Here is a 243,793-nt window from a genome sequence, read left to right as displayed (position 1 = left end):
CATTATCTACAGTAGAGCCACTTTTCTCCCACCTACAATCTCACTCTAGAGTTTTATCTTTTATCCTCAATCTCATCATCAAGACAGCCGAGACAGAGTGAACAAATGACCTCTCCTGGCCATTAAAATTAGGCATTGAATCAATGACATGCAATTAGCCTTTCTTTTATGAGAGAGGGGGAGACACTGAAATCTTTTTGCCTGACAGCAAGATGGAGAAATAATTTGACTGCTGTAGTCATCGGATTGGGGAGAGAACGTATAAATTCTAATTTGGAAAAAAAAAAAAATCTGATTTATCGTCATAAAAAGAGAAGTTGTCATTCGTGAATAGGATTGGATATTTTAAAACTGTGCCACAAAGCATATAAAATATTTGGGGCAAAAAAAAAATATGTCGACACACATTCCACATCCAATTTCACTGACAATTCCCTCATCTACTTTATGAAAAGCACCAAAAACACTTAGACTGCTTGTTAGTCAAATACACATTTCACTGCAGCACAGCAGCAGTTTGACAAGCTGTTTACGCTAAGCTGAGTAAATCAAATTCGGAGTTTGCCTTCCCTCCGCGGTAATCTCATTTTGTTTACCGCTAACACTAAGTACATTAGCAGCTGCAAGGTCTGTCTGTATTTACTCTATTTACCTTCACTGAACGGGTTTAAAACCACACCGGGACTGATGTTGCGGAATGAAGCTCACCAGCTGTGTATTCATGAACAGCTCATTTTCTAATCTGACATAAAGGCGAGAAACCAGAAGCTGCAAAGCTCTAATCGCAATTAAAAAAAAATAAAAATGACAGAGGATGTATGTAGCCGTTGAAAATACTCGCTGGTTTTACGCTGTGATTTATTCTCGGTTGTTTTTGCAGGGCAACATTGAGGTGCTGTTGTATGAATGTATCCTAAATTTCCATGGCGACACGGTAAAGAGATAGTAAAAGGTTAAAAAAGTTGAGTGACCCAAAGGCCTGGCATGCATAGGTCAGCGTTTTCTGTCATTTTTGCAGTTCAGTGTGAACTGGATTTTTTTTTTTTTTGCCACAACATTGACATCTGTATGTGAAACTTTTGGAATATGCATTAAAAAAAAAATCCTGTTTTAACTGGATTGCCATTACAATACAGTAAATAATATTATTTAATTAAAAAATTAAAAAAACGTGTCTCAGTACCCGATTTAGTTCACTCTCTGCCAAAATATGAGGCAATTTAAAGTAGTTTTCCTTTAGTCAGAAAATAAACAAGTATGAAAACTCGGGAGCGATGTTGTCACACTTAAGGTCAGGGTAACGTTTTAATCCCACTTCATATTTTCCCTGCAGTCTTTTTGCAGTTTCCAAGAGCGCATGGCAATGAATACACTTGTCAGTTAGTTAAATATTTATAGGGATGCTTGAACATTGTGTTATATTTTAACCAGCCGCTTTGTTAAATATTCAATCCAAGGAAGGCAAACATAACTATCTTAGCCTCACCTTCTTTCTTAAGATCTTGATTATTTTTCTCCAGACCTGCCCCGAAGCAGTTTTTGTTTATATATCTATATAAATTCCCATGAGGTCCTTTTTATATTTCACGTTCTACTGTATGATAGTGTTGATGAACTTCGAGACTAAAGATGCTGACAAGGAGATAGTAAGTGATTCATGATAAAAAGTATAAGATTAACTTTTATAATGCAACAAGGAAGCAGATGTGTGTGTGTGAGCTCACGAAGCGAGAAAGTGAGGTTGTATTCCCCAACTGACTATCCAATGGATAATCTGGAACATGACGCTAGTAAACACGAGCTGTCTTTGAAATACCTAACGCGCCATTTGCAATTCTAAACATCTGGCTTTGCAATGGACACAAAGTGAACGTTTATATGCAAGTTTATACACAGCCACATTTTTTAAAAATGGAGATAAAGTATATGGTACTGAGAAAAGATGAAAGGAAGACTGTGGCTTTTTTTTTTTTTGCAGACCTTGCGTAAAATGCTCATCAGACAGTAAGTCACCTAACAATGTTAATTGACGGAAATTGAAAAAAAAAAAAAAAAAAGGTACTATGAATCTAAAGTGGTGGGTGGACATCTGTCTTGTCTAAGTATAGTGCTGACGGGAATATATTACCTGTGCCCCCCCCCCACTATATAATCATATAGGGGGCAATTGGAATGCTATTTTAAAAATAAAACACTTCTTTGTCTCGGGTTTACTCTTGATAATTTATATGAATTTATGCTATGCTTCATTGGAATTCGGTGTGTATACACACAAGCGGGTCCATCTCACTTCAGCAGGCACATAGCAGATAGACAAGCTGTCACATTCGTTATCAGTGGAACTTCATCTCGTTAATTCGGTGGATGGGGGCATGATTATTTGCCCTGTGGAAAACTACACACTCAAAGTACCCACCACCATCACAGCCCCCCACTTCTCCTCCCCTACTCTGCAACCCACCTGGCCGCAGAGAAACACGGCAGGCAGGACTGGCTCACACATAGCCTGAAGTCATATCAGACCCAACAGCCTGGCTGGAGTCAATATGGCCGCGGGCGGAAAAAAAAAAAAAAATGATGGTGGATTTGGTCCCCCTTAGTCCGAAACCGTCGCTGGGCAAAAATTGAGAGCCGCATTCATTATTTTCCTACGTGAACCCCCTCCTGTGCCGATCCGAGCCCAATACACACTGCACATTTCCAAACTTTTGGCCTCCATCACCCTTTCATCACTCCTACTTCACCAACTCAACTTTTTTTCCCCGCATGATTATTTCTTTCTTATTTTCCGAGGTCACCTGTGTGTGACTGTGTGTGTCTCTGCTTTGTGACAAGATGCTCTCCTGACCTTTCAGGCCACAATGGGAATTTTAAGTCATCTATTTTGAAGGAGCAATTGTATTTGCATTTCTGTATTTAATAAACACAATAAAAGTAATTGGACTGCTCATGAATGACTATTTGGGGCTTTTCCATTCGTAGAAAAATGAGTGAGAGCGGACTTTTGTTGAAGTGTTGCCTAGCAACATGTCTCTATATAGTAAATGAAGAGACACAGTTAAGTCGATGGGAGAATCTACCGGAAAAGTGCATCCTGTTAATATTATTTTATATTTTATATTAATATTTATTTTATATTCATGTCCACCTGCGTCCTGTTAATATTATTTCATATTTTATATTAATATTTAGTTTATATTCATGTCCACCTGCTCTCATTAGTGCTGCTTGTTGTCAGTCAATCAGCTTCCTCCATCCACATAGGTGTTTTCCAGGTGTGCCTTGTTGTCTCATCCATTTACTTGTATTTAACTTGCTGCTTTCCATCAGTCGGGTTTGGTTCACTGTTGCTGTTACGTGTTCCTCTTCGTTAGATTTATTTTCCATGAACTGTGGTTCAACCTATACACTGGAATGGTCAGCGGTCAGAGGATTTATTTAGAAACAGATAAATATTCACATAGACAAGGTCAAGCAGTGTTCCCAACGTAAACTGTTAAAAATTTGAGTGAAAGAATAAACACTTTTGGCTACGGAAAACCTGCTCCGACTCCTCAAACGGAATACGCAAACACAAACCGCTTTATTGCAGTGAGCAAACGGCACTGTCAAATGTCTGTTTACCTCCCCCCCCTGCGTGTACCCATGGCACAAACCTCTCGACAGAAGAAGACTTTGCCTTCTGAAAGATGTCTTCAAAACAGTGACGTTTTGCAGTTTGCTACTCAAAATGCAGAAACGACGTGCTGCAACCCCAAAGGACAAATTTGAATCAAAGGAACGTGGTGAGTGTGTATTTTTTTTATTTTTTCCAGAAAGAAAAATCTTTACAGGAGGGCTGCTGAGTGTTTCAAACTTGTCATTACCAACAAGTCAAAGGGCCACTTTAAAGCAAGAGTGTCAAATTTATGGTTTCTTTCAGAGAGCCTGATGACATCATCTCATCATATTGTACACAACTGCCTTTTATTGTAAATATGATTTTAGGAACAAACTGAATATGAAAGCGTCATGAAATATTAAGGGCACAGCTATTGAGTGAAAATAAATTGGTAAGATACCTGAAGTTAAAACAAAATGAATTTGCTTTGGTGAGCCAGAAAAATTTAGGCCATCAGTTTTGAAGGGACTTTTTTTGTTTTTTTTGTTAGGGGTTTACTACAAGCAGGAAATATTTTAAAAAATGCTTCTCGCTGTGTTGGCGGAACCAAATCAGGAATTGTTGTCGCTCATGACATACGCTTTAAATAATAACAAAAGCATGCCTATTTTGTTTTTGCTCTGATGCCGAGCTCATTTTTCTGTTCACCCCTGTTGTGTAAACTAAGCGTAACCTGACATCCCCAAAAACATTTTATTATTCCAGTTTCTGCTAGTAAATTGACATATTAAATTCCACGGCTTTCAAATTTTCAATATTATGCTCCGCTTATTAGTCTTTAAGTTGCACTGACCGGCAAAACAAAACAAAACAAAACATGAAATGTTCTATAATGTAATTGATGCGCAAATATTTAGTCAGGGGATTTCTATGGTAACAATCCTCAGGCACATATTTTATTTTCTATTATGACAAAATAAAATGGATGAATAATATGGTGTTTAGTTTGATCTTGTTGTGCTTTGAAGGACTTCAATAATCCTGCAAGAAGAACGCAATTTATCCGATCACAACATCACAACCCTCTTTCCTCTGCCAGTCAGAATAAGAGCTTGTTTTGTTGCTCGCTGATTTTATTTCTCTTACAACCCTAAGCAACCACCGTCCCCCGAAATATTTAATTACCAATTATTTTGGTCGTCCAAGCCCGATTTGTGCCGGCAACAACACAATCAATTTAAGATAACATATTATATCTAACGCTTTCATCGGGAGCCTTCAAAATCAAAAAAAGATTGATATGAAAAAAGAACTCCACCTGAGGATCTTAAAATCAATGCAAAACATTTGCATACATCAAAAAAAGGAATTAGATATGTAAGAGCAGTTTAATCTTAGAAAGTCACACCTGTTCTTTTCCAGAGACCCAGATGCCTGTTCTTTTTCCACTTTAAATTGCAAGAACTAAGGATTGAGGGGAAAAAAAAAAAAAAAACCTGGCTTGGGGGTCTGACTGTGTAGAGGTGGTGGGGGTAAAAAAAAAAATCAAAGCAAAATCGGCAGTGTAGTTTCAGAGGCTGCGGCACCGTTGAACTGAGCAGGCCAAAGTCTTGTGAAAAGAAATGGAGACAGCCTGAATGCAAATTAAATCCCCCTCATTCCAGCAAATATTGTCTTAGCCATTAGTGCGGGCCCAACTAGAAAGGAGTGGTCCCAGTCATTGTCGCTCGGCCAGGGAGAAGTCAGGGGAAGAATTCTATTCAGCGGGCCGTCTTGGGGGCTCGGTGCACTTGGGCGCTTGTTTGGTACCATTCAAACGCCACAGACCGTGGCAACAAAGAGAGCTTTCAGCGTACCTCACTGTAAAAGCATGTGAAGAGAAAGAAGAAAAGAGGTGGATAGGAGGGGAGAGGAGGAGGTGGGGTGGGGTGGGGTGGGCAGCAGGACTGGAAAAGTTTACTCGTATAGGTCCTGAGTGGACTTGGAACTTGGATGTCATTTGTCGTTTTTTTTTTTTTTAGTGGCTGACTTGCTAGCTAGCCTCTCCTTGCAGCTGTCGTTTGCTCCATTGGGTCAACTACTTGAGTCCTCACACCGAGCAAAGTTAATGATTCTAATCTTCCTTCTGGATCAGGAATCACATTTCCGATGTCTCTATTATCCGGCTGGCTGAGATCGAGGACTCAAATTCCAAAGTCTGCCTGCTCCTAAATCAAACATGAACGTTCATGACTAGATTATTTGTGTTTGAATCCACATGACCAACCTCCAATGCACAAATAGATGGAACACAATCAGACTTCCATCCTGCCACCGAGGGTTATTACAGACCGGTAGCTGTCGTGATTGAGGTTTGTGTTTGTGTGCATAGGTGGTGCCGGGCGTGTTCGGAAAGAAGAATAGCCCTTGGCATCCCACGTTTGTTTTGACGGCTGCGTTTACAGCTGCTGCATAGCATGGGCGAGGAAGTAAAACAACCAAACTTTTACAATTTCCCGATCTTTTCTCTCTCTCTTGCCTCCGAAAAGATGGCTCCTGGCTAGTCAGCTGTGTAATCTACCCTTTGTTTTATTGATAGATGCTACTAACCTGGGAGGACTCGGATTTGTTTTTCAAACCTCAGGGAAAAATACTGAAGATCTACTTGGGAGAATGTTGTTAATGTTGGACTAAAATATTTTCCTAGTCTTCATCAAGAGGATAAAAGTGACTGCTAAACTGAATGGAAAAGCCAAAATGCACGATTGTTTTTTTCTTCACCCGATTCAAGGGCGGAGCTACAGGGTGGCCCTTGTCACTCTGTGGCCACCCTCATACGGAAAAGAGGAATGCTTAACAGTCAGAGCTAAAGGGCGTTTAGCTGACATGACCGCAGCCCGTTTGAAAATTAGTCCATTTAAAAGACCAATCCATCCCATTTCTAATTCTTGCCCACACGCATCAATATATTGCCAACCGCACGTTGACAGGCAGTTGATGGACGATTGGAAAATTATTACTCGACCGTACTGGCTTAGATTTAGGAACAAAAAAGGCGTAGTTAGTAGAACTTGGACATCTTTGGTCCTGCTCAAGTCCATTCAAAACAAAAATTGTTCATAAAAATCTCGTCACTCATTAAGATTGTCTTTTAGTCCCATCCGTCACCACCATCGTCCTATCGTATCTGCTGACTCACGATATCTTGGCACACTTCACTTCCTGTGTTTTTATAGGTGTTCCGTGAGGTGACATAAAAAAATCAGCGGGTACACTTGAACTAGAAGTGAATTTGCCATCACTTGCCCTTGAGGGAGTTAAACCCATTCACAATGATTTGGCATGCCGACACGTTGAGATCAGCCTAAGTTGACAAGCGTATGCAAGCATCGGTAATTTTCTTGTTCATAACATCAATTTCCACGAAACTATTAGTTTGGTTCACTTCATCAGGCTATGATGTTCTTAGTTTCTATTACTGTGATGGGTACTAAAATTACCCAGACTACCTGCCATTGGGGTATTTAGTTTGTGAAGACAGGTTGTTACTCGATTAAAGTTCAAGATGGCTGCTGCTGCTGTCTCATTTGAATGCATGGGCTCTTCTAAAACGATTAAAAATGCTTCCTTGCCTGAAGTAGGATGAGCAATGGAGAGGCTGACATACTGAACCTTAATAGAGTAAGTTGTGGAAAAAAAAATCTTCCCGGAGTGGTTGTTGAGGATAAATCGTCTCACTTGCTCCATGGCATGAACATACTGTAAAACCAGCTGGTTGCTAATATCCACTATTTAAATGTCCATGGTCTTTTTACACTGAGTAAATGTTTGGGTTGGTCATGTCAGGATAGGCACATGGAGGGCGAGATGATGTAGCGGTGTTGGAGAATATATTTAGTGAAAAACGAGCTGTTTTAGAAACCACATGAAGAAGCCACAGGCAGTGTTCAAACAACAAAACTAACCAAGGTTTAATCTTAGCTCTGTGGTGATACAGGCCTTGGGACACACACGCTTCATGGTGGACATCTGTGGTGTTTACCAGAACCGCAATTCGTTATCATCCGAAAAACGAAACAAAATGACGCCAATAACAACAGCCAGTATGGAAGTCATCCATTTGATTTTTTTCTTCCTGGTAATCCTCATTAGTGTTCAATTGGAGGATACAATAATAGCTATACTGTAAATAAAATCTTTCACCTTTACTGTAAATAAAATCTTTCACCTTTATTGTCAGATTTCCTTTTATACTTTTTTAAATTTTGTAATGTTTGCACTAAGAAGAATTTCGTTGTACAACTAAGTTGTAAAATGACAAAGGGCATTCTATTCTATTCTATTCTATTCTATTCTATTCTATTCTATTCTATTCTATTCTACAACTATGAAATCAACAATCCAAATTAAAACTGTAAAAAAAAAAAAATCTTAGACATCTATAGCCGTGCATGGGAGGGAATGACTTAACAATATGCTGCCATTGTCATCAAGGGGAAAAAAAAAAAAAAAGCTATTGTCTGACGTCATTACCTTTCCTCTCTCCTGTCATAAAGATTGATTATCTTACCTTATGGTCTAAGGGTCTTTTTTATGCATCAGCCTGACTGCTAGCGAAATACTGTACTTAAGCAAACTGGAACCGGAAAACAGCTAACCACACAGCAGACGTAAACACCGCTATAAAGTTGAATTGTTCTACCGTGTGAGGAGTATAACAAGCTATCGATTTTGCATTTTATATCTTTTATTTTCAACGAGGTAGCCCAAGACGCGGAGATACAAAGAGAGGCCACTTCACAACTGCTCATAGCCTATTTGTAGAGCACCCACTTTCTGACAAAATCCCCTGGAGGATGAATAAAACATAATAAATCATCTTAATAATTGCCATCCGTGCAAGCATGGCATCACGTACCGCTGTTGGGGTTAATCCGCAATCGTTAAAAAGTCCTCACCCTCTACCGCTTGCAAGAATGGTCTTCTTACCCTATGTCTCAGAGTTACAGGTAAAGCCCTGAGGACAGAGTGGGAGTAAGTAGTTCAGCAGCCATTGTTGTGGATACATTTTGCAAGGTCTTAGTGTCGACGACTGTCTGACTGCAAGTCTTTGACTTCTACGAAATGCAGAGGAATACTTGCAGGCTATAATTCGCCCCTAAACCGTACCTCACAATTGTACCTTAGTTGATCTTAAGTAGATGTTTTGCAAATGCTTCGCTTCATCCCCAGACGGAGCCACTCTGAGCTTTCAAACTATGCATTTAACTTCACTTTTTTTTACGTGAATCTGATAAATGCCCTAATTTAACACCCACACCACAAATCAAACCTGCCGGCGTAGACGTATGATTTTCAAAGACGCATAGAAATTCTTTCAACGTCTTTGATTTACTGTGACATCATAAAATACCTGATGAATGGCAGCTTTTGTGGGCTGGCAAAAGGTTTGCCCCATCTGTAGCAACAGTGACACGTTCTGACTTGTTAACTTATAAAACACGCTAGCCATAGTTTAAGACAGTCGTTCATGCGGAAAATCGAGGAAAGCGAGCAACTGACCCAATGAGGCCATACCTACTTCCGCAATCTCATTTATTGCCGCCATTTCACTTTTAACGAAAACTCAACCTCCAATTAAGTCACTCTGCTGGAATTTGACTTAGCTGTTGCGATATTCAAGATGAAAATGGTGAGCTGGAGATTGCATTTACGTCATTCATCATATTCCTGACAGACAAATACAGCACAGGAGAAAGATCTTCTCCTTCACACCACCGAGTAAGTCAACTACTCACCTCTACGTGCACTTCTATTTGACAAAGTGGACTAATTCCTTGTCTAAATCAAGCAAAAGGCCTTTGGCCAATGGCATCATCACTGCCCTGTCATTTTGTTTGACATTTGTAATGATAACGCTAAAACCTCTCTGGCTCATCTCCAATGCACTCTTTGCACGCAGATTAATTTCAGCAGCACCATGACAGACTGACAGACAAATTGCAGAAACCTGCATCGCTACACATGGCTGCTGAGGCAGGCTTGCCATCAGGAATGTGCATGTGTGTGTGTGTGTGTGTGTCTTGTCTCATTCTCTGCCTCCTCGAGACTGCCACTTCCTTAAACATGTCAGACATAATCCTATCATTGCTGCAGGGGAAATAGTCAAGGTCGATAGACGAGTACGCTGATGGGAGTAGGAGTAAGTTAGGGAAAGACAGAAAGTCATGGGTAGGGGAGGGGGGGGGACATGACAAATAGTGTCGCTTATATGTCCATGCAAAAAAAAATCAATTTTATAATTAGCCAAGTAAAAAAAAAATCTATATATTCAGTGGTGCTTTAATGCATTATGGGCTGTCTATCAAAACAGACCAATTTGAACTCGGTGGATGTGCGTTCAATGATGTGAGTAATAAATAATAATTCTTCCTCACCCCTCGCTGCAGCACAGGAGGAGGCTGAATAGAAAAAAAAAGCCCAATCCAAACACCGGCTCGCTGTCGTCTCCAGCGTGCGCCCTGAGCGTCTGTCATCAGACGTCTACATTGTTTTGGAACAATTGGCATTAATTTGCCATCTGGTTGGGGGAGCCTTTGTTACACAGGAAGGGAAGCATTGTGCAATTATCAATGGCGAGTCCACTTAGGGGAGCCATCGGTGGATGGAGTAAAGACAAATGGGGAGACAATGCTCTTTATCCCAGTTCCGCTCTGGTTCACTTCACTGGTATCGGACATCAATGCCGATCCAGCATATTATGTTATGGACAACTAGATTACAATAATTTCAATTGTGGAAAAAAAGAAAAAATCCCCAAATTGTTCAAGGTCAAATATGCATTTGGGGTTTCTCCAAGTAGTGGATTTTTAGACCACCAGCTACTTTTCTCCTCCCCTTAACTTTTCTATTTTTCTTTACCTCCTCACTCTGTCCTCGAGGGGGGGAGGGGGTGACGTCATCAATGCTGACAGAGTAACAAAAGCACCGGTACCTCTTTTTTTTTTTCAGTTTATTTCTTTCTCTGTGTCTCCTTCAACACCCCTCACTCCAGCTAACAGCCTTCTCTCCCCCCCTCCCCATCACCACCACCACTCTTTTTCAGCCCCCAATCCATTTTGCAGCTGGGGCCAGAGAAGATGAGAAGTGGGGGCTTTCTGTCTACAAATCAATAGGCCTTACTCACCTTTGAGCGAAGGGAACATCATCACTGTATTTGGCCGTACAATACGGGTGTGTGTGGGACTGAGGGTGGGAGTACAAGGGAGGGAGGTGAACGGGGGCCCTGGGGTGCTGACTGGCCTGGCTTGCCTAATGCATAATTGAGGAGTATATCTTCGCCATCAATTTCAGGCACCGGGTTGAAATAGTTCTCAAAGCTGTCACGGACCACACCTAACAAGATGTTTGTACACGTAGTTGTAAAAAATAAAATATTTGGTTTTGGAAAAAACAACAGATTTTGTCGCAAATTAGAATGCTAAAAAAAAATACCTGTTTTGTTTCGCCTAAACTAAGTCTGTTCAAATTGAACTTAAAAGTATCCAAGTGGCATTAATGAAACTTTGTTCAAACAATGACAGCGTTGCCCGTATGCATACACTAATCCTTGACAGATGGAGTTGAAGAGATGACAAATCAGTCTTCAAACTGTCATTTTCATTTAATTGGTTTGTGGTGTGTGCCAGAGCGTGACAGAAAGCAGCAAATGGGACTTTACGTTTCTGAATCCCGACATTCCTACGCGGGTAACAAACGGAGCGGCTGATTTGCAAAGGGTCTGATTGTCAGAAAATGACACGGCCCTGCCTCGTTGAGATATGTAACTTTGATAGCTAATAAAAGTTTAACGGCCTACCCCGATTTATTTGGGGTATAGGCAACCAGCTTTTTTGACATATGTGGAACATCAGTATGTACGTGAAGGCTGCAAAATATGTTTTTGTCCAATGTTATCAGACAGTCATAAGGAATTTAACACGACCATGGAGAAACCAGCCCTTATTTTTTTAATATTGACCTTAAATGTGTTAAAGTGGGGCCCTCATTGACCACCACAAAAATATATATCACGCAAATCAAATTATTTTCCAAAACTTGTACTTTACATTAATTTCAGGTAGATAATTTTTATTTATTGACTTTACTTTTCTATTATCTCTATTAACTCTTATTTTTTTTATTCTTAATTTTTAGTTTTTAAATACATTTAAATGTTTATTGTTTAATCATGTACTTTTAATATAAATAATTAAGTAAATAAATAATAATAATTAATAATAAAATAAATCTTGCCTCAAGTTGTTCAATAAAAAATAAAATAAAAAAATAAAAAATGTCGGATTTTAATAAGCCATCACAGGTAACACGATGTGAGATGACAATGTATTGCGCCAGACTTGGTAGACCTCAGCTCAGCCACAGCATCAAAGTAAAGCAAGCAGTGGCAGACTCCCGGCTCCAGTGTGGGTGGTGTTTGCCAGGAGCTAGTGTCAGAGCCATAACACAAGTGGTATGGCGCCTGTGTTTTGGGGAATGCTGCAATATTGGGACTGGGGTGTGAAGTTTGACACTCAACACTCACTTTCGTCCCCTATATTGTGCTGAGAAATGCGTCGCGGCAGATGTTGCCTCATGACGTCATGCTCGATTTACACGGCCTATTTATTTAGATATTGCGTAACTATCAAATGACAAATCTATGAATTCCCTCCCCCCCCATACTGGAATCTGTGACATCACTCTATTTCGTTGACCCTTTTCAAATCTAAATATTTGGACTTATAGTAGCTGAACATCTTGGAACTATTTGAACGATATTAGCTCACCGAACGCTCAACACTCAGCATTCACACAGTTGAGTGAAATTCATTTGTGGCTGTCTGCCTGGACAGGCTCAGTCTGTCAGCCCTCCAAGAATCCTAATTGTTAAATAAATAAATGGACAAGTTTAGAACATATGACAGGATGGACAAAAAAAGGCTGAGAAGCACAGATGGTAATCATACTGCCGTGCTTGAAGGGTATTTTCCTGCCGCCTCCTCAAACAATGCTCCTAGTCAGCCTGCTATGCTGCTTACACGAGTTTTGCGGCAATCATTCTCCGAGTGGTGTCAAACCCAATTACCCCAAAAGTCAACTGAAGCGATATGCATCTGGAGCAACCGCCATCTACAAGTACTCGTCTTCATATTTGGTTGAATAGAGTCATTGGACCGTACGGTAATCTCTTATTCGGGTGCAGGCAGATGCTTGCATCTTGCTGCTTTCAAAAACACACACACACACACACATGCCTAATATCTCAGGACTGTCTCAGAAAATTAGAATATTGTGATTGTTTTTTATTTTCTGTAGTGCAATTAAAAAAAAACATACATTCTGGATTCATTACAATATTGCAAGCCATGTATTTTTTTTTTAAATTGCATTACAGAAAATAAAGAACTTTATCACAATATTCTAATTTTCTGAGACAGTCCTGTATATGGATAGATAGATATATTCAGATTGTTTTTCCCACTTCCTCACACATTCCTCATATCTTTCCTAATTCCGTATGAACCATGCAGACAGTGAGTTGGTTACGCCCTGAAGCTGAACCCACGCTGACCTGATAAGTGCCTGCCAGGTCAGTAGAGGGTGTTGTCCAGGATATGGATAGTTGTCCTATGCTCCTCTGACCTGACTTTGCACGTTGCTATTTACGCAACAATGTCCGCCTCCAACGTGTTGGAGGAAATAACTGTTCAACGATTGCACTGCAGGTGGTTAGTGAGAAGAAATGGAGACAAATGGGAGTTGTAACTGCTCCCAAAAATTGATATACGATAGGGGGCTGTCACGAAGAACGTCATGGGAAATCATGTGACGTTTTTCACAACCGCTTTCAAAAAAACATTTTGTACCACATGTTGATTACAATGGCGCCATACAAAATTATAAACAATAGATACCCGGTGGTATTTATGATTGCACATATACATTGTAGTTTATTTTTAGTCAGGAAATAATATAACCCAAAAATTGTTCCTCGTGTCAACCAATCAGCTCCCTCCATCACTTTGTGTTTCGTCCAAGTGGTTCTCTCATGACCTCCTCCCTGAAATATAGCGAGCATCTTGACTACTTGACTAAGATATTACTCCGAGCGAAGGAATGGGGTGTGTGCAGCTTTCCGTCAGAGTATAAAGATGTCCTGGTTTTCCGCTAAGCAGACCAGTGGAGGTCTGAACCAAAAAGAGGCTCATTCAATCAATCTAAGCGGTCCAAATGTAAATAAACGTGTATGATGGCGGGGCTGGCTGGCTAGCCCCAGGGAAATAGAGCAAGAAAAAGCAAGCAAACCGTGACCTGAAGTGATTTGTACCTCTGGAGTTACTTTTTTGGGATCCTCGGAGTGCCTTACAATGCAGCGTATATTGGATTTGTTTACACTTCACTTGGCCTCAAAGGCCACCACGGCGGGTGGTGGAAAAAGGAGGGTCAAACACAAGGATGGCTTCTCCATTTGCAGATGGATGGAGACCGCTGAGGTTCTTTAGAAAACAGACTTGAGGTCAGCTCAAACAATCTTTACTCTACATGCTCCTGATGTGAGGACAGACGAAGAACTGCTTTGGGTTCAGAGGGCAATGAGAGTCTTCAAATTGCAGGACACACACAGAGACTGTAGAGATCACATCACCGCTGCCTGCCGTCAACTACCACAATTAATGTCAAGTTCTTTGGCGTAAGAAGGCTTCAAAGAACAGCTGACGATAAGAAAACTTACATAATGGTAGCGGATGAGATTAGAATTAATAAGGAATCTGCTGATGCAGCGTTACTTTTTGTTCGAGTTGTGCTGACAAACTATCGACAGTGCAAGTTTGGAAAACTTTTAAAAATTCAATACCTACTAAAGAATAATTCTACACGTCCAGTTGACTCCAAATGTTGGGCCATATAGTTTTTTCTTTTTGCTCAGTCACTGACCCACTTGACCCTGCTGGGCCATATATATATATATTTTTTCTTTCTGACCCACTTAACCCTAATGTTCGGTCCATTTTTTTATTTTATTATTATTATTTATTTGATTTATTTTTAAGTGTTTGTCTTAGTGTGCAAAGTGTAGCAGCATTTATCAAAATTTTTTTTTGGGACCGTTTTGACAATGCTGTCACAATAATGTTAATGTTGATCAGCCCACCCTAATGAATTTAAAATCAAGACCCTGTTAAACGATCACCAGAAGAGTACCGGCCTGGGAGTAGTAATGACTAACCTCTTAGACAAGGAGAGCAGTGTACTGTCGTGTTGTTTTTGTGTGGTTCAAGCCATGTCTATGTGAACGTATGGGGCCAGGGAGGGCAGGGAGCTGCCTGCCAGCACAAATGCAGCTGCAGTTCTTAAGGAGCCAGAGGCCCGCAAGTATGAATGCATCAAGTAGATGTTAATTGGTGGCCCCCGCTTTCTGCCACTAGTTGAGCTCCTCCCCCTTCCCGCTCTTGCCTCTCGTCCTCCTGTTCTCTCTTTTGGAGAACAAATGCCACATTCCTGCCATCAGTTATCTACTCTGCTGACAGCCTCAGTGGCCCGTGGAAGACTTCACCCCCCCCCCAACCCCGCAACCTGTCCACTCCAGGAGGAGGCCTGTTTACACAGCGCTGACTGGGAACGCCCTGCACTGCCCTTGTGACCTCACCCCCCCCTTTTTTTTGTATGCCCTTACCCCCCCTCTCATTTTCCCTCGTCTTGTTCGCATTTTTGCACTACTATTCTTTCGTAGACTACCCCAATGTTGTACCCTAAAAATTTCTCCATCTTTCAAAAGCAATTGCTCGGAGAGGCAAGGATGTAAATCAGTCGTGCTTCCGAAAGGTTGACCCTCACTTGAAGATCTGAGGTCACAATTTTACACAACAATAATAATAATAATAATACATTTTATTTATAAGGCACCTTTCAGGGCACTCAAGGTCGCTGTACAGACATTAAATAGCATAAAAAATAAAAGTAGAGCAGCACCAGCGTTCACACACATCCGTTCGACACAATTACAACATATCAAGATAAAAAAAAAACTACTTATACACTATGTACAAAAAAGCTGCATGGAAAAACAACATGGATGACCACTGTAAACAAAGCCAAAATTTAACAACGTCCCAATAATGTCTCTGACACGGTCAGTCAAAACTGAACATCATTATTTGAATTTCGACGTCATAGCAAATTAGTGTTAAAAGCAGGCAGCGCAGGAGGGAAGGCGAGGAGGGAGGGGCTGAGGAGCAAAGTAACTGTACGCTGGCTGGCGTGGGTTCTGTCGAGGGGCCGGGCGCACGACTCGAAAGTCCGGGCCCCCGAGTTTCCAGCTGTGTGAAGGGTTACTCGGCAGCTTGTCATCACATTGGGAGGAGGCTTCACAGAGGTGGATAATATCCTCTAACATAAGCAGTACTAAGCTAGGGAAGAATGCCAAGGTCCATTCACTTCACAATGTGTAAACATCAGAGCGGATAGCAACTTTTTTTTTTTTTTTAAATAACTGTCAATTACTGCCACAATACCCTATTTTTAGGATTTTTTTTCTCCGTGCTCTTGTGTGATACCAGCAGCAAACGTTCTTATTTTAACTCATCCACTGCCATTATAAACATCAAAGATATTAAACAAGTATTATTTTTTTAATCAAGATTATCAGTTTGGTTTACCTAAAATAGTCAAAGATATTAACTGGGTTAGCAGTGAAAATTATTATTATTATTATTATTTTTTTTAGGTTTACCTACAATAATATAAAACTATGTTTTATCTAGAAATATTATACTATTTTTGTTTGGGAAATAAGATTATTCTTCTCCATAGCAGCTTAAGGGCCTTGTCAAACTGGACACGTGAATCCATTTGCCAAGTTGAGAAATAGTCTTGCTCGTGGCATTTTGGAGGTTGAAAGGAGACCAAAAGGGGAGGGAGGCGGGTTGACCTGAGAAGCAGTGACCCGGTGTGAGTCCAATGTCCCTTGGTGGCCCTGCTCGCCTCCAAATTCTCAAGCGTCTCCCTCTTTGCAGACAAACACCAGGGTGCCTGTTCCACTTAGTGGCTGTGTTGGAAAATGCCTTATTTAAAAAAAAAAAAAAAAGAAAAATACTGGCATAGCACTCGCCACTTAAATAGTTCATGCAATGGTATGCTGATTAAAGTTTGTTACAGTTTCACAAAGTGAAGCAAAATGCTGTCATTTCGGAGTCTGTTATTACAAAATGAGATTGAAGTCATTATAAATTACAGCGTTTGAACTTTAAAGGCAAAAGGAAGTTTGAAATAAAAGCGTCAGGGGCAAAAAAGAAGCCTTCATGTGGTTGTGCTTTTCAAACCCCTTCATGTTCAATGTGCTGCTGAAGAGACAAAACAGGTTTCATATCAATATTTTTCAGTTTACTCTTATTCCGCCGTATTCGGTATGAATTGTCGGAAATTTACTCCCACCTTATTTTTAGGTTTGACTCTCGTTGGCCCATAGGAAAAAAAAATATGCATGATGAAAAAATATATATATATATGATATGTTGATTTACCAATAACTAAAATATATCAGATGATGAATATATCTGACTTGAAAATATATTGATGTCATGGTGAGAAACTTTGTTGACAACAATCGAATGAATAGAAACTCAGGCTTTGCCCTGTTGTTGTCTGCGTAATGTTTAGAGGTCAGGGGAAAGATAAAGAGCTGACTGACAGTAAGGACGGGCCTGGCGTTGGAAGGGTCAGAGGTCAGGCGCTCTCCGAAAACCCCGATTTATGGCTCCGTGGATTACTGGGTCAGGAACTTGAATTGTTTGGGGATGTGATCATTTCCATGACACTGTGTTTGTGTGTGTGTGTGTCCATGTGAGGGATAGAGGAACTCTCTCACTCAGAAACTTTGTATCATCGTTAGGCGCTGGAGCCGGCTTGTGTGGGAGTCGTTCGTGTGTGTGTGTGTGTGCGTGCTCGAGACAGAGACGTGGTAGCTCGAAATAGCAGCGTGCGGGCTTGCTCTGCTGTTTGCCTTTCCAAGTTTGATTTGACATCCTAATTGCTACATGCAGGAACAAAATACTCTGAGGTTCCTCAAATTGAAGTTGATGTTGAACCAAGCAGGCTATGTTTAGTGGGCTATCTGCGCGGAGGGCCTACATTTTACCGAAAGTGACGCTTTATTTCTGCCGGTGTGTCTGTAGATTTTATATAAGGCGACCGACTGGAGGATGTCTTCACAAGTGTGCAGAAAGCGAGTTAAAGATAGAAGGGAGAAGGGAGAGGGGGGAGGGGGGGGGGCAGTGAAGACAAATCGGAACATTGCTGCTTTTAATACTCACATTTCTCCTTTGCAAACTTTTTGTCGCTATACAATTCTGTCGCCGCCCAGACAGGTAACTGACAGTCACACCGAAATCTCAGACTGGAATAATCACGGCGGGCTCACAGAATTTATGATCTCACTCCAGTGTTTACAGGATATTCACTTTCTATAATGCCCTAACGTGGAAAAAAAAAAGGCAGTCACTGATGCACTTTTCAGCTGTTTATTGAACAATAGAACCCCACTAAGCCCCGCCTCTTAAAGGCACATACATCTACACCAGGGGTGTCGAAATCATTTTTAAACTCCCATTATGACTCTCAACCAAAATAAATGTATGAGCACCTCATATTATATACAATAAAAGCTACAAAACAAACTGACAACTCGTTTTCAAATCAGACGAATAAAAACTGGTCAAATATTTAAAAAAAAAGGTATTAAAAGTGAAGACAATTTGCAATTCTAGTAATGGCACACAAATTTGACGCACAATTTGTCTTCGCGGGCCACATAAAATAATGTGGCGGGCCGTATCTGGCCCCCGGGCCTTGAGTTTGACACCTGTGATCTACACAGACATGAATATCCTTTTTTTTTCTATACATATTATTTTTTTCTACATTTTATTTTTGCAATGTGTTTAAAAAAAATTGCACTGACTCAACACGTGTTGCCCGGAGCTAAGGCGTGTGTCAGCCGCAGATTAGAATGTATGAGTCTCGTCTAGCCTTACTATGAGCGATGGAGTAAAAATTGAGTAGTAAGGTCAAGGGGGTGTGAATTAATGCTACATATAATCAGCGAGTTTACCCAGGCAGGCCTTCACTAACTCGATCCCCCGCTGTGTAACCCCAACCGCCTCTGGCGTACTCCGGGCTCCCATGGCAGCAGGGGTAAACATGTGTGTAAATACACGGCGCTTTCGCACTCGCACGTATGTGATGCATGAGTGCACACGAAGGGCAGAGGGAAACCTGGAGACACACTGTTTGTGCGTACATGTAGCAGTGTACACACGCGTGCACACACACATAATGGAAGAATCTGACTGCAATGACAAAAGTGCCTCAGGTAAAATGAATCGCTTCCAATGAGATGTATTGAGAGGATAGATATGTAAAGGGCTGCTGCTGACAGCTGCTATTGCTCCCCTGTTAGCTGGTGCCAAATGACAGGCCTGCGGAAAAAGGTGTTTGATAATACAACCACGGAAATCCACCGTCGGATTCTCTCCACCGTTTATTTATAGTTGTCGAACGTTCAGTCAAATCTCTTTTCAGGGATGAGAGTTGTAACGATGGTTTTGACAGATTCAAAATGAAGACAAGCTCACAATACGCTTGAAATATTTACAGTGTGTGGTTTCGCGGCAGGGTAGGGTGCAAGAGAGGACAATGACTTGGCCCGTGGTGTCCCTATTAAGCAGAAGCCTCAAGGCGGGTGGATTAGCCTGAATAGTTGCTGCTCCCCAGGTACAGGATTTGCTTTACATTAGCTCGCTTTACGCTTGCCAGCCGCTGCTGCTCAGGTCACTCGCTATGCTCTTGTAATTAAAAAAAAAAAAAACCTGAATCTCATTGATTTCCAGCAAATATGCTCTAATTTATATATAAGAAACAGCAGAAGGTGAGGTTGAGGGCCTCGATCACCTTCCGACAATCCCGCATGCATGACAGTGAGAGAGGTAGCTCGAGGCAAGACTTTAAATTTTAAACACAATTTCTGCTTTGCCCCATTTTAATGTTGTACGACTGGAGGTGGAATGGGAATGCATAAAATTGACTGCATGAAAAGATACTGTATAATAAATGTATTCTGCACAGCGTGTGCCACTGGATCGAATCATTGATTAGGAGCGCCGAGCCCCGGCGCTGAACATCCTTGTTTCATACATATTTCATTCCCGCCACTAACAGTGGCTGGGTCTGCTGTCGTGGGACTGTGACAGATGTCCATTAGTTGAACCCAGGGCTAGCGAAAAGGAGGTTCTAGTAACCTATACCACCCCAGAGCTGGTGTCCCCATCTGGCAGGCTCCACAGTCGTCTCGATGTTATCCCAAACAAACTTTTCGGAGGGGGATGGGCTCTCCATATTTTGCCCTCATTTTGCACAGACACAATTTTTTAGATATTAAAAAAAAAAAAATCTGACTCTTCTCAGATGGTAATGTAATTCAAACCTGCTTTAATTCCCATGAGGAAAGGCTTGGCTTGGTGGTCCTGACACAGAGGGCAGCACAGAGATGGAAAAAAAATGTTTCAAAAACAAATATTCTGAAATTATAGAACCCACTGGGCCTCATTCATCAACAGTCAACAAATAACTTGTTGACTCAAGACATTCAACAGCACATTTGTTCACATGGGAAAGCGGCACAAAAAAACTGCATAATCCATCATTTATTTGATAATCCTGGCTGAGTATGACAGAAAACAAAATAGAACCATTTTTTAGGCCGTACCTAATGTTATGACCAGCGGGGGGAAGCGGATGTCAAAATACAGCAATTATATTTTAATTACACCAGACTGACAAGTTCTGCAACTTTGCAAACTTTACAACTATTTGATCATAATCAAGCTTTCCCACATAGCGAGTTTTATACAGGAAAAACAATGTGCAGAAATTTACCCATTTTTTTTTTTTCCCGTTCCAACAGTTGCTTTAGACATGTATTCCCTGCCTTTTTCTTTTTCCGAGCGTGAATGCAATTTGTCAGGTGAAGACGAGGGGGGAAAAAAAAATGAGGCCAGCAGATGGGCTCCCTGTATGTGTGTGTGTATGTATCCGTGCGAGTGAATGTTTCTCTTTATTTTGGGGAACTAGAGCATCGTCTCAGCGCTTCGCTATTCCCCACTAATCAGGTGCTGCCAACCTGCCAGCCAAGGCGCTATGCGAGGCCTTTCAAAACACTCTGCTAATTAACAAGCCCCCAATGCATCCCTTCCGCTTTTACAGCACCGGCACATCTGCCATAGAAAACTCCGAAAAAGAGAAACAAAATTATCACCGCCGGCTCGAGTGGACCCTTCACTCTCACACAACCTGAATAGGTGTGTGTGGTGCACCACCGATGTTAAGTTCTTCCCACAAGTTCTGATTTTTTTTTTTTTTTCCGGAATGTGGTGACAAGTTTTACATTGTTTGGCGAGAACAAACGAGATGACTGAAAAGGTTGAATAGCATTCCCGACATATTCTAATGACTGTTTACATGTCTCCAATACAGATTCAAAGATGCTTTTGGTGTTGCCTTGGATGTTGTTGAAACACTTTGACAAATAAAGCTTTCACGTGATTATTTTTAAAAGTAGTCATTTTCTTCACACACATAATTTCTCAGAAATGCAGAAGTTAGAATTGAGATTCAATGAAATAAGTAGTCTTTCAGGGTGAGTCATCTCATTTATAGACCTCTTAGATGACCATTCTGAGAAGTACTAGACTGATGTGGAACTCTAGATTTCACGTGTTTTGTTAGGTGGAAGATGTTTCTTGAGTGCCACAGTGAAATTGCACAAAGCATCAACAATGACCTTGTTTTCTTGAAAAAGTCTTAATGAAAATAACATTCCCAGAATCTGATCATTTCATTCCTTGACATTTGATAATGGCTGTTTACAACTCAATTGATGTTCTCTGTCAAAAAAATATATTTTTTGCCTTGAAAATGTTTTGCCATACTGTTAGTTTCTCTCGCTTTTGATATAACACAAGGAAACATGACAATGCTGTTCCTTATTTTGTCAACACAGAATGGACTCGGTACAGAAGCATGAATCTTCCACTGTTCATTTATTTATTATTTATTATATATATTTATGTGTATATTTGTTATATATATTTATATGTATCTTTATTATATATATATTTATATGTATATTTATTATATATATTTATCTGTATATTTGTTATATATATTTATATGTATCTTTATTATATATATTTATATGTATATTTATTATATATATTTATCTGTATATTTGTTATATATATATGTATATGTATATTTATTATATATATTTATATGTATATTAATTATATATATTTATGTGTATATTTGTTATATATATATATTTATATGTATATTTATCATATATTTACATGTATATTTATTATATATATTTATATGAATATTTATTATTGATTATATATATTTATATATATATTTTTTTTACTTCACATTGGCTTTTGGATGCTTCCGTAACACAACACTAGACTCGTACATCATCTCTGAATATATTGCATTCCCCCTGGGCGCGAGGTTGCTGGACAAGCTTAACACGGAACTACAAGGAAGTGTGTTATAAATCTTTGAGTTGAGCGATCTACTCATGTTCCTTTGCTGTAACACGAGCGCTGTCAAAGAGAATTCTACATTTGTTTGAATAATGTTTTGTTTGTGTCACGAGGTCCAGATCAGTCCACTAGATTGAACTTTAGCCCTTACCGCAGTCAAGCCCGTGTTTTTCTCTCCCGTGGTAAACAACACACAAGCTCAGCTCAGTCCCATGTCATATAATTGCTGCCTTTATACTTGTTTTCCCTGGCTCACACTTTTCAAAATCAAGGCAGAGGGAGGCTTGTGTGGGAAGTTTGAAACGGTATTGTCATTAAGGCCTTGATCGTTCACAAGAGCCGTGCGCTTACAATGTAAGCCTTTCTTGCTGAAGCGCAGATGGCATCGTAAAAAAAAAAAAAAAAAGTGGCGTTCTTTGCTAACACCTAAAGCAAACACACAAACAGCGGTGGGACACTGTGAGTGTCCAATCCATCTTTTCTCCTGTTGGGCACTTATTGTCTTTGCAAGATCAAGGCGTTTGCACTGAGCTAATGTTGTGCACGCTCATTTCAGGCAACTCTTGTAATGTAAATGGCAACTTTTCAAAAAGTTCCCTTGCTTTTGTTTCGACGTCATACTTTTCACTTTCCCACTGCTTTAATTTAGTTAGTTTTGCTCATTAATCTCAGTTCTTTATTTTGTCGCTAACCTTTTCAAATGCTTCATGTAGGACCTTCTGGGTCTACCAAAAGTATTTCATAGAATACACTAGTAGGACACAGATGTTCCTATTTCTAAATAATACAACCTTCTTAAGGGCTAATATTCAGATCTGGCATGACCACACGACGAGAGTTGCAGCTGTGCCGCTGCATTTGTCGAAGGCTGTCATGCAGAAGAATTTATGTGTTATGAATCACACGGGACTCAAAAGTGGAGTGGAAGTTTTAGACAACAACAACCTTGTCGTTGGTCTGTGAAAAGTGTCTGACAAAACTCAGGTGTTTTAAGTGTTCCAACATATGTGAAGCGGATTTGAAAGATTTTTTTTTGGATGTGATCCAAAAACACAAGGAGAGAAAAAAAACAAAAAGATGGTTGCTTAACTTACGCATATTTGAGTTCTTATTATAATCACCCCGGAAGAAAAATTTAACACCAAGTAAAACAACTCTATGAATCTCTGGCTGGTTAATTTTTTTGGTAATTTTGTAATCCCTCAAATTGACGGAGCCAAAAATGTTCTTCTCTGAGACACCCAGTATGTTATTTGAAAATACGTGTTGGTTAACAAGTCTATCCATCACAAAGTTAAGAGTTAATGAGGCATAACGGTGTTTGTTTGTGTGCTAATAAAAGCTAATTGTGTCCGTTTATGGGTTTACGATCTTTACGTCAATCACAGAGAACCAGAAGCGCTAACGACCAATCGTACCAACATTATTAATTTTCCGTATACAAAATGTAATAGTTAAAACCGGCAGTTCTACGTTGTTTTTCTGAATAAATATGTCACTCAGGAGCTCATTTCTATGTGCAAAGTAAATCTGTTTCTTTCTTATGGATTTTTCCCCTTGTATATTTTATCTCAATCTGGGAGAGATGCTGATCGTTTTTTTTTTTTTTACGCTACAACATGGCTCGGGTAAGGATCCAGCATGGTGTTGACTTCTTTTTCAGCCTGTCGAAGTTTCATGAATGATTAAAAGCGTTGGGCCCAGACCTGCTCATAAATAAACAGCAGGCAACAGGACTGAGCAGGCTTCTCATGGACAGGGAGGGCTGACAGACTGCCTTTCAAATCATACCACTCATTGCTAGTTAATCCACTGTATAGAATTTCTTGTGGAGAAGCCGGTCAGGAATCATGCATATGCACCACCACTGGAGAGGATTTCGTAAAGTAGATGAAAAAGCTCTTTGGGGTATGACGGAACTATTTCCTCGGTAAAACCAAAAAGGGTCGGAATGTTAGTTTTTAAGAGGAACCGTGTAGTGTCGTCTAGTCGGTAAAATGTCATCCACATGTGCGGTTGACACAAATCCAGAAGAACGACCTACATAATGGCCCCAGTTGGCTGCTTAATGCTGATTTCAAGAGTTCACTCAGTCCCAAAGTGAGTTGAAGGGTCACCGCATCCATTTGTGGCCTTTTCAGCTGCTCCAAATGAGAGCTGAGATGCCACCGGGCGACGTTCCATCTCAGACTTGCTGCATAATAAATGGTCCTCAGCCAAGCAGCTCCTCGCACATGCTGAACTTTTGGCTTCAGAATCACATATCAGCCAATTTGACTCCCCTGATGCAGTTGTCTTCACCTGGAGGTCAAGAGCTTGGAATGGGCTGACTATTCTAACCGAGCCACAAATGGGTGAAAATAGCTGGGGTATTTTTTGGAGTGAGTTGTCAATTACATTTTTGCAATTCAAATTATTGGACTCAAAAGGAAAAAAATGTCAAAGTGGGAAATAATAATTCTGGCTATGTCACACATTTGATTCAAATTCTTTGATTTCTTTAAAATAAAAAAAATGAAGTATTATGACATTAATGTATAAAAAAATGACGCACTTGTGTATAAGTATGAAATTACTGTTGTAGTGCATTTCCTCTTTTTTTGTCACTGAAAAATGTCAGCTGACACTCTTCTTTTCTTCCTCTGATTTACCGTATCACTCTAACCAGATTTGTGACACAAATTGGCATGTTATGACAATGACCACAAGGGTTAAATGTTGTCCGCTAAACACTGACTGGTTTCCCCTACTTTTGCACCCTCCCCATTCTCAGCCTTTTCTCTTTTCAAGCCATTATGTCACGGCCCCAAACCTGCTTAACACATTTCTAAATGACACTTAGTGTGACTCTCTTCAAAGAAACCTTGAGTTGTGGGTTTTCCTCGCCTAATGTGGCATCTTTTGCTGTGCAATAGACTGAAGGGGGAAAGGTGGGGCCTTTAGGGGACAATGCTGGTTTGTCTTGGGAATGGCAGGGAAGGGGTCAAGAATCAGAATGTGGGGGGGACATTAGCAGGCAGCAGATTGATACAGAACCATTGATTCCTGACTTCTTTTATACTTTCCTCCTGGACGTGATCTGCATTGCAAATAGAGGTGCTGTCGCATTGGCCTTTTTTTGGGAGTCAGAAAGGATGGGGAGGGTGCAGGGGGTGGTGGCTGGAGGGAGGACGAGGTTGAGCGGGGAGACTGAGGTTCCCACAACACACTGGCCCTCGAGACTCCATAAACCCCCCACACCCCCTTCTCCTCGAGCTCCAGCTCTTGTCTCAGGATCCCACCACAGCTGCCTATGCAGTCTCCCAGGACTTGCCCTCACTACTGGAGTAAGCACAACAGGCTCATTGTTCAACAGGGTGGAGGCATTGGGCATTTGGTGCTCCTAGGTGTATTGTCTCCCCTAACAAGCCCCATAAGGTTGGAAAAGGGGGACTGCTCATCAAAGTGGGCAAATCGAGTACTCGTCTGTAATAATGAGGCTGCTCCTTTTGGCCTCTGTGACATGGTTGAAGCGTTTGGGTTCGGTTCTCTCGCCATCATCCTACTGCTGACATATTTGTTTACGGACCTGAATCATGGACTGTAGGAAAACACAAAAGAACCAACTCATGACCCAGAAGACTTTCAGCATCTAATGTAAATAATACACATACAAAATACAAAGGGGATGTTCTATTTCCTGTAAACTAGGACGAGAAAAGAAATATGCAAAGATGATAAAAAAGAACTTTGTCAGCACAAGCAATTAATGTACCGTCACCTCAAAGGATAGTAGAACCAATATGCAAATGAGATGCTTGTCCTCCAATTATGGTTTCTCGTGTTGCCACCGGCCACCACTGAGCAATTAGCTTTCTAGCCTATTTGATTATTTAGTTGGTCTGAAGGCAAGTTGGTACTGCAAATAAAAAAAAAAAAAAGAGTGGGAGGTTGCCATAGGGTTAAATCTAAATTCATTTGGTTTATCCAATCATATTTTGTCAATGTGATCAGTTTTAACCTGCTTCGAAAATTCTGTGGTAAATTTAACAGACGGTCAGTGTTTCTCAGTTTTACCAATGCCTCCTCAAGGCTTTGAATTTAAGGTCTCTGGCTGCAAGACATGCCTTCACAGTGTTTGCCATCCTAATCAGCCGTATTGTCTCAGAAATGACCCAACTCTAACCTCGGGGCCGCCGACTTCAAGGCCGTCGCAGTGGATGGCAAGGCTGTGTTTGCGGCAAACCCTGATCTAAATTCATTAACCCTCCCACAAACACTTTCCCAAGGTTTGTTTCCAGGTCTGGGCACAACATCTGAAGGAGCACTAGACAAGTGGTCTCGGAGCCGTCAATGGAAATCCTTGCGGTTATATAATTGGAGGACGGAGAGCACGAAAATCAATAATTAAAGAATTACAGCGCAGGGGGGGTTGTTTGCGTGTGTGTGTGTGTGTGTGTGTGTGTAAGAGTGAAAAAAATCTAAATTGTCCAGGCAACAAGATTTGTTTGGCTCGACAGCTTTTTTGAATTGCCCTCTTGTTATAATACCTGATAGCCACAATATATGAAATAAATAATTAAAAATAAATATGATTTATAAATAATATTAAAATAATGTCAATTCCACGACTTTATATATTTAAAAAAATAACTAAAAATAATGCATATATAATAATAATATATTCTATAATAAAATAATATAAAAATAATAATCTAAAAATCATGTGTATGTTTATGGATTACGATACAGATGTAGGAATTTTGGCAGATCGAATCAAGTGGTGGTGGCGGCATGCAGAGTAGTAGAAGAAAAGATAAAAGAAAAAATAATTAAAAATAATATATAATAATATGATTTATAAATAATAATATTAAAATGTTAATTCCACGACTTTATAAATTTAAAAAATTACTAAAAATAATGCATATATAATATATTCTGTAATAAAATAATATAAAAATAATAATCTAAAAATCTTGTGTATGTTTATGGATTACGATACAGATGTAGGAATTTTGGCAGATCGAATCAAGCGGTGGCGGCGGCATGCAGAGTAGTAGAAGACATGAGTGGCATCTAAGCCAAGAGTCACATTATACCAGCTCACTGGGGCACCGGGAGCATCGCAGCGGCTCATAAAAAATGTCTTGTTTCCCACTCCTTAGGGAATGATATCGGGGGAGCCAGAGAAGCGCTGCTCCCCCTTTAAGGCTTGTCAGGGGCTTTGACAGAAGCTGTAAATTTAATCCACGGACTGCCGGGATGCAGAGGAGGTGAGCAGCAGGAAAGCCTTTCCGACTTCAAGGACCTTGGCTGACTCCAGGATAGCTGCCAAAAACCTTTAAACCAAATGACAAATTCATTTTGCACAGCTGCACCCCGAAAGTCCAAAAGCAGAAATAAAATATGAGATCCATCTGTAAACAAATATTACGAATAATCGTGTGGCAATTTCCGTTTGGCGAATATATTATATTTGTAATTTATTCTTACTCCAGCATTGGATAAGTGTTTCTAACTTCCATGATATTATGCCACCAAAGTGTCGCTGGAGCGTGCGGCCTGTGGCGAAGTGGGGGTCCATCTTGCTTGAGAGGCATTTTGAGTTAACTTGATTATACGGAGTGACGAAGTGTGCATGAGAAGAGCCGATTGCTAAAGCAGCAACCGTGTGGCTGGAGGCCTGCTTGGAGAGCAGTTTATGAATATGTTTGTATGTGAGGTTTTGCCCTCCTCTTAATGTCAGAGCCATGCTAATCGCTTGGTGCGCTGACATCTGGAACCCCCCTGGTGAAGGGGAAATCACACTTGCTTTCTATGAGTTTTTGATGTGGTCACACCTCATCTATCGCCAGGAGAACCATTAAAATGTTTTTTTTTCCCCCTCTCCCTTATAGAAGATTTTGACGCGACGATACTTGATTTATTATTAAAATACTTTTTAATTCGTCAATGAATTTCTGAAATGAGTCATATATGACACCATCGGCAGACACAGGTGTCATCTGAATAATATATGTATTTTTTTTTTTTCTATTGCATTCTTCATAAGACTTTGGCACTCAGTCCTTCTTTCTAAGCTTTCAATCACTGAGCCCCGGGGGGTTGTGGATACCTGCTCTTTGAAGCACTCGGAAAGAAGAGAGCAGAGGAGAGTCGGACGTGGGAAATCTCCAAATACATTGTGTGCCGCATAATGGAAGTGACCATTATTTCAAGACTGCAGACGTAAGACCTGGAAACTCAATGCATTGTTTTTTTGTAATTTTTTTGAAGTGAATACTCACTTTTTTAATTTTTTCACCAAGCAGTACAAAAATGTTTTTCAGCAGTACTGCACAACTTGGGTAAATGATGCTCTCATTTGCACGGCAGCCAAATGACTGCCGGCATGTTACGCTATCAGGACGGCACAAACCTGTAGCTCACACTTTAACCTTTAAGTGAGTACGATTTACCAAACAATGGGGTCTCTTACATAAGTCGCTCTTAGGTGATATTTCTGTATGCTGGATCCTCTTCCTCTCTGAAATCAGGAAGCCTCAGGACAGAAGATAAGCAGCTACCCAAGTCAGAGAGGATAATTAAGATGTCTTCCTGTATCTATGTTCCGCCACAAAAAAAATGGTGCAAGTTCTGAAAAATCACAACAATTTATTTTTAATTAATAAAATAGATTTCATTTAGATAATATTTTAACTATTTTTGTCAATCTTCATTTTAATTTGTAAAAAATATTATTTATATTTTTATATATATGTATTATTTATTTGTTATTTATATTTTTATATTTATTTATTATTTATAACATTACAATTGGGCAATTTAATTCTGTCCTTGGCAGCGTATCATACAAGCAAACAGATGTGTTTATATTTTAGCACTCACATTTAATATTTGGTTAGCATGACTCCGGGTAACAAGGAAGGAAGATGGTCACAAATTTGGGAAGGCATCTGTGTGGAAATCCAGAAAATGCTTTACCCCTATCTTGTGTCTTGCTCTAACTTTTCTCGAAGAAGAAATGCTCACATCCACTCGGCTTTCACTGCAGGGCTCGGACAGAAGACAGTGAGCTCACACGGGTGCGAGAAGCTCGAGTCCAATTTGCTGCAGGTCTCTGCGAAGAGAGGAGCAGTGTTGATTTTGGCACTTTATTGCAGTCCCTACAAATAAAGCCAGTTATTTCTTTGACCAGATATGTTGGCTCAGTGGAGAACTGGGGAAGAAGAGGAAAGGCGAAGGAGGAGGAGGAGGGGGGTGAAGAAAAACAACCTCAGGGCTGGAGGGAGATATTGTATGCATGTGCGCTCAAGCTCAAGGTTTGTGGCCAGCTGCTTAAGGATTTTTCTGGGGAGTCAAGATTATCCACAGAGTCAATAGAGTGGGGGAGAGGGGGAAAGAATCTTGCCAGTTTCTGCCAGTGCAACTCAATTCTGCTGGGCAGAGACACAGTCGGCTTTGTTTTTCCTCCACAGCAAGCTGATGAGAAAGCTTACAAAATGTTATCTAACAAGCATTCTCAATTTTCCGCAGATTAAAAAATAATTGTACAAAACGATCTTGAATCATTGTGTTTGTAAACGTCGGTATGAAAATAAGCGGAGAAGTTCAAGTGCGCAATTAGAGAGTCTTCCCGGCTGTTGTGAACACCGTTGCCAAGGTCACAGTTCTGAATTTTCATGGTTGTCTTTGGGGCTGAAAGGGCTCAACCCCTGGAAACACCTCGTGGCAAGCTCGTCCTTTTCTGCATGCGCGGAAAGCGCTGAAGGCGAAAGAATGACGGCCAGGGCGAGAAGGGATAGAAAGACCGGGGCGATTTGAGAGAGACAAGTATACCGAGAGGGGAGTCTGCTTTTCAGCGATACTGAACCTCACCACGCCGTCACACGTTTGGATAATTGTGAGGGACCAGCCTTGTGGGCACCTCCGAGCCAGAATTTCAGGCAATCATTTCTCTCCTCTGGGTTTTCTCTGGCAAAGCTACGCTGAGGCCTTGACGGCAAAGCCGGTTATACCTACAGTAGCAAAACCACCACCACAGTTAATTTTGAAACTTTAATCCGGAGCTCCACCTTGTTCTTAAAGAAATAACACATTCCGAATGTCTGGACGGAAACCTTGAAAGAGTTATGTTACGGGCTTGCATTGTCGATGGGCAATCTTTTCAGACAGCTTTTTTTTTTTTTAATGGCTTTGTCAGACAGGAATTTAGATTGGAGTCCAACGTGACCTTTACCAGGGGTCAGTGGTTGGATTCATTTGGAGCTTTTGTTGGCACACCTGTGTGAGAGGACCCGATGGAACCGCAAGCTCTCGTTTCACGTCTTGTTTTTTTCCCTGGAGAGAGAAGAGTTGACTCTCCTTTCGTACCGCATTGGGCAATGGATAGCAAAACGTGGCTGTGGTAGAGAAACTCCTCCAGGATTTCATTTCAAGAATACAATCCAAAACATAATTTACAGACTTTGGCCTCATGTACACATATATGTGCCTTGAGCCGTAACCAGACGTTACCTGGACAAACAAACACAGCTGAGTGAGAAAGACCAACCACTAAATGTTGTACTTGAGCAAAGGACTCTGGGAAATCTGAAAATAGCCCAGAGGCTCCTGGTATTATTGTAGGGATGGAAGCAGGATGATGCAGAAACCATTTGGAAGCCACAGCGGGATGGTGCTGGACCAGGCTTTGTTTGGATAAATACGCTGCGAGATTATGTGGTTTGCCAAAATATAGCCACTTGTTTTCGCTTGTTCAAACACTAGGGATGTTTTTCCTTGAAATTGCACATCTTTTTTTTGTTTTTGCACTTTAAAAGGCTAAAAACTAAAAACTGGGCTTCCATATGTCGAAAATAGTCGTGTTAATGAGTGATGCATTGCTGGCAATTTAAAAAATCAATGAAAGTCTAATTATAATTATTTTACTGGTTCTTTTATCACAAACAAAATAATTAGGTTACATTACCTGACATGTTTCGGCTACCAAAATAAATAATAAAATAAAATAAAATAAAATAAAATAAAATAAAATAAAATAAAATAAAACAAAATTAAATTAAATTAAACTAAATTAAATTAAATTAAATTAAATTAAATTAAATTAAATAATAAATAAAATAATTGACAATTGAAAACAAGATGAACATAGTACAACTTCCAATTATAATTGACATGCTATGTTTACAGTTGTGATTTGAAGATGCTGGAGTTTAATTTTTCATTTCAATCTAATGCAACAATCCATCCAATACTTGTAACCTGCTGGGTCTACTGCAGCAATATAAAAAGAGAAGCCTTCACAAAGAGAAAGTTCAGCAGGGTCAACTCCACAGCATCACATCAATATTACGTCTGCGTCCAAAACACCTGGCACCTGCTTTTCCCTCCGAGCCGAAGCAGGTCGAAAAGGAGATAAAGTGCTGATTGTCCTTTTTTCCGTCGTCTTCTTAGATGCAGGTCGGAGGCATTGAAGTGTAACCACTTGTCTTTCAAGATGCTTCCCTACTTATTCTTTCCTGTCTGTTGCTCTCTTAACTGGTTTGCAGTGATTAATCAAAGTGCCCTCCGTCATCAAACGACCATCGTCACACAATTTGCCATGAAGAGGCAATCGCGTGTGTCATGGAGGGATCTATCATGTTGAATAAGAAAGACACAAAGCACCTAGAAACCATATGCTTTACATGTTAATGTCAAACAGACGGCCACACACCCAGAAAGTGGCAGTTCAAAGCTAGCCAGAACCACATCTGACAAAGCTGCACTTGTACATGATAAAAGCATAATAAACAGAAGAGCACTCAGAAAAGCGCAGACCTTTGCCAAGCCTTAAACGTCTGCAAAAATAATGAGTGAATAGCTAATTTATAAAACAAGGTTTCATTTAGATTCATTATGTACTTTGGATTTACAATGTGTCTTAAAAAAATAATATTAAATTGCATTTTCCATGTTGAATCTGATCAAGATCTAGATGGAGGTCAAATTGAATTTGACATGTCATTTAAACACAGTGAAAGCTATTAATAGAATGGATTTTAGTAGATGCGTTGAGTAAAAATACTCACAGTAGCTTTAAATGACAGTGAAACAAAATAAACCGACAAGCAAAGCTGCATTCACTCCAGCTTTGCTCTATGGTGTTATGGTTGAGTGCAATGACATTAGAACATTGGTTTTGAGGACCTAAAATAACTACTGTGTGGTAGCTACTTGGACATACATGCCTATAATCTAAGTGGGATCTCTCCGTGTAATCTGAGAATATTACACAACGTGTATTGACCAAATGAGAGACAACCTTACTTGTAAGAAATCCAAGCATACATGTAGCCGTGTTGATGAAAAGCAAACAATCCAAGAAAGAATAACATACTTTGTAACATGTACAAGGAACGCTATTTCTGCAAATAGCCGGGTTTATGTTAAACCTTTTCCGATTTTAGTCTGTTATTTACGTGATGACACCTATAATCTACAAACATAATTCTCTGCTTCATTTCCTGCCTTGTATTTTAGAAATGTTGATATAACATTTTGTAAACTTATATATATATATAAAATATATATATATTTTTAAATATATATATAGTTTTATATATGTATACATATAATTATGTATATATATATATATATATATATATATATATATATATATATATATATATATATATATATATATATATATATTTTATTTTATTTTAGATATATGTATAGTTTTATATTATATTATATTATATTATATTATATTATATTATATTATATTATATTATATTATATTATATTATATTATATTATATTATATTATATTATAGTCTAGCTGGGGTATCACTTGAAAAAAAAAAACTTTGCCATTATCAGACAGTGTGAAAGGGGCTTAATAAAGACAGGAGGTGTCTTGGCTAAAATTCAGGTGCGAGCACTGGCTGTGAAACTAAACACTGAGAACCCTAAAGAAGTTCTTACAGGAGCTGGGGAAAAAAAAACAGAAAGAAAAAAATATTTTCCCTTATGAATTGTATGAGCTTCCCTGTAGTTGAATTATAGATCTGCTTCAGTGTGTTTGTCCAGATGATTGACAGGAGGTATAAGCACAAATTCAGACCTTCATGCTCCTGCCATGAAAGTGAGGAGGAATCTTGAAATGTAAGGCAAGATCTTTGTAAGTTCCAGCGTCTGCCTTTTTGTCTCAGTGCCAGTGAAATCTACTTTTTTGTTTACCATATTTGTTTTCATGCAGTCAAATTGTATTCGATTATCATAACACTTGCGGGAAAATTCCATAGATTCCATTCAGCTAGTTTTCATTTTAGGAGAGAAATTCTCACCGTCCATTTCTACCTTTGCCGGTCTATGAAAAAACAAACCAAAAAAGATAACGCACAGTTAGACTGCACTTTTGCGCTAGACTCGTGCTGGGCACGGAAATAATTTTCAGAATCATTATTTATTAATTTGCTAGGTCGTCTAGTTCATAATTTAGGTTCCAGGGAGTAAAAATTCAGCAGTGCTGCAATTAAATGGATATTCAGCAGCGGTTCCCAATTTTATTTCTTGCTAATGTTTATATTATTCAAATAGCGCCACGGATTCCATTTCCTCCCGTATCATTACGAATCCTCGCCGCTCTACAACTTTGAGTCAAACGTGAGAATAGTTAGAGGCGATGTGTTCCGTGGGGTTTAGAGAAAATTAAAGTTTGAGAAATTGGTTCATGCCAATCAATGTGTTGGGTTAGGGGTGAGTGGGAGTTGAGGAAGGGAGGGAGAATACGGGGAGAGATGCAAGAAAAGACTTTAATGAGGGCAAAAGTGCAGGAGGGATAAACTGCGGCGATGACTGCCGTGACAGTGATTGAGAGGTGGAAGAGCGAGAGCGGGGGAGACATCAGCCCGACCCAAACTCTGCCTCAGCAATTGTCTCCTCACAAAGCGCCGATCCACCTGATGTCTCCCCTTACTCCCTCTTTTCCACCTATTTTTCTTTCTTCACGCCTCATGCATTCCCCCCACCCTTTCTGTGTTTGGATTTGGGCAGACCTAAACTTCCCGCTTGTCCCCCAGCCAGCTATGAATCACACGGAGCCCAGGGACCCAGAGGCTGCCAGGGCCTCCTGATGACTCCCAGCCCGACCATAACAAGTGGCTGACAACTTTATTTACATAAGACCAGCAGGGCCGTGTGGAGAAACAGTCTCGGGTAAATTACGCGCGCACGTCGGAAGTGCCGATATGTCGCAATAAAGTTTATGCGGCTGTGAATGAATACCTTCTCTCTAAATAAATACAGGAGATGCACAGTCAATAGATTTTACGGCCTCAGGGCATGGATTCAAGCATTTTTTTGGAGAATTTTTCCGCATGAGTGCTGCGGGCGGAGGGACCCAGGGGATGCGGGGGCCTTTAGACCTCTATATCCGCTCGAGTCATACGTCTCTCGTCACGGGATACCAAGAAAAGCAAAATGAAGTATCGCACCGCTGATTGATGTGTAACAGTTAAATGTGCCTCTTTGACCTTCCATGTGAACCTCCTCAGCTCTGATAATAAATCCATTTGATTCAAAATAGACACTTTGGAAATATTATCCGCAAGTTGAAGAAGATATAGACGGAATCCACTGACACTATTGTTCAGGACTGCTTATTTACCCTAGTGGATAACTTCAGAGGTGAGCTGGAGCGTGTATAGTATCTCCTCTGGACTGACAGCTGGAGCGAATGTTTATGAAATAAACATGGGCCTGATGCAATGCTCAGAACCCTGCTCTGCAGTGGCCTCGGAAGCCTCCTTTATCACCCCCCCCCCCCCTCGGTTCCACACTCTTTTATTCTTTCCGTCTCCCCGCAATGCACCCGTGCACGCATTCCCTCAAACTGTTGATACAGAAGTCCTCGTGGGCCTAATGGGGTCAAAACAGACCGTAAATCCATTGTAAACCTTTCCGCTCTGTGTCTCCTCAGATAAGCACCGAAAGCAACTTTGTGTGTCCAGTGACACTGTTAAAATGTTAAAGGAGGGAATTTAAAGCTGCAAATAATCATAGTAGCATCTCAATTGCTACTGAAGCTTGACAGATTGAGTTTATCACTTTGCACGTTCTTTTGTCGAAGCTCAAATGTGGGAGGGATGGCAAACAATTTGAAACGATAAACTCGGCAGCACCTCTTAAATTCCGTATCCGACATGATATAACTTTTCCAGTCTGTTATAGATTGTAGTTGCAATCCAAAAGTCTGTTTTGATTATTTAGATGGAGTTATAAATTCTGGTCTAGAAAGTAGAAACTCTGCCGCAGTTTGACTTCAGCCACAGATGCTTCTAATCAACTTGGTAAAGTCAAACTCTGGCAGACTTTTTATTTTCTGCACCTGGATTTGACACTTCTGCATATGTACTATACACAGTGTTTATTTGATTTATTTATTTATTTATTTATTTATTTATTTATTTATTTATTTATTTAAATTTTTTTTTTTTTTTTTTTTTTTTTATATTATTATTTTTTTAATTATTTATTTAATCCACAATTCTATTAATTTGTTTTAATGTATGACTCGGGTATTCGTAAACAAACTTGGTCCTTTGCCCTAAATCATGGGAAGGCAACTTGGGTCCTTGAGTCTCGCTGTCCTGCATGTTTTCTTCCAAATGGTCGACGAATTACCTGAACAGCTTGGCGACTGCTTGTTCCCGGTCACTATGGAGGACTGGCCTCAGTTGGCCATTATTCCAACAAACGACCGGAAAGAAAAGACACGTGCGGGGACTAAGTGCTCCCTGGACAGGAGGCTGTCATCCAGGCGGTGACAAACGAATCACACTCGCTGCTCGCCCTTGCTGCAAGTGGGAGAGCGAGAAAGCACCGAAATCCTTTGTACTACATTACTCGAAGCCTGAGGAACTTTTAATTCATATTACGACCATTCAGATTGCAAACTATCAGATGGTAGCACAAAATGAATTGCGATATCAACTCACAATCCATTTGGCTGCTTCTCCAATTCTATCCAAGAATGTACCTGAAAATAACTTTTGAATTGCTATATTAGTATATTTTGCAGAGTATTGCATCACTATCACTTATAATGAACAGTGACGGCAGCCAGAGGGGCACTTAGCTCCTACATTGTGAGCTCGTGTAGGTATTTTTTTTTTCCTTCCCGAGGATTGAGATGCTGTTAATATTAAATTCAATAATCCAGATTCTGTTTTTTTTTTCTGTATTTATCCTACTGTGTCTCATTTTGGGTGGAAGGTTATTAATATTTAAAGTTTCTGGCATGTATTGTATAGTACATATATTTTATGTGTAGCCCTACTTCAATTATGAAAGCATACCAATTTCATTGTGATTCTGGCGGCTCTCCAGGCGGAGGGTGAGGGTACCTCAACCTGGCGCAACTCCAATTACACTGTAAAATTTCCATATTTGTCCTCTGGGCCCAATGAAGCGTGCAAAGCAATATTTCTGGCCCAAGTCAAAAAGAACTCATAAGGGAATATCCCTTTAAGAAAACCTAACGGGGGGAGCTGTGGCTCATTCCAGTGGTGTTTTTATGATTTGAGGAAATTGAATACGGCTCAGATACGGCAAGATTAAACCGATGTTTTTTTGTAATGGGAAAGAACTATGTTCAACAGCAGTTAGTGTGCCAAAAGGCATCGCTTTCACTCGAGCGGTAATACTGGCCTGAAAAGTGGTGAGGCAAGAGCAGAGCTCATTACTTCGAGTATGACGTCGATAGGAGGGCGCCTTGTTTGCCAGTTTTACACATACTGGGAATGTTTACATATCGTCTAATTAAATTATTTCGAGTGTGTTTTCATGGCTGAGGCCGGCTCAAGCAAACAATGACGTAAGCGTTTTCGCACACTGGAAATATTTACGTTTAAAAAAAGTCGAACAGAGCCTTCTACGGTTATTCATTTAATGTTCAGCGAATAACCATGAGTCAAAGCTTGCACTGTTTATCTTACAGAATGACACAACTAATATAAAACACCTTTTTTCACTTTTCTAAAGTGGTCTCTTGTTGGTTATGACATCACAGGCTTACTGCTTTTCATGATTTCGTTAGGGGATAAATTCGATTCTGGGAATTGACAGTAAATGTCATAAAAATATATTCCATTACTTTTAAAGGGCACAGTTACCCAAAGCGTTATGAATGTCTCACTATTATTCCCAACGGCAATTCTAATTGTAGATTTCTGTCCATTGTATAAACCGTATGACCTATTTAGCACACAGGAAACGTACAATCCGAGATAAGCATTAAAACAAACATTTGAGGTTCTGTTTTCCTTGCTTCAGTACTTTATTTAGAGCCATTGACATGTTCCGTGGGGTCAACAGCAGTCACCTGAATTCAGCGGATGTTGTGTCTCTGGCTCCATCCCATGCTTGTTTCTGCTTACATGAAGTACGACAACTGCTTGGATATGATGTCAATGCGAAAGAATGTAGCTAGCAATCACACTGACTAACCAGGAGCCTTGCAGCCACACCTGGTTTTGAAGTACTGGTAAATTATCCGAGGCAAATTCATGCCAAGGAGTTTACCCTTGTTAATAACTAAATGTTTGTATTGTATTAGCTCGTAGTCCTCAAATGTACCGTAATGTCCGGATTATAAAATGCTACTTTTTACACAAGTTTTAAACTCTGCGGCTTATATTCTGGTGCTTCTTATTTTTATGATATTGTAAGAGGATTTGTTTTGTTAATACAGGTAATAGAAGTGGGAACTTTTGATTTAATGCGGCTAATATATGAACAAACAGGATTTCCCCCTAGATTTAGCTGGTGCGCCTTATATTCAGGTGCGGCTTATAGTTCGGAAATTACGGTAATCAAAAAAATATTCCAATTGACTTATAACGGGGTCCATAATTAGAGTTTAGTGCAGGTATACCTTATAAAGAATCTACAGAGTGCATCCCTTTGGGCTTAAAGTCATACTTTTTGTTTTTCCACTCTAAATCCCAAGGTAGAAATATGATATAGCTTTAGGTCACCACCCCTTGAACATTGTTTCATATTCAACGAAAGGTGAAGCAGGTGAAGGTGAAAAAGATTGTCAGTTTGTTGCCAGAATTACCTCATCCGCCACAATAGATTTGAGTTCTTTCAAGACGAAAAAACAGAAATCATAATAAAAAAGAAATGTATTTCACCTGAACTCTTGATTTGCTTTCATTTATATCCCAATAAGCACCTGGATCAGGCAGCAGTATCAGCAGGGAAAGAAAAGAAAAAAAACGTGAAACTATATCTGAGACACGCCTGCTTTTAAGAGGTCAGCCGGCTTGGTTCTTTTCATTGAGAATATCATCCTGCATCCATGAGGAAACCTTACAATAAAAGAGGCAAGAACACAAGACCGGATTTGCTCGTTTGACCCTGTTGTGCGTTCACTCCTTTAAATTTGTAAACCCCTAAGCTCTGCGACTGTTTGCACCAAAGCAACGCTAGCCCGTTTCGGAGACTCGCCCTTCCGTGGGAAATTTCATGCCGAGACGGGGATGCAACCTGATTCACTCTCGGTATCCATTGTTTACAGTATCACAACCCACCGCTTGTATCCAAGGATTGCAGTGTTTGTGCTGAAAGGATTACAACCCAAACGTTTTAAGTATTACGGGCTGATGACATTAGGTGATGCAATTCCGACATGTCTTTATGACATTGGACTCCAATATTGAGAAATTGAAGAGTACATCACAATGTGACTTTGTCATGAGCCATTTGGATTTGTCTCCAGACCTAATTTGAGACATTCCCAATGATTTTCAAACATTGTGTACCATGGGACAATGGATCTTTACATTCCTAGAATCCTAATTGTCCAGCTTAGCCACAATACGCTCATTGATGATAATCACGCATTCAGTGTACAAAAGTATCGAGGGAAGAGGAAAGACTCACCAGTATTCCCATTTTACCTCTAAGCTGCCAATTTATATTTGGCCCCAGCTAATTAAGAATAATAGCGAGAGGGTGACATGACTTTGTCCCGTATTGATTTCGAACAACACTGCACCAAGTTGCACAATTTTTTTTTCTTTGGCGAACCCATATGGGAGATCTCCGGATCGAGCAGCACTATTTATAATTTTAAAAGCCGGGTGTGATCAATACTAAAAAAACAACTTGTGTAAAAGCGAGAAAGAAGAGGAGTTATTGCAAGAATGATACACACATTTAATTGCCGTATAATTGGTAGTTAGAGAGCAATTAAAATGGACATTTGTTGCCATGCATAATAACGCTCGTGCAGCCCCCCCCCCCTCAGGCAACCCCCACACGGTCCCCCAGTACAAAGTCTTTTCATAGAAGGATTTTTTTTTTTTTTTTTTAGCACAGATGTGCTCCCGAGGACAGAGCACGCTCTCCGGTCACTCTTTGCCAAGTCCAGAAGCAAAATTCCAATTATAACTAATTACGCTCTGTTTTTCTTTTAGCTGTGGTTTAATTCCCTTGCAGGCTTAAATGCAATGTTAGAAAATTTAAGTTTATCCATAAACAATTATGTCAATTCAGGAATAAGCCTCGAGCTGAATATTTAGATCCTTCTAATTCTTGGAAATATGAAAAACTATTCAAAGTATTTCCTCTTTCCTAAAAAGGTGGTTGCCAAAGATTTCTAAGAAAAAATAAAATAAACACAGACATATTTTTTTTATACATCACGAGTGAGGAAAATCAGTCACAGGATACGGGTAAGGGAGAGTACCTAAGAAAAATTGGGTATTGTGTTTAGAGGAAGTGCTTATCGCTGAATTGGCCTGCAGGTCATTTGAAAAAAGCGAATGTCTGAGTTTCCCACTGTTGCTAAAGAATTAGAACATGTGATATAGCTCCAACCCATATCCATTTAAACTGTATCAAACTGCCTAACAATAGTTTTATTGTACCACAAGAAAAAAAAAAAAAGCTTTTACAAGGCAATTTAAATATACCCAGCAGTCGGAATTTTTGGGAATAAATGAATCAAAACTGAATCCACTTCCATGCAGCATTTTCCCGATGACCTTCTCATCACCCACATTTGTTTCCATGAATGAGTCGCAACACTTTTTCACCTTTCCTGTTGTGACTGTCATCACACTGCAAGTGTAAACAAAACACACATTCTTCCGTTTCCGTAATTTGTCTCACGGGAATTCATACTCTTGAGTTCTGGGTCTGGAAATTTGTAGCACATTGCAAGCTCTCCTGACAAGGGAATAGCTGTCTACTCGTGGAATGTTCCTGAAAAAATAAACAATGCACAGACTGCTCGGTTAGTCCCTTCATTTTTAACCCATGCTGGCCGAGTTCCTTTATGCATAAAACATCCACAACAGACTAAGAGAGGATGTAAATCAGAAATTTGTCTCCTCGAGGTGGGAGTTACTCAGTGGCGTTCCTCAGAGTGCCGTATTTCAAACGGTCAGCAAAAACACATGTTGAGGGGATGCTCATAAGTTACATGTCAGCTGCACATCCAATTCATCACGGCTTTTCTTGGATGCCGATTTGCACACGAATTTTGGTTGGACGGTGACAGCGAGCTAGTTAGTTTTTATATCCACAGTGCATTTTAAATGATTTGCAATTTTTTTTATCGTTCCGTGACTTGCAGTATTTTTTATGACGTGCTTATATGTTTATGGCAGTTTGAGTTATGGAATCAGCGGCCTTTCGCTAAGGGCAAAAAACCCGAGTTGGCAATGTTGGCGGATGTAATGCACACTCTGGTTTCATTGAATTGGCCCACTTGGAGAAGCAGCGGGGCGATCAACTTATCAGGAAGCAGCTGTCATCGCAAATTTGTCATTTGATCCTACAAATATCAATGTCAACACAGCCGGGGCTTTATTTACCTAAATTTTTCATTTTAAACTTTGCATGTAATGAATCTGTTGTCTGTATATGTTGACTCAATCTATATTATGCTTTTACAAATTCCCAGAGATTATTACGTGAAGAGGTCTTTTGTGTTTACACTGAGTTTTGCAGATTAAATACACCAGACTAAACTAAATATTTCGCTTTGTTTTCTTTTTCAAATTAAAGACTGCCTCCACATAGCTAATATAATAACACAATTTAATGGTTAGGAAAAATATTTTGTTTTGATTGACAGCCCTTGATTAACACAATAATTTTTTGGTGATCACTTTAATTTTGTCCCTAAAAAGTTTGTCTGCACGCAAAACACTTCTGCAAAGGAATTACAGCTGCTGGACTTGAAGGTCAAGTTGACTTTCCCTGTCACCTCCTTAAGTTGGCGTGAAAGCAGCAATACATGCTGTTTAATGGAGTGACACAAGGCATCGCAGTAGGTAGGGCCAGACGGGTTTGATCATGACCATCCAGCCAGAAAGTTGGCGCTGAGAGGCAGAAGGCACACCGGGAGCCCTCCTCTATTTCAATGCCATGTCTGACAAGCCACATTTTGCTGATGTGGAGCTAATAAGGCCTGGCGGCGAGTGACCTCTGTCCATGCCTGCTGACAGCCTCCAATACGGTTCCTCCACCACCCTCAAGGAAGCTCATGTGTCTTTGCGCATTGGAACAAATTTTGACTCTTGTCATGGGAGGCCATTTCACGTGTCAGAAGAACTTAATCACTCAAGCTATCTGATCAAATAGAAGGATGGCAGTGGTATGCTTGGAATGGGAATTACGCGGTGGGAGGAGTGTGTTTGTGTGTGTCGTCTTTATTATGTCTCGCTGTTTCCAACACTTGCTGCTGTTATATATCTTGAGTAACTTTTAAATATTTTATACTTCAATAAAAAGAATGATTGGCTTGGTTGATGAGAAGAGGTTGAGGAGAATTTCAGACAAGTGCTAATGAATGGAAAGACAACTCGGTGTTGGAAGAAAGTCTCAGCGGAGATGATGATGATTTAATCAGTAGTGCTGATGTTTCTCGCTTGCAAATTGTCTTATCGTTTTCATCACGGGAGACGCGCAAACAAGGCTGATATGTGTCGAGAGATGGAGACGGGAAGACCACCCGTTAAGGCCATGAAAGAAGCCATTATCGCTGCAAGAAACAACTCAGTGAATTTGTTATAGTTATTTTCTTGTTTTAATTTCTCTTGCCTTATCAAAATAAGTTGCTGGAATGTCAACAAACAAGTGCATTTGTTGTAGTCATTTTCTTGTTTTCATTTATTTTGCCTGTTTTCTTATTTAAAAAGGTTATTGGTAAGGCCAAGGTGGTTTTTGTTGACATTGTTTTGGTGAGTTTTTTTTTTTTGGCTTGGATCCTCTGTCAACCAATCAGCTCGCTCCAACCAGGAGTGCCTTGTTGTTTCATTAGTGTGTTTGTATATAAGGTCCAGTTGGAGTCAGTTCATCGTGTTGTTCTTTGTGATTGTTTTTCCAAGTGAAGCACAACTGGGTAAGCTTCTTTTTTTGTGTGTCTTGTTTTTGTGACAAAATACCCTTTTGAGACTTTTCCGCTCTTGCCTTGTCAACCTGCTTCCTTGTTTGTGTGTCAATCCTGCCAAACAAAGCAGTGTGCAATATGTCACAGTTTATAAAAAAATATATATATATATTGTTTTAAATATACAGCCAGGGCAACTGGTGTCTAAAACATAGTTGTTTAGTAAAACTTCACCTAAAATGATTGAATGCCCAGGGTCTAACCCACCTATTTATTTATTTTTCAAATATTCCTTTTGTATTTTCTGAATGAATTTTTTATGAAGCTGCCACCTTGCAAAAAAACAACAACTATTTTTTGCTGGTCTTGCAGATATACCACTAGCTCTATGCTGGGCTTTTTTTTTTTTTTTTTTTTAAGCAGCAGACTTTTAAAATGAAACTGACAGGGAAACTCCTTGGGCTTGACGTCTGACTTCAGCTGACCATCATTTGTCAACTCACGAGGCATTCGTTTTACCTCAATCCATGTCGACCTTATCTGTCTTTGTCAGATTGCTACTTTTGCGTGACGCTACCAACAAATATGCACGTGAATCATCCCTCATCACTTTCCTCTCCCAGGAGCATCCACAAGGATGCCATTTCTCACAGCATTTTGGAAAACAAAATATACAAACTAAGTTATAAAGGCAAGACCACCTAGAGGGAGTCAGGAGTCACCACTCACGTCTTAAAATAAACACTTGCGGTGTCACCAAGGCAGCTGGACTCGTATATACCAACTCGGCATAATAAACAGTGCTGAGTCAAAAAACTATCAATTTAATCAATTCTTCAAACTATCATGAGTGATTTCAATTTTTAACACAGGTGAGATTTATGTGATTCAAAATTGCAGACGTAGCAATTTAATCGCTAGGAGAAACGGTGGAAACTTTAAAAAAATGCTTACCTAAGCATGTCATCTTTTTCGTGTTCATGGGAAAAATGTTGAACAAACTCGCAGTTCCTCCTCAAAACACTTTGAGGGAGACGCATTATACTGTCGCCTTGATAACAGTAAACTCGAATTCAGACATAACAGAAGACTCTTACCTCTTTGTCTTGGATTTGGCGAAATTACAGGCTGCGTGTATCTTTGGAAAATGATTTACGACTGGCATACTTGTGTTTTGCAAACTTGAGACGATGGAGAATCATTTTAGAGCAATGGCTGGCATGTGGAAACCGGATGTCAAGTGAAATCGTACACCTTGTTGCTTGCTGATAGATTCCTCCCTGCTCTCTGCAGCCAGTAAAAAGACAAAAATATGAATACCGAAGCTGGCGAACATTAACGTCCTGGGACATGCCTGCAGGGAGTTTTCCATACAAGAGCAGAACAGGCCTTAAGGTTCTACCGGAATCTTCCAAATCCCAGAATGCATGTCTGTATGTTTCCAAGTGTGTACATGCCGCAGACATGCCCCAAGGAACTATAGACATGATATTCTTTCCAGTTAAGAAACTAGTGAACAAATGTTGGGAACTGCTCAGCACCAAAAAAACAAAACAGTTTGGGTTGGAGAGTTATCAGGATTTTTAAAGTTAGTTCCATTGGCTTTGGTTGTTGCGCAATAAAAAATTTACTGTCTTTATGGCTGAATGTATGATATTGTTACAAGAACGATCAAATCCCCCATTTTGGATATAAATGTTTGGAATCAATGTGAATATAAATCACGTGAATATAAATCAGACATCGTTTTACGATCTGGAAGTAGAAATGTAGAAATAATAGCAATAGAAAATTATAGTTCATTTTTAATTTAAAGGACATTTTTATATTGGGATATATAACTCTTATGTCATTCGGGTATTGATCCGGGAAAAAAAGTGGCATAGAACATTCCGAGTTAAGATTTTTTAGCTGCTGAATATTAATCCAAAAACAGTAGATTTGTTACATTGGCATTAAAATAAAAGCAATGTATGGATTTGCAGTTTAATGAGCAGGCTGACCTTGTAACATGTGAACAATGACTAAACTGAAGAAAAACACTGGGGAAGAAATTGCCTGAGAATAAACTCACCCAATTTGGAAGGGATTAATCTCACTTCCTTAGAACCCCGCTGTATCATAAGCTAAATGTTCCCTAAGCTACACAAACCCATTCTTTTGTTTTCTGGTTTTGTCATTAAATTTCCCTTCACCCTGTATGCTGTTAGTAGCTGAAAATACTGGGTGGGGTGGCGGGGGGGGGGGTAGAAAATTCAATTTCACCTTTCACTTCTTTGTGCATGTCGGAAGCTTTTCAGCATTGGAAACCTAATTAAATTACCCTCAAAGGGAGTAGGACTGGAAGCACGACCAGGACACTCGGTCGGTGCACATCCAATGATTAGCGCATCGATTTATTAAAATTGGCCTGCGAGCCAAGACAGGAGCTTTTTCCCGCTGGGGTCTTGTTTACTCCTGACTGAGAGTTGGAACTGCACTGCTGAGGGAGATAATTAGGTAAGAATGAGCAAGCGTTTCCAAGTTACAGTTTCAGCTAGATGTAAGGCTTTGTTTTGTCCATGCCGGTGTGGCAATAATGAAATGCCAACAGTTTGTGTTTTTTCAAATTTGTGAAACTCGGATATGGAAATAAGTTATTGTAGTCCCTATGGGAAAAATAGACCCAGGATTTGTGCCCATTGCTTGGAAATATTATTATACAGTATTTATTAGGACTGCAGGTTTAAGACCAAGTATCGAGTACTTAACGATTACCAATACTTGTCTTTATTTTAATGAAATATTCATACTTCACTTGCCTGGAAGTTATATGCCAGGCTGGTATCAGTGTGTAGTATCGGAGCTTTTTTATTTTGAGTAGCTGTACAATATTGATCATTTATTACATGAGACAATCTTGATTATTTTATTTTTCAACAGAGTATGTCCCATCTAAAATACACGATGAGCTAATCAACTATGACGTCAAACAAACTGAGTTTTTTTTTTCTTTTTTAAATAACTTCACCTCACTTGCCCTCCAGACTGACACAACAATACAGTTGTAAGTCAAAGTGACATGAAACAGGAAAACGTAAGCAGACCGCAGAGGGCACAGGTCAAAATTCCACTGCTTGCTGTTCTTATAATCGGGCCTCTGAAAGAAACTGTTGCCCCTGGGGGTCATCAGGATGTCCTGGCAATATCTTTGTCAGCAGGGTTGTTGTCTATGGTCAAAAATACACAAGCATGATGTCACCAAACAAAACAATATGTTGTGAACTCATCAAACATTTTTATTTTATGATTCTGGTATTGTATTTTACGAACCCCCTAGCAACCAAATATCACAGTTATCTAAGCATCTAAAATAAACACAAGCATGAAGGCCCAGAAGTTAAGAACATATACAATGCCCGACTCACTTTGTTCATTCATTCCAGCATAATGCTTTCAGATCAACGTGATAATTTTCAACTTTGTTTAGATCCAATGACGTATTTCGAGACTGCACCCCCTGATATGTTCTCTCTCAAACACCATGTAATTCAACTTATAATACAAATCTCAGATATAATCTGCCATTTGATACTCCACAATGCTTCTATTGTTCATTGAGTTATAGATGAAGGTCTCGTCACGCTCAACTTTAAATAAACTCATGCCAATGTTATGTGCTGCCTTGCTATCCGCGTGACCTCTCAACAAATACTGAATCCACAAATGTTACAGAAATTGGGTTGCTTATCGGGTCTTGGTGGATGGACAGGAATGCCTAATCCAAGGTTATATAGATATACAGAAAACTATTTTTTTGTATGCTCTGGATAATTGGCCCTCTCTCCTTGAATGATTGCGTTATTTCATTTCTCCTCTCGGCTATCTCCGGTACCCCTGGGAGCACTTCGGTGTCAGTCATAGCCCCCCCTCCCCCCCACTCCTTCAGACAGAGGTGTCCTGATCTCCTGACTGAAGTTCCATAATGGGTCCTCAAAGTGTCTCCTGGTGCATAATGAGGCCTTGAATGAAAATGTCATTGCAGTTTTGTTTTTAAAATCCAATGCATGGAATCAATTTATTCTCCCTCTGTGCAAGTATGCAATTTGGCAAATATTTCAAGATCAGCTGTTGGTTTCCTCCTCGCCTGTCCCCTTCACTGATATGTAAAACGAGTGCCAAGAAAAGAGTGAGAGGTATCGGAGAAGGTGTTGTCACTATGCGGAGTCGAGGTTTGAGTGCATGGTGTACGTGACAGAAAGAGTGTAAGGTGCTGCCAAGGAAAAATTCATCGCACTTATTTTACTAGTATGATTGCGGTCGGAAAATGTCAAGTCATGAGCACCTGGGTCAACCAGTTGGGGGAAACCCAATGTTGCATTTTCCTACTGACATATTTGGCTTGACTCTCTGTGGTCCGGTAAACAGTGGCACAAAAAAAGCAATGATCTTCACTGTGATTGATAACTCCACCTGTCACTTTTAATTTCCTGTCACGGCATTCCTGAAATTGCAAACTTGGTTGTAAATTCCAGACACCATTTATTTAAAAAAAATAAATAAATACTGTTACTATGAACCAGCTGTGGCATACTGTATAGAATATCTTTGTTTCCAGATGTTTGTGGATCTATGGGTGACAGCTGTGATTTAAAATATCAGAATCATACTGGACACTTTCATCTCCCTGCAAAATATACGGAACAATGCTTTATTATTTTTCTTTTAGACACCCCCAAACTTTATAACAATATTTTGTTCCTGCTCTGTGCACTAATTTGAGAGCCAATTTTGGGATGTACTACGCAGTGCCATTTCCCCCTACATGCTTGTGTAACCCACACATGCTACTGCCTTACACTTGCTTAACTTAAGCTTCTCAATTATTTAGGCCCGGATCAATACTCTGCACACTCGTGTAAGAAAAAGGCATGGGGGGAGAAACACATTTAAGCTGGATCAGGATTATGGATTTGTATCAATTTACGTGTGGCCACTCAAGTGGAAATGAGTGGAAAATCCAGCAAAATTCAGCTAAGTGGGAAAGCTTGAAGGCTCGGTTTTGACTATTTGAGCTGTTTGTGACTTCTCCAGCAATTTTAATGAACAGACTTTGCTGCATTATCTTAATTTCCCTTCAACTTTAACAAGATCTCTTGCGTTCAGGTCACACTTTGATGACACCATGTCTAATGAGAGAGGTCCGTCCTTAAGTGTTGGATTCATTTGGAAGGACAATTTGTAGGTTGTTGTGATCTACAATGATAGTTTGGCTCCCTCTAGAGTTTATTTTGAGAACAGCATATTCAACACTAAAAGCACAGCATTGTTGTAGTTGTTCTGAATTATTAAAACGTCGACCAACATTGCTGAATAGATTATTTGACCTTTTGTGGTTATGTTGTAAATTAATTCAAATATTTACAGAAGCAAAAAATGCCTTTTGCAACTGTTTAAGTCCTCTGAGATCATAATCCATGCAGCATACTTTAAACATTTTTGCACTGTTCCAGACAAAACACAAATGATTAAAGGAAAAACGCAAAATCAAAAATAATCACAGTGAGAAGGTTTCAAAATAGCACGCGTTAAATACATGACAAGGAAATCCTATCCAAGCGTGAGGGTCAGGCATGTAATTTTGAAAAGAAAAAAAAAGGTTAAATTATAGTTCATCTGACAATACCACCTAAGTCCATCAGAACATCTACTTTAAATCTGAGTTTCCAAAATTTTCAATGTTAGTACAACACACCATGACAGCTTTACACATGAATGATTAATGACGACAGGGGAAACTATTTAGCAGAATTTTTTCAGCTTGGTTTTCTCATAAATGACCTCATATTTTATACAGAAAAACTCTGACTCTGCTTTTAACATGTATACAATGTGGCTTTGGATTGCAAGCTAGTATAGCATGTCATTTATTTACTGTGGATGGAAAGCAACTCAATCTTCCAAGGGGGAAGCATGCAGCCTGGGCTGTGTTGTTTTTGGCATGATAAGTAGTGATTCACATTTGAAGGAATGATTAGAGGTCATTTCTTCTATAGGAGCAATCCAAACAGACATTTCTTTTTTTGTTTGAGCTCCAACTTTCTTACAAAACGCTTTTTCCAAATGTTCTAATTGTATATAATGTATGTTAAAGTTTGCAGTTTATTTTAGGGGTGTTACAAAAAAAACGATTCATGCTTGGAAATGAAAAGTTGAGTTTTGCTACCATCTAGTGGCTGTGGAGAAATATGCAATGAGCTATCTGGTCATGTGATCGATGGTAATCAGTCTGATTATGTAGTTCATCCACAAAGTATGGTTTACATTTAAGGACTGCAAAACCACGTCATCATATTTTGCTTCACTATAATAAAAGTTAATGTGGTTCTAAAAGTTTATACGTGTGATATTATATTAAGATAATTGAAGTTATGAAATTACTCTGGATTAAAAAATGCACTGAAAACTAATATTAATATTCTGTAATTGTTCTAGTAAACCTAATTAAGCGGGAACACATTGCCATAATGGTGTGACCCATGCCAGACAATTTGGAACTTACACCCCTCAGGAGACCAATTTTCTGTTTGCCATTTCACATGCCTCATCCATCACAACGTGGTGCCAGAGGCCAGTTGTTAGTGAGCACTGACCCTTAGTCATTTGCTGTCCCGGCTGCTCTCCTCTGGGGAGGGTCAGTCACCATCACGGCACATCGGTATTCTTGCCCGGTCGAGCCCATCGACTGATTGTACATCGGGATGAGGGCCAGGTCACGACGCTCTAGTTTGCCGATGCTCCACGTAAACATTGCCAATTAAATGTTGTAAATGAGCTCCCGGCTTGCTGCTGTTTTTGAAAAATGAGAAAATAAGATATTTAAAGTGCTAAATGAAGAACGACCGACTCCAGTTATATTAAACATATGATCTCATCAGCACCATCCATCGTGTGTGATCATCCGATGATGGGGAAATCATCCTCGGAGTGCCAGTTGTAATTTTACATTATTTAATAGGTGCTTTCAAGCTCGACGTTCTTGTGTGACATCCTCTTGAAGCCTGCTGATATGCTCCTCACATCTTGCGTGAATATAACTGATGGCGGCTTGGGAGGGATGCGATAGGAAGTAAGAAATCATTTCACTAGAGGTGAATATAATTCTGACTTCAATCTGTGAGGAAGCAGAGGATGGCTGCTTCTTGTCAGCTGACATGCTGCGGAGACAAGCCACACTGATCATTAGCGTGATCCCCTTCTGACATGGCCATGCCTCCTTGCCTTCATCTTCCTCCTTGTGTGGAGTGTTATCTCCTTCACCCCGCTTCTAATACGCCCATTATTATCGTCTGATGGCAATCAGGCCATTTTAGCCAACAGGAACTTTATAACTCAACTGTTCCTCGTATGTGCCGGTGCACTTTTGACACCAGGTGATTGGGAGCTAAAATGAAATTCCTGCCAATGGGGCTTTAAAAGCCTTAAAAGCTGAAAGCTCCACAAGATGAGAACTGCATTTATCACGGCAGTAAACTATCGCTGACAAGCAACCCTAAGGTAGTTCCAAGCAAGCAATCTGATCGGTCAACTTGACACTTAGTAGACACTCAGCATGGTAGCAAAAGCCGGCTGTGCTCAGATGAGAAAGCCTGTCATCGCTATAAACATCACCTCGCCATTGATTGGAACACACCCTGATGTTGTTTGTGCTCTGCATGTTTTATGTAATGTCGCAGTTGCCTTACACTGAGATTGGATTTCATTTTCAAGTGGAGAATTGCACTTCAATATATACTCTGAGAAGTTTCGAATATTTTGTCTCACACGTGCAAATGAATGCCCTAATGGACTTTTTATTCTAGCAGTTAGTTTAACCAGAGAAGAAAAAAAAAGCTCCAGTGGATTATTGAACGTCATTTATGGTATGTTGATTATTTTTCATCAGATATTGTGTACACAAATTTTCATTTTTGGTCTATTAGCTTGGAAATGGAAACCACACAGATATTTTTTTACATGAACTTTATGGTCTGCAAGATATCACTCTCAGGATTTCTATGCATTCCAAGGCGGTTGCTATTATGTTCCTTATCAGAGAGAGAAGGTCAGATAGTTTGTCTGGTCTTGCTAGAACAGTCTTTGTTCTCCTCCAGGGTCCCCCCCCCACCACCACCACCCACCACAGATCTCAGTCCAGTAACAATGCCAGCAGCAGCCACCGAAGACAGACACTGAAGCTTTATACGTGAATGAATGTTCACTTGTTCATATTGAACCCAACGTGACACTAAGAAAGTAAAATACTGGAGCAGACCTTGAGACTTAAAATTAAAATATATTGATTTGCCTTTATACTCTTCTCACGTTTACCAAAAAACAGCAAATAGGCAGTTTGTTGTTGCTGAGCATCAAATAGTTGCCAGTTTCAAGTTGGGCTGCTTTTTTTGTGACCTCTGCCATAAATATTTTATGAAGCACTGACGCTTTTAATCCGTTAGGGGGCACTATATTGTAATGAAACATTTTGGAGACTGGGAAATGAGTGGCAAAATGTTTTTTTTTTTGGTGTCGACATAGATGAATTTTATCATGTGGTGTACAATGATATTAATAAGAAATAAATGTGAAGACTATTTCTTTGTTAACTTTTATTTAAATCATAAAGACCAACTGTTTTGATTTCAAGGGGCACATTTATTTAATTCATAGTTGAAGCCAGACTGAACATGCAATATCTCATTTACATATTCCCAATTCTTTATTTTGCAAAGTTACTTGGATGAGCAGACTCAAACTTTCTCATTGAGTTATATTTTTTTACATATATTGACTGCTATGCAGAATCTCATTGAAAATGCTCAGTAGAAATAATCAAAGTGATATTTGGAAAGCTTCTGAATTCTCTATACTCCCACATTCAGTCCAGTGGATATGACACAATTGATATTCATTGGTGAGTTGTAAAACACCAGATTCTCGCTTTCACACTTCTTTTTTTTTTTTTTATCCCCTCCCACAGAAAAATCTTGTAAATTGTCCATCTTGGCTTCTGCACGCTCTGTTTTTGATTTATCCAAAATTATAATTTCATAGAGTTAGTACAATAGAGAACAGTGAGGATTTCGAACTATAATTCTTTTCCGAAGACATTTTCTCCATGTAGATGAGGAAATGTGTGCTGGACCACAAACCTCAGGTAGAATCTGACCCAATTGTCTGTGATAGATCTCCATTTAAATGCAATCTGACATCTTTCTGCTTTACACGGTGACTATTAAAGTGGGATGAGGTCTCTGGGTAAATGTCTTCACATCACATCTCGTCATTATTCCTACATTTATTAAATTAGGATGATTTATGGCTGGTGTGCATGGAAGGCACTATATTACCTAAATGACCATTTAACTGAACACAGGAATTTCATTAACTTCTGACCTCCTGAGTACAGACTGTGCCGCATCAGTTTAGCCAAAGAAAAAGCGACGGACTGCTTGACGTACATCGTCAGAAGCTCTCACAGGTCAGTGAGTTTGGTATGTGTGGTCAAATACTTTGATCATAACTGTAACGTATATTTAATGAAATAGCTTTAAGAACAGTAAGATAAAAACTGGGTCATATGTCTGGTAGGTGCGGATGATCTCTACATTAGTTGCATATTTTAATAATACAGTTTCTGGAAAGTCAGTTGCATTTTAAGGCTGATAAAACACACACCTAAAATGCTTTGTAAAAAAAAAAAGTACATATAAATATAATATAAAATATATTTAAAAAAATAATAAATAGAAAATAAATAATGTACATATAAATATATTATATAAAATATATTCAAAAAATAATAAAACAAATAGAAAATAAATGCAAATTTAAAATGATGTAACGTGAAGAACAGGAATTGCTGTTCTGTACGTCTGTGACTTCCCTCACAATTCCCGACTTCAAGGGAGCTGCAAATTCATACAATGAATATAAAGAACTGAGCATGCTGAGATGCATAAATGAATGAGAATGTTCCCCACACCGAGCGAACATAATCAGCCATGTTCCTTGATTGTTCACAGCAGAGCCTCCTTTGAATTCCAAGTGGCCTTTTTAAAACCTATGCAATTCACCTGGGACCTCTATCTATGTGTGTGTGTTTGGATGCGCAAGGATGCTGTTGGAAGACCTGCAGCGTCATTTTTCAGCCAGCTTGCATGAGATTTGGTTAAGCCGTCCAGCTTTCTTTACCTCCACGGGTCATGTAGGATGGACAGGCTGGCTCCATATGGAAGACTATTCCACTGAAGTAGTTTGGGGGTCAACCCTGCCTCTCTCAGGGTGACACATGTTGGAAAATGGCATTAAATGTGGATACTGTACGTATCACGTCATGCATGACCCGCCTTTGTTTTTCCCCATTTAGAGGTTACGCTTGAATGTGAGGAGCACCGAAACCAGATAGGATGAGAAATTCATTATTATGTATCTAAGCATGTACCTTGGTCCACCTCCATGTGTCTGGAGTGTTTTTTTCCTCCCCCCCTACCGCTCCTCGGCCGCCTCCATCCCACTGTGCGGGTTGACAGCGCTGTTCATTCCACTTGGGGTGATGATGTAGATGTCATGAATTGTATTGGCAGCTGCCAATGCCGATACAGCATTTTGGAATGAACCACTGTTTCACACAGTATCTTAATGTAATTTACAAGGCGCTCTGCTTCCTGGGAAGACTGGAGGGTCAGCCAAAGTCGAGGAAACAAAGTAAATATTATGGACAAGACGCCCTTCCGACGGTCATGTTTTAAAGACATTAAGTAAGAGATTGTATGTTATTGAGGATAAAATGTATGAGTCTGAATTTGATTGCATTTATGTGACAAGCTGTGAAAGGCCATCACAGAATATTAGATGCCTAAAAGTTGTCCTGAAATAAAGAGTCAGGGTGAATTAATCCTGATCCACTTAAATCCTGGCTGATTTAAAGTCTTATCGGGCAATGTTTGTTGCTAACTACCGTAATTTCCGGACTATAAGCTGCGACTTTTTTCCAAAATTTTGAACCCTGCGGCTTATAGTCAGGTGCGGCTTATATAAGATTTTTTATTCGTGATTTTTGTGATGACTTGATCACTTTTATACACTCGTAAAAAGGCTGTGGACCACTGTTGTGCGGTATCTTGAAGAAAAAAACAACAAAAATACTATTTTGAAACACTACTATGGCTGCTGCCTATTCTGGCTGTGTTGCTTGTGACTATTATGAGCTTTAGTAGGAATGCACGCTAGGTGACCTGCGCCAAAGGGCTCTAAACCCTTTTTCATACTCTGCCATGTGACTCAGAGATTACACAAAGCAGTGGCGCTGTTTGGACCATCTGCATTGTATTAAAACCCAATCAATCACCATTTAAATTCAATTCTTCTCACATTTTGCTCACCAAAAACAAGTTGTAATGAATGTGAACTTTTAATGCATTTTATTCAGAAGGTTACTTTGAACCCTGAGGCTTAAATGGCGGCGCGGCGTATTTATGGATTTTTACGGCTTTCTGTGTACTGTCTTTCTTTGTAAAAAAACTCATGTGCACGTGCGGCTTATAGTCCGGTGCGGCTTATGTAAGAAAAAAACTCAAATATCCCTGAATTTTAGCTGGTGCGTCTTATAGTCCGGTGCGGCTTATATTCCGGAAATTACGGTATTTGGAAGCACGACCATCTGAGGAATTTCTGATGCGGCCAGCCAACTGTGCTAGATGGGCTAGCGGATTGTTTTGTTATTAGGGTAACATTGGTTTCAGTTTACTGATGGTGCAACTGGTTTAAATTATTTGTCACCTAGGGGACTTGTAAAATTGCCAAATTGCATAACATTTTCTTTTTTAGAGATCCGCCATATGCACTTTTAAGCAGCTTTGCGTCCTCCGGCATGTTTTGCATTCTATCATTAGCCATGAGCAATTGTCTGACGGGGTGTGAGTGCAGCCATCTTTTTTTTTTTCACTTGATTGTTTGTTGCTCATCAATCTTCAGCATGCATACACTGACTGCCCTTTCCCTTCGGATTATTCCTACCTTCGTTTGAACAATTAGTGTGGGTACTTTGAAAAAAAAAAAAATAACTCCTCCATATGGTTTAAGCTTTAAATTTTCGACCACTTTGTCGTTGTGACATGCAGAGTGTCATCCAGACGGCGAATAGCTGTTATTTACAGGTGTGGCATGCCGGGTGGTTTAGTATGCAGGCCACCGTATCAGCGCAAATACAATTTCCTCTCAACAACAAGGTGATTTCCTCTTCAGGGAGCCTGCTTCGGCATGGCAGGAAAGCTTACGGTGTGTGCGGCGAGCTGTTGAATTGTTCACTGAGTCCAAATAGATCGGATGACACAATGTTAGGTTTGTGGGTTTATTAGATTGCAGTGGGGCATAATGGAGCTATCATCACAAGTTGTCTCTGTTGCAGATGGAGCCAGTCAGCACTTCAATGTAATGGGAGAGTTTTTGATGCTTTGCATGATCGCTAAAAAAATCTTTGTGTGCATCATCTTTGGGCTATTTGCTGTTTTATTTTCATGGCGCTGAAATGTGCTCGTCTGATTGCTTCCTTCTTACAAGAAAAAAAAGGTGACAAAATAGAATGTATTCTCCCTCTATAGAAGGCAAAATTTACAAGGGATTGACAATGATAATCCTTAGGTGAAGGTTATCTTATTGCTTTGGACACTCGTGAAGCCACAAGGCTCACATACTGGTCAACAGTGATGGAGAAACAGTGATATAACGGTCATTGACTTCAGGGAGGAACGGCACACATGGGAGCAATGCTTTTGGCTGCACAAAGCAGTTTGACTAAATTGACGTTTTATGACACAAAGGATCCCCACTTTACTACTCCGGCAAACATAATGAGTTATGCTGCTTAATACGCTGTGAGGTTCATTTTCGGAATGATGCTACAACTAGGGGCGAATATATATATATATATTTAATATATTTATATATAAATATATATTCAATAAAAAACTCAAATAAATATATCATACATAATATATTATATATTATGCTACAACTACGGTAGAAAAAAATAATTGAATATATTTATATATAAATATATATTTAATAAAAGATAAAAATAAATATATTATATATCATATATAATATATTATGCTACAACTAGGGTAGAATATAGTAAATATTTAATATATATATAAATATATATTTAATAGAAAATTAAAAATAAATATATAATATATTATATATTAAGCTACAACTAGGGTAGAAAAATATATATTTAATATATTTATATATAAAAAATATATATTTAATAAAAAATTAAAAATAAATATATTATATTATGCTACAACTAGGGTAGAATATAGTAAATATTTAATATATATATAAATATATATTTAATAGAAAATTAAAAATAAATATATATAATATATTATATATTAAGCTACAACTAGGGTAGAAAAAGATATATTTAATATATTTATATATAAATATATATTTAATAAAAAATTAAAAATAAATATATTATGCTACAACTAGGGTAGAAAAAATATATTTAATATATTTATATATAAATATACATTTAATAAAAAAATAAAAATAAATATATATTTCCAGTCAGATGAATATACTGTAGAGGATTGTTCTTCTTCCTCTCTTCTTCAACCTTGTTACTATTTTTGCATTGATAAATGAGACCTGTGAAGTGGAGGAACGTCAGATTGTCCAGGTTATATTTGGGTCAGTCCAACGTTCCAGCACAGAGGCGTGACATACCCACACCGAGCCAGAACTGTCACACTGCTGTGTGCGGGTCAACGTGCTCTGCGCTACCCAAGGCTTTTAGTGCACATGTAAAGTGGAACTCACCTGCATGGAAAATTACCCAGCGGCCTCCCGTCGGTCTCCTTGTCCTTCATTAATTTGTTGACTTGGCCCACAGAGTTACCTGACGGGAATACACATCATCTCCTGAGTCAGTGCTCCAGATGCCAAAATGAACGTTTGGCATTTCCTCCACTCCTAGTTTCAAATGATCATGGTCATTGAATTCCTCTAAATGCTACTGTTGCCTTAATGCTGCCGGAGACGTTTATTTATGAGCATTGAAATATGCGTCTGGCCCAGCTTTCTAGACTGACATAGTACACAATGGCATACATCCAAAAGTGATGGCAGTATTGTATTTCTACTGATTCTTGGTATGTAATTTTATGCAGAGGTCTAATTGAAAAGGGAAATGAATCACAACGAAAAGTGAAAATGAAATTAAAGTGAGGGAGGTAAGTGTCGGCTCATCCCCAAGGACGGTGTGCCACAAGCAAAAGCCCTTGTTACGTAACCGTTTTCCCTCTGCTCCTTTTGGCAAAGAAATAGAAACACACACACACACACAAACATTCCAGCACAGATTTAAAAGCACGTCTGAAGACACAAATGCCAAGGAAAACAATTAGGCCTAAAATAATAACAGAGTATAAGTTTCTGGTCTAACATTTCCATCACGTCTACTGCATTTTTATGCAGTGCAAACTATCTTCGATCAATAAATCAGATTTAAAGTCTGTCGACATTTAATACTTTGTTTTGCAGTCATCGGAACAGACATCTGGGTTTAAAACAGCCGTGCGATAATATGCAAAAAATAAAAGCTTTAAATGACTTTTTTTTATATACATCGCCATAGCAACCACGGATACCTCAGCATTGCTTTATGATAAGTCTATATAACGATTTTTAAAAAATTCATAATAGCATCACAAATACTATTTATTTTTCTAACTGTTGCTAAATTAATCCTGATTTGTCAAACCCTCGTTTCCCATCAATGACTCACATTGTGTGGGAATAATACATGCCAAGCCTGAGTTATCTCATAATCTCATCGTCTCATCTTGTTCTTTAAGTGGCAACAGTCAGTCAGTGTTGCACGGGAGAGTGCGATTGCACTGCAGGCTTGTCAATAAGCCACTCGTGGTGGCTTCAGGGAAACGGGATGACTCATTATTCCTGTGACATCCCATAGTGCAAGTGTCTGCAAAGTCTTTTTGCCAGGAGCTGCACATCTATTTGACTCTTAAAATAAAGCAGCTAATCAAGTTTCACATGGGGATATACTAACACACCAAGCACAGTTTATTTTTGCTTTGAAAAAAATATAGAGGGCGCTACTTGGCTGCAACTAGCAGAGTCACTGTTGATTCAGTCCAGAAGAATTTGCTGTTTAAAGAACAACATGACAAGCTATGAGGAGTTGAGCTTGTCAATACAATACTAGATCGAAACCATCTGGGGAATTTGGTCAAATAGCTGGCGTGCTGATCCAATGTGGAGAAGCACAAAAAGAGCAAGATTGGCCTAAATCAGCCAAAGAAAATCTCTGCAACTCCATTTCTTCCACCCAGAGTAAAAAAGTTGTCAGATGAAATTAGTCTTACAAAAATTTTACATTCCACTTATTATGCTGTCCTTTGTGGATTTGGGTTCGAACGTCACAACTTGTAAAAAATGGTTGCAATTTTTGACACATGATCTGAAAGTGGCTGGTGAATACAAATCAACAGCACAAAAAGCTAATTCATTTTCAAATGATACTAAAGGATTGTATGGTAACAATCACTGTTTGTGTGTGTGTGTGGCTTGTGGACGCTCCCTCTGACGCACAGGTTGAGTCACTTTCTTAGTACATCCTGTTCCTTCTCATCCGCCCCCCCCCTCCAACTTCAACCCTTCTCATTCCCTTCATCCTCAGCCTCTGACTCATTTTACCAGTATCCTGTGACAACCAAATGATCACACCACCATACTATCACCACTCTGCTCTCTTTTCTTCACAGATACACACACACATTCGGTGGCCACACACACAATTGGCCAATGTTAATTCCCTGGCTTAGTCAGCCTGGAAGCAGAGCCCATGCAGGCCCTGCTGGGAAAGAGAGGCCAGGCAAGCCCCAACAGAATGCTAATGATGTCATTAACCTCTGGACTCTGGGTCGGGGGGGAAAGAAGCTCTGAAAGGCAAAGATCACGTCACTCTTTTGCTCACTCATTATGCATTAGAGATGCGGAGCCGTGGGACTTTTATCGAAATGATAAAGTAAGCGTTTTTATTAGATTAGTATATAATGAGTGGGCTGATGGTTAGGGCTCACGTTATTGGATGTTTAACTAATCAGATATATTTGCAATAAATGCATTTGATTCACAGAGGTGCTAATTAAAGTCATTTATCTTTGTGTGCCAACCAAAACATGTATTATGTTTTTATAAATTCAGCAGTTTGCTCAACAGATGGAAGTTTTTTATTTTAGCAACTATTTTTATATTTCACCCCCCTTTAGAAATTTATGTTTGAAGTACCACTAGCCAAGCATTCATGTTTCACATGGTGGGAATAAAAATGTGTGGTTTTGCCATCTCAATGAGAAAAAATATGGAGGAATTCCATATATACACACATATTTGTTAGCTTGTGTATACAATATTTCATCCCTGGAAAGATGCGAGATGAATTGCCAAAAATAGTCAGGGTGGGTTGTTGGTTGGATGATGCGAGTTGTCTTGTGAGCAACGTAAAAATATACACATGCATTTGTGAGTTTACACGTAGCTATGTCAGATGGAAACGTTCAGCGTGGAGACAAATGTACTTGAAACACACATAGTCATACACACACAGGAACAGAGCGGAGGAACAGGAAGAGGTTGCTGGGGGGGAGACAAGTGGGCACTGAGCAAACAACACTTAGAGCAGGAAGTCCCAATAGGAAGGTTTCACTGATGGAAAGAAATGAATGTGCGTGTGCACGTTAAGTGGATTCATATTTTTACTCCATCAATATCACAAGTTGGAAATGTCCTTTAGAAGGTGAAAGGTAGTTAACAGAAACATCTGGATTCTTTCTCAACTATGCCTGGTATGGAAAAAAAAAATGCAGTGAGACATTTTGTTAATAAAGGCATTAAATTGTTCATTTCTAAATGCTAATCCATGTGTCAGGCTTTTAATGTGCTGCCAAAAGCTCAATTATGTCATGGGAAAGGAAAAAGATAAGCCGTAGTACAAGTCAGCATAGCCACGTGCAAAAGTTAATTATGGTACCTCAATATGGTTTTTATTTGGTTTCATTTTTTGGCTTTAAGACATTTTACTCTAAAGCCATTTCCCAAATATAATGTATATGATTTGATGTCACATATTATATCTGATAAATCTCAGTTTCAATTGTATTCATAAAACTGATGAGTACTGGGTAATATTTCGGATTTCTTCCGAGCTCCACTTTTACTTCCAGCGTTTTCTCTGCCGAGGCGACTTGTCAAAATGTCCGTCTGAATGGAACCAAGCCCTCCCATTCATTCATTAGGTTAGAAACTAGTCGAGATTAGTTACACTCAATTGCTTTATGACATGTTTAATCAGCAATCAATTCCACACAATTGACTACATTCATAAAGATCAATTAAACGATTGAAATCAATCCCCCTAGATTATATTGCTATTATTCTTCATTTATTTAATTTCCCTATCAATTGCAACAAAAAAAACGGGATCCTAAATGAATTAAAAAGAAACACAAATAAAGTCCCACTTATAATGTGTCTGTTTTTTGTAGCAAACTAGAATTTCTTTTTAATATTTTATTAGTTACAAGTAAAATCTTGTAAAGCCATCATGTTGAAAAACAAGAGGCCCCTTAAGGAATGAATTACGGCTGTAACACTAAAAATGCTCTTTTTATGCCTCTTTAGTTCTTGTCAGGCATGGTAATAAGCCTCCCCCAACACACACACGCGCACACACACACACACACAATCTCAGCATCTTCACCAGAAGTGAGATATTGTGTTTCATGGAGGCCATTTCTCACTGTCAGTAATGTACATGAAATCCCACAAGATGGAAGGCTAAGAGCTTTGATTGGCTATAATGCCTTTACCTACACTAAAGGCTTAAGAGAGGAAATCACATTCAAAGTTGCCCTGGCGTTGCACATCTGGGTCTCTCTGGGCTTTCAGCTGCAGATGGAAATCTCGTGGTTCAAGAGGCCTCAAATGAATCCTGATCCATCTTGATCTCGTTTATACACTTCGACTAACATTTTCCTTGCCACAATAGACTACAAAACCTCAAAGCCTGACTAGTCTGGTTCTGGTCAAGCCTATTTTGGGAAGAACCGCAGGATGATCTGGTTTAAATTTGGTACATTTTTATTTCCATGGTGTAAAAGCTGAAGAATGTGCTGCGGTAATCGGAAGATTTTTACGTCTTTCTGGATAAGTGTTATCCTTGGATAACCTTGGCGGAAACAACCAAATTCAAGGGAATTATCAACTTCTTATTTTGGATTTGCTCTTACTATTTTTTTAAAAGATTTAGCATTAGGTTGCTACAAACAGACTTCTTGACCTGCAGGAAAAATCTGAATGCTGACAGTAAAAATTTATTCCCGACACATTTAAACTGGTGACCTCCTCACCTTCTCCTCTGTTCCTCTCAAGCTCCCCTTTGACACTGGGACCCAAGCCAAGGTTCACTAGATGGCACTGTTTACAACAGCAATGTCTCTCAGCTGCTCGGCAAAAGCATTCGCCAGCCTCCAATTACTGATTTACAATGCTTTGGCTAATCGAATAAATTGCGCATTATTACAGTTTATAATTACATGACCGCAATAAGCACAGTTAACATCAGGCCATCAGCTCCGATTTCCACAGCTGTTATTGCATTAGATGAGGAAAGATGTGAAACAAGATATCAGATATGGCAATCAATACGAAACAAGAAGATGATAAGATCAGTCAGTGATTATTTTTTTTCTTTCTTTTTAATGTCTCATTGTGTCAGTAAATCTGACTGCTGTTATTTGCAAATTCATTTAGCAGCTCCGCAGGGACTGTTTAATGAAAAGTGCAGTCTTATCATGCATTTGTATAAGCTGAATATGAAGCAGCTTTGATTTATTTCTCGTCTTTATCGCCGCCTGTCTGTTTACCGTGTTTTGACTTTTAGACTCTTTTGTTGGCCTGCAACTTTTTACTTCCAATTCACTATCTCTTTGTGTCTGAGTCATTGGCCAGATTTTTGACAGGGGTTGAGCATCAAAAAGGAAGAGTGAGACAAGCCCTGTCATATTATACCGGCGCCTCCTCGATTGGCTTTGATTGAAAGTAGTGATCCAAAACTGATGCCGGGAAGAGGCAAAGCTCACCTCGTGTCAGCGCTGGATGTTCACTACTGGCTGACAGGCAAGCGGTGGTGACAACGTTGGATACGCTCAGTGGGTTGAGACAACTGCTTCATACCTTGACATGCTCCGTGATAGCTCACTCAGGGTTCGCCGTTGTCTTAACTACATAGATTGGGGAGGATTTGTGAGTCGTAAAGGTGTTCAATATTGACTGTGGGAAATTTTTAGCATTTTGTAGTTGGATCATCTGGTGACCTCTCAGGGGTGTCATTTTTTTTTTTTGCGGGCATTGTAGTCATAGCTTCTTTCGGAGGGCCATTATGACTGTCAACCCAAATAAATGTATGAGGACCTCATATTATATACAGTAAAAGCTACAAAATAAACTGACAACTCGTTTTCAAATCAGACGAGTAAAAACTGGTCAAATATAAAAAAAAAAGATATTATTAAAAGTGAAGACAATTTGCAATTCTAAAAATGACACATTGTCTTCGCGGGCCACTTAAAATGATGTGGCGGGCCGTATCTGGCCCCCGGGCCTTGAGTTTGACACCTGTGATCTACATAATACCATTTTTATTTTTATTTTTTATGGATAAATGTGCATCGTCTTATGAGGCACCGTCTCGATGATCTACTTTTGGATATTTTCATATATTGGGTGCGCACCTGATTATAAGACGTCTTTTTTTCTGATTTTTTAAAAAAAAAAAAAGATTTTATGTGCAGTAATACAAAGATTTCCACGTCATATACACCAGTAATTCAATTTAATTAAGACAGCCCAACATTTAATTTCAATGACTTTTAGTTGACATTACGCCTGTTGCCAAAGCTTTCGGTTTCTAGGACAACACAACCCCCAATTGTAACACCAGGAACATTTTTGGACAGCAGAGGACAGTTCAATGATAAAGAACATTTGGTGATACATGCTAGAAATCTCATCCAATGACTCTCCAATGACATTCTTCCTAAGTCATACACAAGCCAACCAGCAAGTCACCCTGAGATGACGTTCATCTCTTCCTTGACGGGTGAATATTTGATTTCAGGTTGGGTGAGGAGTTCCAATAAATCCCCCATCTTGTCTTCCTCTCGGGCCAATAAAAGTCTGTATTTATCTAGTAGGGAGCAGCCCCGAGATTCATTTACAGCCGCTCTACTATGCGTCATGAACCCGGGGTCACGTATGCATAACCCGGCCATCTGTGTGAACCATGCATCACGGGAGAGATGGAGCATCGGGTGATCCAAAGTGTCTGCAAGGTGTCCTTCCCATGTGTTCAAACCATCCCCCCACTTAAATGTCACACGCTGCCATGGAGATAGACTGATTGGCACATCTCACAGCTCTGAAGAGTGGAATCTTTTCTCTCTGTTCAAGTGCATAAAGTGGATTGAGAGGTAGCATGTCCTTGCAAAGTTGTTTTTTTTTTTAGTTTGTTTCTTTCAAATTGCATGCAGATGCTGCTTTCTCTTCACTGTTGTAAGTTCATTTGGACTACATAATGGAATTGAGATGGTCTTGTATTTTTTCATGATTTTTGGTGAGTTGAGGCCAGGCCAAGAAAGTTCTTCCCCATCAAACTTAGCCTATCATGATCTGTGTTTCTCTGATCGTCCTTTTGTCTTTATTTATTATTGCTTCACAAACGTAGCATTCCAAATGTTCGCATCGACACTCAGAAGGCATTTTAGGAATTTATCAACTCTAAGAAGAATTTCTTTGCACCTTTCCCAGAGGACAGTATTTTGTGATCTTTACTCGGATTTTGTTGGAAACTAATGCCAGCCATGTGATTAAATGATTCTCAACCTTCCTGTAATTTACACTACACCAGTTTTATCATACTTTGCTGGCCTCACTCCCACATGGCTGCATCCATCCGTGCCGCAATGCATTAACATTTTTCATCACTTCATTATACGGCATCTTTCCTGACTTTTTGTGTATTTTGACTTGCTCTGTTTTTTCTCTTATGGCAATTATCGTTAATGACTCCTTAAAGGAACTATCGCATTGATTTTATGAATCATACCATACTCAGCCCAGACTCTTTACACCATGCTGGGGGAAGGGAAGTGGAGCTTACACTCTTTCAGTGCAGCATTGCATATGAGTCAAATGGGGTGGAGCGTGTCTCAGCATCGTACACATTGGCTTGTGTGTGTGTGTGTCGCTTCAAAACGGCTGCAAAATCCTTTTGATGCCAAACTGGCTTGTATGAGAGGGAAAACAGCATTTATGTCATTGCCACAATGACCCTTGGATGCAAGTTCTGGCAGTTTAGAATATTTGCGGCCAAGCTATTCTGAAATATGTTACACTCGATGAATATAGGGGGCGCTCTAGAGCCAGATTTTTCTTTTCGTTAAGTCTTTTCCCAGAGAACTATGACTTGTCTTGCAGGCCAATCGTCTCCATTTGTGACCCTTCCATGGTTGCAATGCAAGTGCTTTTGTCTGCATTTCTCCAACTGATGACTCCTAGCGAAAGCACATGTTGAGATCATTAATTTCAAATCTTGCCAAAACCACTTCCCACACATGCACTCCCCTCCGCGACTCTCTTTTTCGCTCGTCAAATGAAAACACTACACTCCTCGCATTGAACTTCTTTTCTTCACAGTGAACGCAAGAGTACGTTTTCTTTTCACTGAATAAAATCACCACGAGGCTTTTTGTTACACGTCGTTTCAAAAGAGTGAAAGTGGTTGAAGAAAGCAAAAGGTTATGATCAGGGGATGAGATAAGAGCAAACAACTCTGGCAAAATTCCCTCCTATCATTGTTATTACAACTAACTTTGTAAACCTGCACCCTTTCAAAGCATCGGTAGATATGAAATATTCAACAGCTGTATTACTATTACAACAGAGAAAAGCGCATGCATGCTCTCATGGCACACTTTTTTTTTTTAATTTAATAAAAAGTTGCCAGCTGATTGGTTGGAATAAGAGTGCTGCTCCACAGCAGGAGACCCTGCCTCTGGAAGCGAAGCGGCATCTCTAACAAGTATCTCAACGTTTGCTAAAAAAGATCTCAAGGGTGGAGGCTGAATGAAAGAAGAATAAAAAAAAGGGAGCGAGAAAAGCGAGACAGTGAAAGGCAAAGTGTGAACACTCTTCAGAGGCGTTGTGTGCTGCAGACAGATCTCTGGCATGGAAAATGCCTGCTGGTCCAGTGTAGAACTGAGCTGGAAGCCTACTCAAAGCCCTTCACCTTCACAGCCGGCCTGGCACGATGCAGCGAGCCTGGCTGGCATAGCGCGATGTTTATCACACAAAGGCCCGATCAAAGAGAGCTACTATCTGGCTCCACCACTTTCATCTGAGTTCCCACAGCTGACAGTAGCATCCACGGGGGGCTCTCCTCTCCCTTTTCTCCTGCTTTAATGGTCTCTTTCATTCTCCTCATTCTCCTCTATCTCTATTCTCGGCCCCTCTTCCCGCCACACACACATACATTTATCACGAGAGATAAGGAGACTTGGCTAAAGAATTTTTTTTTTTTTAGTACTGATCAATGATGACTTTGGAGGAGGATCTTTGGTGTGCACATGGTAATAGGGAAGATCACGATTGTTACCGTACGGGTTTGTGTTGATTTTCTTTGCAAGCAAATTAGCTGACCTTCTTCACCTTTGCTCATCATGTTTGGACGAAGCTATCAAGGTGCAAATATTGAGCCGCTTTCATTATTAAGCGTGGAGGAAAACTCATTCGGGCACGATCTCCTTTGTTAACCGGTTCATAATAGATTGCATGGAATAGTGATGTCATATCATGAACCGTGCTCATTTATCAAAGTCATTGATGGATAAAGACGTCAAAGATATTAACAGTGAAAGAGTTTTGGCATTTTGGTGTATGTTTTCAAAAGTATTGATGAGTTGCTAGCAACTTATGTCAAATTTGGATAATGTTTTGCAATCTCACAACTGTAACACTAGTTTACAATTGAGATATACCGTATTGGCCCGGATATAAGATTTTTTTCATTGAAATAAAACTGAAAAAGGGGGTGTCGTCTTACATTCGGGGTCTAGACAAATACTGTTTTCAAACTTGAGTCTTGAAAAAGAGGGGGTCGTCTTATAATCGTGGTCGTCTTATATTCGGGGCAATACGGTACATCATTAAGAACCACTCTCAGTTTTTGCCTCATCCGATGTGGGCATTAAACATCCCACCTATATCCTGCCACCTCTCATGACTTCCCACCAAGCTGGAGAGAAAAAAATAAATAAAAAAGAAGTGGCAAATGACTTCCATGGTCACATCAAACCGCCTCGTCCACCATGAAATACGACGCTCTTCAACATACAGCAGCAGCCCCACTGCGACTGTCAGGAAATGCACTATTTTCCCCCTCGGGTGCGCTCTATGTGTGGCTCCCGTTGTTTCGATCAATCCCAATTTAACAGACACCGGCTCAAAGTCAACCTTCAAGGAGCCATGAAAGCTGACAGGTGAGAACTCACTGCGTCTGCCCAACTCACATCAAAGAAGCAGCAACATTCGCCGCTCCAATGGAAGACGAGCACTTTTTGGAGGAACAAAGAGACTGGGAGAACGGGAGAGTGGGCCCCGTCCACAGACGAGGAATCGCCAAGAGGCTGAATACCAAAAGGATATGAATACTCCAAAAGGTTCCATCTGTGCTATGCTGATTTGAGGAGAATTCAAAGAACATAGCTCGAAATTCAATATTTTGGCTGGACAGACGGGTTCAGGTTACTTTCATTTAGCCTTTTTCGATTTAAACGTACAGCATAAGCACTCCGACATCCCTCTCGTAGTGTTTCTAGAAATTCTATGAATGAAACAGTCCAGTTAATTTTATTCATTGGCATTTATTGCAAGTAGCATGGAAAGTACATACGTCAGATTAATTTTACTTGGTGTCAAAAACAAATGATTAATTGGGAATTATGGAAATAAAACAGAAGATTCCATCAATTAGATCATTTTACTACGCAGTTCTCAGTTGCGGCCATAACGGAACGTTTTCTTCACCTCTTTCCATAAAACCTCTGGAAATCTTTGCAATCACAGCCTCGGTGCACTTTTTATTGTCTAGCAGCTGTTGGAAAACTTTACACTCTGATGGAGACAAGAGAGAAATGGAGAGGTCCTCTGAGGACCCATTTGAACAGCTTCAGCAGTTTAAGCCACACGCTTTGGTTTTGTACAGCAGGTGCGAACGCTTCGCGGTTCTCCATTTGAACTTCTGTAACATATACAGCCATCAAATGATTCTTTAGAAATCAAATATTTTATTCCTAATTCTAAGTTCTCATTGTTAAATCTGCATATTGGAACCCAGCCTGTCAATACCGGATCAATACACTTACTCCAGTTTAACCAATGAGATCTAAAATGGAACCCAAGCACAAAAATTACAATTACCGTATCAGAAAATACGAGAGAATCTAATTAGTGTAATCAAAGCCGGAAAAAAAAAAACAGCAAAAAATATTCGGCATGTGATTAGCAATCAGGTAAGGGAGGGGGGGGTCATAAGGGGTCAATCAGAAGGTTGCACAGCATCGGTTCAATCTAAATGGCTGGTTTTACAGCTTTGTTTCTATCTCTGTTTCTTGTTCTGGTCATTAAAGGCCTGTATCTTCCAAGCAGGAAGTAAAGATTGCAGCCAATGGAAAGCATTTAGATCTCGCACAGATCTGCTTAATGCTGCCCATCGATTGCTTTCCCCTTTTAAAAACAAATGGACAACTCGGGTCGTCCAAATGGACCTTTTCCCAATTACAGGCATGGGTGGCTTTCAATCCTTCTACTGAAACACTCTGGCTTGACTCGGGCTTTGGATGGCTACTTAGCAGCCTTTACTTGTCTGAAGCAAGACACACAAGAATAAACATAAATACATAAAGATCATTATAATAAATAGTTGCAATTCTGCCTTTACATGATAATAATATAACTTCTAGTTGTGTGGACCTGCACTATATCATACCGAAAGCTGTTTCTAATATTTGGTTACATAACCGAGTGTCAATCAACTGAGGGTGTAACTCGTCTCGGGTCCTAAATCATCTGGGATCTTCCCTGCCTGTGACCCTGAACAGGATATGTCCTATGTATGGATGGAACATGATTGATTGAATACTTTTAGCTCCATGGTGGGGGATGTCGTGTTAAATATGACTCTCAAAGTGATTGTCCAACATGGATTTTTTTATTGTTTTGATTTTTGATAGCAGATTTTGTCATTTTCATTTTCCTACTCATTTTATTATGACAAGAATCACCATAATTGTGTGAGCAAATATGGATGAGCCTCGAAATAATAGTTGCTATCCATCTCTCATGAACCTAAAAGTCGTTTATGTTATGATAAAAATTGCATAACCCTTTCTCGAGATCCCTTTTCTTCTTGCCAAAATTCAGTTTTCATACGAGTGGCCAAGCAAGGCCCCTAAACATGAGGCCGACCTTGTTTTGTACTAAATCTTGAATGAGCAGTGCCAACTGAATCGAAAGGAGCGATGAACTGGGAGCTGGAAAAAGAAAAAGAAAGAGAAGAGCTGCTGTCAACAAGCTCTTATGGTGAACAGATGTGGGGGAACTCCCTCACTACTCGTTAGCCTGCAGCAATGCATGCACACCCACCCACGCACACATACACTTTAACACACATTCACAAGGACTCGCAGCAAAACAATAATTTGGAGTAAATTCCAGAGATGGCTGGAATGTTTGTGGTAGTTTCTTTTTTTTTGCACCAGAATTTGAGTGAACAAAATAAGATGTTGCAGATAAAGGCAATAAAAAGTGGTTGGACCAAGGAGTTACTTTTTACTCTGTGGCTTTTTTTTTTTTTTTTTGCAGGACTGCCTCAAGTCAGGATGGCCATAACGGGTTAGAACATTGGTCTGCAGAGCTCGATTTATCTCTCTGTTGCACAGATTGGCCCATTTGATGGTGAAACAGACATAAAGTATCTGCCTCCTTGAGCTGCTCCTAGAAAGAGACGCAATCAGTCAGTGGGCAGTACTTTGAGTCAAAGACTGTCTCCACCCTGAGCAAGCAGGCTTTCTTGTGCATTTATCCTCCCAGGCAGTTATTCTTACACAATAGTATTGAACTGCTGGAATGCTATCTGATTTACAGGGCCTATCCAAGTGAAAGGTACATTTGATTACATAGTGTGTGCGGCCTTATGTTCTCGCTTGCTGAGTGACTATATTATTCAGCATAGCGGGTTTTTATAGATGGGAGCTGAACTTTACGGACCCTGCATTGCTCAACATAGTGCGGGGATCACTTCCCGGCCTATTTTTTTTTCAAGCTGACAATTCTTCAAAAGAAAGCATATTTCTGGATTCAAGTTTGGACATTTTTGGGATTCTTAAAACAACATAAAACGTCCCAGAGAGTTTTAAGCAGGGTTTATTTCCTTTGACCCTTTACTTCATTTGTTTCTACAACAATCACTAATGTGTTGTTTAAAATATTTCAATTTAAAAAAATAACAAAAATGCGATGTGTTGTTTAAAATTGTTCAATTTAAAAAAAAAAATAACAAAAATGTGATCGTCACTTTTCAGGAAATATCTCTAATACTAAATATTTAGTGACTGACCAGAATTTAGACCAGCAAGAAGCGGGTCTAAGTTGTGGCGCAGGTGCAATTTGAGTGGATTTAATCAAGGCTTTCATTGGATGATGAAAAATTTGGCTGCAGTCCCTTCCATGCCAGTCTAAGAAAATGTCCCAAGACAGAGTCTCACGTGGTCCTTGTGGTCTATCATGTTGGTGAGCACTGGACTGTACACAGTGACAATATACTCCTCTACTACTACATTCGACACTGGTTACCTGGTGTCTGCTCTTATTTGGCAGGTTAACCTTCAGTATTGCATTCTTGTCATCAGCTTTGGAAAATCCATACAGAAAATTGAATTAGTTGCAGTCGTTCCGCTCCCTGGTTTGTGATTCTATATGTAAATATTTGGTCGATCGCCCTCTCACCCTCCAGTGTTGTTAAGCTATTAACCTCTTAACAGTAGCATGTCGCTCGCCCGTTCACTTCCTTACTGTCAGAGTCATTATTTGCTGGATGAGCATTCATTATTAGTTACTAGGCCCTCTACTGGCCTGGGCTAGCTGGGAGGGCTTTCATTGTCTTCCCATTCCACCATCATGATTGCTTTCATTTGGCGTGAACACCTAATTTTCGAGCATAATCTAATTCAGCATCACCTAATTCGGCGACTGAATGAGACGTCGGGATAATTTACTCGCTTCTGTATCGCACAGGGATTAAATGTTTGTCTTGCAAAGTAATGATGATGTGCTGAAAATATGAGCTTCTATTAATTTTTTCGCCTGGGCTGCGAGAGGGGGGCAGGTTTGTGCAGGCTGCATACCAAAGGCATGCTAAACACAGACGTGACCCGCGAGGTAGTGACTCATTTTACCTCAGGCGGATTTGCTCTTTTTGACAAGGAGTCAAAAATATAAAGACGTTTTTGCAAATTTGCTTTTAAGATACACACAACTATTTGAAATGTATTACAAAAATACAAAACACTATTTTTGGTAATGGAAATCATTTAATTCGTGAGCATGTTATTTGAATTTTCAAGTTTACATTCCAAACATGGTTCGATTGTTTGCTAACAATAAATGCAATTTTCTACTTCAAAAGACAAAGTGAGTGCTTGTCTTGTTCACCGTAGACAAAAAAGTTGACTGACTATCTGTCAGCACCATCTAATGTCCTTCTGCTTGTGTCCAATGGTAGTCAAACTCATGTCCCAAGAGGTCAATCAGTCATCCAGACAGACCTGAGGCCGAAAAACAGCCCTGTTTAAAAGCAAGTCACTTATCTTCAACCCACTACTCTAACCATCTGCGTATAATCTCAGCACTGATAAAAGCATGAGCTTGACCATTTATCATTTATCAAAGCCGATATTCATCATCTTTTGCATTTTTGTGTTACTTAGTCATTTATTTTTGCAGTTTTGCAGCATGCAAACTGAACAGGACTCGTTCTTGAGAACAGGATTTGCTAATTTCCTCTCCCAAGTTACTTTACCTTGTGCTTCAATCTCCAAAACTCCTCTCCCATATTTACTTTCTCGCATGCACGCTTTCCCCAAGTGAAGGATTACCCTCCCTCAGATGTAATCCAATCAAAAAAAAGCAGGAACTGATTTCTTATCTTTGTAAGATGCTGCATTTCCCCTCATCTCTGAGAACACACAGCCAGCATTATCAGTCATTTGATTACGTCCAGTAAAAATGGATACAGAACAGCGGTAGATTCAGACTCAAGAGTCCAGACTTGTATGTTCAAATCAAATTTAAGTGTGTACCTTATGTATTTGTTTAAAATTTGGAAATAATTAACTGGGGTAAAAGCTGTTCTGGTTGTATAATGAGATTAGATCAGATGTCAAGTTTTTTTTTCCACAGCACCTTTTTTCACTGTCACTTCGTTTTTATTCACCGATATAAAAAAATAGTGTTTTCGATTCATTGGACATATGGCCATTAGATGTTTTCATACTGTAAGCGAGGGGCATCGCTGCACTAAATCAGCGGCAACATTAGCCTTGGGCGTCGGCAGTGCTAACAGATGTTGGTCATGAAGGACAGCTGATCTTATGAACTGTCTGCTCTCATAAACATGTTCCTCTTGCTTCCATATGGACTTAACACATGTAGCGCTATAAGTCTCACATTTACGACGTATAAGAAGGGTGACAACATCAATTTTGATGTGTTACAAATCTGCATCTGGGACATTTTCCCCAAACATGTGTTTTTACGATGGATCGTTAAATTGATTCCGAGTGGGTGTATTTGACCTATAAACTGTGTTTAATTTTAATACCAGTCAGCTACCACATTGCATTGTCTCTTTTGTTCGAAGCTTTTTTTGGCTGAGCTATAGTGAATAATGCTCGGCGTAATTGCTCAAAGGTGATTGCACCGGCAGGTTGCAATGAGGCTTGAGCTCCCAAGAGCTGCACCCTGATCCCTGCATAGGGATATGATTAACCGCCATCTCTTGTCATTAACTGTGAGGGCTTTTGGCAAGCAGGGCACTCCAAGTGTGTAATTGTCATATTAGACTCATTGCTGGGTCAGATCGAGTATTGGAATCAAGTTCCCGGCTTAAGTACATTGTGAAATTGACCCAATTGTTAGATCTTGTTTGTTTAGGGATATATGATAGCGTTGCTGAATGTGGGATGGCTATATAATGGCTAAAAAAAAAAATGATATCACTCGAATAATTCTGAGAATACAACAAAACATTTAAGACGGTGGAGAATACGGTTGATAAAATAAGAATGCAGAATGTGCAATATCTTCTTTTCCTTTCGGCTTTTCCCCTCAGGGGTCGCCGATATATCAGGCAATAAAACTTGTAGAAATTGCAAAAAGGAATTTAAAAGCCTGGCATTGATCTTCTATGTTTCCAGTTTGCCTCTGCAGACCAATCAGAAGAAAGATTGCTAAGAAATGCATATGCTCACCCGCCTCTTGATGGTACTTCAGAAGCGAGCTCAGTTTTACTTAGGCTGCTAGACCATGCCGCCTCATTTGGGCAGTTAGCGTCACTTTGTAACTGAATAAACAGAGTGATGAGGGAATAGATGGCAAAGCTAGCATTTTATTTTTTATTTTTATTATCAGCAAGCAGTCAGGGAAAGAAACATGGAGAAAAACGATGTACCGTAATTTCCGGACTATAAGCCGCACCGGACTATAAGCCGCACCAGCTAAAATTCAGGGATATTTTTGTTTTTTTCTTACATAAGCCGCACCGGACTATAAGCCGCACGTGCACATGAGTTTTTTAAAAATCAAAATCAATAAATACGCCGCGCCGCCATTTAAGCCTCAGGGTTCAAAGTAACCTTCTGAATAAAATGCATTAAAAGTTCACATTCATTACAACTTGTTTTTGGTGGGCAAAATGTCAGAAGAATTGAATTTAAATGCTGATTGATTGGGTTTTAATACAATGCAGATGGTCCAAACAGCGCCACTGCTTTGTGTAATCTCTGAGTCACATGGCAGAGTAAGAGAAAGGGTTTAGAGCCCTTTGACGCAGGTCACCTAGCGTGCATTCCTACTAAAGCTCATAATAGTCACAAACAACACAGCCAGAATAAGCAGCAGCCATAGTAGTGTTTCAAAATAGTATTTTTGTTTTCTTCAAGATACCGCACAACAGTGGTCCATAGCCTTTTTACGAGTGTATAAAAATGATCAAGTCATCACAAAAATCACGAAAAAAATCTTATATAAGCCGCACCTGACTATAAGCCGCAGGGTTCAAAATTTTGGAAAAAAGTTCCGGTTTATAGTCTGGAAATTACGGTAATTTTTTTTTCTCATTTCACATATTTGTAACCACACTCACCTCAGATTTGCGTGTGTGCACATACAACAGGAAGCGAACGACAGCACAGATTTTCCTATTGTGGCTTCAGAGCCGGTTTGAATGAATGAATCACTGCGCTCGCATACCACATGTGCGCACACACACACGTAAACAACACAGATAAACAAGTCAAGCTATGTTGTGGTGATGACATTGTCTTATTTTTGCTGCACAACCTGAGCGAGTGAACTCTGGGGATGGAACGATGAAGCAAGCAGGGACAGACGGAACAGGGTGGGGAAGGTAAATCTCTTACAGCTGCTGTGATTCACTAGAAATGACCTCAGCAGGCCAGGCCAAGGGGAGTGTATGCTTTACAGATTCACAGCATATGTGCACACTGTGCAGCAGGAGACAAAAGCTCGGAACGCATTGCTTATTTCTCTAGAGCCGAAAATGACGGTTCAGGATGTGCAGTACGAAAAATATTTGATTCAAGTCTATGGTGATGATACGAATTCAATCTGTGTTGGTTTATATTCCATGTATTGTATTGATGCTTTTGTAAATGAGAGAATGAATAAGAAAAATAATTTACCTACTGCTCCTCATTTCATAAACAGACCGAGAAAAAAAAAATGCATTGAAGTCATCGCTGTCAGACTGAAATTATATTTCTGACATATTCACAGGAAATGTGTTTCCGAGCTACGCTTTAGAGAAAAATAACACCCCGCCGAGCGGGTGTTTAAATAATAGATTAAAAAGAGGGATTGTTTAAAGAAGAGTCGCACATGTGAAACTCATCGGAATCGTCTCGGCATGATGGTGGAATTCCAGACAAAGCAGCAAATGTATTTTGGAGAGAGAGACTAGTTTAGTCTCGGTCCAAATATTTAACAGCCACACGACGACCATCAGAGCATATCAACAATGGCTTCGCCGTAGAGACTGTGGAGAACATGGCCGACATCCTTTAAAGTGTTTATAGTTGTTGGAGTGGGGAAAGATAAATGAGTAAACCTGTGTTTCTTTGGGAAGATGAGAATTTATGAATAGAGGTTTGGCCCAAACGCTACAAATTGCGCTTCCCTCGGCCGCCTCAATGGAGTTTCTCCGCCGGAGTGAGCTCCAGGAAACAGATGTGGCCCGATAAGAGAAGAGGATGTCATATTGTGTGTGTAGACTTTCTTGTGTTTTCCTATTGTAAATATGATGCGTGTTCTTCCACTTCCAGCTGCTTCCCCCTTGTTCCATTTGACCTGAGGGACAATCGGCTGAGAACAACACCCGTACCCTGTTGATGACACGGAGGTCAACATCTCGGTGGAGGTACAGTGAATCACAGCGATGTCATCCATCTTTAGTTAGGGCTCTGTTTTTCTTGTACAAACTAAAATGTTTTGTGTGGATAGGTAAGTGACTCATTTATTTTTGGAAAAATTGCTATTACACCTAATGATTATATTAGATATTACTGGGTTGCACTCTTGGATGATTTTCAGAAATCATATTAAAAGGCATTTTATTGCAATTAAAAATAACAAAGTCACTTATTGCAGAAGAGCTTAAAGACTCCCTTCAGGATTCCATAAAATGCATGAGGTTTATCAAAATACAGTAAAAAAATACTTGTAAATAGAAAATAATTAAAATACCGGTCAGAATTGGAGAGCTCCAGTTATTGCCATTTTGGTAATATTTTCAAAAAGCAGAATTGTTTCAAACAGCTCATGGGTGGGAGATTATATTTTACTAATGTTGTGTCTAGTGTGTGTTTAGTAGGTGCTTTTATCAGTTTATATTGATTCATTATTCAGCACATACACACACATGGTTGAAGGAATGCAGTACATCATTTTCATGCTAGATGCATGATCGCAACCTTTATCAGCCATATAAAAAGGTGACCTTTCTATGAAATAAGCACAGACCCTCCCCTACGCGTTAATTCCAAACAACATGACACGAGCGTTAGCATGGAATATCAATACTGCAATCTGTTTTTTTTGCTTTAACCGCGCAACTTCCTCACTGCAGAAAAAAGAACTTTTCCCTTGGTGATACAGACTTGGGAAAAGATATTCCTCTGTAAAATTCATGAATTCTTAACTTTGGAGGGTATATTTCACTACTGATCTATTGGCTCGTGATAAGAATTCAGAGGTGAACCGAGCTGGAGGACATCTTCAAAGATGGTCGAGGACATCACAGGAAAGCCAATGAGGCGCGTTGCCCTCTTCCAACACCGTCGGAATTTCATGCGACTTCCTGCGACAGGATAGGCTGCGTGAGACATTTGGATGCCGTCGCTGTCAGCTGCCATTAACTTGATTTAATCAAGGTTCTTCAACTTTGACAAAAAATGTCTGTGTAAGCAAGTTAATATGGTAAATTACACGCAGGCCCGAATTGATGAACATGATTTGCCCTATTCTTTTTAAAGGACACTATTAATCAAAGAAAGGACATGCACGTTATATTAAATGTTGGCGAAAGGTACTGAAAGAAATATTGTTTTATAATTTAACTCCCTCTATGGTTGTTGAATTGAATTTAAGAAAATCTACTTGTATTTAAATCAACAGATGTAAATAAAAGTAATGAATGCAAGCAAGTTATGAACCGAAATAGATTTTTAAAAAAATGATTAGCATCTTTTAAGCACATAGTTCTGTTAGCAATGATAGTTCCAAAAGATCACGAAAGGTGTCCTGGCTGGTCCACCGATTTTATAGAGCACTTAAGTTGGCCAGTTGGCAATGACACAGACAGATATTATAAGTCAGTGTAGCATAAAATGATTTTCCAGCTGTTATTTTTTAGGATAAAACGACTATATTATCAATTTAAACTGATTTTTATGTGTGGCTTCATGCTTCCCTTCACCGGGCTTGATTATCAATGATGACCATCCTGAGCATGGTCCGGGCAAATAACCCCTTCAAGACAAGGACACAATCAGAGCGAGTTGCCTCTAGTGGAGTTGACAGTGGTAAGCTTCTGGAGGTGATAAAGGCCCTTTGAACCTAAAAGCTGCTTGAGGATGCCCCCATGGAGAGTTCCACTTTGATACCGGCTGCCTTCATCTCAGTAGGACAGATATGTGTAAACAGAAACAGACAAATATCTATTATGAGATTGTAGCACTTAACTGGTGGACAATCACTAAAAGGTCAAAAATGTTTGACCTAAAGAAAAAATACCGTATTTTCCGAACGGTATGCCCCTACTTTTTGCACAAGCTTTGAACCCTGGGGCTGATAGTCCAGTGCGTCTTGTCTATGAATCTTTCATGATTTTTATGATATTTAAAAGGATTTGTTTTGGTAATAACAATGAGTAGTTTTAATTTAAAACACCACAGACTTATAGATGAACAAAAGAGAATTTCACAATTTTACCTGGTGCGGCTTATATTCAGGTGCGGTTTGTAGTCCAGAAATTACGGTACTTGTAATGCCGCTAATAAACAGTTTTACGTATATATTTTTGATCATGTATAATAATAATTATTATTATTAATAAAACTGTGTTCGCAAACGCATTAAGACTTCATAGTTGTGTCATTCAAATCGACTTTTATCAAATACATTTTTTTATTTTTTTTTTATTTGGGAAAATCAGTGCAGTTGATGCTGCCCATTTAGCATATATAGTCTTTAAAGCCCCTTTTTTTTTTTTATTTTGCTGACACGCACTCATCACCATGACAGGGAAACTATGGTTCATGTTTGGAAATGTTTTTGTTTTTTTTCCCACATGGAAAAGACTCCCAGAGAGATGTGCAGAGTACGGTTATGGAACAAAAGATGTCCCTGCTCAAGTGTTAGGAACAGTTCATACAATGTCTGCCTGGAAAGAACAATGTCAGTTGGCAGTCATGATTGATGAACCCTCAGCTCATTACTTTGAGTCTTTGGAAAAAGTCAGACAGACTAATCTCTAACCCTCCACGCAAATTTCATAACACTAGTGTGGTAGATCGCCATATATATAAAATTATTTTTTCCACCGAAATAAATTGCAGTAGGACTTTATAGAAAGCCGGTAAAGGTGAGAGGTCACAAGGCCAGAGTTGCCCACAGGGCAGCTATCAGTCGTCAGACAGCGAGAGGAGCTCCACAGCTGCTTAAACCCTCGCTCGCACACACACTTCTGCTCGCTGGAAGTGTGTGCAGGCACGGAAACATAAATGCATCCTCTACATACAACAGAGCATCTATAATTGCATCTGGACTTGAGAGCAGGAGAAAAAAAAATAACTGGAGGGCTGATCTTGATATTGCTGTGACCTCAGAAGACATTTAAGCAAATTGAGTTACATCTGGTTGTGCATGTTTGTCTTTTATACAAACGTCTGGTTTTGGATGCACATTATTGGCTCTTTATTTTAACTGTCGCATTTGGACCGCATGTTTTTTTTTTTTTATATACCTGCAAAATGTACTCAAATCAAAGCCATAATTTGATTTATTTGGACAGAGACAATTTTATTCTTTGTACTGTGTTTTGTTCAATTATTCGTGTCATCTTTTAACATTCCTTGTTGAGGCTGGGCTGTTTTTTTTAGTTTCAGACAAAGCCACAAAAAGCCAAATCTAAACAAAACATGCCCTCTTTGAGAAAATTGTCCAGGAAGAAAAATGATTGGCAAAAATCCCAAAATGCTGGTTAAATATGCTCTTTGAAGGTAATGAGGCGTGCTCATGGCGCACAAGCGGGGAGCACCGCAGTGCCAAAGCAGCATGTTCACAATTGGAGTTCCATTTCGTTCTTTCTCTCTCTCTCTCTCTCTCCCGCTCTTTTGCTTGCACATCACTTTTTTAAGGCAGGTATTGTACAATTTTAATGAAGTTGAGTGTGTGTGGTTGTGCCCGTCCCTCACATGAAAATATTCTTGCGAGAACAAGGCAGAGAAAAAAAAGACATCAACTTTTACATGATGGTTATAACGTTCAAACGAGGGAACTGAGTAAAAAAAAACCAAAATGTCACATCACTTTGAGTGCCATTAAAAAAGTCTGTTCACAGAAAAAGTGTTACATCAAACACGACCGTTCCGTGGTGTGTTTATGGCTCATGGTGTCTTCTCCGGTAGTTAATAATACATGTAGTGTTATTGGGGGGAAATGATATTTTTTTATGGTGTCCCAAAGCACTTCAGAATCTGATGAAGAATGTTTAAATGGTGGAGTTATTGGCCAACATTTGGTGGTAAAAGTAATATGGGATCATGAACAATTTATGAGAATAACCACAAAAAACAAAAAGTTTCAGATGTCAGTAATAATTTATTTTACTCGCTGTAATAGGGCGATTCTTTCCAATGCGGACTTCCCTAGAAAAATATTATTATTATATTTGTATTTTTATTATTAAAACTACCGTAATTTCCGGACTATAAGCCGCACCAGCTAAAATTCGGGGATATTTTAGTTTTTTTCTTACATAAACCGCACCGGACTATAAGCCGCACGTGCACACGAGTTTTTTACAAAGAAAGACAGTACACAGAAAGCCTTTTAAAAGTTTTAATAACATACTTTAACATATCTTTCTAAACATTACCTGTGATGCAACATGGAAGTGTGTACTGCTTTGTGTAATCTCTGAGTCACATGGCAGAGTAAGAGAAAGGGTTTAGAGCCCTTTGACGCAGGTAACCGTGCATTCCTACTAAACTCATAATAGTCACAAGCAACACAGCCAGAATAAGCAGCAGCCATAGTAGTATTTCAAAATAGTATTTTTGTTGTTGTTTTTTTCTTCAAGATACCGCACAACGGTGGTCCACAGCCTTTTTACGAGTGTATAAAAGTGATCAAGTCATCACAAAAATCACGAAAAACTCTTATATAAGCCGCACCTGACTATAAGCCGCAGGGTTCAAAATTTTGGAAAAAAGTCGCGGCTTATAGTCCGTAAATTACGGTACTTTTTTTGTGAGGCATACAAATCAAATTTAGAAATTTAATAATGCTTGATACTGTAACTTATCAAACTATACCCGTCCAATTCACATGGCAACAATTCTAATGGCCTTCACAATACATAAAGAGGAGGAAACCAAATCCGGCTAATCTGTAATGCATTAGCAAGCACGCTAGCAATATGTTACAGCCCATTAGTGGTTAACAATGATAGCTGATTTTCAGATGGCACTGATAGCCATTACAGTAATTCGCTGCTGCCTGTGTCAACTCCCCGTTGACGACGACTGCTTCCGGGCGCTGACATCGGATCAATAATGCAAGCTCCCCTTAAAGTTCTTCCTTGTGGTTCCTCTTGAGATAATAATGCAGGTTAATTGCCTTGTCATAGTTTGGTAGTTTATTTGTAAAGCAAGACGAGAAAAGTGAATCTCGCTGTAGTTTTATTGATGGACCACCAAAGTTGACCTTTCACCGGGGAAACTGTTTAAAGAAACAACTTGGGTTCTTTTCCACTGGATGCGACGAACCTAAAGAAGGTGATGGACGAACAAATCGCCCTTGAGCAAGATCCTTAACTTCTGCAGACACTTGTGGTCCATTATGTATTTTGTCCATATTGGTGTCCTGTCAGGTTTCCTCCCTATTCATCTCACCAGGGGGGTCGGGGCCGCCTCTATTGATGGCCACCGCTTATTAATCAGACCCTGGGCGGACACTAAAGGCCTGACATTTGTTAGCAACTCTACAACAGCATGCCATTAGGGCATCACTGTCGCACATTAGCCTGAATAAGTCATGAGGGGGCCGATAAAGCTGCAACTTCCTCTCGCATTAGGGATGAACGTCTTTCAGGCACATTTTGTTAATATGCATGCAAGAAGCAACAAGGGAGGCGAGAGTGCGATAGGCAAACAAAGGAAGAAAGAGAAGCATTAAGGACATGGGACAAACTAAAGTCTCCTTAGAGAGAAGGACATTCAAGATCAATTGCGAGGAGAAGATGCAGACTAAGTGGTTCTCTTATAACGAGAGAGGCAATAATTAGGACTGATTTTCTTGGAAAGGGAGCGACTTCTGATACCCAGATTTTTTTGGCCCGATTCTGAATCAAAATTTGAAAAAAATATCACTGACCTAAGCTTCATCACATTACACCCGAGGATTTTTTTTTGGATTGTGTTCATCAAGCAAACAAAGAAACCATAATGAATCAAGCTTTTGTAGTTCCTGTAGCAGTGTATTGCCACAGCATCGCCTCATTTAACCCGCATCTATTGGAGTGTAAACTGCTCTAAATGATTTGTTGACGGTAATTGGACATAGCAGTTTAATTAAACAGTTTGAACTTCGTTGCATGTGACCAACTCATCAATTCCTCATTACTGACTAAAACGTTGTGATAAAAATATTATAAAACCAGGTCAGGACCAGTGTAAAGCTCAGAAATTGATTCCACTATTCGGTACAGATTTATTGAGAAAGCATTTTTTTTTTGTTTGGAAGATTCAAAAAAGAGGATTCTGCGCCATTGTGGGTGTGGACACATATTCATTCCTACCAAACCATTAGATTTAGAAATCTTGTCACTCCACTAAACTCAAGATCTTGTTTTGGTGTCGCAAGTATACATGACACATCCAACATGAGCAACACACACACACACACACACACACACTAAAACCCTTTTTCCATATCTTTCTAAACTCATTGCGGCTCACACAACCCTTAAAAAACGTTATATTTTGCATGCCAAGCCAGTTGTTGGCAATGTAGTATATAATTAACTGCCGCAAAATAGCCCCACAATCAGAAAAAGACTGACTGAAGAGAGATGATTAAGCAGAGTGGTCACTTCAAGTGACCTTGGACTCTCCAACATCACAATTTTAGGAAACCATTCTGGACCTCCTTATTTGGGAAGTTTCTTTCCCCAACATAGCTCAGTTGTCATGACGATTCATTATTTCTAAAAGCAACAAGAATATTATTCAATATTTGTATACTGTTCACACCCTCTACGGCGCATTTGCAAGACATGATTAGTTGAAGATGTTTCCTCACAAGAAAGAGATGCACCTACCTCAATTGAATGCTGATCCATGATTTTGGTTGTCACGCAGCATGTGTGCGTAAATCAATCAAGCCCCTTGTATCTCATCAGTCCCACTTACGTATATCAGCCTACAAATAAATGACACCCCGCAGGAGGGGAGATCAATAAGGAATAAGGTGAAAGTCTTTGTGCTTCCTACCCACAGGCCAACGAGCATGGGTTGAAGCTAAACCAAATCTTTGTGTTCTACCTGAAGCCATTTGACTCACAAATGTCACTCATTAATTCTATTCCAAGACTGACATTGATTGGCAAAAGGATGAGAAATGGATTCCGAGCATCGTACAGGGTACAAACTGCACATTGGTTTAAAGTAAATTTACACGGGGTGGTAAATTGGAGATCGTTTGTAAAACATTATATAGACTTACATACAGGACTGTCTCAGAGAATTAGAATATTAAAAAACAAAAAATAAATTAATAAAAAACTTGCAATATTTCAGTTGATTTGTAATGAATCCAGAATGTGTGATATTTTTGTTTTTTTTAAATTGCATTACAGAAAATCACAATATTCAAATTTTCTGAGACAGTCCTGTCGAAAAATACATTGGGAAAAAACTTTACAAAATATTTTATACAAAGAGTAATAAAACTGATGTACATTTTGGGTTATTTGAAAAAAAAATGCCTGTTTTATTATAAGACTCCCAAGTCTGTTACAGTTAGGGAATATTTTTTTATTTATTTTTTTGGTGGGGCTAATTTTGGTTGTAGCTTACAGTTGCTCTGTTCTACACATTTGCAAACAAATATATCAAATGAGCACCCTTGAGACAATGTAACTCCTAAATTAGCATTATTATTTCTGTTCCTGTTCAAGATCTCATTAGACCAGAACACCAAAACAAAAAACAATCACTGCAGGACTATATTGACACCCAAACGCCAGACACCGTGAGTGCGAGTATATGAATTACAATCTGACACGTGAATGTACACAGTGTTCTGTCTTCCTTGTAGGGTGTTCCTTTGTGATTAAAATAGCAGTCAATTAACTATGACTCAGTCCTGTCCCACTCCCAGAGAAGTCTGGTAAAAAAAAAAAAAAAAAGTGCTTGTGGTAAGCCATAAAAGGACAAGGAGAAAAGTCTTTAGAGGACATCTTCTCCTCCTATTCATGATTTACGAATGAGTAGTCTTTTGATGTTGGCTTCTACAAACAGCATTTATTTTCTTATTCACCGGTTCACTATGCGGCAGATGGACTTTAGCAGCACCGCGCCTATTATAAACCCAATATGAGTGTAAAGAGGGCCGTGGAGTATGTTTTCTTCTCTATCTAACTTTAATTATCGTGCGTTCAAATCACACAATGGCCCTATCTTGGAAATATGTATTTTTTATTCTTTCATTGGCATGCAGTTGTAATATGACGCTAGGAGTGTCATTAAAAATGGTAAAAAAAAAAATAAAAAAACATGCTGTCTTTCCAACAAAACAACTTTTAATGATTGTTAAGATCATCTAATGTAAATTTATGGCTTGGGTGGACCATTCCATCAATATTAATCATAGATATGGGCACACCCTGTGTTAAGTAGTCAGATATTAGATATGCAATGGATATTTGTAACTTGGTCAAGTAGGAATTAATGACACAAAATATTATGTATTTTTTCTTTTTTTTTTACAGTGGATTTTACCCAGATGAGAATCAAATTCGTATCATTTTATTCAATGGGAACTTGCCAATTGTCATCATAAATAAAATAAAAAAAGATATAGCTGATCACAATGGCTAGAAAAAAATGTTTTTGTTTCTTCTTATCCTTCTCATGTGCATATTTTACTCTCCCTTACTAAGTATAAAATAATTCATTTTCCTCTCATTGGCAAACAATGCAAAGCAAAGTGGATAAATACTAAACAGGTTTGCCAAAAATGAGTTTTGCACAGCTTAGCAGCCATTTTGCATCATTACACGGCAATGCGTCATAAGCGACTAAACGAAACGAGCAGCTCCCGGTATATGTTTTCCTCCTAGAACAAATAGCTGCGGATACACACTTAGGTATAGTAAATGGGCGCGCTTCCTCTCTGTGAACCGTAACTGAGATTACGTAACAGCTGAGTGTTTTTCCTTTGCTGACAGCCACTTACGAGGACTGTGATTTAACGTTTATTTACAGGCAGCGGTGGTCCACGTTGGGGCTTTGAATTTGCCAGAATAGCGGGAATATTAGTATTGGTAGAATAAGTGGAACCAGATTTGTGCAATATAAAATCTCCTTGATGTTTTATAGAAAGGAAAATACGGTAAATTTATAACACTAGGATTTTTTTTATTTATTTCTTCTTGGGGAGACTAGCTTGAAATATGCTAGCAAAACGAACATATAGTTCCCATCGGCTCAAACGAGTCCAGTCTTGAGTGTATCTGATACTACCGCTGATCTTACCCAGGAGCATGTTTTGTCACTTTGGTTTGAAGTTTTTCCCATGAAATGAAAGTTGCAAAGGTCAAGCACCCTTTTTTTTTTTTTCTGACATCATATTTCCACGCATATCCGTAGCACACGAGGTCACGTGTGGCTGGAAGGGAGTTTCTCTACTCTTGGTGGGATACCCGGCTTCTTTTCCCATGTTTACCCCGGCCAATGAAAACACAGGAACACGCCACATTCCCTTCAGCTAGTCCCGGTGACACGGCGACCTCAGGGAAAGAATGAGTAAATACCAAGCGCGAGAATGCCAGAAGAGGAGGAGAGTTGTTGGAATTGCCAGAAATCTTTTTAACTTGCACCAATTAGCAGCCACCTGAGCTTCATTTAGGTTCAGTCTGTCATTGGACTTAAGAGGTCATTTATTTTCATTTACCAACCCCCAGTCTACGCTTTTTCGCGGTGATCCATGTGTCAGATACGATTTAACCTTTGCAAAGGGGTCCCTGCAGAACAAAATGTGCAGGTGGCTTCCTACGCCAACTTTCTGTGGATAGGAATAGACACGACTAACATTTGATGGATAGATTTAGTTTATTTTTTTCCCCGTGCATCATTTTGAACATCATTTTATCCCTAAGTGAGTCAGGGATTTTTATTTCTGGAATTTGTTTTTCCAAGCCGGCCTGCGCTGTAACAAATGGCCAAACAAGATGTAATAGTGTTCATGATTGTGGGACTGAAAAGAGCAAAATGACATCCAGATGCTCCCAATTACGCAGCCTCAGCGCTTAGTTTGCCCGGGTTGTCGTAATCCCCTCCAAATGCAAACAGACACTGATGACGATATTTGCAGGCAACTCGTTTTAAATTGATGATGTCATTTATCTAGTCGGTGCAGAAATATCTTCTCGTAATACACCATCTAAATTTTATTGAGTTTATTTGGCTTTCAAAGCATTTCAATAGATCAACAATAGCCATTTTATTTTAATTTTTACATCTAATAATATGCATAAACTGTATTTTTATGAAGGGCTCCAATTATGTAATATTATTACATTAAGTTAGTATTAAAATAATATCCCTGCAATATTATCATCGGGGTAAACAATTTAACACACTGGTTAAATTGCGACTAAATGAAGCGTATCATCTTTTGTGCAAAATGTTACCAAATTCTCCTGAGAGCAGGAAGATATGAAAGAGGATAACAACTTTGAGTGGAAAATGTGTCTCAGGCTTCAAATAGCGCCGGATGACTCACATAAACTGTAAAAAAAAAAACATGGCGTTCCGATTTGTACCGCTGAATGTTCACTGGAGAAATGGACTGTTTTCAACAATTGCAAATATTTGAGTTAGTTGTTCTTTTTCGGGTGGGTTCTTTCTTTTGAAGCCTTTTGACAACATTCTCAATTTCACAAAGATCTAGAGATTGGCTAACACACAGTTTTTTTTTTTTTATGCCTTCTCAGTGAGGTTATGTTGACCTGATGTGGCATGAGAAGCTCCACGCTAATGAGATTCATTGAATACAAGAATGGCGGCTCCCTGCCAGAGATTGTGGGCTTCCTCTGGAGCTGGAAATGAGTACGGCATGTTCTCCTTGAGACACAATGTGCTTAGCCATGAAAACACCATTAGGGGATATCCCTGCTTGCACTCCTACACATGATCACATCCAGAATGTATGAAGGCGTGCATATGTCCATGCTCAGTGGAAATTTCTCCAGAACTTCCGAATGGTTATCTTGTCAACCCTGAGCATGACCACACTTTAAAAGCCTCATCCTAATGGAGGCAACAATTAAGTTATAAAATGGCCATCAGCATTATGTAAAAGGAGGGTAATATGCCAACAATTTGGACGTTGACTTCTTCCGGGAACTGCACATGCTATATCAGGGGCACAATATTTCAAGGCTATTAACTTGAGTGCTTTTTTATTCAGTCTCATTATTTTTTAAACAGCATAAGAAGTCATGCAAATGTAATATTAATTTTTACATTGCTTTCATTTTGATTCCTATGGAACTGTTTAAAATTCAGTGATTTTTCCTTTCTTTATCCGAGGAAAGCACAGTCAGTGCCATGCACTGATTTTTATGGGGAATAATCTCTTTTTTTTTTTTTTTTTTAAATATGATGTTGTGCATCCCACGCCAAATAGGAGCCAATAACATCAAGATGCATGCATTTATTAAAATGTACACTTCAGCTATCATTTATATATGCACCCATCCAACACAGCATAAAAAAAAAAAATCTCAGTGTCCTTATTTGGATTTTTACAGTATATTCAGTACATAACACCAATTTGGTATCCGAGATGCCCCTAATTTAGATCCTAATGAGAATTTTTCATATCTGAAAAAAAAAAAAAATTGCTGGAGACCATTAATAGTTTATAGCATGAGTTAATGATAGCGATGATTCCTAATTGAGCTCTACAGAGCGTAACTATCTGGTGGTCCTTTGCACTGGTGCCAGGAATGTCTCATTAATTCCCCCCCCTCCTCTTTTTAAATATGCATGCAGAATACATTCGAGAAAATAGTTATTCATGTTAGCAAGGATAAAATATATTTTAGTGTACCTAATAAATCATTTCACAAGAAGGAAGCAACAAAATGATATAGATGTTGTGCACCCACACATAATTATCATTTTTGTGATACAGTTACCATGGATATGGTTTGTACCGAGGAGGTTTATTTCTATCCTTCTAGATTTAGTTATTTGGTCACACAGCAAATCTTGGCCTGCTGATTTGGCCACACTTTCCACCGAGACGTATTAATAGCAGTGACTGTATGAGCACATGATGCTCGTGTTGCTGTTTGGCTGCCAACCACCAGTACAGTAAACACTGCGTTGCCATAGCAGCTATGTGAGCGGCTGACAAAACAGCGGAAACAGGAAGGGATTCCCTTTCAGTGACGGTGTTGCATGGATTCCCGTCAAGCTTCTCTTCTGGCACCGCTGGGGGGGTTTCCCCCACTTTCTTCGTGCCAACTGGTCTATGGTTAAAAAGCCCCGTACATGTGGTGGATATAATTACTCCCACATGCGGACGAGGTGCTGTCAAATTGGTGTGCTGCATTGAGAGATTGTTTTAAGTTGGTGGGATATTTGCATGACATTTTGTAAAATGCCTTCAGTAAAAAAAAAAAAAAACAGAACCTCTTGGAAAGAGGTGACGTGCAGAGAAGCAGACAGTGTATCCAGACTTCTGTGTTTCCAGACTAGGGGCAAAATTCCAACATGGCAGATGGTGACTGAGACAGTCAGTCGGGAAGAAGAGCTGTACTTAAACTGAAGACGAACCCGATGTGTGTGCGTGTTTCTCGCTCGACTCGGATCACAATCCAACACACAATTGTATTGATAGAACAGAAGCTCTTACAAGCTCTCGCTTCAGAGCTGTGTGGGGTGAAAAAGAAAAACACAGCCTTGTTATCGCTGAGAGATGTTGAAAAGAGAGCTGACCCACTGTTTGGGGAATTAGGAAAGTTTTCCCTTGGTTACGAGCTTTTCTATTTTGAGGAGGAGAATAAAAGCTCGGAGGACCCGTTTGAGAGGAGGGCGGAGATTAGAATAGCTACGGCCTTCCTGTTTGATGTTCAAATAAACACAGCATTCCATGTCATGCCAGCTTTCATAGTGAAGATGTGGTTCTTTCCCAAAGTGAACTTTGGAGTTTTTATATTTTATGCAAAGCTTTTGACAGGACTACAAAGAAAACTGAATTTATACTCTATGTTTAGTGAGGCCCGTAAAATGGAAGGATCTTCATTTCCATTCTAATGATTCTCACACACTTAAAATTCCAGAAATTAACATTGTTTTGAGCAAAAATTAAGATCAGCAGATCGTGAGGGAGCAAGGAGATCCCTCCCAAGCGGGAATTATATTCACCCTAACCTCATTGTGTACGGTTGGTGGAAGCCGCTACAGCTGAGGGAATTTCTGTCAGAAATATTTGCTTTTTTTGTTCGAGGGAGGAAATGAGGGGGAACGGTGGAGGGAGGGCGGACGGGGGCGGTTGCTTAAATTGAATCACCACGGCAACCCCAATAACAGTTCCCCTCCCTCCCCCCCCCCCCCCCCTTCACATTCACACAAGAGGAAATGAATTTCAAAACGTAGACTCAACCGTCATTTATTCCTGCCAAGCAACAGAGACATCATAGACTTGATAAACATTTTGTGACACGACTCTGCATTTATTACAGCTCTTTGTTTTGCAATCAGATAATATTAGCCAAATTGATGTTTATCTAGCTTTTGCTACCCGGACAAATCCCATATGAAGTCGCTCTGACCAATGGAGCAAATACCAGGTTGGTGTTTCGGAGTCTGCTGTCATTTAATCCGCAGCTGTAGCTCACAGTGCACTCTGCACATTAGCAGTTGTCAGGCTTGCCGGTGGCTTTTACAGCCAATTAAGCATGTCGAACCAGTTGGAGGACATCGGAGAGAGAAAGCACTCTAATTGGCTGATCTGCTTTGATATGGGAGTCAGCAAGACAAAAGCACTGATTGTTCCAATCCGCACTGTGGTCTTTCATTGATTACTTTAAATGTGAAGTTGCTAAATTTAAAAGTGTCTTGGGAGAACCACGATAGCAGCCATTTCTTTTTTTACCTTTTTTTTTTTTTCTAATACACATCGCTGTCATGTAGGTGAAGAACATATAGTGTACCAAATATGACGAGTACATAAAGAAAAATGACTTGTCCCTGAGGCGGTACTCTCACTGGTACTGCTTTCATCACAACCGACACTCCACTTTTACAACTTGGGCATACCTGGCCTCTAAAATGTACAAAGATTCATTTTAGAGCCTAATAATTTACCCAATTCTGTTTATTAGCTTAGTTCCAAAGATATTATTGCCATAGTATGTTGTTGCACGCTAAAACTGAATTAAATTGAGCCAAATTTCTGTTCAATCTGACTCACCCGTGGTTTTATGAATGTGCAAGGAATCTAACAGAATCATTGATGAAGATACAGATAACATAATAGAACAGGTAACGATGTCCGGATTCTTTTTTCTGTTTACAAAAATGGCTTCACACCATCTGTCGATAAAACAGAAAGCAGACAAGAGCCCATGCTAGTTTGAGACCCTCTCCTGTGTATCACCTCCAGGATTTCTCGTAACTTCCATGTCCCCAGTCTCTATTTCTTTGTGACTGGACAGTAAAGTCTCCAGATACGTGACACCATATGTTTTCCGATGCAGTAATGACGGCTCTAAGCACTACTTTTATGACAGCTGGCCTCGGGCGGCTTGGTGATCAGGGACATGTCTAGGCCTCAATTAGAGATTGTGCGGCAAGCATTCCTTGCTAAGCGGAAGCCTCAACCAACCACAGTTGGAAAAACTTCGCTGTACTGTAAGTCAAACTCCATCACAAAATCCATGAGCACCTAGAAGAAAGAAAACGAGCGCATCATACAAGGAGGAGGAGATGAAGATGCAGAAAGAGGGAGACGGCAGACACCAAAGGCGTTTGGAGTTCATGATCACTTTGCTTGACTGTGCTGTGATTAAAGTGAGGAGTCTCCGGAGAGTGTGGCGGCTCCAGGCCTGCCCAGTCAGTTCTCCAGCTCCCTTGATCTTCTCGTTGTCGCCCACAGAAACGTAGCACCAAACCTTCACTCAGAATGGGCGCCTTTTATTGCTCGGTGTTCCTCATCCACTCTGAAGAATTTGCAAAGCAACCATAGATCGTCATGGCGCGGGCATTTTAAAGGAAGGAGGTCCACGCCGGATGAGCTGCTAGCCTGGATTGTTGCGAGGTCTTTTGATGTTTAAATGAAGATAGCTGGCGCGTTTCTCAAACTTGAACTTGTGCAAATTAAGTCTAAAGAGGCTACGAGAAAGTTACCTAAAAAAAAAAAAAAAAGCATTAATAAGTGAATTTTAGCTCCCTTTCAACTTACATCAAACCATTTTCCTCGAGGTGAAGTTTGTATTTTTTTCATATAATTGATAATCACAACCTCCCGGGCTCGAAGGGAGGATGCCAGGAGAGCAAATGTCACTCTCAGTCTTAATTAAATTCAGAAGTCAGTGGCGATAGGCTGACGAGTCCGTCATTGGCCCCGGCCCCTCCCTTAACCTTTTTCTTCTGGTCAAGTGACCTTCACTCCATGTCTGTAGAACGACTGACAACGAAGGGAAACGTCTCGGGATGGGAGGGGGAGGATGTGAACGTGCAGGAAAAAAAGATTGCCACATTATACAAATTCATATGATGCGGCAGTCTGGGTAATTACACTGATACTCACTTAACATGCGTCGCAGACAAGCCCGTCGTTTATCAGCCGCATGACCTCTGGCGAAGGATCTCTTTCTCTGATATGTCTAATTATTCATTTTCCTCATTCTTTCCTTTCTGCCACCGGTAACAAACAGAAAGAAGGGGGAGAAAAAAACCTTTTGTGTGTACCATGTCATCTAAAGTGGTAAACATTACAGCACAGCTGGGTGGGAGGGAAGCTTTGGGAAGTGATTCACTGATGTTTTCTGCGTGAGTTTTAAATGAATTCAACTTGGCTCCGAGCGATTCAGTATAATTCTTTCTTTTGAGGAATTAAAACTACACGGCAATCTCGGTTCTTGAGCCTGTGGCTCTTTGGAGCAGTGGGGGGTCTGTCTGTGTCACTGCTAATTGTTGGAGATGGAAAAAGGCTATCTTCCCTAAGGTTGCTTTGAGAGCGTGTGTCACATTTATAACAGGGCTTGTCCAAATATTTGGTTGGTTTTCTAACATCTGATTTTAGGCTTTACCTTATTAGCCACACCCATTTTTTTATTGTTTTAGTGTACCGTATTTTTCGGACTATAAGGCGCACCGGACTATAAGGCGCACCTTCAATGAATAGCCCATTTTAAAACGTTGTCCTTATATAAGGCGCACCATTGATGCATCATGTCAGATTTTTAATCCGAATCAAATCATTCTCCATTTTATCTTATTTATTTCAACTTCAGACGCAACAAAATATTTTATAATCACAAAATAATGATCCATAGTCTTTTTGATTCATGATTCATAGTCTTCAGCCGGCCACTTATGATTGATTTCATGACACAATGCTTCGGGCCAGTTTAAATTTAGGAATTTGGTCCATATATAAGGCGCACCGGACTATAAGGCGCACTTTTGAGAACATTTTAGGTTTTTAAGTGCACCTTATAGTCTGGAAAATACGGTAATTATAAAATGTGTGTTGTATGTACGAATCAGATGTGGAATAATTTCCGGTGTCAGATTACGTCGTGTGGACATACGCCGATAAAGCGATTAATCCGGTAGTTGTTGTTTACATAACTGTTGACTCAAGGCACCTACCCCGCCTGTGTTGTCAATCATCATATTGCCACAGTTGACTCCCGTCTAGCGATTAAAATCGACAACACACAGTTTTTATTGCCGTCTTCATATGACCACTCTTTGCACACATTCCACTTTGAAATTCTAGCTGCTTCTGCAAAGACATGATTGACGACTTGGAATACTATGATCCGCGTGCACTTCTGTTTTAAGATTTTCTCATTCTTGGCATGAACACAGCTCATGTTGGAAACACGCCACCAGCCATTGTGTTAAAGTCAGGAGTGTACTGTAACGTGTCGTAAAGCTGCCACTGATATTTCTGGGTCATATGTACGCTGGGAGCCTTTTGCACTGTTCTAACCTGCCAGGTTATTATGTAACACCGGTCGACTCAAACACTCGTCTGTAATTTTCCACTCTGCCCGTGTACACCGAGGATTACCTGTATGAATAGTGAATCTGACAGGATTAAAAGCAGGGAGGCTTCGGTTCAAACCCAGGGTAAAGAGCAAACAGCTTTAAGAAAAGTCCAAATAATAGTGTTAAACTCTGACTCTGTCCATTTTCAGGCGGCCCACATTCCATTTTCAGTTGGTCTGCTGCTTGACAGCTTTCACTATATATATTTTTTTTACGCTTTATAGAGCAGCTTATGGAGACGGGTAGCTGGATGACAAGTGGAGCACAAAGAAGAGCTCAGGCATTAGTCAAAGAAGTGAAGTACTTTCCAACGTCTTACCAACAGATGAGACGCTCGCCTTGACGGTTAAAAAGCTGCGCTTGTGCTTTTGCCTGATTTACTTTGGAAGAACACATTTTGTTTAGACGGCGGACTATTTTGCAAGTAAACGGTAAACATCATTCAAGTGTGTCACAGTGCTGATAATGTAAGACAATGCAGAAAGTTCCTGCATTGCATTAAGAAAAAACATCATCAGTCGAAAAGGAAGTGCAGCCTTGCCAGGAAGTCGATGAGGGAACTGCAATGACTCATCAGGTAGTTTCGACTTGAAGCATGACCACATACTGAATTTGTGCTGATTATTCAAGCACCACTTGCTTAAATGTGCTGATTAGGATGCAGAAAACAAAACATCGTAGCCGTCAAGATAGCAAGAAATCGGCATTATTTACATGTGTAATGTAGAGAATTCACTTTAGCTAGAACACAATCTGATTTATTGACGAGGCAGACCTTTTAAGGTAACATAATATACTTTAATGGTCATAGATGATTAATAATGTTGGTAGTGAAATGTGAAAATGGATGGACAGATGTCAAAGGTTAGGTAATGGCGAGCTGTCGTACACAAAAAAAAAAATTGAATATATTTTTTTCTCCTCTCCCACCACAATACCACAACAGTCCAAAGAAAAAGCAAATCAAGTAATCTTTAATGATTTTTTTTTTAAATGCTTTCAAAGTATTCAAACATCAAACACATTTTTCTCCCTCGACAAAATAATTTAACTCATATGCTAGGACGCTCTTAGAAAAGAGTTGATTTTGAGCCAAATACAGCATATCAATCAAAGAAGCTGTAAATAAAAGTAAAAAATGTACTGTAGTACTTCTGTCTGTTATATCCTGATCCATCCCATAATGCTCAGCTACATATGCCAAAACTAACAAACCACTGACGATACCATGATCCTTGAGCATTCCATGTTTTTACTACTTATATAATCCCGATACATCTTAAAAAATTCTGGCCTACTCCCAAAATCTGTCATACTGTGGAAGAAGAATCAGCCTTTAAATTATTTCATGACTTGCGGTTTCAATTTGCTTTATGACGCACAAAGAATAAAGGATTTACCTTGGGGTCAGGGGTAGGGCATTAAAATGTTTAGGGATGAGGTGAAATTATTGAACCGTAGTTTCTTGCCGGAAAATTAAACACATTTGAGGATGTAACTGATTTCATTGTGGGAGTTTCCGTAATATTCAGGCGATGATTTAGTACTTAACAGCTCCAATAATTAAAATAGAGCAAATATTGCAGCCAGATTATTCAGTCAAGAAGTTTGTCGTGGAGATAAATAGACAAGTACGAGCTGAAGCCAAATGTAAATATTTGTAGCTCATCCCTATAAATCACAAAACTTAAATCATATCCAAAAAGTCATCCATCAAAGCTAGAAAATGCCCGGTCGAGCGGGTGAAAGGTCAAAAGGCTGAGTTATGCTGGAAGGTCTCTCCATTCCCGAGGGATGTATTTGACCGATCCCTGGGTGACATCGTACGGGGGCGGGCCATCACTTTTGTCCCGTTGCCTTCGACCTATGAGTTTCCAGTCTGTTGCTATTGACCATCTACCCGTAAAGAAAAGAGAAAAAAAAAAAAGGGTGAGCCCAAACGGCCTCTGCGTAACCCCCTCGGCTCTTCTCCATCCTTCTTCCAGACTGATAGCTCTCTCGGCCGCATCAAGTCTTTTAATCCACACTCAGTTCAATGCCGCAAATATATGTCAAAGTGAAAAAGTTGGCATTTAGCGGCTTCGTCATTGCATCTTGGTCAATATTTCTCATCAGGTAGGGGGGGGGGGGGAGACAAATGACCTCCGGTGCGTTGACCTTGTCGTTGTTAATGGCAACAGGAGACAAAAGCAGAATCTCAAGTCCCTCAAGTACAATTCCTGCAGCAGTGATTAAATATATCACTATTACTAGCTTCTTAATTAGATCGTTACCCAAGTCTTGGAAGTGCTGCAAAAGCGTACGCCCATAAATAGTAATCATTTGCGGTGTCCATTTAGAAATGTACAAAATGTATAAATGATGTTAACATAAGATGGCACAGCATTTAACAATTAATGAGACTTTCATTTTTTATTCTAAATGTAATCCCAATCTCTTGACCATAGCAAAGAATATGATATGGCCGAATCCACTCGCTGCTTCTCAGGAAGTAATAAACAGAAAGTGTTTTTTAATGAAGCAAGGACGGCTAATGAATGCTTGCAACCCTTCGTCTTTTTCTTTTTACATAAGACTGCAGAAGCGGCCTTGATTCCCGGATGATCCCCAAGCGTTGCCTTTATACGGAATCCCCCCACCCACAACCACCACCATGTCAAACGCTCCCTCCTCCACATGCAGATCCAACAGTCTTGGGGTAGTAGTCGGGGGGGGGAGGTTGTGGCAGGTTGTGCAAAATCAGCATTTCAAAGCTGCTCCACTTGTCAATTATCCGCAGCAGCATTTCCCTCACAGTCGGTGCACATACAAGGATGTAAGGTCAGTGTGTGTAACTTCTACGGATGACATCACCCTCTTTGGAAGTCTTTTTTTGTGAGTGGGAGAGTGAGTCCAGAGAGACAAAGAAGGCTTGCATTTCCTAACAGGGAGTGAGGGGGGGGGACCAGACCACAAACTTCATTGTTTACCATGAAGCTGTTTCTTTGGTACGTCGCTCACCCTGGGAGGCATTCATGTGTAGAATACAATTTAAAATTCCATCACTCTGCAAGGAGCTGTGTTCTATATCTTTTCCATTAGCGTGTCCCCGTGTCATACAAATACCACAACTCTAAAATTGTTTTGCATTTGTTATGCACACAGTGGGGACAATCGGCGAGCTTTACGGCATGATGGTGGCGTAGCTCACTACGCACTCCATTGACTTGTGAATATATAAACATGCGTTCAGCATCACTTCTGTCACCGAGCCAGTGGAGTGAAGCTGTTACGCTAGAGCGTTCCTGGGAGTTGTAAAGATGTTTTCAAACACAGATATCAAGCTAGTATATCTCATGCATTGCAGTCAAGGGAGTAGCTGGTAATTCCTGGCGTTAAGGCAGCTTTAGATTTGGGAGGCCTCCAGAATAGTCACATGTGAGGAAAGCCAGATGGGGGTGTGGCGGTTGTGAGAAAAAGACTCCAAATTTCATTCTGTGTGATGACATAAGATGTTTTGAGACTGATTCACTCCAAGTGGACCAAAGGTTTAGTTTTATCGGTTACAGGGAAAGTGGAATAACGAGGGTTGCTTAATTCTTAAAATGTGTTTTAATGTGCTATAATAAAAATGATAGTTTCTTGTAATAATTGTTTTCTGCATGGCACGCAGCCACAGGGAGAACATGCAAACTCCACACAGGAAGGACCTTTGACCTGTGAGGCAGACACTGTGCTCTGATTGACAATTCTAAAAAAGTATATCAAATAGTTGATGGATACATTCATGGTCTGCAATTTTATTCATTGGCCTTTACACATTCCTCTTTTTACTAAAAATCCCGAGAAAATTCATCTCACAAGTTCACCTTTTTCCACAGGTGATGAAATTCAGATATACAAAAAAAAACACCAGTGACACTTGCAGCCATTTATTTAGCATAAATCTTGCTTAGCCCCTAAATGTGCCGCCTAAATCCGGCATGCCATCGCAGCAACCAGATGATATATGGAACACAAACTGTATTTACCATCTAAATTACTTCTCCACAATGCTAAGATGACGACAAAGATTAATCGTCTGTGGAGGTGAATCTCCCCCCCCCCCCCTTTTTCAGTACGGTGGCACATCTCCGGCCACACGTTCCTGACTTAAAGGCAACATTTGTATTCCTGGGAGGAAGTGTCTCTTGCCTGCTTTATGACACTACCACCAGGAGACTGCAAGTAAGGGCCTCGTTGGCGTGTGTGGGCCCCCATGCAACCATCATCTATTTCCCCCCACTATCTTTTTATCATTACACAAAGTCTAATAAATGTGCAGTGTGCGCTGTGATGCTGCATCATATATCAGGGCAAATGACCTGGGTCAGTATCAAGGTTAGCCTCTCCCCCGCTCACACTTTCACCTGATGCAGCCCAGCTAAGGGGGAAGATTTGTCTTTTGGTTGTGCGGGTTATTCGGAAATGCGCTTTGACAACGTAATAACCTTTTCAGCATGCCTTATGAATGTCTGCTAGTATTAGGGCCACTTTGGAAAGACAAAAAGTGGAGGAAAAGTTGGAGGAATGAACTTGGAGTTTGGGAGATTTTTTTTATGTGTCTTCCCCACAATGTTTGGGTAATCTTAAAGGGTTTAAAAATATGTACTCTTTAACTACATTATTGTAAAATTGTAACAAAAAAAAATTGTAATAATAAAAAAATAAAAATATAAAATAATTAAAAAAAATTAAAATTCATAACAATTTATCTCAATAATTTTCAAGTGTAATGATTACTTTAATCTCAGAGGTATATAACTTAATTCTAGAGGTGCAATGATTAATCGATTAATCAAGTGATTATCAAATTGATCAATAATATTTTTTGATAATCATCTAGATGTTTTTTAATTAAAAATGGTACTCTCAATGTACTCTTTAACTACGTTATTGTAAAATTGTACCTAAAAAATATTAAAATTGTAATAATCAAAAAATTAAAAATATAAAATAATAAAACAATTGTAAAGTTCATAACAATTTATCATTGGCAGAACAATTTTCAAGTGTAATGATTACTCTAATCTCAGAGGTATTTAACTTAATTCTAGTGGTGCAATGATTAATCGATTAATCAAGCGATTATCAAATTAATCAATAATATTTTTTGATAATCATCTAGGTGTCTTTTTAATTAAAAATGGTCAAGGCCCTGGGAATTTCAGCTTCTCAACAGTAAGAAAATATTATCCAATATCCGTAGCTGTCCATGAGGGTGGACTGATTATATTTCAGTTTATTTTTACATCACTTGATTCTACTAATAGCCCTGTAGTCCTTTTATAGTACATTCATGATATTACTTACAATGGTCGGGTGTTAAGCCAAAACAAACGTCCAAGGTGTTGTAGCCACAGGGGTTACGTAGCGAGAGGTCACTCCTGACAACTGGCCTTTCCCTCCCGCTGTGCCGGATTTTGCACAATTACTAATTCCTTACCCACCCACGTAAAATAAATAAATAACACACTATCTCCATGCTTGAGAAAGAATCAGCATTTGTGCAGATTGAAGGATGCTCAAACTGGAACTCAGCCAGTCCCTTTTGGTTTACTACAGCGACTTGGCGGTCCACGCACAAACACATACACACTGAGTGTGCGATTGTGTTGTTTTTCACCAAGTGCGATCCTGGCTTTGGCAGCCAGCGCATGTCCGACTGTCTCCCGGCGATCACTCATCTGAGGCGAGAGAATCAGCGCTGCCCTCGGAAACTGATTGAAGCCAGATTGGAACAAGGCCTTCGAATCAGAGGGACATGCTCGGCTAAATTGTTGAGTCAACGCCAGCCTATTATGACGCGGGATTAACTATCCCAGACAGCGGCAGTAATGAAAGACCTCCCTTTCTCTCCATTAATAAAAGAGCAACAAAAAAACTTAGTCCAATACGCTGAAGCGTAACGCCGGCCCTGTACATCACCTCTGCTTCTTATAATGGCACCAAAGAGGAGGAGCATTTCTCTTTTTAATCCGTCTGACATTCACTCGCTGATGGGGATAAATAGTCGTTCGGTGTGCTCGGAAAGGTGGGTGAGTATCACTCATGGGAAAGGGTAATGACTGTTCTGCTAATAGATAGTCATTATAAACAAGTTTAGTCGATGAAAGGAAAGATTAATTTATTGGAGCCCCTTAGAAGCAAATGATGACCAGCGGCCCTTTGAATAGAGGATATGTGTATCTTCTTCTCCAAGAGCCGAGTAACACAAGGCTCTCCTACGACCTTATAAATGTCCGAGGCTGGGTTTAAGAGAGCGCTTGTTAACTTTTACTAGCGTATGTGAGATCACATTCAATAAACTGCGATCATCATGAGATTTCGGGTGGACGCGGCCTTACATGGAAAAGCAATTTGCTTCCCCCCCCCCACACAAGTTTCTGTTTATGGAAGTCGGGGAAGTGAAAGTGAATGACTAAAAGTTAACTCCTACTTTTCAAACTGAAGTCACGTCATGATAATTTTAAAATAGCTTTAGTCGCAAATGAAATCGGTTTGTGTTGATCCAAACGTGAGGCCAACAGGTGGCGCTGTAATCAGTAATTCCAAAATTAGCTAAGATCTACTTCGTCATTCCAAAATGGCATTTTGCCATTTGTATGTCAATTTCAAATTATATTATTTGCATAACTATTGCTGATTTACGTGTTTTACCACACGAAGGACTGTCTACGTGGTTTCCATTCGCAACCACAAGTATTTTAACATCTTGTACGAACCGGTTTTTCGGCTGTGAGAAGAAGCACGTTCGCATATACAGAGCAATCCACCACCTCTTTATCGCAGACGACGTTCAAATTTGAACGTTGGTGGGGAAAGAAACAAAGTCAATCTCTAATTGACTGCCATTTTTCATTGTCGGCTCGGGTAAAGTCTACCTTTGTCATGATCATGAGATTAAATCTTTGCAATATATCACTATTGCACCTTGATATTTGTGCTCGTCTCCTCGTGCCATGGAAAAGTGCAAAGATTTGTGATAAATGCCAGCCTGTCAGGTGTTGATTTGCACGTATGTGTGGGTGAATCCGCGCATGAATCCCGGTGTGTTAAGTGTGTGAAAATGCCTGTGGTCATCTTTCATCGCTCAGATTAGTTTGTGTGCGAATGTGTTTGTTGCAGCCGCCGTGGGTGTGAGAACATTCCTTCCTGGTTCCAGCCAAACCAATATCTCTTTCTTCACTCGTTACTTTTAATCTTTCATTAGCGTGTGGCGCTTTTCCAGAATCCTCCAGCGAGGGAGCGAGTAATTTAGTGTATTATTTTTCCTGCTGTGTCCAGTCTGGGGATACAGCTAACTAGCACCGGGGAGAGTTAATTACTTAATTATGGAGATAAGAAAATAGTCAGGAAGAGAAATGGCAGAGATGAATGTAAAGTTTGAGTAAATTCTTTTTAAACTATCGCGCAGTGATTTCTCATTGATCACACCCTCATCTACATAAATATATAGTCTCAGATTGAATATTTATATTATCTATCAAATCACCGTCTTTTGTCTTTGCCCATTAACATTAAATTTAGATTACAGAACAACAGGGATACATGAATAGCAACTGAAGATTCATCATGTTTTCGCCTCGCTTTCTCTTCATGAATTATGGAGCGCCTTCCTTGGTACGTTTAGTCGAGCCGATAGTAAATTAAATGCAGCATGCGGCCGTGCCACACAGGAGCGAACGGGCCAAGTAGGAATACATTGGCTCGTAGTGTTGTAGCCAAAACATTTATATACTGAAAAGTATTTCTTGCTAGTTTCTTCCTGTAGGAGGAAAAAGCATTTTTTTTTTTCTGTCAAAATTGAGTTGATCAATGCGAAATAGTTTACATGAATTACGGTAATGCCCAAGACTTGTGTCTCGTCGCAAGTCAAACGAACTTCCAGTTGCCAAGCGACAACCTCAAAACATTTGGAGATCTTTAAAGAGGAATGAACCAACATCAGTCCAGACGTGTAAGCAAACCTGCTGACCGACTCCAACAAGTCTGACCTCTGCGCCTGCTTAGGGGACCTCTACACCAATATGCGGTATATATGGAGTACATAACCTCCTTGGTCGAGGTAAATGTCGTACAGTAGATCCAGTGTGTTGGGGTTTGGGGGTTTGCCTGATCTTTCACACTGCCCCATATTTCTCTTCAGAAGCAGGCATGATGGTGGGTGGGTGGGGGGGAGCAGGCCCTCTTCTTGCCCCCTCTGATTTATAGTGCTCTGGTAGTAAAATGGCAGACTAGGATAACATAGGTGGTAATAAATGACTATAAGGCGACGACTAGCAGCTGTTAATGCTGCAGCCATTAGGTTGAAAAATGAAGCGCACTAGTGATTTGGTCAGATTTATACATTTGCTTGATGCCACGCATTAGTGCGCGTCATGGTAAAGTGACGCACGATTGCTCTTCTGCTCAATCGGTCCGAACAGAAAATAGTCTGTAGAATTGAAAAATAAATAATGTTGCTGCTGATGTTTGAGCTAGTATTTGAAATACACAACAAAGAAGGAAAACAAGGAACAAATTCCGATTTTATGAGCAGTGTTGGACAATGCTTGATGTGAGTTGTTGCTTTTTTATAGCGTGTTATTTGACATTTGAGATTTTCAAAACCAACTAGACCGACACAATTGCTTCTCCAAGGACCAACACTCAATCAGTCAGTCACAAGACTGCTAAATCATAATTCAAGATCAGAAAAAAAAAAAACAGCAAACCTTCATGGTGTAATTCACAATAAGGTCATGTTGAATTTTAAAAATAGAAATACAACTCAGATTAAACATACGACAGGTGGATTTAAGCTATTGTTAGCAAAGCAATGGAAACTCAATAAATTAAATTATCCACAGAAAAAAAATTAATTAAAACAATCAGTTCCAAAGTCAGACTGTCACCTGTCATAATTTTTCTTTTTTTTTTTTTTTAAACAGAAACTATAAAACATAACTTCATCTTTTTCCTTTTTAGCTTTAAAAAAAAAACTATAAAACATAACTTCATTTTTCTCCTTTTTATCTTACCTGGAACTTGTGCAATAATAAGAGCTCTGAAAAATCTAGTGCGAGACACATTTTCACACTCAGGCCTTCACCACCAATCGTACAGCAGCAAACGGGGGATTACAATAAAGGTGATGAAGGATTTCATACGCTGTGCTCATGTCAAAGCTGACAAAGGTCCACATGCATCGAGAGAAAAGGAGCGAACATGTGGTGTTAATATTTGGTGTGGCACGCAAATGTTTCCTCATCACATAGGCCAGTGATCCAAAATAACATGCAGAGATTTTTGGCTTACCAAGTCAAAAGGGTTCAAATGAAAATTCCCTTTAATAGGTTTGATGTATTTCTCCCATGATGTGTCCTGCCCTGGAGACCACCATCACCGACATTTGTTTCCAGATAATAGCCACATATGTTTGCTTTAAATAGCCAAGAACAATTAGTAGCTTCATCAAGCATGGCCAGAACAAACACCAACGGCTCCTCCCAATTGGGCCATATTTCCAGATGACTAGGTCCCAGTTCTTACTCCGTTTTGCAGGACACCAAGGACCAGTAGCTGGAGTGAGAGATGGAAAGAGCTGTAATTATGAGGGATTTTTCGACAAACTATTTCACGCTCAGGTTCTGATATTACAAGGTAAATTACAAGGAGGTTCTTAACGACACAGCATGGAGAATAATCACCGCTTCCCGGAGTTGGACTTATAATTGAGTTGTGACATCTTAACAGCGGTCAGATACTGCTTGCTTGTCTCTCAGGTCTTCTCCAAAATTATATTCGGGCTTTTACTTCCACGTTGTCTGAAGTGTCTTCCTCAGTCACTCCGGTCATTCACGTCCAACATGAAACAGAGTCTGGGGTATTTTTTTGCAATAAAGCAGATGCCACTTCAGAGTTGAAGTGAATCTGCGTCTCCTATGAATTTGCATGAATATTTATGGAAGTGTCGTGGGAGATACAACAGCAATTACATTACAGATGGAGATAATGGATGAGTCATAGCGTATTTTACATTCCCATGTACAAATTGACTGCTGTAGTGGTGCTCCTTGAAATAATGTCTTCTAAATGAGCTCGGTAAGCAACGCAAAGGATTTACCGTTAACTGAGTCAAGGCGTCGCCATGTTTTTTTTTTTTTGTCCACTTTGTGAGTGTGTAAGAAAAATAGCACTTCAATGTTCCCTCCCATTAAACTCCTTTTTGCTATCTGACAGTATAATGTTGCAACTGTGTGGCTCACCGCTGATGCTACTGACGAGCTGAGTGGGAGATAATCGCTGCAAACTTCAATTTAATGCCCCCATTACTTTATAATGACGCCAAGTGTTCAATTTCACAGTGGTGGCATGAATTTGTAATTACCACATATAGATTTCCCAGTGTTTCCTGATTGCAGGAGAAACATACTGTAGTCACTACCGCCCGGGGTCCAATAACCAGATGTGGAATCGTCTCCAGCTTGCCAGATACACGCCTCCCAAATGAGCTTCGGTTGGCTCCGATGGGAAGTGTTTTCCAGTTAGCTATCTTGCTGCGATCAATATTCCTCCTCCTCTCATATAATGTTCAGAGAAACCCAAACTTCTAATGAGGGACTTTTTGTAGTCATGTTCCCCAAGCCCTGTAATGCATGCGGGTCAATAAGGAGCTTGAGAGGGCTGCGTGGATGACAGTGTTCAATACGGACTAACAGTCTAGCAGTTTGGACCTGACCCACATACGGTTCACGTCAAACTGTCGCAGTGCAAACATTCCAATTTTCATCCTGCTTAACACACAGCTATGCTTACTTAATCCAGCCTGAGGGATGAGGCACGTTATGCTAGGCCCTGTCAAATCCACATATAATTTCTGAAAAGGTTAATCACTTGCAGGGAGTAAAAAAAAAAAAAGACCGATTCAAAAATGTTTTGGGCATGCCTTCTCGATCGGGCTAATTCAGGTTTGGATATTTTCTGATGACCTTTGTCAGAAAAGAGCTGATTAAACAGAAGTTGACGTCAATGCGATAGACAAACAATTGATGATGAAGGTTGACTCCATAAATCAGCAGAACCTGCGGCTAAATGTCAGACGCTGCCGGCTGCATCGAATTATCCAATGATGAGATGTTGGAACTGTAAGACGACGAGGCCTTGAGAAGAATTTTGGCACTATTCAGGCCAATATGATGATTCCAGAGCATCCAGATTGTTGGCCTATTTATGCAAGTAAAGACAACCAAAGATTATGAGGTTTAATGGATGATAATTATGTTTGTCTGGGGGGGAAAAAAAATCCAAGCTGACAAGGCGGGGAAAAAATTCAAGATAGCTGACGTAGCTTGGATAGTTTAATATTAAAGAAATGAGGATCGTTATTGAAAAACTCAAATGTTTTGCTTCATGGTGTTTATTTGAAAAATATTAAATTCAAATTATTTTAATTGCTTGCTTTATATTGTTGATCCTCCATTTTATTTTTCTTCTTACCCCTCCACCACACAAACCTGTCTCGCCGCAATTGTAACAACCAATCCTTGAACAAAATCCAAACCATTAGAATTCGGATTGCTTTCACAAATGTCCTGATTCAGACATTTTTTTTCTTCTGAAATTAAACACCATTCAGTATTATCACCAAAGCTGTAACTAGCCGCATCTCCGGGTAGTAATCAAAAAAGTTAGTCAATTAAAGAAAGCTGAAAAAGAAAGACCTACAACGTCAATATTTAATAGAGAAGCACTCCAGCACACCTACGAGAGTACTTTTCCACAAAACAAATGAGGATTTAACAGCTTCTTCAGACACGAATCCCCCGTAGATTTTAAATGTTAAGCTGAGTTTAATGCAGCCAGGTTGATATATTCTGAAGGTCTTAGCATATTAAAAAGAGATTTCAAGGCGGTTTGTTGATCAGAGCGCCTTTTGTTTGCCGCCTCTTTATTTATTCAAAGATGTAGCACCGCTGCTTTTTTTTTTTTGACGTTTTTCCGAGACGCGTTCATTGTAGGGGTTCATTTGTGGTGAGAAATGCCATCTGGCTCACGGGGAGAGAGCGGAGAAGGTGCCCACTGGGGGATTAACAATTTGTGTGCGTGGGAGCGCCATCTTTCTATTGACCTATGAGCTCTGGGAATTAACTATAGACAAATTAAATGTTTCAAAACATTTCCCGGTGGAAGGTGTGAGTCATATCCAGGTAAATCCACGTCAGTGCTTATCACTTCTGTTTGTCACATGAAGTAATATGGCGGAAAACAAGGCTCTTGAAATACCTGTCGTAATATTCTTTGCCGCAATTGTTAGCAGTTTAAAACTCCCCGGTGACACATCGACGCCACATCACTCTCCTGCCAGTCCTCAACACAACAGATGATGTAAGGCGTCTCCTATTTTTTTTTTTTCTCCCTTTCCATCTTGGTTATTACTCTTTGCTTGGCTGCCTGCCAATGGCTCGTGTAAACCACAGTTGTCCTTGTTGATGTACTTTGCTATTTGGTGTACAAACAAAAGTGACAAATACCCTCAAGTCCAAAAAGGGCCATTATCTACTGCTTCTTATGCGCCGCGGCATCCATCTTTTTACGACCACATTATGTGTCCCCCGCATGAAACGTGTTTGACGGAGGAGTGATGAATGGCACTCGATACACGACGGACGTGATGAAATGTGGCAAGGACAAACAATATGGTGGGCATTAGCAGGTATTGAAATGCGGGATCGTTAATATACGGTCAAGCAGTGATGCACTTTGACATATGACCACTGGAGTGGGTGGCTTCTAAAAACAAACCATCATACTTGCAACATGCACTTTGCAGGGTTACGCAATAAGTACTTCTTGGGTACTAATGAAAGCCATCAGTTGCTTGTTTGTGGTTCTTGTTTTCTTCAGAGAACAAATTTCATGTACAGGAACATTATCTTCCCCTTCAGTCACCCCTCCTTTTTTTTTCTTCTTAATCCATCTTTCCTCCTGAGTGATGCCGTGCCTCATGCCCCTCTGCGCAGGTTAACAGAAAGTTGAGACGGAGTTTAATCAATGCTCCAAATTACCAGACAAAGGACGATGGAGCTGGCCTGTATTACATGGCTGACCCATTTTGAATCTGGTCAAATGAAAAGAACAGGAGGCTTTGTTGCCACTGGTGCTTCAAAGTCAAGGCATGGGGAATTTTAAGATTAAGCGGAAAACATGCTGAACATTTTTTTTTTTTAACATCATGTAATTTAGAGTAACAGTACCAAAAAGGATTTTGTTATCTAAATAGAAAATCAGTCACTCCATCCAGATGCTCATTATGCAAAAATTATGCAAACATCTTGCTGGAGGTGATGCATCATGAAATTTTTGATTTTGAGCTTTGACAATACCATAAAACCGTATACTGTATATTGACCATTTACTTAACAAGTCCCCAAGCTATTATTGACCAGTCAGAGCTGTAACTGGGCTCAGCAACCTTTTTTTTTTTTTATCAGCAATGCTGAAGCAGCATATAGAGACCTTTATAGGCAAACGTCTGTGTATTAAAAAGTGTGCTTGGTGGTTCTTACATTTATTTTAATTCCCGATTGGTTTTACAGTGGAAGTTAGCCCTCTGTGAAATTCCCTCGAGACGCATCATGCTCAACAGGAAGACAGATTTTTTTCCTAAATACATTATCCACAGATACCTTTTTTAGCACATGTATACCAAATGACTATGAGTCAAAGTTCCTTCTGGGTGCAAGGTAGCTTAAACCAAAATAAACATAAGCTGGGTGTATTTACAACCTTAAATGTTACGGATCACCTACACACACACTCCCCCTTGGATAATGTAATTATGACCGATATCGTTAGATGAAAGGCAGCCAAGTGATGTAAGAGGGTCAGCCAAAGTTGAGCCGCGTACGTCACGTCGATGACGAGTGGGCGCACGTTGAGCCTGCTGACTGAAGTCTGATGACTGCCATCAAGCGTGGTCACGAACAAGGCACGACGTAGCAAAGATGGGGATAATTGAAAGAAATGAGTACTGCAGATGGAGCATGTAATTTCAGCGTGAAACGTTTTGACGCGGCTTCTTTAAAGACCCGTCATTATCGTACAAGAGAGGAGACGGCTCAGCCTTGAAACGTATTCTATAGAATTAGATCCATTAGGATGTTTACTTGGCTGTTTCAAGCAAAAGCACTCCATTTGCGTGATAGTGTATTAGTCGTGTGAGTTGGCATTGAATTCTGCCACTCGCCCCCTTCCTACCCAGAGGTTTTAAATAATTCCCATACTTATACTTCATAATAAATGAAAAAGCAAGACTGGGCTGGAATTTCAGCCTATGGCTAATGAGTACCCAGTGTTGAAGACATCTGCATTGGGGCATGTGGAGTTTAAGACCATCCGACTGGGTGGGGGAGGGGGGGAGGAGGTTTGATGCAGGATGGGATTGAACTATGCATGTGCTGCCTCATTAGTCTCCAATCTCAGGAAAACAAAACCTCGGGCAATAACGAGACAGTTTGCTCCTGGAGGATCATTGATTTTCATCCAAAATTAATTGATGCTTTAGGAAGCTGTAAAAAGGGGAAACATATGTGCAGACATGCGTACAAAAGTCCACATAATCACAGTCTGTGATAATTTATCATGTGCTTTTTTTTTTTTTTCTTCGAGGGCACAGTGTGGTGACTCTTAATTGCAAGGTTAATTGCGCTATTTGGAATGTTAACACAAATGTAGTTCACAAGATATCATCTCAGATTTGGTCATACAATTTTAATCCAAGCCTTTATTGTTTTTTATTAGATTTGAATCTGCATGTTACCTCCAGGGCATCTTCTATGAAATCCCTCCATGCAAGTCATTCATTGGGAAGCTTACTCATTCCTATGCTAATGTTATAAGATAATATTTGTTCCTTTGATTCGCAATAACTCAAAGTCCACCTCCGCTAATAAGCTCAATGAATAATGCAAGATGCTTATACAATGTTTAGGTTATGTCTTTGGAGATGAAAGTCCTTCGTGGCCATTCTTGGCTCTGCTAATGGGAACTGACTGTTCTCCCAGTGGGATGTAAAAGAAGCCCAGTGATGTCCAGTAAATACGCAGTTTCCCCATAATACCAAGCTGAGTAGTTACAGTTAACGCAAAATGTCACGAGGTCTTTGTCAGCTCACTCAAAATATTCGCTTTAAAAGATGATCGCAACTTGCATTATAAGATTTGATTACGGTAACTCTTTCATGACTCCAAAAACCACCTGTCAATAAAAGAGCATTGAGTAATTCCCCATTTGAGAAAGTAGTTATTTATTCCCTAGGAGCTCCTCTTCTGCTGTTTATTTTAAGTGAGGCGCTGTTGCTTGCGATAAAAACATAAAATGCATGAAACTGGGAGCCATGCCATGAAGTGCTTTGAAAGTAATCAGCACAGGTTTCAAACCAATTCTGGAAGGATTTAGGACAAGTTTTGTGGGGCGGCTCAAATAAAGGTAAGGTAATCCTGTCCCATACTTTCCTGGAAGTTACACATGAAAAAAAATGGGGGAAGTTTCACAGCGGAAATGTTATTTTCGTGTAGACAGTTCTTGGGAAGGAGAAAACAAATTTTTACTAGTTATTCTAGATGTTTCATTTTAAAAACTACAAATGTGTGAAAGGGTGCAATCAGGTCAAGGAGGACTAAAATAAAGATACTCAAATTCATCAGGAGGTAATTAGTCTTCTTGATGACTTTCTTCTTCAAATGTTTTTGACCTGCAAAGTATTTTACGTTAGGTTTAAAAATATAATAAAATCTTGAACGAAATGAACTTATGCTGAATGTAGCATTTTTATTTTTGGTCATGTGACTATAGTGTAGTGTGGCAACAGCATTCACGCTATTTCCTTTTCCTTGAAAAGTCAAAACCTCAAGGCACTCACAAAAATCTGTTGACTATACAAACTAAACAACCTCAGGTTATCATATTTATAAATACAGTCGGTCCGAAGTGGTCCTACTAAATTGTATCTATGAAGAAACAGCACATGCACTTCCCCGATTACAACTTCATGTTTTCATCACCTCCCCACAAGTTTGCATCACATAGGTCTCTATAAATCACTGACTCATACATGAGCTCCGCCTCTCCCCTCCCGTCAACACATATACTCCCTCCAACAAAAAAACACATTCCACCTTCTTGTGTCAAAATGATACCCATCTGCCCCGCAGCCAAATTCCAGCTATGTTTTCAGGGAAGGCCTCCCGTGACAAGAGCCGGGGCCCCCGCCCATCCTCACCGGGGGCAGAAAGGCTACAAATTATTTGAAAGTTTAACCAGTCTTTGTTTAAATCTTGACAGGTACTGCTGATAACTTATGAAGATGTTAATCCAGGAGTCAGTGTGACAGAAGGGAGTTTGGCTTCAGAGCAGGAAGTATTTATGAAGAACAGGTCAAGCATCGTTAAATAATTCTCGAGATGACGTTACTTGAAGATCTGAATTGCTGAAAAATAACAAGATGATTTCCACAATTCAGTGATATTGCGGCTAGTGAAGTCCAAACACTAACCCGCTGAGGGAAAGAAGACGTGTACGAGATAGCACATTCCACACAGCTCTATCAAGCCGGCATTAAACGATGTCAGAGAGAGCGCCTGAGGCTGCTCTGGTATGGTTCAGTCTTATCTCCAACAGATGAACCCTTCTGGCTCAGACCTGGCAACTATCAAGTCGCTCCAGTGGCTTGCACAGAGCTTCTAATGAAAGAAGTGCAGATGCGAAGCACGTACAGAGACCACACATTAGAAAAGCTTTCAAACGGACACAGGAAGTAGCGGCTAACGGTCAACTTGGCAATAAATAATTGGAAAATAATTTAATATTTGCTTTTATCACTGCCATTAACACAAATTGACTTCTGCAAATGGATTTGTTGACTTGCTGACTGAGGTTGAGTTAACAAATCAAAATCGAAATGATTTGTAGGATTAAGTTTTGAACGTATACGGGAAAGAGAAATACTTTATCGTCTAAAAAAAAAATTCAGCCTGTCTGCATGAGGAACATTAAAAAGGGAGGTGATGACATAATTTCCTGTTATCGCCGAGTTGTTTGGTTGCCTGGCAACACATCTTTTATATCATCAATAGCTTCCCTGATCTTTGAACCTTGGTTCCTAATAAGCCCCATCATATACTGTAGATCAAACGTTAGATTAGCTCTTTACGCACTTGAAAATTTGCTGTCAGCCCAGACAATTATATCGATTCCCGTAATGAAACATTTTGTCCGTCATGACCGTCTCAGACAGATCAATCAGTCTTGGAGCTCATTAATCATGAATATCCAATATAGGCTGATTTAGTCATGATTGTATTTGCATCGAGAAACTCTTGTCGCTTGCTAAACAGCAATGCCCGGAACGTAGCACAGCAAGCAATAATGTTTTCTCATCCACGTTTTTATCCATGAGCCAATATATGTTCATTTTCAAGAATGTCCAAATCTTTGCAAACTCTAATAGAGCAAATCCATATTCACTATATCAATATTCCCCATCTCGGCCCAGTGAAAACATTGTATGGGATCAATCGGTTTAGCCTCGAGGTTTGCGATGTATTATTAGTAGCCTTACACAGCCATGTAAATCAGGAGGCCAACATCGATTTCAAGTCATCTAAGCTATTGATAACGTTCGGGTTTTATGACGACCATGTAAATATGAATACCTCAAGATCTAGGTCTGAAAATTTGAATTGCTTGAGATAGACAAAGACTCATATTTTCCAGTCACATTGTGAAGACATAAAGGTGGGACGTCCACAGGTCAACTGAGTCTCTTGGCCCCGTGATAGCACAGGAAGCAGTTGAACAATGAGTAACCAGAGTACGTAAAACAATGGACATCCACCCAGAGAGAAACTGAAATCACTTCTCCTTGTGACTTCAGCTTCTGTTTGTTCCACCATCATTCCTCGTGAGCGGTAATTGCACAGCGAAACATCCTGTTTTGAGTTACCTAACTCAATAGAGCTGCTGCTGCATAAAAAAAGGAAAAAAACAATAAGAATATTTCCTAAGCTGTGTAATGGCAAGAATCGGAGGGAAATGGGTTGTGACAGAAGAATGCGGCAGTGGAAGTTAATGTAGTCGAACGTCTTTTATGGTCTTTCTTTTGGGCCTACAGTAAGTATAAGGTCAAGCTGGCACAATGTCGGTTTTATGTTGCTGTAAAGATGACAGACCTCCTACAAAAGGACATTATGAAAGATCTGATAAGATACCAACAAAGGTGGGATGATTTATGCTCACATTTTTGTCATGCCGTGGTTTGGGTCAGGGAGAAAATGGTAGCCAAGGTTGTCTGCGCGAGAAAATGAAGTGTACCACACTTAAAATACAGTCATGGCTGTGGGGAGAATCAGTCAAGACCAAACAGGATTGTGATTTTTTTTTTCTTTTTCTGTATATGATATAAAACCTCTTGTGAAAAACAAAAAATAAAGCCGACAGTAATTCTGACAGCAGGAAGTGAGGTAAACCAGCAGGTGATGCTTCCTGCTGATGTGTAAGCGGAAGGAGGCTGCAAGATGGGACGATGGGGGGGGTTAGTTGGCGAGGGATTTGGCCAAGCAGATGGTGATCCTCTCACTCTGGACGGAAGTGGAGCTCCGCAAAAGATACAAGGAGAATAGTAAAGAGCATGAAGTGAAGAGGAAGGATGTGAGTGGCTTCCCCGGGGGAGGTTGAACTAGCGGGTTAACCACCGGCTGGGCTGGGTGTGATCAGTTCAGGCTGGGGTTGAGAGGAGAGCGGCAAGGGGGGCTTCTGGAACTGCAGGGGATTTAAAAAAAAAAAAAAAAAAAGTACAACAATATGAACTGGATTGTGATGATGTTTTTGAGTGCGTTTAAAAATTACTCTAGTGGAAAATTATCTTCTTCGAATTAGATGACGATTTGTGATGAAAACGTCAAAATTCCAGGTTGAAAATTTTGACAGTCCCCGAAATCGTAATAAACAGATCAGGTCTATAATTTGGGTGCACCACTCAGGAAAAAAAAAAAAAATGTTGCATTCCTGTTCAGTCGTGTACAGTGCATGTACAGACTATATCACATAGGAATTTATATTGTTTGGTTTCCATAGGAAGATTCATACCCTGACAGAGTGATCATTATTTTTTAGTGGAAAGGTTCCATGATTTTATTTGTGACAATACAAGCCAAAAACAACACTGAATATGGAAATGACGTCAGCGCAATGTGGAAACTTTAAACCTCCAGTGAACCAAAACAAGACTTGAAGACATCTGTGGAGATATGAAACATTTGCATATTCATGAAGTCTGGATTTTATTAATGAACTGGGATTGAGAAAGGCATATTTTATGAATTTCTAAAAAGAACATTGTTTTGAATAATATTGTGTCTGTTATGATTTTGCTTCTGGAAGAAAAAACTATTTTAGCGATCAACAATATTTTAACCAATTTTTTTTTCCATACTTAATATTTTTGGTTGGCTGATATCACATCATTCCTTTATGTATTTACGATTTGAATAACTACTTGACCTTGGTGATATCCGAGACTCTTTTTGTTTTCCTGAACATCCGTACTGAAAAGTATCATCTCCAACAAAAACCAGATGTGAAGGTAACTGCAAGGAGAAGGAGTTGCGACGAGGGAGACGAGAGGTGGAGAACGTCTGTTTTCATTCATCCTCATCTCCACCCCTTCAGAGAGACAAGATGAATATGAATACCAGAAATAGTTGTCGTTTCCAAAATCCAGACACCAAGCTGTTCTCTTTGCCATACGGCAGCTGTCTTCAAACGTCTGGGATGACACAGCAAGCAAGCATCCTGTTTATTGACTAGCAGCAGGAAGCGCTTCCAGTGCTAACAATGTGCGCTACTTACAAGTCTCCTTGCTGCTTCCCCCCCCCCCCCCTTTTTTTTTTTAAACTTCTTAACCCTCCTAAAAAGGAGCCAAAATGTATCGTAGAAGGGAGAAGCCGTGCATCAATATTCATTCATGCAGAGCCGCATTGTCAAGCAGAAATAGAAACGGTGATGAGCGCTGCATTTATTTGTCATTTACCTCCTGGTATGCTAATATAATGAGGTCTGAGCACCAAATAACCAAAATCTGCATGAATACTGATTCTTTAGCGTGTTCCCACATGCAACTCACAGGATACAAATAACGTCTTTAGGGTTTCTTGTTCTCCCTCAAGAGTCGTATTAGTGGGCGATATTATTATTCCATCAGCATACGGTGATCGTATTGTTTTCCTTACGTGCTTTTAATAAAGCAACCAATCTAAAAGCTATGGTGAAGCCATTTTTGTTGTTTTCCCCCTTCATATAATATCATTTTCTGCCTCATGCATCTTCTTGCTTAGTTAAGGATGCAGAAGTCTTGGGAGGCTCTTAATCAATAAATTAATCAAGAGCAAGGCTAGACCCATTAGTTCCCCCCTGAAACAAGCCAATACATTTTGGATAAATTTCTTGCATAAAGCAAGAAAGGTCTGTGAGGGCATATTTGGATGAGCTTGGTGAGGAAAAACCTCGACAGCACCTTTCGAGATGAACAAAAATGAAGATTATCATCGACTTTATTGAAACGTCACCTTCCTAAAATGATGGTGAAAAACCGAACCAAATGTGGATTATATTTATTAGCCAAGGCAAGGCGGCTTTATTTATATCGCAGACATAAATTCCTTTAGTCACACTAAAAATGCTGTCATGGAGGGTACAAAATAGTAAGCAGCACCTGTATATTTAACCTTCAAATACATATTACATTTGACTAGAAGCTATAATCAGTAAACCACGTCAGCCTTTAAAGGTATGTTTACAGCATGAAGTCTCGTGTATATCGCCACAGTTTAGCACCGCGCTCTTTCGCTGACATAATGTAAACAACGTAATTTGCGACGTTCTACCTTAAGGATTAAGTCACGAGGTCCAATGAGGTTTTACCAGCAACTCGTATCAACCGGTATCTGAAGATAGAGGAGCACAGAAGTAAACAGAAGACGGTGCCAGTGAGTTTTAGGAGCAAGTGGATTTATTGAAATGGTGGTTTTGAAATCTGGTTTCAATCATGAGGTCTTTAGTTTCAGATTATGGGTATTTGGGGATTCTTAATGTTTTGTTTATTTGAAAGATAAATACGGTTCTATTTTTGGAAATTGAGGGAAATGTCGGTCATACATTAAGTGAAACAAGCTAACTTCATTTTGACATAAAAAACACCTGATAATAAGGCACACGCTTGATTTTAATTGCGCCTTATACTCCGAAAAATACGGTACAATCTTTTCATTATTAAACTCGTGCGCATTGGTATCACTCCAAATTCACACGGTTGAGTGTGATTATGTGACGCAACGTGTTTTCTGGCAACAGCCATTATGCAGCTGGACTAACATCGAACAATTATCGCCATCAGGAACATCGTTATCAATGGTACGTTTGAGGAAAATTGACTTCTATTCACATCTACTGACAATGCTCGCTTTTGTCTGACAAATCATTTCCTTATTCTAGCCAAAGGGTTTTAAGCAATCTTTTATCCAGAGATCCGATAAAAAAAAAAAAAAGTGCATAAACTGCATGGTTACCTACATTTAAGGATGTTTCGAGATCTCCAGGGGAACAGAAATGTAACTTTCTCTCTCCTCTCTCACTTGGTTGCTTTCTGTGAGTGACATTGTTTATGTTTCACTTATCTGTGGCAGATGTTAGCAGAGTGAAATTGAATTCCTGGCAATGAGTGGGGGAGAGATCGCCCTGCGCATCCTTTTTTATGTCGAGGGACAGGATTTCTCCTGGCCGGCCTTGATCCCTTGATTGTCTGCCCACGGTGTTGTTGGTGGATAATGACAAAGGTCAAGGGTGGAACAGGCTCTTCCTGAGTCACAGGGCCAAAGAGCCACTGTCAGTGTGTTGGTTTGAATCAGATAACAAAATCTCTAGCGGGGAGTCATGGAAGTAAGCGCACATTAGCTCTACTAAATTATATGACGCAGTATCAGTGGAACTACAAATCAGTTGTCTAATTGTGTTATTCAGCTGTAAATGCACCATTAAATATTTTAACAGCTCCTCTGAGTATGTAACCCAACGACATATATGTATTTTTCCTCCATTTTATTTCTAGCATGTTATCAGGGTGGCCATGCAAATCTTTCTTAAAGATAAATTCCGCAATGATAAAACGTAGTCAGTCACCTTTATTGGATTTCTGAGACGGATGTGACGACTCGGAGATGAAATTGCTGCTCCCAAATAAAAACACAGTTGACATTCCCCCCGAGTGATAGGATTTGCCGGTGCGCCGTAGAGCTGCCATTTATCTGCAGTCAAAACCCCACAAAATCGTTGATGAGATGATACAGCGTCACCGGACGATGAAAACGAGAAAGAGAGAGTGAGAAAAAAAAAAAAAAAAAAACGGGGGTTTCATGTCATTTACTGCAAGGCTGATCTCATGTATGAGTGCTCTGTTTCCTCTTGTTTACACCAAACTGTTTCTCAACAACCTTGGACAAACATGACTATCAGCTGATTTTGTAAAGGGTAGCAAAAGCATGTGCAGATGAATGATGAATAATGAATAGACGCAAAAGAAATATTTTCTAAAAAGCAAAGAATGATCTTTATATTATTTGCACATTTGAACTTTACCAGTCTTCTTGCTCCTATCTCATGATGACTGTGTTGCTGGTATATTTGTCACTGAACTGACAAATTACATCTGTGCCAAGGCCATGATGTATCAGAGAGTCTTCCACAAGAGACAATCACAGCAGTTCCTATGGTGATGTCCTTCTATAAATACACGCAGGCATGTTCAGAACAGCCATGTGGTCAAAATGGAAAAATGATTGGTAAATCCAATTTTGAATTGAAAGGAAATGATTTGTTGGCTATTTCCCCAAAATGACCGATTGTTTAAATAGCATGTAATGATTTTACATTATTTTTATTCTTGGGGTTATTTGTCATTCAAAAAAAGTTATTCTTGATAATATACTACGAATTGGTGATGATGTAGGTCAAAATAATTCTCCTAAGCTTTTTCCTCCCACTGCACTCGTATTTACTTGGCTCAGTTTACTTCCTGTATATATGTTGCTGGTCCAATAATTCAGGTGGTGAGGGATGAGGGCCCTTTTCATACTCAAATGTCTGTTTGAAAGGTAGATTTGCAATTTAACACTTGAAGACACACAGTATCGCAAATGCCTTCTAATAAATTAAAACAACCTCGCCTGACTTCTAAAAGTCACGGCATCAGAACACCCACTATTAGGTTAAACCATGAATAATATTAAAACACAACAAAATAAGTACAAATGTGGCGTGCTGCTTGAATACAATGTGAACGTGATCAAATTACTAATTTAAAAAATACAAATGGAAAGCTGGATTGAAAACAACTAGATTTTTTTTTCATCAGCAATTATTATTATTTTCCAGAAATATATACATTGGATACATTTCTGCAGACACCACCCAAACTTTATTATTCATTATTATTATTTTCCAGAAATATATACATCCGATAAGTTTCTGTAGACACCACCCAAACTTCCCCGGGGTAGGTTAATAAATACAATGTGTTGACTGTAATAATTCATCCTACATATCTTGTCCATGCATCACGTGAGTAAAGCAAAACACCTCTGAAATGGCAACAAGCATGAAGGTGCCCTTCCAGATGCCTAAATAAAATGCACATTTCTTCCATTGTAATGGACCACTAGAACTAAACCTGTTATGATTTCAATGCGATCCCTTGTAGCATGAAGTTGACCCCTTTATCACTGCGGCCCACTGAATTGAAGTAGTGTGAGGTGTTTTTGTTGAGGACAGTTATCATTCATGGCTGCTTATGGGCGGCTTCTTGGTTCGGAAATACACAGATAATGGCAGCACGAAAGGCGTATTATTACGAAAAGCTGCTGGAGCAGTAGGGTGGTGCCATCAATCAGAAGACATTTGAGATTTACATCAATCCATTTTTATAGGAAAGCGTACGCACAATGTGGCTGATCTCCATATTCATATGTAGAACTCTGTGCCGTGTCATTAATAATCCCAAAGACGGTCCATAAAACCGATGGCGTAGCTGTGGAAATTCAATATGAGTCTGCGGATAGTGGAGGGCCTAAAAGATGCGTCTGGGGGGGGTTTTGATTAGGGGACACGGATGGAAAAGTTGATAAGGGGAAGATATAAAAGCAGCCACACATCTGCATCCCCACTGGAGAGCTTTGGAGAGGAAGATGAATATGGATTCCCATTAGAAAGCGGATAGTTCATATTCAGGTGATTTGTTACAAGGTATCAGCTGCTCAAATCTCGTCTCCCTTCCGTCTGCGCCGCCAGTTGAAGTCATTTGCGAAACAAGATTCCTGCAGACAGCTCAGATTAAAATGGAGTTGAATGAAGTGGCAGGTGGCAATCACGCATTCCCTAACCCTCGTCTTTGCTCTTATATGACGGAAGTATTATCAAAAACATGGCGAGTGGATGTCTTTTAGTGCCGTAGGGCTTTGGGGGCAACCTAATGACCTCTGATGAAAAGTTGAGGGATGAGCATATATGATAAAAATGCATGTAGGAACCATCAACGTTGAAGTTTTAGAAGACCATCCATCATTTCCAGGCAATGCTGAGATTTTTTTGACAAAAGATCTGCCACTGATTTGTTTTTGGTGATTGAATTCCGGGATGGGTTCTCGCACTCCTTGGAACCTTGATATGATTTCTTAACACAATGCAAGATCGTCTTTTAAGTCCTAAAGCAGAAAATAAATAGTCAAGGTAAGCGTTTATCTCTCAGTTGCTCATCTCAAACTTTTAACATCTACAACTTGCACTTCAAAACTCCGTCCAATAGCTCAACTGGTCACTTCCTAGCAAAACAAGGTCAACATGTTTGCCCAAGGAGAAGATATGTACGGGTCAAAAGTTTATCTATGAAAAAGAAAAGCTCTATTCAAACCTGGCATCCATGGATTGACAATGGATGAAGATGGAGATCACCACCACACAATGGTGCTGACCTCAGTGGCTCTGCAACATTCACTCCCGCTTTCACCTTCATATCTTTCCAGCCGCTTCTTGGTGTTTTTTCAGCGAATCAATAAGACCCGTATAGAATGGCTGACTTGAAATTAGCTGGGAAAAGTAATGACAAAAAATATCAATAAGTGTAGATAATGTGACTCCAAACGTCTTTATTGCCGTGGCTGTAATGGAAAGCCATTACGGTTTTACTGTCGAATTCCCTAACCAGTTGTAATTGCAATATTATAGCCTATTACAGAGCAGTTGTGATATTTTTATTGATGCAACATCTATATTTCCTCTCAGTGGAATGAGTCAAACATTAATAAACAGTAAGATCCACAAGACTCCCCGTCCGTGTTTGTAAAAGTATCAAAGTAGCTACTTCGAACATGTTCCAACTCAAACCTATTTTTTTTTAACCAGTAACAAGTCCAAACCGAGACTCGGGTGGTAATCTACCCCTTCCAATGTTTCTCTTACTGTCACATTCTGTTTGCATGAGTTCCTGAAGCTTTTGTCAAGCACGTGCACAAAAATCAGTGCGTGTGTATTTACAGTGGTTGATGATGATACATCCTGCCTGGCATTTCAAATATGCAGGTGACCACTTATGTTCCATGGCGGCTTTCCGTGCAACAGGAACTCCAAGAAAAACAGTGAGAGGTTTAAGTAAACATTGATATGTAGAATGTGAAGCAGTGTTATATAATCCGAAGCTGATGTGGTGGGCCTCAGAACACACTAAGATACCTACGAGAGATGTTTAACGCGAGCTGACTGTCAAAATATCTGACATGCTGCAACCTGCCATCTTTGCTAAGAATGTCTTGGCAAGGCTTCTCTGCAGCGTAGTATTTTAACTGTATGTTGCACAACACCATAAAAGCAGAAGTGGCATTTATAAATGTGATTGGATGGCGTTGCATGGAGCCGATCCAAAACATTGGTCAACCCCTCAGCTGTCTGAAGAACAAGCTGGATTCTGTCAAGCGAACTAATCGCATTGAAGACAGCTTCAATAAAGCAGTTGTGATCCTGTTTGAGCACAGTGCTGCCTATGACACTGTGTGGTACCAAAGTCTAGTGCTTAATCTTCTCAATATGATCCTGGATAAGTACTTGGTGTGATTCCTCGTCAGCCACTTGGCAAATCAGACTTTTGTACTGAGAACCAGAAATGAGCAGTGGAGTCGTCCCTCTCTCCTAAAAAAAAAAAAAAAAAAAAAAACGGAGTGCCACAGAGATCATGTCTATCACCCTTGCTTTTCATTGCAACTATTAAGTTGAATGGTTTCTGTACATGGATAAAATCTTGTGACACATTTAACCGTTTAGAATCGAGTAAAGAGTCAACAAACATGCAACAGTTAATATGCATTCATGCCCATGTTTAGTTTCCACTAATAGCTGCAAGGTTTACTTCAATTGTTGCTCTGCCAATTAAAACAGCTCATTAGAGACCGATGGCATAGTTACTCTAATTAGTAGCCGGAGGCCATGTTGAAATTTCCAAAGTCTCTGACAGAAGCCGCTGTACGAGCAAGTCATCACAAGTCTAGTTTTTGAATGTGTGTTAGCAAACTCGATTGCTGAGAAGTTTGATATTTTCTCGTAACATGTCCAAAACAATCGACATGGAGTGAAATATTTTAATTGGAATAGCCTTAAGCCACAAATATAAAAAATAAATATCTTCAGACTTGTCTGTAAAACTTCTAAGAAACTAAGGAGCTCTATTTGTTTAGTTTTTTTTTGTCAGGGTTAATACTTACAAAATTTGAAACTAGGAGAACAAGAAGACGCGTATGCTAGTGAAACATACAATACAACTAACCTAAAGTGTATTTGACTTTTCCCCCTGGGCATTTGGGACCCCGCTCCCCCCCACCACCCCACCATGCAAACCTAAACAGTTCGAGCGACATAGAAATTGATGGATGGATCCGACAGTAAACAATCAATCCGTATCCCTGCTTGCACACTGCTTAAAATCCTGCAAACCTCATCATAAAATTGAGTATACTGTAAACGGGAGTAAAGCGTTCACCTTGGGCCCTTTACCCTTTGACCTCCCTTGACAACTTCTCCATCTTGAATCAAAGTAATGACACTGCGCAGTTGAACCAGTGGATGTTCAAGCACGTCCCAGGGCACCAGCTGGCACGCAAACACACTTCACACTTCCCTTCAAAGTGAGCCTCTTGTTTTCCATCTATTCTCCAGGAGCCAACGGGGGTAGGACAATCGAGAGCAGGAGCAAAAAGGGGAGGGGTGGGCTAACAGGCAAACACTAAAGGTTACCATCCCCATTTCACATCAAATATCAAGGACACTAGTAATTACCGCATACAGCTGAGAGGTTCCGACACCGGCCTTGACTATCTCTTCTATCTGCCCTTGTGATGGCCGGAGTTGAAACACAAGCAGCTCACACCGAAACGGGCGACAAAAACAGCATGAAAATGACAGATGCTAATTGCAATTCTCCCAAAGTGCATGTGGCTTAATTGCATGTCAGGATGTGTCCGGTTATTCCCGTGTTTCTCAAGGAAATAGATTTCTCCGCGGATTTGATTCCACCTCTACTGTGCAAACACTCTCGTCCCGTCGTCAATGTCACGCGGCAAAATGCGAGTCACCGGTTTATTAGTTTGAAGGTTACTTGCATAAGGTCTTGTATAGAAGAAAAGTTATAAAAAAGGAGAGAGGAGAAATCGGCAGCTCTTATTAACATCCTTGTGTGAGTCAGTGTTGCGTGTGGTTGGGGTTGCTGAATGAGCACAGGGTGTGAGAGTGTGAAGTTCGACTTGTCGGCTTTGCGGGTGGGCACATGTGCTAACTGGACTAATACAGAGTCAACCAGTAAAGAGAGGCAAGAGGAGGGGGGAGCGGATTTGTGCCCTGGTTTGGAAGACCAGACACATTGTGAAATTCCCAGATTAGAGCAGTGTAAAAGGAGGGGAATGCTAAACTCTGCTGGTCAGCAAGCCCGGTTGGGATAAGCATGCTTTATTGTTGAGGCCGTTCGGCGTGTCTGTCAGAGACTGATAACGGCAGAATGACATGACGTCCAGTCGTGACGATGGCCCGCCTGCTCTCACTCCTCAATGACCCACATATCACACCTATGTTCAGAAACTCCCAAATAACAGTGCGAGAATCTGCCAGGGCTGCTAATGAATTCTCACAATGGGTCAGCCTGCTGTGGGTTGATGTCAAACCTACTTTGGGAACAGCATAAGCTTTTTTTTCCCCTAATAGAGATAAAAAAAAATGTTTGGAGCCTGAGCTGGAAATAAAAAATCCAGGCGTGAAGCACACCTACGCTAAGAATAACCTCGATGCAAAAGTGAGAGCGACGTGCATGAGCTGGGTGCGAGTCGCCGGCAGCGAATGATCAATTAAGTGGTGATGCCGGTAACCCCGCATGTTGTCACGGTTTATTTGGCTTGCTCTTGTCATTCTTGTTATTTACCGAGCTGAGGTCATTTGGGGAAAGAGGTGGTTTTTGTCAAGTGCTGTGCAGACCTCCCTCATATTGTTCCCCAGGGATGCCAACCATGTCTCCTGTCATTAGAAGATGTGTGTAAGATTCAGACAAGCGGCTCGCTGTGCGTCGCAGTCATTGGAAAGCCGTCCGTCTGCTCAGTTTGTGGATTGCGGGATGGAAGCAGTGGCTCGTGTCATCGGTCTCTGGGGCATTGGAGTGACCCTGTTTGCTTGTGTGTTTACCTGTCTGCTCCAGTCTGACTGCTTGTCTGTCTGTCTGTCTTTATATGTCACCTTGCTGCACCACCTCAAAATGAACTCACGTTTGCACTGAAGGACAATTTCAATTTCACGTTTTGGGTATGTGGGAGACAATCTAATAATAGCAACTATCTAATAATATTGTCAGAGATATAAAAATGTTTTGGAGCGGTGATTTTATTCCCATTCCTTTTTTGAGTAGCACATGAAGAGCTGTTTGCTAATGGCTACATTTATTTATTATTATTTTTAATATTATTATGTTCTTGTTTGCTATAAATGCATTGCACTGTTGTCAGGTTTCGCAGAAAAATCTGTGTCAAGTCAAGTCAAGTCAAGTTTATTTGTATAGCCCTAAATCACAAACAGTCTCAAAGGGCTTCACATAGCCAAAAATTGACAATTATTCTCTGTGCTGACCTGTTCAAAAAGAAATTAATCAAATAGAATGAAACTTTTCTGCCTCCAATATCTTTATTTAGAACATAATTGTTCCCGAACTAATAATATGTGTCACCAAGTCCTCCTGTTATGAATCCATTTCAAAGAGAAATAAAGGCTATATTTTTTGCTTTGTTTACAGTGTAAATCTCAAGCTTATTCAAAGTATATTATATTAATAACATAAAAGAGAAAGGGAATTATTTTTAACACTAGCACAGCTAGGCCAGCAAGTAAAAAAAAAAAAAAAAAACCAATTGTTTGCAGTTTGCAATATTCAATACAATTTTAATGAAAATAGGTAATATTAAAAAAATATTTATAGCAGTCACTGATTTCGCTATATATTTGTTTATTTTCCCCTGGAGGTGGTGTGATGGTATAATTCACCACTCATCCTATTTCCAGTAGAGCGCCGCTAGGAACAACATGTTTCATTGGAAAGCAGTCATGAGATACGAATGAGTCATTCTCAGCAGGGCAAAAGTATCTGCTGAGGGAAGTCGAGAAGGGCATTCTCTATCATGGATGATTATCACCTGATTGCTTCTGCAACCATGATGTTCATGTACAAACTAGGCCACATGTTGTTTGATGAGGAACTCGATGTTTAACATGCCTAAAATAGCTTCGGTAAAAGGACATAATTGCATTTTATTAAATTATAATCTGAACATAACATTATCTTTGTAATTTATTTTCTTTTGTGACTGAGGTAATTAATTTTTGAATTAAGGAAAATCTTGTATGATTTTAAATTATAGTGTGAAGATTGTCATTATTTAAGCTTGGGAAAATAGACTTACATGCATGACTTAGTAACGATTATGCTATAGAAAATTCATAATAAAAGACCTGAAAAGGAAATGATATAATGGTTTATGAAGCGAAACAAGGGTTTACTTTTAGAGAAAGAGCAGGCAGGTAAAAGAGAGCTGCAGAGGGGGAGGAGCTTACGACAGGAAGCGCCAATGACACACAGATCAAATAAATGACATAACTGTTCAAAGTTCAACAACCTTCAGTGGCCGGTGAGGTCATAACGAATAGGATTTGTTACTTTGGCAACAGCAGGCTGTTAGGTTGCCCACTAAGAGTGTCCTAATGTACAGACAGCCGCTGAGTCAACAAAGCCTGTGTTTGGAGTCAACCTTTAAAAGTCACGACCTTGGCGAAAGGTGCAGGAGAGCTGATGTGTTTCCTATACACGGCGGCTTACTAAAGTTCACTCGTAGCATTAGCGGTGGGTCATCAGCTTCCCTGACAATAACACAATTATGATTAACTACATTTTAGAATTTTAGTTCCAAGATTACAAATCCTTGGATTATTTGTATCGCTCCAGGAAATCAGAACTCTAATGTGACGACCAAAGGCTTACTCATAGTGTCGTTTCTGCTTAAAGTTTCACTTTAAAACAGATGGCCATTCATTACAAACTTAACCAAGTGTAAAAAGTCCCCACTTTGTCTGCCTTAAAGACAATAAATTCACCCGTCCTCTTTTAAATTACCTTTGCAATTCTCATCAATCCTATCATCAAAACAGCTAACGGCTATCTGATCCGTGACACGCAACTGTGGTAATAAATGATAGATTTGAATTTGGATAAGCATGATAAGCATGAGCCATACTTCTGTGTAAAGACAAACCCACTGAGGGCAAAGGTCATCCTCTTAATGCACCGATAGAGACGACGACAGATAAAAGGGACGTTAAAATCCCAGCGTCAAACGTTACTCCCAAAAATTACACTTTCAAAACTAATAATGATCATGTGGCTTAGTTCTTCCTATCTGAATCATCAGCCACTATTATGCTAGTAAATAATGTGACGCTAGTTCCTAACCCTAACCCTAACCCTGGATTTAATATCAGCCAAATTCCAGACACAACTAGGCCAGGTGAGACAACAATCACCTGGCTGATAAACAGACGTCAGTATGTGTAAAATGTTCCAGTATTGAAACTATGAGCCAGTGCTATGTGCTTATACTCAAGGAATGCATGAGTGGGCCGTCTTCAACTGGGTGATAGGTGACATTTAATCTGACCAGTTAAATTTACGGTCATATCATCCCCCAACCGGACCTACCTGATTTTCTCCCACGGAATGTTGAATATATCCCAGTTTGCTAATTACCGGCTGTTTTTACCGTGGCCTCAATAAATACGCCCCTCCCCCTCGAGAGCACTGGTTCCCACAGTGGTTGGCAGAAAAGAATAAAATACCCAACATTCCTTCACTAAGTATAATGTAGTAGGCCCAAGTGGTTGGCATTGATGGAAAGAAAAAAACAATACGTAGCCCCTGAATGCACCACCATGTGCGAAATAATGACTATTGAAGTGTCCGAATGATTTTCTAGCACCTTTAAGATCTCCTTGCAGTGTGACTGCAATGTTCAAAGTTCAAATCTGCTAGTGTGTTTGCGGTTTTGTAGGAGAGCACGTGTAGCAAAGTGTAGTAAAAGGAATATTTGTTCATCAGTTTCATTTTAACATTGAAAGGGTAAAGGGCAACCAAAGTTGGAGGCGGACACTGTTTCTATTCACTTGTATGATGACCTCAAGGCAATTTGACATCTAATACGTGGTTAGGGCGAAGTTCTTTTTGTCAATGGGCACCTAATGACTTTGCAGAATTGTACATTTTGACCCCATTTTTTTTTTCCCAGGCGGCTAATTTATCCTGAAACCCTATAATCACTCTGTTAATCAAAATTGAATGAACATTTCCATTTACTGTGTTGAAAAAAAAAACTTTTGGGGACAAAGATTATTTAATCTTCTCAAAATCACTTTTATTTGATGTTTTGAAAAATATGTGTACAAAGGTCATGCTCGGGGGTCGTAATGATTACATGCTGTGCAATACTTGGATTTATGACTTCATACCTGCATCGATGCTCACATTCCATTGCGTAAATGAGGTGATGTTTGTGTACTAACACACTCTCCCGTAAAACCGCACACATAACATCATCGCAATTCCGAGCATGTCAGACTCAAAACACCATTTTATTGTTTTTTAAAATTACTCATTGTATGATATTTTTCTGCAGCCAAATATTTCCTCAGTTCATAAGAGTTTGTAATTGATGAGTCATGATACCAAAGTGCAGCAAGCATCCCAAATCTTTTATCATATTGGAGGTGGACAATATTGATCCCCTCCGACCAATGTATCAGCAAACTGATGCATGGTTGTGCACGGAATGCGATGGAGCACGCAGACCAATTCATGAAGCACCATCACCAAACATCACGAGAGCACCCCTGACTGATTGCTATGTCTGATGCATGTCTGCTTAGCCGCTTAGACACACTCACAGACACGAGCGCACACACACTTACGGGGAGGGGAGCACTCTTCATCTTCAAGGTCAAGAGCCAGGTCGTTGACTGATGGAAGTGACACCGTGCGTCCCAACATGTTGATCTTTCCCCAGATGTGGTCTGACAGAGCGACGAGAGGCAAACGTCGTATTAAAGCGTCATTGCATTTCAACGGGAGGATCTGGTGCGTTATGATGTGCGGGGACATATTTGCAGGCTGGACAAGACTCAGCCTTGCCAAGTATGTAATCCAAAACCAGGCCAATGATTATCTCCCATTCCCTGCAAGCGCTGACTCAATTCTGATTTATGATTTGAATGAATATTGATTTTCCAGGAGCTCTTTTTTCCCCCCCTCCTCTCTCGCTCACCATCCATTTCTCCTTTTAACCAAAGAGTGAATGATATATGTGCATTGATTTCCAATCAATTATTTTTATTTTCATTTTATTTAAGCCTGGACAAATTTCAGTGGCCCCCACAGAGGGCGATGCATCTCTATCAATAGCGATGTACCTCATTACTAACTGGCCTTCTGCTTGTTGGCGGGGAAATAATGAGCAAAGGTTTATTTCGGAATCTGTCATGCCGGTATAAACATTGTCGGGCGATAAATTTGTGGCTGGAACCTTTACATGACACTCGTAAACAAATATGCTAAATGAACATGTCAGCTCATTTTAGACCAAATCTTGCTCTTTAACCCTTTAAAGGGCACTCACAAAGACATTCTAGAACAAAATAACAAGACTCTTTGACTTTTATGCTTTTATGACCAACCTAATATTACATTTCAATGATATAATAAAATAAATTATTATTTTAGGTAAAAACTAATTATAAAAAATAATACATGTTTTTTTTCCATTGAAGCAATTCATAATTGTTAACTAATCCAACATACAATATTACCCTGCTCATTAACTTTTATAGCAATAGTAGATGAATGGCAGTGACCTGATTATTTAAACGCAGAGTAGCAGGTCATTAAATGCAACACGTGGATGCTCAGAAGTATTTGATTCTGAAGTCAAATGGACCTTGTCATTACATTCTTTACATCATCTGTTTCACTCCAATTCAGCATTTCGACAATAAGATAAATGTGAGAAATAAGGTTAAGTTGCTTAGCATAATGTTGGGTCATTGTCTACTTACTTGGGTCCGGTCACTGAATTATAACCTCACACCCTCCCACCAAAAAAAAAAAAAAAACCCCGAAACCCTCAATGGAACAACTCACTGATTGGGTTGACAGTGATGCATTAAATGGGTCAGCCTATAATTGCTCTTTCCTTGCGGCTACTTGCGGGCCTGGAATTACATAACGATGATAAAGCTGCAGACCTGGCCTTCCAAGATAAAACTGCCATGCAAGGACCCCGTGCATTCTCTAAATGCTTCATCTAAGACGCCTTCTGAAGGAAGTGATTACCGTAGAGCAGCCCACTAATGCTCCGGCGGGACCCGAACGTGTACTATGTTATTCATCAAATACATCCAATGGAAGCCTTGGCAACTTGGAAAATGTATGAGTAATGACGGGCCATTATTGTGCAATGAGGAGCCTTGCATTCTTCTACATTTCATGCGCTGTGATAAAAAATGAGTTTTAGCGGCTCCACTAAATGGACACTTTTCAAATTCACTCTTTCCATTTTAGTTCTACAAGGACACAATGAATAGGCTCTTTTGAAACATAAAAGCAAAGTGGAATTCCTAAGCGGAGCTACTGAGTCCAGCTCCGGGCTGAACAAGACATCCCGCCACCATATGACTAAATCAGATGCCGAGGGTGACAAATACGGCCTCACAGCTGAGAGCAGCACAAAGGATTCTCAGTTGTCTACTTAGCCAATGTCAGAAAATACTGCCACTTGGAAGACAATGCCGTTCTTGTGTTCGAAATGTTGTTTATCTCGTCGGGAGTTGGCGTGCCAGGCCGCCGTGTAACTTCGCACTTATGCAATACATGCAGGAAGTGCAACCTGGCGCGGTGGCAGAGGAAACGATAAGAGGACATCTCGAGTGACGTAGGGTCACTACAACTATGTCACGGAATGTTACGAGCGGATGCATCGTTCATAACAAATGTCAACATAGGACATGGTTGAGAGGTCGCAAGAGCAAAAAAAAGGTACATTTTGGGTTACTTCCAGTCACAGAAGAGGGAAGTAAGACTTCTAACCTAAATTGCAAGGTTAGGAGATTTTCTAGGCTCATCCTCACCCAAAACTAATCTCGGGCAGGTTTATAAGAGATGGAATTTTTTAAAGAACGCTGACACACACTGGCTTTACCCTCTACTATCAGTAAGTGTCAAAGTCAAAGTCCTTTAAATGCAACTTCATACAATAGTATAATTATTAACATTGTCTGTCTGGATGTTCATTCTTTTCTACTGGATGTTCATTCTTTTCTATTGTCCTTAATTTAGTCGGTTGAAGAAGTGGAATGGGAGGGGACTCGAGACATTCAGGCGATGACTAACCGAGGAATCAAAGCTGAAAGACAAAAGGCCACGCCTAACCCTGTGACCAAATTAAAGACCAAAGCAACTGCCTAAAGGACCAAAGCACAGTGAAAACACTACCTTGATTTATGGCTATAGTTCGATCAGAAATAAAGCTTGCAACTCAGTTTATTTGTATTTCAAATCAATGTATTCAATTGAATTAAGTTGAAATGCCATTAATCTGTTCCAGGCCAAAAATAAAGCACTTCAATGTTTGTTAGGTTAGGTTTAGAAGTAATAAACTGGTTTCTTGAAGTGTACTAAGTACTCTATGTTGGCAAGTTGTACTCAATGGCACAACTTGACTGGTTAGTCGGCATGTAAGCTTCTGGGTGTGAGTTTTGGCTTATGGCAGCTGCCTGAGAATGTTCTTGTTTTGTATTTTTGGCTGTTTCTCCTGGCCAAAGTTTTTGCACCTCTGCTAAAACCTCTAAAAAAACTGTAAACATTGCAGAAATAGACTTTGACTTAGGACTGAGTATGGCAAAATGTCAAGAGTTTTTCTCATTTAATTTACAGTAAGTCCAAATAGCTTTTCCTGAAATTAATGAGTTAATATATAAATTTGAATTGTGTGTACTTGAGGGGAAATTGTACTGTAAAAATACTTTGAAGTGTTGCATGCTCCAAGCAGACGAGAAAAATCATGTCCATGCTTTTATCTCCAGAAGACTTGATTATTTTAATGGTCAACTGACTGGACTCCCTAAAAAGAGCATCAACCAGCTGCAGCTCATCTTATTTGGGAAAACTAAATTACACATGCATACTAAATTACAGACAGTTCTATGCAAAACTGCACTCTCCCTTTTCAAGTCGTAAAACTTATGTAATAACTAGACAGTTCCAGCAACCAGTGTCTCAAGAATATGCTGAAACTTTTTTTTTTTTTTTTTTCCCGAGACCGATGTCAACACACTCCTCACCACAGTTTTGGGTGAGCTCATAGCGTTTAAACGCTGCTGTCACAGTGCTACTTGAGAGCACAGAAAGAGCGAGAGGGTATGTTTTCAAAGGGATCGAGCAGTTTCGGCTCACATGCGCTGTCTGTGGTCAACCATAAAGCGAGCAACGCACAAACTGGACTGGAGCAAGTGGCCGTACGCGTTATGCGCTTATATACATGCTAAAAATAACTATCCAATCAGCGACGAGACACTGGGAGTCAAATGCGCCAATCAGAGTGGTGATCCAGCGTCATGTATGCGTAGCTTCGTTGTGATTGGTCAGTTGTGAGATCATTTGGCATGCAAGAAGCTGCTCGTTGCTGATTGGCTGATCCTTAGTAAGCGTCATCCAGCCGTGAGGAAGGGGGGGCGGGCTTGGAGGTTTGAATAGGGAACTTTGCAGAGCCAGTTGCTCGCCATCTAGTCCGGTGCAGTGTTTGCAAATACCTTAAACGCCAGGCAAGAGAAGAAGGAGGGGGACGGAAGGAGGCTGCTTGAAAACAAGCGCTGCTCGGTTTGCGTCGCATGCGAGTTACAGCAGGGGACACTCTTCGCTCCTTTTCCTCTTGGCTTGTTTTTCCTTCCTTACCAACACATTTAACGCGCAGATCAAATAGGCTTACTTTGAAAGAAGCTCGGGCAAAATGGATGTTCTACCCATGTGCAGCATCTTTCAAGAACTTCAAATAGTTCACGACACGGGCTATTTCTCCGCCTTACCGTCACTGGAGGAGTACTGGCAGCAGGTGAATATGTCATCCACTCAATTTTCCGCTAAGTCGCAAAATACTATCCGTGATCATGTGCACGCTTAAGGTTGAGATCAGTCAAGTGTTTGTGATTAGATGGCTTGAATGAAGAGCTGTAGACGAAGTGGATCACTGTGTCACGTCTGACAGCTGGAAGTCCAAAACACTCGCGTGCATGTGTAGCTTGCGCTGCGCTCCTGCTTGCGTGTGCACGACTCCACCGAGCTCCATTCAACGTTTCATTCGGATTAGAAAAACTATTTTTTACAAACGATCCTTCTTAGATCGAGTTGTGATTGACGCTGTCAGCTTTAAATATTCATGATCGTGGTTGAAGTTGCATTATGCTAAGAGTAATATTCTCTTTTTAAGTTGAATTAAGGAAACTAAAATATGACCATTGTGATGCAATGCAGTTCCACACCAATCCAAACTACAATCACTTTAATACATGAAAGACATCGACAGTAACAATCACAGCTCTACATGCATGGTTAGTGTGTGTGAATCAGCGGCACAAGATGAGAGCATATCAAATTCCAATTCCCCATTGGCAGGCATGCAAGCAAGCACAGCTGGGCAAAGGCTGCACAAGAGCGAGAAATATTTATTGTATATAGCTATCTCTGAGCACCATCTAATTCAATGGACCTTGCCTTTCAACTTTAATGGCTGCAGTGTAGTGGAGCTGATACTGGGGAAGGATGTGTGTGCATGTCAGAGGTACGCATGAGGAAAAGCAGTTGAATAGTGTGTGTGTGTGCGCAGGAGGGGGGGGGGGGGTGAGTGGCTTCCTTAAAAGGTATCTAAATTTGCTCACTGAGTCATTGGGCTGCTGAAATTACAATGTAGAGACTCAATGGGGAAGATGGTGATTCATTGTTAATGTGGTTAAGGTTAAGCTAATGCTGCATGCTGTGATCTTATCATATATATTACTTAAACAATACTTTACAAAAGACATTTTTAATATTTGGGTTTTTATTGGATGTCAATTTGTTGGTGTTCACTTGATGCTGCAGGCAAGAATTCCACCACATCCAGTGTTTGGGCTTGGGAGCACATACATCATTTAAAAGGAGACACCCCCCCCCCCCCCCCCCCCTCCCTCCTCGCCCTCCACCTCTCTCGTACAATCCAGCGTGAAGCAGCCTACACTCTGCAGGGGTTGTGTTAAAATGCATGTTTTCTTACTCTACTTTCTGGTTTGTTGTCATTGCTTCAGACATGCTTGGAGCTGGAGCGCTATCTGCAGAGCGAGCCTTACGTCTCCACTCCTGAGCTGAAGTTTGATGGCCAGGAGGACCTCTGGAGCAAGTTGATCTTGGCCTGCGGGGACAAGGCCAAAGCCGAGGCCGACCCCAAGTTGCCCCCGGCCCCTCAAGAGGAGGACAATCACGACAGCCCCATTTTTGACACCAACAGCGTGAATTCGGATGCCAGCAGCGAAGCGTCAGACAGTTCCGAGGAGCTCTCACCCACGCACAGCTTTACCTCCAACCCTCTGGGCTCTACCTTGGTAGGCTCTGGACCTTTTAGCCCGTCCGTGATCAGCACTCCGCCGTCCTCGCCGGAGGCTATCTCCGAGCCCGGCGGCGTGGTGAGCGGCTGGGTCGGCACGCACGGCGACTTGCACTTGCCGGGCAAAATCAGGAGCGGCGGCGTGGCAAAGAGTTCGGAAAAGACGGGACTCACCTGCGGGGATGTTTCCCCGGACGGCAGGAGGAGAATACACAGGTGTCAGTTCAACGGCTGTCGCAAGGTTTACACAAAGAGCTCCCACCTAAAAGCACACCAGCGCACTCATACAGGTGAGTTTTACACACGACTTGATTATTTTCCAAACTTTATTGATTGAAAATGCGACTAATTCAGACATCCAGCCCAAATGGCACGGTACATCCGACGTGTAACGTAATTAAAGGCCCCCACATTGCACAAAGTCCTCAGCTGGTGCACAGCAACATTAGCCTTGCATGGCTGGATACCTAAACTGTGACCTAATCTATGTGGAATGTGACTGACTGGCCCAGTGAGAGAGCCAAAGGAGCGGGAGTAAGGGGGAGGGGCTGCACATGGGAGAAAAAAAGACTTCAAAACAGATCCAGTTTCGCCATGGGAAAGACGGAATGGGCTCGGGCGACGTAATCTGCTGTGTTTTGAAAGGCTTTGAGTGGTCACCTTTTTTGATTAGAGGGGTGAGATTGCATAGGTGGGTTTTCTGGTGTCCCTCATCGGCAGCAGAATTCCAAGCATGCTTCCGGTTGTGTCAAAAGAGTACAACAAAAACACCCGAGTCATCCGACGGGTTCAGTGGAATCTCGTGACTCCGCATTACTCAGCAGGCGTGTTTCACCCTGGAGGATGATTGATTTTGAATGATATGCAAATAAGACTTGGTGAATAGAACGACAACAAAATGCATTCATGTTGGGTTCGTTGCAGGTGAGAAGCCGTACAGGTGTTCATGGGAGGGCTGCGAGTGGCGTTTTGCACGGAGCGACGAGTTGACCAGACACTTCAGGAAGCACACCGGGGCAAAGCCATTTAAATGCAGTCACTGTGACAGGTAAGTTTGTCCTCACAGCGGAGCAGAGCTTCACACAGGCAGGAGACAAAAAAATGTTTGCCAACTAAATTGGACTGGAAAGTTTGGTCTTAAGAGTCAGAGATTCAAAGGGCGATTGTTTCACATGACGAGAGACTGTTTGTTTTCTTTTTTTTTTTTTCCTCTTTGCACACCATTGCAAAATACCGAATCACCAAAACAGATAGCAGTATCCATTCAAGTGTAGCAGTATTTTCAAAGTATGTTCAAAACATGAAAGTCGACAATTGGTGCCTTTCATGCAGCCAGTGCTGGTTCAGAGCCTGGCCAGTGACTTTCCATGGCAAACCGATGGAAATAGTTTACATTGTTACAGATACTGTTACTGGCAGTCTTGTTTATAAAGTTACAAAATCATTTTTTATTAAAAAGAAAAAGCTTTTCAGTAACTAAAATGCAATGTGAGCATTTTAAAATATTGGATATGGCCTCATTATTATATTGCCAAGCAAGGGGCCTCTAATAAATAATAATAAATAATGTAAAGTCTGCAGAGATGCTCATTCTGTTGTCCTTGAGAAAAAACAACACATCTCAGCCTTCCTCTTCTGCTCCAATAATGTTTGACTCCCCCCCCCTCCCCTCCCCTGCTCCTTCCCTGTCTCCAGATGTTTCTCCAGGTCTGACCATCTGGCTCTTCACATGAAGAGGCACATCTAAAGCCGGGGTGAGCACCAAACCAAGCAACACAGCGGAGGGCAAATGTTTTTTTTTTCTTTTTTTTTTTCTTTCTTTCTTAATGGGGAAAAAAAAAAATCACAGTCTCCCTACCAGCCTCTTGGTTGAACTTATCCCAGAGAGCCGAGTGGTGGGAGTGTGTTCCAGCCAAAGCATGCTGTTTTGCACCATACTGAAACCCAGTGCCTCCGGGACCTCTCTTCAGAGGGGGGGACGCCCTGAAGGTTGCAACAAGCGGACAAAATCATCATTAGGGAGAAAGATGCTGAGAGCAATTTTTTTCATTTAAAAAAAACGGTCAGGAAAAAAAAAAAAGAAAAAAAAAGATAAGAATGAATGATTTTGTTTGTATGGTGCATGATGTTTTGGGGACATCTCCCCATTGGACAGCTGATACACTGGTACTTTGCAAAAACTGTCTGAGGTGAGCACGAATGTACTGTGAATGACTTGGCAATCGCCTGCCTGCCCCCTTTTACGGGAAGAATAGAGAAAGAGAAGAAGAGAAGGATGGATGGCTAGCTGGATGGTCCGAGGGGGCTGGCACCGACGTTGCTGTGGACTGAGTGGGCTTTCCTGGGGAAACATTCCACTTGTGTTTCCCCAGTGGCAGTCTGTCTGGCACCTAGACTTGGGGGGTGAGGAGGTTTTTCTACCAGAGATAAAAAAAAGAAAAAAAAAAACACGTCACCTTTCTGGTTCAGGACCGAAACTCACCCCTGTGGTCGCTGTATGAGTTTTTTTTTTTTTGTTTTGGTGGTTTTTGGTGCAGCTACTAAATGTGCAATGTGTTATGTAGCCTGATTTCTTATTTTTTTACAAGCTACAAAGCTTCCTTTGTAGTCCAATTGTATAAGCTGTGTGCTTAGAGGTATAACACGACTATAACTTCAGTATCATAGACAGGTGTTGCATGGTTCTAGGGTTTGTTCATTTCCCGTTTCCACTATAATCAGGACTGCAAATAGTTTCAATTAAAAGTGCAGCTAAAAAGCAAACGGTTAAAAAAAATGTTACAATATTGTACATAAAGCCTTGATGATTCCCTCTTTTTATTTTATTTAACCTCATTCCTGTGTTCATTTCACCACCGCTTGCTTGTTCTCATTCATCTTCTGCCTTGGGGTGACAATTTTGGATTTTTTTTGTACTTTCTTTCTATCTAATAATGCACTGTTGACCTGAATGGTGCCTTATGCAAGTGACTGCCCCGAGGCAGCGGCGGTGTGCTCCTGTCGGGAGGTCGTATTTGTTGTTATGGGTGATTTTGACAAGCTCGATCAAGGCTCAATTACAAGTTTTCTCGTTGTGTTTGGTGACGGCGATCTCTTTTTTTCTTAACTGTGCTCACTAAAGTATTTTTTTTTTTGCGACAATTCTGTAAATAGATAAAATGCTGTATGTTGAAAGCACTTATTTTTTCGTTATTAATGATGTCAACTACTGTGTAGTATGTACTGATGTCCATCAAGCACAGCTCAAAAGGTACAAAAAAAAAGACCCCCCGTTATTTTAAGTTGATGCTTTTCTTAGTCACCCCCCTCCTCCTCGCCACCTTGTCCCTTTTATGCCTGCAAGTGGGACTGAAGAAACAGCTAAAGATTTATTGTAATTAACAGGCTGCAGTTGGACAGGCCTCGCCTTGTAGTGCCTCACAGTAATGAATTGCTAAAGGCTTTGTTGGCATGGAATCTGTCACAGACTGCTGACTGTGGAGGTTGGATATTGACCTGTCTGGGGAGCGCTGTTTTAGCAAGAGGCAACAAGAGTATTAGGAAAACCAAAAGAAGGATCCGACCCAAAAAGCAGGCATGATGCGCCGATGAGGGGGTGATAAAGATTGACAGTGCTTGTCAAAGCTAAATCAAAACACTAACTGCCCGAGGGTGACTCCCGATGGATATTTGCCAAAAGGAATCAGATGTTGCGCGGCAATATATCGATTTCAAATGGGCGGGGTGCTCCGGGACGTGTACAAACTTGAAACGACGATAGATTGGAGATAGCTGGCAGCCGATACAGTTCAAATCGTAATTGAGCCTTGAAACAGCTCTGTTTGCTGACATGGTTTTCACTCCACGTCATCTCTTTCATGCCACTACTACTATTCCAGCTCTTCTGTCTCTCTCACACACAAACACACACACACACAGCTTTGTTCTCAATTGAATCTTTGTATAAAAGGAAAAAAAAAACAACTTTTGTAAAATTGTTATGTTTATGCTTTATGAAATTTTTATTTGGAATTGTTTTGCAAAATTGTTATATTTCTGTATGAATGTATTTTTTATTGGAATAATAAGAAATTCTTATCTGACCTTGCTTCCTTTGTCTTATTTGTTGAGTTATCGCCAGCGCTTCCTGCCCTGCAGTGACGCGGACAAAAATTTGATTAAAGCCACCGTATGGGCACCAAGGGCACAAATGTAACATTTTATTTTATTCCCTAATGAATTTACAACCGTGATGTCCACCAGGTGCTCCATTGTGCAACATCCTTCCTGCATTTTTATTTTACTGTTCCCCTCACCTTTTCCTGACTTGTAAATAACCGCTCGCCCAATCAAATGAAACACCCCCGGAAAAGTTTCCCTGCAAAACGCCGTCATATAGTTGAAATTCCATTCGCTCCCCGTTTCTTACTGCAAGCTAGTGCTCATCAAAGCAGTATAAATAATTTATCCCTCGCTCTTACAGCCCATGGCGTTTAATTATAGAGCCACTTTCATACATTTGTTTGATGATTACTTTCTTTAACGCAGATAATGATACAAAACAGCAGTGGGTAAACCAAAGAGCCGAATTTAAGTTATAAACTAACGAGAAATAACATGCTCCCTTGCTTATGCTGATGACTTAGAATGGGCAGGCAACTTATTAGCGCCTCTGATTTCCAGTAAAGGCCTTTTGCGTTTTAAATGAGCTTTGCGAGCAGTTGCTAATTAGCCCATTTTTTAAAAAGAACCTCCCCAGATTTGGCGAGGAATGTTGTTTTTTTTTGCCCGGGATTGCTTCAGCGCCTTGATCTGCCCCACTTCATTTACTCACTTCAAATCTACCTACAGTACCGTGCATAATACACAACACGGATAAGGAGCGTGTTTCATTTGTAAATAGAATCGAGTTTTATGTAACATCTCTCGCTGGCAAAGTAGCACAGGAATTTTAGCATACATAACACGACACCATCCAAACTATGAAATAACAGACAAGCAGCGAGAGTGAGGGACTGCATTAAATGAGCATGAGCCAGACACACACGGACTATGATGAAGGCCCCCAGCAAGTTAAATGAGGGGAAATAATAAGGGAAGAGGAGCTTATCAGGCTCCGAGTCTGGTCCATTCAGCCAGCCAGACTGCAAGTCATCACATATGCCGATTTCACTGTGAAAGCCCGTGTGTGGGCCTCCCCCCCTCCCTCCAGCTCTTTTTGTTAATGGAGTCTATTAGGACTTGTCTTATTGGGGGAATGGAACTCAAATCAGAGGTCACCATCCTGGCTTTAAGTGCAAGCAGTCCCCCAACTGTAATCTGTAGAAAGATAATTGTTGCATCTTTTGTCCTTTGTGTCTAAGTCCTCAGCTGAAAGTGCGTCTTTTGAACACGGAGACAAAACTCCTAAGAGTTAGACTTGACCTGGTGGAAAGATTCACTTGAGATTTTTAAGTGACATCAGCTTGCCGTCTGGATTTTTTATTTTTTGCAGAAAACCTCTGCCGGCTGATGTTGCCGAGCCCCCTGCAGAGAATAGCAACATAAGAGGCGATGACTAAAAGGGTTTGTTGATATTATAAAACCATGTGGGGAAAATCAGAGTTGGAAGATTTGCCATGTGACCTGATGACAATCCCAAGTTACACCCCTAAAAAAAACATGTGGAGTCAGAGCCATGTGATTGCGGGGATTTGCCTCACATATTATATGAGCAAGCAGTTCAATTGACCATAATAACAGCATGAAAATGAAAGATCGAGCCAAGTGAAACAGTGGGAGAGCAACCGTTCAGCCTTACGTGCAGTAGTTATTTGCTCTTGCTGAGATTCAATTACACAAATGAAATTAGTGTAAGCAGTTAATTAATATGCACAATGTATCATATTCTCGGAATAGATTTTGTGTAAAGGGAGCAAGGATGTGTGTTATGTTAACTCAGACAAATGCAAGAATACTTTTAAATGTTGAAAAGTATGAGGTCATGTGCTGTTTTGCGTTTGGTTTTATTTTTTTTAATCTTATTTGTATTTCTGTGTTTTGTTTCCTTTGCTTTATGCTGAGTCACAATGTCATTTTGTGTTTGTGGATTTTTTTCTGCTTGTTTTAATCTTACCTGTTCTGGTTAGCAATGATTTTTTGTGCCAACCAATCAGCTTCCTCCAGCCAATCATGTCTTGTCCAGGTGTGCTTTTTTTGCCTTGTCAATTTTTTTGTATTTAGTTACCTGGTTTCCTTCAGTCTGGTTTGGTTAGTGGCTGTTGTAAGTCATGTTAACCAACACCTCTTAGAATAATTGACTCTTGTGATTTAATATTTTTGTTTTTCCCAGTTCCTTGTTTGTCTTTTGTTTGGGATTTTTTTTATTTATTATTGTTCGTATCACCTTGCCTCCCCGCTTCCAATTTGTAGCTCCACCACAATTTATTCCGATTAAATTCATCATGTCTTCAAACAAAATATACATTGGGAAAACAGGCAGGTCATTCAACATAAGGAAAAAGGAACATCAAAAAGAAGACAGTGGGGTGATTTACTCGGACACTAAGAGAAAAAGCAGACCAGGAAAATCTCAGCCATCACAGACCACTGCAGGAGAAACAACTAAATCATGGACTGGGAAAGGAGAAAAATCAAAACAGAATCCAACAAACTAAAGCAGTGGATCAAGGAGGCCATTGAGATAAGGAAGACCATCCTATCGCACACCTGGGATTCCATTCTCCAAGGACCTCCATGGGCGGACGGGCCGGCTTGGCGGACTTTGACAGGTCTGCCCAATGGATAAATGACACGTCGGATGACGGCTCTGAGGAAGACTGGAGTAGCAGTCCAAACTGTCAGCACCAGGTAACAACAATTTTTTTTTTCATTGTCTGAATCTACATAGATCCCTCACAATTTTCTACACAACAAAGTTTGCATTGGTGCATCCTTATGACCATAATTTGCATAATCGTGTGATCCTCCAGTCCCATGAATAATAAAGCCACCTTTTTATGAATTGATCTTCACATAATGCCTGAATACACCAAACATTTAGCCTATTTCCTTTTTGTCACCAGGCTAAGTCATAGCCCCTGCAAACATTTCCACTAATAGCCATCTAATTAGTTGGGTTTAGCTGGAGACAGCAGTTAAGCTGATGTTCCATATAGCAAAGAGGGAGCGCTTGTAAAAACACATATGGTTGCCACTGTGAGCGTGTATGTTGTCGCTAATGCATGTTTGCAACAATGACCCGATACTTGAATGTATGCAATCACATTATTTGCTTTTCAATCTCTATTACAGCACTCCTTCTACTCTTTCTTCTTTAGCGTTCATGTTGGGTTCAATATATAAATATGGAAATGTAAGCTGGATCTTTAAAAACCAGCACTTGTACTATGGTTGGAAAAAAATGTAATACAATAAGCTTGTCACACTGGTAGGATCCTGTTGACAATCAATAAACAATGGTACACAGCCCTGAAGGGAACCATCTGGTTCTATGGATCATTTTTAAATCAATAAAAGCTAAGATGAAAGCAAAATGAGCTCATTTGACAAAAAAAAAACTTGTTCTTAAATGACAACAACATGTAAGGTGTTGTAGGCACGATGAGGTTCAGACATTTGCTCAACTCGAGGTGAACGAGTCCATCTGATCGCAAATCCGGGGTCGAACTCGGGCATGGTCATAATGGTGGCTGTAATTAGATTCTCTTCTCTCGATGTCTCTGGCTTGTGTCACTCCGCTGGACAGTGACCGTGTGCTCAGGAGGATGGAGCGGAATAAACCGCTGCTTGCCTCCCGAGCTAGGGGGGTCAAACGATCAAGAAGATGTGAGGAAGGGTGAGTCCACATTCCCTTATAATGGTCCCTAGTGGCATCCCCTGTCCTTTCCCTTCGTCCCTATAAAGCATATTTGGTCGGTCAAATACTGCCATGTAGATTACTAAACCCCTTCATGATCATATTTTTATTGGATGATTCCATAAGAGTTGTTTCTCGAAATAAATGCGTCATCACTTAGCGGCCATTTGCATATAGTCAAAGTCAGTCTGTACACTGTGAGGCTGATTCAGGGCTTTTTAGTCCACTTATTGACTCCCAAACGGAACGTCTGTTTGACAGAAAAGCAATGATGTGGCATACAGCGTTTTTTTTTTTGAGTTCCCACTGAAAAGGCTCACAAAGTATTTGACGTAGTGTTTGACTTTTCAGCATATTTTTCCTCCAATGTTGTTTAGTAATCAATGAAACTGAATTTTTATTAATTTATGTGAAATCTACAATGTGGTGGCAAACCTGAGTAAAACAAATTGCGTGCTTGGAAATAATTTAATGGATCAAAACAGGGATTATTGAGATATATCGTGTCATGTTGAATTTTTTCGTGAGGTGTCTGGAAATTTCTATTTGGTGCACGAAGCAGCATGATAGGAATTTCTCTCTGTGGCTTTTCCCTAAGTGACAGGATTTCTCCGGACTTCTACGGGAATTGCATTTTGTGCTCTTTCCTTGTCTCTCAAAAGCTGTTACTTTAGACCAAGCTATTATTTTTCCTCACAGCCCGTTCACAATCTGAAGTGAAAGGAATTCAGTTACAAGACTCAAGCTAGATGTCAAACCATGTTAAAGCTGCTATGATTTTCAATTCCTTCCACCATTATATACTGAAGGCAGTGAGTAGAGACTGTACTTGTTCAAGTGAAGGCCTGAGACATTTTGAAAAGCGAGTTACCAGTGCGCATTTGCATTCATCACCATAAGAAGCGCCTTCCGACGATCTGTTGCTAGCGGACGGAAGCAGTGGAGCCCCACGAAACGATCTCTTTTCATTTCACACAATCTGATTATTTTCACCTGTAATGTGATGCATTCCCCTTTGCTCGGATCACAATTACCGCGAGGATAGCCGAGATGGCGGGATTACCGCTTCTATTCCGACAACCTATCGGTTCACGGCGTCTGTGTCGCGGAAATGGGAAATGAATTGTTGTTTTAGCATGCATCTACTTAGCATGGCTTTAATGGGATTCTATTTTCTTATGAGCTGCATTATTAAAAAGATACGGCGTGTTGAAAATATAACCTAGCATAACTTGTAGCGGTATGACACCAGATTCAGTCTTCAATTAACATATCCATTCCTTCTAAATATATAAAATACAAATTATATAGAGGAATCTCAGTCCAAGCTGTAATTAACTAACGGAATTTGACTTGTATCTCAATTCTTAGGAATAATAGAAGAGCGACAGCGAATAGCCTAGCTAGATTTACAGCTTGCGGCACTGCAGAGAATCGTCTTTTAAAAGAAGAGCCCGGAAGAAGAAAGGCATTTTGCATCTAAATTCACATGCTGTCCTCCCGGATGAATTGCTCATGAAGAATTCATCGCGGCTAGGTGTAGTGCATTTAAAAGCAAATGGCAAGACTTGACCTTTTACAATGATGCTAGTTGTTGTCTGCAGTATGTAACAAGGTTTTGGGGAAGTGATTAATTTACATCATGATTTACATCAAATTTAATCACAGTCACAGTCTGCGGACAAGCGCTGCATCTAATTGTCATTCTAGCTTCAATAAGTTATGAACTCCCGATTGCTTTACAACGCATCACAATTATCACCACAACGTTCACTTTGCCATGAATTATTTGCCTTTCGAACAAGTAATAAACGTTGGAAATGGTTCAAGGCTGGCATTAGAAACTAGTTTATTTGAAAAATAAACTCAAATGAGGGTGGTATTTCTGAGATTTTAGTGCTTAAAGATAAATGAAGGTCACCTTATTGTTCATAGTTCAGGGACATTATCGTCCATCAAGGTTCTAAGATTGCCAGACTACACTAAAATCTGAAAAACTGGAGCTTGTAAAGCTTTCTTTTTTAAATATTCTTTTAAAGCAGCGATTAGTGTTTCATTGTGCTAATGTTTTTTTTTTTTAACATTGATTCATTTCCTGCTAAAATCTACTGTAAGATGATTGCAAAAAAAAAAAAAAAAATCACTGCACACCTTGAAATCATTCGTTAGCTGCAGATGAATTACCTCTCTTGGATGATTGTGTACTTTTGCTTCTCAAGGTTGTAAATGTGACCATGTTAGGTTAATCGCTGGATTTCCGGGTTTGATATTTACATTTGACTTGATCATATCCTATTAAAGCCCGAGGCAACAAACGAACTTTGCCACTCGCTCTGGATATTAATCCGCCTTGCTCTTTTTCTCCTGCTCTCTCTCTCTACCTCCATCTCCAGGAATTAATTTAGCAATGCAGCACAGCATTCTTTGGACCAGACCCTAATTAATTTTTGGTTACACTAATTAATTATCAAATGCAAAAAAATGTGAAGAGCATATAGATGATAAAGAAGTTACCGGTGGTGTTGAAGAGTTGATTTACATGCGAAACGGTGTGACAGTATGTGAGGTGAATGCAATGAAAGTAATTGGAAAAAGCTCAAAGTGTTGTTTTGCCAACCTTTTTTTTTTTTTAGGTCAAAAGACACAGTGGTGAAATAAACCCGTCTGTGGCTCAAGACGTGAATGTCACAAAACTTGGGAATGCTAAAAGGATTCATGACCCTGAATCGACCGTGAGGCTAATGGACGCTTGTAGCCTTTTAGAGCAGCAATCAGCTCCAAAATAAAGTGAGAAAAAAAAAAAGGGGGTGTCAAATTTTGCTAAAAGTCAATCGGCCAGGTGAAAATGCATTAAACTGATCAAACGTGTTTGGCCTTTAATCTAACAAAAAGGTCAACCTTAACGTTTGTATTCCTTTTGGTTCTACTATATCAAGATAAATGATTCGCTGGAGTCGACTTGAAGAAGCAAACAAAGCCGTCTGACACGTGCGGTGAGATTTGGTGGAAGCCCAACTGTTTGCACCACATCACGTCCAATCATAGCCACAGACAGCCAACAGGTTACTTTGCATTTTAATTATGAGAAGGTCAAGCCAGGGTTTGTTCACCAGCATGTGATTAAACATGCACTGGACGCATAATTTATAGAGCACGGAGGTCGCTTTGACCCCATCACAATTTTTACAATCTCCCACCAGCCAGTCTTGGTGCAATGTAAATGAACCTAGTAATTTATGACAGACGGTTATTCATGAGAACTAAAGAGGTGGTTGAAAAAAAAAAAAAAACAATCAATAATACATGTTTAGGCAATTTTATTAACTGTCTGTTTGTCATAAATCATCCTCGCTCCAAGCTGTTTTCTTCATCACGCATGTTTATGGCTTCTTAAAAGTGGAAAAGACGAGTGGAAACACAGAGTTGAATCACCGTCGATTTGATGATCTTTCCAGTTTCTGTCACTCGGAAGGATTGACGGCGCTTCCGTAGTCTCATTTCTCATTGTCGCCACAAAAGTCTTGTGAGAGTCAGCATACATAGCGGGCAAATTATATGATGTCATTTCAAAACTTTATTGCTCTCAACCAAAACCCGCTGGTCGCTCCAACCAGCTTTCTGGAATGTGAAGGAGTCAATAGTGCTGAAACTGAGCCAAGTACACAATGTTGTCATGGTAACCTACTTTTTCACGAGACAAGATTCCATATGTTCTCTCAACCACAACTGTCAAAGACAATAACAGTCATGCGTGAGGGTTATGCTAAATGTCAAGTGCAAACAACAACATGAGCCTTGTGAGTTGTTTTTCATATGCAAAAGTATTGGGACGCAAACACAAAACTAAAAATGGTGAGATCATTCATGTGTAAGCTATTGCTGCTAGCACTCTTGTGGAAAGACTTTCTTTTTGAGTGTATCTGATGGAAATTTTGACCATTCGTGCAGAAGAGGTCAAAGGTTACTGATGCTGTTGCACTTAAGGGCCTGGCATGCACTCTCCAGTCTATCTTGTCCAGCCATGCCTTTAAGAGCCCTCCCCTAAGTGTAGAATGGAATTACCGTATTTTTCGGACTATAAGGCGCACCTTCAATGAATGGCCCATTTTAAAACGGTGTCCTTGTATAAGGCGCACCGGACTATAAGGCGCACCATTAATGCATCATGTCAGATTTTTAATCCAAATCAAATCATTCTCCATTTGATCTTTTTTATTTCAACTTCAGATGCAACAAATTACTTTATAATCACAAAATAATAATCCATAGTCTTTTTGATTCATGATTCAAGGTCTTCAGCAGGCCACTTATGATTGATTTCATGACACAATGCTTCGGGCCAGTTTAAATTTAGGAATTTGGTCCATATATAAGGCGCACCGGAATATAAGGCGCACTGTCGGCTTTTGAGAAAATGTTAGGTTTTTAGGTGCGCCTTATAGTCCGGAAAATACGGTATCCCAAAAAAATCATACAGGGGCTTAATCCATATTCACATGTGCCCTCTCCCCATTTCATCAATCGAAAGCTCAGGCACACATAACGTGTAAACTTTAATACTGGTCGTGCTGGCTCTCCCACATCCCTTGTTTTTAACCATGAACAAAGAGACCGCCCCCTTTATTCACAATCCATTTCCCAGGGAATAGCGGACTAATTCACATCTATTTTTACCACCCGCCGCACACATGCTCAAACACACGCCTACAGATGCCATTCATGTTGCTGCAAAACAGTTGTCTGACCCTGCTCTGTGAGCTCATGGTCTCAGACGTTTCCTATTTGCATACTGTAACGCAGCAGGGGAGCAAGGGCTAACTTTTCTCACATGGGAGACCAAACACTGTGACATAATTGTTTGGCACATTATTAACACTCAGTGGCTGTGAATACATAGCCCACATGCTCGAGTGAAAAACACAAACCGGCAGGAATTGAACGTTTTGTCATTTAAGCAATGGTGCACTGTCAAAATATTGGGCTCCCAATTGGCCTTGAGGAACTGTTTGCCAATGTCCCGATTGAGCAAACGCTAATAATAAAAAAAAAGAACTATTTGTGGGATTAAGCTCTTTCTTGGCTTTTCATTGGCTGTACCATGGCACGCGGACTTTAAATTCAAACCCTCAGCATTCTTTAGTCATTTTGAAGAGACACTTGGGGAGAGGAGAATAGTGGGGGAGACAAGATCCCTGCCTTCTCGCTTTATGTGCCTCTTGGCCATTAAGAGCCAATGAAAAAGCATCCTATGATGAACTGGAGGTGTCTGCTCAGTGGAGAGACGATATCCATAAAGCAAGTCCCTATGCTGATAGCTATAGAGCTGAGATCATCCACCAGGAGAAGATACAACTCTTTTGCACATTTTCCAAGCTCCTTACCTTCTTTCACCAAGAAAAAGAGGGCTATCAATTTTGCACTTTTGCGTTATTGTGCTTAGATGAAGAGGAACAGACTGATATTAACATACTCGGGCGTAAACTCCATGAGGACACGTTGAGATTTGATCTCTCAGATCACATTTGGAGATGGTCTGAGCAAACGGCATTCTTGGGACTGCTGCCATCCCCTGTTTAAGCCTAAGTATGTCATCTTTTGCCCGCCAACGGTGTCATGTATATTTACACAGCCTCGAGATGTCTGGAATGCGTATTTGAGAGCTGCCTGCTGTGAAATAAAGAGGCATGTGTCATTCAGTGCCCTCATCGTATTTTTCCAAATCAGGAGCTTGCTCATTCTCATATATTCCAGTATAATCCGAAATAATGTGTTCTATTAACTAAGCAAATAAGACATTGCTAAGATCATACGGTACTTACGGGATCAGGTTAGCTTAGCATAATAATAGCGACAAGCTCAGTTTTGCTTGCGTTTCATGGAGAGGATTTTAAAATGAACTAAATTTGCACTCAGTCGAGTGACCTCAGCCAAAGTTGAAGTGTTCGTAAAAGCACCCAATTTTTCGACGTTAATAATATTTATTATACTAATTACTGTTCTTTGTTTATGTTAGTATTTAATAATAATTATAATAATATATAGTATAATAAGTATAATAATTGAAGCCCATGTCAATCTCCAGTTAAACTTAATGAAAAAAAATAAACTTAGCCTCACAGTTTCAATAACTTTGGAGAGCAATATGTAACTCACTATTCCCACCAGTCGATTGATCCCAATAAATGAAATGTACATTTTGAAAATTGAGCAAGGTGCTTCCAGAATGAGACGTAGTTAATCATTTGCAGACAGTTATTCATCGATTCCTCCCCCCCCCCGACCACATCAATGTCTGGACTTCTGAATCATTTCCGAGGACAGAGTCTTTGTGTTTGCCATCCTTTTTTTTGTTGACATTGTTTGGTTTTTGTCCGTATATATTCCGTGAAGTTGTTTTGAGGGTGTAAGGGTCTTTGGGAGACTGAGACAGCCATATCAACCCTGTTTAGCATAAAGCTTGTGGCTGGCCCCATCCGCGGCCTAATGAAAAGTAGAAGATAGGCTATGCTTGTCATGCTTGGCTAGTCCTGTGATCGGCAGACTGTGGGCCGTTACTCAGCTAGCATGCCAATTAATCTCACCCTCAGAATTTCCCACCGCTGCTGTTTTATTCACCTACTTAATAGGAAAAGTCTTATGCTTGATTTAAAACAAATCACAACAAAGCAGGTTTATTGTGACGTGGGTGCCGGGAGGTTTGAGCTCACATTTGATATTCCGGAAGTCAAAATGAGGCCGTACTGCTCAAGTCATGGACTGTGAAAGCCCCGGACAAATTGTTGGGTTGCCAAATGTTTGTTCTTTTGATTTGGTGCATTGGTTAAAGGGCACTTTAAACTAAATTTGCATGCTGCTCAGGCAGCCAGCGAGCATGATTACTCTCTTTTATTTATGTGTCAAAGCAGTGGGAGAAAAAAAAAGGTTCCGGGCTCGGGCTCAAATACTCCTGGCTCTGTCTCAGTAGACAGCCAAGTATCTTTAAATGGCCGGTCATCACCATTGGAGAGCAGATAAAGATGGATTTCAGATGAAGCGCCAGTGAGAGGAGACCTGAGCTTGCTGTTTTTAAAGCGCCTCCAATCATTCATCATCGGCTGGGCGCTTTTGTAGGAATGAAAAATAAAAAGCATTCATATGGTTATTTTACAAATCAACGCGACGCTGACAAAAAAAATATATCGTCATCCATCATTAATAATAAATACACCATGAGGAGAATTCAGGTTACATTTTATTGGATAAATATTTCATGACTAACATCTGTGTATTCCGTGCCAGTGTGTTTTGAAGTTGTTACAAATGAACGTCAAACACAAAGTAAGCGAACAAGCTGTCGGGGGAATGAAACAAAGATTTATCAATGCTGGGAGAGGAGGAAAAAAAAAAGGGAACAGCAAACCGTTTACATACAGTATTCACTTTGGTGGACGATGGGAGGGAGGGAGGGAGGATGGTGAGCTGGGGGTGAAGCATGAATGTGTGCCCTCTTGTGCACCCCGATTGCCCCCCCCCCTCCCTCCTCTTTTGGGACTGTGCCATAGCTGGGACAGTACTCACATTCTTCTTCAGCTTAGTCCAGGACTCTGTCAACTAAGCACTAATGGGCAAAAAGACAAAAAGCCCTCAGAAGACAAAAGGATTCCTTTTATTTTGCGTACATTCAAATTAGTCAACGCTGTTCTCATGATTCCGAGACGGGAAAGCCAGCTTTGTACTACTTCCTGTTTCTGTTTATGTGTTTTACGTGATCATATCAGCTGAATATTTTCACCACTGTGATTAAAAAAAATAAATATTCCTGGCAGTGTGCTAATCTATGCATCTAACTAAACTCTGTGCAGCTTCAACTTGGCATCTACTCTACATCATGTCACTGGCGGAGAAACTCAGTGTGGGGGTGGTTATAATGTAAATTAGCTGCACAGCTAGTAACAGTGAGGCAGAAATGCCTCGCTCACAGGCAGATTTTCAGAAACAGGCAGATAACAAAAGATCTACTTGGTTGTTTAATTTCACACTTAATGGTGGGCGGGCCCCCTAGAGACCCAACTATTTGTTTTCGAGTGATTAGATTGACTATATAGTGTATGGCTTTTAATGCTCATACAAGAGTAAAACATTAAATAATATTATAATAAAACATAAAAATCAAAGTACGGAGGTTTAATTGAGTAGCTGCACTGATGTGCCTCATTTGATTTTTAATTTGTAATAAAAACAACAATAAAAACATTAACACCCCTAGCTTTGAAGTGATTTTTTTAAAAGTACTTTTTATTTTTTTTTAATAGTCCTTTTAGAATAGAAAATGGGTGAATATATAAAGCTAATGTTGCAATTTTTTTCAAATTTTCACTCCACATATGAAGCAAATTAGCATATATCAAAATATATTTACTATTGTGTTTTTCTTCATAAAAAGTCTCCACATGAAATATTTGGCCAATCATGTGACTTAAAGCCATTGTGTTTCAGTCACAGATAAATCCCAAGACACTTCAGCTTGCTTGAAAACAAAGTCAAGGAAGGTTATTTCTGAAAAAGCACCGAATACCACTCGAAAGCAATAAAAGAGTACTCATCTGCATCCTCTCAAGAGAGCTTTTCTTTTCACAGTGACCACAAGGACGAATACAAACACAAATAATTGAGAGTTTAAGTTAGTTAGAGATGTTTTGCAGCCATGGAAGCCCAAAAATATATTTTAACTACTAAATTTCTAACTTTTCCAATCCGTTAATGCAGTCTGAAATAACTACATTGTTCAAAGCTGCCGTGAAAAACGTATTTGTTGGTTGGGCTAGACAAGCCTCCAAGCATACATCCTACTGAATGCTGAAGGGGGCTGAACCAATGGAGAATGTGCCATTAAATCATGTATCAGGATAATCCGGAATCGCTTTACACCCCGCTCGCCTTTTAAAAAGCACCGAAACTGGCTTTGCTTTTTAGCTATGGTCCTGAATCACGCCCCCTTCCTCCTTCTGTTTTCTTTTCAATGTATCCTGGGAACCTGGGGAAATAATTACATCACTGCGATTCTCCCTTTCAGCTCGTCCGATTGGATTTGTGGGAAACTCGGTGCAGGAAGGAAGGAATTGCAGGTGTGTTTAGGACAGGAACAATAGAATGAGTGCAAGAACTGTGTAAATACAGCATGTGGTGCAGATAAAGAGGTGTTTGCTCTTTGTTTGAACGTGTTTTTCCAGCACGACCGCCATCTCTATCAGCACCACACACCGGTCACTAAATTAGGTACACTTATAGTGTTTGATGAGTGAATGAAGTGCACAAATGGAAACACTGCTATCTAGCAATCTTGCTATGAGCTTGTGAGTCCCAAAAGTTTGCATTTTTATCCAGTCTCAACACATATTCACCTATCACAGATGATTACCGTATTTTCCGGACTATAAGGCGCACCTTCAATGAATGGCCCATTTGAAAACTTTGTCCTTATATAAGGCGCACCGGCCTATAAGGCGCACCATTAATTCATCATGTCAGAATTTTAATCCAAATCAAATCATTCTCCATTTTATCTTTTTTATTTCGACTTCAGATGCAACAAATTACTTTATAATGACAAAATAATGATTCACAGTCTTTTTGATTCATGATTCATAGTCTTCAGCGGGCCACTTATGATTGATTTCATGACACAATGCTTCGGGCCAGTTTAATTTTAGGAATTTGGTCCATATATAAGGCGCACCGGACTATAAGGCGCACTGTTGTGTTTTGAGAAAATTTTAGGACTTATAGTCCGGAAAATACGGTATGTGGATTTTTTGTAGTTTGTTAGGTGTGTTTCTAATAATTTGCACCTCTTGTGTAGATCAACAAAATATGAAAAACAATGATTCATCAGTGTCAGTTTTAGCAAAATTAAAGGTGAAAGGTCACATTTGTTAGGCCTCATTAACAGTCTATTAAATCTTTTGTGTGACTCTGGCCGTTATAGTCCGGAAAATACGGTATGTGGATTTTTTGTAGTTTGTTAGGTGTGTTTCTAATAATTTGCACCTCTTGTGTAGATCAACAAAATATGAAAAACAATGATTCATCAGTGTCAGTTTTAGCAAAATTAAAGGTGAAAGGTCACATTTGTTAGGCCTCATTAACAGTCTATTAAATCTTTTGTGTGACTCTGGCCCCCAAGAGAGTTGTTTACAATCATAACCCAAGCAGCTACTCCACTCGGCCCAGCTCACCCCCCTCACTTAAAGTCCATAATCCTCATTCAAGCTTCGACAAACCGTCCTCAAACGACCATCCGCGGCAACTCCCAAACAGCTTTTGTTCCGACAATATTATGTGGTAGATTGGGTGGCAGGAAGCACGGCGGAGCGACGCACAATCTCTGCCTTTTGTTCCCACATTCTCTCCATATGCAATATTTGTTGTGCCGTCCTTTGTGAAGTTGCGTTCCCATGCGACTGGCAAGACGTCTTGACGTCGACTTGAACCGGGATAAGCCACGCACTTTTTATTTATAGCGCTCGACTGCTGCGTCTGTCTGCATAATAAACTGATGAATATGTCGCCGAGATGCAACGAATACAACTCTGACGAGGTGATGACTAGCAAACAAAACAAAAACACGTAGGCTGACATTTATTTACCTTCATGAGGACTTGGGTGACAAACTCCAAGTTATGTAAATTAGTCTTTAATGTTCTGCAAAATTGGTACTAGCTTGTTCGGAGTCAGCCAGTAGATATTTAATTAAAGGTTATTTCAATTAAACCTGAAGCAGATCAACATCTCAAAACAGAATGTGTTTGACTTTCGAGGTTCCATACAGACAGTTTGGCCGTGGAGTACGTTAAAAAAACGTAATTTACAACATTTAAATCAAACCTGAGGTTTATTTTCCATGAAGTACACGACACTGTGGCACGCCATGGTAAAACTTATTTTCAATTTGTTCACGTTGGCTCCACTCACTGGAGGTCATAGTCTCGCCGAAGGAGAAAAAGTGGCACTCTGAATCTTCCATCTCTGACTCTTTTGCACTTCAAAGTCTCTCCGCACCTTAAGATCACCAACTCTGCTTCTCGCTCGGAGAATAAAAGAGATGAAATTGATCCCCGAAGATGGGCGAGCTGGATGTCAGCCAGTTTGATAATGACGGCGTTGTGGTTGTGCAATGCTATTGCTTTATTTTACTGCGAGTAATATCGTTAGATCTGCTATTACCAGTCAATAATAGTCGTCCTCTCGCTTCTGCGTTGATGCATTTTTTCTGCGCAGATGGGAAAGGTTGTCTGACTAATATTCCAGAAGGGATTTGACCCAATTTCTTTGACAAACTCCTCACCCTTTCAAGCTAAATAGCACTCCAGTCGGGAGATTAAAACGAGACAGGTACGCTTAAATCGTGACTTGATTCAGCCGAATCTGTCGCTGATTCCCCTTATAAGCATGCGTATGAGAGAAGAGTAAACAGCCCATTCAGCAATCAATGTGAAACATGCTTACAGTTCAGTTAGCCAGTCTGTGTTTGTCGGAACGTCGGGAGAATCCTTATTCCTGACACAACATTATTTCTATCAGTCTATTGGAAAATAACAGCATTTTCAAAGACAGGGGAGGAATACATTATGAGCAGTTAGCCTGAAATGACAACACACATTATACGACGATTAGTTTGCACAAGGCAACTAATGGATTCAATCACAGCGCATTAATAAACAAGACACTTAGCTTTGTATCAACCTGAAGAGCCTCATTAATCTTTCATTGAGATAGCCACAGTCGGGCCAAGCTGCACAGGTCCAATACTTTGACTACTGGGGAAACAATGTCAGTCGCTACATCTTCTGTTGGCACTCCCTCCGGTTATGTAGAGCTCAGAATAACTGCTGCTTGCAATGAAAGAGCAATAAGTGATATTATTCTCAAGGCCCCGTTGTGGAAAATGACCGTCATACATCTGCAGGAAGTGAGAGGATAGCTGATCGTTAGCAATGAATCGATGATTACTTTGGCAGGTGCTTTCAAAACTCCACGCCTTCGACAGTTCGGAGATTTAAACAGGCAAACTTCTCCCTGCCGTTCGCCCCACCCACTGGCATTTCAAAATGTTCGGCATCAGGAGGAAGAAACAGGCATGACATTTTAGCTATGAAGACTAATAAGCTTTATTTTCCAACCAACATGAGCAAATTATCGCAAATGTAAGAGCTGTGCTTTTATTGCGACATTAAAAGCTTTTTTTTGTATCCATTAACTGTATTTTTTTTTTTTTCCCCCCCCAGGGTTGCTAATTAGCTAGCCGCAACTCGGAAGATGCTGCTTTATTGTTTGGGTCATATGCAGGACACTTGCTGAAATGGTCTGTGGGAAGCCCAGTTTCACAAAATAATGTGGTCGTAAAATACAAATGTAAAACAATTGAAAAGAATGCAAAGAAATAAACTGCTTTAATTACGGCAAAGATCATGCACTGTAACTTGGGTGCGCTGACATGTATTTAAGGGGGCGTGGCCTATTGAGTCTTGTTTGAGTAGCCATTTACTGCACGGTTAGTTCAATGGGATATTTTTCCTTCATTTTATATTTGTTTTTTACAGTGGCTTTGTTTTTTTTTTTCCTCACTTCAATCCAAAGTAATGAAACTTTTGGCACATGATACAAAACACATCAATCAAGTGACAACTTGTAACTTGAAAAACTTGTTGGTTACCAGTCAGTACTACTCACAAGTAATTTCCCATTCTTCTGTTAACTTAACCTGCTTAATATTCAAATGTGGGCAGCCTGAGAAAACTCTTCCATAAACCGCCAAAACACGCAAAGCATTTTGTGTTTGATAAACAGCTTTAAATCCGCTTCGCTTTTTATTTACTTCCTGCCGTGTGGCTTATTAGAAGTCTGTACGTCTAGACTAGAAGTATTTGTAACGCTTTGCATGGGTATAAGCAGACAACCAACTCGGGGTAACAATATTAGTTTAGTTCTGACATTTTTTACGATAAAATTTAATTGGATAATCCCAAAAAGCTTTTACTAAGACAATCCAAAGCGCACACAGTGATAAAACACCCTCACGTAATAAATGCAATTTACAGCTCATAAATGCATTCTAATGACTCCGACCACCGCTGCCGTTCCTTTTTATACTCTTAATATTCAAATTGATTGTGAATATAATTGAATTGATTAGTCTGCGGGCTCGTCCGTCTGCACATCCAGTCCATCAACATGATTCACACTAAAAGGAAGAAGGAAACCGTGAGTATACGCAGTGATCAATCTGTTATTCAGTCATTTAATCACCTAAAAAATGCATGTTTATCAGTTGTCTGTAACACTTTCATTCTGATGGATTACATGCATTACAGGGCCGCTGCCGATCTGATTTGTATTCCTCGCTGTGCTGATTACAGAATTACACTGCTGATGCATTGGTTTTCAGTATACAAGATTGATGGTAGCAATGAACAAAAAAGAACAGCAACTTAGCCGCCGGACAACCAAATGCTAAAAGACACATGTAGAGATGGCGCTGGCTAAATCAACAAATGGAGAGTTTAAACGGATAATAGTTTGGATGACAGCGCGAGTAAGATTTCCTGACATTCAGGTCGACAGGAACGGAAGCTTGAATGTCGAGGAGATTTATCACAGTTTTTAGGCTTCTATTCTATTTGTGCCCGCTTGTGTGGGTGTGCATGTGTGACTCGGGGGCATATTCCCGGTGGTCTGCAGACAACCCGAGGCTGTTCTCTCAACTTCAGCAAGTCTCCGTCTCTATCAGCTTGGGATCAGGGCTGCTCCGAGCTTTGTGTGCCCACGCTGTCTGTTGCTTCAATATAACCAGCCGGAGCAGGCTGGGACTAAAAAAAAAAAAAAAAAGGGGGGGGGGGGGGTTGATAGACAACACCAGCGTGCAGGCACACAATCATAATGCTGCAGCAGCAACATAGACGAGACACAGGCATGCAGAGCTGTTGTGCAAGAGCACGCAAGTACATGTAGGTACAGATATGTGTTCTCATAGCACACACACGCCCATGCTTGGAGGGAAGCTATGTGTGTGTGTGTGTGTGTGTAAGGCAGGGAATAGAGGCCTTCCTTCCCCTGGGTGCCAGGTGCCGACAGGATATCTTCTGCTAAAGGCAGTCATCTAAGGGGAAAAAAACAGGGAGGGGGGGATTCACCAGAGTATTGTCAGCACGCTGCTGCAACATGCAAAGGGAAAAAAAAAAATCTGTGCATCTTGAAAAATAAAAATACCTCCCAAAGAATGCAAATCAGCCTTTCTGAAGTGAAGGAGGATTATTTAAAGCGATGCTTTCGTGTTCATTGTTGGACTGATTTGTTTGGCTGTAAAATACCTGAAAGCAAAAAAAAAAAAAGACTTCAAGCGTTCATATTTCACCGTGTTGCAAAATTTATAAACCCAAATATAACACTGCTTTCTAGTCGCTGAAGAGTTATTTCACAACCTCTGCAATGTGAATCCAAGTACTTTGCACGGTAAAAAAAAAAAAGAACAGTCATATCACGCACAAAACATTTTTTAACCCAAACAGCTGCCAATATGAAGTAAAAACATTTTGATTGACAAATTCCAACCATCCAATTTCTATCTCTACCACTAATGCTGTCCCTGGCGAAACTGGAGGAGGAGGGTTACATACTCGACAAATCACCAGTTACTCAAAACCTAAAAAAAAAAAATGCTGAGTGCAAAATAAGTAGCGCTATTAAGTCAAGACGAGTTTTCTAAGACTCGGAAAGCAGTGTGTGGTTGCTTTCCAGTAAATTCTATAAAGACACAGCACACAATGAGGTTGTCCTAAGGTGCCATGGTGATTAGACCACACATTCAACTCTCCCGATTCATGACTCCATCTCATTCTTGCTGCAGAGATTACAAAGATCCATGGCCCATGCAAGATCACAAAGCTGAGCACAGTGGAAGTCTGTTCCCTCTCTCCTGCAGCATCCTTATTTATGTCCAGGAGATGTGGTGGTGGAGAAGCAGGGAGCCTGTAGGGAATCCTCCATGGCCATGTAATCTGGGTTCGATGCTTAGACACAGCAGATGAAGGGCAGACTTATCTCTGGAGGGGTAGTTGTGGAACAGCTAGCGCAAAGGATGATGCCAAGTGATAAAACCCGTCTGTTGCCAAGAAAAGTGCATCTTCAGGCATATATTTTTTTTTTGAATTGCTGGGTAACATTCTCCTGATGGGAATTTGTGCAGAATAATTCTTTTGTTGAAGCAACGGTTGACATTTCTGGGTAAGTATCGACTTTCTTGGCAAGCGTTGGAGGAAAAGATAAACAGTCTTTGTATGTCTGATGGGTACAGACTGCAGTTGCCGGGTAGGTTAGGTTAGCTTGATTGCTAAAGTCACCTGCCACATTCCACAAACTTTGCTAACTATGCTAACACTTATCAAGGAATAATAGCAGCAAAGTCGCAGAACCAACTTGAGCACATTTTGTTTATTACCAAATGTTCAGCTGCACTTTCTGTGCTTGTCTGATCACGTGAAGACCTTTGTTAAATTCCATCTCTCCTCAAGGACGTATCCTCAACCTCAAATAACCCCGCTGTCACATTACTCCATCCCCGCAGGATGGAATATTCCCTCCCAACACAGTTTGTGTTACTATTTGATTTCCGTGCTTTTGTACTCGACGCAACAAATCCCAGCTCTGGGGCGGAACCCGACATAACAATGAGTTGTGCAGCTATCTGTGTTTTAACTGGCTCAGCCAGAGGAACTTGCTGGATTCCTGCCAAAACAATTCATTCACATGGAGTTCCTAACACGCCCATGTTATTTCACGCCTTTATTTTGGAAACGACGGAACAGCCTCATTCATCACTGCTGGATTGGTGCAAATATTTTCATGGTTCTTGAAAGGAGGAGCCAGACAGCCACCTGAATATACACTTACTAACCCATCTTGTTGGAGCACACCGATGCAAAATTGATTCGAGTTGACAAAATATTTGGAATAGATATGTTGTAAAAACACCAGAACTCCACAATTACCTGAAAGAATGTCAATATTAGCGTGTTATAGTATTTTTTGGTCAATGAATTAAACCCTATTTAACTTCAATTCAACATCCATATAAAAGATGCACCTGATTATAAGTCGCACTATTGATTTTTGAGAAAATTAAAAGATTTTAATTGCACCTTATAGTAGGAAAAATACGGTAGTTCCTACATATCCATTCGATGAAGGTATCTCAGCAGGTATAAGCTCATAAAAGATTTAACCAACAGCTACAGCGGTTGTTATGGGAATTTAGGATGATGTCAGTCATGACGGAAAACACGGTTATTTATTTCGGGAGTCATTTCTAGTTCAGCGCTAAGATTCTGTTTATCCTCAGCAGCATCCAGCATAAGTTCAGTGAGTTCAAGCAGACAGTAAACAATGCTGTGCACAACCAAGACTCCATGTTTAATCAAATCAGTCCATCCCCCAAGCGCTCCTGTTTTTCTACCTTATAATTCATATTTAGCTTGTCTTCCCATCCTTTTCTGTCCACGCGGAAGACTTTTCTCAAGCCTTGTTATCACACTCCGAGGGATCAAATATGATTCATCTACCTGTTCTTTAATAGTGTCTGATGTCACTGGCTGGTTGCAGACTTGCCACTCGTCATTCGAGATACAATAGAGGTGTGTGGGAGTGTTTGTTTCGACACACTCGAGTCGCACAGCTCTCAGCCATCTGGCAACTCACTTGCTTGAACTGTTATGGCTTCTCTGAGCACATTCAGTCTAGAATTGCTCAGCCAAGTCGCTTTTCTTTTGCCTCGATTCACTCAAAGGGAGGCAGGTTGACACTGTGCTCCTGTACGGATATTGGGCATGTTGAATAAAACATTTTGTGTTGGGTGGTGACATGATTTCAATGAATTGGGAGGGATTGTATTTTTGTCATTAAAGCGATTATGCGTGATTTTCACAAAGGGAAAATATTTGGATTTTCCGAAACAGCCAGTTTTGTAATTATGTATTATGTGAATTGCTCAGAATGCAATATACAATATATACATTTATTTCACTTATAATATCCCCAACTGGTTTTATACAAGTTAAAACCATCATCTGATATAAAAAGTTCAGTTGACGCATGTAAAGCGATGCATAATCTCACATCTGCAAGGCTTGGTAGGAATGTTTGAATAATTTGTGGAATTTGAATTTTTTTGGATGGTGGATGTAATTTGCGTGCCACACATCTCTCCCAACCTAATTTAATCTCTGACAACACGGTGTATGGTTGCATGCTCTGTAGGATATGGCTGCAGGCCCAAATAATCAGATTTTGAGCTTGCATTTCCAACTTTCCATTTAATCAAATCAATTTTCTTAAATAGCATTACAGCTCATGTGACAGCAGTGGCACCTATTTCCATCTCAGCAAAATTAGTGATAGATGGGAAAACCGTCTGCCTCTTTGATCTTGCAGAATCTCACTTTTTTTTTTTTTTTTACTTGCCAGATTTGGACTTTGGACAGAAATTGGCTTTCAGCGTGCACAAAACTGGGGGAAAGTGATCTTAAAACTTCTCGCGTAGATTGATTTTAATGAGAGTGTGACCTCAAGGAAACCCACCAATAGGTGGGATGGCTCACTTAAACAGAATACATATCAAAAGAAGCCCGGGGTTCCTACGCTCTGTACGCGGCACACCACGGGAGAATGAGATACTCATTATTCTGTGATTCAGTGACTTACACTGCACTGTGGCTGTAGCTGCCAGAACTGAGAGTGGGGGTTGTGAGAGGGGGGGGGGGGGGGGGGGGGGACATGAAAGATTTCAAGTCATCAGCATTCCGGTCACCAAATATTATTAGGGCTTATATGCTATGTCTTTTACTTGGAGGACACAAGCAGCTGCCAAGCGAGTTACATCATAAAAAAACACACTAAGAGGTCTGTGTTGAGCAGCAGGAGGGATCGGAGCAGTCTGTTCTCTATATTGCGCTCACAATTATTTTTTTTTTTTTCTTACACAGTATGTTCCACATAGTGCACGGCACAGGTTGACAGCGCTCAGCCATTAATGAGCTGTACGGTAGAAGGAAACTTGAATTGTAAATGTGCTACAATATTTTTTTAGGAAATCAGATTTTGAATAACAACCTGGCTTTTTCCGCTCTTGTGTTGTGAGAGTTGATTTCACCTCTGAGCAGCGCTTGAACTAGTGGCCATAGCTGGCATAGTTAACATAAGAGCCACTTTACAGATGCTCCACACAGTCCTTATAGAGCCTTGTTAAACTACGGGCCTCGGGTTATACATGTAAGTGGGGCTCTCGGCTCAATGGAGCCGTATTTGAACGGAGCGAAAATGATTGTGGTTCGTTTATTTTGCTGATTATTGCTCAAGTTCATTCCTGACAAATGCAGTGTACATGGGTGGCTTGGATTTACCGTGTTTTTCCACGCACTAAAAAAATAACCAGTACTTGAGAATATAAAAGGTTATTATGTGTGCCTTATAGTCCAGAAAATACGGTAAATTGAATCTGAAGAAAGATGGTATGATAGGTTCCTAATTTTTTTGTCATAATTTATATCTTCATGTGCCACATTTCAAAGAATGATATCCTGGAAAGAGTTCACTTAAAAATGTAATTCATGATCTGACTGAGCTGCATAATGTTGATTTGCAACACTAACAACGCTCTGCCCTTGCACAAGGATCATCTTAACATCAATCTAATGATAAATGATTGTCATTCTACCTCAGTATTCAGACTTGATTGTGTTCTGACATAGTCAATATCTATCGGTCGTAAATGTTTAAGTTGATTGCCCTGATGTTTTTCTTTTCGTTTTATGTTGTTTATGATCGTTATTTCTCATTTTTATATGTGAATTCAATCTGATATGAAAACAAAAGATAAGCCGTTTATTGTCCATGTGTGATTTCAGTTGCTTATAATCTGAAAAAAAAAACAAAATATTGATTACATCATTTATTATTAGTGACAGAAATGCGCTCGGCGTTTTAGGACTGTGATGACATAATTGGATTTTCTCTTCGAACTTGTCGCTAATGCTAATGCTGCTAGCCCCCTAAAAAAGAAAAGGCTGGTCAATTTTATTTTCACCTCTTGCATTTTCTGCAAGTTTATAAGACTGTTGTCTTTATTTTCCACAAGGGATTTGTTTGGCTCTATACACAGACATTATACATTTTCTATTATTTTTGCACTCATCTTACACCTTTTTAATAATACTCGTTAAGCTAATATGGGGGCATAAAAAAAATGCATTAAAGTACACTTGTTTCTGAAGGGCTTGCATGTAATTGTCTATTTTACGACGTATAACGTCTTGTAAAGTACTAAAATCAATGAGTTAATGAAAATGAGATGCTGTGGATATCAACATATCATAAAATATAAAATTGCATAAGCCCCCGTGGTTGAAAATGTGTTGTCTATAATGAAAAAATAAGAGGTTCACATTTCAGATGAGGGGAAACAGCAGCGTCGACACACCTTTGCATCCGACGGGGGAAAACGCACGTGTGCCAAACGCCGCCTTGGGCAACAATCTTTGTCCTCTGATAGCGGTTATACTGAATGGGATCCAACATTGATACTCAGCCAAAAGTGGACTTTGAAAAATTCCTCGACAATAGGCAAATACATCGGGACACTATTTTGCAGCTGGGGAAAAACAGCGGGGAATTCAATCAACGTTTGAAAATCCAACCTGGTAAAATTTCCTTTCTGGTGCACTCCTGCACATACCGTTTAGTGTTGGATTGTGCATGCTGTGTGTTGCAGAAAATTGTGGCAGATTTCTCCCAGGGGGACGAGAAGATGAACTGAAGGGAGAGTGAAGCAGGATGGAGGAGAGTGGGGTGGGGTAGCGAAGAAGCTGACAGAAACATTATTCAAATCATGTGCCTCTGCTTTCATTTTGGTTTTCTCTCTCCCAGTTGCACACTAAAATTTTACATTTAGTCGCGGCAAGAGAGAAACAAAAGACAATTCACGAGGATATTTCGACGCTCTCGTCCTTGGCGACAAAGGTCCTCGAGACCTGCGATGGAATGAGCGGACCTCGGAGCACTTCAAATTAGTTTATGAATCCAATGTTTGATTTGGAAGAGCTCCTGTGCTCATTATTGGCGCAATTCAAAGGTCAACCTTATCAGTGGGACCACCTCAAGTCCAGTCCTGGTCTCGCTGCTCGGGAGCTACAAGACGGGATGAAAAGAGGGGAAATGGATGGGGATATGAGAAGAGAAAAGAATAAGACATGGGAGTGGGGGGGGGTTGGAAGAGATGAGGGGATGAGAGGGGGAGTCTCCTGCAAAGCTGTCGCCTGGACATATTGTGCTTTGATGGGTTGCCTTTCATTTTTACTGCCGTTTTTCTTTGCTGCGGAGGAGCCGTATTAAAGTCTTCAATCTTTAGCTGATATTACAGGACTGGCTGCAGATTGTGATAAACAGCACTGTACCTTCCTGGGCACTTCCTCTCGGAACATCTGGTGGAACACCACATGGTGACAAAAGCAATATAATTATAGGAGAGCGCCACCTAAACCTACATACCACGTGGGATCAGGTTTGTTGGCGTCGCTTCGGCACATGAAAACTTGTGTTATTTTCACACTGATAAAATAAACAATCGTCTCTTTTTGTTTTTTTAATTAACGTGTTGCATAATTTGGTTACAAAACCTTCTGCATATTTATGGGAATCACACCTGGATGCACACGTGTGCCTTTCGGCAATTTAAACAGTCGTGAAAATACGCTATCACCTTGTATGTTACGGTAATAATATCTGTCGACTTTTACAACCCATCAATGTTGTAATGTGAATAAGTCATTTCACCAGGGGGGGATTTTTATTCCAGTTTGTCCTTTGGTTTCATATTGGCTCTCAATTAAAAACTTGAAGTGTTTAAGAGAAAATAGACCCATGTGATGTGTCTAAGTCATACGTCGTTAGGATTTCAACGCTCCCTCAAGTAATATGTTAGAAGTTCCACATATTAAATCCTGATGTCTCAATTGCTTCTGGTTATTGAACAATTGAGACACTTAAAGTAAGTTCCCGTCCAATAATTGTGAGTAGTTTCTTCAATCCTCGGGTTAAAAAAATGATTTGATGGTTTCATGTAATAATATTACATAGTATAGTATTTAATGGAGATTGAGGGACGGGCAAAATTATTCACTATAGACTTTTCGTCAAAAATCCTGTTAGGCATGAGGAAGTGCGGTAACTTGGTTGTCATGGTTACAGCAAAATCTGCAAGACATTAAATTGTGGCAAGGTTAGGTGGCTTTCAAGGTAAAACACTTCAGAAATAAATGTTGGCAAAGCAAAATACTTGGATGTCAACATTCTCCCACTGAAAAGTCAGGGAGACATTTTTGCCAAGATTATTTTTTTAAAACCTTCAGAATATTTCTCCGTAGCTTCAATTGATTGGCGTCATCTCCTGTTGTCCTTGAACTCCACATTTGACACCAGTGGTTTATTCCTTCCTCGGGACATTCCAAATTATTGCAAACACATCAAAGTACACTAGAATTACACTTCACAATTATCTGTCGAGGCATCTCGCACAAGGCACTCCTTTATGAAGCAACCATTTGCTGTCTCCCAGTAAAATCTGTACTTCACCGTATGCGCTGTCCAGTATTTCACACCGTATAACGACAGAACTAAAAAGTGGCTGTGGGCTGCGGTTACACAACTGCACCCAGGTGACCTGACTCAGGCTGCATGGTGCAATAGTGGAGAGCATGCAATGCATCATGCATGCAAACAGGAAGTGGGTGTGGACACACATTTACAGTGCAGGTATGATAAGTCCACTCCCAGACCACAAATACTTTAGAGCCTCCTAAGTTCAGAGGTCAAAATACAAACAATGTAATCTACAAGTAAACAGTCACCACCCTTTGCAATGTCGTCAAGGTAAATATCGGGATGGGCACTTGCATCACGTTACTTTATCAATGATTGGAGCAACAATCAGGTCTTGATTAATCATTTCACTTAGATTATTGGCTGATTATTGGTCAATTAACCTTTGAGTGAGAGATAACCCAAACGTGTAATATTTCCATAGACAGGAAATATGTTGCAATGTTAGCCACTCCGCTATACGTAGGTCGCAGTGACTGACAACCGCATTGTGTAAAAGGGGGCGGAGCTTTTGACCGATCCCAGTGAGTATTACAACATAAGATTTACGTGTGATGAATCGAGTGACGCATTTTGCAAGTGTGAAAGAGTTTCACGGTCAAGGTTGCTGGTCCAAGTATAAACCCACAGAGGGAGGCAGACGGGTTGAAATTCAGTCGGTGGGGGGGACTTGTTAGGGGGGAATGGGGGGGGGGACATGTAAGACCCCCGCAGTGAATGAGACTGCCTACTTATCAGCTTTGAGCGTGATGTGCAAACAGAGGCCTTTCAGGCCTGCCAGGCACACAATAGCTTTGTTTGCTATGCAATAGAAACCAGTTGTTCACTGCTGAGTCAATATTTACTGCCTAATGGAATGTGTGCTCGGCTACTAGCCCTGCTCAACAACACCAGATTGGAAGAGGGACTCATTAGCTCCCTTTTCTGTCTTTCACCCCCTGTCGTGGTCCATCCCTATTCGTCCTTCCCTCCCCTCCTCTTGAGCCTCCCTTTAACGTTGTTATCGTCATCTTGCTTCACTCTCCTTGTCCTCTTGAAGTTCTGGGAGCCCCTGGTGTCTTCCTTCCCTGAATCGTATCATGACTGCATCTGGACCTCCCCTCACGGTGGGCTGACAAACAGACAAATGGAAACTCCATATCAGGCACAGGAGCAGCGTGGTTATAAATCATACACGGGGAAAATGTCTAAAAAAAAAAAAATAAAGGCGAGAATAATGCTGAGCATTTATGACACAAGACGAGAAGATGTGGTGGTAAAACGTGGAAAATGACCAATGTCCTCACAAGGTCAGAGAGAGAGAGGAAGCGAGAGATTACTGTGCGATGAGATCACTACGCTGACAGAATGATCCTTTTGTGTCCCACTCTGATGGTAGGCAGCGAATGCATCACAAGTACTACTCAGTTGCAGATTCACTCCCGCTAATCACGCCCAATTTTCCTCAAGGTAAGCACGTGGAGCGCAAACATCTCCTTCCTTTTGACTCTGTGTACCTTTTTTTCGCCCAGGTAAGGCCAGATAGCTAAAGGCACCAAACACTTGTCCTTTTTAAACCTTTTCCAGCAGCCAATCCATTCCTTTCAGTCATGCTTCAATATCCTTCCCATACAGCCTGGAGGATCACTCAGGAAAGGACAGTTGTGGGAGTGATGGTGCGCAGGGTTTCCATAGTGACACCAAGGTAATGAAAAGATTGGGCGAGAGCAGTGTGTAGTCGGTGCCAGTGTGTGTAGTGGGTGCCAGTGTGTGTGCGTGTCGTTCTATAGCTCTGGGTTGAGACACAGTGGAACCATTCATGATCTACTATCTGCCCCCCAATGGCATTCAGTCTTAAATCAGGGTCTTGCAGAGAGCTCAGATCCCAGCCATGTTTTATGTTAGCTTAAACAATCCCCATTCAACGAGTGTTTTGTGCATTCTGTCATTTTTACCCCCTCCTACTCATTATTATCTTTCCATTTCTGTCCAACAACTTCCTCATGAATGATGAGGTCGTTTATAATACCCTTGTCATAAAGCGGGATGAATTGATGGGTTTGGGTTGTCTTTTAATTGGTTTATGCTGGCAGAGGGATAAACAATTAGGAGGATGCATATTAATTGTCCCTAATTATCCTTTCTAGCCACAGATTAAGTGATTTCGTAAGGTTGATGAGCCAAATTCTCTCCATGAAGGAGAATCTACGTCTGTCCACGCTTTCAAAATAAATCGCCGGTCTGATTTAGTGCTTTGAGGGGGATTTATCAATATTATTTCATTTTTCAACACATAATTTGACCTTAACCCAAGATCGCAACGCCGCACTGATTGCAATTGGGTGTGATGAATTAATATTGTCAATAAAATGTTTCAAATTCCGTGTAACTTTTTTTGACCTGCGAGAAATTACAGCAACCTTTTCAAAAGATGGGTGAACTTTTGTTGATGAAGTAAACAGACTTTCATCGGGAGCTCAGAGAGACGAGAGAGCAGAAGGAAGATCATCATTCCAATATTTCACATTATTAATACACTCCTGTGGAAATTATCAGTCACTGCCATTTAATATGCGTTTCAAATTTTCTAAATTGTCAAATCAAATTAGAAATACCAATTTATACCATAGCAGATTGCATCTTTTCTCTTTCCGAAGGTCCTGCAGAGTTGAATTGATAATTAAGTAATGAAATGAACTTGTGTGATCTAATTTTATATCAGATATCCATATTATCCCAGCAGTAGTTATTCTAATGTTACATACCGTAAGAACGGCGCCTTCATTGTCCAAATGGTAATACGAGCTGAATGGAAAAATTGAGTTAACGTTCTGATTTATTAGCGTGAAACTTTATGCTAATGAGCTGTACTTTATCTATTAGATGTTTTTAGATTGTTTTAGCTTAGCATCTTAGCATGTTAATTATTTTTTTTAATCCTGGTATATACGGATGATTATTTTTTTTTTTTATATTTGGCCAGACTCAAGGAGATCCAATGACATAAAAAATAGTGGTGCTTCAGCTCCACTGCCTCATAGCAGGTTAAATGGAGCGGGGGACAATGGGCAATTCTCCAGCATTTCTTCTATTCAGTGCTGCCGCAGGTTGTTCTCCCCCCACTAAACTCCGCTTCCTGGTGTTTCAGCTTGAAGCTGTATACCCTATGGGGTCCCAACAGGCTGGAATAAAACACGAGTGGATGCGACAAGTTGCCATGGAAACTTCATAAGCCAGTAGTTGGAGGAAGGGATGGGGGGGGGGGGGCTACAGTATCTAGTGAAGCATGCATCTGAAGGAAATAAATTGAATGCTGTGGAGAGGAAGACAGTGAGGGAAAACTGGAAAGAGGGATGTGTTATTATTAGGTAACCTTTTATGTCGGAATTATTTTTTCAACCGTACGCGGCACGCCGATTGCTCCCCCCGGTGTCTTCGGCATGCCTTGAAAGCCGGGGCTAGAGGTTAAACGGCTGTCTGCGTTGTCACCAGGACTCTCTACGACGCCTTCTGCTGTTTGTCACAAACGGTGACCACGGGACGCGTGACTGCTTTTTCTTTTGCATTTTTTTTTCTTAACCTTTACCTACAACTGTCATCGCTTCGACTGTCACCACACTTGTCTTAGGGGGCACAATTGACGGGTCATTGGCTATCAAAGCTCAAAAGCCTCAAACACGCCAACGGATTGCCAAGCATCCTTTATGCCACCTAAATCTTTCATTAACCACCAATCTATCATTAATTATCGGCTGCAGGCATTTATGGAGAGCTTGGGAGATTGATGGCATGCGGTGGGGGAGGGGCTGACTGTTGAGGGAGGCAATCTATAATGACTCAGAACAAGGAGGCTCCATCTTAACTTTTATTTATAAGGGGCTTGACTACTCACCAGAGGTGCTATGTTGTTTATCTGTCTAGCCAAGCCTATTACATTAGTGCTCATGGCTGCTGGAGAACAGCTTTATCTTCATTGCCCATGTCTCTCAGGGTCCATCTCCATATGTTTTTGGACAGCTCAATGATCATCTCTATTTAACACCACAGGCTCCTCGTGGTGTCTTAGCCCCTTAAAAGAAACAAATTAATTCCCCTCTGAGGCAAAAGCCCTGTACTGGACAATATGAGCTGCTGAGTGTGTGTGTTTGTGTGTGCTTCTTGTCAACTTGAAGGTGAGGTAATGTATTTGCTTTTGATCGAGGCGCAGCCAGACAGCTCCCTTGTCCAGAAAAGCCTTTTTTATAGTCTTGCTGTGCATAGGATTAGCGTTCAGCTACTGGCTGAAGTAAACAAATGCGCTCAGCCTAATTATGAGAGAAGTGTCGACTGTCTACGACAAACCGTAAAAAAAAATAAAAATGCAGCAGCAAGACGGTGCTTATAATATAAAAGTGAGAGTATTGAATCTTTGCATGATGCATAACTAAAGCCACAAAAAAACATACTGTTAAATAAATACTCTCTGGTGTCTATAAAAAGTCAGCATTATCTTTGTAAAGTAAGAGTTAGATTTGCTATATCATCATATTTCTTTTTCTCATGATAGCGTTGAAGCTGTAATGCTGTTTTAGTTTTTAGTGTAATGTGAATCTCAGTATTCTACTCCACGTAGTGTTCACACATCATATCTGAGCCAGCAATAAAACGTGTTTTTATTACTCATGTTTTTAATATTTAGCTGCTCCTGCTATTCACCGCTCCATTTATTTTGTTATAACGAAGAGTGAAAAGTCACCGTCAAGAGTGGAGCCAATGCATTTTAATAGAGCAAAGTGCCAAAACCGATAACGCATTTAATGTTTTCAGATGATTTTTTTTTTCCGGAGGTAGGCTGTTTGACACATGCGATTCAAAATACTTTGGAGAAATACAAACGTTGAAGGTAATTTAGTGAACACCATCTTATAAAACAAACTCAGTGTAAATTTCACAAATATGATCTTGCCAATATGAAATTACCGTAAATTTCGGACTATAAGTCGCAATTAATTTTCGCAAATTTTGAACCCGGAATCACAAGTTTTAACTGGTGCGGCTTATAGTCCGAAAATTACGGTAACATTCTGTGTGTCTCTCCTATTTGATTATGAAACAAGTATATTATGAAACTGTACCACATGTGTTTCTCTTCAAAACATTTCATCGTTCTGACATCCACTCTTTGGAGGGAAAAGATATTAAAACAAAGAACAGGGATCAGACCTTGGATAACTGCAGGGGGTGAGGGAGAGAGCAGGATGGAGAGAAAGCGATAACAGGTGAACAAGTGCAGACGTGGAATAAACACCCCACTGGAACACTTTATCCCGCATTGTCACGGTTTGTTATCCCAGCAGTCTACTTGATATTTAGTGACAAAGACAAGATCTTAGCTGCCTAGTGATCATGCCGCACGCCCTTCGACACCCTTCCCCCTTTGAATCCCCCTTCTGAGCCCCATCAACTGTGTGACATACAGGCAGTCAAACAGAAATCTTCCCCTTACAAGCTGATGAAAGTGAGGTGAAATTTCGGCAAACATCAGGTGAAATTTCCACTGCTCCGGATTTCAAAGTCACGTCAGGGTCAAAGTCAAGACCGCAGTGGGGAGGAAAGGGGGAGATAAATAGGCTTCCTGACAGACATGCACTTGTTACATTATTTCACTCATGTCACGGTGGAATATGGGAACTCGGCAGGTTTCATTAAAAAAAAAAAAACTAGAATCGGACAGTTGGCTGCACACTTGATCAGGCGTCGAGCTCATCCGTGGATTCCGGGAAGCGGAGACCAGCAGGTTATTGGAGTTGGTTGACAGCCGATGACCTCGGTGTGTTTTTGCCTGCAGAGCTTATTATATGTTGTTGTACCAAGAGCTCACAAAGGGACATCGCGGACTGCGGAACCATCTGAACCTTTCATTATGAACTGAGCTGATATAAGCAGAACCATCGAGGAGCTGAGGAGACTGATCTGCCAGTCAACAAATGGAATATGATCGTAGTATAATTCCAGAGCTCACTTTTGGTATGGCGAGCAAGGAAGAAACAGCGATGAAAAAATATCAGAAGTAAAAGAAAACGCAAAATATCCCAAGAGTAGTTTCAATCTTCAATGCTGGCACACGTTCGTGTCGAAGGAAAGGAAGACAAGTGTTGAGCTCTCAGCAGACACAATAGCAGAATTAGGATTCATGCTGCGTGGCTTTACAGGTACTCTTCCAAATGACTCCGCAGAGCCCTCCAGGCTACTGTCAGCTGAAACCCTCACAGGAGACACCGCTAATATGCCCGAGTTGTTTCGCAACATCGCAGCAGATGGTTATGATATGGATTACACTGACAGTAAGTCAATAAGACCCAGATCTTAGGTTTGCACCGGATTGGTCAATTGTTCACGGCTTGCTGTTTTATGATTTTCAGTTTCTGATCACTAACATCTTGGTGAAGCTGGATCGTGGCTTCACTTCAATATTTAACTCCTGCCATATGTTCATTGACTCCAAGCTCAGGTTCCACTTTGTGCCATCCAACCAGAATCCAGCAATTAGACAGCACCCAATCAAATCCGTGTGACAAGCAGACGTCTTTCATCACAGCGGGGCTCCAGACGGTTCCTTACGGCCCACCTGCCCCAAGCACCAGCTCAGAGATGGGCTTGAATAACTAATTAGATAGCACCCCTTCTGCAAATGCAGCATGGACTATTCACTCCGCACCAGTACAGTAAAAATTCTCCTTGATCTTCATGGCAAAGCCTTGAAATTTTCTACGTGTAAGCATTCTTTGACTCCCTCGCCAGTACAGAAGAAGAGAAAAGGAGGGGATGGTTTTACAGTGGAGTTTGCTCACGTCTGATGTGCACGTCGCAATGCATTTTTTTCAGTCCCATTCAGAGAGCAGACGATTTTTTTTTCTTTTATATCAGTGCACTCATCTGCCCTCATCTTTGCACATCTGTTGGAATCAGTTGTCATGTTGTTGAGAGAATATTTGCAAGGTGATCGACTGAGCGCCAACACCACTCGAAGCTACAAGAAATATTTCAAAGCAGACGTCTGGGCTACAAGGCTTGAGTGTTCCATTTTTGTTGAAAAGAAAGCCATTCTTAGCTTGTATTCCTTTTTTTTAATAATCAGGTGGGGGAGGGGAATATAAACTCAATGGCCTCAACATTTAATTTGATCCAAAACAGGAGTTGTATTGAAAACACCTTAAACATTTACAGGACAGTTTATACATAACTCAATGTGCTTCACATAATTCATTTGTATTTTAAATGCTTTTAAATATCTTTTATTAGCTTGGTAAAATTACCAAGAGAGCATACGGTGCAAGAAATTCGATTTTGCAGTGTTCCATAAAGTGGTTTCATTTTAAAACCAACCAGGGGGGAAAAAAAAATAATCAGTCTTTGGTTTTCTTTATTGACTTGACAGGCACTCTTATATCAAGCATCAAACTGAGGAGCTCATAAATCACAATGCACCATTAGTGTTCAAAGAGATGACTACAAAACTCTACAAGGCACTCAGACACCAGAGTTCAATTTCACTTGACCTCGCATGATTGTGCAGCTAAGCGCCAAATAATAGAAGAACTTTAACGTCATTACGCCTTAATGGACGACAAATCTGCAATGTCAAAAAGTTGACATGCAAACCTTGGTGCCGTTTAAGATGGTTGGCATTATCTCAATCTGGGGGAAGTCTGGATGACATCAAGAGTGACATACATGACAAGGCGCTCACGTCTCAGCTCCCATTAGGCATTTGTGTGGCGATCCAATTTAATTGCAGTGAAAACACCCGCCTTCCCCAACCCATTTATATTCAACCATTTGTCTGCCAGTCTGTTGACACAGTCTGATGAACATCATTCTCCCCCGCCAGTGTTGTTAGTGGTCATATTAGCAGCAGTGTTGACCAACTCCTGCAAGGTGACCGCTAGTAGATGTGGCTAGCTTTGCATTTCTGTGAAGTCCGCCATATTAGGTCAGGGCTAATTGTGTGTGCGTTCTTCATGGTGAATATTTGATCTGCTGTTTGCCCTTTGCTGGCCACACAAAGCAGAATAATGGCTCTCTTTAAGAGGCAAAACCTTGGGCTTCCTTGACCCAGGAAGCAGGCCAGTCCAATTACTCTATCAATTATTAATTCATCATAAAGGTCGTCCTGTTCCTCCATTATAAACATCAGTCTGAGCATGGCAATGTCACGTGTGTGAACAGGGCCCAGAGGTCAACGCTAGCCAGACACATGTCTGCGTCCTTTTAACTGCCGGAGGAATCTGTCTCACATTCACGAGGGACTATAAAAGTTTTAATATTTGAAAATGTAGTAGTATTGTATATTTTATGAGGGACAGAGACATTTTTAATATTTGACAATTATTATAAATCATAAAAAATGATGATTTGCACACGATCAAGACCAGACAGGGTGTGGAATACACACTTGAGTCACAGATTAACTTTTTAATTATTTTTCATAGTAGCTATTTTGTTTCGAAATATGCTACTGCTGATTTCCGTATCGCTAAATATTCAGAAATTTGATTGATGAGAATTTAATCTGCAACTACCTATCATGGCTGCAAATTTACAACAAATTTTTTGGCTAAATTGAGGAAATTCTGACTGTCCTGCTGTTTGTTTATCTGGGTCTCTTTTTAAATCTCACTGCATTCATGCAATATGGTCAGAACAGGACCAACTGGAAAAGCTAGTTAATATGCATTATTCCTCGCTAACCCCCACTGCTAACCTCACCGTCACACCGATTAGCAGGTAACCTATAGTGACCTTTGGAAAGAACATGCTGTCTTTGAGGCAATTTGTACACTAAATTTAGAATTGCTCATGAGGTAAATAGCCAGGAAAAGAGGTCATTTTAAATTTTATTTGAAGGTAATTTTGTTACAGCTTGACATTCAGTAGAACTGACAAAAAGGTTTTGTAAGTAGCCCGGTTGACACACACACAGGGGGGGGGTGTTGTTTTATGAAACAGTGTGCATTTGTGCAGCAGTGTCATGAATATGAAAACAAACTTATTTACCATCGTCCTTATTGTTTTTCATTAGATTGTTTTATATTTATGGTGTGTAATCACGATATGAGCAAAGATATGAGCAAATAATTTGAGATAAGAGCGTGCTGCAGAACTCCAACACTTATTGGCGGCGGGAAACTTCACAACATTCCGCCACCATCAATTCATATTGATTTCCTTGCAGTGGAAGGACATTATCAGTTGGTGGCAGTAATACACCATTAAGCTGATTTTCCAACCGCCAATAGACCCCCGCAGTAGAAGATGAACAGGGAAAGACGATAAATAAGGTTCAGGCATAATTCAGTTTTGCGTACGTTGAGTGCAACTTTTCAGGATTATTTGTGTTTTGAGGTCATGGAACAAATTAAAATCATATCTCAAGGCCTCACTGTATATGGTTTTTCATAACCACCACCCACTGAGAGAAAAAATAACTACGATGTGGCCCGTGACAAAAATGAGTTAGACACCCTGGCTTAGAAAGACCCACACACAAACACTCACATATCGTATACACAAATACGACTTACCATTTTTACATATAATCGTGTAATCTAAACAAAACCGAGATTTTTAATGGGAAATATGCCGCACTAGTAGCTTTAATTTCAAACTGTGACCAATGAAGTTTGGGGTCCGGTGTGATTTAAAGTGATCAATATCCTTGCCAGAGATTCTGTGGCTAATGTTAAATGCATTGTCTTGTTTGACCTTTAACTAATGACGCTGGCACCCCTGAGCAAAGGTCATTTTTTTATATTTCAACTTACTACAATCAGTGTCAACGGTATACCGACTGGTTAACAAAAAAAAAAAAAAAAAAAACATACACATAATTATGTTCATACTATACATATACGTATATAAATATATACACAACCGTTCGGCCGAGCCCAAAAAAATAAAAAATAAATAAATAACAAGGAACAACTACCAGACCACCTCTGATGATATTTTTAAACCGCACCAAGTCAGCCGCTGCACACGCACATGCCGGTGTACCTAATGAAATGTCTTGTGAGAATATTTTGACGTCTGCAGTCAACAAATAGAGATGCATGATGGGAATTTAGAACGCATAAAAAAAACTGACAGCAATAATTCTTGCATTCATTAACGTGATAATCTTCTTTGGTATATTCCAAATTGTCAGGGCTGTGTTCATTAAATCACGTTATTAGTCATATTAGCATTAGGTGCATAATTGAGCGTGATTATCTGTAATTATTCACATGAATTACATTACAGCCACTGATCATTCAAGGGAAAGAAAGATTTTTTTTCTTCCCCTCTTGCTTTTTGCATTTAGGAAAAACATCCCTCAAACAAAATCTGCATTAATATTTGATTACACTCAGCTGGTAGAATTCAATTTAATTTCAATAATTATTTTATGAATATTAACTGATTTTAACTGACCTCCTGTAAGTGGGGAAAAATATTGAGACTGAGATTTTTTTATTACTATTATTATTATTTTCATAGACATCCTGATGTACCAGTTTTTTTTTTCCAATGTATTTTAAAAGGTATATATATGTATCTGAAATAATTGTTTGATACATTCATTTGTTTAATTGATGGCGGGACTTTCTGTAACTGTTACTAATTTAGATTACAAGAAAAAAAAATTAAAGGACAGTCTGGTGTTTATATTTAAACACCGTGTGCTGTTAACTGAACATTCTGAGTCTGAGAGTTTTTTTACATAAAAGCCCCGAGAATCTAGTAACTGTCACGTGGCTGCAAAGAACCGTTTTTAATAATCAAATTCCCCTGTGGCTCCAATAAGAACAATGTGAAGCTATACAAATTTGTTCGCTCAGTGTGTGTTTGTTAGTTCCTGCTCTCATTAGGTTGAACACAACGGGCGCCTTGCTTCAATGTTGTTTCCTGTATAGGCCATTACTGATACCTGCCCTGGGGTGGCGAGTGGAAGCCTGAGACAAACAGCGAGCCATGTGAAGTAAAATGCACCCGAGAGATTAGCGTGGCAAGGAAATCGGGGTGTGTAAAGAGGGGTGAACTTAAGGTTGAGTCAACTTGAGGCCACAATGGGATCTTGAGGAAAGATGATATTCAGTCTTGCTTTACAGGGTGGAGGATAAGCCACAATTATACATTCATTTAAATAGGGAAAAATATTAAACACATCACGCCAATCCAAACAATCCTACATGTCTGTCTTTTGATTTTTTTAATCAAAATATGATGACTAGAATGATTGTAATAATATTCATTATCCTGATGATGTAACCACTGCTGGTATGCACAATGAGGAAAGAAACAAAATCATGTTTTATCTCTGGAGTTTGCAATATTGCACTAGTTTCTACTTTGCCGCAGTATTTTCTCACTTCTCCGAGACTCTTCTCGGAAAGACATTTGTGTTCCTACTATGGCCATCAAACAAGCACACGCTGAGAAAAACAGCAAGATATTACTCCATTACCATTGTTGGCATATGTTGTTCACTTATTTGAAAGTGCAAAACCAACTGCCCCCAGACAAACCGGTTTTGCGCAGGAGAAAAGTAGCGTATAATAAAAACCATTTTTGTTTATAATGGCCAGTTTTTAATAATCCGCCTAACCGAGATGTGACATTTCAATTTATGTGATTGGAGGTAATAATAGTTATCAAATAGACGAGGGTCAAAAGTAGACAATGCAATGTGACACCAATAGTTCAAAACCTTATAATGTTAGTCATAATAACCGAGAGAGGCGCCAGCTGTTCTCACCACGCCGGTCTTCCATCGAGGAAAGGGGGCCGAATAGTATTACACACAGCCCAGCCGCTGCAGAAGGCGATTATGTATCGTAATGGAGTCCCATGCAGCCCGCTAATCCGTGATAATGTGATTCACATCTCAACATGCCTAAAAAGTTAAGGAGGACTTAAAGACATTGAGTGGAAAGAAATGGATGAAGGCACACAGAGGAGTCCAAGATGCTGCTGCTCTGGGTTTCGGGAGGGCTGTGAATGGGAATAAGGCTCCCATGGAGGGAATCGGGACACCATACAGATCTGGAAGATCTCGTGTGGTTTTAGTGCACAGTTGACTTTTTGATGCTTATGCACAGTCAATGAAGCACACAATGACAATGTAAACTTACCGTTGATTCATTGTGAATAAGAGGACATTTAAAAAAATCATAAGGCTTACCAATGTTTGAATGAAGATGTGCAAAATTACAACAATGATTTTCTGCAATGCGGCCACATTGTTAGTAGTCAGCATTTCGTCACGACATATTTTTAAGTTAGCTCGGCACGATTTTTAATTGGCTGCAGTGACAAGTTTCACTTTTTAAATTCAAGGTACACAATTTTATTTCGACCCTATCAACACTGGAGTTTTCCCAAGTCAGCATTAAATACTGCTTGAGTGAAATTGCTATAGAAGATAATTATTACAAAAACAAAATCGATGGCTAAGGACCACTTCTTTGGTGATTTGCCTCTAGGCTTTAGAATTTAAGTTGGGAAAGTAACACGTCTTAGTTAATCAAAATAAATACATGTTTCACTGGAAAAGTCTGGTCAATAGAGGGCGCTGATTCGCCACTCTGTTATGTACCTTTCAGTTAAATATACATCATACAAATTTGTGTATCTATTTTTGTGCATGATAAGCAGTAAGTAAATTTAAGTAAACTTGTTTTTTTTTCATCTTTGGTGTCTCATTTCATGACTGTGGTTTAGGGCACAAATAAAATAGACTCGTTAAAAGTTTGTCATGCATAATGAGTACGATATTGCCGACGAAGGGCGTTGAATTCCTACGCCTGCTAATTTCCCACAGCAGCCTTGATAATCTCTGGTGGAACATTAGTGTGCCACGGCACTCTAGTCGGCAATCACCAGTCTCGTCTAATGGTCTGCGTACCCCCCACTCACTTGAGGTCAGTTGGGACGGACTCCAATTTGTCCTTGACCCTGAGCATAAGTGGAAGAAAATGAATGAATAAAATCACTGATTGTGAGTTTTTGACAGGTTAATCAGAGCCGATCCTTTCTTTGTTAGTGTGACAACTTGAATAGCTTGTTCCACATTTTTGTTAGTCATAAAAAAAAAAAAATCCCCTTTTTGTGCAACGCTATTACAACAAGGCTCTCCTGTCATTGTTGCGTGACTCAATTCTACTATGAGTGAATTATGCCGGTGTTGCAGGTGTTGGTGGGGACAGCTCACACTGATGTTGTCAGTCACCATGTTTCCCAATTACCATCGCCTGCACACTGACATGATTGCCTGATTGGCAGCACTATTTCCGTGGCAATTATTACGATTCTGATTATGTCAATCATTTCATTCTGGCCAGCGTGTGGTAGCAGTAGGTTGAGTCTCACACTTTTTGAGCGTGACGGCTGTTGGAGGGGCATTGTGATTTTTTTTTTTTTTTTTACAGTCGGAAAAACTTTTTAAAAATTCATGCTCTCCTCGCCTCCAGTGCTATTACCTTTGAGCTCAGTTGCTCATTCCAAATTACTAACGGCCTGTATATGGTCCCCATAATGATCGTTTTCGCTTTGTGTCAGTAATAATAGCGAGGTTAGTTCTATTTTAGTGCAAGCTCAGGGCTTCTGGTTTTATCTCGCTACTTCTTGTATTATTCATGTCATCCCTATGTCTTTGACTTTTCTCACAGAGCCCTCCATTTAAAAGGCAATTACTACTATTACCTCCTCTCTTGAAAAAAAAATACCCACCATTTTCTTCATTATCATCATCGCCGCAGCCACCATCATCATCATCTATTTACCGCATGATTCAATTAGTGAGCCATCAGATAAAAGGTCACGGCTGTAATCAGTCCATTGAGTCCATGTTTTCTGCTGTCTTTTTCCTTACACCTTTCCGATGTGTTTAACTTTAGCGTTGCGGATGCTAACGACTTCACGTCCTCATTTGGAGACTGAAGCATTTCACATACGACGCGAACGGAACATTAGCATGCATAATTAACTGATGGAAATAAGTGAATACAAAAATGTACTTTTCAGTCAAGCTGTTTAATGCATCATGAAAGCTATTGATGTTTTCATCTTAAGAACTTTTCGGTCTTTCGTTCTAGTACATTTAGCATGGAGCATAAGTGTTATTGAGCCTTGCAATGTGTGTCATCAAGGATTACCGTATTTTCCGGACTATAAGGCGCACCGGACTATAAGGCACACCTTCAATGAATGGCCTATTTTAAAACTTTGTCCTTATATAAGGCGCACCGGACTATAAGGCGCACCATTAATGCATCATGTCAGATTTTTAATCCAAATCAAATCATTCTCCATTTTATCTTTTTTATTTCAACTTCAGACGCAACAAATTACTTTATAATCACAAAATAATGATCCATAGTCTTTTTGATTCATGATTCATAGTCTTCAGCGGGCCACTTATGATTAATTTCATGACACAATGTTTCGGGCCAGTTTAAATTTAGGAATTTGGTCCGTATATAAGGCGCACTGGACTATAAGGCGCACTGTCGGCTTTTGAGAAAATTTTAGGTTTTTAGGTGCGCCTTATAGTCCGGAAGATACGGTATATGGAAAAGTGTCATTATTTGACATCAAGGCTGAGTTACACAACTCGAATCCAATCAGAACTCGGCAAAGAGAGAACAAAAAGGGAACGCACAGCCCAAATTTGTAATTAAAAATAATATATTTTCAGGTAGGAAGTGTCAAAGTGAATATTAATGAAAGCTGTCAGACTTTTGCCCCACACTTCATCACACATTCTCAATCACCTTAAATATTGCGTTAAATTTCCTGCGCTCAAATGCTGCATGCCTGTGTGATCAAAGTGCAAAGCAGCACACACCATGTGTGTGTGTGCATGTGTTTGTGAAAGTGCGTTCGTCTCAGCAGCTGCTCTGTCAGCATACTCCAAGTCTGGGGGTGGGTGGTATTTTTTTTTTTTTTTTTATTTTGGAGGGGGGGGACCTCAACAGTACATAGAAAAACAACCCGTCAACAGCCTGAGGCACTGAGCGGTGTTAGTGTGTGTGTGTGTCACACGGTGCTGCAGAAACAGACTAGCTTGTACAAATACTAACATGCTTATACTCTCTGCAAATATGCTTGTTACCCACGAGGATGGCTACTTTGTAATTGGGTTAAGATTTAAGTGTGCAGGAGCTTGTTATGACAAACTGAAAGTGGATTTGTTGTGAATGCAAAGTACACAGCTAAAACGCTCTTGAGGTATTTAGTCTTTAGCATCCAGGCTTAATGAGTTTCGGAGCGTTTGTGTGGAGATGTGTGTGTGGGGGGTCACACAAGCGTGTTTGTTTTGCACTTGTCAAAAAAGAGACGAGAGGTGCACAATGGCGCTGGCTGGAGGCAATTGGTCAAAATCTCTCTCGTAGGCTAATTCCATGCTAACGAGACACCGCACACTTGTCCTTGCCCACAGTCTCAAAGCATGCCAATTAGCGCCACTCTCAGCCCCCCCCCCCCTTCTTGCTTAGAAGTCATTCTTAACTTTGCACCCTCTGCTCCCTTTGAGGATTTTGAATGAAGGATGTGAAGAGGGGCATTAAATAAGCTTGTATCAATAACATGCAGGAAACAGGAATCAAATACACGCAGCTAAGCCGCCTTGCCAATTAGCTGAAATAGCTATTTAGTGGTAAATCTGGTGTCGGAATGAATGCGGTTTTAAATGGATGCATTAGCGGGCTTCGGGATTCTTTGTGAACAAGACGCCTGGCGCTACTGCTGCGAGTTTGAGGGAAGTGGAAAACATGAAGGTGTCAAGACTCGCTAAGTGAACCGACTCGACACTGCAGTCTTGCAGCAGTTCCACTGTGGGAGTAGCTAATTGGATGGTAATTAATGGAATGGGGGCTGATAAATACCTTTGTGAGCAGACTTGTCAAGGACACAGAGGTGAAGGGAGTTTGAGCGAGGAAAGGAAGCTACAGGACGGACACCTTTTCCTCATTGTGACAGCTAATCCTCATCCCTTCATCCCTTGCCTCAATTCCTAAATGAAAGTACCCCTCCCTCCCCTCATCACTCCTCCCCCTTCCACTCCTCTCTCTCTCATCCTCCCCTTATCAGCCCCCCCCCCCCCCTCCCCTGCTTATTCCTTCCTGCCCCAACTTCACTTGTTTCCATGGAAACGCAGGATAAAGAGAGTAACTTCTAGATTAAATCAAAGATTTTTGAAGCGCCGGAAATATAACAAGCTCCTTTGAATCGTGTTCCTCGAGTTCAGGATGATACTCTATTTTCTCCTTGCTGATATTGCATGTGTGCTACTTTCTTCACTGTAAAAGAAGAAAGTGGTACAGATGGAAAGTAGAAGGTCCCGATGGGACCAATGTGGATAAAAATTGGGGAATAAATCATATTCACACACGTTTATTATTTTTTTTGCATTCTGGGTCAAATAGCTTAATTTCAAATCTTTGAGAATCTGCACGTGACTGATTTCGAGTGGGTTCATTAGGTTTTCAAAAATAGTTAAAACTCCAAATGAAAAATATGTTGCCTTTATTCAAAAACTTAGTGAAGCTAAAAATATTAGTCGACTCAACTTAGTTTTATTTGATGTCAAATTGAGTTTAGATTCATGAACAAAAGCTTTGATGAAAGTTAATGAAGGCCCAAATTCTTGCTTCATTTTCTTTGATTCGACTCATCCCTTCAGATTCCCCACGCTGTCCAAACCCTTTCATTCACAATTCATGTCTTGTTGAATCATCTTTTTACCCACAAAATATATCTTCTGTCCTCCTATAAGAGGCATCTCCTCTCTTCTCTTTTTGATTTCCATCTTGCATTCTGGGTCAAATAGCTTAATTTCAAATCTTTGAGAATCTGCACGTGACTGATTTCGAGTGGGTTCATTAGGTTTTCAAAAATAGTTAAAACTCCAAATGAAATATATGTTGCCTTTATTCAAAAACTTAGTGAAGCTAAAAATATTAGTCGACTCAACTTAGTTTTATTTGATGTCAAATTGAGTTTAGATTCATGAACAAAAGCTTTGATGAAAGTTAATGAAGGCCCAAATTCTTGCTTCATTTTCTTTGATTCGACTCATCGCTTCAGATTCCCCACGCTGTCCAAACCCTTTCATTCACAATTCATGTCATGTTGAATCATCTTTTTACCCACAAAATATATCTTCTGTCCTCCTATAAGAGGCATCTCTTCTCTTCTCTTGTTGATTTCCATCTTGCCCACATCACTAAACATTCTTCAATCGATACTTCTCCGTCTTTTTATTCATCTTCACTCCTAAACACCATTACGGCTTTTCCTGATTGATTCAAAATGCCTTTTCAGCTTCTATTTTCCAAACTACAAATTGCCATGCAGATTAGCAAACTAATCATCTGGAAATTAAACAGTAGAGTGGCGAAATTGCATATTATTCCAAATGAATAAATTCCATCGCTGATAACCTCTGAGTGCTCGAAGCTTTCTCGCCCAGAGGTTTACCAGGGACCATGTAGCTACTTATCTAAGATTAGGCTTCAGATATCCCCCAACGTCACAGGTCAGATACTGTATCTGCAGAAAATCAATACATTTATTGCTGTGTCCGAAGACAATAATCCCTGACGTTTTGAAGAAGGCAGCAGAAGCTCTGGAAAGGAACATGCTTTACTGTTTTGATCTTTGAACCGAGCCACCTTGGCCAGTCTGTGTTGGATCCCGTTCAAAATCAATACGTTTCTTGCTTTGACATGGAGGAATTATCACTAAGAGTTTGAAGATGAGTTGGAAGTGCGTCTGTTGGAGCACTGACAAGAGACCTCTTTGGACGCTAGCCAAATCCTATGTAATCCTGTCGCCTCCAGGGGACTGCAGTAAACACTTGCTCAGTTCTTAATTTCTCCTTTTGAATGGGAACCACAGTAGCGTGCACAAGCTCAAACCTAGCTATGAAAATAACTGTCATCTTTGCTCAGTGTAGAGAAGTGACACAGATCCATAGTGACACTGCTAGCATGGAAAGCACTTTTTTTATTTTTCCCCTTCAACAGGCAGACGGAGTGTGTCCCTCCTTTACACATGGATGAGTCCTCAAGGAGATGCAAGTACAACTTTCTTGAATGGCAGCGGCTGGCATCTCCGCACGTTAAAAGGGCCCAGCAGATAAAGCTTGCCAACATGAACGTCCCATAAGTAATCATAAATAAATAAATAAATAATAAATACATAAGTAATAAATATAATATAAAATAATACAAAATAATACAAAATAATATAATATAATATAATATAATATAATATAATATAATATAATATAATGTCCCATAAGTAATCATGAATAAATAAATAAATAAATAAATAAATAAATAAATAAATAAATAAATAAATAAATAAATAAATAAATAAATAAATGAATAAATGAATAAATGAATAAATAAAACATGTAAATAAATATAATATAATATAATATAATATAATATAATATAATATAATATAATGGAAAAAAAATCTAAAATTGGTATGCAGCTCCTATATCGGTTCTTAGATTGAGCAAGTGTAACTAAAGTTTTCCGCATAAAGTTTTGCACACTGAGTCATTACAGACATAGAAAGCATGAACGCGGCTTTACTCCGGCTTGGTCTAAAAAGCCGCGAGGGAACCATTTAAATTGAAGCAATCTACCTTGTTGGCTGTCAAACTTGTCTGACTATTCTCTGCACTGTGTCTGCCCTGAACAATAAGTTAAATAGATGTGAATACCCTTCAAGGAAAAAAATCGTCTGTAAAAAAAAAAAAAACAGTCTAAAGGCTGCGATTCAATACTGGAAGACATTTTTATTTTTCCATGTATTTTTTATGCAGCGTCGTCCTTCTTTGTGGCTCTATTGTACACTCGTCACTGAGAGCAATCGCAGGCTGCAGGGAGAAAGAATTCTTTGCATTATTCCGGCTATACCTTGGCTGTACTGTAGCCGTGTAGATCTTACCACCACAGTGGAATTTATGAGGTGCACAGTCACCAAATTACATCTAATGAATTGTATTGCTATTTGCTGAATTTAACACCCTCTTCATTTTTATTGCCTTTGTTTAACATACAGTAGGTGGAGGGCTGACGGGACCACCAATCAGTGAGAGAGTTCATGAGTAACCAGCGTGAGATTAAGAGAATGTGAGATGGATTTGCTCTTGTTGGGCTTTAGCATATGTTCTCACACTGTGTCTAAAAATTAACCCCATGCGTGTTTGTTCGCATCCATATGTTCACACCACGACCCGGGAAAATGGCGTGTAATAACGTATAAACAGATCCCACGCATATTTTGACTGCGGGATTGGATCTGCCTCCGTGACCGATGGAGGTGAATACATTTGAAGTTTTGAAAGGACTTGCTGAATTCCGAGGCGCCCGCCCTCCGGTCAGCGTTTTGTAAATATCCCCGGTCTTGTTAACGTGTCACACCTTTTAAATGGGTTGACAAAACAGCCCACCTGGGACTCGGCAAAAAGAGGGAGGTGGGCGTGCGAGGGAGCGCTAGCGGGGGTTGAGGGAATAAAGAAAGAAAAAACGTGGCCTGTCGTTATTTTTACAAGTCTTTACGACTCAATTTAGCGTGTGGGAAATAAAACAAGCAGGATGTCGCGGCTCCAAAGGCTAAGATGAGTTAGTGGGACTCCCTGAGCTGTCAGAGAGCTCACGGCGCCGGTGTGGGGGCTGGATCATGAGGGACGAGGGAATAAAAAGGTTGGTGGGGGAGGATGCAAGGGATCATCACATTTTCATCAAAATGAACACTTGTGTTCACTTTGCCATGTTATGCTTTTGGAGGGTAAAGCCTGATCTAGCTTCCAGACCACGTGGTATTAAAGGATATCAAATGATTGGGACTGTCTGACAGAGCTTTTAGGAGACACATAAAACACCTCACAACACATCTGTATAATTGGGTTAGAAGTCAAACTGTTGCAACTCATAAATGATGAATCAAATCGGAGCAGGCCAAGGATGGATTGACTTTATTGCGTCTCTCGAGTGGATAAAGGATACGGGACCAAGGACGCTTAAGAATGACACAAAAGTGGGAATGTGTGTTGCTATGCTAGCCCAAGGTTTTGAGCGGAAATTCAATAATATCCGAAAAAATATTTCACAGAAGAGCTTCAAATGAAAAATTACTTTGGATGCCCTTTTGGAGCGATTTTCGGGTCATGACCTCATCTTGATGCGATACCGTGACCCCTGACAACTAATTTTTTTGCAGGATTGTGTTATGTCATACGGAACTACTTCAGCACACTCATAGATCTTTTTTTTTTCTTCTTCTTCATGTACAGGTGGTTGAAGTGATCCGCTCCATGGTCTCTGAATATTGTCTGTGATAGTCTTTTTTTTTTTTTTTCCCCATCAAGCTGTGATTGCGGCGTATGTTAATGCTACTGTCTACCCTTCAGAAAGGCATGCATTCCTTTTCATTCATCTTCCCCTCTCGCTATCTCCTTTTCTGCTTTTATTTCACACCAACTGGGATACCTCACGAGGGAGGAGAGGGCTGGTAATTAAAATTCTGTTCAGCATGACAATGCTGTTTCATGCCTAAATTGTTTTTCTTCTTTTACCACACATGGAATGAATATAGGATAAAAGAGCTTTAATAGGTGAATAGAAACTGCTGGGATGAGCTCGGAATACGCACGGGGGCTACCGTAAGCAATCGCGTTCTTATCAGCCAGACGTTCAACACGTTGGGTTTTAATTGTGTATTTTCCGAGCTGAAAACGGAGGTGTGCGCAAGCGTGGGTTTTTTTTATCGCGGCAACACACGCGCCTGTGCGAGACAAGCGAAACACGCCGCCGCATGCTTTCATGTGCTGATTCTCTGATGTGTTTACTCACTGAAAGGTGATGGAAGGTGGTTGTTGGCAACAGAGAGAGCCTCTCGGGATGCCGTCCACAGGGCTTGTCACTTACTGTCACTCACATGTCAGCCCCTCCCGCCCGGATCTCCCCCCCCCCCGTCATGCCCACCCCAGCTTTTCCAAAACAAAGACAGCAGCAGCACAGCAGCTGCAAAGGGCCCATCACTCCACTAGTATTTAACCTCTGTTACTGCTTCTCTTTGCTACCTCGCTTCTCTTTCTCCCTGCCTTCATCAAAGCATTCCGGGCTATTTTGTTTCCCGGCTCTACAGAAGGGTATTGCTCATGACAACGATCATGGTCGTTTATTTTCTCGCGGCAGCGAGGCCTCGGTATGCACGCCGGGTTAGTATTACCCTATGATATTCAAGCGCTCTCTATTAAATATGCATGAACCCTGGAGATGAAAATTAATTTTGGGAATGTTTTATCCTCCCTCCTCTCCCCACGTTTTTTTTTTTTTGCTTCCCCCCTTCCCCATGCTCGCTCTTTGAATGTTCAAATATGCCCTCATCTGCCTTTGTGTCAGGCTGGGAATTCATTATTTCAATTGGTGGTGATGGTGTAATACAGCACAATATGTGCCGCTTGCCATATTGGTCTTATTAAGGCAAGAAAACAGCTCTGATTGAAATGCGCGGGAAAGTTTTGCCAAGGTTGCCTTGAGCTCTTATCATTTATGAATATTTAGAGCCGTAAAGTTAAAAAACATATTAAATGGAATTATGCATGTATGAAGCCATGGAAATCTACAGTCGGACTTAGGAGTTTTTCTTGTCTTTTTCCGCAACATGATCTTGGCAAGTCATCACTAATTCCGCTCATGATGCATGCCCGAACTATCTCCAGACGCGAGCGAGTACGTGGGGGCTGATACGCTCGCATCCCACTCGATGGTAAATTACTATATTTCTCAGGTAAGAGTGCAAAAGCATCAAAAACACAGCAGTCAAACAAAACAAAACAGGCTGGTTGAGCGAGTCGTGTAGGTGGGAAAGTCGAGTTACTGGATAAAACAAGAATTCTTTCAAGAAATAGTGCATAGGAGGAAAAAAAAAAGTTTGGCTTCAAAGGTGTATTTCGGTTTTCGCCACGGGGGATCGGTTTGAATTATCTAGCCTTCATTGTGCCTGCAATTTTCTTGGATTATTCCGCTTTTTTAGTTTTTTGTTCAATAACAACCTGCTGTCAGGTCAAAAATGCATCCACGATTTGAAAAAAAAAAAAAAAAAAAAGTTGAAATGAGGTGAAGAGATTTACTCGGTTAGACCAAAGCCTTGTCCAATAGATAAAAAGTGCTTTGCCGCCATCTTTTGCTTATGTAATAAAATTGAAATATTGCTTTATGATTGTTTCACCTCATCATTTTTAACTCATTCACTGCCATTGACGGCCATAGACGTCAATTTTTAATGGGCTAGAAGTGAATGAGTTAATCCCACAGCGGATTTTGTTTAACCATGGCTTGCTACACGTTTCATATGACGTAAATATGGTGAGAAAAACAAAAAGTTCCAGCTTCAGCATGGTAATTATTTGAGTTGGCAGTGTTGGATTGATTTGCATGACAGCTGGAAACCAAATGAGGGAAAACGATTATTTTGTCTGACGTGAACTTTAAGCTTCACTTAGCCAAATATTACACGGCGTTCTGTATAAACCATCAAAAACGATCCTATTTTTAAAATTCTACTCAATCATCCCGGTCTTTTTTTTTTCTGCATGGAGATTTAAACAGCTACTCTTCGCTGCAATCAGTCAGTGTCTGATCTGCATCATGAAAAAAAAAAAAGAATCATTGAGGAATATTTATTGTGACACTTTTGACTAATGAAATGAAGACTGCAGTCTGTGATTTTGTTTTAGTAAATCATTATGACAGCGGAGGGTCTGTGTCGCAGGGAAGAGCTGAAGTTTGACGATAGTGGCTTGCTTTGACCCCGTGGCCTGCGCTCACTCACCCAAATCTCATCTACATAACTGCATCTTTCATGAGCTATGGTCAATAACCGATCCATATTGTATAGGCACCTGTGCGTGAAGGTACTGTATGTGTATCCCGCTGCAGGACTTAGCTGGACATAGAAAAAAAAACATTGGAGACTTCTTGTAGGTTGTTATGGAACTTTACGGCAATTATTTTGTGCAAAAAAATAATAATAGTCAACCAAAATACTTTTTTGGAATCATTGACCTATTGTCACCCAAGTATGTGACCTTTTAACCTTGCATGGCAACTGGATTAGAAAGAATACAGGACTGTAAATCCGAGAAAATCAAAACAATCCTGTCATACAAAAAAACAACAACAGAGGCAACCATGACAGTTAGATGCAATAACATGAAAAAAAGAAAGTGCCGGTAAAAGAGACTAGCGTGAATGTTTCCAGCAGCAGTTTCATCAGATTTCAAAACCTCATTCGGTATTTATTTGTCAGTTGCAGTGTGAAGTACATATCTCTTTGTCTTTCCACATTGCGCGACTAATAAAAGTTATCTTATCTCGTCCTGTCTTCTCGCATAGTCTGTGTATGCAAACACAAACGTGAAAGGCTGGCATCTAGCGCTAACTCATTTTTCATGTCACGTCAGTTCAAATATAACCACTGATTGGTTGCTTCTGTTACCTCGTCTGCAGATATTGTCGTTTTTAGTTATTTTTAGAACACTTGGAGACCCCCGGTCTGTCATATCAATTGTATGTATTCTTTTGTTGAGTTAAAAAAAACAAAGGATACCAAAATGCCTGCCAGAAAATAAAAAATTCGATTTGGATTGTCAAGTGTAGCCACCATTTTCTCACTCATCGGAAGCACTCCTGGCGTAAAAAATTGCCAGGATATCAATGTTACCCAATTTCCTCAGAAACCATGGAAACTGTACGTGCATGTACACACACAACCCCGCCATGTTGTGTCTCCACGAGGGCATGTTCAATAAATGTATTTCAAATGTGCTCTAACCCGTTTGCGACACAATCTATGTAATCTATTGCGCTCTCTTTCACTTTCCGGAAGAATTAATGTTGCACTTGGATCCTTTCATCACCTCTACGCTTTCCGCCAGTGGCACCTTGTTTAAGCTTGGTCAGTATTAGCAAAGAGTAAACTGGCTGCTGGTAGTTGGTAGATGACCCCGGCGGCTCTTATCAGGTGAAGGGGGTTTTGATTAGTGTTAATGGCGCCGACTAAATAGCCGTCAGCCGTTGCCTCCACCTATTATATATATTTATTTTTACGTGTGTGTGTGTTGGGCTCAAGGGCATGCTAGCAATTCATCATGCTGGCAAAGCTATATTCGCATCATAGTGATGAACATGTTATGTGTCTCGCCCTGCACCCTAAGCTGTAGCCGTGCTCGTAATTGTTTGCAGCGTTGAGTCATAGAATACACAGGGGTACCTTGACTTACGAGTTTAATTCGTTCCGTGGCCAAGCTTGTATCTCAATTTACTCCTGTGTTAAATCATTGATTTATTATTTATATTTTTACATTTTATTATTTTTTAATTTAATTCATAAAATGAAAAAAACTGTTAAAAATACAATTTAATTTATTCATTATTTATCTTTTAAATAATATTAAATATCTGTATTAAATCATTGATTTATTATTTATATTTTTACATTTGATTATTATTTATTCATTTAATTTAATTCATAAAATGAAAAAACTGTTAAAAATAAAATTTAATGTATTCATTATTTATCTTTTAAATAATATTAAATATCTGTATTAAATCATTGATTTATTATTTATATTTTTACATTTGATTATTATTTATTCATTTAATTTAATTCATAAAATGAAAAAACTGTTAAAAATAAAATTTAATTTATTCATTATTTATCTTTTAAATAATATTAAATATCTGTATTAAATCATTGATTTATTATTTATATTTTTACATTTTATTATTATTTATTCATTTAATTTAATTAATTAAATGAAAAAACAGTTAAAAATAAAATTTTATTTATTTATTATTTATCATTTAAATAATATTTTTCACATTATTAAGAAAAATAGTACTGTATTGTAAAAATAAATATCTAAATAGGGTTTTATAAAGTTATGCGGCAGTCTGCAAGTAAATGTCACTGTTTAAGAGATGGCGGCAGATAACTACTTTTGTCTAAATGACACTCTAACTGGCTTGAGCACAAGAATTCCAGAATCGGCAGACACAAATACAAACCGTACATTTATCTTTTTAGTAGCGTGGCCTCGTGAGTGCCGTCAGGCCGCACGTTTAGTTCAATGTCTTGCTTCACGCTCCTTGCAGATGTTTTCATTTTTTGTGTTTGTTTGTCCTTCCATATTCCTTTCAGTATACTTACCAAGAATTAGTTTTTCAAGAATCTCCCTGCAGCTAACACAGTGATATATGTAAATACTGTATGCTCACATACACTGGCAGACAGTAAGAATTAAGCTAGTCTTACTGAGCACAATCTTGGGCTATGATTCACGATCCACCCGTGGCCCAGAAAGACAGGTTGCAGCGCCAGCTCTGTAAATCGCCTGGCATCTGGTGCAACAGACAGCCTTGCATGTTAATGCCGAGTTAATATTATTCTTATGAACTGCGAGTGACTTTGCATGTTAGTGAGCGCTCTATCAAATTAACGTCACTTCCATTACCGCCGCCGTCAATTTTGTGTCATGGCCGCCACATTGCCGTTTGCTTTGGCACATCAGGGCACGGAGACGACCAAGTAAATATGCGTAAAAAGAAGTAAATCGCATATACGAGCGTCTTGCGAAACGTTTGAAATCCTTTAAATCCACGTTTGAACACAAACACACGTAACCTTTCTGCACAGAAGAGAGGAAAGGAAGAAGGGGGAAGGGGGGGGTGATAGTCCTTGCTCATTTATCACATAGCTCCAAATGTACAGATGAATCCAGTGATGAAAATCTGTGCTGAGAAATGTCAGGCAGATATTAACTCCAATGCATCAAAGTGGCGCCGCAGTCACTAAGCTGACGCTCCCAGCCGCCGGTTCAAGTCTGAGCCGCCGATGTAATTTTCAGCCAACTGCGGCCATTCGTCACCCAGAAACGAGTAAATAAAGACACAAGTCACTTTCTCCCAAAGATTAACATCTGAAATGATGCAGAGCGAATTTCATTAGCGCGCAAATGCCATTCTTTAGATCTGTCTCATCTCAATGAGAGTGAAGGAAGAGAAGGGGGGGGGGGGGGGGGAATTGCCTTTTCATGTAGTTTTCACTAATCGCTTCCCTAACAAAATACGGCAGCCTTGTACTAATAAGTAAGTTAAGGCTCAGTGGATAGATAGAGTGAAACAGCACAGAGGCTAATGGAATTGAGAGCTTTCCATGCCTCCATGGGTGTCTTAATTGTCAAAAGGAGATTCTCAGATGAGTACTGCGGGAAGCCTAAATTGGAGGAGCAACTCGCCGGACTTGTTTTAAGCCAGAGCGCCTCTCATTTGCGTAAGCTGGATCAAATCCTTTATTCAGTGTCTGGAAACAGCAGTAACAGCAGCCGCAGTAAAGTTTCCAATGCAGCCAATAGAGACTGCAGTGACAGGGAAAAAAAAAAAAAATGTTCAGCTTTGAGCTCGCTTGTTTATTTGTAGAATGCTTCGTTGTTAATCTAAACTGAGAAATGATTGCTTCTTTCAAGGTTAGGTGACTTATTGTCACTCTATTTGGGGAGATACAGTAGAATTTCCAAAGTCTGAGGAAATTGGGGGCAATGGTTGACTTTCACTTTGTTCCCATAGAAAATAACTTGAAAGTGGCCCAGGATCTAAGACTAGCCGAGCTGATCAGGTCGGGAACGTGGAAATTCTGTTCCTCTCCCCAAAATTTGCAAAGGTGGAAGTTCACTGTACATAAAATAATTTGATTATGACACATTTTGGCTAAAATAACCCGATTCAGATAATGTTTTTAATCTAAAAAGGTCAACATGAGCATGAATGTAGAACATCGATGCCAGTGTTATAATTACAGCCTTGTCTGGAGATGATGCCGAGAAATGAAGATAAAGTTGCTCACAATGTAGAGAGGATTTGATGAGAATCCCAAAGTGAGGACCCTTCATTTGCAACCTTTAATCAGCCCAATGAGATCAGATTCCAGCACCAAAAGAAAATGAGGGTGGAGAAATGAAATGGTAATTAGTATTGATTACCTATGTGCATATGACCCTTTCAGTCTCCCCATGCATTCTTAAATCAACCCAAATTATTGAATTTACTAATTTCATGCAGGGGGGGTGATGGCGAAGGGGGGAGGGTCTTAGTGAACTGTGCACCCATTGGAGTGTGAGGAAATTACAATGATGGGATACAAGGTGTCTTTTTGTGCACAGGCGGTGGAGGAGTAAAGTCAAATTAAGCATGCTGGTTTAAGTTAAGTATAATTATTCTGGGAGGGTCTGTAGGGAGGAAAGGTGATTCAAGTTGATTTTTTCCTTTTTCCCCTCCCCCTCTTTCAAATTACATTTTATATTGTCACTAAGCAATGGTCTCAGCTTGACCATACATGCATGTAATTACTGTTAGTGTGGGTAAAAAAAAAAAAATTAATAAGTGCAAAGCAGCCCAATTAATACGCCTGTGGGAAATTGAAATTTTCTTTCAAATGATAAGATTAATTCCCTAATTGTGGCTGCACACACGGCCTCACACCGTTAATCTACGTCGGTAATAAGCCACTCATCTCAAAAAATGGTCTGGAGCCAAAGTGGACAGCGACTGATGGAAAGAATCCATGTCATAATGGACCCAATGAACCCGGAAGCTATGTGGAAGTGGTGGTACTCTGTCGCCACCTGCTGTAAATTTGCGATATGACAGTGTATACAGAATATGATTTTTATAGTGTACGGTTTACCCTTCCCCAAATTATTAAAATGGGTACTTAAAGGAAATATTCACGTGTACTCTCACTCAGTTTTTCTTTTACTTATTTTCTTCCCTGACTTCATCATGAACAACATGCAGCAATCCACCAATTCCATCCAGCACCTTCCATGCCAAAAGCCTTTTTACAAGAATGATCAGTCCAGCAAAAAAAAAAAATACTCGATCATCAAAAGCTTCGCCTTCACAAATAGTTTTGATTGATAGTCAGAGAGCCTGCGATTGACTGGCGACAGGTTCTAGATCACTCGTGACACTAGTGAGGAAAAGACATAAAATGGATGGATGGACTGTCAGAGAGGTACTAATTTACAAATGGTTGTATTTTGCAGTGTTGTAAAGCTGTGCCCATACACTTATAGTGACATGTTTTGAATACAGTATTTTTTTTCTTTATATGATGGGCAAAACTCTGAGTCTATGTCGTAGAACTGTAAATAAAAATAGAGTTGATTAAAACTAATCATGAAAGTTTTTCACAACCCATTTCATCATTTTGTTTACAGTGTGTAACATTTGCGCCTCTAGTGCATTTATAATATAACCAGACTGAAACAAATTAATCTCGACAACAACAGATGGGATGGTGACTCATTAAGGGAAAACAAATGAAATGTTTAATAGGATTTAAATATAAAAGTGGATAGTAAATGAAGAAACAAATGACTAAGTGCGGTATGTCAACTTAATTTTTATTCACATTTAACATGTTTGTGCAATGTCAGACAGCTAGTTTACGTTATACCCATGTTGACACAAAATAATCTGTTAAAAAGATAAATATTAGATTTCAGTGTAAAGCCTAGCGCACGCTCCTTTTTGTTAGCTGAGTTGCATCTCACATGCATGTAGAGCCTCACATTTGTTGCATGATAAAGACATGAAAAGTTGAGAATATATTTGGGATGATATTTCAGGATAAACCTAAAATATACTACACCTCTGAATTTAATTTGAATTTGTCAAATTTCACAAAAAGGTGCTTGAGCCATGAAGATTTCTAAGGACGTCTACTTTTATGACTCAATTTAGTTAAGCTCTAAATGCATTTTTGTGTAAATCTTAAATAACCTTTTATGAGCAGTATATCTGTTTTTGGAGCAATGTACTAGCGCTAGCCTCAGAGCCTGCCTACGTTAACTCGAGACAGGGAAAGTGCATAATTTCAAAATCAACATGACATTGATAAACATCCAGAACACGTGTTGAAAAGTCGTTTGTATGCATGTGTGTGTGCAAGACGATACAATATATGTGCGGATGTCACTAGGAACAAATCTGAGGTTAGCGTACAGATCAATGACTACGTCCACATAGGGATGGATGCCTTGAAGGTAAAGGTCTTACTGGTGCGTTTAGACAATGGAATTCACACCTCAGTTAACACACAGACTTGGAATTTGCGGATATCTTCACATGGCCGCAGAGGCGTCCGAGTCTTTGGGCCGGTGGTGCACGACGTGTTCCAACTGCCCGGAGTCCGAGACGTCGTAGCTAGTCTTGTACTTGGCGAGGATCTTCATCAGAGGGCGTAGCTTCAACCACCACTGCTCCTTGGGAATTCTGTGACTGTTGACACACATTATTTAATTTAGTGCAACCTTATCGTCAAGCACTGAAGAATTTATAAATCATACATAAAGTCCGTCTCCCCCTTGAGTTGGACCACTGGCTGGAAGACCAGCGCTCTACGGCGCATTCCTAGCAAGCAGCAACTGTCCTCAGTGTTAGCAAACACTCTGCCTGCAAAAAAAAATAACCTCATAGAAGTCAAAAATAGACTTGTCGTATTTATAGGCAGCGGCAGACAGTTAACGGTGGCAAAGGAACTGATGAGAGTAGACGTGACTACAAAGAGACAAAAGCAACATTGAGGAAAGCTACAAGAAATGGGCAAGTAACACATTGGTTTGAGCAATGAAGAGGTATTGTGGGAGCATGACACATACTGGTACAATGCCTGATGGAACAAACAAATACAGGAAGTGCTGATATGCAGACTTCCGTTGAATAATTCATTCTTAGTGTTTTCCTCCCTGATGACATCGTTAATGATAACTCTGCAATGTTATGATGTCATAGTTGTGACTGATTTAGCCAGGCAATGTACCGGTATAGTCTATTTATGAGTCAAAATGTAGTGGCTGGTGCTGAACGGACAGCGATATGGTGGCAAAATGGATGGGACAAAGTGACATGGAGCTAAAAAGGAGGAAGATGTCATGGAGCCATTTAAAAAAAAAAAATCAAAACATTATTTACCTTCATCTTATGTCATCCACCATGCGAATATGAAATAGATAAAAAAAAAAGAAATTTGGACCTGAGGTGGAATTTCAACGCATCATACTTCAATATGTTAACTGTGAGCTCAGGGATTTTTATTTTTATCGACAAACATTTGATATAAATGATCTATAAATAATTTCCTCTTGAGCGAATAAAAATACATCAAGATGCCAGGTGGAGCGACTCCATGACAGATCTCAATAAATACCACGCCTCACTGGGGAGGGAACATCGACTACTCTAGCATAGATCATTTTTTGAATAAGGAAGCACATTGTGGTCTCACCTTGTCTGAATGTCTCCACCAGCTTTTTGGTGACCCACTGCATCGCCTTGGCAGAGATCTTGGTCCCAAAGTTTCGATCAAACGGAGACGGAGCTCCTCCCTTTTAAGGCATTGAATTATTTCCAACAGAAATAGCAAACAGATGCGAAAGAGAAAACAAAGAAGCTAATGGTGCATCAGACACCAACTCTGTATTGCATATTTAAATATATGTATGTACTTGCTAGTTGCTGTCTTAATTCCCAAATGCGTTTTATTATTTTGTTTTCTGTATCGCCTCACTTGCTGCAGAGAAAAGCCAATGTCTCCTCTGGGATTCATCAAAAGAGTGTTTGATCCAGTTTTATCTGTGCTAATCTCAAGACGCACAAAGTGGGGGGAAAAAACAAAACAAAAACGCATCTGTGAGGAAACTGTTGACAAAAAAAAAAAAATGCAATCCCCAAATATAGAAGTTCATTCCTCCGGTGCTGCTCGGTTTAATGGCAGTTTTGAGAGCTTACCTGCTGCATGTGTCCCAGAACATTCTTCCTGCAGTCAAACACACCTTTCCCTTCTTCACTATACAGCTGGTAGATGAAGTCTGTGGTGTAGTTTTCATTAGAGTTCTCATTTCTAAAGAACAATAGGATAACTCGGTTAAGTGCACGAAACTTTTTTTTTTTTTTTTAGGTGGGTAGGTTAGTTTGCAATACCTGAGCACGAGGCCTCGCTGAATGCTTGTCTTCATTTTTTCCGTCAAGTGCTCAACATTAGCCTGCGGAAGGAAGATGAAAAATGTGAAATACAGATAGGCCTAATGAACAAATTTCCACAAACCCCCAAAAATTATTTATTTAATATTCTCCCACTTTTAAAGTACCGATTCATCATAATCTGTCAGTGCCGAGGAGAAATGTAAACTTACTATAATTACCCAGCTGTTCATTCTTTTGCTTGTTCTGACGCGTTAAAGATTTCCGACAAATTTGATTGGAGGAAAATGTATTCAATTATTTACTACTTTATCCCCCCGCTATTTACAAAGCCGATATCGAATCCATGAGTAATTGGGAGCACCCAAAAAGGAGATGATGGGTCACCTGCAGGTCCCTGATGTCAAAGGGCTCCTCGTAGATGTATGCGGCGTCCGCACCAGCAGCGAGACCCGCCACGGTAGCCAAGTAGCCACAGTAGCCCCCCATGGTCTCGATGATGAACACACGCCTTTTTGTCCCGCTGGCTGACTGCTTGATGCGGTCGCAAGTCTGATGCATGCATATATGCAACGTTAGCACGCTGGTCGTTATGTCAGAGTTGTTCCTAATTAAATATTTGTGCTGTTAAATATGCTAGTAGGCGAAAGGGAGGAGATATTTGGGTTTTTTTTTTTTTTTTTGCTTACATGGCATATTTGTTTGATGTTGGTTGATGATGGTGTGTGAATTAAACTAGTAAACCTCCAATACGCCAAATATTATTTTGTGGTCACGAAAATAAATTAAAATAAAAAACTATATAAGATTGCATTAATAAAAACTAATAATTCAAACCTTAAGCATAAAAATCCTTCAATTCTATTTAAAACAGCAAAATGTCAGCAGTTCAATGAATTTTTTTTTAATTTATGACAGTGATGTCATCTTTGCTGTTCACTGAACACCTGACAGTGTGTCAAGAATTTAACCGCCTTACCTCCACGATGGCATTGAGGGCCGTGTCGGCGCCAATACTTAGATCAGTACCCGGTACATTGTTACTTATGGTGGCAGGCAGCATACACATCGGGATGCAAAACTCCTCATAGGTAGCGCGTGCCTCATACAGCTGGAGCAGACTCTCAAGCGCCTGAAGCGGCAGCATTTAAATGTGTGTTAGAGCCAACTGAGAGAGGCGCATCCCTCTCTGTTTCGGAGAGGGTATCTGCCCTTCCGGCTCTTCCCGTGTGGCTGCCCTCCTTTTAGCACGGTGTGAAAATGGACATAAACGAGGGGAATGGAATGGCGTCAAGGAAAGGTGTGAAGAAGAGACGATCGGAGCATGATCGGTTCAATGTGGTGTCAAGTGAGCAACCGAGATGATGGTGTAATATAAGCTTTGAGATAGTCATCATAAAGAGTGAGGGAGCGAACGAGACAAGAAAATGGCAGATGGTAGCATCATCAAGACAGCCCATAATATTGATGGAAAATGTTTACGGTGAAATTGAGCAGATGTATTATAAAATTGGCATTTAGCGTGTATTGCGAGCCAAGACGAGATCATATACATGCTGTTGGGATGCAATTGGAGCACCTGAAACCATGCCTCCGCATTCCCACTATGCTACTTACCTGGGAATAAGTTTTCCCCCGATTGGAGAATTTATGTTTTTCTGGTTCTCTTTTTTTCATGCAAGGCTACAGCTGTTAGAAGCTAATTTTTATAGTAGTTTTTAAAGTGGCTAATTCTTCCAACAAATGCAAATTTTAAGTGTATTTGTTTGTGATGGGGAAATGAAGCTTCATGAACCAGTTGTATTTTTATGTTCAACATTGGACTGAAAGTATAGACTTTCCAACAGTGCCATCTAGAGGAGTCATAAAATACAACTGGTTCATGAAGCTTCGTTTCTGCATCAGTAGTATTTGGGTACTGCTCAGCTACTCTAGTTGCCAGGCCCATGACTTACAGTCGTAATGGCATTCAGAGCTGTGTCAGCTCCAATGCTGAGGTCTGAGCCTGGTATATTGTTGGAGACCGTGGCCGGGACCATGATCATGGGCACACAGAACTCCTCATACTTCCCGCGTGCCGTTAACAACTCCAGCAGCGACAGGAAGGCCTGCAGGGCAGAGCCGGGTGTTTTAGTGTTTGCGCTGGGTGGTGCTTTGAGGGGGACGGGGGGGGTTTGAGTGGGTGCTACTTGCCACAAGGAAGGGAAAAGACAAATGTGTAGGGGTGCCAAAGGGAGGAGCCAAGCCTATCACAACGGAAAGCAGCGAAAAAGACAGATACCACTCTACGTACATTTGAGTCTCGTTATCAGACACACAAACAAAATAGAACACACTTGCAAACATTTTACAAAAAAGCTGATGATACCTATATTATTGACTAAAATAAAATAACTATAAATAACCATGTTAAATGCCTAACTGGAAAAAGAAGCGGGTTGATGGGGATGAACAATAAATACCACAGCAATAAAAAAACAATCACATTTAGTGAGATAATTGTAATTATTAACAGTGAAGACCTTGAACATCAGCTTTCCTAAACATTTTGCCTAAGATTTCATTGATTTACAACTTTCATTTCTTTATGGCTGCACTCAAATCACCTTTCCTCATTGAAATAAATTGAAATGCTACCGTATTTTCCGCACTATAAGGCGCACCGGATTATAAGGCGGACTTTCAATGAATGGCCCATTTTAAAACTTTGTCCATATATAAGATATACATTTGGCCAGCGGGTCGGACTTTGGACACGCCTCCTGTAGTGGTTCAATATTGGTCTATATATAAGGCGCACCTGATTATAAGGCGCAGTGTCGGCTTTTGAACTGGAGGTTTTTAGGTGCGCCTTATAGTGCGGAAAATACGGTACTAATCTGTTTCAGTTTTTCCACAAAAAGTTGTTAAACATGTGTTAGTCTAAGGAAGGAAAAAAACGTTTTTAACATACCTCAAATCCACCAATGACCAGCAGTGCATTTATGTTGTGAGTTCGCATCTGCTCAGCAATTTTGCCAACATGCTTTGCAGGGAGTGTTCTAGAATAAAACAGAGGTCATGAATCTTAAATGCATCATCACGTCAATGGATGTCAATGTACATGCCTCATCTTTAAAGCAACATTCACACAAGTAATGATGACTTTACCTTTTTGTTCCCAAAAGAGATCCTCCCTGTCCTGTCCATCCTCCAACATCAGCCCATTTAATCTCCTTAATCTGAAGGGAAGACAGGAGCAACACGTGTTGTAACTAGTTCCATGACTTTTGTCCTTCTGATTGCTGTAGTCTGTGGCATATAAAACATTTCCTCCTTGGGGTCACGGTGTTAAATGAAAAGGGATTTTCTGGCACACTTTCTTTTACCACAAGGGGGGAAGGTAGTGGACCTGTAGAGCACTGAAGTAGAGAAATCTATTACTCTCGGCTGGTCTCATTTTCTTCGGGTCAATTGGAGCAGCCAGTTTTCAGATAGCACAGAGTGCACATGGGATGTTTAACTAACCAGTGGTATTGGAGACAGTTTGGTGAAGATAAATGGTCACATTGTTCATTATGTGCTGGCCTTTGAGGAAGCCCGAGTTGGCCGTCGAGGGAATTAAGGTTAGTGATCGTGAAAAGGTCAGGATAGGATGGAGAAAAAAAAAAAAGAAGAAAAAGTGATGTGCACTGGTTTTAACAGTCAAGGAACAGGCAAAAAAACTAGATATAGAGCAGATAACGCTGGTCAGCAGCAAATTTTGGATTTTATGAGTCCGTCTACATATTTTTGACGCAGAATTAAAATGTCTACATTTTTCCAACATCAAGTGTTTGAGATTTTTAGGTTTTGTTTTTAAATTTCACCCATAAAGATTCCCGCAATTAAAAAAAATACTTTCTCTAATTTAAAAAAATAAAATAAAATCACCTTTACATCTGTCTTGTTTCTACTTATACTTTAGCAAACTAAATCTCCTTATTTTCACAATTCGGTATGTTATTCCATGGGGACCTCTATTGGACAAATTTAATATTACAACTGGTTTAAGCAGAACAAAAAGGGAGTGGAAGTGATGAAACTTATTTTTGTGTAATCGAGGCAGATTAATTAACATACTATTAACAATTCAACTTTTATTGCAACTCTAGTGTGATGGATTGTGAGAAAATGACTGGCAAGCATTCCAGTACTTACCTGGCCTTTGTAGAAGCCCTCAAAGCCGTCACTGACGGCAAACATTTTATGCCCCTCCGAGATGCCCACCCTGACAGCTGACCGGACGGCCGCATTCATTCCCGCCGCGGGTGCGCCCACATTCAACACCGCCACATTAAAATTGCTCTGCCGACATAAGAATCACAGCAAAAAAAAATCCCATCATCAGAACCAAAACGAGCTCTTAAAATTTAAGTTCTGGAGCTACAGTATATCAGCAAGTTTGTTGTAACAGTGAACAGCCAGACACTGGAGAAGGAATCAATAAACGCATCATGTTCTGCTCCGAGGTACACGCTCCAACTGCCTTGATCATTACCGCAGATGCCGGCGTGTCCCTGATGGGAACGCCACAGCACGAGGCAGGTCGTGCTGCCTGCACACTTGACTGATTTTCTGTCCTGAGCTGCCTCCATAGCGAGGCCTAGCAGCAGGGCTGCAACGGCCCATTGGGGAGATCAGCACGGCTCAACCCTCGGCATGGAGTGAAGATGTCTTGTGTCACCCCGGCTCTTCTCACAGAGCGCATTACTGCTTAAATTGCTGACTAAAAACATGTTGGCGTGTGCTATTGTGTTAGCGACAATAGCAGGTCAGGACAAATTGTTGTGACTTACAATGGGCAGTTCAGACTCTGGTTTACGATGAGCAAGCAATTTGTACGTCTTCAGGTTGTTCTCAAAACTCCTGCAGGAGCAAAAAACAATGTTAAGTCTCATTTATCTATTTTCTATGGTCTTATCTTAGTCAGGGTCACAGGAATTGCTAAGGAGCAAAGTCAAGATGGTCAGGGCAACTATTCCAACCTGTGTTTGTTTCAAATGCATTTTTGATAATAATTATTTTATGTCTTACCTGCCACGGAGCTTAACTGCTTCTTCAAACTTTTTTTCATCCATTGCCTTTTGCACCTCTTGAGTCTAAGGGGAAATAGCAAGATAGAGTCATAATCCCAAATGATTGTGTATCCAGGTGTCTCTTCAACAAACATTCAATATTGTTGAGTGGGGCAGTCATATCTTTTTTTTTTTTTTTGCCAGTTCAATGTAATACCTACCATCTGTACACATTCCATCAGAGGCAAGCGCACTGATTGGTTACCGCTTAGAGACACAACACACGCTGGCGTATTGGCTGTGGTCTCCAGCAGGGCGAGAACAGCCTCCACGCCCATTCGGCTGGCCTGCATCAACAAAAATGTTGCGTAATCAACACAGCATAATGCTGCAAAAAGTTCTGACCCAGCGTGAAAATTATATTTATGGCACTCGAGTAAAAATAAAGCCAAGATCTTGATACAGTTGAGCGGGAGAAGGGAGGGGAGGGGGGGGGGGGGGTGATGATAAGGTCTTGCATACGCTGTTAATCTGTTCATGGGTTTAACCTGAGGCTACTTCTCCTCAGACACACTTGGATTAAATAGATAATACCCTGTTGTGACCGATTCTGTGAAAAGGTGGAGTTGATGTGAGCTGTAGCAGGCTGAATTTCTAGTCGAGTATATAAATGATTAGAAAAGCAACTATTGGTGTATTGAACATACCAGGATACGATCAAAAGCAGAAGGGGTCCCTCCTCGCTGGACGTGACCCAGGATTGTCACACGTGTGTCAAAACCCAAACATTTGACAACAAGCTGGCGGGGTATGAAATGCAGAAAATATTATTTTAAAATGATATCTAAAAGAAATTGTAATTGTAAAATTAAGCAAGACATCCATTTATGCAACAACACAGGCGCTAAAACACAATAAATCCCAATAAAAAAAAAAATTGAAGAAAAGGGGAAACAACAAAGCACAAGCAAGCCATTCTAATTTTTCAGTCATGTTAGTCATGTGCAGGGCGTGGGGGACCAAAGACATCAAACTGGAAACACATATTTGGATGCAACAATAATAGTGCAGGGTCAGGGAGAGAGCCAACAATAATGCGAAGAGTTTTTTTTTGCATTAATGCCGCTACGTTTTACAACATGTTGAGTGGTGACCTACTAATTCCATGTAGTAAGAATAAAATTAGCAGCCGTCGTAGCGGCGGCAATATCAGTGGTGAAAAGGGGTCTTACCCTACGAGAGTGTCGGACAGAGCATTCCAGAAACACAGCAACAAAGTCAAAGCCACATAAGGGCAGCAACAAAGTAGTAGAGGTCACATAGGAGGCAGTCGGAGGTCAAACGGGTGGAACGTGCCCACCACGCTGTACTTACATCCTTAATACAGTCAGTAGTAATTGCCTTGTTGTTACGGTCAATCGCCCCTTCGGCCACTATTATGATATTCAGCCGTTTCATCCCTGCACGATTCTTCAGGTGTGGACGGAGAGACAGCATGACAGAAAAATTGGGAATGAGGCTGTGACATGGGCTTTCAGAAGCACAGGGACCAGACAGTGCCTTGTCATGACAGTTTTCTCATCTGCATTCCCGCTATTAAATCGCGGGTTTACGCAAGATCTTGTATCTCATCTGATTCCCAGCGGTCAAGGCTCCATGCTTCTGGCTTCCCCTTTTTTTTTTTTTGCATGAAAGTACTCACATCCTTGACAATACTAGATGTTATGGGCTTCCCGTGCCTATCAATGGCTCCTTCTGCCACTATGATTATATTCAGCCTTGTGCCCCTGGAACGGGTCTGTGTCATAACAACAATATCATTTCCCCAGTAAAATTCATTATAACACTGAAAAAAGTGGATTTTTTTTTTTTTTTTTTGGAGTGTGTTGCAATATTTAACATGTGGGTGTTACCGCGGACAGTTTTTGACACATCTTCTCTTCCCAGCCATCTTCTGGGGGCATCTCAGGGATTAACACCCAGTCTGCCCCACAAGCCAGGGCACTAACCAAGGCCAGGTAGCTAAAATAACAGAATTGGAGATTTTGTGTGCTGTATAAATTATAATAGCAATTTTTCTACTAACATGAATAAATCTTACCCGCAGTGTCTGCCCATTACTTCTAAAACAAAAGTCCTCTGGTGACTGAAAAATAACACAAAGGATTACCAGTTCACCCAATTCGCAAAATATGCAAAAGCCCCAAAACCGAAAGCGACATTCCATTCCCAGTTCTCACCTCTGTGCCGTTGTCATAATTGCATCCACCACCTCGATGATTCGGTGCAGAGCGGAATCTGTGCCTATTGTCATATCGGTTCCACAGAAGTCGTTATCAATGGAGCCCACCATGCCGACAATGTGAAGGGCAGAGTAAGTCTCAACGGACTGGCGTTCGATAGAACCTGAAAAAGGAGAAGTACGCCAAATAAAACATCCCTCCATCTTTTCCAGTGTATTTCCAAAATAGTTTGTTGCCATAATAGCTCCGAGTGATGGAAACTGCTGAGTAAAATATTTCGGGTTTGGTCTGCTTCTTTAAAAATAACACGTCTTTCAGTTGAACGGGGAATATTGATTGTCTGCCCCAGTACCTTGCTCTACTAGTTCCGCTAGCAGTCCACTCCATTCCTCCCTGAAGAGGTTGGCTCCCGTCAGGCTGCCATCTCCACCAATCACGCACAGGTTGGTGATGCCGAGCTTTACCAAGTTAAGAGCAGCCTTCAGGCGTCCTTCATGGGTGCGGAAATCTTTGCAGCGGGCACTGCCGATAACCGTCCCACCCTGATAATTAAAAAAAAAAAAAGTGACCTCACGAGATCCATACTTGCAATTAACCATTTTTTTTTTACGTACCACTTGAAGCATGCTGGACACACTTTCCCATGTGGCCTCGATTATATTCTCCCCACCATCCACCATACCTTGATAGCCCTGGTTAAAAAGAAAATGGAAAGTTGCTGTACAAATGAATCATTAAGCAAAGATCACATATTTATAAACTTCTAATCTTATCTTTACACATTCTTCTGCCTTAAGTTTCCAAATACCTGAGTGGGAGAAATCTTTAAAACGAGGCATGAAGGCAGTTATATAACAAACGCTGAGCAAGGAGGCCCCATGACACACACACAGACGGGTGGGAACAAAGACTGTGTGTGCCAAGTGCGGCCTCCTGTGTGACAGTAACTAGCCAGTCCTTAACAAATCACGCAACTTGGTTCTCTCAGATTCCACATACTGACTCACCTCACGAATGAAATAAACTTTTGCTCCTACATATGTGCCCATTCGAACCACAGCACGCACAGCTGCATTCATCCCTGGAATGAAAATAAAAACAAACATTGTTTATATTAAAGCAGAGTTCATCTAAGATTGCACAGTGCATGAGCCAAATTGTCTCCTGAGAGATAAATTAAATATATCATAGTCCTGTATTTTGTTTGTATTTAACAGTTTGTTTTTCCAGGATATTTTTGTCCTCTCGCTTTGGCCAGTAACCATTTTTGGGCAAAATTCCTTCAAGGCTCCTCCTCCAGTCTCTTGTGGTCAATTCAAATGAACTCAGTAACCAGTTAGTTGCCGCTCTGTGACTTGAATGTCAATGGCAGGTTTAGCAAACACTAACACAGCGAGGGAAATGAATGCTTGCGGCCACACAGGAAAGAGGGGAGACTGTCGGAAATAAACAATCAGGCAGGAAGTTTTCCCAACAGGAATTGGCTGGAGACGTAGTTACTAAGCAACCCAGGGGCCATTGAAGCAGAAAAGGAGAAATTAGATAGTTCAAGCTTTGTGGGAAAACCAGTCGCCATAGTGCAACTGGTAGGTTAGGGTTTCCCGTTATGCATGAATGACACTTAATGGGTGAAAGGACCAAGCCAAAGCGACATAATGCCTTCTGACATGGCCGTTCAGCTCTTGTCCAGGCATGCATATCCTCTTTTTTTTTCTGTCCAGCTAAGCTAGAGGGCTGACAAGAACTTATCAGCAAGCAGCACATTGCAACTGTTATATCTGCAATGCAGAGAATTTAATCCTAGATGAAGCTTGATGTCAATTTCTATGTACAGTAGATTTTTCAGGTATCTGAACTTTACTTGTCATTTTTTTCTGACAACCTTTAATGTTCAGAAGCAGTTATATATATGATGATCATTTGTGTGCACCTCACATCATTTAATAAATATTTTAACTGCAGAAGCAATAGGATTTGTGATGATTATAATTGTTTTGGAAATTGATTTTTACATGCAAATTGGTTCTGCAATTGCAGTTAATTCTAAGAGTTACGGTATTTAGTAGATCACGTGATCAGGGTTTCCTCTCTGACGTCAGAGAGCCGGGATGTATGCGGTACATCACGTACACAGGATGAGGTCGTTCCACATCAAGCCCACTTAGGGACTGCAAACCTCAAGTGAAATCTACTAGGAAACCTCAATATTGACTTTGCATTTTTTTTTTGATTATTTTGTTTATTTTCCACGTCACGATGTTGATGGAATAAGAAGGCGACCGCAACAAGCCACAATGTTGAATGTAAAAACATTACGGGTGAAAATGCCTGACTGCTTTGCATTCATAATATTCCATGACCTTGAAATTCCTGAGTTGTCATTGTGAGACACAAAAAATGTCAACAATAGCAGAATATGTCACGTTAGCATACTACCCAGAGGCACTCTAGAATGAATGAGGGAAACGTTATATTTGCTGCTTGTTTTTTGCAGCGCAATAGTTTATGCATATAATTCCATAATTCCATGGGGGTGTGTTTTAACATAAAGCGGTTTAACATGGCTACACTGTCATTTGTAATACTGCACGGTATTTACTGTACACAACAGTACCTTGAGCATCCCCTCCGCTAGTCAGCACGGCGATGGCTTTCCCAGCTCCAGAGAGGTTCTCAAAGAATATCTTCTTGGTATCTGGCTGCGCCATGTTCACGGTTTATACTTGAATTCCGATGCAACCGATGCAATAATACGAAATGATGAGGATTTTATAGAATTGTGCCGAAATGACCGTGAAGGGCAGCAGACTACCGCCCCCTCTCCTTCTCCCTGTTCCGCATCTATTTGCTCATTTGCATAGCTCGAATGACAGTGGGGGTGATCGACCCTTTTGTCAGCCAATCAAATTTCGAGTCCAGCCTCCTCTTTGGGGTGTTAACCAATAGAAAGAAGGCTGGCCGGATAGCGTTGGCGATTACTTTGACGCTCCTTGATGACAGGATTGGCCGTTATTATTTCACAATAATGTCTATCAAAACATTCAAAAACTTGATTTAACGAGAAATAATAACCACTGAGACCGAGGTATTTTTTTCTAAGTGTGATCTGGCAAAAAACATAGAACACAATTCACATCCCAACACTGACATGAATTACTATCATGGATAACATGATAGTTCATTGCAGTAATTTGACCACAAGAGGGCAGCACACACCAACTCTGAATAAGAAAAGCACTACAATACGGTTGTATATTTGCGGGAGTGTGGGGTGGTGAATGGAAATAAAGATTAATAATTGGCATGTTTATATATTTTTCAACGATGGACTGAATTTTGCAGAAGCCAAAGTTATTTCAAATGCAAGTACAAGCTTTAAATGTGTCGTCTTTGGCCAAATACAACAAGTTGCGCTCCAATTTATTTAGCTTTGCATTTCCCCTAACGAATTGCGCTTTCTCGCCAATAGATGGCAATGTTTCTCAAAGTTTTTTGACTGTTTTTCTCACTTGCTACAGTTTTAAGACATTTCCACAAAAACAAAAATGTTGTGATCACCTTTTTCTCAACTATCCCATATTTCAAGTGAACATTGTAAAAAATCTAATTGGGGAAAAAAACAATGGAATAATTTCAGTTTGAATTGCCCAACCCTGCAGTGTATTTGGTGTTCTCTAATTGGATAAAAACAAATAACACGTGGTGTAGAAAATTGTTGTATGACAGGCATTATAATGGTTCATTCTGAATGAATCAGGTATGTGTCCACAAAATTGGCAATTCCAGTCCTCAAGGGGGCGGTGTTATCCAACTTCTGCAGACCTTGCTTATTATCTGACCATTTGAATCAGGTGTTTTGCAACAGGGAGACATATGCATAAAACATGCAGGACATTGGCCCTTCAGGACCGAAATTGCCCAACCCTGCAATAAGGTAATATCGACGGTAATACATTTCATGAACATCAAACCTGCGCAATGTCAATAAATGCAGGTTCATCTTCTATCTCATTCTAACCATATTGACATTCATGAAACCTGTCCCAGTTGCCAAAGGGTAACCTCGCGTGTTTTCAAATGACATTTCCTGCTTGTAATTGAGTGCCACAAACCTGATCTCTAATGCATTGTGCAGTTGTAACTTGTCTCCCAAGGGAAATCATGTCCCAATTTCACTGGGATTGTGCAATTGGCTCACATTGATTGTTTGCTTATTGGCTTGGAGTTGTCATTCAGATTAGTCCTTTATGATGGGGTTGGGTTTGCACAGCTGCTATGATCCAGAGGGAGGAAATTAAACCAACTCGACATGATGTTTATTGAAGATTGATAATGTCTTCTTTCTACCCTGTTTGGGTTGACATTAAATAAAAAGTGATGCCAATACAAAGAGACTGTATAAGGTCAAGAAATGGCATAAAAGTAGTGAACAGATTTCTTTGCTGGGGTGTTTGCCACACGGGAACAAACGAATAGACTCCAGAGGGCCTTGAGATGCTGATTAATGAAATTGAGGAGGACAAAAAGAGATGTGAGAGGTGTCGGAGGCTACCCACAATTCCTCGCCGCTTTTCTTGATTGTCCTAATCACCCCATTGTCCATCAACACTTTGAGTCTGAGATTCTGAAGAAAAGTGACGTAAGGAAATCACCCAAAAAAAGCTAAACCCCTCTGCACCATTACCCCCAGTTTTTCCAGCGCGGTTCACGTGTCATCCATCTCGCTCACTTTAATGGCAGCCTTGTAATTATTTCGATGATTATGTGTTGCAAGCCATTTAGCATGCTCAATGACACATGTTTAATTTATTTGCTGCTAAGGCTTCTCATAGAAGGCTAGAAGTGGCGCTGCAAGTGGAGCATAGCTGTGGCAAAATTGTATGATAAATGGCTGCTGTTGATATAGCATACCATGCCACATGAAGAAGCTAATGCGAAACAAATAAGGTATGCTTTGTGTAGCATTGCAAAGTAAGGTTTGCTTGGGCTAATGGGGTGTGTCTTGGTTGACCAGTCACCCTGCAGAATAAACTGCACCATTGGGTAAGTTATTAGGATATGATAATTGGGTGATGTTCAATATAGCTTTGTATTTTATGGATATAGAGGAAATAAGGTTCCATAATGGCAAACAAGAAATTAAATGGTATATACATTGCAGCATATCAAACTATTTTTTTTAATTGAATCAAGTTTGCTAACTCCAAATGCGCTTTGCTGTTGGTTATTTAGCAACACAACAATCAGAATTCATCCAAACATTCATTGTGTCTAATTTTATTCTTCAGCGTGGTTTAAAACTGCAACAGTTTGCCGCTAGATGGTAGTATAACCTCACAAAACAGCAACATAAGCCTTGCGCTTCATTTGAAAACAAGCTACGGTGACGTCACGTGTGTCATTATTTCATACATAATTTTTGTCCTAAAAAATTAAGAAAAATCAACTGGCTTAAAAGAATATTTAAATGTTTTTTTTTAGGATTGATGATGGAGGAACATATAAGAAAACGTGCTCCATAAAAGGAATTACAAACTACAAAAATAGTGTATAGTTTCGCGTATATATAATTAAAAAAAAGGCATTAAAAGTGCTCCGAATCTAATAACCCTCAAATAATATTAAATTACATTACATTCAGTTGTGCAAATTAGGTTTTACTAATTCTTTATGACATCCCAATTCAGTAGTGAGATTAGCAGACATGGTGTTTAACTTAACAGTTACTGCCATCTTTTTCAACAAAATTGGATGAGGATTTAAAGAGCTTCTGTAGTTTGTCCTTATTCATTTCCAAGCAGAGTGCATTGACAAGTTTATAGTTTCATTTTACATTTGGAATGACTATACCCTATAATAATTTTAAAAATAAATCCAATGCATTTTTTAAAATAATTTCCCCATTCTTGTTTAATTGGCAGAATTCTAGTTTGCACCAGTGATCAGAATATAATAGCTGGTTGCAGTCTCTTTCTTTCCTCTGCAACATTGTTTTCGTCAACACCTTAGGACCTAAAGAGTGGTGTCCCTGGCTAATAACTGCTGACACATCAAAGCCAACATAGCCCAGCGAGCCTATAATAGTTTTCATTTTTCTTCCTTACAGGACGGCCTCTAAGGTGTCATCATGAGTGATCAGCGCACAGCCCCTCGCTGCCGCTCTCTTTTTTTTCTCTCTCTCACACACACACACAAACACACACACTGTCCTATAGCCATGCCGGATAGCTCTCTGGTCATTACTCCCACTGAGTCTTCCTCACCTCTCATCCCGTTCTATACAGACAATTTATATAAAGGATTTTCCCGTCTACCTTTCATCACAAGGCCCATTTTCATCACAGGACTTGTTTCACCACATAACTACCATCTCTTCCCAAAAGCATCAATCTCTTCTTCTTCTTTTTTTTCTTTTTGTAGTATAAAAGTCGGCGCTGCATTTTTGCACATGTATATAGAAACTGGCTTTTGGCTATTGTCATTCTCAGGACATTGAATTAATCATAAATGGTGGATGGATATTTTTAGATTTTTCCAGAAATTTTGATTCAACATTTCCACATAATCTCTAAAGGGAAGATAAATTATTTTATGAGTGTTTTTTTTTGAAGAATTTTCATTTTGCGTCTTATATGAGTAGCTGTTCTTGTTTGTCGAAGGCAAAATAATTTCTGCTGAGACATCATCTGTCCATTTAATATCTGTGACGTGAAATTGCTTGCTCGTTTCCACATCATTTGAAATCTACTCAAGTCAACAATCGCTTCATCTGAAAATTGGGATAAAGTTTGGATGCTCCATCATGAGTTAATGATTCGATAATCGTACAGGTGAAGTCGGGCGGCATTCTCCAAAAAACTAATCTCATAGAAAACTGAGGATGTTTCATGCAGGAGCACATACGACCCTATGACTGGTAACACTGCTAATAATTTTGTAATTTTCCATTCCTCTGAGGGACTTAACAAGGAGAAGCCATTTTTCCTCAACACTGACCAGGTTGCTATTATTTCCGCACTAGCCTGGATGGGAAGGGAAGGGAAGAATCTCCCAGTCCATTAACCAGACTTTCTATGTCATAAAATTTGCTGGCAATCTCACTCTCTCCTTTATTTTCTCTCGCTTGCTCAGCATCCGAATGGAACAGACTGTTTGATCTGAAGGCTGCAGGTTAATAGAAATCAGTCCGCTCATCAGCAATACTGGATTGAACCTAACCAGCCACCTATGCCCTGTCAATTCCGATTTGGGGAGGAAAAAAATGAGAAAAAGACAAACTATAGCTGTGGTTTCATTTTCTTTTGTCAGGTAATCAGCAATTCAGTTAAATTCTTTTGGGGGGGAAATAAAATGACAATGACCTATCCCTGTTTCCAGAGGCACACGGAGGGAATTAGAAAGCAACCAATTAGGGTAAACCGGGAAAAAGTTGGAACCTGTTTTCTAATGCTGGACCTGCAGAGAAGAAAATGCTCCTGTTTGATGAGACTGAAAATAACATTCAGAAAAATACACCCCATTGCCCCAAAAAATATGTCCTTATTATTATTATTATTATTTTAAATATTTATTAGTTTTGCAGTCATTCATAAAAAACAGACCGGTTATCATTTGTGTTTGATTAAAAACATTCATTCAGTAGTTTTCCAACCTCCTTCGTTCTTTGTCCATGAGTTGTCCTGGACCTGCTACCCTTCTCTCACTACCCGGCGGACACGACCCCTTAAGCCATCACAGTGCTTCTGTCATTTCAAATAAATGTGTCAGGTGCCAACAATGATGAATCCCAGCCTTGACACTTCCTGTGCTGTAACCAGCTCACACTGCCGCTCTTTAACCAGTCACGGTTACATAGAAGAGACGGTTCACATTTTACGCTGGCCCTTTGGCCCAAAATTTCCCGGTATCAACTCTACACCTGCTGTTAGAGTGAAACAAATAAATGGATGTGCTGAAATGTCAAACTTCTCCTTTGAGCTGTATTTGACTGATTGTTATATGGCAAGTTTGAGAACGTGCAGTTCTTTCATGCCGGGTTTTGAAACTCTGCTCATCCATTTTTCTTACAGCTCATCTCTCGTACCTAAAACTTGGCTTTGAGTGCCCTAAAATTAGAGTAAGGTATTCAACAAATAATTTGCGAGACCTACTTTCTTTGTTTAAAATAATTGAACATATATTTAGATGGAAACTATTTGCATGTCAAACTCGTGTTACCTAACAATAAGAAAACGCTGCGGGCATTTTATCATCAATAACAAGAAAAAGAACCACAAGCTTTATAAATCACCCAAGTGAAGGTCATTGTGTCCATTACCACATTGCCTGCTGGTCATATTCACATATTGCATTATTAAAAAGAATTTAGGTGTCCTTGCATTTCAGCGTTCACGGAAAGACGGATCCTTAGTGGACTAACCGTCATTACTCATTACGGTGTTTGAGGACACAAGGGACCCCTGCGACACTTACAAATGAGTTGCTTGTGTAGTTTTCCTTGGGCAGAGCGGTTGCCGGGTTTGTCCAGATGGACCGGTATTGATTCGCATGTGGTGTAAAAAGATGCAGCGTGTGCACCACCCCAGGGCCCGACTTGCGCTACATACAGATGGGTGACAAATGAATGGTTCAATTGTCCAAGTGGTAGAAATTCTCGTTTCTTCAAAGATCAGCAGGTGCATATTTCTAGAAAGTTTATATAACCCGTGCTTTGGTGAGAAGGTGACGCAAGAGGTCAGTGATGGTAAACGTTGTTGAGACGCGCGTTAATCCCTCGGGCATGGTGTCTGAGCATGCATCAATCACAAGCGTGTGTGTGCAAAGGTGAGGCAAAGATGCATTAACCTTGAACCAGCAGTCAAAGTACGATTGCTCTTCTACTCTCACGACCTTAAACCCATGTAAACAATCTAAAGTGATGCGGTTGCACAGTCGACAACATAGAATACAATTCGGCATTAAAATTGTACATTTATAAACATTGCATTTAAACAAAAAAAAAGTGGTTGCAAAAGTGTGCACACCCTGTGATGTGGCTGTGTGCAGAGTTATGTACCAATATAAAAGTTGACAAAGGTAAATGTTTGTTGTTAACCAACAAAGCAGGGTCAGAAACTAAGAAGCTTTGTTTGAAGGAACAACATGGTTTGAAGTATCAACATCTGTTTTGAACATTTCCGTAGATTACAATTTTCCACTGTAAGAAGTTTGTGCCCTGTGGCTATTTTCAGAAAAAGGCTGAAGTGACTTTATTGCTGCTGATCTAATCGTGTTTCCTCAGCGAGGCTCCAAACATCTTATCAGTGCGAGAAAGAAGAGGAATCATTTCAAGCATCTACAGTCTGAGGGGAAGAAAAAGAGGGAAGTCATAGTTGTAATTGGAACGGTTCAACAACTCGATGAAAAACTGTAGGCTGAGAAAAGATATGGGGAGGTAGGATTTTTTTTTTGGGTTGGGGTAATCTCAGGTGGACTTTTTTTTTTTTTACAAACAAAAAAATTTTCAGAAAATGCATATAAAGATTCTTTATATATTTCCTACGGGAAAGGTGGAGAAAAAAATGAAATATAAAATACACAAAAGTCAATTATCAACACTGATTTTTTTCATAATCAAGGAGGTCATCTGAGAAATTTACACAAGGATTATTAGCCTATAGCTAATGGATGGGAGACGATTTTATCCGTCAGGGGTGATATTGTGCACATGTGATAGAAACACAAGCATCATGTAAAATCAAATTCAAACACGCCACCAAATATGCATGGAAGGGTTTGGAGACAAAACAGCACACACAGGGTCCGACAGTCATTCAGTCGTGTTGACGTCAACCTTTTTGCACTGAGTTATCATTTGCACACAGACATGTTTCATATTGAATCAGCGGGAGGGGGTTAAATAAAACTGGAAAGCTTTCAGTTTTAATCTCATCCAGCTTCTAACTTGCATGCCTTGACCACAAAGATTTAGGAGATAAGAGAGGCTTTGGATGTCAACATTTTTTTATGTTGCTATTGAAAATTTGCTTGTATGTTTTGTGCTCCTCACATAAGTAGGATTAAGAACAAAACTATTGGAAAGAGTCACTGTTCCTGTGAGGCTAATTTTGAAATCTGATTGGTTTAAAATATAAATAAATAAATACACAGTCCCATTGCTAATAGAGTTTAAATTACATGGACCTCACTAGTGATTCTGAAGGCTCTGGGCAGATTAGATCGACTTGGCAGGACATGGAGGCTAAAAGCTGTCAAAATAAAACATACACATGCACATAATGGAAGCAGAAAAATACTAGAAAATTAATAGAATAGAGAATTTAATTTATATTTTAATAATCGTATATATATAATTTAACAACAATTTATAATTCTAGAAAATTAATAGAACAGAAAATTTAAGTGATTTTATATTTTAATAATAGTATATATATATATAATTTAATTTATATTATATTTTACATTTCCATAAATACTATCAATCCTGTGAAGGAATGGGGAAAAGCTATCCAGGTGAAACCCGATGCAGTAAAATAAAGTGTATCACGCTTTGATGCCATCAAATGTGATTATTGATTAATAAGTCCTCAAAAGATTCAATTTCCCAGATATACTGTCCTTGCTTGCTACTGCACATTTCCCACCCCCCTCAGGACAAATGTGTTTCAGTCGAGCTGATCCAATCCCTCCTCTATTGTTTTTATGTACTTCTGTTTAGTGCTCCCTCAGCTGCACTGACTACCTGTCTGTTTAGAGACCAATAAACATAAATCAGACTTGTTAGAGGTTTTCATAAATCCCTCCGGTCCAGGAAAAAAGATACTCTAACAGCTGGATGAAATTCTATTGAGAATCGGAAATGAATTTCTATCCTGGTAGTCTTCAAGACTATTATCGGTGTCATTAAATGCTTGATGAAAAATTCGTGTTATAAGAAGCCGCCGACTGTACCGGCAAGCTATTGTTATGAATCAATGTGACTTACTGTGCGGCAGACTTCACTTATTGAATCAGATCTGTTAAAGGACCATAACTTTATTCACGAGGATGTTTCTCATCCCTGAGGGGGACTGAATTTATTTTAATGATGAAATCTCATAAGATGTATTACCTTTCTACATTTATCATTCTTTTGTATCTTCGCTTACACCTGGTAGTTCTTTATAGCCATTTTAAAGCCACTTGGCACACTATAAAAAAAGGCAAAAAGAAGAAATGAAAATCGTATAAATAAAATATAATTTTTTTACTTGTCATTCATTTCGCCAGGGTTAAAGAAGGCTCAAAATAATTAATTCACAAAGATGTATTTGTAAAAACAGGCCCACCTCTACAAATATATATTTTTTATTAATGCAGCATATTTTTATTTTAGAGGCAACTTTGAATTCAAATGAATCCGTATTTGTTAGTGATTATTATTGTCTGTTTCTTTCCTCAATGGTCCTTTGGCTCCAAGGTTTGACCTTTATCGTCCACCAACAGGGGATCGATGTCACCTCTGGCGCTCCCATTTGTCCCCTCACTGCACTTGACTGCAAAAGATAATTACGCCTCAAATGAAGCTTTGCACTTTGTGTCGACTAATGTTTAACACTCTCTCTCTCGCCCTCTCGCTCTCTCTCTCACTCACAACGGGGCGACTCAATGGATCCATGTGCACCTCTTATTTACAAGATTCATGTTTCGGTAATGTGAAATCAATAGTTCAGCACCGGGGAGAAGTTAGGGTTCGACTATAGCAATCATTGGGAGCTACTTAACAACACATATGCCTTTGCTTTAGTGGGCCGTAAAGTTGAGCGATGGGCGCAAACAGACTGATTCATCTCAGCGGAATTAAACGTTTACTTTTTGGGGCAGTTGGTAGACATAGGACCTGCTTTCTGTGGTTGTGGTTTATATGGTTAGCAAAAAAAAAAATCGCGTTGGATCGTGTATTTGGCTCACACAGGGTTTATTCATTCAAATTTTCAACCTACCGTATTTTCCGCACTATAAGGCGCACCTAAAAACCTCCAATTTTCTCAAAATTACTAGGCTCAGTGGCCTAGTAGTAGAGTGTCCGCCCTGAGACTGGAAGGTTGTGGGTTCAAACCCCGGCCGGGTCATACCAAAGACTATAAAAATGGGACCCATTGCCTCCCTGCTTGGCACTCAGCATTAAGGGTTGGAATTGGGGGGTTAGATCACCAAATGATTCCCGAGCGCGGCACCGCTGCTGCTCACTGCTCCCCTCTCCCCCAGGGGATGGATTAAAATCACATGGGGATGGGTTAAATGCAGAGGACAAATTTCACCACACCCAGATGTGTGTGCGACGATGATCATTGGGACTTTAACTTGACTTTAAAAGCCGACAGTGCGCTTTATAATCCAGTACATATGGAGCAATATGGATTCGTGGATGAGGACTAATTTATTAAAGTAAGCTTTACGTGTTTATTTTGTGTGTTGTGTGATTTTAACGTTTGAGCAACGTTGAGTTATTGTTTTCACTATTTCGAATGTTACTATAATGTGAGTGCACTAACGTTTGAGCCACGTTGAGTTATTTATTCTATGCGCCTTAGAATCCGGTGCGGCTTATGTATGGGCACAGTTTTAAAATGGGCCATTCATTGAAGGTGCGCCTTATAATCCAGTGCGCCTTATAGTGCGGAAAATACGGTACTTAATGTTCAGATCATTCTGAGAATTTCTCTTATTCTATTAAGAATATATAAATAAAATAAAAAATAATAGAAACATTTTAATTTTCTTTGTCCTCACAATTCAGCTCATTTGAGCTGTTTTAGCAGAAATGACTTGATTAAAAAAAAAATAATTCTGTTGTTTTCAATATTTTTAAGAACGGGCTGCACCCCCACCATAAAGTTTACAGCTTCATGGACTTACTGTGAGAAAAATTCAATTACATCTCTTCATCATGCACAACTCTCCCTTGACATAGCCAGCTAATATCCTCTAGACCTGGAGACTCCTCCACCTTATTTCCTGGTTCCTTGCACTTTGAATAGATCAGCACTTTGGAATCTGCCTCAGCTGCTCTGCTCATGGCTGTGTATCATTTAGCCCCAAAATTCACTTTTCCCCACCAGTAAGCACTATCTGCCTCGCCCCTTTCATGAACCCTGACAAAGACCTTGCCATCTGTCTATGTCGTTTGCCGCAAAGTGGCCGGGATTAATTGAAAAACAATGACAGGGCCAAGTGGGAGGGTCAAAGCAATAAGCGTTGTGGCCTAGCTGGGTCACCTACCCATTTCCTCATTGTCAAAACGCCTTCGCCTGACATTAGCTGGAGAGTACCAAGAGCACAGTGTCTGCTCGGTTTAATGTCCTACCCATCTTGAGCTGTGGGGATTATCAGGTGGACAGATCCAAGATGGCGTCTTTGTCCTGGTGAGTAGCACAGAGGTCTAATCAATTCATTGGAGGTTCTTCAATAAATAAAACTTTGCTGAGTTATGGCCACCCAACGTGAAGAATATCACATGTGGTTAACAAAAAGTGAACACCCAGTTTGAGATGTTATGATTTCCAAACACTTTCCAAATTTCTGCCTCCCTGCTCCTTGGGCGAAATCGTCCTCCATGTGATGGCTTTTCCATTCCATGTCGCTTCAGCAGATCGAAACACGTGATTTCAAGGTTGAGCGAATAGAGTTTCGACCTTGGTAACCAGGTGAAGAGAACCTGTCTATATGCAGACTGACATTGTCGTTTGCAGACACCAGATATTTTGCTGACAGTGTTGCGGACTCGCGAAACTCCATCGCTGCCAAATCAGATTATTATTATTATTTTTTTTTTTTTATTCCTAATTTTGACTTTTTTCTTACAAAAGTGTTAAATTTATTCGATGAGGTCTTGAGACTAAACACAGAGCCTTCCCAAAAAATCTGGAACTGTGTTTTGTTTTCTACCCTAAATGTAAATGTCCCAAGCACTGGGTCAACCTTGTTATTTTTAAAAATACATTTTGATTGGATTTGATTGAATCATGAATAAAAATCTTAACGCTTATTTTCGTCATTGCTTAGCATGAAAAGGCTTTTCTCATGTAGTTCTCCCACCATATAATTAGCATTAAAGTAATTCATCTGATACTATTCATATGCATGGCAACCCGTGGTTATGTCTGGAAATGTTCTTAAAACCATGTGAAAAGGACTCAATTACCTCCAGCTGAACAAAACCGGACTTTTTTTTTTGTTTTTTTCCCATGACACCTGTCCTTATATACCCTTATCCGATTATCTCCAATCATATATGTAAATCAACTTTGGATTTTTAATTCTGAGATTCATTGCTAGGGATGCAGGAAGATTCTGAATAATAATAAAAAAAAATGATGTGAAAAAAAAAATTGGAGGAAGTTTTAGGAAGAGAAAAGGGGATAAAACAGGCTGACCTGCTTGTTCATTGTGCCAAGCCATTGTTTTTTTTCTCACAGTATGGATAGCCATCTGTCAACCTTACAGCGAGAGAGAGGCAATGATTTTTTGCTCGCTTGAGTGAACACAGAGCAAAGCAATATTTCACATGTTGGCTATGGAGAAAAAAAAAAGACCCATCTCAGGGGATTTTGCTTGCCGGAGTGATTCGGTGGTGGTGTTGAACATCAAGAATGATAGTAGCGCCTCTGATATGGGGCAGGAACTCCATCAAGTCAGGTTAACCAGGACTGCCAAAACCCCCCCTTCAAATAAAGCAATGATCTTGCTTGATTAATATTATTTTAAAAGTCCCCAACAAAAAAAATATACAAAAGCTTTTAATTTTTTAGAATCTACTAAATTGAGTATAATTTAAAAAATATATCTTTTCAACTATGGCCTTTAAGGTGTCCTTGATAGTTTTTAAAGGGGCTTATAAATCAAAAGCACAACTATTATTCAGCACGGATATTAATTTTTAGCGCGTCTACCACTATTCCTTTTCTGTGTAATATTTCTATGAATTTTATGAAAGCAGAAAAATAGATTCAATATGTCGCTTCTTGAAAACAAAACATTGAAGAGCTACAAGGACATAATATCCGTTGATCATGTGACATCAGTGACACTGAATTTGGTTTTAGCGTGTTTAATAAACTGTCAATGGTCACAAGTCCTTCGAATTTTCTGGAAGTGGCCATTTATTATTCTTTATTATCTATTATTGATGTTCCCAGAACTTTGCATCCTCAGAGTGACCAGGCGGCCGCCCAAAACAATGCATCATTCCGCCTCGGCCGTTGGCTTTTCAACACTCGCGTTGTCATTTGTCACATGGCAACTTCTTTTCAAGGTCGCGGACTTCAATGAGGCTATAATTCAACTATCATGTAATTAAGTAGTCCAATGATCATTTGAAAGGAGTAATGGAGTATAGAAAATGCCGACATTAGAACTTAGATGTGTCAAGAAGGACACTTTGAAAATTGATGAGCCATTAGCTTAAGAGATACAAATAGATGAACAACTAAATCACTTTCCGGAAAAGCACTGCGTAGTCTAAAATCAAGTATTAATTCATTCAGCATAAAAAAACTCGATAGACTCAGAGTTACAAAAATGCTTTTACCTGATTAAATAAGTCCATAAATAAACTTGCTCTAAATTGCACAGTGTGTTTTTCTACACACATGATTGTGTACTATAGCTTTTGATTTATTTCTTATCTAAATTATGCATCTTATGCAAGTACAAGTTTAGATTTATTGGACATGGGCTAATGTTATTCATTAACCTTTGCAAATGTTTGATTGGAATTTGGCATTGGTTCCTTCAAAGGAATCTTTCATTGCCTTTGCTATTCATCTACTTCAAATAAGTCACTAAATGTTACTCTTCAAAAGTCCGGTTCGTGGAACCTCATTATATTTGAAGTAAACACACACACACACAAAATGAATTGCATTTGAAAGGTGGACAAAAAAAGACGAAGTTCTTTCATTATGACAATTTACTGAGCTGTGTTTGAATATTTGAATCTTGATTAAAAAACTTGCTTCCGGAGACATAATTGTGTCTTATCAGTTTAGGCTGATCTCTGACTAATTCTGTACTCTTCTGAGTAATTAATGAGCTGCAATTATGAGAGCAATTAAGAATCTCAATTAAAGTTTGGAAGATGTTAAGGCATTAAGAAAATCAATTAAATGAGTAAATTGTCTGGCAGATGAATATCAGAGCTGTATAATATTCTATACGGTCTCAGCAATATTTTCGACTCATTGTGTGTTATATTTTTATTATTTAATCTATGTGGATAGATGTGCCATTACTTATATTTTCCTTCAACAATTCATCCATCAAGCGTAAAGGTTTTAGGTTTTCATATAGGTTGCTTTGGACACAATTATATATATATTTAGTCTGCCATTGATAAAATTATAACATCTCTTCTGATAATTCTATCAATTACATTGATTGTGTTCTTTAAACGGCGTCATTATGTATTGACTAAAGCTAAGCCGTCTAAAGGTTTTGACAATTTTTTCCGAGCTTATTTGCCACGTTGATGTCACTGTTTTTATCGTTTTATTTTTTGAGCACTAATTACATTTGTCATTGATAGCAGCCGGAATTAGCTGTTAGATCAGCTAATGAGATGCTGATTGCAGTTTCGGAAAGATATTATAGCGCAAATATTTAGGATGATTTGATGTGATGCCGCAAGTTTGTAATTACTCCAGGATGCCACATTTTGGTTATTATTGTTGTTGGAAACACAAAATTAGAAACACAAACTCTGATTCCACGCAAGAAGGGCGGGCGAGAGATTCGAACCCAGAACCTCTCAACTGTAAAACAAATGCAAGCAAGCACATGTTCAACGGTGCCTGACTCATCAGTAATCACTTGAAAAATGTTCTCATCCAGTCTCATATTGTAAAAACCGACATCCAGCTGAAATACTTTTGCCGAATGCGAAAAAAAAAAAAAAATTCAGTCCACAATGTCGTGATTAGAGAAGGAAAGCCCACACAATAACTGACTGATTGTGGTTTGAAGTGTCACATTCAACAGGTTATTAAGCAAACACTGTCCTAAAATATATTGAATGTGGGAAAAATGGATTTATGATAGCAAATTTGAACATGGCTCATTGCGACCATGCATATTATTAGGAGCCTTTGTTCCGTTCCCCCTTTGGTTCAAATTTGATTTGAACTGTCTGTTTATTTTGAAATTTTCAAATTATTCTTAAGAATAAAATGAGGAAATAATTGCGTGGAGTAGGGCTACGGCTATTGAATATTTTGCTATTCGGATAGCCTACTGAACTATAATTGAGTATTTGGGGAAAAAAATAATTGATTCATTCAGTGCCATTGACGGTTATAGATGGCAAAGATATTAACTGGGTTGGCAGTGAATGCAACTGGTTGTCATATTTAGAAAATCTACTTTTTTTTTTACTTACCGTATTTTCCGCACTATAAAGTACACCGGATTATAAGGCGCACCAGATTATAAAGCCCGCAGGCCGGACTTTGGACACTCCTGCTGTAGTGGCTCAATATTGGTCCATATATAAGGCGCACTTGATTATAAGACGCACTGTTGGCTTTTGAGAAAATTGGAGGTTTTTAGGTGCGCCTTATAGTGTGGAAAATACGGTAACTTCATACTGCTTTGTAGCTTTATTTTGTTTCCATGAAACATTTGTGAATATAGGACAGAGTGGCGTTAGAATTAAAGTTGCGAATTGCTGTAGCCATGTTGACAAAATAATTCCTGTACCTCTGTCATAATCAGATGATGATTTCTTTCAACTGCTCTGCCCCTTTTATGTCTACGCCTGTCATTTTTTACGCTTTCTCTTTTCAAGACAGCATTGTTTCCAGCAATGTTCCATGTCTGTTTTGACGGACCTGTCCAACCGGAGTAGACACTAACAATAACTACAACAGAACTGCTTGTCAGTGCTCCGGAAAGACCCGGCCAAGACCCTTCGGACATATCTAGCCTACTTTTACAAGAGCAAAAAGTCTGTCTGTCATCATGTATTACAGTGAATGATGCCTTGTTGGACTTCATGGTCAAAAAGTGTCGAGCTATTCAGGAAGCTTCTTTTTCTCCGACTTGCCTAACAAGGCCGACATTTGACTCACAGCCACGCAATCCATGCCCATTTATGTCATCCACCATCAATTTCTCTCAGCGATAAATACCCCAAACTGCCCCATAATGGAGTAATTTACACACACACCCTGCCGAAGCTATTGACAGCAGCCTGTCCTGTGGCAAATGCCTGGCATTTAGCAAATCAATGACGTGAATGATGAGGAGCCTCTTGTTCCCTCTCCGTTCTGTTCAATAACAAAAGAGGAAGTGCATTACATACACGCATTGATGGGTTGTTAGATGCTAAAGTCGATGAGATTGAAATGAAAAAGGCTCCTTTGGTGAAAATAGTTTTCTCTGATCATCTCTCACGTCACACTGGATGATTAATGATGAATAGGCTAATGGAATAGGAGATGGCATTTTTTTTTTTACAGTTTTTAACCGCAGCGTGTTTATGATGCTTACAGTCTATGGTAGCGGTTTCGACTTAACTAAGCTGCTGCAGTCCATAATTTCATCTCGAAAATGAGCAAGGGAGCGGATCTTCCTTATAGTAATTGAGTATTGATTTGAAAATAAACAGCGGCAAGGCTAGACTCCCCCCCCTCCCCCTCCCCACCCCACCAACTGACATGCCCATCTTTTGGATGAAATCGACAATAAATGGGTCCCTGCTTTGAGATCAGGTTATAGATCAAGATGATACAGTCTCATGCGCCTTTCCTCCAATATATATTGGATTTTAGGTAACCCATTTACGACCTCGGCCATCAAAAACCAATAGTTTTGAGCAGGCTAAAGATAAGTTAGTAGCATGACTTTACCACACACACACAACTTTTGTCTGATGGAGGTGATGGGGGGGGGGGGAGTTAATATTCAAATGAGTAAGGGAGTGAATGCTAATGGTCCAGTTGCTCGGTGAATCAAGCTAATGTTAACATCGGTGTTGAGCCCAGACGTTAACGTCTGCATAACGACTTTTGAACTAAGCTCACACTCTTGACGCTCCCCCTACTAATGACATCAAAATGTGATATTCATTTTCATTAGCCGACACTTCATTTTTGATTCCGGGAAACAGTGGAGCAGCGTCGGGGCAGCACGGCAGGGGGGAGTAGCACGATGCCGAATGACCTCTAGGTTTCTATCAAGCTGCCAAATAGATTAACTGGGAGACAAGAAGCTCAGTTCGAGGTGATGTCAAACTGCAGTTTCGTTCATTTACACCTGCCTCGTTAATGACTCTTGATTATCTTTCGCATGCGAGAGCTTCATTTGTTATCGGTCCATGTGACCTGCATTGGGAGCATTATGTATGAACTGTTATCTGTATTTATCTTGTCATTTCGATCGTCTTTTCCCACCGTGCGTCATTATTAATTTGACGTGCTGTGTCAAGCTCACTGTTAATCATATTCAAATGGATAGGGGAAGATAAAAATCAATTTCCAATTATCCTTGGAGTTTCTCATATCTATTCAGCCTCCGCAGAGTCGACTCATGAGATCGGCTATGCATGAGTGATTGGATACAGAAAAACAGTAAATAATAATCTCATTTCAGTTCAAGGTGGAAAGTGTGGAAAGATGGATGTTAGCTGTCGATCATTTTTCTCCAAAATGTCATTTTCAGTTGTGGGTACAGATGATCGTACCTGCAGTGGTCAATTATCATTACATTCAAGAACCTTTTTCTTTCTTGTAAACTTGGCTGAAGCTTCTTTTGAAGGAACAAAGTAGGGCTGAAAAGGAGGACCAAAGGATTCTACTACCCATGGAGGGTAATGGTGCGAGAGGCACTAAGAGGATACAAATAGCTTCACTTGAATAATGGGGTTGAAGGTTAGCATGGTTAGATTCATGTACGGACACGAATCCTTTGAAGCAGTGACACTGGAGAGCTCATAAAAACTCCACAATAAAATACTGAGGCACCTTTATGAGCTAATAGCTTCTCTGGCTTCTGGAAGGTGAAAATATATACATAAATAGAAATCACGAATTTTACGAGGCCCTGTCACTGTGCGTACAAAACACTATAAAATAAATATTTGATCAAACATACGAACTAAACTAAAAGAAAAATGATTCAAAAAGCTTGATGTATTGGCTAAGTCTCTCTTGAAAAAGAAATTCTTAGTTTCAATTGAATTAAGCTGGTTAAATGTTTGTTTTTCCAGCGAGAAACAATAGACGCTGTCCATGGTGCTGAAACCTGACGCATCAAGCTGTTTCCAGTGTCTCCTCCCAATGATAAAATATTTGCGCTGACTTTCACTGTTGATTTTTAGTTCCTGTGATAATTTAACATAGTAAGATAAAAAAAAATAAAAATAAGAAAATGAAAAGAAAGTCGTCACTAACGTTATTAGGTCAGCCCCACAACACGTGCAAACAGTTACAGTCTAGTAAACATAAATATGTTTGTGACAACCTAAGCGAGGAGGAGTTACTTTGTCCTCTTGAGCCCGACCGGGCATAAATGATCCTTCCCACACATTTAATTTGTTATCTCCTCAGCAGGCTGCAGGCCTCAGGCTAGATGAAATGGGAAATTAATGACACAGAGGGGAGTGAGCTCGTCGCTCGACCAGCCCACGGGCCTTCACGTAAATAGCTTTTAACACAGGGATCAATAATGTTAACTTGTGATTAAATAGATTATTACATTCAAAATTAGCCACCCCAGGGGCCAACACGTGTTTGTAGAAAGCCAGAGGAGAGCAGTTCCGCTTTCTTAGTCTTTAAAGGAGTGCTTTAAAGCTCCAATTACATACCTGCCTCGGGTCAGCTGACCACATGGACTAACTAGATGAACTTTGCCCTCAAGTGTCACAATAGTAATATAAATGGATTTTTATGTACAATAAAATTGGAAGGAATCAGGTGATATGTTTAAATAAATCCAAAGATCACGTGATTGACTTTCATTTGCATTTTTTTTTTTTACAAATGATCTTAAAGTAAAATACGAGTCTATTAGTCTTAGACCAAATTAGTCATTTTCTGGTGGCTCCACTTATTTATCAAGAAGAGGAACACCCACGATTCATTTGTTTAGTGTGCACGAATATGTGCGTAATTTAGTGTTTGAAAAATATTTTTTTTTCTCATCAACATGTACAGTTGTTTGCTAATACCTAATTTATATCTTGTGTTTCACTCCTATTAAAGAAAGAACAGTTTAGTCTGTTAAAATAAAATACTCCAAAGTGCTCAAATATGGCAGCACAACTTCTGTATCATCGTTGCGGAAAATAAAGAGGTGGTGTGGCATAATTGGAAGTTCTTCCTGGACGATAGCCGGTGTGCTGATAAGTCGAAGATAGACGTTTTACACTTGGCCGGAGCATATCGGTAATAGCTCCAGGAGCAGCGGTGTATTGACTCGAGTTGAGGACAAACCTTTCTGTTTGAATGCTTGTAGATGATGACGGGCCAATGTGGAAGGAGTGCATGTCTGCTCACTACAGGGGAGGACCACATGTCCCAATCACTGAAGCTGAGAGTCCAATCCCACTTATCAGCTGCTGACTGAGGATTGGCAAAAAAGTAGCACTGCATGTGCCATTTAAACCTCTTTCTTTCTTAAAGCGTGAAATATGAAGGCCCCTCGATATACCACCTGATAACCTGGTTTCAGAAGTATGGTTTATGGGAAGCCCTTTGAGACAAACTATTTGGGTTACATTTCATCCCAGATAATGATAATAAATAGAAAATATGTAGCTGTGACTACGTTGCTGAGTTTTCAAGTGCATACATTATTTTTTTCAGCTAAACTGCAAATATTAAAGTCAGCATTTCATCCCTGTCATCCTTAAGCACGCTGTCCAGAAGTGCAACCATTTGCACTTTTATATAAGCTTTATCCCCACCTAGTTATTCCAAGATCTGCTGCTAAATTTGTCCCTCATTCCTCTCTCTGCTTAAGCTTAAGCCGTCAGCTTGGTAATGCAAGCTTCAAGAGCACATCTCCTGCCGACTTCTTTATGTATGTGTCTGCTGCTGGTTGAGGCACAGCATGAAGTGAGAAGGCTGAATTTTGCATTACCTCACCCACTGCTTAAATATTATTGGTTGCTTATCTGTAATGCCCCCCCCCCCCTCCCCTGAATCTGACGCGAGGCAAGGTGAATTTGTCACAAAAACAGTTTGCATATACTTTGTCAAATGATGTCACAGTAAAGGTTAAAAATGAGTCCTTTAAAGTCACTTTAGCAATATATAAATAAGACAAAAAAAATGATTCAACTCTTTAATCAAGTTGTCTTATCATGTCGATTGTGCTTATCACGTCACTATCTGTATTGCCGCTGATGAGCAAATTGGCATTCGGTGGGATCATTTTCAAGTGATTAAGGCGGGGGGGCAATGAGAACGTTGTTGATTCACAAGGCAGGTGTCCGTATTACAATCATATCAATGATTGAGAACTGATTAGTCCTCACATTTTGATTAAGAATTAAAAATGCAGGCAGGATCATATTTATATTGTGCAATAATAGCAGTAAAATATTATTTATTGTCAGAAGATCGTGATTAGCTCATTAATTATTATTTTTTAAATACCTATAAACTAAACACTAAAAAAAAGCATTTGTACAAACTAGACAGGTTTTGATTTATTTATAGCAATTTGTGGAGTATTGATTAACATCTTACATTCCTGAAATATTAAAAATAAAAGCCTCTAAATTGTCAGTAAATGTTAGCATGAATGCTAGATAAAATTAAAACCATTTTTTTTGGCAACATTGGACACAGTGTGGCAAAAAAAAAAAAAAAAAGAGTTTCTGTTTGGACTCTTTTATTGCCAAGAATGTCAGGCACTTGTGCTGAGAAGGTTGCACATAATTATTCTGCACCAATCCGAAATAATGAAGTATGAAGGGTAATTGTTAAACAAGCGGCATCATGGGAATGCTTACAAGATTGTACCTGACACGTGTGATGTGTCTGAGGCCACGCGTTAGCACGGATGCACGGCCAAACACACCCGCACATGACACACACGCATAACACTTGCAGATTAAACCCTATTAATTCAAACTCAAAGCCCAAGTGACATCTCCAGCAGAGTAATGAGAAATTTAGCAGGAATCTGAGGCTGATTATCAACTGCAAATTTGCTGTAATGCCAGTAATCAGAGGAGATGGTGCAGAGAGAGCGAGAGAGAGAGCGTTAAACATTAGTCGACACAAAGTGCAAAGCTTTATTTGAGAGAGAGAGAGAGAGAGAGAGAGAGAGAAAGAGAGAGAGAGATGAAGGGATGCGAGCCAGAGCACTAATTGCAACTTGTTTCCTGCCATCTTCTTTACATGACAATACCATCAAGAGGCCCAAGGTCCTTTCATTTCAATGTGAGTGAAAGTCGTTTCAGTTTAATGGAATTTAAACGATCAATCCACCTTTTTTTTTTTTAAATAAATATCCAACCATTTGTATTATTTTGTACACTCTTTCACCCATTTGCAAATAAATGCCCCCGATGTCACAGAGAGAGTCAGACGCTAACAAAAAAAAAATTAATCTGCTCTTGATATTCTCGTCTGCCAAAGTGTCAGAGGGTTAATCGCAAAAATTAACTTATCATCTTCCTGGAAGAAGTAATTAAGCAGTGCAGGACAAACTCTTCACATAATTGAGGGTGAATAATGAGAAGCACACATTCTGGGGGGGAGGGGGGGAGGGAGGGGTGGAAGACATTGATGGAACCTGGAAAGAGAAAACACGGTGCTACTAACTGCAGTAATGAGAGGACTAAAAATAAGCTCGAAAAATCACCAGTGTGTGACTAATATAGGCCATTGATGATTTATTTAATAAACAGAAATATATGCACATTAAAAGTTATGTATTTACATTCATCCTAATTACCGCACGTTAGACAAGCAGCTAAAGGTTGAATGTCATTTTGATCAGACAAATTGAATTTTATAACGAGAGCAAATAGTCGATGGGACCTCGTTCTATTGTTTCAGTGGCAAAACTGACGCTCAATTTTTCTATTTAAAAATGGAACAGTCCAGTTTTTTGTCAGTTTGCTACACATTGAATGAAAGTTAATGTAACTAATTTATTTTGGGGTACAGTGTATGTATTAGTTGAAAAATATTTTTTACTCCCAGTATTTTCCTCCTGACAATTTATTTTATTTAATCTTAACCCAAATGAATAGCTTTTCATATTCTAAAATAGGTTAAAAAGGTTAACTCACTGCCAGCCTAGTAAAAATGAATCTTTGACGTCTATAGTCATCAATGGCAGCTTATAAATAGTTTCCAAAGCCTTTTTTCGGGGGCAGGAAGTGTGTTTTATTCAGGAGCAAAGGTCGAGGAAGGGGTTAAGGAATGAGTGACAGATTGCCATTTGCCACTGTTTTGTTTTGTTGTTCTTAACGCTGAAGCCAGTGTGTCTAAATCTGCTCCACACTCAACTCTATCTTGGTTTAATGAACACGATGTAAAACGAGAGGTATTATTAAAGCCATTATAGCACAATCAGAGAGCATTTTTCTTCCGTGCATTTTCTGCATGGCGAGCGCATGAATACAGCGAGTCAATACAGCGATGCAATCAGCTAAAGCGCTGGTGACAAATGCAGCGTGCCAAGCGGCGCTCACTGTTTAACACATGTAGCCTGCTTAGGCCTTGCTCAATTTATCGACTTCGGCAAGAAATCAACAGTGGCAAGCGGTTTAGCAGCTCTCTCGTTCTATAATAGACTCCATTCCTTTTATTCTTCACACTGCAGCAGGTGATGAATGGACATAATGTCTAGCAGCTTTTGAATTTGTAGTATGTTGATTCATCCCCAGCCCACTTCTTACTTTTTCCCCTCATTTCCTCACTTCACCTTTGAAGAGGGAACTCAGGTTTTTTTTTCAAACTATATCTGCTATGTAAAGTATTGCATAGTCGTGATATTGAAAAAAAAAAATCTCATCTGTATTCTTTTTTTTTTTAAATGGTGCTTTAAATCTATTGTAAGCATAATTTCCTGTGAAGCTGCAGGGTCGTCATGAAAGTATTTTACTATGGTTGTAAATAAATATTTCAGCTCCAGAAGCGTCATATTGGAAATATATCAGTCCACACGCAAAGACGGGATGCTCCCTTAAGGAAGATAATTCACCAACTGACCGATGAGCTAAAAAAAAAAAAAGGGTTGCACTGGTTAAAGTTTATGTATTGTTATTTATTGTTTTGGGAATTAAATATTTTGTTAGAATGGCTGTCAAATAATGATTACCATATTTTCCACACTATAAGGCGCACCTAAAAACCTCCAATTTTCTCAAAAGTCGACAGTGCGCCTTATAATCAGGTGCGCCTTATATATGGACCAATATTGAGCCACTACAGCAGGCGTGTCCAAAATCCGGCCCGCGGGCCAAATGTATATATCTTATATATGAACAAAATTTTAAAATGGGCCATTCATTGAAGATGTGCCTTATAATCCGGTGCGCCTTATATATGGACAAAGTTTTAAAATGGGCCATTCATTAAAGGTGCACCTTATAATCCAGTGCGCCTTATAGTGCGGAAAATATGGTAGTCAAGTGGAAAAGACTAAAAAAATTAAAGATGTTAGAAAAGACAAACTGGACAAACGATTAGGTACACCTACACAAACACATTGGTGAGTTGTTTTATCTTCTACAATGGATGAATGTGGATTTAATTGACATTTCCATTTATTGATTCGATGACATTTTGCAAAAAGGGGACACAAAGCAAATCTCTACTCGCTGTTATCAAGTAACAAGTGACAAACGGTGACTAATGAATACAAATGGAAGCAACTGGTGAATTAAGTAATTTGCCTTGATGTACTCTGAGAGATCCAACGCTGCTTTGCCACCACATTAGTGTCAACGTGATGCTCAAAGGTGAGAGTCTTCATGTCAACAGTGTGGTGGGGATGAAGTGACTGGAGGACAACAGAAAGTCAATATCCATGTTGAGCAGAAAATGAACACGGCGCTTAATCCTATGTCCACAGCCGTCGTCCACTCGATCACGTTGCTTCACCTGATCTGCGGTTCAATTGAACTTCCAAACGGTAGACGGTGTGTAATTATCACCGTGTGTTTGTGTTTGAGAATCTGAAACTATAGATTAAGCCGTGCAAAAGTCTCACTGCAGTTGTCAAGGAAACCGTGACAACGTGTAAGATGAGCATCTCTTCACTACCCTGACAAATGCGATTAAACAGAGCTGTTTACTTGAAGTCGGAATATCCAGGAATATGCAAATTAAAAATAAGATTCAGTTTATAATGTGAGCTGGGCGATTTGATTTCAGGTCATTATTTATTATTTTCTTTGATTAAGGGATGCAGGTTTTTTTTTTTTTTTGCATTCGTTTTTTGTAGCACTAAAAAAACAAAAATAATAAAAATATAAATAAAAAATATATAAATAAATACATAAATAAATACTTCAATAAATAAATACATTTTTGCAGCGCTAAATCCCCCAAATAATAAATAAATAAATAAATAAATAAATAAATAAATAAATAAATAAATAAATAAATAAATAAATAAATGTCTTCCCTGGATGGTGTGAACACACCTCAGGGGTTGCCCTCCCATCCTGTGTTTTCCTCCCATTCTCCCACTCAGCGGGTCGCCGACCTGTGGGCTGTCAGCCTCGGATGGTTAATTATCTCTTGTCTGAGCCGCGATCACATCCCCTGGGGTCCGTCAGCATAACTTGAACATGGTCTCGCAACATGCCGGGGAGTCCGACTGCCGGGCTAATAACGATTCATGCAGCTGCCGATCTGGATGAGCTGTGCCGTCAATATTCTTGTCTGAAGAACATCAATTAGGAGACAGGGATCTAAGCATTAAGACGCTGGACAAATATCATTCGCTGTAATGAAATGGCAAGGGAGCATCATGGAGGCGAGATGTTTAAGCCCGGTGTGAAAGAACTGCCTATGTTTGCCTGCATGGCATTTTATGGGAAGTTTGAGATTTTGATGAGACAACTAATGTCATTTTATCATCAAATTCTCATTTAAATCCTAATTTTTTGGAACGTAGCAAGCTAGGAGCCAGATTAGCCAGGTAAATGAAAGCAAAAGTCAGAAATAGCTGCTGCTGGAATTGACGACACCGAGTCAGTGCGTATCTTAATCATGCTGAACAGCGGGATGTGCCTCGGAGCCCCGCTATGTTAATGACATCATCAGTGGGAACAAGGAATGCGACAGAAGGGGCTGGCTGAGAACCCCAGGCCCTATACCGTGGGCCGGGGTTATTATTTGCAATTACCCTGATTACTGAGCCCTTCATTTGAAAGACTAAGGTGAAACTCATTTGTTCCTGGTATTTTTACTAATCACTTGCATTAGGTTTGGATTTCATCTATTTTCGAAGGATAACTTTCCAGAAAGGACTTTTACTGTACTGGATGAGCGTGACTTTCTCTGTCCTTCTTAGGCGGCTAATATTTTTAGTGGAACACAGCCAGGTTTTTTTTTTTTTTTTTGCAATTAGAAGCATTGACCCAGTTATGCCATATGTGAAAGTCATATACCAAAATAGTTATTGCTAATACTCCATGCTTGCTCCGACAAATATTCCTGCCTGGGTATGCTACATTGAGTGATCAATCATATCACCTCCATACAATTTATTAAGTGCTGAACAAATTGTCCAAACGACTGTTCTCCCCGAGCAAGGGAATGAAAATGCAAGCAAGGTAGCAAATGACTTTACTCTTTTTTCTTTTTTTTTTCTCAACATACTGAAATTGCTGGTAGCAAACTGTATATATTAAAAAATATTGAATGTCTTTTGTAAAGAGATCCTGATCTGATAACACCATTAAATAAATATGTTAATCTAAGATATGTTTGAATTAGATAATTCAACTTTATTTTTAACATTTCTGACCAATTGACAGAAAAAGAAAGTCCGCTCATCACTGCTTTCTTTCTTATAGATCCATCATGTGAGAAAAAAAAAAAAAAAACATCACAAGCCTCTTTTGATATAAATACCAGCCTCGCAACGATGATACGACCCGGTCATGAACTTCTCGGTATCTTCGGCCCACAGATGGCAACATGTTTGAAATCTTACAGCAGGATTTCCTCTGTACCTTCTGAGATGCTGACAATTTCAAACCTTACCTTTTTATCTCCCCATTTAAAATTCATCAAGCGTAGCTCAATGATTACTTTACAAATGCTGCCTTCAACCTCCTGTCGCCTTATTACCATGAAACTGTATTGAGCCGCTGCTTTCTCTTTTGTGCCACTGTAATTAAATTCTTAATTTTTGGTTGGTGAGGAATACAGATATGACAGCTCTGACCTCTTATTACAGGATGTACATTGTTTTGGGAGGAGGAGGGGCAATAATAACCAGACAGTCCAGTTAGCATACAGTAGACAGGTGGATATTTTTTTTTTTTTGTCGCCATGTTTTACGGTACTTTTCTTTTTTAGGCAATCTCCTGTGACTTCGAAATTACTATTGCATTGTTCAACAGTTCATTTCCCCCGTCTTTGGTCCAGTATGTATCCTTGGATTTAAACTGGTGCTATTCAAACAGAACAGCAAGCAGGCACCATCGGTAAATCCCTCATAACCTTGTCAAGGTGAGCTTTAAAGATAACAAGATTTTGTTGCGATAGTCACAACTTAGATAAGAAATACACATTTTATAATCAAATATTGATTTCAACAAATTGACTGGCTGGACTGACAAAACTATATTTTAAAGAGCATACAGTTTTAATAGACAGAAATAATAAGAATTATAGAAAAATAAATAAAACAAAGTACTAATATTGTTTTTCTTTTTTTTAAATTAAATTACAGCAATGTGGCAGACAGTTTTGTGGTGTACTCACAAAATCAATTTTGTGTTAAAACTGTGAAATGCATATTGATTAAGAAGACATTAGTTTAATGTCAAACTGTGTTTGGTAAAGGTCATGTGGGAGATATGAGTAAATTCATTGGATGGTGTTCAATGGATTTTCCATGATCACTTTCATAAGCGTCATAATTATTGAATGTCTCTTACCTTCAGTCTTTGAAAAAATAAATACTGTGATATATTTTGGCATTTTCATATAAATGAATAAAAATGGCTCTGTATTGCTGGATCAATAGTTCACTCCTTCAACCTGTAAGTCAGTGTTGCCGTTTGCAACACTAACAGCCAAATGTAATTATAAGCATTGCTTGAATAAATATAGTTTGGAAAGAGATTTTTTTGTAAGGTCACCTTACTGAATGACAAATTCTCAGTAATAGGTTCTTCTAGTGTATGTAAGGAAATGAGTTTTTTGTCTGATGAAGCCAAGGTTGAGACAAACACTTTGCAAAGTGTATTTTTTTTTAGGAGTCGGGTACACAGAAAAAAGATCGAAGTTTATATCATGACCATGAACACCAGGGATGAAGCTTGACGCCACTACAGGCTCTTCTATTTTCAAAATGTGGCAGAAAGGCAATAAAAGCTTTTTTACACATGGAGGCACTTCTTCATACCACTCGTTGAGTTTATCATGCCTCTGGGAGATGTCAGCGTTTGCGCGTGACAGGTTTCAGGCTTTAAGAAAAAAATTATTTGTGGGCGGGGCCTCCTGTGTCATACCTGTTGGTCACCTTTTGCGGGTCATTGAGGGCACGTTGGGAAATACGCTTCACCCCGATATTTCCTGAATTGTCTAAGTGCATTTCTGAACGCGCCCGAAGATGCAAGAAAGGTGTCAAATTATTTTTCTCCTACGTGTTGGTATAGCATTTACTTGAGCTTCTCCTTGTTTCTATTTTCATCTGACAGTAAAGTTTTGTGCCGTGCATGTTTTGTAAATATGTCTTTCTGCCTCGTGTGGGTCTGAGTCTGTTTTTCGTTTCTCTCACCTGTCTGTTCTTCAAAAATTAAAAATCACGGAAAATCATGCAAAAAAATCATTCAAAAATCATGCAAACTACTAAATAATCCAAGTCTCCTGTGAAAAGTTATAGTTTGACACTAATGAGGAAACACCACACTAAAATGTGATCTCATAAAAATGTAGTTTCATTAAATCTCTGCAAACATTTTCAATTTGAAGTTCTCACTTCCACACCATTCCAAGTAAATCATGTTGTCCCATCAATAGAGAGCTATTTTTAAAACAGGGGGCTACTCATGGGAACCCATTTGCACTTTAACTATATTAATTTCATACAGTATAACTAGAGTTGCAGTATCATAACAAATTACTCAGTATCTTGACATATTCCATCATGTTTGTGTATGCACTGATAACATGTCCATGACAGCTGTTGGTGAAAAATATACATTGAGGCACATAAACACTCATTCCTACCTCTCGCTTCCATTGCTAAGATTGATTTACCTGTGTGTCCCAGGTCTGCCGTTATCATTGGCCTCTCAGACAGGCCCGCCATGATAGCTCAGGGAAAGTGGGACACGGGTGGCAGCGAGAACCTAAAGGGGAAGAGCTTCTTATCACCGATGGAGAGATCAATCATTCTTTTGCTGAGAGGAGAAGAAGGATGGAAGAAGGCCTATTTCCTGCCTAGGGTAAGCAGTTTTTTGTACTGTAAGGGGGCAATAATCAATTTGTTTATCATGTTTTTTCTGCTGGGCTATTGTGATATTCCACACCTTGGTTGTAGTTACAGGAAACAATCAGAATGAAATGTTGGTAGAGGCTGTTGAAATTTTGGAGTTGAGCTCAGGGCAGGATTTGTCTCCTGTCTGTAAAAAAAAGGAGTCAAGGTAGTCATAGTATCTGATTAGGATGCCTCCCGTCTGTCTGCGAGTGTTCAACGATTAGGGCAGAGCGAGAACATGCTGGAGGGATTATACAGCTCAGAGGGCCCGAGAATGCTTCGGGCTTTCCTTGGAGAGCTGGAGTGCAATATAAGGGAAGAGGATGTCTGGATTATTTTCATCAGTCTTGCCTTCCGGTCTTGTTTTTTGATGGCCTGCCTGCAAAATGCTGTAATAGATGTTAGAGAGGAAATATTTAAAAATAATAGATGTTTAATAATGTGAGAATGGTGTGTTTGAATTCTTCAGCTAATTATATTTATTGTAGCCATAGAATATTGTTTACAAAGTAGTTTGTTCCTCCCGATTTCTTAAATAAGATCATGGCATCGTCTTATTTTTTTTCTCGACTGTCTGCGCCACCTAACTGTTTATGTCGTCGACAAACATTAGTTTGCTGCTAAAGTCGGGAGCCAAATGTGGAAGGACACATCACCCGAGGGTGATTTGTTTAACTTTGAAAGGTTCTTTGGTTTGTGTTCCACTTGCTGGGAGCCAAACAGCCGTGGATCATCTAGTGTGTTTTTCCCAAGTGTGTTAGCAGCCTGGGTGATAGACGTTGGGTACAGCGGAAAAAAAATAAAATAATCCCAGCGGAGGCTAGATGACAGTCCTCATTTACACTGCGCTCTTCTTATTAACAGATTAGATGTTTTTTTAAGATAATGATTCCGCTCAACTCTCTCAGGAGTTCCATGTTGTTCCCTTCCCAATATAAAATAAGAGTGTGATGTATCTTATGAATCACATTAGTGCGCAATTAATTCTCTGAAGAGGAGCTCCGTGTAGATTCTACAAAAGGAGTAGTAAGAAGGAAAACAAAAAAAATTGAGGATGCCCAGTATTGTCCGCCTGTTCTGCTGGATGTTCCTTTTCCCTGCGGGGGTTATTGCTAAGGAGTGCCGTCAGTCCTCATCCATCCCTCCTAATCCCACCTAAGCACCTAACCAAAGAGATGGGGTGGAGAACACCTTAGTCTGTGGGAGTTCAAAGCCATTTCAGCAATAAATAAGAAGTCCTAAGGAAGGGAAGGGCTGATGTAACAAGTGGTGATAGATTAACGTTAGATCCTTGACAAGGCTCTTGGAGTAGACCAGTAGACTTCTCGACGAGAAGACGGCACATTGTTTGAAAACTTCAAATGTTCTCTAAAAGGCAGCTGATGTCCAGTGGGTATGTGGAGAGCTGATAAAACATCCAGGAAGTTTGGTTCTTAACCTTGACTGTCCACACTTTGGTGTTGGACTCTTTTGTTCCCGGCATCAAAGACTTCTCAAAAAAGATTTGGCAAAAAGCTGGATATTAGTCAACATGAAACAAGAAGGTATATCCAGACAGCATCATCATCATCTGAGCTACCCCTTGAACTTAGAATGTGTCATTATGACATGATGATGACGCTATTTTGTTGATCCTCAAAAAATGCGAGACGCACTTGAAACCACAAAAATGCATTTTTTTGTATGCTTTGATTTCCTTTCTCTGGAATTTCAGGAGATCCAATGATGGAAAACATTGATAGATTTACAATTAGTGAACATATATTGGAACCTCAACTGTCAGAAAAGAAGGTCGTCTTAAGTGTGGTCAGTGAGAACAGAGACGAGACTCATTAAATGAGATCCTCCTCTCTCGTAACCTGGATTTTTTCAGCTCCACTATCTCTTTGAAGAGGTGGACTTGATCTCAAGCCAAGAACTACTTGGTTATACTGTTAATGAGTGGGAATGAAACTCTAAAGTTCACACAGGTGAACAGAAAAGAGATGCCGATTAAATACGATGACGGAATTGGTGATTCCGTGGACCAGCCAGGCAATCGTGCGTCAATCAATTATATTATGTGTGGAATGCATTTATAAACTAGCATGCTAGCAACAAAGCAAAATATAAAAATAGATTTGTAACAGCGCTTTTTCACGGACATTAACTTTTACATCAGGTTTTACGACTATGATTCCCACGCCCGCCGCCTACGCACGCTCACGTCGAGCAATAACCCATATTTACTTTTTCTTTTTTTCTCCGTTTCATTTTTGTTCATGAGAGAAAGCTTCAGGGCGCTCTTTGTCTGCTCTCCCTCCCGAAAGAAGACAAATGCAGACTTACCTGCACTTTTTGTACAAGGACTCACAGAGGGAAAACAAAAGCAAAAAAAAAAGAAAAGTTTTATTGCTTTACAGAGATCAAGCCTACAACATGCCGTCTTCCATATAGAGATCATACAAACTGGGATAAAAAAGTAGTGTCAAAAAAAAAACCACATTGGCGTGATATTGGAAGACTGAGACTACCAAGATGAAGGTTAAAGCCTGAAATTGTTGAAATATAAAAATGAAAAAGCTTCACAATAGAAATCCGCTACTAGATCAGAGGTAGATGTTGCAAGACAAGTATTTCCTCCCCGTCTTACAAAACCTGCTTGGCTTAAATGTCTAACAAGAACCAAACTAGCCTGCGCAGCGTTGCTTTTTGATTAAAGCTAAGTGAGCACACAGTGTAATCCGTGAATCCGTTTTAGTCTCGCTGGGATTTAAGTGAGAATGTTTTTTTTTTTCTCAGCAGTCAGGTTTGTAGCTTTTTCCACTCGTTCCCTGTTGAAGATTTCATTCCTCGTTATTTTTACTTTTTCCCTAATATATATTTGTTCAATGAACCACAGTTAAGTCAGAAACTCATGTCGGCATAGCAACATTCTATTTGGCATCATGAGCTACTAATAAAACAACAAGACCATATTTACAAGTGCCGCTTGACCCTTGTCGACTCTTTTTTCCGGAAAGAAATGTCACCAGGGCAATACACTGTCACTCCCTGCAGATATGTCGGACTAATTACTCTGCAGTGCTAACATGACGACGAACAGTGTCTATGGAGAGTTCAACGATAAGAAGTAAAGTGTGATTTATGATGTCGTACAGAGCAGGTGTCAATAAGTGTGTGTTGAAGTTTTAAATATGCACAGGGTATGAAGGAAGTTAACTCCTTGACTTGATTGGAGCCATTTAGCAATGTGCTGAGTGAGTCGTGATTAATTAGAACGGCAAGGGATGCATTTCCCTGACAAAATTAACAACATGAGCTGCTCATGATCTGTCATGTCTGTCAGACCAAGAACTGAACCAACGTCCGCTAAAGAACAAGTCAACAGCGAGAGATTTGCTCCAGTGAACGTGAGAAAAGTCGGATTTAATTGGCTGATATTTCCTCGGGTCATAGACATTATTTATTTATATGTTTAATGCTACTTTAGTTGTCATTCGAACTCAATTTTACGAATATTATTGCTAATTTTACGGCATTTAATTTTAGTTGCAGATTCGCAGTAATCTGGATCTGTAAGTAAGGAAATAACTAAAAAGAAAAAATAGGTACGGATATTTTCCCGGAGAGTCTTATCGTTTTAATGAGGAACCGTTTTATTCTCCGCTAAATTGTAGCTTTATAGTGAGACTTGCAGAAAAAAAATAAAAAATCAGGATGAATAATTGAAACTCTCGTGATGAATCCACTGCCAAAAAAGATCTGCTGAGATATAATGTCTCCGAAGGGTAATGTTAGCCCTCGAGAAAGACGAATGTGAAGGTTTGTCACGTGATTTTCCAAAGGAAATCTCATCTCTCGAGAGTCGTAAATCTCACTGGCAGGTGGAGAAGTACAATGAGTTCATCATGAGGAGACTAGAAGACATTTACAGTTCAGCTGTCCATTATCCAAAGACGCTACAGGACATGTAAACTACGTGCATATCCCTTCGTGAAATTCCAATATGGTCCAGTGTATAATCCTCCTTGCTAGTCTTTCAAGCTACTTTGAGGATGAGCTTACTGGCTTTTGCTGTGAGTTAAAGACTTCCATGCTGTCACTCCAACATATAGCTTATAACTTCTTCAACGTTTTGAGTGTTTGAGAGATTAAAGCATTAAGCATTGAAAAATGAGAGAATAAGGAGGACCATGACAGGCAGAAGGTGTATTTTAGTTTTCCTGATAAATACAGATTGTGTTACGGGCATCAGTATGATTTACACCATAGGTGTCAAACTCAAGGCCTGGGGGCCAGATACGGCCCGCCATGTCATTTTATGTGGCCCGTGAAGACGAATTGTGCATTAAATCCGTGTGTCATTACTAGAATTGCAAATTCACTTTTAATAATATCTTTCTTTAAGAATATTTGACCAGATTTTACTCGTCTGACGAGTTATTTGTCAGTTTGTTTTGTAGCTTTTACTGTATATAATATGAGGTGCTCATACGAAGCTATGACTACTATGTGGCCCGTGAAAAAAATCTGTTTGACACCCCTGCTTTACACCATAAAAAAAAAAAACAGCGACAATCAATTTCACAATTAGCTAGCTCAGTGTTTTAATTAAAAAAAAAAAAGCCGCCTTTGAAGAAATCAATTCCAACTAAAGAGGCAAAACAGAATTCCTTTGACAGTTTACCATCCCTTGGCTCTGTCAATTCAAAGACATGTTGCTTCTGGGTCTTTATAATTCTGTCACTGCTTTTTTTTTTTTATTTGATGACAAGAAAAACACATAGTTCTGAAACATGTATATTCAATGAGGGCAGTTGTAACCAGATTAGTCTAACAACTTTTTTATTATATTGAAGCTTCCCTCAGTCAATCTCAGATTAACCTCTTCACCTAAATGTGTAGTTTGATGAGGAGATTCGGTCTTAAATGGTCTGATGGGGTGAAGGTAAAGCAGTCCACAGCGTGGAGCACATGTCAAAGTGATATTGAGCTTTACCACAGCTCATAATACCACCATCTACTGTTCACATGAAGGATTTTCTTATAAAATCCAATCTCGGGAGGAGTGTATCAGCATGTTGTTCACCTTGATGTAAATTGAATGATGGGTCATGATGATGATGATAATATTATGGTTCATTAGTTTTATACTGCCTCAGTGCAACTGTAATGTAAACACTGATATCACCCGAGGCACCGGATATAAATCTGAGCCAAAGATGTCCACCATTTTTGGATTAAGATTCACCACAAAATACATATATACAGTACTGTTGTATATTAGACAGCTGCATTATCATTATTATTATTATTATCATTATTATTATTATTATTATTATTATTATTAATTATTTTATTTTATTTTATTTTATTTTATTTTATTTTTTTATTTTTAAGAATGAGAATGAAGTGCAATTTCACATCCACATTTATATCTATATTTTTGCTTTTACTTTTTTATGCAGACATTTACATACATATAACTATTTTACTTTGAAATATTTCCTAGGGGGTACGTAACAGAAAATAAATGAAAAGCACAAGGTGAAATGTAAATTATTCAAGTGATCAAATGTTCAAATCATTCATGTTGTAATATTGTTTGGAGGTCAACTTTGGTGATTATTTCAGTTTCTGACCTTGTAAAATGGCTCCATTTAACTCGGGTTGAAAAATGGGCTCGATATAACAGAACTGGCTAAATTTGTATCAGATTATCTCTTTGTCATGACCCTTTCATCCCTGAGGAGCACTTTTGTTCGCCCTCATCAGAGTCCCACAGAGACCCCTCTGCCAGTCAAACAAGAATCCATCTCTGATTGGATCAAAGATTGATTACATACCATTCACCCTGCCTTGTTATTGGCGGAGAGGATGCCAACATGGTGAGTTAGCAGGGCCTTGTAATCAGGGACAATGCAGTGCTATTTAGCTCTAACTCTGACTTGTTCCCGCTGCATTTTATTTTTGCAGCTTTCAGACAATTCCAATCAATCGTCAAATCTTGAGTGGTGGGCGGGAAGCCCTGAAACAATAATCTCCATCTCGATGCATCGTACAGTAAATAGATGAGTTTTTAATTACGTTGCCTTGATTACACCAAGTTTGTAATATAAATATATACTGTTTGATTGAGGCTTAGATTTTCATAGTAGTTGTGAAACTCTTCTTTATGTTTACGCCTTTATCACACACAAGTCACACACGAAGATTTTTTTCCGGTCAGAAAAACAACACGTTTAATGTCAGCTGTGACGACACTTTTGTCATAGTCGATTTAAAAACAATGAGGATGCGCAAGTGATTTAGCAGAGGGATGTTTTAATGATGAAAATCCCTGCAGCCATCTGTCGGTATAATGAAATAGCTGAAGATCTGGATGACCTCTCGTCATCCGTGCTCGGCATATGTCGGGCCACCTGAATCGAAGGCATAACCAGTTTCCAGCCATGGTTACAATCAGCAGCCCGCCATAATGATCAAAACCTCATCTGTTACTTTCATAAATCCCACACCATTGGATTCTGAAGGATTTGCAAAACAGAGCAGCACCATATGCTGCCATTCTGTACGCACACGGTCCCGTGAACAAAGACAGGGGAAATTAATTAAAACGGTGCCTTGCAAATATCACATAGGGACAACTGCGCCTCCCCCTCTGATCTTTGCGTTTATTCCAAGAGGTATTAGATGGCTCTGAAGCAGCAAACCACAAGGGCCCAGAAAAAAAAAAAAAATCCAATGCACCCGAGCTAGCAAATCACCCCGCATGGCGAGATTAACGAACTGCTCGCCGTGAGAAGCAACATTGTTGCTCTCTCGGAGCTCCCTGCCATTCGCACAACTGCGGCTCTGTAATACATCAAACAAGACTTAAAGTAATTCAGGAAAGCTTTAAAGTGCTAATGAGCTGGATGTTAGTGATGTCGTAAAGTGTGTGCGGTAGGGGAGGGCCGGTTTGACTTTACGCGATGGCTTTAGTGGCGTGTGAGAGATGAATGGAGGCTCCCTGAGATGCGAGAGCACCAAATCGAGGCAGTTTCAAGGATTAATGTTGCCTGAGAAAAGAGGCAATTAATCTATGTTTCCAAAATAATATAAAGTTGAACTTCAAGATCTTTAGGATCTGCATTTTCCAGGTTAACCAAATCACATTTTGTTCTCTCATGCAAATATTCATGATAATGGAACGTTAGGCAGAGGGTTGGAGTTTTTACTAATTGTGAAATTTCTAACCAGATGTCAGGAGACCACGCTCACCTGTCTTGAGCCCTCCGGACTCCCTGCCATCCCCGGATTCCTCGATGCAGTATTCGGCTTAATCAGACCTGGCATAACCACCCTATGTAGCTTCAGGGACCTCCACAACTTCCCTGCTATTTGTCAGTACAGATCTCCAATCACCTGAAATCCCAACTAAAAGGGAAAAACAAGAAGTTGTGTACGGTATTATACACAGTATGGACATGAATGGAGAATGCAAATGCCATAATTTTGTGGGATGGCACCTACAATGAAAACAGCAAGGTACCCAAAATAGATCCCTGTGGAACACCTTACATGAGTGCATTCTGTGCAAATGAGATATTATGGTATGTAAGTCCAGACACACTACAGTTGACCTTCTGGTATCGTGCAAGAGAAACAGACAAATCTGTAGGAATTATTTTGATCAGTCTACTTTTGAGTTTCTGTGTTGAATGGAGCCAGATCATAAGTCTAGGGAGTAACTGCCACCTGCAAATATGATTTTAAATCCAAAGAAAAAACACCATGGATATGCCCTTGGGGTGTATATGTGTGGGCTTTCTTTTTAATATAGTCAAGAACGTTGTAGTTCATCTGTGTTTTGAGTGAGATTTTTGAATACGCCATTGAATAATACTTTTTGAGGAAATCTCGTCTTTGCAAAACAGAGATTGAATTTACTTTTATTCTATTCATTTTCTCCTTTCCTGTCTTTCACTGATAAGCCCACCCCCTCCCTACTGAATACAATGGCTCTATTGTACCAAACCACGGGGCTGATAATGTTATGTGACATTAAGGGCAATATGTTAGCTTCTATTCAGAAAGTCATTTTGATTGGAATTCAGCCTAACAAAGGAGACATTCTATAATGAAGAAATCCAATATAAAACATCACCACAAATTCAAACAATCAAAAAATGTATTCATACTAATAAAGTTGTAATATTAAACGGGCAAGACAATCTCATCAAAATGCACAAGCACATATGAAAACTGCTAATATGTTAATTTGAAATCCACCCAGCCAATTTATCCATAGAAACCAAAATCCGCCTTTTATTCACCTCTTCTTAAAGAACTCATTTGTTTCTTCTCTCTTATGTATAATGATATTCACATTATCCCTAAATGCTGACCCAAGGAGAAAAAAAAAAAGGCTATTGCAGAGCTGTCACTGCATCATCTTTATCTTCACTCTCCAAATGTTGGGGTCAGCCAAGACGGACGCTGGGCAGACAATTCTTCCAAAGACTTAATGTGATTAATGGGTGTCAATTAAGAAGGGTGGAGGAGAGGTTGCACAGAGGAGGGAAAAAAATATTTTAGCTAACAAAAGTCTGGATTTTGCCATCCACTCACTGTTATGATGCGCTTAAAATAAAGTTTTAAATGTCACTTTTAAAGTTTCCATTTGAGAATGTAACCTCGGGGATCATGGTCATGTATGGAAACATTTTTGAAGTTGCAAAAAGAAGGGGGGGCGGGGGGGGGGGTTGGGGAGAAAGTGCTTCTATAGCACTTTTTGCCTCATTTGCAGCTGCATTTACATTGAGTGAGGAAGCATGCTGTTTAAAGAGGTTTAATGTCGTTTCTTTTTAGGAACCTTTTTTTATAAAACTCTTTACTTGTCCTCAACTTTGAGGTTGTTTGAAAACATCTCCAGTTATAGTGTCCTGAGGATTTGTTCCTGTAAGAACTTCAAACTTTTCAGTTTTCATCTCGTCTTGCGTGTCGGTGTTGACTCCCAGCTCTGTTTTGTGCTTCTTCAACTGCTCCTCTATTTTCCTAGTTCCCCTACGTACTTGGATTTATGTGGATTTGAGCTGCAGGTGTGGCCAGTCTTGCATGGTGGAGTCTGTCACCCACAATTACTTACTGTTAAATAACCTTCGTGGCATGTTAACATCAGTAAAAAGTCTTCCAGCATATAACTCACACACACACACACACACACATTCAACCTGCATGAGGCTCAATTGCCTTTATAAGTACAATAATAAAATTTTTAGCAATTCTGTCAAGAGGTAGGCTATTAAAAATCTATTTTGATTACCTTTTACAATGCTGAGAGGTAATGGGCTGCACTGATTTAAAAAAACATGGTTTTGCATGACAATTTTAATGGTCATCATTAATAAATTAAAATCCGACACCAGCCGCTAGACTGTTATGCTAGTTTGCCGTGTCGTCCGAAGAGCAGCAAAACGACTGTGTTAAGGAGATGAAGGTACACGTTTCTCCCAGTTGCCCGTCTGAACACATGATAAGACGACAGCCAACTAATCCCCTCCACCAACTCCGCCACCAAAGCGCCACCTTTGGAAAAAGCAAAGTAAAAGCTTAAAGTCAATATACTCCCAAAGACTAATGGGGAGGAGGCCTCCCAGGCTTCCATCTCGACAAGCGGGCTGCCAAGGGTGATAAGGAGACTCAAGTAAATCCATCCAGCAGGATATAACTGCATTTTCTTATTTGTCATATATTTTGAAGACAATGTAGGATAATAGGACTTTTTTTTTCTCCCACGTGACCTGGTAAACAAGTGTAAAAAATAGACTGAACCACCAATTGCATCTAAATTAAAGTCATCGTCACTCCGATGTGAAGTCAAAATCAAATGTGCAGTAAATGATTGCGTATGAGTGGCACACTGATTGGTCTCCTTATCAAAGATCGCAGGTGGCTGATTTGATGAAGAAAAAAAAAAAAAAGGAGAGTTGTCACCACGTTTGATGTAATCTCCATTTTAAATCTCTTCAATCCATAGATATGACATCAAACGAAATGGCTAAAAACAAACACTCAGATATGCTTAGATTTGCAGGGCTTCACAACAACAAACTTTGGTTTTGGGGGATGTTTTAAATCTCCATGGCATGCATTATTAAGCAGAAATTAAAATGTATTTCAAAAGGAAAAAACAAAACCATCCACTGCCAAAAAACATCAGTCCTTGCCTGCAATATATATCCTCTTTTTTTTTTTTTTTTTAATCTTTCTTATATCACTGTGTGATCAACATCAGTTCTTGATAAAAAATAGGAAGTCCAAGGTTTTTGGGACACTTTACCTCCGTGTAAGAACTACTGACCTTGTTGTATTGTCCGTTGATGTGTGTGTAACCTGCCCGACCGAACCTGTTTTCCGTTATCTATGTGCGCTTCAGGCCCCTGCCAGCACACCTTCATTACTGCCCCAGATAGTGGCATTGGCAACTTGTCACTTGTATTGATTTCTCTTAAACTGCAATTTACATGGATATTTGTGGGCGTCCTGAGGGCAGGCGACAGGCAGGCGCACGGCCCCGACACCCTCGCTCTCCTCGCTCTTCTGCCCGAAGGCCCAGGTGGAAATGTTTCCATCCAATACCTGTGCCTCAAAGTGACTTTTTAGTCTGACATCAGCAAACGTGCTGTTATTTCTGCACATTTGAGCTTTTTTTTTTTTTTTCTGTTGTTCAGTTTAATCAATCACCCTTGATGAGAATAAATTAGATGCCCCTTGCATGTTTAGGTAGCTGAAAATTTATTTTTTTAAAAAAGAGACGTAAATAATATTTTATTTTGGATGAAATTTGATTTCCGAGAGCTTGTCCGGCAGTGCCGCAACGCCTTTTCCATACACCCACCTGACCTTCCACGTTAGAGGAACTCAAACAATAACCTCCAGCTAGGCAAGCTGCAAATGCTTTCTGAAAGCCCTGACACTCGCCTTTCGCACAACAATGCCAAAATGTCACAATCTTCAAAGTTTGCGGCCGTTAAACACAGTCCAACCTGTCAGTGGATTTTTGCCCTGCAGTCTCAAGGTTGCATTCAAATACCTGAACTGCATTACCAGATGATTGCCGGACATATATTATTTGTGGTTCTATAGTTCAGGAGCAGAAAACAACAGGTTGCGCAATGCTATGAACAAATCCACAAATAACAGCCTACAAAAAAAAAAAAAAAACAGCCGGAAACAGCTGAACCCATTTACATTCAAAATGCCCGAAAAAAAAAAAAATCTCACAGCAATCATGTCTGAGTTAAACACAAGTAACAAATTTATCATTAATGCACAAAACACTCCACTTCCTGTTTATGCTTTTATTTTGAAGCCTATTCACACCCTTTCTGGTGCTCAATTTAAAGAATTGACGCTAAATACAATACAATCACATAGCAACTGTAAACATTTCCCGTAAAAATAACACAACACCTGTTTTTATTTCTCTTTAATATATTATCTTGTACAGACAGAATGTAATATATATATTGTTGTTTGTATTTATTTATTAAATTATCATAGAATATATCACCCACTAAAAGTAAGGGGACAATTGCATCAGAATTTTTTTAACAAATGAGAACATTAAAATGCATATACATTATTCATGACTATTTAAAAATCTGTTGTTACTCACTCACAAGTGATTTATTGATGTACAAATACTCTCATCAATTAATCAATTGCAAAATCATTTCTCATCATAAACCAAACCGTTACTATTACCTCTGCCGAGGTGACGTCACATCTGACCTTCCCGAGGCACAATGAAGGTTCTCTCTGCGGAGGAAACAAAAGTGCAAACAAGTCAAGAATGAAGTAAAATGCCACAAGTATCACAAACAAAGGCGCGGGTGAATATGGGGGGTGTTAGTATATGAGTGGAGCTGATGATGTCACACCTCCCAGGCAGCCACGATTGGACCCTAATTAGAAAGCTGGCTGAGGAAAAGATAGGCGTCACGCGTGTCCTGCTTGATTGAATCCAAAGTAGCTGACGCCTAAATTTCTACAGAGGCAGTGAGCACTGCGAAGCCGCAATAGTGATGCTGCGCGCAAAGAAAACAGTCTCCTCCACACGCGGAGTTCCGACTAGAAGGTTGTGATAACGGGAGCAGCTAAAAACAACGCACCCTCCTTTTTTTTTTTTTTTTTTTTTCTCCTGTTAGGAGGGGCAAATAAAGGAGGCGAAAGAAAAGAGTCCGGCCACAAGTCTCAAGTTATTACAGAGGGCAGATGGCGTCCGTACTTGGGAACAACAGCCGCGCGTCGGGGGCTCAAGGTGGTCAGGTTAAATGCAAGCTGAAAAGGAGGAGGAGAAGGAGATCGAAGCGAAAAGGTAAAGAATATTAGAACTTTTTCTTGCACGTTTTGAAAGGTTTCTTGCTGGAACGAGTCAGCGGAGAAACTAAGGTCGCGCGCACCTTGGTGAGGCATCCGAGCGCAGCATCCGCGTGACGCTGTGCGGATTCAGCATCTCCGCTTCCCCCGCTTGTGTTGGTTAAAGTTGGAATTAGGGGAAACAAGAAACAACATGATGATGGATTGTTAGTTTTCTGGGCAGAGTAGGTTATTTCACTGCATTTGTTTTCCCAAGTTTGAGTTGCGTCCCTGAGCCAATGAAGGAATTTATTGTTTTAATTCCGCCTTTCAAACGTTTTACGGTTACGACAAGTTCTCCCTTTTATTGTTGAAGTGGAAATCGCTGTAATCTACTTTTTTTTTTAATGCAGTTAAAAATGAATGGATGTCCTCATGCCACTTTAGTTACCATGCACATGGTTTGTTTCCACGAGCATAAAATTGTTTTATTCAGCAAATAATCCTGTCCAAATCATTGTAATTAACACAAAAATGAATTTATATTCAACTAAGGAAATAAAAAAAAACTGAGCGACTCCTACAAAAAATAAAAGAGGCCATATAAATGAAATATGAACTTTGGCCAAGGCTGCTTGCGGCTTTTGTCACAATCTGATGACATTTCCAGAAAATGAATTGAGTTTCTTTGCATCTGTTCATTTGGTAGGCAGGCATTTGGTGGAATAGAAAATACAAGTGAATCAATGTTTAATATGCACACTAACTGTATATAAGAAACCCTAAGTTTAAAAACTAATAATAATTAGTCAATTGTTTGTAAGAAATTTTAGAATATAGTAGATTAGATGCTACTTTGTTTGAGCCATCTTTGCAACCTGCAGATACTTCTACAGTTGTCTTTCACCCATTTCATTATTTACACAAAAAATCTATGTCAAAAATCTATATCTCATCACAAAAACTTTTTCTTTAAGCCGTTCAATATTGAATGAAAATCATCCAATCCAAAAAGATATTGTACGTAAACATATATAGGATAAATACAAATTTACACCTTGCGGCTTTAAGTTGCTTAAATTGCTATTTTAAGGAACTTGAACTGTGCATGTATTCAACTTTCGTCACTATATAATAATGTCCCATATAAAAATCTTCCACCTGAAATTAAATTGACTTATTAGTTCAAACACATGAGCAATCACAGAAATCAGTTTTAAAGGATCCCTTCAGTGGATGAATCAAAAAATGACCTGCATTATTTATAATGTTAACAGTTTAACTCCCTACTGTACATTTTTTTTTTTCCAAACTGTAAAGTCCTCCTCCTTGAGGCATATGGACAAACGCTTAGTGTGTTGACATAGCCGAATGCAGCAGAATGTGTAACGAGCTTTCATAAACACTTACTTAGTACATGCCATCAGACCGCAAACGCATAACTGCACCTCATTTCCATCAGCTCTTTGTTTTTAATAGCCCAAGTAATTGAGACAAGGGAGACAATATATTAAAATATAGCACTGAGAGGCAAATGTCTTTACATAATGGAAATGACAGAATTGGTTCCAGAACATTAAGCATTGCATATGAATATCACACAAAGCGTGCACATTAGCTGACGGGCCTTCAGAGCGTGTTTTCTGACGACTAATTTATCAGCATTGCTGATTCATTCTGATAACACGGAACATTAGGGTCCAGTTCAAGCATCCATTCTAAATTGGGTCTTGGAAAAGTGCAGACAGCCGCTGACTCCTCAAAAGCTTTCGGGAGGTGGCAAAATCAGTTTGTTTGTTTTTTAGAGTGAACAATTTTGTTTATTCGGCTGTGCAATAAATTTTTCCAACTGTTGAGTTTGAAAAAAAAAAAAATGCATAAAGCCTGATTTATTTATTTATTTTTTATTTTTTTAATACAACCATTTTCATCAAGCCTCAGCAGTGGCTTACTGTCTATAGACAAAATACCAAGTGATCATAATCTTGAGATTTCATATAATTTTTATTTGTGGACCTTAAGGCAACAAAAAAAAAAAAAAGTCCTAGAGGATTACCGCATGGCATTTGAGACTTAATCCTTTGAAAAGGCTGCGGATTATTTTGTCGATGGGTTCATATAAACCTACAGTAAGTGTGATTTCAAGAGGATGGGAACTGATTCATAACCTCCTGCTGTTCATATGTTCACTTCTTTCCTTCAGCGGTTTGCAGGTTTTACCGAGTGTTGCCCGTATCTACTTTTCTATAACTAACCGGTGGATTGGTGTTCAAATACCGCTGGCGCCACAGCACTACGTATAGGGACGTACATTTGCTCCGACCCTGAAAAGCTGCACATCCGTTTTCTATGTTCAACCAGACTGATTTATTGACATGCTGTTTATGTGCCGGTTAATTAATCATGCTGCCGGGATTTATGATTGTGCCTCTCTGGAATGATTCTGCCGTATTTCTGTCACAAATGTTACATATATGACGGTATGGTGATATACAGGAACATCTGGGTAAAAAAAAAAAAAAAAAGCCTCACCGCCTGTTATAGCACAACCCAGGGTGCCTACCTGCCAAATCACATCTGTCAGTCTTCTCCATCAGTATGGCATGGTCTTTTTTTTTTTTTTTTTACCCCCCCTCCCAACCGTCTCCTTTTATCTGCGGCATATGGACCCCATATTTGTCAGCTTTAATCCATAATGTGTTTTTTGGTATCAAACGAAACGTACTATAAAGATTTATAGACTAACATTATTCTTTTACCGCCAGACTTATCACCCTGCACCTTGTGCAGGACAGTAGATCATAATATCATCACCACTGCCTCTTAAGGGGGATGTAGTGGCGTTTGTGCCGCAGCCGGCCAGTTGCTGGGTTTGGAGGGGGGGCATAATTCATGTTGCAATTATTGTTTACACTCTGCCTCCGAGTGAGGGTCGGCAGAAGGGTCGAGTGGAGGACGGTAGGTGCGGGGCAGAGCCAGAGCGAGAGTATGGGGGTCATCGCTTGCTCAAGAGGGGCTACAACCAGAGCCATTAGGCGGGCGAGTAGCCTCATTCTCTCTGACACACAGGAGTTACAAAAGTATACAACTAAAATTAATATACGAGATTTTTTAGGTGGAAAACTCTGTATTGTATTATGAGATGTTTTGGAATTGTGTGGGGAACAAGATCTAGTTTCTATCACCTACCTTTATGAAATGAACATGCATGTTGCGCCTTTTAATATTCTTGAATGTT

The 243,793-nt window shown here is 39.9% G+C and overlaps 3 protein-coding genes and 2 long non-coding RNA genes across 13 annotated transcripts in view; 4 read left to right on the top strand and 1 right to left on the bottom strand.

Annotated features, from left to right (window-relative positions):
• The first annotated feature begins 1,154 nt into the window (after positions 1–1,154).
• LOC125985906 (uncharacterized) lies at positions 1,155–126,608 on the top strand. Of its 2 annotated transcripts, XR_007487486.2 has the most exons (3): positions 1,155–3,785; positions 74,380–74,474; positions 126,407–126,608. It is a non-coding gene; the product is annotated as an uncharacterized lncRNA (long non-coding RNA). The 2 variants fall into 2 exon arrangements; XR_011085686.1 differs by lacking the exons at positions 1,155–3,785; positions 74,380–74,474 and adding an exon at positions 124,891–126,281.
• Positions 51,717–53,391, top strand: LOC125985908 (uncharacterized). The gene is made up of 3 exons (XR_007487488.1): positions 51,717–51,770; positions 52,023–52,094; positions 52,730–53,391. It is a non-coding gene; the product is annotated as an uncharacterized lncRNA (long non-coding RNA).
• Positions 126,609–127,832: 1,224 nt separating the features above from the next.
• Positions 127,833–133,783, top strand: klf6a (Kruppel like factor 6a). The gene is made up of 4 exons (XM_049749146.2): positions 127,833–128,177; positions 129,406–129,991; positions 130,626–130,749; positions 131,397–133,783. The coding sequence occupies exons 1-4, from the start codon at positions 128,076–128,078 to the stop codon at positions 131,446–131,448; spliced, it is 864 nt and encodes a 287-aa protein (XP_049605103.1). The 5' UTR covers positions 127,833–128,075; the 3' UTR covers positions 131,449–133,783.
• Positions 133,784–187,684: 53,901 nt separating this feature from the next.
• pfkpa (phosphofructokinase, platelet a) lies at positions 187,685–200,418 on the bottom strand. 6 transcript variants are annotated; one of them, XM_068648764.1, is made up of 23 exons: positions 200,177–200,418; positions 198,570–198,643; positions 198,177–198,254; positions 197,915–198,104; positions 197,560–197,725; positions 197,421–197,465; positions 197,233–197,341; positions 196,694–196,789; positions 196,027–196,119; positions 195,541–195,666; positions 195,339–195,403; positions 195,101–195,170; positions 194,463–194,609; positions 193,434–193,504; positions 193,237–193,324; positions 192,239–192,391; positions 191,263–191,415; positions 190,671–190,835; positions 190,284–190,345; positions 190,092–190,203; positions 189,589–189,688; positions 188,651–188,756; positions 187,685–188,582 (listed from the first exon to the last, which is right to left on the bottom strand). In XM_068648764.1, the coding sequence occupies exons 1-23, from the start codon at positions 200,268–200,270 to the stop codon at positions 188,426–188,428; spliced, it is 2,520 nt and encodes an 839-aa protein (XP_068504865.1). In that variant the 5' UTR covers positions 200,271–200,418; the 3' UTR covers positions 187,685–188,425. The 6 variants fall into 6 exon arrangements, with proteins under 6 accessions (XP_068504865.1, XP_049605094.1, XP_049605090.1 ...); XM_049749137.1 differs by lacking the exons at positions 191,263–191,415; positions 196,694–196,789 and adding an exon at positions 197,022–197,117; XM_049749133.1 differs by lacking the exons at positions 192,239–192,391; positions 196,694–196,789 and adding an exon at positions 197,022–197,117.
• A 27,609-nt stretch (positions 200,419–228,027) lies between these two features.
• adarb2 (adenosine deaminase RNA specific B2 (inactive)) overlaps positions 228,028–243,793 on the top strand; it is a 96,289-nt gene continuing 80,523 nt past the window's right edge. Inside the window, exons 1-2 of one of the 3 annotated variants that reach the window (XM_049749139.2) lie at positions 228,029–228,196; positions 240,405–240,574. In XM_049749139.2, coding sequence (XP_049605096.1) covers positions 240,472–240,574 — 103 coding nt within the window. In that variant the 5' untranslated portion in view covers positions 228,029–228,196; positions 240,405–240,471. Of the gene's footprint in view, positions 228,197–240,135; positions 240,575–243,793 lie in introns of those variants that run through there. The other 2 variants (XM_068648783.1, XM_049749138.2) reach the window with 2 other exon arrangements.

Source organism: Syngnathus scovelli, chromosome 18 (assembly GCF_024217435.2).
Source record: "Syngnathus scovelli strain Florida chromosome 18, RoL_Ssco_1.2, whole genome shotgun sequence".
NCBI lineage: Eukaryota > Metazoa > Chordata > Actinopteri > Syngnathiformes > Syngnathidae > Syngnathus > Syngnathus scovelli.
Note: the sequence above shows the minus strand (reverse complement) of the source record. Positions and strands in the feature narration are given on the sequence as shown.

Bases quoted from the DNA above. Each gene is read 5' to 3' on its own strand.
- klf6a (XM_049749146.2), top strand. From the start codon at position 128,076: ATGGATGTTCTACCCATGTGCAGCATCTTTCAAGAACTTCAAATAGTT. The intron at 128,178-129,405 runs GTGAATATGTCA...TCATTGCTTCAG, and splicing joins TGGAGGAGTACTGGCAGCAG to ACATGCTTGGAGCTGGAGCG. The intron at 129,992-130,625 runs GTGAGTTTTACA...GGTTCGTTGCAG, and splicing joins ACACCAGCGCACTCATACAG to GTGAGAAGCCGTACAGGTGT.
- pfkpa (XM_068648764.1), bottom strand. From the start codon at position 200,270: ATGGCGCAGCCAGATACCAAGAAGATATTCTTTGAGAACCTCTCTGGA. The intron at 195,171-195,338 runs GTAAGACATAAA...TTGCTCCTGCAG, and splicing joins GCAGTTAAGCTCCGTGGCAG to GAGTTTTGAGAACAACCTGA. The intron at 189,689-190,091 runs GTAAGCTCTCAA...ATGCCTTAAAAG, and splicing joins TTCTGGGACACATGCAGCAG to GGAGGAGCTCCGTCTCCGTT.